Source organism: Sprattus sprattus, assembly GCF_963457725.1.
Source record: "Sprattus sprattus genome assembly, chromosome: 14".
Lineage (NCBI taxonomy): Eukaryota > Metazoa > Chordata > Actinopteri > Clupeiformes > Clupeidae > Sprattus > Sprattus sprattus.
Window position 1 is genome coordinate 29,914,779 of NC_137912.1, and position 288,358 is coordinate 30,203,136.

General features: G+C 40.6%; 7 protein-coding genes across 9 annotated transcripts in view; 4 read left to right on the forward strand and 3 right to left on the reverse strand.

Moving 5' to 3' along the window:
* The first annotated feature begins 53,832 nt into the window (after nt 1-53,832).
* LOC308375141 (heat shock cognate 71 kDa protein-like) lies at nt 53,833-67,323 on the forward strand. Its single transcript, XM_080851194.1, has 9 exons — nt 53,833-53,963; nt 55,692-55,903; nt 56,255-56,460; nt 59,027-59,179; nt 59,269-59,824; nt 59,963-60,165; nt 62,085-62,283; nt 62,512-62,744; nt 66,980-67,323. The coding sequence occupies exons 2-9, from the start codon at nt 55,699-55,701 to the stop codon at nt 67,178-67,180; spliced, it is 1,956 nt and encodes a 651-aa protein (XP_080707320.1). The 5' UTR covers nt 53,833-53,963; nt 55,692-55,698; the 3' UTR covers nt 67,181-67,323.
* A 40,063-nt stretch (nt 67,324-107,386) lies between these two features.
* rnf183 (ring finger protein 183) lies at nt 107,387-108,346 on the reverse strand (the record flags this gene model as incomplete). The annotated part of the gene is made up of 1 exon (XM_080851568.1): nt 107,387-108,346. One exon carries the CDS (start codon nt 108,344-108,346, stop codon nt 107,387-107,389), a length of 960 nt encoding a protein of 319 aa, XP_080707694.1.
* Nucleotides 108,347-115,397: 7,051 nt separating this feature from the next.
* On the reverse strand, nt 115,398-167,326 carry dhx16 (DEAH (Asp-Glu-Ala-His) box polypeptide 16). 3 transcript variants are annotated; one of them, XM_080850824.1, is made up of 21 exons: nt 167,285-167,326; nt 157,019-157,222; nt 154,240-154,475; nt 152,862-153,039; nt 152,601-152,657; nt 152,234-152,488; nt 151,878-152,114; nt 149,313-149,504; nt 149,126-149,236; nt 148,848-148,963; nt 146,103-146,313; nt 143,300-143,398; nt 137,141-137,293; nt 124,959-125,099; nt 124,468-124,630; nt 123,319-123,437; nt 122,748-122,815; nt 122,272-122,434; nt 121,179-121,340; nt 120,900-121,073; nt 115,398-115,891 (listed from the first exon to the last, which is right to left on the reverse strand). In XM_080850824.1, the coding sequence occupies exons 2-21, from the start codon at nt 157,214-157,216 to the stop codon at nt 115,763-115,765; spliced, it is 3,162 nt and encodes a 1,053-aa protein (XP_080706950.1). In that variant the 5' UTR covers nt 157,217-157,222; nt 167,285-167,326; the 3' UTR covers nt 115,398-115,762. The 3 variants fall into 3 exon arrangements, with proteins under 3 accessions (XP_080706950.1, XP_080706949.1, XP_080706951.1); XM_080850823.1 differs by lacking the exon at nt 167,285-167,326 and adding an exon at nt 158,400-158,617; XM_080850825.1 differs by lacking the exon at nt 167,285-167,326 and adding an exon at nt 158,568-158,603.
* LOC308375595 (uncharacterized protein) lies at nt 165,872-204,558 on the forward strand (the record flags this gene model as incomplete). Its single annotated transcript, XM_080851757.1, has 6 exons — nt 165,872-165,934; nt 170,130-170,320; nt 170,640-171,622; nt 172,583-172,732; nt 204,247-204,348; nt 204,547-204,558. Exons 2-6 carry the CDS (start codon nt 170,149-170,151, stop codon nt 204,556-204,558), a joined length of 1,419 nt encoding a protein of 472 aa, XP_080707883.1. The 5' UTR covers nt 165,872-165,934; nt 170,130-170,148.
* A 26-nt stretch (nt 204,559-204,584) lies between these two features.
* LOC308375680 (uncharacterized protein) lies at nt 204,585-214,969 on the forward strand. The gene is made up of 5 exons (XM_080851864.1): nt 204,585-204,685; nt 206,412-206,558; nt 209,196-209,364; nt 213,082-213,143; nt 214,637-214,969. Exons 1-5 carry the CDS (start codon nt 204,596-204,598, stop codon nt 214,715-214,717), a joined length of 549 nt encoding a protein of 182 aa, XP_080707990.1. The 5' UTR covers nt 204,585-204,595; the 3' UTR covers nt 214,718-214,969.
* Nucleotides 214,970-217,993: 3,024 nt separating this feature from the next.
* On the reverse strand, nt 217,994-219,561 carry LOC308375596 (uncharacterized protein; the record flags this gene model as incomplete). Its single annotated transcript, XM_080851758.1, has 3 exons — nt 219,424-219,561; nt 218,977-219,096; nt 217,994-218,202 (listed from the first exon to the last, which is right to left on the reverse strand). Exons 1-3 carry the CDS (start codon nt 219,473-219,475, stop codon nt 217,994-217,996), a joined length of 381 nt encoding a protein of 126 aa, XP_080707884.1. The 5' UTR covers nt 219,476-219,561.
* Nucleotides 219,562-256,398: 36,837 nt separating this feature from the next.
* The window catches only part of msh5 (mutS homolog 5), a gene marked incomplete at both ends in the record, with an annotated part of 49,178 nt that continues 17,218 nt past the window's right edge, over nt 256,399-288,358 (forward strand). The window contains 13 exons of the mRNA XM_080851762.1: nt 256,399-256,488; nt 256,594-256,714; nt 256,806-256,886; nt 257,124-257,177; nt 267,904-268,025; nt 268,208-268,317; nt 269,785-269,820; nt 270,023-270,105; nt 271,662-271,707; nt 272,428-272,566; nt 275,187-275,249; nt 275,388-275,516; nt 285,109-285,181. Of these exons, the coding sequence (XP_080707888.1) occupies nt 256,399-256,488; nt 256,594-256,714; nt 256,806-256,886; nt 257,124-257,177; nt 267,904-268,025; nt 268,208-268,317; nt 269,785-269,820; nt 270,023-270,105; nt 271,662-271,707; nt 272,428-272,566; nt 275,187-275,249; nt 275,388-275,516; nt 285,109-285,181 (1,147 nt within the window). The remainder of the gene's footprint in view (nt 256,489-256,593; nt 256,715-256,805; nt 256,887-257,123; nt 257,178-267,903; nt 268,026-268,207; nt 268,318-269,784; nt 269,821-270,022; nt 270,106-271,661; nt 271,708-272,427; nt 272,567-275,186; nt 275,250-275,387; nt 275,517-285,108; nt 285,182-288,358) is intronic.

Here is a 288,358-nt window from a genome sequence, read left to right on the forward strand (position 1 = left end):
AATATATTCTAAAAAAGTTTGCCTGTTAAATATAACATCAACTACATTTTTTTATTTATGGTGGGGGTGGGGGCTTCTGCCGGGCAGTGTCCCTACCAATGCTGAGACCAAACCTACGCCCTTGGCCTGCTTTAAAACCCCAGTAAATTGCTCATAAAGGCAGCTTTGTTGTTGTTGTTGTTCAATTCAATTCAATTTTATTTATATAGCGCCATAACAATACAATTGCCTCTAGGAGCTTAACAGAGCCCAGAGCCTAAACCCCCTTAGTGCATGCACAATGGCAACAGGGGCAAGAAAAAACTCCCTGTTAGGTAGGAAGAAACCTTAAGCAGAACCACGGCACATAAGGGGGGACCCATCTGATTGAGGTCGGCCTGGTGGAGATAGGAAGGTGGGAAGGGGAGAAGGGGGGAAGGGGGAGGGTTGTGTGGCAGAAGGGGAGTTGTTGCATCCTGTTGCTGAGGTTCTATGGTTGAGCAGTCATGTTGTTGTGTTTAGCGCCTGTGGGCTACAGACAGCGCATGTTGTACTGTAAAGGAGGGTCTTTACGGATCATGTGGTGCGTGTTGTGTCTGTCTCCAGCCAGTTGTGCGCTGTTGTTTTATCCATGATCTATGGTTGGACAGTTGTTATATTAGTAAGTTAGTTATTAAGTTAAAACTTTCCCACACACTGCTGTGGGAAGTCCCCAACCAATAGCACAAGGACTGTAACATCCTTTTGTCTAACATCTTTTCCTTTGTAGATTAGATTTTAAAAACTGTAAAAACCACAATGACAAAATGATGTAATAATCATAATGAAATAAACTTCATGAAACAACATTAAGTATTGTTACCATCAATAATTAGTATAATAATACTAGCACATAACACCAATATTACACTCACTACACTGGCTCCCTGTCTCTTTCCGGATAGACTACAAAGTCCTTATAATCACCCATACATGCATAAATGGACATGCACCTCCCTACCTGCAAGAATTAATTACTCCCCAAACCTCCACCTGCACCCTCAGGTCTTCAAACAGCTCGCTCCTCCGCGTCCCCAAAACCAAGCTCCGCACCATGGGCGACCGGGCCTTTTGCTCGGCAGCACCACATTTATGGAACAGCCTCCCTGACCACCTAAGGGCAACGCAGACACTGGACTCCTTTAAAGCTGACTTTTTTATTCAGGAAGGCATTTCTGGCCTTGTGTTAAATCTTTTCTGTTATGCTTATGCTAATATTAATTTTTTTTTTGGATTTTATTGTATTATTATAGTTAATTTCTAATATGTAGGCACTCTGAGATTCTTTGGAATGAAAAGTGCGTTAAAAATAAAATGGATTATTATTAATTCAATTTTATTTATATAGGGCTAAAACAACAAAATTGTCTCAAGGCACTTTATAGAGCACAATGGCTTACAAAAACGTAAGAAACCTTAAGCAGAACCACGGAACATTAGGGGGGACCCGTCTGCTTGAGATTGGCTGGGAAGAGATTGGGGGGTGGTTCATCATGTGGCAGAAAGGGAGGGGAAACAACAAATGGTACATGTACACAGCATGCATGTGGTAGATGTACATAATACATATACAAACATCATATGGTAGATACATGATGCATACAAAACAGCTTAGTTTGTATACAGTGTGCTCATATGGTTACTGTTACAAAGGTTAGTAGAGTATGAACAGAAAAACATGTCAATGATGACAACTACAGTACTGTGCAAAAGTTTTAGGCAGGTGTGAAAAAATGCTGTAAACTAAGAATGCTTTCAAAAATGGAAGTGTTAACAGTTTATTTTCTTCAATTCTTCATAAATTAACAAAATGCAGTGAAGGAACAGAAGAAAATTCTAAATTAAATCAATATTTGGTGTGACCACCCTTTGCCTTCAAAATAGCATCAATTCTTCCAGATACACTTGCGCAGTTTTTGAAGGAACACGGCTGGTAAATTGTTCCAAACATCTTAGAGAACTAACCACAGATCTTCTGTGGATGTAGGCTTCCTAAAATTCTTCTGTCTCTTCATGTAAACCCAGACAGACTCGATGATGTAGAGATTAGGGCTCTGTGGGGGTCATACCATCACTTGCAGGACTTTCTGCTCTTCTTTAAGCTGAAGATAGTTGTTAATGACATTGGCTGTATGTTTGGGGTTATGTTCCTGCTGCAGAATACATTTGGTGCCAATCATACGCCTCCCTGATGGTATTGCATGATGGATTAGTATCTGCCTGTATTTCTCAGCATTGAGGACACCATTCATCCTGACCAAATCTCCAACTCCACTTGCAGAAATGCAGCCCCAAACTGGAAAGGAACCTCTACCATGCTTCACTGTTGCCTGCAGACTCTCATTATTGTACCTCTCTCCAGCCTCCAGCGAACAAACTGCCTTCATCTACAGCCAAATATTTCTAATTTTGACTCATCAGTCCAGAGCACCTTCTGCCATGTTTCTGCACCCTAGTTTCTATGTTTACGTGCTTAGTTCAGTCACTTGGCCTTGTTTCCTTGTCGGGGTAGAGCTTTTTGGCTGCAACTCTTCCATGAAGACCACTTCTGGCCAGACTTCCCCGGACAGTAAATGTCTGTACCTGGGTACCACTGGTTTCTGCCAGTTCTGAGCTGATGCCACTGCTTGAAATCTTCCGATTTCGAAGGTAAATAAGCTTGATGTGTTTTTCATCAGCTGCATTAAGTTTCCTTGGCTGAACACTGCGTCTACGATCCTCAACGTCTTCTTCAAAAGAGCTGGAACTGCACATTTTAAAACCCCTGTCTGCTTTGAAATCTTTGTCTGGGAGAGACCCTGCTGATGCAGTATAACTACGTTGTGTCTTGTTGCTGTGCTCAGTCTTACCATGTAAATGGATAAAAAATAAACATTTATTGTTTACATTTTTCAAAGCATTCTTAGTTCATAGCATTTTTTCACACCTGCCTAAAACTTTTGCACAGTACTGTATATCAGTACAGGAAACTGCTAGCATAGAGTATGGGCTAGAATAAGTGTGTGACAGTATGGTGGGGATGGGTACATGTGGGCTGAGGGTAAGGCTGAACGATTAATTGCATTTGTGATTAAATCGCGATATGGTAAAACACGGTTTTCTAACTGCAACGTCCACGATTACAACGTGCTCTAAAAAAAAAAAAAAGCAGATAACGGATCAATTGCTAATCACTAACGAGATGTTAGTGGCTCAAACTAGCGAAATCTCTTCAAATGTGCTTAATTTGATACTATGACAAACTAGTTAGTCAACTGTCAACAACTGTCCTAACACAGTCAAACATCAAGCAAGTGCAAGACAAAGCAAGACGACAAATAAGCTACTTACTTGTCCGGCAGACAGTAAAAACCGGGCGGCTTCAGGCAAACCTACATAACGCAGTCATTTGCCTACGGACCCTGGTATGGCAATGGCACGAAGGCGATTCTCCATATTAAAAGCCATTGTAGCGCCTAGGGGTGTAAAAAAAAAACCGATACGTATCCATATCCGTTTTTGGCGTGTAAGATACGACTACATCGATGCGTGAAGTCCCGTATCGGTTTTAAAATTTCATGAACCGGTCTTTGCCCGATTTAAAAGTTATGAATCGGTTCACAAGCGGTTGTCCCTCCGTTTTTTTTTAAACACAAACCACTCGCTGGCCTGTTGCATTTTATCTCAGTCAGAGCAATGACAGCCTGTCATTGGCCAAAGCCCGCATAGCATAAACCAATCAGGCTGTATTGTCAGTATTAACGCCAAGACCTGGAGAGAATGACAGATTACAACTCTAAACAATGCTATGCTAGCTACGCTATTCATTTTCAATGGCCGATGCTATGCTAGCTACTTCAGCCAAGGAAGATACATCGTTGTTGATTGCGTGTTTCTACAGACATCCTTGGATTTAAATAATTATAAAATAATAAATAGGACAATATTTGTATCATTAACAATTATGTTTAACAGTCATGATTCCGAGACCGAGCCATCATGATGTCCTAACATAAATATAAGCACTGTATGAACAGTGCAAATGGCAGTGCAGACATCCCAAGTCTCCCGGAAGTTCCGGGAGTCTCCCACATATCAGAATCAGAATCAGAATCAGAAACAGATTTATTGTCAAGTAGGTATGCGCCTACCTGACATTTGCTCTGGTGCATGGGTAAACATAAAAACATAAAAAACACAAACATACACACACAATAAGTACTTCACATAATATAAAACATAGAAACACACTAAAGTACTACACATAAGTACTACAGACACAGTAAGGAAACAGATGTATACATAAAAAGAGTGAATATGAAGAAGTAAAGTGAGAGGTAAAATGCAAAAAAATGCAGTGCAGGTGTGCAAAAGTGAGTGTGCAATGTGCAATGTAAAGGAGTGAAATGTGAGTTAACATAACTCAGACTTGGGATGTGGGGGAGGGGCAAGAGTCCAAGACAGGTGGGGGTCCCGGGCCTTGATGATGAGGCCAGCTGCAGTTGGGAAAAAGCTGTTTTTGTGACGTGAGGTTTTGGTCCTGATGGACCGCAGCCTCCTGCCGGAGGGGAGGACCTCAAAGAGTTTGTGACCCGGGTGGGAGGGATCGGCCACAATCTTACCTGCCCGCCTAAGGGTCCTAGAGGTAAACAGGTCCTGTAGAGATGGCAGATTGCAGCCAATCACCTTCTCAGCAGTGCGGATGATACGCTGCAGTCTGCCCTTGTCGTTGGTGATGGAGGAGGAGAGGATGGACTCGATGATGCAGGTGTAGAAGTGCACCATCAATGTCTTTGGCAGGTTGAACTTCCTCAGCTGCCGCAGGAAGTACATCCTCTGTAGTGCTTTTTTGGTGAGGGAGCTGATGTTCAGCTCCCACTTGAGGTCCTAGGAGATGATAGAGCCCAGGAAACGGAAGGACTCTGCAGTGTGTCTTTCAGGGTGATTGGGGAGGGTGGGGCTGCGTTCCTTCTGAAGTCCACAACCATCTCCACTGTTTTCAGAGCATTTAGCTCCAGGTTGTTCTGACCACACCAGGTCACTAGATGGTCAATTTCCCACCTGTAAGCAGACTCGTCCCCACCAGAGATGAGTCCAATGAGGGTGGTGTCGTCCGCGAACTTAAGGAGTTTGACGGACTGGTGACTGGAGGTGCAGCTGTTGGTGTACAGGGAGAAGAGTAGAGGGGAAAGAACGCAGCCCTGAGGGGAACCGGTGCTTATGGTCCGGAAGTCAGAGACCTGCTTCCCCAGCCTCACGTGTTGTTTCCTGTCAGACAGGAAGTCTGTGATCCACCTGCAGGTGGAGTCAGGCACGCTCAGCTGGGAGAGCTTGCCCTGAAGCAGAGCTGGGATGGTTGTATTGAAGGCAAGGCTGAAGTCCACAAACAGGAAAAAGAAAATATAAGACATTTTACAACAGACTATACAAAGGTGTACCCCTGTCTTATAAAAGTAAATCACAATGGCCGTCTTGCACAGTGTACTATCTGTTACAGTGATTTCAGCATTGCCCATGGTGGGTTAAATTACTGTAATAGACATGTTGAGGTGAGTTCAACAAGTTTCATTTTATGTGCATATTATTCATGCCAGCTAGTTGCCAGGGCTACATGAAAACAACAAGCTCCTTAGACTTGTTTAAAGTTGCAATGGAATACAAATAAAAGCAGTTAACATAAATAGGATAGTATTAGCAGCATATAATAAATAGTAAAAGTAATCTACATATTTAGACATAATAAACAAAGAATTGCATAGGACTATAGCCTATAGAATGATATTATGCTTTTATAACTTTTAGGGACCACAACAGAAATACGTAGGCCTAAGGGGGGAATACCTACCTGAAATGATTTTTTGCAGGTTGGGATGTCTGACTTAGTGTTTTCAATAATTGAACGGCATCGAATCGAATCGTATCGTATCGTATCGTACTGAATCGTTTTTTATCAACATGCATCTTTTCTTGTATCGTATCGTGCCCATGTATCGAGATACGAATCGAATCGTTTCTGTCCTGAGAGATTTACACCCCTAGTAGCACCCTAATTTTTTTAAAGCTGTTATTTTAAGGTAAAACTGCTTATCCTAACCCTAACCCTGAAGTACAATTACTGCATAATACCACTTTAAAAAGTGCATGCCTTGTGTTTATACTTACAATGACTTTGTTTAAATGACTTAAATGCACAGTGGCAAAGCCACTGATTTGTTTCTGTAATGAGCAGTTAAATAAAATAAATATGGGAAAGAATATTTTACACTTAATGTATCTAATATTGTGTTGGTCATATTTAAATCATTCATTATGTTTTGTTGGGGGAAAAAAGGATACAATGAAAGAAATCCCATATTAAATCGCAATCGCAATATTGGGGAAAAACTGCAATTAGATTATTTTCCCAAATCGTTCAGCCCTAGCTGAGGGGTTCTACAAGTAAATTGGGTGGAGGGACTACAGCAGCATCCCAAGGTGAAGATAGTCTAGACTAGGAGGGGAAGAAAGAAACTGAGTGAGTGGGTAGAGTTTGGCTGCCAATATGTATAGATGTACTTGTTGGATATGGTGATGAGGAACAATGTTTCCACATCCGTCAGCATTTACGAGCAAAGGTAGCGCTTTAAGAGAGAAAACATTTTGTTAGTAGACATCAATAAGATACAGTTAAGCAATGAACAGTAGGTAATATGGCCACTTCATCAGTATCAATACAAGCACTACCCCTAGCAGGGCTTGACACTGCGACGGATCTGGTCGCACATGCGACTGGAATTTTGGCTGTGAGACTTGATTTGAAATCACGGTTGCACGCGTGCGCCTATAGAAATAAGCAAAAATGTAAGGCTTGCGCCTAGATAATGGGCTGCAGAACCAAGTCATAGGCTGGCATGAGCGCTAAAAATAAACAAGATCCACGCCCCGCTGGCGAAAACTGGTCCCCTGACAGGAACAAGCGATCAAATAAACTACTCTGACTCAATTCCCATAACGTAATGCAGTTAGCGGATCATGATTCGCAAATCAAGGAGCAGATAAGATAAGCAGCAAGCACAGTTAGTACAGTATTTTAAGGCGCACTGTCAATGAAAGGTCTATTTTCGATCTTTTTTCATATATAAAGCGCACCGGACTATGAGGCGCATTAAGCCAGTAAGTCAGTTTTTATTAAACGTGTTCACAAAAACTCTCAACATTGTTCAAACTTTAATGAGCGTATTCACAATAACTCCCAACCTTGTTCAGTTGTAACACGTAAAAAAACAGTCTGATACGTTTGATAAATCAAACGTTAGCTTATTCACAATAACTCTCAAAATGTATTGAGTATTGTAGGTCTGAAGCTCTGCTAACGCTTACACCAGAAATCCATTGAAACACATAATAGCTACCTAGCCTCGCTGCTAATAAGTATAGCGTTAGTATGCTGATATGCTCTCACACGCCCCCCTAATTGAGGCAGATTTACTGTTTGCCTCCTGTCTCTTGGCTCTTTCACTGCCGTTTTATGTAAGGTCATCCATTCTAATTCTACACATACGTGAAATTCATTCCCTATTGAATGGATAGAGAGCAACGCTGTTTGAGGGTTTATATAAAGAACAGTAGCCGTAATGCTGCAAGCGATGTGGCATGAAGTTCCCATAAGGAAGTGGTTCAGCGCTGGCCGTTGTGACGCAACCTGACTCAGAGCTTTGTCAACAACGAGGGAGACGGACGAGGGATGAACATTAAAATTTCATGAACCGGTCTTTGCCCGATTTAAAAGTTATGAATCGGTTCACAAGCGTTTGTCCCTCCGTTTTAAAAAAAACACAAAACACTCGCTGGCCTGTTGCATTTTATCTCACGCATCGATGTAGTCGTATCTTAGACGCTAAAAACGGATATCGATACTGTCGGTTATTTGTTACACCCCTAAAATATTGTGATTTGTCCTGCTTCCCCTACCATCTAAACCACCTAAAATGCCATGCAATTCTTTCCCACCTATCAATGTAGGCCTTTAACTAAGCAAAGACATGCCTTTCCTTTTATAATCTGTTCAAACATGTCATTCCAGGTTGTTAACATTGATCAATAGTAGTATTACTTGGTTTGGCCAGCTTTTTATAGTGGTGCGCCTAGATATTTGCTGGTGCTCCCAATTTTTCTGGGTTAGGAGCACAGTGCTTCTAACCAAAAAGTTAGTCTCAAGCCCTGCCTAGAAAGAGAGGGAGCCTGGACATATGTAGAGAATTTGATTTGCCTTTAGATGACTTATGTTTAGTTATGGTTGGCTGACATGGTCCATGCAGATTTGAGTTAGGATAGCAAAGGTGGCAGGATACACAGTGCCCAACTGGCTGGTGATAGCCGTACACTGTACCCTGGAACCGTAAGAGCATTCCTTCACGGTACAACATGCGCTGTCTGTAGCCCAGTTTTATTGATTTTTGGGATTTTGTTTGTGTTTAGCTGTGATGAGATATGTCGAATTATGTTGGGGAGTTTTAGTCATACAAGCATAGTGGCAGGATACACAACAGTGCCCAACTGTTTGATGACAGCCGCAACACACGCCATATGCTTTACCCGGGATCCGAAATACCAAAACTATGATTATATTCATAAAGTATGCTTCAAACAAATGAACAGATGCTGCTCAGTTTTTAAATGCTGTTTGAATGTACCAAGACTGTCAAAGGATATAGCATGACACTCCATTTCATTCCGTGGGCAGTTTTAGCATCATATTGGCATTTATTAAACCCTTTCACAGCCATAGACAGTTAAAGCAATCCTCCAATTTAACTTGTTTGCTCAAAGGTCAGAATATGAGAATGTGAACCAAAGTGACAATACAATACAACATTACACCTGTCCAGCAAGACAAAATCCTAACGGAAATTCAGGTAATTAGCACATCATACTGATAGTCAAGTTGGCTACATTTATTTTTAACTGTATAATAGATGTGCTGTCCTTGATCCTGGCAAAAGGTTGTTGATATTTGAGCTGAGGACTGTATTCTCAAAGAACAGATACCCAGTATAAATCAACAGTTGAATATTTTTTTTAAAATCAGTTTTGTCTCTAAGATGTAGGCCTGATATTTTTTCCTAGTTTATTTGCTTGTTTGTGTGTTGTGTTGTTTGCATTAATTAATTTCAGTGACTTGTTACGGTGTTATTGGTTTATATCAATGATGCTAATGGATTCACATTGTTGTTTAGAAGTAATACTGACTATAATTATGTTTGGGGGCCACCACAAAGCAGTTCCACTTAGGACAGCCAAATGGACAGCAGTGGCCCTGTTCCCAAAACTGCTTTTAAAAGTGCATTTAATCTGCCGTTTGCCTTTTGATTTCCCACAGGTGGCGTGATGCCCCATGAGCGGGCACAAGTATGGCAGTTTTTATTCGGCATGTACCCCAGCAGCTCTACAGCTCTGGAGCGTTCTCTGATTCAGGAGCAGATGGCTGCTCGCTACCAGGTCATGAAAGAGAAATGGCAGCATGTTCTTCCAGGTGCTGTGCACCTGCAGATCAATGGTACAGATGGTACATACAGCTTATTTGTTTTTCCAATCATCATCTGAAATCTCTGATCCACTTTGACTTTACAAATCATTCTTGTGCAGACAAAGGAACAATTCAATTCAATTCAATTTCATTGGTATAGTGCCATAAGAATACAATAGTATGTATACTATCAGGATTTGTGTATTTATTGCTTTTGGGGCTTTCTCTGTTCATCTGTTTCATCTGCCTTTGTTACTCTCCTTTCTACCAAAAATAGCTGAAGTAGTAGCTGCAGTGGAGTTCTTTCACAAGCGCCAGAGACACATCCAGAAAGAGGCTTCTCAGCTGTCAGAAGAAGTGTGTGAGAGGATGTCCTTTCTAGAGCTTCAAGCTCAGGTAAAAAAAGGTGTGCTCTCATAGATCAAGAATATGCAATATTTATAAGCAAAAACCAAAAAAAAACTATTTATTCAGCAGCGTATCAGTGGTTTGACTTGTGTCTCCTTTGCCCCAGAGTAAAGGAATAAGTTGAGGGGTACTTACTTTTCCAATGTGTAATATTTCATTTAACATGACAGTGTTGAACTAAGTCATTAGTAAGTAAAAACATTGCCCATAATCAGTCAGAATCACAATAATTAAATTATTGTCTTTTTGAAATGCATCCGGTATTGATTAGATGCTTCTGGCGTTACTCACAGCAAAATATGTGGAGGTTATAAGAGGGGGTGGAATAATGGCCATCTGTAAAGGGTCATTCCATCTCAGCTCTTGAAATATATATTTAAAAAAAGTAATTTTCTACAGAAACTTAAACTACAGAAACTGTTTCTTTACAGTTATTGAGGTAAACAAACAAGTCTATTTTGGTATCCCTTCCATGTTGTCAGACACAGTAACATTATGAGCCTGTCAATGGCTAAAATCAAGTGTTTTTCTTTGAAGCAGATGTTTGCCCCGTGTGATTGTATTGTATAGCTGTTTTGTGGTTGCTGGTTATAGTGTTCTAACTCAATAATGGACTGATTTCAATAGTTCTTTCCCTGGTAAAAATGTAGACCTTAAAATATGTGAAAATAGGGCTCAGGGTTAAAAATCCAGTTTCTCTTTATCTAAACTATTAAATACAAAAATAGAACAAGAATTTACATTAACTTGTGAACATGGTGAAAAAAATGTAACAAAAACATGCCAGATGTAGAAGCGTTTAACCTGCGCCATGTCGCCTTATAATAATAAAGATTAAAAAAAAGTTAAATCAGATACCCACACAATATTACAACTATAACATCTGATACGGTTGGCTCTCTGAATCTCTCCAGATCATCCAGTGTCCTATTTCTTCTTGTGTGCACTCTCATCTTCAGCTGAGCCCACAAGTGTTCTATGGGGTTCAGGTCAGGGGACTTGGCAGAAGCTTGATATCAGTAAACCATCCATATGTTGATCTGGACATATGTTGTGGATCATTGTCCTGCTAGAAGATCTAACTAGGGGTGTCACGATACCAAAAATTCAGTAGTCGGTACCAATACCAGTAAAATAACACGATTCTCGATACCAATTTCGATACCACAGTAAAAAAACAAAACAAAACAGGATTTTCCAAGATTCCATGTACTTGAACTTGAAACTTGTACTTTTTTATTAAAATATGTGAAAAATAGCAAAATGTCATAAGACATACAAAACATGTGCAATATAGCATAGCACAACATAATAAAGTGCAATTAATGGTTAAAGTGCAACAACTAGTGACCCCAGACACATTCAAGACTTCCAGGCATCTTTTCAAAAGGTACAGTGCAAAACAAAACCGTGGATATAACAGTGCAGCCATTCAGCTAACAATATGAACATGAGTTTTGAGCTTCTTGCAGGACGTATTTAATACAAAATAAATTGAAATGTTCAGTGTGGTTGCGGCAAAATTCCAGCTGTCACTCGCAAATCGTCTTATACAACGGCTACATTGAGTCTATGGTATCGAAAAAAATAAATACATTGGGTAATTGTGTTTTGTCAAACCAATTGCATATTTATGTTTAACTATTAGGGCTGGGATAAACGATTATTTTTTAAACGATTAATCTAGCGATTCTTTTTTCGATGCATCGATTAATCTAACGATTAATTTTTTCAGTTCGATTCGATTCGATTCGATTCGATTATCTCCCCATTAATTCACTAATAGCAATTTACTATACATGTTGATTTCTACATCTGGGGAAAAAAACATGAATCCCTTGACATTGCAATATGTGTTTGTTTATTGCTCTTCAAAATTCCAAAATAAAAAAGAAAATTGAAGAAAATCACCTAACCAGGTCATAAAAATGTTGTCTGTAACACTCAAAAACAGAATACATGGTTAAAGACAAAGAACCAGCTTATTTTTGTGTGGAGGAACGTAAGCATTCCAACATGCTCAGGAGTCAGGCTTGCCCTTTAATTCCAAAATAAAATTGAAAATTGAATAAGGATGAACAAAAAAAAAAAAAAAAAATGATGCATCGGCGCGAAATATTTTGCGTCGACGTATTTTTTGCGTTGACGTAATCGATGACGTCGACGCGTCGTCCCAGCCCTAGTAACTATATTAAACTAGGACATTCTGTGAATTTCCCTAGTTAAGTCATGATACTTGCAAGATACATGCTCTCTTTCTCTCTCTATCTAATTCTAACCAAGGTAGGCTATATGCTAACGTTAAAACTACTGCATAGCTTACCTAAACTACGTACGTAACATTAGCCATTGTGACACAGGTGCCCATCATTTTAAACATCATGTAACGTGTATTTCAGTATGACAGATTTAAAAAACTGAAAAACTGCATTATTTGGATGTTGTTAATGTAAGCTGTACACAAATGACTGCACCTCAGGAGACCCGTCTGTTCAGCTCCTGAAATTTGCAGACGACACTACAATCATCGGCCTCATCCGAGATGGAGATGAGTCTGCATACCGGAGGGAAGTTGAACAGCTCGCCCTGTGGTGCAGTCGCTACAACCTGGAGTTGAACTCGCTCAAAACTGTTGAAATGATAGTGGACTTCAGGAGGAACCCCCCATCACTGCCCCCCCTCACCATACTGAACTGCACTGTGTCTGCCGTGGAATCCTTCAGGTTTCTGGGTTCCACAATCTCCCAGAACCTGAAGTGGGAGCCAAACATTAGATCAGTCACCAAAAAGGCCCAGCAGCGGATGTTCTTCCTGCGCCAGCTCAGGAAGTGCAACCTGCCTCAGGAGCTGCTGATCCAGTTTTACACTGCAGTCATTGAGTCTGTTCTCTGCTCATCTATCACTGTCTGGTTTGGATCGGCCACTAAACTGGACAGGAACAGACTACAACGGACAGTCAGATCAGCAGAAATCATCATCGGTGCCGACCTGCCCACCATCCAGGACCTGTACACCACCAGAGCCAGGAAACGGGCAGGGAAAATTATTGCAGACCCCTCACACCCTGGACATAATCTGTTTCAGCTCCTCCCCTCTGGCAGGCGCTACAGATCCCTGCACACCAAATCCACCAGACACAGGAACAGTTTTTTTCCCCTTGTCGTCACCTTAATGAACACTTGAAAATGTATTATATTTATTATTATATTTATATTACATTATATTTATTTGATCCTAAACTGTTGTGATACATTGCACATTTTCAGTTAAAGTACATTGAGAGCAACTAAACACCACAACAAATTCCTTGTATATGAAAATGTACTTGGCCAATAAACATGATTCTGATTCTGATTCTGATTCTGATATGAATCAGAACTATCCTTGAGTTGTGTAAACAAATACAGATGACTGAGGTGCTTTGCTAAATTGAAAGTACTATCTCCCTTGGTCTGAAGAACACGGTAGCATCGTTTGCATAATGTTGCACATGTCCTCTTTTCGAGACCTAAAAAATGCGTCCAGCAGGGATTCCAAAAGCGTCCGGGATTTAGCCTCGTCGGATATTTGTGTTTCTCTGGGTGTTTCACAAACTAATATTACGTCTTTTGGAAAGGGTATCTCCGTTACATTCCACCTTTTTGCGCGTGCTCTCATTGGTCGCCCGCCTTCCCAGTGTTGCCAGATATGATAATTATCTTCCAAAATGAGCCTATGATACGATACGCCATTTCCAGTCTGGCAGCACTTTACACCTGGCCGCCTCCACTAGTTTCATCGTTTACAATAGTAAATGGCAGATCTGCGTGTGAAAAACATGTCAAAACTTCGACTGGAACACTGAAGCGTATAATGCCCCTGTCAGTTCCAGAAGAAGCGCAGCACCGATTCTAACAGCTGGCACCGGCGCTCACGGTACCTACGGTGCTTAAAAAAAAATGGGTATCGTCGGTGTTTTGTAATTTTAGTACCGAAAGGTACCATAAGTATCGGTTCTCGTGACATCCCTAGATCTAACGATAACCCAGATTTAGTTTCTGCAGATTTTGATCTAAAATGGCCTATCAAGGAGTACACTGGGTTGGCTTATCAGGAGTTGTTGGCTGAAAAATGCCAACTGAAATGGCTGAAATCATATTTACAATACAGGAGCCTTTTTGTGGCAGTTGGCAACTGCACCTCAACACCTACGTCCCTGACCTGTGGAGTCCCCCAGGGCTCAATTTTGGGGCCACTTCTATTCAACCTTTATATGCGCCCACTTGGACAAATCTTAAAGTATAAAATCTCCTAGAGCAGCCAGAGTTCTTACAAAAACAAAAAGAACTGACCACACCCCCTACATTGAAATCCCTTCACTGGCTCCCAGTAAAGCACAGAATTGACACTACTGGCACTTTGGCACTACCGCTCTTCGCCAAGCAGCGCCGGCTTACCTCAAACCCGTCACGTGACCCCATGACGTCAGCGGCTGTAGACTTCATTCAATCCCACGCCACACAACTAGCGATGGAGGGTGAAGAATTCAGCAATTTTAAGCAATCTTCTGACACGGAATCGAGCGGAGATGAGATTGAGGAAGACTACGATCCGGATCAGTTTGTAGAGGAGATTGTGGGCATTGAGCCGTACAGATTCGAGCCATATCTGGAAGACGAGCCAGCAGAAGAGCCGAGTTTTGACAGTGATGAGGTTGCTGCTAACGCTTAGACCAAAAATCCATTGAAACGCATAGTAGCTAGCTAGCCTCGCATACGTGAAATACATTCCCTATTTAATGGATAGAGAGCAACGCTCCCAGCATTACTTCATAGCAAATTACTTTAGTTGTCATTTCATGCTTGCTGGAGAAGGCACTCTTGTGCGACGCACATTCTGCACCCACTTCTCGTGTACTTCCTTGTCTTTTGGAAATTTGAAAAGGCTAAAAGAATGGGAACTGACGTTCGAGTAATATGCTGCAACACACCATGAATGCATATTTACAACTGATCCCTAAGAAATAGCTGGAGGCTCCCTGAGAAAATGTGTTTTCTGTCAGGAAAAGTGGCGACCAAGTGCAACAGAGTACCTCCGTTTACGTCATTTACGTTTTTAACGCAGGGCGGAAGTGAGCCGCTTGGGAAGTCGGTAGCTCAGTGGTGCGGCGTTCAAATGTTGATTTTAACAAGTATATTGTGTATATATTTCGTAAACATATATATATATATCGATTGTGTAATACCACCTTTGTTCTATTTATTTAAAAAATGTTGTATTGAGGTGTCATATGCACTTTAATGGGATAGGGCCAGAGTATTTATCTGACATGTTTCAGCGGTACGTACCACACAGATCTCTCAGATCACAGCAGAACAATCCTTTTGGAAAACCTACTCTCCAAACCAAACAGGGTGAAGCAGCACTCACCTCTGGAACCAACTTCCAGAAGACATAAAAAAGGCTCTAACTATTACCAGTTTTAAAATTGAGACTTAAAGTAACAGTATGCAACAATTATACTTCAGGATTAGGGTTAGGATAAGCAGTTTTAAAATAAAATAACAGCTTGAAAAAATTGTGGCGCTACAATGACTTTTAATATGGAGAATCGCCTCCGTGCCATTGCCATACCAGGGTCCATAGGCATATACAGTAACTGCTAAATGTAGGATTGCCTGAAGCAGCCCGGCTTTTTACTGTCAAACTAGTAAGTAGCTTATTTGTCGTCTTGCTTTGTCTTGTGTTGCACTCACTTGTTGTTTGACTGTGTTAGGACAGTTGTTGAGTAACTAGTTTGTCATAATGTCAAAGTCAGCCCATTTCAAGAGATTTTGTTAGTTTTAGCCGCTTGAATATTGTTAGCGAATAGCAATTGATCCGGATGCTTCTTTAAGACCAAACTTTTTTCAGATGCCTTCTGCTAACTAGCTTTAAATTAGTTTTTATGCTTTTATTTTTGTATTCATTCTAATGTTTTTATTTCCTATCATTTACTGGTTTTATGATCATGAACTGACCTTTTGCTTATTTATGTGAACATTGTATGGCTATTGTATTGCCACGATTGACTTATGTGACGTACATTGTGTTACCACAGTGTACGAAGTGTGCTATACAAATAAACTTGCCTTGCCTTGCCAGGAATAGTAGGCCTGCAGCATCCCAAACCCCCATCATACTTAAAACAGTGGCGGTCTGATAGTAGTTTTGGAGACTTGGTGACCCCAAGATGCCAATTTTTTCTGTAATTCTCCAAATGTTAAAAAGTTAAATCTAAATAAAAATAAAACTTCAGTTACATTTTGTTTATAGGAATTTCTAGGGGTGTGAATAATTATGGCAGATGTAATTATTTCCTGGCGAGGGACTTTTTCAATTTTTTTTAATGTAAGAAAAGGCTTATTCACTCAAATATGAATTACATTTTTTGTTTCATCTTTACCAGAGGAGCCGTTTATTGTGGAGGAGACTATATAGAGGTAGGCTATCCAGGAAAGATGTCATACCTCTTCCCAAGAAATTGAAATACTGTTCAGTGAAGGGGGACAGGGGGATAAAAGAAAATATTACAGGAGGGGGACATGAAATACCATAGACCACCAACTAGCAGTCCTACTGTACTCCCTGTACACCAAGTGTGTCAACTAAGCTTTTAAGAGCTTGGTTTGTTAGGAGTACTTTTGACCGGGAACCAATGTATAAAAGGAAAGTTCAGGTGAGAGATGGGCAGGAGAGAATTGCACTAGTTTCGTTGTGAAGTAATGAATGCATATATTCGTTTTTCTGCATCTTGAAAGGATCGGACATTTTGATTTTGGCTGCACGTAGATGATTTTGTGTGCAAGTCAAGTAAGAGGTCCTGGTTCATACACCAAGATCTTTGACACTTCTGTTGGATGATGTTGAGGTGCCATCAAGTGTAAGAAGATGGCTGGAGAGTGTTATTATCAAATGGTCAGGGCCTACAATCATAATCAATCAGTGTTACGGTGCAGGAAATTGTGAGTCATTAAGTCTTGACATCTTTAAAGTAACATTATGTAACAATTTTACCTTTACATAACAACTTAAAAATTATTTGGGTGGTACACTGACACTTTGGGTGGTACACTGTAAAAGTCTGTCTGCTTGTCAACAAATACATGTGTACCACTGTCCATCAGAGGGCGCTGTTTGTATTTATTTATTTATTATCACAGTTAATTCCCCAGATATTGGCACATCAGTCTGGAAGGGAATTGTGGCCCTCTCTGACCCTGCACAATGACTTTGAAAGAAAGTGTAAAATGGAAAAGAAGAGAAAATAAAGCTTTTTAAAATTATTTAGTTCAAATCCAGACATGCAATGCATTAGATTGTAATGTATAGAAAATTGAATCACCTTTCATCTCTGGAAAATACAAACACTAAAATGAAAATTTAAAGTTGTCAGTCCATAGAATAGGATTTATTATTAAAAGAAGTTAGCTGACATTGACAACATTTATTATTTGGATGTTGAATCTGATATTGCTGGTTGAATGTGCAGGCTGTGCATCACTCTAAAGAGGATAACATTTTTTGTCTAACTTTATCTTAAGTGGGCTATCTGAGTTGCAGATATGATTAGCTATCGAGCCTTAGAACCTTCACATTGTTACACATACACTGACGGAGAAGATAGACAAACAGTTTAATAGATGAAAAAGCTAAAACTATTCTGCAGTCTATATGAAGTTGACCGTGCACAAATAATAGAGTATACTCTAAACATATGAGCACTGTATTACTTTAAAGTAAGAGTAAAGAGTAACAGATCTTAGATAAGCTATCTACCTAAATGGCATACCAAGCCAAGACAGCAGGCATAGCAGGCTAATTAGCAGAATAGCAATCTAAAAGTGATAGCCTGTACAACACACAAATCTCCATGTGTGATAGAAATAGTAGTTCATCAAGTTGTAGCACTATATGACATGTCTCATTTTCCTTGGAATTGGAAAAAAAGACTTCAGTTCTCCCGACATTGCCGTTTACACGCACGTGTATGTACACATATTGCATCTCCATTTATGGTATTTGACTTCTCCTACCAACTACTTCCAAATTTCAAGGCTTGCCTTAAAATAAAGGAACTATACTTGTACCTGGGTGGAGTTTTGTTTGTAAACAGTGGATGGTCTGTCACATGGTGTATCCCCTCCCTCAAAGCCACGGGTAACAACATGGTCTTTAGCACATCAATAGAACAACCAATGAAGGGGGTGGGTGTTTACTCTCTCCTGGGTGTTGTGCTGTGGCTAAGAAATGTGAAAGACTGAACATTTCACTTATGAAATTTACTTTTCAAACAGTAATTTTATTTGTAAGTATTTTTAAAAGGAAGGAAATTAAGAGGGTAAATACTAAGCTTTCTTTTCCCAGTATCTAAGGGTACCAAGAGAAGAGTAGGAGTCCAAGCACTGGAACTCCATAACCAACTTGTGCATGACTAGATTATTCATGGTGGACATGTTCAAATGAGACGGTCAGAAGAAAGTCCTGCCAGGCAAGGGCATATGAACATGGTATTCAAGTCTCTATGGTTAATTGCGATGAGCTAAAGTGTCGAAAGCAGTGCATATGAACATGGTATTCAAGTCTATGTTAAATTACGATGAACTATAGTGTCGAAAGCAGTGCTAAGTCTTAGAAGAACCATTAAATGCATCCATTATCCATTTAACAACTTTGAGTAAAACCGTCTCAGTGCTGTGATGGGTCTAAAGCCAGAGGGAGGGAGTCAGTTGTTTTGGTTGGATCTAGGTTTATAGGTTTTTTAGAAATTTGGAATTAGTTGGACTGTGCCCAGTAGATGGGAGTGCTCTTGAAATCAAAGAGAAAAAGAAGTTAGAAGGCGTTCTTCTGCAGCTAACTAGATGTTGGCCAGATAGCTGTGATACATTGTTAAACAAAAACAGCACTATAACATGTACAGCCTTACAAATATTAGATAAACATCCAGTTTGTTGACTTCTATCAGGTTCAATTTTAGCTGTGTGGTGTAAAGTTTGTTGATGCTCACTATCATTGCCTTATCCTCAATAACCAAATGCAATTATTGTATCTTAGGCTTCGACTAACACTACAGTCTGAATAAGACAAGAACAAGTGGTCACTGTATTGCCTTTGTTTGGTAGGGAAGCTTGTTTCTATGGATCAAGATCTATTTGTGTGGATTGCAAAAAAGAATGTCTCAGAATTATGTCAGTGGAAGCTGGGATAAATGTATGTCTTGGTTGACCCAAAACTATAGATTCAACCCTTCACATGCAGAATTACAGATTTAAGAAATGACATCGCAAACGCAAAGTAGGGTGTATTTTTACAACTTCCAAACTTGCAGGAGTTTTGCAGATAACAAAACACATATGAAATTTGCATACATCAGTAAAACTTACTATGAAGGAGTGCTCTTATAGAGAATAGAGCATAAAGCGCTTGTTGAGGCTGTCGCCAGCCAGTTGTGCACTGTTGTGTATCCTGCCACCCTTGCTATCCTTGTATAAATCAAATTTGCAATAACTAAAAGTTCTGCTCAAGGTTTCTTTTTTATTAACAGGGAGTTTGTCCTTGCCCCTGTCACCAGGGGAGTGGAGACTTGCTCCAGGGGGGTTCAGGCCCTGGGCTCTATAGACCTTGAGACAATTTAGTTTTTTTGTCAGTTTATGAATAAAATGTAATTGAATTGAATTCGTAAATCATTAAATAATTGTCAATCATGGTATGTTGTATGGTATTATGTAAGGGATAATGTATAGAACGCAGGTCATTGTCGGGTAAATAAGCCCCGACAGGGCGAACAGCACCCCGACAGGGCGAACAGCACCCCGACGCGAAGCGGAGGGGTGTTGCTTCACCGTGAAGGGGCTTATTTTCCTGACAATGATCGGCGTTCTATACATTATCCAGCTTATTATACGGCTACTTGCCAACACGAAAAAATTACTTCACACAGTGTGTTTTCTTTACAATTTATTTGTTACCATTAGTATTAAAAAGCGGAGAAAGCAGAGAAATAGTTCGTCAAAGACGTTGAACTTCAAACATTTAACAAACATTCTTTAGAACACAGCTGCTCAACCGTCTGCTGAAACTCCATTGACAAGTTACCGGACTACTTGCGGAGTGCTACGAAAGACGTGAATCGTCAACTGAGTGAACATATTAGCAAAAAGGCCACTTTCCTTGACAGCGGTCATTATTGCATAGCAACGGTCATCTATCGGTTAATAACTGACCGCAGAACGTTGGGAAGCCCCATTCAAGTGAAAGGGGTATTCTACAGCATTAAGAAGAGCCGTGTAATAAGGTGTTGTAACATTAAGTTCCATACAAAATATTTGCCTATTTACTGTATTGCCAAGATGACTGCTAAAGTAAGCATGCTAACCAGCTAGCTCTACTCCAGCTAGCTCTACTGACTGTATTAAGCTGGATGATTGTTGTGCAACTCAGTGAACATATTAGTTGTGTTCGGACCTTTGCAAAGGACTCCTTTTTGAAAACACCCAGGAGATTGGAACGCTTGCTATACCCAGAAGTAATGCCAAATTATAGAATGAACAGTTGGCAGTATGCGTCATCATGTTAACGGTGTATGAATTCTGCTCTTTCCAATTTCTGTGTAATGTAGGTATTACTGAAACGTGTTACCTTTAACATGGAGGAACTACAGGAGGCAATCCGAATCATCGATAAGGATGTTCCTCGAACTGACAGAGACCTTACCTATTACCTGTAAGTGGAGTCTTAACAGACTGGTCGCACCAATGAGTTCTAACCTCTTTGGTAGAACACCCATGTTCAGTGTTTGATGGTGCAAGTTTAGTGTTGTAAAATGAATAAATTAATTCCACACATGTAACAATATTGCACATAGATGACACATGAATTAGAGTAAGAAGCGTTGAACATACTGCTACTTGGTGGGGTTGGTTCACAGTAGAGTTTATCAAGATTTACACTGTGTGCACAATTATTAGGCAAGTGAGTATTTTGAACATATCATAATTTGTATGCATATTTTCCACCTGACCTGACTCTGAAAAGCCAAAAATGTTATAAAGTCTTTCAGAGTGATGCAGCACTTTTGTAATTGCTAAGATATTGGGGCCTGGTAATAGAACCGTCAAACGTTTTGTTGCAAACAGTTTCGGGTCACAAGAAATGTGTTGAGAAAAAAAGACGCAAACTAACTGCCAAAGATTTGAGAAGAATCAAACGTGAAGCTACCAGGAACCCATTATCATCCAGTGCTGTCATATTCCAGAACTGCAACCTACCTGGAGTGCCCAGAAGTACAAGGTATTCAGTGCTCAGAGACATGGCCAAGGTAAGGGAGGCTTAAACCCGACCACCACTGAACAAGACACATAAGTTAAGACGTCAAGACTGGGCAAAGAACTATCTGAAGACAGATTTTTCAAAGGACTGATGAGATGAGAGTGTCACTTGACGGACCAGATGGATGGGCCCGTGGCTGGATCAGTAAGGGGCACAGAGTTCCACTTAGACTGAGACGCCAGCAAGGTGGAGGTGGGTCACTGGTATGGGCTGGTATTATTAAAGATGAGCTAGTTGGACCTTTTCGGGTTGAAATGAGTGAAATGGACTCAAAATCAACTCTCAAACCTACTGCACGTTTTTAGAAGACACTTTCTTCAAGCAGTGGTACAGGAAAAAGTCTGCATCTTTCAAAAAGACCATGATTTTTATGCAGGACAATGCTCCAGCGCATGCATTGAAGTTCTCCACTGCGTGGCTAGCCAGTAAAGGCCTAAAAGATGAAAGATAGTGACATGGCCCCCTTCCTCACCTGACCTAAACCCTATTCAGAACTTGTGGAGCCTTCTTAAACAGGAGATTTACAGTGAGGAAAACAGTACACCACTATGAACAATGTCTGGGAGGCTGTGGTTGCTGCTGCACAAAACGTTGATCGTCAACAGATCAAGAAACTGGCAGACTCCATGAATGGAAGGCTTATTACTGTTATTGAAAAGAAGGGTGACTTTATTGGTTACTGACTTTTTTTTTTTTAAATGTCAGAAATGTTATTTTGTATATTTTGAGTTGTGTGTTTATTATTCTTACTTAAACAGATGAAAATAGACAAGTGACATGGGAAATATGTTGTTTTTCATTTAGTTGCATAATAATTCTGCACACTCATAGTTGCCCAATAATTATGCACACACAGATATTCTCCTAAGAAAGCCAAAACCTCACTTTTACTTTCTTAAATATTCAGGTTTAAGGTTATTGACATTTTGGATTGACCGAGAGCATTGTCGTTCTTCAATAATACAATTAATCCTTAAAAATACAACTTGCCTAATAATTGTGCACACAGTGTATATTGATCGCGGATCTACTGACACAAATGCTTTGCATCAGCTTACAATAGGTGCTTTCTTAAATAGCTATTTCATTTATTGTACACATATACGCGTATTTATGTTGTAATTATTCTTGCTGCCACAATGAAACATTTTCGTATATCCAACCAACAAGAAACTAGAGGATTTCTGAGCAGTATTTTAGCCACCTCTTTCACTTACAAGAATCATGTAAACTGTAGGCTACATTAAACTAAACATCATGTAGGGTAACCTTTCTTAAACCTTAGCCAAATAAAGAACATACGAAAATAAGAGTTGGCTAGAAACGTTGAACATATTGCCACAGTTTCCTATTTTTGGTAGGCAATTTAAATCTCAAGTAATATTCAATTTAATTCAATTTTATTTGTATAGCGCCATAACAATACAATTGTCTATAGGCACTTTACAGAGCCCAGAGCCTGAACTCCCTTAGTGCAAGCACAATGGCAACAGGGGCAAGAAAAAACTCCCTGTTAGTCAGGGAGAAACCTTGTGCAATACCACGGCACATAAGGGGGGACCCATCTGTTTGAGGTCGGCTGGGTGGAGATAGGAAGGGAGGAAGGGGGAGGGGTGTGTGGCAGAAGGGGAAGGGGAACAACAGGGGTTGTACACAGCCAGCATTTGGTAGATGTACGTTATACATATACAGACATCCGGTGGTAGATACATGTTACAGGCAAGACCAGTTTAGTGGGTATACACTGTGCTCATAGGGTTACTGTTACAGGGGTAAGGAATGTAGGGACAGAGAAACATTTCGGTGGTGGCAATAATATATATTGTATATGGGCCATTCTACCGAATTCGTGTAATATGCAGTCCCTCAACAATAAAAACTATTTACAAAACAATTAGGTATTTAGGCATAGATATTTAATTAGAAAATGTTATGGTCTATATAAATCCAATGCATTACATGAGATAGTGATAAGCTAAATATATACAAAATCATCATTTATAGGGTACTTTCTATTGGGAAGTAGCTGTCCCCAACCCTGACATCTAAATTTCAATGCCTTTAAATAACACTTTTCAATTTTTTTAGATTTTTTTCAATTATTTAATTTCAAAGATCTTTATGATTGGCTTGAAACAGAACATGGAATCTTTAGATTTATTGTGGGTTTAATTTTTAAATCAATTTACTATACTCAAAAAATCATGTCCCTAGTTTTCATGTCACTACGAAACACAAGAGTTTTAGTCCATTGGCTGAGCCTGTGTTTTAGCCACGACTCTGCATTTTTGACCATGCAGTGACACTGCATCTCTGTCCCTCATGGTTGAATGGTAAGTAGCTAAATCCCATAGTTTTTATATAAATGTGTTCCAAAGTCTGAAAATCGACGTGTAACCTTAAGAATTGTCACTACCGAAACGCATGTTTTCTTCAATTAAGTAAACCTTTTGGGGTTTCATGGAAAATCTTATGTTTGTATGTGTGTTCACCTCTTCAAAGATGTGTTTGCAAGCCGTGTGCTTGCTAGAATTCTTTATTTATGCTTAAAGTTAGCTAGAATTGTCACTACCGAAACAGTCACTACCGAAACATATGGTAGTGACCAGATGATTTCGGTAGTGACAAAATGAAATGGTAAGTAGTTCAATCCCATAATTTTTAAACAAATGTGTTGTGTGGACTAAAGGGCGGCCCAGAGCACCTTTTAGATGATTTTGGGAGAGAAATGAACATCCATCCAACAGTGCAGTCACTACCGAAACAGTGCAGTCACTACCGAAACAGATAAATTGAACTTGAAAATTGGGTAAAAAATTCATTTCTATGGATTTCATTTTGAAAACCTTCAAGAAATATTTGTAAAAATACTCTTCAGAGAAGGGAAGGAAACACAATCTGAACAGGTCAATAATAATACTTTTTTACTATAGTAAATGTGATGTTTCGGTAGTGACAATTTTTGGAAGAGGAAAAACATTCCAACACATTCTGAAAATACAATATAAAACTTGACTGTTCTTTTACTAGCTATGTGTACTTTAGATATGGTACAATATACATACGGACAAAGTTTTGGGAATAAACCATAAAAAATTCAAAATATATCCGACATGACATTGCATCAATTCGGTAGAATGGCCCATATAGATGCTAGCATAGGGTGTATAAGTGTATGGCGATGCAGTGTCGGTGGGTGCAATTGGCCGAGGGTTTCTACAGGTAGACCAGGTGGAGAGACTACAGCAGCATCCCATGACGGAGTCCATGGCGGATTCTAGATTAGGAGGGAAAGAAAAGGAACAGAGTGAGCGGGTAGAGTTCTGCTGTCCATATGCGTAAATGAGGAGTGGGTGAGGAGGTATGTTAGCACTTCTCTCAGCAATTGGAACATGCTATAAGGGAGAGAGAACATTTTTGTTAGTAGACATCAATTTCAGAAACAGATAGGGAGATACCTTTGGGAAGTAAATTTAACAGTAGGCAATATGGCTATTTTATCAGTATTATTATAGGCAGTAGCAATGTGATATGAAAGGAGAGAGAGAGAGGGAGAAGCTGCCTGGCTAGGTGTATAGGAATAATATTAAGTATCTAGTTAGGTTTGGTACATGTAGATATGACAGTCGCAACACACGCCGTATGCTGTACCCGGGATCCGTAATGGCTCTCCTTCACGGTTCATCCGCTGTCTGTAGCAGTTTTGTTGATTGGGGGGAATTGCATGTGTATAGATATGTTTTCTTATACTGGCATTTAGCATTTTGTTTGGTTTGGTATATATGGAGATTTTAGTCGTAAGCTTTGTTAGGGTTGCAGGGTACACAGCAGTGCCCAATTGGCTGGTGAAAGTCGCAACACACGTTGGATTACAAATGTCAACCCAGGTTATTGATTGTTTTTGCTTTCAGGGATGAAGGCCTTGGAAATCTCCTTGTGTTGCGAGATATTCTCATCACATATGCCGCTTTTCATCCAGGTACTATCTCTGCTGGTCAAGTGTTGAAAATAAATCTAGTTGTATAACTGATGTTATACCTATCTATTGATACATAAAATGTTCATCTTGAAAAAATGTCCCCCTAAGCATGTGTTGGAAATAAACAATGTAAGTAACATTTTAAGAGTTAGTCCGCCTAAATACAAAATATGAAAATTGAGATAAATTGTCATTGTTTTGATGGCATTCGATTAAATCTGGTCTATCCATTCAAATAGATTTTATTTGATTTACTTGTACACACAAACATTTCAGAAATGTCTTTACAAAAGTCAAATTTGAGTAACATTCTGGAAAATCGTCCAATACAAAACGGCAATGGAAATAATTTTGATAATGGAAAAGAGATAATGAAGAGATATTAAGTGTATTGTAGAAATCGTCATATTTTGCAACCCGTTACTGTACAAGTAAACTAATATTTCTACATTCTGAATGGATATACCTTCAAATTCATCCTCTATAATTGAAAACTAGATGCGGGTGGTAGTATTCTTGCTAGAATGCACTAAACAACTCTTCCACATTCCCACAATGCACCACCCAAACAGGGTTTTCCTATCAGTGTGTTCCTGTAACCGTCATCCTAGCATGACGTTCAAGGCATGTTTATTAATATAGCAAATTTCACACAGTCATTAACAATCATTGTGTAAAAGTAGGAAATGTGTTTAAGGAAAGTACCAAAGGAAAAAATCAATACTAAATACTTATGATGGAAAAACAATAAAATATACAAATATGAAATGGGAAACAAAATTAAAAGAGATTACATAAAAAATAATAAAAACATAGTGGAAGTATTCCCAACTGTGTGTTTATCTCTTTCCACTGAATAGAGAACCATAGAGTAAAAGCACGAATAGAATCCGCAGTAGAGCCCGGTAGAGTTATATTTTTAGGGAAAGGACTGAAATAGTGTTTTGCCTGAGAATAGAGCCTAACAATAGGATATATGAAAAAAGAAAAACGTTTTTAACCTAGATTTAAAAAATATGCTGCATTTGGGGCGCATCTAAGATCTTCTAACAGTTTGTTCCAGTTGCATGCACCATAACAGCAAAATTCTGCCTCACCATGTTTAGTTTGGACTCTCTAGATGACCGAGTCCATGGATCTAAGAGCCCTACCTGGTTTATATCAGATATGCATTTGTGGCCCTGTTTTTGGTAAGGGATAATGTATTGTCCGGAGGTCATCCTCCAAAAATAATTCCCGACGGGGCGAACAACACCCCGACGCGCAGTGGAGGGTGTTGTTTCGTCCTGAAGGGAATTATTTTTTTAATGATTCTCTTTTTAATGATTTAGTTGCCGTTTCATGAGTCCCGTTTAGAAATAAATAGTTCTTCAAGCAAATAGAACTTTGAAGTTTCAGGTGTTGCATAGCAACCCATTACTTGCTGACTTCAAATTACTGTCTACTGTTGCGTTAAAATGACTGGACTTCTAGCGGAATGATATGAAAGATGTGAATTAGAAGTACAAAAACCGTTGCCAATGACAGCGGTCATTATCTTTTCGCAGCGGTATGTTAGCAGGAATTAATGTTAGGTATGGCGTAGGGATGGCCCATTCAAATCAACGGTACTTTTTGGAACATTCTGAAGAGCCGTTTAATAAAGACTAGTAACAATAATACGTATATGTTTTGCCCTCATTTGATTGAAGAAAATGTTGGCTTATCCAATTCTTTATTTGCTCTTAACATTGAGTCTATTGGGCTATAGTCATCTGGTGAGAGAGCCAGATATATCTCGGTATCATCTGCATAATTATGGTGATCAATGTTGTTCTGTAGAATTTTGCCCAAAGGCAGCATATAGGGATTGAACATATTTAACTTCTGTCACTCGCCAGGCGACCACACATGGCAAGCAATGCAAAGGTCAAATTGGAGGGAGTGTAGGTGGGCCCTTTAACCCCAAACCTGATATGAGTGAGCCTCAGGTCAAAGACGTTTGACAAAGGTTGCCAACCTATTAGATTCATAACCGCCAGTGGTGACAAAGTAACTCTGGCCTGCCAATTAAAAAGGTGTATGCCAATCCATTGGCTGTCCTATAGACAAGAATAAGAGATTTAAAATTAAGAAAATTAGGTCACCTCAACATCGCTGTAGAAACAAATGCAGCATGCAGGTAAAAAAAAAACGTTGTCGAAATTATCCTTACTTTTTTTTCCCAACTCGATATGACCAAAATAAACATATTTATTATACGGCTCTTCAGAATGTTCCAAAAAGTACCGTTGATTTGAATGGGCCATCCCTACGTCATACCTAACATTAATTCCTGCTAACATACCGCTGCGAAAAGATAATGACCGCTGTCATTGGCAACGGGTTTTGTACTTCTAATTCACATCTTTCATATCATTCCGCTAGAAGTCCAGTCATTTTAACGCAACAGTAGACAGTAATTTGAAGTCAGCAAGTAATGGTTTGCTATACAACACCTGAAACTTCAAAGTTCTATTTGCTTGAAGAACTATTTATTTCTAAACGGGACTCATGAAACGGCAACTAAATCATTAAAAAGAGGTATGTTGGAGGAATGTCTTCTATCGTTTTTGGCAAGTAACCGTATAATAAGCGGGATAATGTATTGTATCCGCTGCGCATCGGGGTGTTGTTCGCCCCGTCGGGAATTATTTTTCGAGAATGACCTCCGGACAATACATTATCCTATACTTAAAGGACGGTTCCTTGTGTGTTATACAGATGTGAGCTATGCTCAGGGTATGAATGACTTATGTAGCCGGTTCCTTGTGGTCCTGGACTCTGAGGTTGACACCTTCTGGAGCTTCTCATGCTACATGGAGAATTTTTCTAAAGACTTCCATGCTGATGGTCTTCACCGCAAAATTGGTAAAACTCATATTACACTAAAATACCAGCAGTTATTAATACCAACTACAATGCATTCAGAAAGTATTCAGAGCCCTTTCTCTTGATCATCTTTGAGATTTTTCTACACCTTGACTGGAGTCCCCCTGTGGTAAATCCATTTAATTGGACTTGATTTGGAAAGGCACATGCTTGTCTATAATAAACACCAAGCTATGAGGTGTAGGGAGCTGCCTGCAGAGCTCAGAGACATGATTGTGTTGAGGCACAGAACTGGGCTCTGCTGCATTGAAGGTTCCCAAGAGCACAGTGGCCTCCATCATGTTTAAGTTGAAGGACTTTGGAACAACCAGGACTCACTCTTCGTAGAGCCTTCTTGGAGTAAAGTAAAAACTCTTAGACTGTCAGAAACAAGATTCTCTGGTCTGATGAAATCAAGATTGACCAATACCATTCCAACAGTGCAGCTAGGCGACAGCTAAGGGTTGAGGGAAAGCTGAATGGAGCAAAGCACAGAGATATCCTTAATCAAAGACTGTGCCAAAGGTTCACCTTCCAACAGGACAATGACCCTAAGCACACAACCAAGACAATGCTGGAGTGGCTTAGGAAAACTCTCAATGTCCTTGGGTGGGCCCTGACTTGAACCCAATTTAACATCTCTGTACAGACCTGAAAATGGCTGTCCACAGACGGTCCCCTCCGACCTGACAGAGCTTGAGAGGATCTGCAGAGAAGAATGGCAGAAAAAACACAAATCTAGGTGTGCAAAGCTTGTAACACCATACACAAGAAGACTGAGTAAAGGGTCAGAATACTTAAATCTAAGTGATTTGCTTTGTCATTATGGGGTATTGAGTGTAGATTGATGGGGAATTTTAGCATGAGGCTACAACATTACAAAATGTTAAAGTGAAGTCTGAATACTTTCTGAATGCACTGTATATGTGTGAAATGTTATATAGATAGACATAGAATGTGGAATTGATAAGGCAACAATATAAGCCCATAGTATGTGCAAATTCTATTCTTTTTTTCCATCATGTGATATCCCTCAGAACTGGAAGCAGCCTTGTTAAAAGAGCTGGACCCTCTACTTCATGCTCATCTGGTCACAGACAACATGGACAGATTCACCTTCTGCCATAGGTATTTCCTCCCTTTCTCTTTGTCTCGCCTTTCACCCTTGTATCAAGTGGGGATGGGAATATTTTTTTTCTGGATTCCAGAATATAAAACAATCTCACAAAATTCTTGAAAGTGTTGCCCATCTCAATGCAATATGTGTGCTGTTTCTGCCAAGCAGCACCTAGCTGAATAGAAACAAAGAGTTGTACTAAACAAAGGACTGTCCTCACTGTAACATACTTAATATTCTCATCTATTCTGCTTCTCACATCCCAAAGCATCAACTTCAAAACTACACAAAATACAAGAATCAAAACTATTCCCTACACAGTGTTCATGATTGGGGTCAAAAAGGGAATGATGGAGCGATCACCTTCCTAGCAAAAGGAATGATATGCTGCAGAAAGATGGCTTTATTTCCCTTAGTAACTTCACTACAATTTATATGCAAATGTAGACTGATATTGACTATCTAGACCAGGGGTCTTCAACGTTTTTCAGGCCAGGGACCCCCAAACTGATGGCGAGATGAGCAGGGATCCCCTACTATATAAATTGCATAACATTTAGTTTATAATATACTGGGCCTAGTGCCAAATAAACATAGCTACCCTGTTATTGTGTATTCAATACTAAGCTATTCAAATAAAGGCTAATATATTTATTCACATTTTAATTTTTTAACATTGAATTTAACATTTTTGGACAACGAATTTAACTTAACATTTTTTAACATTGAATTTAATTTAACATTTAACAACATGAAAGGTACAGGGTGGCCGTGCCACTGCCATTTATAAACCTACATCTTGCTAACAACGCTAACAATTAATAACAACTTATTAAAATAATTCACAGATATATGTTTTTGTTTCATCATACATAAAAAAGGGACAGTGAATCCTCAAGCATCTGTCGATGGCACACATCCTCCCACATTAGTGAGATCTTCTTTTCAATAACTCCTGACTGACACGATCCAACGGATGACGGAGGAGGAGTCTGGCGCATGGAGTTGTGTTGACAACATAGATGTTATAGTGAGATTGACAGGTCAACAAACCAATCACACCACTAGCAAGTTGTTAAGATTGTAGGAAGTAGCATGCTAACATTAGGTAGGGGGCTCATACACCTCGCAAATCCTCTCAGACTTATTTTTCAGTTACAATTAACGTATTTTGACCTTGTACAGTGTCTATTTCTCTTCATTTTTATTTTTTATTTTTTTTTAAATCTAAGCAAAAAAATGTCAAACTAACAATTTATAGTTACCAACAAGACCAGCTATGGAGTTTGGTCCGCCATCTTTTATTTTTGATCTTCGCGCTCTTTAGACTTGAGCAGAAACGTGATCTGATTGGCTAGTGCCTGTGCTGTCGTTTTTGCATGAAAGGTGTTGTGAGTGAACCGGTGCCCAGCTTGAGAGAGCTCCTGTGGGTAGGTGAATGTGTCGATTGGACTGAAAGATAACGTTTTCTCGATCAATTATGCGTTCGCTACAATATGTTGGATTTATGTAAATGTAAATTTAAAGGAAATAAATACAATTCTGATTCGGAAGACATTTAAATTTGTGGAAAAAAAAATTGGTTGAATTTTTTTTATTATTTTTTAGAAATATTAAAAAAAAATGTCTTATCAACCAAAGATTTCGCGACCCCCCTGCAGTACCTCCGCGGACCCCCTGTTGAAGACCTCTGATCTAGACTAATATTTAACCCTCTATGGCATGACTTTTATTTTTGCATGGGAAAAAATATTTGAACTTACTTTCAGGGAGTTTAGGGGTTCCTTTTGACATTTTTTTTTACGGCCCCCCCATCCCAGATATCAGTGCGTTGCCTCAGGGCAACAATGTGCCACAAGGGTAGTAAAACGCCATGGTTTTCTATGTTCAATTTTGTTGTGAAAATAGAACAAAAAAGGCAAATTATGCAAGATTTACATCAACAATGTTTAATTAGTGCCATCAAGTTCATTTTCACATATAACAGTTACATAAAAAAAATCTAGATTGAGGCTGTTTACACGTATATTTGTGTTTCTTTAACCGTTTTATTGTGTCTGAACGTTATTTAATTTCATTTTTCAAAAACAATCATTCCGTGTGAAATCGCAGGAAGCAGTTGTTGGTGGCTGTGAAACAGAGGTGCACGTTGCATTTCCTGCACATAACCTTTGGAGTGCCAGTGCAGCCTGGCAGCTTGCACCTTCCCTTTTTTCGGTCATGATTGACCAGTGCGCAGTGGCATCTAAGTGCACATCAGCGACCGGGATTGGCGCTGTGTGTCCTCTCTGCCTCTTTGCCTCAAACTCCATTGAAACTGTTGAACTGGGGCGACCTTTCCTCCGTTCCAAGCTCTTTCCACTCTCGCACAGGCCCTCGGCTATGTATGATTTGAAGGAGTACAGCCTCATTTGTTCGTCGGCCCTCATTTCACAACTCAAACAATCTCTGCGGTACAGCAGCCATGCCGTCACAACTGTCATGTCCAGCATGTGGAACATGATTCGATGGTTCCATTTCTTGGATCTAATTTTGCTGCGGTACAGGGCGATTAGGGAGTCTAGCAAATCCACCCCACCCATGTTTTTATTGTACTCTGTGACTATAGCAGGGCGTTTCACTTGGACGTAGACCTTTTTCTTTCGATCCCATCGGCTGACTTCTGTGGCTGGAGATGATCCCATATAATTACTGATGAGGGTGACTGACCTGTTGTCATGCCATCTCACCACACGCAGAGTGGTTTCTCTGACCTTGGCTGCTTGCTGGTCAAAAGAACCACGCCCCTCCCTCTTCAGCTCACCATCACTTTTTAAGGTGGCTCCGGGGAATCTGTTTGAACGAATTGTGCCGGTGCAATCAATGCCCTGCTCAGCCAAGGCCAGAACCAGAGGAACCCCTGTGAACCAGTTGTCAAAGAACAACTTGTAGTGCTGGTGGATTGGCACAGGTTGAACCAGATGGAGGACAACATTGCCACTTGCCCCCACATCTTTCATGCCAAGCGGCTGTGCGACCTTCCCTGTGTACACCTCCAAATTATGGGGGACACCATCTGATCCTGCCAAAACTAAAATCTTATACCCCCATTTCTTTGGCTTACTTGGGAGGTACACCTTCAGCCTGCTTTTTCCTTTGAACGGAACCATCTGCTCATCCATCGCCAGCTTCTCAACCATAGGGATCTTGTTGAATTTTGTGGTAAGATGACTGACGAGTGGACGCACTTTATACAACGGATCATCCTTTCCCTGCTGCTGATCATTGTCGTCTTTTTACAGGTAGCTTACACAGTCAAATAAAACAAGTTAGTCTGTTACTTCAGACAATATATTTTAATTTGACAACATAACAAACCTGGTTTTTAAAGGCAAGTGTTACCTTCCATCATGAGGGGGAATTCCATTGTTCCATCCATTTTTGGTGTAACTACACTAGACGGTGATTGATTCCAAAAAAAAGATGGCAACAATCACTATTTACATTAGCCAGAAATGACTAGAGAAGCTCTTGTACTATTGCGAGAGTTTAATGTCCATCTTTGAGAATCTCGCCGATTGATTTGGACTTACGTGGCACTTTGAAAATAGGCTTTACATCAAAATACAAGCACTATATGGCGTTTAACTAGTTTAATATTAAGTCTGACTATTATCAAACATTAGCTAATGTTAGCTATCAATGTTAGCCAGCAAACTGCAATAGTATCAATCATCATTCAATAAATTCATGAAGGGCATGTCTGCTGGTTTAAAAAATGTTCAAAGTAGATACAAACCTTTATTTCACTCCAAAATCAGCCTGTTTTCCAGTGCATGTTGAAAAACGCTGGCCACGAGGGATGGACTTTTTTAACTTTCAAATAATAAAAGAATCAACTCTACTGTACTTAGTGTAATGGGTTGTATGCATATGTCCATTTTGATCTAGTAACTGGACACTGCACACATACTGGACACTGTGCAGATGTACCATAATGTGGTCACATTCATATCTTTGCGTTCATGTGAATTTACGTTCATATGATTGGCTGAAATTGACATCTGATAGGCTGCACAGAATGTCCTTTTGAGAAAAAAAAAATACATTTGTGAATCAACCAAAGTCAGGAAAGTAAAACGAAATCCACAAATAAATGCAGGGATATTCAGGATGCACGAAATATAAATGCACATTCGGTAGTCTGTAAATAAATGTAGCAGCATGTACATTTGTAAATCGCGTGGCATTAACATTTGCAAATCGCATGACATGTATTTGAGAAATGCATGACATTTATTTGTGAATTGCACCACATTTCTTTGTGAATTTAGAAACTATTCTAACTCCATAACCAGATGGTGAAGGAGCAGATCAGAATCATAACCATAGTACAGATCAGGATGAACCAGGGGGCTCCTGGCTACACCAAAACCATTTGGTGGCGGCATTCGGATCCTTTATTCATTGTTCTTCAGATGTGTTCAAAACTGTACAGGAGACCCAGTCAGTACAACAAAGAACTGTATGTGGAATACCTTATATGCATGTCAGAGAGAGAACTATCAATTTGATGATCAATTTGTGGTGTGTAACTTTTGAGGATATTCCAAAACATCCCATGTTAAAGTAATGCAAGGTTTAAAAGGGCCCTGCGTTAAGATACCATGGGACAAAAAAACATAGGGCCTCATTCTCGACAGCAGTTGAGAGGACTTTAAGAAGGACTTTCTTCTGAACTCCACTTCGGTGGATTTAGGAAAACATTTGCCATTCTCGATAGTTTTCTCATCTGGGAAGACCTTCAGAACGCGAAATAGCAGTCGTAACTCTGCCGGAATCTTCTTAAATGCGATTCCTCAAATAACCCCAAGATGGCCGACGGGGCCATCTTGTGGTTATTTGAGGAATCGCATTTTAAAAAACTGGGTTAATGGCTGAATTTGTGAGAAACCGTTGGTGATTGCGTTCACGTCAACTCTCGGATTAAAATAATTATTATAATAATAAATATGAGAATATTTGTATCATTAACAATAACATTTCACATTTATAGTCATGATTCTACGAGGCATTGTGATGTCATTAAATAAATAAAAGCACTACACCAGGATGCTAAATAACTGAATGTGAATTTAAATGTACACGAACACTGAAAATGTAGGTGAATAAATGAATAACCACTAACCCCAATCGCATTAAAATAGCCATAGTGCAATAGAATGGACACACAACGTCCTGCAGTACCTCCATGTCTGCACCGGTTAAGTTAAATCTGCGTTTTTTGCTCGCTTTCCGCTTAGACATGACTCGCCTTACGAGGTGCTTTCGTGTGGATTCGGGATATTCTGACAGCACACGTTTCATCGGTTGCGTGCCCTAATAAGGAGCTGGCGGGGCGTGTATGTAAATCCACTTTCACGAGAATGCGCATCAATTTAAGAAACTAATCCGGGGGAACACAGCTGAGAAGACTTCGGCTGCTTATGAACGCATTTTCCAGCGTGCAGGAATGCAGCAGAGGTGTTTCCCTTACGTTGTTTTTACGAAGTCGTGAAAGACACATTTCAGAAGAATTTCAGAAAATGATCGAGAATGAGGCCCATAGATGTTATGTTTTTAAGAACTAATCTCAGATTACTTAGAACACCAGGGAACATGTTTTTTTTTTTTACGGGATTGTAAAGGATAATTACGTCAATCTGTGATTAATCGCATAAAAGTCCATAATTAATCACATATTTATTACCAGGTTTCCCATAAATGTACCATAAATGAACCATTTATTTTGTCAACATGGACAAGATATGCTTATCTCATGCAAATGTATGCATTTATTATTGAAGATCCGTTAACAACACAAAACCACAACAAAGATTGTCTAATGACAAAGGCTGTGAGAAACTCTTTAGGCTTTAGCATTTAGCTTTTTGAAAAATATGTTCAAATCATAGCTTTTTCCAAGTGCTATGTCTCTGGTATCCTATAGATATATGCTATAGAGTGGTTTATCCGTAAGAGAGCTGGTTCTGGACTACCTAAGGAGGCTACCTGCATTAATGTGTGCTTGGCTAGCAAATGGCATTTAAGGTTAGATATACTGTGGTAGTCACATCACACAATAACTGAAAATAACTTTGGCTTTTTTTAAGCTGAACATCAATTTAAAATAGGCTCCCTTTTTCTTTATCCATTGTTCCTTGTTAGTTGTCTTAATTCTAGAGCATAGCTGTACTAAGCGCGAGGAAGAGTCATCATCAGAACCTGTGTTAACAGCAACAAGCTGGCTTCAAAATAAATTTGTGTCAACACATAATTGTTGCATTAACTTAGCAAGATCTGGTTGTGTTACAATTAAGGCTGTCAGGCAAGGTTTTCAAAACAGACATGGGAGGCAGGTGGTAAAGCCAGAATGCTAGAAATCACAAAGATACATGGCAAAAGAGGGACAATCTGGCAAAGAAAAGGTACAGTCACAGGACTTATATTCCGGTACACAGAACAATTAACCGAAAAGACGATAGGGGGAAAACGACAAAGAACCTGACGTGACAATTCAGGCAATCAGTTCAGGTGAGGGGTGGGGACGACAGCACAAACGAACAAACAAAAACACATAGCAAATGTTAACACAAACAAACAAACAAACAAACAAACACGACATGACAAAGCTTCAGAGAGGAACGCTGACACTTTTTTGTTCACATGCCACATTACAAGGATATCTGAGGTTGCCTCCAAACAAAATTAAAACTTAACTGATAGCAACAATACGATTGACGCACAAGTTCTCTCCCTCTCCTGCAGGTGGCTGTTGCTGGGCTTTCAGCGGGAGTTTGAACATAGTGAAGCACTCCGCCTATTTGAGATCCTGCGATGTGATCACCTTGAACTCATTTCCCAACAGGTGGAACGGGCCCGTTATCAAGAAAGGCTAGTTCAAATTCAGAGCACAGGTGAGACTCTGATTTTGATCTAAGAAAGGGCTACCAATCAATTAAAATATTGAAACATTAGTGTCCATAGTTAATAGCACATTAAGCACAATTTTGTCACACGTTTCTACCTGTTCAAAATGTACCATAAATAACCATTTCAACTGTTAATACTCTTTTCAACGTGGATAAGATATGCTTGCTCTCTGCAAGCATCAGGCAGTGCTTCTGCAGTTGATGATGATGATGATGATGATGGTGGTGGTGATGATGACAAGGATTGATTTTGTATTTTTATATGGCTGTTTTTATTTCTGTAGAGGACATGCCAGGGGTAGAGCCCCAAGTCATCAACACAGAATACACATTTGAACTCTTCATCTGTGCCACCATCATCCTGGAGAACAGGGACAGATTGCTGAACTGCAGAAATGACACACAGCTCATCCAGTTTACCAGCAGGTACATATTCATCTCATCATGCTTGTGTGTGGCTGTACATTATACTGAAAAGTCACATGACTTTTTTCTTTTAAAAACATTAAAGTTTAAGACCATTTCAAAGACCACTCAAATGTGCCACTAATTCAATTGCCCCAAAGAGTCACCTTCCCAAATGTTTTGCAATATACCAAACCAGCAATGCATAGCCAAAATAAAAGTGCACTGTTGCCTTCCCAACATAAAATAAAAATACAAAGTGTATAGTTATTGGGCCTCTTTCTCGACAGCAGTTGGGAAGACTTTCAGAAGGATTTCAGAAGGAACTCCACTTCGGTGGATTTAGGAAAACATTTGCAATTCTCCATAGTTTTTTCTTCTGTGCTTTCTTCTGAACTTCAGACGACTTTCAGAACGCGAAATAACAGTCGTAACTCTGCCGGAATGTTCTCAAATGCGATTCCACGGGCCATCTTGTGGTTATTTGAGGAATCGCGTTGAGGAATGACATTTGAAAAAACTCCGTATTACAGTAAAAGGGTTAACGGTTGAATTTGTGAGAACCCGTTGGTGATTGCGTTCACGTCAACTCTACAGACATCCTCGGATTCAAATAATTATGATAATAATAAATACGAGAATATTTGTATCTTTAACAATTACGTTTCACATTTATAGTCATAATTCTACGAGGTAGTATTTATTGTTACACTAGGTCTATATGGCTCTTAGCTTGACTGTTCTCTCCCTTGTACGTCACTTTGGACAAAGGCCGCGTCTGCTAAGTGACTGAATGTGAATGACATGAACACTGCAAATGTAAGTGAATAAATAAATAAACCCAATCTAAACACTAAACCCAATCTCTAAGAACTAAGGCATGAATTTATTGCATTTTATACTACTACTCGTGGCCAGTCTTCACCCCTATGGTGGCCATTTCGAACAACAGGACTGACTGCAATTTATACTCCTACTCGGGACCGGTCTTCACACCTATGGTGACTATTTTTCGATAAAAAAAAAAAAAGTGACTACTTAAATGTGTTTTACGGACTTCGGACGTTCAACGTAATACAATATCTCCACCTTATTAATGAACACCTGTTACGGGGTGGATTCGGGAGATTGCGACAGCACACGTTTCTAAAATTGCATCTCCTAATAAAGAGCTGGCAGGGCGTGTATGTATGCAAATCCACTTTCACGAGAACGCGCATCAATCTAAGAAACTAATCGGAAGGAACCCAGCTGAGAAGACTTCGGCTGCTTATGAACACATTTTCAAGCGTTTGGGAATGCAGCGGAAGCGTTTCTCTTACGTTGTTTTTGCGAAGTCGTGTAAGAAACATTTCGGAAGAATTACAGAAAAAGGTCGAGAATGAGGCCCATTGTGCTGAACACAGCCTGAAGCCTGGTGCCTCATTGGACCCAAGTGCACAAGTATCACACAAAGTGGTATCACCAAACTAGTAACAAACACTGTGATCAAAATAAAGTGAGCTTCCACAGTACCAAATATTCAACACACCACGTGAATTCAAAACCTTCTTCATGAATGTCCATGTTCAGGCGTACATGTGAAGACACTAGACCCATATTTAGATACAACAAGACAGAACCCCCAACATCCACACAGAAACACCAGTTACTTAAAGACTTTAGTGTGTAACTGAAAAACATGTAAGTTAAGAAACTCAATGTGTGACGGAAAGAGGTAGTTAGTTTAGTTAGTGGCCATAACCTAAGGTGGACTAAGGTTACAATGGGCACCTCTTTGGATATGCATCAGCAAATTAAATCACACAATTAAATCACATTTGGCAAGATTGGTGATAAAAATATGATATACATGCAAAGGTGCTGTGTTTGGAACATCGGCTGTGTTTGGAACATCGCAAATCAGCCATTTTGTAGTGCTGTTCAAATTCTCAACTGAATTTTATTCTGTAAATAATGCACTATGAAACTCCCACACATGACACAATGTACACTACAATAGAGCCTGTCTCTCTACATTATACCACAATTCATTGCAAGGTGAACAAACTAAAGAAGATAAGAAATTCCTTCATTTACATGTGAATGACCTGTTATGCCTATATGATGCCTGAAACTTTAAAATTACCTATGTTTGAAAACCTTAATAAAGTCCACCGTAAATTATTTCAGTTAAACTTTACTTGTTATTATAATTCCTATAGGCTTAATTTGTAGTTCTATCGATGCAAAAAGCCAAATCAATGTGTGGTCGATTGAGTTGTATTTTGTATCCTCATTTGGTGACCATTGTATCAGGTTTTCACCATTATAATTCAAACAGTGTCTATTGTTAAAGATAGGCCCTTTTATGCACTGCAACATACCAGTTCATATATAATATTTTTATTGGATTGATATCAACACATATTCAGCAACCTGTTTATGTGACAGCTCCTATTTTATTTCAGTTTGCAGGGGACTCTTGACCTGAACAGCACACTCAAGAAGGCTGAAGAGCATTTCTTCAACTACTGCAAGCGCTCAGCCTGGGGCTACCTGAACACACGTTACCACAGTCACAGAAGCAGAGAAGAACACTTCCTCAGCCAGCTCAGGAGCCTCTTCTCATGACCTTAAGGGAACAGGGGAACTCTGGGGGGATTGGTTGTTTATGCAAATTAGGGTCTACCACCATGTCACTATTACAATTAATTAAAATACAATTCAGACCAGAACTCTCGTGCTTCTAACTGCCATGATTATAACAAAATGCTTAATAATAATAACAACAAAATGGCCAAATAAAGTCAGTGTTGCACTGTAATAATGATTGTGTCAAATATCATGTCAACCTCCCGCAACTTCAACAACTTCTTCAGTGCTTCTCTGCCCACCTAGTTTGGATCTGCCATCAGGTCCCTAGAGGCGAAGCTAGATTGTGTCCAGACGATGGTGACTGATCATGAGCAACGGATTCCATGCTTTGATTGAACCCCTGAGGTGGAAGCATCTTATACAGCATTAGTTGAAATGAACACTCTGAACCAAGTCTCATAGTTGTCACATCTTTGATGAAGCCTCTCTCCTCATCAGACTAAGGGTTAGTATATTCAGCTGAGCTGTCATTCTTCATTTTGAGCCTTGCAGAGGAGTAGGAGAGAAGCTCAGAAAGGCATGGCTGAATGGTCTAGCCCTGACAGAGATGAAAACTTGTCACCGTTTTTGCGAAATATGCCGTTTTTGACCTCACAGTTGGTCATCATAGTATCATATTTTATTTATATTATACTATTCATAATATAGTATTTTTGGAGGGCTGGGGGATCCTAGTCTCATCCAACGTCAAATATTTAGCCAACGCCTGGCCCATAAAGCAGGGGCAGCAGCCCATTGTCTTTACTGACACTGGGCTGACCCAATTACATCTCTCGTTTTCTTTACTGACACTGGGCTGACCCAATTACATCTCTCATTTTCTTTACCGACACTGGGCTGACCCATGGCCACTGCCAGACAGAGGAGCAGGTATGTGACGGGAAAGTGGAAGAGGGATAGAGTGAGGAGAGTGTAGTTGAAGCGGTAAGCATGGAGTAGCTTCATGATTAACAGGGACTCAAAGGGAGGTAGTGTGTGAGCCATGCCATGATGACGATGATGATTCATTCAATTAATGTTGAATTGTGGATGAAAATAAGATGGCATAATCAACACCCTATCATAACTTGGTCAGTGTCATGTTTAGGGCACTGGTTGAGCAGCACTTGGCTGTGCCTGAGCAGGGACATTGGGACTATTTTCTGGGAGGGGGTGCTGTAAATGTGGGGAATGCACCAGTTGCACATTATAGACTACTTAATCCCTGGCACCGTTATCAGTTTATTTCATGGTGCCCCACCCTGTACAGCACTGTCCAACACAGCAATGCTAATTAGACTGAGTGTATGGCGTCAGATTAATGCCAAAACTTGCACGCACGATAAACATCTATTCAAGCAACTTTCAGGTTTCCGCAAGCGTGAATTTCGTCTGCGCACTCAATTTTAGCATCTGCGATATCAAATTCAACCACTACGAGCGCAGAGACTGACATGCTCTCTCTCGAAAGCTTGGGCTGCTCCCTCGAATTTCTCAAATGCTCGCTCGAAGGCTGAATCTGCTCGCTGGAAGGCTGAATCTGCCCGCGCGAAAGCTGAATCTGCTTGCGCGAATGAAGGACTTTTGGCACTGGGTGGAATTTATGGAGGACGGGCTCTTCTCTGATTGGTCCTGATCGTTGAGGCGTTGCAGACTCTCTCTCGTAGTCACGTCACTCACTTTAACAAAACTCCTGTGAGTAGCTGCATGTATGGTGAAACTGATATTTAGTGACGAACTGAAGTAACGGTACCCATTGAACCTGTTTTGATTAAATACTAGTGGTGATTGAGCCATTTGACCCACAATCCCCTTATTTATTCCAGGAAAAACAGTCAGATCTCGGGACATTGAATATATCATTCGTACTACTGACAACCAATAACTAGAACTGGAAGGCAGACCTATTACCCCACACTAACTTCTTCTGCACCAGTACACTCTCTGCCCATATTAAACCACATACAAACGGTATCTATACCCAGAATACACAAACCCAACGCAAATCATACTTAGAAGAAGTATTAATCAGGAAAACCTAATAAAGATACAATCATTATCAGCACAAAATGAAACTTGCACAATACTAAAACTGGGCCTTATTAACATTCGGTCCCTAACATCAAAAGGTGCACTTATAAATGAGCTGATAACAGACAACAACATCCAAATATTTTTCCTAACTGAAACCTGGCTAAAACTAGATGAATGCATAGCCTTAAATGAATCTACACCTCCAAGTCATGTTAACTGCCACATCCCCCGCAGCACTGGATGTGGAGGTGGAGTTGCTACTATTTCCCTTCGCTAATCTAGGTATTTCCCCAAGACCTAAATTTAAATTTGCATCATTTGAAGTCCTCGTACTTAATCTTATGCATCCAAACTCAAAAGCCACTAACCCGGTCACTCTTGTGACACTATATAGACCACCAGGTCCCTACACTGAATTTTTATCCGAATTTTCTGATTTCCTATCCGCCCTGATTGTAAATTCGGATAAAATCCTGATAGTGGGAGATTTTAATATCCATATGGATAATGAAAATAATAGCCTTACAATTGCATTCCAATCACTGATAGACTCTATCGGGTTCTCACAACATGTAAACACACCAACCCACTACCATAATCACACCATTGACCTTGTATTAACGCATGGCCTAGAAATTGACCGCCCTATAGTTCTACCCCAAAATACTACCCTCTCAGATCACCACCTAATTACATTCAACATGAAATTAGAACTCCGTCCAACATCGGAAATAACCCACTTCTACAGCCGTTGTCTGTCCGACAGGACTACAGCTGAATTTATATCAAAACTTCACGTCGCCCTCACCTCAGTTCCTACCGCTGGCAAAGTAAATATGCATAAGCATAAGCATATGCACTCCCCCACCTCATATCGACCTACTAACTGAAGGCGTCATACATTCGTTGCACTCAACCCTTGACGCTGTTGCGCCACTAAAAAAGAGAATAAGAAAACTGAAAAAACTGGCCCCATGGTACACTGATCAGACTCGTGCACTTAAACAAACCACACGAAAAACTAGAAAAAAAATGGTACTCCACCAAACTTGAGGTATTCCTTCTGGCATGGAAGGATAGTCTTCTAAGCTGTAAACGAGTACTCTCTGAGGCAAAATCAGCTTACTATTCTTCATTGATTGATAGTAATAAAAACAACCCAAAGTTCCTATTTAACACTATTTCTAGGCTAACAAAAAAACACAACACAATCGAACATTCGGTTCCCATAATCTTTAGTGGTAATGATTTCATGACCTTTTTCAATAATAAAATCCTCAAAATAAGAGAAAAAATTCATAGTTTCCTCCCCCTCTGTGCTAGTAGCTAGTAGCTAAGCAACTAGCCCTCCAAGGCTGCTCCGTTCCCAGAGTGCAGGCCTCCTGGTAATTCCAAGAATATCAAACACCCCCTCCAAAATGCGCCATGGCAACACTCCCTCAACCGGGTCTTCTCCTGGAATTCTTCGCACCCACCGACCTCCCTGAACTAAACTCCTTGATCCTCTCATCTAAATCATTGACGTGCCTACTAGACCCTATCCCCACAAAATTACTTAAACATGCACTTCCCTTATTAAGTGAGACATTACTCAATGTAATGAATAATTCACTAATTTCAGGATACGTCCCACAATCGTTCAAAATAGCAGTGATAAAACCATCTCTTAAAAAACCTAACCTTGATCCCGATAATCTCGCTAACTATAAACCCATATCTAACCTCCCTTTCTTGTCAAAAATACTTGAAAAACTAGTAGCTAAGCAACTTACTTCCTTTCTACAACAAAACAAAATTGAAGAAACCTTCCAATCAGGTTTTAGGGCCCACCACAGCACTGAAACGGCCTTAGTCAAAGTCTTGAATGACCTACTAATCGCATCTGATCATGGGTGCACCTCAATACTAGTTCTCCTAGACCTTAGTGCTGCTTTCGACACTATAGATAAGGGGCGATGCCTGGCGGGGAAAAGTGGTACTGATTCTAAGGGCCCAGCCCAACGCAGCACGGCCCACGGCCCGCGGATGGCAATTAATAATATAATATTAATATTCTTGCCTTTTTTTTTAAATGTCTCATTACAAAGAAATGGTAATTGGAAATAAACTTATTTAACTCACAACTGTCGATTTCCATAACGTTTTCGTTAGTTATTTAACATATTGTCATTTGCCCTTCCCCCTGAGGTCTTGCGAAATGGTTCGGCCGCAACGCGCGATGCGTTGAATCGAACAGCATCCGAAATGCGAGATGCTGGCACTGGCAGCAGGCAGCAGGTGTACAGAGCAGCTGGGCTGGCTGAGGTCAGGTCTTAACCTAGGGTGACCAGACGTCCCGGTTTTACCGGGACCCTCCCGATTTTGAGTTGCGTGTCCCGCGTCCCGACAAAAACCTGTCGGGACGCTAATACGCTCCGGTTTACACCAACCACTACTTTACTTTAACTCATACCAATAAAGAGTAAAACCAGAGAAACTGGTAATTTTGAAGTGGTCTCTTATTTTTTTCCGCGGCTGTATCTTCTCCCTTTCCCTCTCTCTCTCTCTCTCTCTCCTTCCATATCAAAAAATAAATAAAATAAAAAATATTTCATCTGTGTGTGTGCAGGTTGCAAGTTGCAGGCAGTGTATGTTGCACTGTGAAAGAGTGCTATAACAGATCTTGGGTGTGACATGCAGCTGTCCTCACTCACCAGAACTAAAAAGTAACTTACGACTGATATCTCCATAAGTACCCTACCAAACTAAATAACAAATGCCAGTATTACTAAACATATCTTCTCACTTTCTCTTTTTCTCTCTCTCTCTCCTTCCATATCAAAAATAAATAAATAAAATATTTCATCTGTGTGTTCGCAGGTTAGCCTAACCCTAACCCTACTGTTAAACCCACTACCCAAATGTATCTCCCTATCTGTTTCTGAAATTTTTAATTCTACCCCTTATAGCATGTTCCAATCGCTGATGGAAGTGGAACTATTGCTCCTCACCCCCACCACTCCGCATCTACGCACATGGACAGCTGAACTCTACCCACTCACTTTCTTCCTTTTCTTCCCTTTTCTCTCCCTACTAGTCAGGACTATCTCCGCTATGGGACAGTGGCGGCTCGTCCATAAGGGCGATTGGGGCGACGCACTGCCTATGGGAAAAGGAAGAAAATAAAAAAATAAAAAATGATAATTCCTGATGTATAAATTCAATTGCACGACTACATGTAAATGTAAATTTCATATTTTTTTTCTGTCGGATTCTACCACAAGACCGTCTGATATGCCTCTGTATGTCTTTGTCGAATCAGGTAACAGTCATTCAGTCAGCCTAGAGTCGTGATTCAAATGGCCCCGCCCCTTCAGGGCGATCTTGGACGAAATGAAAATCGCCCCAGACCTCTCCCATTGACTCCCATGTTAAATGCGTTTTTTTCACAAAACAGAGCTCTCAATGCATTCTCTATGGCTTCCGGGAGGGCTCGCCCCTCCAAGTCTAGTCATAAGTAAGCGACGCAAAAGCCTATGGTAAAATGCAATGAGGACGTCACACAGCTTCGACAAAGGAATGTCAAGATGGCACCTGTTCAGCACAACAACTCATCCGCTCTTTGACAGAAACTTCTTTTTAGTCAGCGTAATATTGAAGATAAATTGACCACAAAACCCTAGACCAAAAGTATCCATTCAACAGTTTTCTACAAAGGGAGGGAAATTGGAACAAAAGAAAATCGCGGTCGTGAAGTGGCTAACGCGGTCTGTATCTATAGCCTATACCACTGTCACTTTTCATAGGTTTCACAGTGTGAACTAACTTTAAATAATGTTTTATGTGATGACTTATTTTGCTTTTGTAAGCCAATACTTTCAAGATCAGTCAATAAATATTGTTGGTTTTGACGTAAGTTGCCCCCTTCTTTATGTTGTTAGTGGACATATTATGTGTCCTTTTCAGCTAAGTTACATCATACAACATTTGAGACGTGTGGATAATGAAAAAGTGGGATCATTTAATGTGGAGCCACATCATGTTTGCTTATGAAGGCTCCTGAATGTAACTTTCTTCCATAGCGTTCCACTTGTATCTTGCTACTCTAGCTATGTAGAAAGAGGGGAGATATTACTGTTGGTTGCTGCCAATAGTGGACAAAAAGGTTTTGCTGTATGAGTAAATCGGATAACTTAATGTACCTACTGAATAGGTCGCCTTAATCATTATCAAAAAAATTGCCCCCCCTGAGAATTTTTTCAGGAGCCGCCACTGCTATGGGACGCTGCTGTAGTCTCTCCACCTGGTCTACCTGGAGAAACCCTCGGTCAATCGCACCCACCGCCACTGCATTGCCGTACACCTACTCTACCCAATACCCTATGCTAGCATTTATATACAATATACATTATTGCCACCACTGAAATGTTTCTCTGTCCCTATCGTCACACAGCTTCGACAAAGGACCCTATAACAGTAACCCTATTGGTACAGTAATCTGGTCTTGCCTGTATCATGTGTTTACCACCGGATGTCTGTATACTTACTATGTCCAGCGACCAATGCTGGCTGTGTATAACCCCTGTTGCTTCCTTTCCCCTTCTGCAACACAACCCTCCCCCTTCCCACCTTCCTGTCTCCACCTGGCCGACCTCAAGCACATGGGTCCCCCCTTATGTGCCGTGGTTCTGCCTAAGGTTTCTTCCTGGTTCTTTCCTTGCCCGTGTTGCCATTGTGCATGCACTAAGGGGGTTTAGGCTCTGGGCTCTGTTAAGCGCCTAGAGTCAATTGTATTGTTATGGCGCTATACAAATAAAATTGAATTGAATTGAAAATTGAATTGAATACATATCAGTTTTCATAATACATATATGCAGCTACTTGAGTTTGGTTGAAGTGAGGGACGTGACTCTGTCAAAGCCAACAACTATACAATACAATTTGTTTATTTGATCAAGAGGAACAGTGTACATTCATGAACATTAAGATGTTAATGCACCCAATTATAGCCAAAAGTTACCTTACCAGAGTGACAACTAGCCTAACTTTTTAGCTACAAATGAAAACTGATATTTAATGACGGACCGAAGTAACGGCACCCATTAAAGCTGTTTTGATTAAATACTAGTGGTGATTGTGGCATTTGACCCACGCTCACTTTATTTATTCCAGGAAAATTAGTCAGTTCTCGTGACAGTCAATGTCATCTGCTAGCAGGTAACATAGTTAGCTACTAGCTATCTTTAAGCTTGCTGCTAGTATTAAGTGTTGAGCACTACACAGTAAACAACAGTAATTTTAGTCACATAATTTTATTGAATTTGTCCATCATTCTTACAGTAAGCCCTTGTAATTGCAAACGTGGCTTGTCCTCTCATGTTATTGCATTGTATTGTTTAGCTGCTAGCTAGTCTACTGCTGATCTAAGATTCTAGAGCTCTGCTGGCTGCCTGGGAAGATTCCTGCGCTAGCAAGGAATCTTTGCTTGCCAACTGTTGTAGCGAGCAGTGTTGAAAGCAGGGAAAACACCCTAATCATGAAATTACATTAAATCATTGAAGTCAACTTCGAAAACTCAGCAGCAAGAGCTAGCTACAACAGTTAGCAAGCAAAGGCTTCTTGCTAGCACAGGAATCTAAATCTAGCTAGTAGCTAGATATGTAACCTACTGGCGGATAACAGTGATTATGTCCCGAGAACTGACTCTTTACCTGGAAAAAATAAAGTGATCGTGGGTCAAATGCCTCAATCACCACTAGTATTTAATCAAGACAGGTTTAATGGGTACCGTTTCTTCGGTTCGTCATTAAATATCAGTTTTCACCTACATGCAGCTACTGAAGTGAGTGACGTGAGAACTCTGTCAAAGCCTCAACGATCAGGACCAATCAGAGAAGAGCCTGTCCTCCTTTGGTTCCCGCCCACACACTATCAAAAGTCATAGATTTGCACGAGCAGATTTCGAGAAAGCTATGATAAATTCGAGCGAGCAGACCAAGTATGTCCGTCTCTGCACTCGCAATGGTTGAATTTCTGCTTGCAGATGCTAAAATTAAATGTGCAGACGAAATTCACGCTTGCAAAAATCTGAAAGTTGCTCGAATAGACGTTTATTGCGCGTGTGAGTTTTGGCACTAAACTGACGCCATATGAGTCCAACCGAAGGCTTTCATTTGTCATATGTCGTGCCTATGTAAGTCGATAAAAACGTCTGCTAAATATTGGACCTTTACATTTAGATTCAGAACTGTACTTTTATTTGTTTTTTTCAAAATGAGCCGTCATGTGTGCCTGCGGTTTATAACACAAATGCAACATGGTGGCCGTGTTGTTTGCACATCAAAAGTTCTAACATGCAATATGTGATGTCTACAAGAGGACACAGGCTTATAATTTTGGACAATCACATCACAGTGTGGTATGGGAGCTCCACAAGATAGAAATGGGGGAGGGGGGGGGGATTTTATGAGGGCTGTAACAGGTTGCAGGGTGGGCAGTGTAGCTAACTGAGGAATCAGTCACAACTGGCAGTAAAAAGAGGGTTTTTAATTCGGTTTTCTCACTAAAACAGGTACAACTCAGGATTCTCTTCAAACACAACTTAAAATGTCCAAACACAACATATTCTTTTTCCCCTCTTCCTTCAGGGATTTCAAATTAACATAAACTTCAAACTACTTTCCTTTTCGGTCGGTTTCCAGTGGGTCTGTCCAGGCGGTTTCCGGCTTGGGGCTATCCTTCCCTCTTCCGGTTGTGCTTTTCTAAACGCTTCTCCAAGCGCTTCCACGCACGCCTCAAACGCACGTCTCTCGTGTCTCTCTCACACAACAGGCACCACCTGCCTTAACCGCTCCTGCAATTAGGTGCCTTAAGCACCTACACCTGGTGAAGTTTTGCTGCATTGTGGGGGATGTAGTTTGACTGGCGGCCATCTTGTGGTGTGGCAGCCAGTCCTCCAGGAAAATGCCACTCCCCACTACAAGCTGGCCCACCGTGATGCCACAGGGCGAACCTGCTGCACCCCCTGCCAAAGTCTATCTGCCTGCTTATTGTCATGCCCAGAAAGTGGTGAGCACTAGTTCAAGTTCAAGTTCAAGTTCAAGTTCAAGTATTTATTTGTCAAATACACAGAAAAACACAGATTTAGACTGGGCACTGAAATTCTTAGTACAAGACACTGCACAACAACCTACCATAGCACATAACATAAAATATAAGTACTCTGAACATAAATTACACATATAATAAACATATAATAAATCTACTAAATATACAAAATAAATATAAAATACAATCTGCTAAACATATAATACACATATAGAAACCTATACTTACCTAATAGACCTATACTAATCTAAAGACAAATCAAGTGTGCCTGGTATCAGGTAGTGCAATATTACTATAGTGCAAACAGTTGAAAACTGTAACATGATAAGTGTAAGGTGGCGAGACTGTATCACTGTCCATTTAACTGTCCATCTTCACACGGATCTTCAATAGATCTCTAGAGCTGTGTGAAGTACCCTGCTGCTTCAAACGCTCCACCATCATCCCAGTTCCTGGTCCATCACTGGTCTGAATGACTACAGGCCCGCCGCCCTGACGTCTGTGGTCATGAAGTCCTTTGAAAGACTGGTGTTAACCCATCTGAAGGGCATCACAGGCCCCCTGCTGGACCCTCTGCAGTTTGCCTACCGCGCAAACAGATCAGTGGATGATGCAGTCAACATGGGGCTGCACTACATCCTTCAACACCTCGACTCCCCAGGGACCTACGCAAGAATGCTGTTTGTGGACTTCAGCTCAGCGTTCAACACCATCATCCCAGAAGTCCTCCTTACCAAACTCACCCAGCTCACTGTGCCCGCCTCCACCTGTCAGTGGATCACAAACTTCCTGATAGACTGGAAGCAGTGAAACAACATCCAGCACCCGGTCAGTCAGCACTGGTGCACCTCAGGGATGCGTGCTCTCCCCACTGCTCTTCTCCCTCTACACCAACGACTGCACCTCAGGTGACACGTCTGTTAAACTCCTTAAATTTGCAGACGACACATCAGTCATCGGCCTCATCCGTGATGATGATGAGTCTGCATATAGACAGGAGGTTGAACAGCTGGCCCTGTGGTGCGATCGCAACAATCTGGAGCTTAACATGCTTAAGACTGTGGAGATGACAGTAGACTTCAGGAGGAGCCCCCCAGCACTGCCCCCCCTCAGGGGCAGAGATCCAGGGGGGGACGGGGGGGACACGTCCCCCCCTCGCATAACGTTGCCCCCCCCCCCCGAACAAAATTGAAAAAAATATATTTCTGTAACATTGTCAGGTCACCAGAGTTGGGATGCGAACCCCGGTCGCTGGCGTGGCATCCTACACTTAACCCAGTGTGCTATTGATTCTACAGTCTTGACACTAAACAAATACAAGAATATGTCTACATTCATTGTTTCCATCAGGTCCGCTTCACCTGCTCTCTCTCACCTGCTCTCTCTCTCTCTCTCTCTCTCTGACAGCCGGTCAGTCATTTCCCTACTATCACTGGATAAAGGCATTTCCCATGAGGCATCCTACATTAATTTATGAACAAAAAATTAAATCGCTGGCCAATTTATATTTTTGGTCATGAAAGTTATGTAAAAGAATTAAATCAAGGTAGGAGGCTAAGCAAAAATCAGTAGGCTGGATTAATGAAAGTGAGTTTATCTCACCATAAGTGAGATGTTTTGAGACAGCAAGTGCTATATATATTGGTTGGACCATCTCGGTTCATGTCACTGGACTTCTTGGAGATTATCGCGGGAACTTGATCTGATTTTATTAGTTTTAACTCAATGGACGGCTCATGGACTCCACAGTCACGGCTGCGCAGGGCACTAGAGAAGACGTTAATTTGCATGCAGCTGAATTCCTCCTTGAAGAGCCTTGGTATGCGTTTGAACTTTCATCATTATTTGTCTGTGAGTAGATGTTGTGTGTTAGGACATGTATTGCCGTTTAGAGAATTTAAAACTGACGTCGAATTTCAGTTTGTCACTGTTATTAGAGAATTCGGTATTTAGCAGCTGAATTATGCTAGCTCTCGTGACAGCAATTTTTTTCATGTCCCCCCCCGGAATTACTCTCTGAAATGTTCCCATGTATTGTCCCCCCCTGCAATGAAATGGGATCTCCGCCCCTGCCCCTCACCATACTCAACAGTACTGTGTTGGCTGTTGAATCCTTCAAGTTCCTGGGATCCACAATCTCCCGAGACCTGAAGTGGGAAATCAACATCAACACCATCATCGAGAAGGCCCAGCAGAGGATGTACTTCCTGCGCCAGTTTAGGAAGTACAACCTGCCTCAGGAGCTGCTGATCCTATTCTACACAGCGGTCATTGAGTCTGTTCTTTGCACATCCATCACTGTATGGTTTAGATCTGCAACCAAACTGGACAAGAACAGACTTCAACAGACTGTCAGGACTTCAGAAAGGACCATTGGTGCCAACCTGCCCACCATCGAAGACCTGTTCACATCCAGAGTCAAGAAGCGGGCAGGAAAAATAACTGCAGACCCCTCTCACCCTGGTCACAAGATGTTCCAACTCCTCCCCTCTGTTAGGCGCTACAGATCTCTGTTCACCAAAACCTCCAGAAACAAAAACAGTTTCTTCCCTCTTGCTTTCTCTCTCCTGAACAGCTAACCCTCTGTGGCACTGTAAAAAATTACTCATTGTACAATTACCCCTGCAACCATATCTATTTATTCCACCCTTCCTGTATAACCTTCATACTCATACCATATAGTATCTATTTATTCCTGCTCTTCCTGGACTCTCCACTTTGCACTATTGTTTATACTTTTTATGACTTGTTGACCATTGCACTGTTGTATTGTATTGTTTTGCACTGCTGTATTGTTTTGCACTGTTGTATTGTTTTGTGTTGTGATGTATATTTGTGTAATATGTGTAAGTACACTGAGAGCCACTGCACCAAGACAAATTCCTTGTTTGTGCAAACTAACTTGGCTAATAAAAGCTGATTCTGATTCTGATTCTGAAAAGCCTGATGGCCCTTTGAAAGAAACTGCTCTCCAATCTACGGGTGCGAGATCGAATACTTTGGTAGCGCCTACCAGAAAGCAAAGGGAGAAAAGGTCTATAGGATGGATGGTAGCAGTCTTTAAGGATCCTGCCAGCTTTTCTGATGCATCGTGTATGGAAGATGTTCTGCAGGGCTGGGAGCTCCCTGCCTATTATGAACTCCGCAGACCTGACCACAATGCGTAGGACCTTACGGTCCTTGGTTGTGCAGCTCCCATACCACACTGTGATGCAATTTTAGTGAGGATGACTGATTCCATACCAAACTTCTTCAGTCTCCTGAGGAAGAAGAGGCATTTCCGGGCTGCTTTCACCTACTTGTCCGTGTGAACAGACCAGGTGAGATCACTGCTGATGTTGAACCTGAAGCAGCTGACCTTTTCCACTATGGATCTGTTGATGTATAGGGGTGCATGCTCTTCCTCCTGCCGTCTCCTATAGTCCACAATCATCTCTTTAGTTTTGCTGATGTTAAGAGAGAGGTTATTAACCTGACACCAACCTCCTCTCTGAAGGCTGACTCGTCATTGTCAGTGATGAGGCCCACAATGGTTTTGTCGTCAGCAAACTGCACAATGAAATTTGAACTGTGCGTAGCCACACAGTCATGCGTGAACAAGGAGAACAAGAGGGGGCTGAGCACACAGCGCCGGGGGATGCCTGTGTTGGTGCGGTCACCGATTCTCAGCAGCTGTGGCCTTCCCGTCAGGAAGTCAAAGATCCAGCTGCATAGGGAGGTGCTTAGTTCCAGGTCTACGAGCTTGGAGATGAGTCTGGAGGGAAGATGGTATTACATGCAGAACTATAGTTAATGAACAGCATCCTTACATATGTTTTCCCCAGGCCATTATGGGGGACCGCAGACAAGTTTTACATGCAGTGCAATCAGCAAAGAGGTTTTATCCACCTTCGGTATCTTCAGAAACAGTAGCCATGTGATCGAGTACAAGGGTATCTTACATTGCGCTGGAATGTTATTGTATAAGGTACTTCATAAATACAGATTTTGACATTTGAAACTGTTGTGTATGTCTGTATAACCACATACTCACCTTTGCACATTGACACAGACTCCATTTCCAGAGACTTGTTAGACAGGTAGAGGGTCAACCAGGAGGGATTCTCATGCATATCTCTCCACAGAAATGTAGATACGCTATAGAATCAAACTGTCTAAACTTTTTGGAGAATGTGGGGCATTTGCCCCCCACATTTGGGGACCCACACTGATGAAGGCAGTGGGTTGCCGACCATTTTGAAAATTTGTGAATTTACCTTGTATTATTTCGTTATGGCCAGTGGCTACTGGCAGGTGAAGGTTGACTCTCGTGAAAAAGAAAAGACAGTTTTTGCGACACCAATGGGCCTCTACCATTGGTGGCGAATACCTTTTGGCCTTTGCAGAGTGCCTGCTACCTTCCAGTGCTTGATGCAGAGGTGTCTGGGAGAGCAGGTACATGACTTCCTTTTGATTTTACCCTGATATAATTTTCTACTCTGCAGATTTTGACAGCCACCCGAAGCCCCTTAAGTAGGTGTTTGAACTGCTTGACCATCATGACCCACAGTCCCTCATGCCTGAAGCTGTGTGAGGGGGTCCTGGTGCGATTGAGTTGGGACCCATCAACTGCGCAGCTTCTGACACCGGTGGTGGTGGCAGTTGGGGAGCAGCACAAGGTGTGGACTTCCTGCCATCAAGCTTGGCAAGAGTGTGTGCTGGGACAACAGTGTGTGCTGGGACCAGAGGTCGAGGCTCCCCTCCATTCAGTGGTGAGTCACTACCCATTTGAGAATGGAATGGAACTTGTGAAATCAAAGCAGGGACAAAACCAGGTAGGACAAACGGGATACACCAGAACAAGCACATGAAACAAGACAATCTGACAAAGACGCATGGAGAGCGCTGGGTATGAATATACAGACCAATTACACACAACAAAAAAAACACAATGAGAAACAGGTGAGCACAAAAAATGGAGGGAAACCAACAACAACAGGAAGTGACATCTGACAGGTGAGGGATGGATAGAACACATGGAACAACAGAAGCACATCAAAACGTAAACAGAAGCGCACAGCAGAAAGGTAAACTGCACATGGAGAACAAAATCAGAAAAAGTAACAAAACGTGGCAACCTAGGAGGCCAACACAGAGAGTGTAGGATGAACACTTTCAACTGCCATTGGATGAAAAAGGGCTGCCTGGATCCTGACAGTAAGCTCTTTCCTCCCACATGTGCTTCATTCACTGAATTAAATACACTAATTATTTAACACACAGACAGCCAGTATACACTAAGATCAAGTAATGCCCCCAATGTATTGCCTCACTCTCATCTCTATTTGGGACTGAACTTGTATAGTTTAAGCCAAGGACAGTGATCGCAGAGACGAGTTTGCTTCCCATTCAGCCATGTAGTGTGTAAATGTGACTGTGCTAATTTCAAACACATAGGCCTAGAAGTTTTCCACAGGTATCAAATGACACCCACTCTGCCCTGCATGAGTATATACAGCCAAGAACCCCACAGCTCTGTCTTTCAGTCCAGCTCTTGTGGAGGAAGACGGAAGCAGGAGTTGCTCAGACATTTTATGTCTGTGAGGGTGAAAAGGACACCATTTATCACTCTGTGAATTGTGATTGAGCCAGGTAGAACCTCCTCTAAATCTTAATATCTTGCGTTGTGCAGAATTTGTTTTCTGTTGTCATGATACATGTAAGTGAAGCCGAAAAGCCTTGAATGGAAATGAAAGACAAACTTTGTAATGAATATCCAGAATTTGTCAACAAAATTAAATTACTGTAATTTTCTTGCATAAATAATGGACTTTCACTGACACAAAATTAATAGGGTGCTATTATTAACCCCCTTCCAGTTTCCATGTCAATATGGTGCATGCACTGTTTCTTTTTAAGGAAGTGCATGTTACACTAAAGGACAGAGTTGGATTCAGAAAGATTTCCAGAAGCCATGAGAAATTTAAGAACATGGCAAAGTTGCTTTGGAATCATTAACAAAATCTGTGATTGTAAGGTGAATCAAAATCATGACCCAAAACTTGTGGTGATTGACATCATGCAGGTGTTGGAAGGCATCTATGAAGTTCTTAATATATATATAGAGAGAGGAGTGAGGCGCGTTTGAGGTTTTGGCTTTCAGCCAGTGCTGTCTGTTTTTAGTGACACACACCCCTTTCCCTGGCATGTGCTCAGTCCGCTCCTTCTGAAATCTTAGAAGCTTAAAGAGTCATGTTCGGTCATATATTCAGTTATATTTGAAGCTGAAAGAGTCATGTTCGCTCATATATTCAGTTATATTAGAATCTGAAAGAGTCATGTTCGCTCATATATTCAGTGGTGAGAGTGATACATCACCGTGATGTAATGACTCATCTTTGTAAGGAAAACGTCTGATGCATTGAGCTGCATTGTATATTATGGTAATCACATTTTTAATTTCATTTTTGTTTGTTTTGTTGACTGATTTACAGTCATTGAGATTAATTGGTATGCTAATCCAATGTTCATTAGCTCATGCTCCAAATTGTTCCTAAAAGAGAAGCGAGTAGAAAGTGTGTTTGGCGAGGTCCCTGGCCAGAGTCCTGATCCCACAGGGACCACACAGGAGTCAAGTATTATCCCTGCACTAACTCCCTTCATCTCAACAGCCCTAAATATGAGTGGGGAGTAAATAACCTGCTTCTTAAGGCATTAATGCTGGAACTGAGAATAAAGAAAGTAATTGGAAGGCTACAGTCTGTGGTTGAAGCTTATGGATGCCTTTGATAATGAGGAGCATTATGTGATGGCTAGAAAATCTGCGCTCTCTGAGCCGAACAGTAACAGAAAATAAGCTAACTAGCTAGCGAGGCATGCAGGAAATTGTTAGCTAGGTACCGTGGCTGAGGTTGGGGCATGTTGCTCAAGGTAGAAATTTGATGGTGTGCCCACCAGCACTTGACAGAAGAACTGTTCTGCAGTGGTTGCCCAGGCAATCTAGGTGCAAACAGAGTCGGTGGAGACAGAGAGTTGCGTTTGAAGCCACTGCCATGGCTTGAGCAGGTAAACTTGGAAAAAATGACCCGACTGATTTGACATGAGAGGTATGGGAAAATGTCATCATCCTCCTCCCGAACTTTCGTTTAGAGCGCCATTTCTCTATGTATAATACCTCCATACACTTGCAGGAATATCCTGCACACTTGATGGTTGTGCTTTACTTGACTGCTTCTGTCTGTTTCTGTTGTGCTGTAAGTTTTATGATCTAATCATTTTATACTTACTCTGTAAGTTGTGTAGTCATTTGTGTTAGTCATAGGTTACTGTGGATGTCTGTGTGTGGTTGACCAGAACCACTGAGGTGCCGTGTTGTTTCAGATACAGGATGTCTAAAGGTCCAGCTGTTGGTATTGACCTTGGCACCACCTACTCCTGCGTGGGTATCTTCCAACATGGCAAGGTGGAGATCATTGCTAATGACCAGGGGAACAGGACCACCCCCAGCTATGTTGCTTTCACCGACTCAGAGAGGCTGATTGGGGATGCGGCAAAGAACCAGGTGGCCATGAATCCAAATAACACAGTGTTTGGTAAGAAGGAAGGCACCTTGTCATTTTTAAAAAAATAAATAAATCACATTTTGTGCATAATTCACCGCCATGTTGTTGCAATCTGAAGTTTCCAAAGGTCATATGCAGTTGTTCAGAATAATAAACCATAGTTAGATGATTTAAATGATGTTACACAAAATTACTATAATTGATATTAATATTTTGTCATAACTTTGATGTTGATAATTGTCAGAACTTGATTATGTCAGTCAGGCCCAGTGAGTGATTTTGACCAGTCACCAGGCTTTTAAAAACCATAGAGATCTTCTTATCATGACATGACTAAACCTTTGTTTGAGGTGATTCCCACTGCCCTTTTCCCTTGCACAGATGCTAAACGTCTGATAGGCCGTAAATTTGATGACGCAGTTGTCCAGTCAGACATGAAGTATTGGCCATTCAAAGTGGTCAATGATGGAGGCAAGCCCAAAGTGGAGGTGGAATACAAGGGTGAGATAAAGACCTTCAACCCTGAAGAGATTTCGTCCATGGTCCTCACAAAGATGAAGGAGATTTCTGAGGCCTACCTTGGCAAGGTGAAAAAGGGAATCATAGTTTTATTTTTCTTTAATTGTGGTATACACAATATTAGTGGGCAAGAATTCCTGAAGTATTGTCATGTGTTTTGTTTAAAAGTTATTGGCACTGTTCAATGTTAGCATGAAACACTGTTGAGAGAGACAGACAGTACATAGGCAACCATATCACATCATGCATTAGAAATATCAAATAAAATGATAAATAAAACTTAAACTAAATCAAATAAAATGATGAATAAAACTGAAACTAAATCAAATAAAATGATGAATAAAACTGAAACTAAATTGGAAAAATCTAGATGAAGAGGAAACAAACATGGAAACAACCATATGAAGACAGACATACAACTTGCTTATTGACTTCATATAAAATCTAATTTATACGACGTGTGTGTTTTATTTTGTACATTATCTCTGACAAAATGAAAATAATTCAATTAGAATTCAACCTCTCTATCTATCTGTCTATCTATCTATTTATCACTCTATCTAATTATCTATCTATCTATCTATATACAGTGCATTCAGAAAGTATTCAGACCCTTTCACCTTTTTCACTTTTTTAAGTGAAAGCAGGATTTTAGATGTTTTTGCAAATGTATCACAAAGGAGAATTTCAATATCACATTGACATAAGAATTCAGGCCCTTTGATATGACATTTAATATTTAGCTCAGGTTCTTCACATTTCTATAGATCATCTTTGAGACGTATTCACTTTGATTTGGAGTCCCCCTGTGGTAAATTAATTTGATTGGACATGATTTAGAAAGGCACACACCTGTCTATATAGTCACCCAGCTGACAATGCATAACAGAGGAAAAACCAAGCTATGAGACAGGAGGCACAGATCTGAGGAAGGAGACAGGAGGCACAGATCTGAGGAAGGAGGCACAGATCTGAGGAAGTAGGCACAGATCTGGGGAAGGAGACAGGAGGCCCAGATCTGGGGAAGGAGACAGGAGGCCCAGATCTGGGGAAGGAGACAGGAGGAACAGATCTGGGGAAGGAGACACAGATCTGGGGAAGGAGACAGGAGGCCCAGATCTGAGGAAGGAGACAGGAGGAACATATCTGGGGAAGGAGACAGGAGGAACAGATCTGGGGAAGGAGACAGGAGGAACAGATCTGGGGAAGGAGACAGGAGGAACAGATCTGGGGAAGGAGACAGGAGGAACAGATCTGGGGAAGGAGACAGGAGGAACAGATCTGGGGAAGGAGACAGGAGGAACAGATCTGAGGAAGGAGACACAGATCTGGGGAAGGAGACAGGAGGAACAGATCTGGGGAAGGAGACAGGAGGAACAGATCTGGGTAAGGAGACAGGAGGAACAGATCTGGGGAAGGAGACAGGAGGAACATATCTGGGGAAGGAGACAGGAGGAACAGATCTGGGGAAGGAGACAGGAGGAACAGATCTGGGGAAGGAGACAGGAGGCCCAGATCTGGGGAAGGAGACAGGAGGCCCAGATCTGGGGAAGGAGACAGGAGGAACAGATCTGGGGAAGGAGACAGGAGGAACAGATCTGGGGAAGGCTACTCAAAAATCACTAAACTCTTTAATGGAAGAAGTTTGGAACAAACCTAGAGTAAGCCTGCTGTGTGGTGATGAGATAAACTTCAATATCATCAACAACAACAACATCACTGCAACACTCCACTGATCTGGATTTGATGGCAGTGGCCAGACGAACGTCTCTATCCAGTGAAAAACACATGAAAGCCCGCTTGGAATTTCCAAAAGAGCACCTGAAGTCCTCTCTGTTCTGATGAAACCAAGATTGAACAGGCACCGCTTATCACGTGCCCAGTACTATCCCAAGGGTGAATCACAGTGGTGACTGCATCATGCTATGGGGGTGTTTTTCAGCGGCAGTGACTGGGCGACTACTCAGGTGTAAGGGAAAGCTGAGCAAAGCACAGTGAAATGGAAAACCTGGTCCACAGTGCCTAGGACCTCAGACTGGGCTGAAGGTTCACCTTCTAACATGACAGTGCTGCGTTGGCTTAGGGACAACTCAGTGCATGTCCTTGAGTGCCAGAGCCCTGACCTACAAACGGCTATACACTGACGGCCTCCATCGAACCTGACAGAGTTTGAAAGGATCTGCAGAGAGGAATGGCAGATCATTCCCAAACCAGGTGTGTCATACCCAAGAAGACTAAAGGCTATAATCACGGCCAAAGGTGCTTCAACTAAGTACTGAGTAAAGGATCAGAATATTTCTGTCATATTATCCCTTTTTTTCTTGGTATCTTCAATGGAAAGAATGAAAACATCATCGATGCCTCCATGTAGGTCTTTTCCCTTTGTAATAAAGATAATACAATTGAAAAAAAAAAATACTTTTGTAAACAAATTCTAAAATCTTGTTTTGGCTTTGTCACATTGGGTATTTAGTGTAGTTTGATGAGGGAAAAAATGAATTTAAATGATTTTAACATAAAGCTGAAACATAAGAAAATGTGTCTGAATATTTCCTGAATACACTGTATGTATATGAAAATACAAATGGACAAGCCTTGAGAATGAAACCAGTGACGTCTTGTTTTTCTCTTCAGCCAATGACCAATGCAGTCGTCACTGTACCTGCTTACTTCAATGACTCCCAGAGGCAAGCCACAAAGGATGCAGGGACCATTGCTGGTCTTAATGTCCTTCGGATTATCAATGAACCCACTGCTGCTGCGATAGCCTATGGTTTGGACAAAAAGGTACTGTCTGAATATCACATAATCAAACAAATCCATGGTATACATAATCATCACATTTTTGTCTTTACATTTGTACTTTTCTGAGTTAGGTTGGAGGGGAACGGAATGTCCTCATCTTTGATCTGGGTGGAGGAACCTTTGATGTTTCCATACTTACCATTGAAGACGGCATTTTCGAGGTCAAGTCAACTGCTGGTGACACACATCTTGGTGGGGAAGACTTTGATAATCGTATGGTAAACCACTTTATTGGCGAGTTTAAGAGGAAGTTCAAGAAGGACATTACAAACAACAAGAGAGCTGTTCGACGTCTGCGCACAGCTTGTGAGCGAGCCAAGCGTACCCTCTCCTCCAGCACCCAGGCTAGCATTGAGATTGACTCCTTGTATGAAGGCACCGACTTCTACACCTCAATCACAAGGGCTCGTTTTGAGGAGCTCAATGCTGACCTCTTCCGTGGCACACTTGAACCAGTGGAAAAATCTCTGCGTGATGCAAAAATGGACAAATCCCAGATTCATGATATTGTTCTTGTTGGTGGATCCACACGAATTCCAAAGATCCAGAAGTTGCTGCAGGACCTTTTCAATGGCCGTGATCTCAACAAGAGTATCAATCCTGATGAGGCCGTGGCCTACGGAGCCGGTGAGAAGGAACTTGGAACATTTAAATACACATTTTAAATATCTATTTTCTAATTAACTACTGATTTTAAATATCTATTTTGTGAAAAACTACGCTTTTTAATGTTTAACCTTGTGCTCTATGTATTCCTATTGACAGCTGTCCAGGCAGCCATTTTGGCTGGTGATAAGTCTGAAAATGTGCAAGACCTATTGCTGTTAGATGTGACCCCTCTCTCCCTGGGCATCGAGACCGCTGGTGGGGTCATGACGGTGCTGATCAAGAGGAACACTACAATCCCCACTAAACAGACTCAAACCTTTACTACATACTCTGACAATCAGCCAGGAGTGCTAATTCAGGTATGCCCCTGTTTGGCATCAGTGAATGTTAATGGAGCCCTGGAGTTGGGCCTTGTGTAGTCTTTCTCTTCAAACATGACATTATGCTTTTGAATGAAAAACATTTGGAGCATTGTTCAAAATCAGTTGTTGATGGATTGTTTCAGTAAAATGCATCAGATATAGGGCCTCATTTATAAAACTTTGCGTAGAAACCATCCTACATTTTGTCTAAGACATTTCCTGAAATGAGCGTAAGTGAGATCCACAGAAAACAGACGTACACACAAAAAACACGTGTACGCCAATCCTTCGGTTATAAATCACAAATGGTCGTGAAATTGTGCGCAACTGAATCTCCGCCCTCAAAACGCCCCTATTTAATCTAATCAGCATATTTTTATTGCACAAACAGAGCGCATCCTCAATGCACAAACTCTCTGTGACAGTGGCAAGCAAGAAAGAAACATGTAAACAGAAGAATTAAAGTGAAGCTGACATCGACGTTCTGCTGATGGAACAGCAGATGCGGGCCAAAACATCGTTAGAAAGCCTGTCTGGTGGCGTAATGGCAAAAGCAAAGTATTTGACATGTACTAGACACGTCTCCGAAGCACCAGCACCTGCGGCACGAGCAGCATCTGCGGCATCTGCGGCAGCAGCACCAAGGCTTTGGTGTGCTCCACTACCGACCTGTGCTGTATTGAAGTGGGCTTTCTAGGCTTTCTGAGTGTGCGAAATCTGGATGAGAATACATTGGGAAGCCTGTTTTACGCAGGAAATCCTCTTTCACATTTTGCTGGGCACTGTATGGAAATCTAATAAATTGCGGGCATATGGGATAGTACATCGGGCAAAATTCTGCTTAATGATGACGGGGATTGCTAGACTGGTCTCCAATTTCTCATCGGAACGTTCCTGTAGCCAGGAATCCAAGAACGGACAATACCTGAACGTGTATGGCCTGGTTGCCTCTGGTGCGCCTCTCTAGACGAGAGGCCATTTGGGCACAACGCTCTCGGCAAGAGGTACCTCACCTGCTTATCAGACATACATCATCCTGTGTCAAAAAGTCTGTGCGATCACAAAAAATAAATCTGTACTTAGACGTGGATTTGATCGCACGCACAGTCTAAGATCAGTTCTGTGCGTAAGTACGTTTTATAAATGAGGCCCATTAAGTAGAATGCCATTTATTTAGAATTGTAATGACAGTCTGAGGATGCTGCCACTATGTGATAAAATGCCAAGCTACAGAATTGAATTGTTAAAACTATTTTGTCTGTGGTTGGTAATGGTTTTCTGGGGTGACTCATTTGTTAGATGTGTTTGGTGCTCAGACCGAATCTGCTGTTCTGACATACCACAATAAGAACAACAAGTCACTTAGTGAATAATTTTATTCTCAGTATCTGACAGAATGGAAGCAGCAGATTTATGGAAACGGTTTTCGATGTAAGATATCTAAACACGGCGCAGTTAGAACATTCTAGTGCCATCGTTATAGGGTACTGGGATGTGGCAGGGTATGGTTTTGCCATCTTGAGTATGCATCAACATCTTTGAGTTTTGACTTCCTTCTGTCTGCCATGCTCTCTACAAACCTCATCCGTTGACCTCTGACCTCTCCACATGTCTATTAGAATGATCTCCCCCTCTAGTGACCTAGCCCCCCTCAGGCAACACAGCATTTCTTCTCTCGTCATGAAGGAATTCATTCATTACTGTAATGTCTCTGTTTTAATCCACTGTTCCTTTGAGATGCCATGCTTCTAAATGACAACACAATTGGGTTGGATGTTTAACAGAACTAGTCAATATTCAAGAGAAGGAGAATGTAAATGATCAAAACTCACACTAGTGAGTGTATATACTGTGTATACAAATGGAATATAATCTCTCTGTCTCTCTCTCTGTTTCTCTCTCTCTCTCCTTCTCAGGTGTATGAAGGTGAAAGAGCTATGACAAAGGATAATAATATCCTTGGGAAGTTTGAGCTGACTGGCATCCCCCCTGCTCCAAGAGGGGTTCCACAGATTGAGGTGACCTTTGACATTGATGCCAATGGAATCCTCAACGTCTCTGCTGCTGACAAGAGCACTGGCAAGGAGAATAAGATTACCATCACTAATGACAAAGGTACGGCTAAATGCAACCCCAAGAACAATACACAATCTATTCAGAGATTTCTTTCAATTTACCCGAGTGAAATAAATCACTCTATGTAGATTTAAGTATGTTATTGCTATCTTATTATAACGACTAGATGAAGGTTAACCTGCAATGTCCCGTTTGCCATAATAAATAAATCTCTTGTTTCAATACCAAATGTGAACACTTAAGGTTAGTTCATTCTGTCTGCCCTAGGTCGCCTGAGCAAGGAAGACATTGAGCGCATGGTACAGGAGGCTGAGAGGTACAAAGGAGAAGATGAGGCTCAGAGAGACAAGGTGACAGTGAAGAACACACTGGAGTCGCTCGCCTTTAATATGAAAAGCACGCTTGAGGATGAAAAGTTGAAGGATAAAATCAGTCCTGAGGACAAGAAGACTGTTATGGACAAGTGCAATGAGGTCATCACTTGGCTGGACAAGAATCAGGTAATCACACAATATTACATCCCTACAATCAGTGACTACTTATGAAAAGAATCAGGTAATCACACAATATTACATCCCTACTATCAGTGATTACTTATGAAAAGAATCAGGTAATCACACAATATTACATCCCTACAATCAGTGATTTCTTATGAAAAGAATCAGGTAATCACACAATATTACATCCCTACAATCAGGGATTACTTATGAAAATAATCTGGTTATCACACAATATTACATCCCTACAATCAGTGATTACTTATGAAAAGAATCTGGTAATCAGACAATATTACATCCCTACAATCAGTGATTTCTTATGAAAAGAATCAGGTAACCACACAATATTACATCCCTACAATCAGGGATTACTTATGAAAATAATCTGGTTATCGCACAATGTTATATCCCTACAATCAGTGATTACTTATGAACAAGCAACAATTATACAGCATAGCAGCGAAGCAGCTATCTCGTTCATCTAGCACACACATTCAAGTCCCATTCATAGCATCTCTGACCTCAGAACTCATGAAAACTTACGGGTCACCCCGAGGTACAAAACACACCAGCGCAAACAAATTAACATTTACAAAAAAGGCTGCCGCACTGCCTAGTTGCGTGGCACATTCACTACCTTACATATACCTTACATTGCAGACATCCCAAGTCTCCCGGAAGTTCCGGGAGTCTCCTGCATATTGATAATGACTCCCTGATGCCCGCAAATTACTTAAAATCTCCCGGAATGTAGAGCGAGCGAGCAAGACCACGCACAGGTGACAGACGTGCCCCTAACCACGTTAGCATCTGTGTAGCGAGCACATAACAGTGAGGGATCTAGAGACTGTGCATGAGGCAGTGTGCATGTGTGCCTCAGGAGCATCCTGATTGGCCTGGATCGGTAAGTCAACCAATCAATTTACAGTGTAGGCGGGCTTTTATCTCTTCTCCCGAACCAAATTAATCAGTTCAGTGACTCTGAGAGTGCCCCTAAAGAAAATATAGCGTTTGTTGACGTAGTTTTCACCCCAGAAACAGGGGACGTCCCCAGGACGTTAACAGGACATTCGCAACGTCCCCAATTGGTCCCCGCCACAACGTTCGCTAGAGGACGTTACCAGAACGTTTTTGACGTTTGTAGCAAGTCTACGTTTGGTCTTTCTGTGATGTTCGCATGAGTCTTAAATCGGACTTTTAGGGAACGTTATAATTTGGTCACTCAGCACACGTCCCCAGGACGTCCTTTAAAAACGTCCCCGTAACCTTTACCTGCAGGTCCTCTGCGTGACGTTTGCATGAGCCTTAAATCGGACTTATAGGGAACGTTATAATATGGTCACTCAGCACACGTCCCCAGGACGTCCTTTAAAAACGTCCCCGTTATCTACCTGTGGTACTCTGCGTGACGTTCGCATGAGCCTTAAATCAGACTTTTAGAGAACGTTATAATTTGGTCACCCAGGACGTCCTTTAACTCTTTGGTGACGGTGCCTTTAAATTTCGGTCACTCATGTCTGGTCACGTATTTGGTTACATTCTTCTTCTATTTCACTCAATCTTCGTTCCCATGGTACTGAAAATGTTGTCTACAGTTGTCCAATCACAAGGATGTATTTTATTTGAGTACCCAATCTCAAATACCATTGGTTTAGAGACGTTTTATCGGGGGGAAAAATTGACGGCGCTTCATTTCAAACATGGCGTTTTCAAGCAAAGTGTATACGCTCGATCAAGGGGTTCAGCTTTGTTTACAAACGGACAATGAAGAGGATAACGATGCAGATAGTTCAACTGGTAGGAAGAGCAGTGGAGAAGAGTAAGAACTTGACAATCTGTCAATGAATGCTTGTGATCTGATCAAGAATTGAGGTGTGATGCGTCTATGTTGACTCCTGAACGACACGCTGTTAATCCTTACATTACAATTTCCGCTTTTTGCGGCATCAATATATACATATATTTTTAGTAACAATAAACGTTTGAACATAATATATTATTATTTGGAAGGGGTTATTGGAAGTTATTAGACGTTTTCTTGAACATAACCGATGTGTTTCCAGTGTTTTGGGTCCACGTGGAATGACGTGTCATTCATGGATTCGTTCGTGTCATATGTCCCGCATTCAGAACGCGATATACAGCCGCGGAAAAAATTAAGAGACCACTTCAAAATTATCAGTTTCTCTGGTTTTACTATTTATTGGTATGTGTTAAAGTAAAATGTACATTTTAGTTTTATTCTATAACCTACTGGCAACATTCCTACCAAATTTCAAATAAAAATATTGTCATTTAGATCATTTATTTGCAGAAAAATGACAATTGGTCAAAATAGCAAAAAAGATGCAGTGTCTTCAGATCTCGAATAATGCAAAGAAAACAAGCTCATATTCATTTTTAAACTACACAATACTAATGCTTTAACTTAGGAAGAGTTCAGAAATCAATATTTGGTGGAATAACCTTGATTTAAAATCACAACTTTCATGTGTCTTGGCATGCTCTCCACCAGTCTTTCACATTGCCGTTGGGTGACTTTATGCTACTCCTGGCGCAAGAATTCAAGCAGCTCGGCTTCTTTTCATGGCTTGTGACCATCCATCTTCCTCTTGATCACATTTCAGAGTTTTTTTTATGGGATTCAGGTCTCGAAATTGGGCTGGCCATGACAGGGTCCTGATCTGGTGATACTCCATCCACACCTTTACTGGCCTGGCTGTGTGGCATGGAGCATTGCCCTGCTGGAAAAAACACTTCTCAGAGTTGGGGAACATTGTCAGAGCAAAAGGAAGCAAGTTTTTCTTCCGGGACAACGTTGTACTTTGCCTGGCTGAGGTTTGTAAAAGACCATAAGGATTGAACCAAAGCGGACTAGAGGGTCTCCTAGTTCGTCTTCTCTGATGAGTCCAATTTCTCTGATGAGCCCAATTTCGAGACCTGAAACCTGAATCCCATAAAAAAAACTCTGAAATGTGATCAAGAGGAAGATGGATGGTCACAAGCCATGAAAAGAAGCCGAGCTGCTTGAATTCTTGCGCCAGGAGTAGCATAAAGTCACCCAACGGCAATGTGAAAGACTGGTGGAGAGCATGCCAAGACACATGAAAGTTGTGATTTTAAATCAAGGTTATTCCACCAAATATTGATTTCTGAACTCTTCCTAAGTTAAAGCATTAGTATTGTGTAGTTTAAAAATGAATATGAGCTCGTTTTCTTTGCATTATTCGAGATCTGAAGACACTGCATCTTTTTTGCTATTTTGACCAATTGTCATTTTTCTGCAAATAAATGATCTAAATGACAATATTTTTATTTGAAATTTGGTAGGAATGTTGCCAGTAGGTTATAGAATAAAACTAAAATGTACATTTTACTTTAACACATGCCAATAAATAGTAAAACCAGAGAAACTGATAATTTTGAAGTGGTCTCTTAATTTTTTCCGCGGCTGTATATATTTATCGGACTTATAGGGAACGTTATAATATGGTTATAATATGGTCACTCAGCACACGTCCCCAGGACGTCCTTCAAAAACGTCCCCGTTACCTTTACCTGTGGTCCCCTGCGTGACGTTTGCTGGAGCCTTAAATCGGACTTTTAGGGAACATTCTGATTTGGTCTCTAGGCACACGTCCCCAGGACGTCCTTCAAAAACGTCCCCGTAACCTTTACCTGTGGTTCTCTGCGAGACGTTCGCATTCGGTCCTTCCAAAACGTCCCCTTGACGTCCTCTGATGGTCCTCTCTGAACCAGAGGTTCCGCTATAGAAAAATGTTTTTCATTTGCCCGACATTGTCTGTATACATACTATGTCCAGCGACCAAATGCTGGCTGTGTACAACCCCTGTTGTTTCCTTTCCCCTTCTGCCACACAACCCGCCCCCTTCCCACCTTCCTATCTCCACCCGGCCGACCTCAAGAAGATGGGTCCCCCCTTATGTGCCGTGGTTCTGCTTAAGGTTTCTTCCTGCCTAACAGGGAGTTTTTTTTCTTGCCCTTGTTGCCACTGTGCATGCACTAAGGGGTTTTAGGCTCTGGGCTCCTAGAGGCAATTGTATTGTTATGGCGCTATACAAATAAAATTGAATTGAATTGATTTGAATTGTCTGAGGTATTTGAATAGATGTAGAATGTATAATTGTTGTTGTTGCCTTTTGTCTTCCCCCTGGATTTCCCTCTCATCTTTTGAACTTTTCCATCTCTGCTCTCCATTTTTTCTGTCTCTCTGATAGACGGCCGAAAAGGATGAGTATGAACACCAACAGAAGGAGCTGGAAAAAGTATGCAACCCCATTATGACTAAGCTCTATCAAGGTGCTGGGGGCATGCCTGGCGGTATGCCTGGAGGTATGCCGGGCGGTATGCCGGGAGGATTCACAGGAGGAGCCGGTGGAAGCCCTTCATCAGGTCCAACCATTGAAGAGGTTGACTAATGTCAGTATTGTCCCAAACTAGGAATGGAAATGCTTTCTTTAATTTTTCAGTTGCAACATGTAACTCCAAATTAAACTACTTCTATCAGCAGTACTGGATCTGTCATTCAAAGCAAATTTGTTAATAAAAATGTGCATATGAACATGTTGTACACCGACTTATTTGGATAAAGTTATTATCAAAAGCTATTAATGAATTGAATTGTACCCACATCATATGGAGTTAAAATACACTGTTACATTTATTTACAGACTAACAAATCGCTGTCAGAAAAAGGAAGTTTCTTTGTGGTTGATGCAGCAATCTGTCTTTATTCCACATACGCCAGAGTCAGCGGAGCAGATCTGAACCACAAGCATCTCACACTCACACGCCACATACAGCGGCAGTGTTGGGAAAGTTCACTATCTACATCAGAGGCAGGGCTGTAGTGGAGGGTAAACGCACGTAAACGCAGTTTACGCACCTCTGGAATTTTACGAAATAGCGTTTATGCACCTATAAATAGTGTTTATCCACCTCTAAGAGGCGTTTATGCAGCTCAAAGTTTTCTGCGCCTTGTATTCTTCCGTTGGAATAATCTGAAATAAACTTGTGTCATTTTAAAACACCTAATACTACGTTTCATATGGTTGAACATATAAACGCTGTAGTCTGGATCATTTTCTACTACTGTATTATGGTCTGTGACCCTCCAATCAGTGCCTTGTGGCTGCAGCGGCGACACCAATCAGTATCCGGGAATGTATGGATGTAAACACATTAAAGTTGTGTATTAGTCTGCCTGCCTACCTGTTAGGAAAAGATTACCGGTAATTAGCCATGGACATCAGGCGATTTTTTAAGTGCTCCCACTCTCACAGATGCCCGCAAAAAGCCTCAAGTTCAAAGTAAGTCTGAAGAAGATTAATTCACGTTTTTAAACGTTGTTTTGGTTCGCACAGCATCGCATTAAGACAGGGACAAACGCTATTAATAACGTGCTTTCAAATACGATGATTCAGGTAACAAGCCAGCCTTCCCGGTTCCATCTGAATAGGCCTTTATAAAACGTAAATTCTTTCAGCAATTGAAAATGCTGGTGTAATTATCCTCATGCATATCGCTGCAGATAAGGCTAATTCATTGAGAAATTGTAGACAGATTATGTGCAAGCCAGTTAAGCTAGCTAAGTGAAATGTTTTAGCTTAGCTATAGAATCTTCCATTTTTGCGGTCAAGGTCAAATATATTTGTTTGCATAGAAACATGAGCAGGGAGCAAAGCTGTTGATTCACTGAATAGGCCTACATGCTTAATCAATGCGTTATTTGAAGTCATGAAAGGTGTAGAGTAGCCTGCCAACACTGGAAACATGGATTATTTGAAAACAAGTCAGTTCTCAATGTGTTAAACATGCTGTAAAGGCTATTTATGAAGACATAGTGTTAGGTATTTTTTATACCTGCGTGCTGGTTTAAGAGAGGAGTCACCGGACGAAGCTTTTTTGTAGCAAGATAAGTTTACTTGGTAAATGATGATACAATTCAGCCGTCAGTGCAGTGCAGTCAATAATGTTACATCAGCACCACACCAACGGCTGGAGAACCCGGATTCTGATTAGATACAGACAATGTTCAAACATTTAAAGCCCCAGCCCAGTGATGTCACTCTGGGCCCACAAGCCACCCCCCATGATCATGGGACGGTGACATACCGTCTGGTCCCCTCTGTACACAGTAGATCACAAGGTGTTTTGGCACTTTTCCTTATAAGTACTTCTGTATTTTGAACTGCTGGTCTGCACATTGAAATGTCAAGTGTTTCTTCCTGTCTATGGATGCCACCCTTTCTCATACTGACATTCAGAGTTATGGCCTGCTGTATTCTTGCTCTTACATTTTTCCCATGTGAACCTCACTCACTGTTTTATGCATGCTATATTGATACATTTTGATTTTATCTTACAATAGGCAGTACATGAGTATTCCTTTAACTTATGTTGTCAGTGTTATTGACAGGCTCCTTAACTGGTGTTCTCAGCCCCACAACTCTTAAATTAAACATATTCTTTCAGACAATGATGCAGAGAGCACAGGGAGAGGGGAAACCGAGGAGGTCAAATAGAGGAGAAAGAGTGAGAGGGCTGGTGAGAGAACAAAATCATGGCAGTGGAGAACCAAAGAGTGGAGAAGAGGAAAGGGGAGAAAATGAAAAAAGACCAACAGAGAAGGAAGAAACAGAGAAAGGGGAGACAGAAAGATGAAATAGAGGGAGGAGATGAAGAAACAGGTAGGAATAAAGGAGTAAGAGAACAAACAGGGACAGGAGAGATGGAGAGTGGATAATCTGAATTAGAATCTGAGGTAGAGGGAGATACAGAGAAAGAACAATCTGAGACTGAAGACACAGTCTGAGAGGAGAAAAAGAAAGCAGATGCCACCCACATATCTGGACAGAAAAGCAACATACTTTTCTTTACTGTTACTTGAAATTTAACAATCTTCAAACTACAAACACATTTATTCATTGTCATTGATTGTATATGACTTTAACGGATAACATAATGCAATATAGCCAGGACAGCATTACAGAGTGTCAGCGCTTTGTGTTGCGTTGCTCCGCATCGCGTTGTATCGCGTCGAGGTCTGTGCGATCACAAAATTCATAGTTTACCCACCTCTAATTTTACCACTACAGCACTGATCAGAGGTGCCAAACCTGTCGATCACGATCGACATGTCGATCTTGGAGTCTTTCCCTGTCGATCTAAAAAATAAATAAATAATCATTTTCATTTTCGAACTGTTTTCTTACGGACTTCGGAAGACCATAGTCAGAAAATATCTCTGGACACAACTGAAGTGTTCTCAGGAGGATTCTTAAATTGAACTTTAAATTGAATAAGGTGCCAGATTTCTAGAGACTTCCAGGGGAAAAACACATCGTATCCAGGTTCGCCCAAACATAAGATGCTGCGTGTGCTTTCTATTACTGTGTATGCATGGCAAGTGTGAGAGCGCCGAAGTTGCGTAGTGGCCGCCAGCGGTATTGCAGACAGATAGAGATTTCAAATTCGATATGAAGATGAAATCTGACCAGTGGCAGTGCCCCACCAGATGGCGCTGTTGTGCAGAAGTCTCAATCCATTCCTACTTCGTGGCAAACTATATATATATATATATATATATATATATTGTTTATATGCATAGTAGCGTAAATATTTGTGTGAATAAACTTGACTCACAATCATTATAGTCTTGTTTTGGAGTAATTTGATTTGTCTAATTTGATTTGTCTGCCTGTGTGCTTGCCATAGACATGAATGAATGTTTATACCGGTATGTCTATATCGTGTTTGCTTTGTGCAACATTTCCGGTTTCCGGGAGGGCAAAGACCCACGATGCTCTCCTGTTACCATAGAAACACCAATGAGCGCGAACCACACATGCCAAAGTTAACATTGAGACGAGGGGCAATTTCAAATTTGCCCCTAGACGTAAACTGCATAATCTACTTATTCTACTTAATAGACTGCAATAATGCGAAACCCGCGAGAACTGTACCCCGAGACTTAGAAAAAAAAACATACAGTGAGTGTGAGATCAATTCCAGTAACAGGTATGTTAGCTATAGTTAGATTTCGACAACTTTGGAAGAGTTTTTTAATACAATGAATAACGTTGATTATTGAAAAGGATTAAGACTTACAGACTAAGATTTTCACAAGGAACAGGATGGGACAGAAGACACTGAACGCCCTCTCCATGCTTTCTATTGAAAACTCGTTCATTAATGGGCTGCTGGATTTTAACAACAAAGTCACTGAGAGGTTTGCTCAAGCAAAGAACCATCGCGCCAACTTCCTTTTAAAGTGATCGGCATTGGTGAGTCAACACTTTTTTTTTGGAGCTGAAGGAGATCGTCTTTTTGTTTTTACAAAGTTTTGTTTAATAAATGATGCAAGTTATTGAAGCTATGTGTCTGTCTAATCTTTTTACTTTCATGCTTTATTATTGTGCGTACCATGTTGGCGCTCTGAGATTCTTTGGAACAAAGAGTGCGTTTAAAATATAATGCAATATTATTATTATTATAGGCAACATCTTTGTGTTGTGCTGAGCGCTAAAGCATGTGAAATGTATTTGAAATAGGATGTCTGCTCCCTGCTGGCAGTTAAAATGCAGCCCATAGTATACCTGACTGGTCTATATACAGGGTGTGAATTGTCCAAAAACCAGAGCGGGGGATGTTTTTTTTTTTTTTTTATCATGAAAAAAAAAACAAGCAATACATAGGCCTAATTCTCTTCAAATTAACAATAGACACTATTAGGTTACATTTTGAACAGTATATAAAATAGCCTACATGAAATATATTTTTTTTCTGAAACAGGTTACTAGGAGATGCCTAATTTAGTTTCAGGACTGCACCATCAAAAAAGAAAGAAGAATTTTCCAGGACCGGAAATGGGCCGATCACGTGAACTTCTTCCACTGTGACTGCCTTAAGTTGTGTAGGGGTTATAGATTTTTTTTGCACGGGTCCTGTTAAAAAGGACGATATGCTACTCTGGACTCGTTTCATTGTACAGTAGCCTAATTAGCTGGCTTTGCTAATTTCCGTGTATGTAATGTTATTGTTACAATGTACACAATGTGTTTATGTGCATGGGGACGTTCGCGAATTCTGAGAATGCTGACAGTTCGGGTAAAGTGTACGTTAGTGCCAGCGATGTAAGCAAGTGTAAGAAAACGCTGTCACAACCTGTCTGTTTTTTCATAGTTTTTTTAATAATTGAGGGTTATCCCCCCCATGTATGAAATGGGGGGGGGGTATACGTAGGTCTACTGTTATAATAATCAGCTAGCTCTATTTTTGTGACATGACATGACGTTATACAAATTTGCTCCACCAGAAATTTCAGACTAAAATCGCCACTGAATCTGACACATAGTTTCAGCATTAAACTAATAAAATAATCATCATTAACAAACCGTTATCCCAACATTTACAAACGTTAGTAATGTATTTGTAAATGAGTAGTTATGTATTTATTAACCTGTTTTCTAATGATCTATAAGAGATTTTTATAAGGACATTAGTAAGCGATTTGTAAATAAGTATTAATGTATTTATGAACATGTTTCATATGATTTTCTAATGATCTTAAAGATCATTTATAAGGACATTAGTAAGCTATTTGTAAACGAGTAGTCATGTTTGTATGAACATTTTTCAAACCATTTTCTAATTATTTATAAGATAATTAACCTTTCAGAACGTAGGTTTTTTTTTTTTTACCAACCTTCCGCAGTGGTTGAGTTTTTTTCTGGCTGATTCACAAATGTTCTACAGAATGTTCTACGGGAACATTCTACAGTCATTGTTAAGGCTTCAAGGAAATTATTATGCAGAGTTTTCCTGATCTGATATGCTATCTAGACGTTTTTATCAGTAGTGTATTCATTAAAAATATTTAACAAATATCAGACTAATCAACAAGTGCTTCTTTGTCAACCGTGTGACGTCATCGTAACACCATGTGCCGACAGGTGCCTGCACGTTTGTAGCGATGATAACGTCGTGGCAGTAGTTACCAGCCAGTCTCACGTGAATTTGTCATCAACTCGCCCAACAGTGTATGATTGTCAGCGACTATTTCCTTTCCTCACATGGATTCAACAAAGGGTAAGTGACCTTATAATTTATTACAGTGCATGAAATGCCCTGTATTGTTATTCCTAGGCTTCTTCTTCTTCTTATTCTTGTTACCTTTTTCTGCGATTAATTCAGCCCGAACCGCTTAATGTAGAAACTTCATTCAAACTTTGTCGCGTAGGTCTTGTAAACGACACTTATGCTATGTATTTTTCACTTTTCTAAACTTTATACTTTTTAAGATATTAAAGAAAAACGAATATAAATTTCTCCCATTGACTTACATTGGGCCATTATGACATCATAATAGGGTCTTTAAACTGGCTTGCACCTGTGCTTTACTCTGCCGTGCTAAGGCAAAAGACCATAACTTCAAGTTTGGTCAAAAATGAGTTTTTGACGTATTTGTAAAATATCAGCAGTAATTAAACAAATGTACTGATATTAAATGTACTACTAACATGCCATTATCAAATTAAAGCCAGTGACATCAGTATTTTGGTTGATTTCACGATGTATAGGCTACCGACAGTTAGCATACCAAGCTAGGTAGCATTACCATTAGAATTGCATGGCAGATATGCTAAGCTATCGGGCTATTCCCCCACCCAGTGCCTGTGGCTAGTCCGAAAAAGGTGCATCTAAATCGGGTAACTTCGCTTGGCGAGCGGGGGCATGTGGAGGGGGAAAATGGGCCTCATTCTCTATCGTTCTCTCTCTCTCTCTCTCTCTCTCTCTCACACACACACACACACACACACACACACACACACACACACACACACACACACACACCCCAATGGACTGACATAGATGTTTTATGTGTTTCATGTGACAATTCAAGTTCATTGTTTTATGTGCTTAATGTGATAATTCAATGGTGTGTGTGTGTGTGTGTGTGTGTGTGATAATCATTGTATTGGTAATTGTGATAAATGAAATAGTATTACTACTGATTAATTAATAGGGTCATTATTCCATTGTTATCATACCACTGAGCTTTAACATAGAAGTTACTGCCTTCTGCCTTAGTATGCTTCACTGACACTGCCAAATCCAAAGAACCTCTTCTCTCTCTGTCCCTCTCAATTTAACTGTAACTAGGAACATTAAGACACCATCCATTCTCTATTTTTTTTCTCTCCATCTCTCCATCTTTCTCTCTGTCAACTTTCTCTCACACTCAATCTCTCTTCTTCACTCCATTTTCATCTCCTTTTTTCAATATTTTCACTCTCTCTTTATCTCTTCATCCAGAGCCACTCTTGTTCACTCTTCTTTCCTTCTTCCACTCTTCTTTCCTTTCTTATTTTCTTCTTCCATTTTTCTTTCCTTCTTCCACTCTTCTTGCCTTTCTTTTTTCCTTCATCCACTCTTCTTTCCTTCTTCCACTTTTCTTTCCTTTCTTCACTCTTCTTTCCTTCTTACACTCTTCTTTCCTTTCTTCTTTCCTTCTTTCACTCTTCTTTCTTTCCTTATTTCCTTCTTCCACTCTTCTTTCCTTCCTTCACTCTTCTTTCCTTTCTTCTTTCATTATTTCACTCTTCTTTCTTTTCTTCTTTCCTTCTTCCACTCTTCTTTCCTTTCTTCACTCTTCTTTCTTTTCTTCTTTCCTTCTTTCACTCTTCTTTCCTTTCTTCTTTCCCTCTTCCACTCTTCTCTCCTTTCTTCACTCTTCTTTCCTTTTGTCTTTCCTTCTTCCACTCTTCTTGCCTTTCTTTTTTCCTTCATCCACTCTTCTTTCCTTCTTCCACTTTTCTTTCCTTTCTTCACTCTTCTTTCCTTCTTACACTCTTCTTTCCTTTCTTCTTTCCTTCTTTCACTCTTCTTTCTTTTCTTCTTCCTTTCTTAACCTTTGCATTTCATGCACTGGTATTTCCTTCAGGAAATGCATTTTCTAGTTTCTTTATGATATCCAGAAAACATCAGAGTTGTAAGTTAGGCTATAAAAATCGATGTCAAACCGTTTGTAGGTCAATAGAGCTAGTTACCTAAATATGACACATGTGAATGCTAGTTAGCTAAATATGACAAGTGTGAATGCAATGCAATCGCATGAATGCGAAACAATACAAATGTGAATACAATCAATGTCAAACAGATTGTAGGCCAATAGAGCTAGCTTGATGAAAATAATGTGGAAATATACTCCAGAAAGTGAACGTCTCATTCCGTCCATTCAACAACAATAGCCAATTATTTTTTGGGCAAATCCAGAGCTAGACAGATGAGGCGAATGAGAAGTTAAGGTGAAATTGCCTTATAAGTGCACAGTTACCACATATGAGTGAATTACTTTGCGAAGTTATTGTAGTCTGTATCAAAACGAAGGCAGTTTAGTGTAGATTTTGGGAACTTGATAAATGTCAAACAGTGATTTTGAGTAAAAGTTAGGCTAAATGACAAAAATTGTGTACAACTCCATAGCAAACTATTTTAATATTTCAAGAAACCAGAAACATTTATTTTTAAAGAGGCCAATTACATTTATGTGATCATGGACACACACACTCTAACAAACACAAGCACACATGGACACACATTCACTCATGAACAATGACAGTTTTCATTTGATTACTTTGTGTTGAGACATCAATTTATCTATGCTTAGCAATGAACAGTGTTTGTACCGTATGTTGCATCTTTACATTTTGGCCATTACACTAACAGACTGGTATTTCTGTGTGTTTCAGCTACTGCCTCGGGCCTGGAGACAGACGCTGCCTTTAGAGCAGCATTATGGGCTGGGCTGGGCCGGGCTCTGTTCAGGAGTTTTGGGGGCAACCTTATGGGCGCTGATATTTCTAAGCTTGTCCGGAAGGAATGGTACGTCATGGACACCGAGTGCCTGGAGTACTCCAGTTCCTGTCATAAGAAGGTCACAGGGCATCTTGGCATTGGCCAACATTATTAAAATGCTCCAGGTCACCCATGGACATCTTTTCCCTGAACTATGGCATCCCTTTCCTGTTTAGTCTAACCAGTCACTGAAGCACCAGTTTTGTGTGTCAGTAAATTATGAAAAAGGGTGGGACTGCTGTACCAGTGGTCCACATACAAAACATGACCCTTGCCAAGGAAAGGCTACATTAAAGTGGTAACGACTGACCCTAACATCCCCAGGTCTGTGACCATTGTAACGTCTGTTGACATGCAAGTATGCACAATTATGTCATGGACATACCCTGTTATTTTGTTTGCATAGTTGAAGGGGAACATAAGTATATGGCCCACTTTTTACTGTTTTAAATGTACTTACAATCCATCTTTGCTTTATTACTGTACTTACTGTACTAACTGTACTTACACCTTACAACACTTACTAATCATTATATTACTACTACCTCATTCACTTCTCTTTACTTATTACCACCACTAATTCTTACACCTGCACTTTATATATTTCATATCTATTTACACTTCCTACCTCAATTGCTGCTAGTCCCAATTCTGTTCATATTTCATACCTAACTCTTATTGCATATATCTTATTTATTCACTTATTCCACTTTACATATGCACATTCTTTGCACTTTTATTGCTATTTTGCACTTCTGGTTAGATGCTAAACTGCGTTTCGTTGTCTCAGTACTTGTGTCACTTAAAACTATTGTCCAGAAATATGTTGTGTAATTGTATGTGAGGTAATTGTAATAGAGCAAAATAGGAATTGAAGAGCAGAAGATTTCTGCCTGGTTTAGCATGATTCACATTTGCCAGCTTGATGCCAAAACTTCTAGGGGATAAAGTGTTTGAAGGACAGCCTTCCTTTCCAATTCATCATGGACTAGTCAATGCGATGTCAATGGGGTAAAAAAATCTGATTGAAAGAGTTAATTATCAGGGTGGAAAAGGAGGGGATCAGTTGAGGTGAGTGTCATCCAGTTCCATTCCCTTATCCACTTCATCCAAGGCTGCCAAATTATCTGGCAGCTCCTCGTAATACGAGTTGTCAGATTCAGGCTCGTCATTTTAGTCAGCATCAACATAAGCATCTTCAAGATCGACGGTGAAGATGTCCCTAATTTTTTCATCAGTGAGCTAACGCCTCCTTTCAACATTTCTTGCCATGTTTATTTACTTTTGTGAGTTTACGTTTACGCTACTTGTTTTTCTGTAATAAATGAATGAATGAGATGCAGGTATCGGTGTGTCGTTATTATTTTCAAACTGTTGCATGTTGTGGATGCGCTGATAGTGCGCAAATATGAGTTGTGAATGACAAGTGATAGTAATATGAAAAGGTGTCTGCGCAGTTTGTGTGCATCAATGATGAGACTACAACTATGCGTATCCTGAGGAGCATATGCCTCTAAGCTAGTCAGCTCTCGTGAAGCATTTCATGTACGGTATATTCCCGCTGCGATGCTGGTTTTCATATCGAGCTGTCGTTGGGATTGATATTTGGCTGAACATTGAGTAATGTACCACACATGTTATTTTCCGTTATGTATATTTCATTTACCATTATTTCACTACGGGGATTAATAAAAGTTTCATAAAAAAAAAAACACTTGTTGTGCTTGTTTTGTACCGGAGGTCATGTTTTCCCTATACTTGCAAACGTTGTAATTTTGTCATGTACAATTGGACGTGGACCACACAAATATAATAAGCCTACATATAGTAAACAAAATGATACTGACAAGACGATTTTTAGAGGCATAATGGATGAAGGTGGCTGAATGTACATTATTAGCTCACGTTAGCGAAATTAGTAGTAACCCACTCACAGGCTAATTGTTACGCAGCTATTGGAACGCTCGTGTCGCCAGATTCGATCACACCCGTGTGACGGTACGTCTTTGCGGAAAGTTGGCTGCTGTCACACCGGTGTGACGCTACGTTCTGAAAGGTTAATAAGGTATATGATAATGGTCTGCTCACATTTTGTAAATCATTTACAAATGATTAATCAAGCAGCTTTCAATGAGTTAGGAATGATTCGTAAGATCCTTTATAAGGTATGTGATAATGGTCTGCTGATGGTGATTTATGGGTCATCATGCATAAGCTATCGTCCAATTCATAAGTGAAATAATATATGTGAGCACAAAACACCTTAGTTTATGCTTAATATAGGTTTTTAGAAACCATTTTCTAATCATTAGTAAAGTGTTTTGCATGGGTTAATATAAAGTGGGCACTGTCTATACTTTATAAGCAGTAACAAATGGCCCATAGCTGAGGAACATACTATAGAAACCATTTACTTATCATTAGTAAAGTGTTTTGCATGGGTTGATATAAAGTGTGCACTGTCTATACTTTATAAGCATTTACAAATGGCCTGTAACTAAGAGACGTACCATTAGTAGACACTTCTGCAGCACCTAAAGTGTGACTACATACATGCTCCTTCAAAGCCTCCAAACATGACCTAAGATGTTAAGTTGTTAAACATATCAATGGCAAAAACACACAACACAGCATCAAGTGAAATTGGAAAACATTTATTTGAAAAAACTACACTGACAATAAATGCGCATTTAACCATGCGTTTTAATCTGTTGAATACAACAAGAACAACAAAAATTCAACAATGCAACTGCAACTAAGGTGATCAGCTTGGCTTTACTTATTGGCAGGAGTTTTCCAGACTCTTTGAACTCTTTCATTTTTGTAACAATGCTGTCATCACCCTCAATGGCATCTTTACAGCTTTGTGTAAAACAACTGAGTTTCTCCTTCTTGGGCACCTCTCTCTGAGCTCGGCAAATGTTTCTAGTAGTCATGGTGATGGCGCCTGGTATGGCTGCCTCGGTGTGATGGCTCGCACTTCTGTGAATGTTTTTATTCCTAATTAGTCATGAATTCAGTTAATTGCGAATCAACTCGGTTTATTTTGATTTATTGTTAGTAACTGTGTTTGTTTTTATCTTTAATTTTTTTCATAACGTCTCAACCCCGACTTTTTCCCTATTTTACTATTTTGTTATTGTTGTGTTGCTATGGTGACGACGTCGCCAATTATTTTTACGAGGGATGAGCTACTTCAAAAGATAGTGTGGTGCAATTGGATCGGTGGTCGGCACTGGCTCATAACCTTGCTGCCCCTTTGTCCATCCATACTGAAGGACATCCAATGACGGACTTTCCAGCACTAGCCAGTCTCGGGTCTGAAGATATGCTCGCAGTGAGTGCTGGGCTGCAGCTCCAGTAGTTGGAGGCAGTTTCTCTGGGTTGATTCTCCCTGCTGCGGCCCGCTTGCTGAAGATCTCAAAATGTAAGTCTTCTAAATTTCGGAATCTGTTGCCGCAGAAAATGAACGTTCACAGTTTGCAGCCAGCTTTGACAATATGACTTTTCTCAGCTCTGATGTCAAGGAAAACTTCCATGGCCTCCTCTGCTTGGTTGGTATTGCAAAGCTTCTTTAGCAAAGTTGGCTTACTAAATCGTGAAATTGCAGACACCGTGTCACAGCCAGAGAAGCTGTGCAAGAACACTATGTACTTCAGATACCTCTCTGGTAGGGCTTTTATGATCTGGTCCATGCTGTACGATGTGTCTTTCGCTGTTGTGAGGAAAACTGGGTGTTTTGCCTTGTGATGTAGTAACATGGCCATGACATCAGTGTCCTCAGACCTGACCTCCACCGACGAATTTATTGCCTCCTGTAGTGCAATAGAAACAATCGATGTGTCTGCATCCCCGGAGCATTGTTGAACATGTATATCCTCCTGTTGGAAGGTCTCTGCAAGGAGCAAAATGAGCTGTGATTTGTTCTGTTGGTTATCAAGGAACTTTTCCAGTGGCACCACATTTTTTAGGTCTTTGCGAATCGTAATGTCACAACATGCCTTTTTTGTCCTTCTCAGATGGTCATGGTCTTTGGTGAGGCTTGCTAATGACTTGACCTTGTGTTTTTGTTACTCATTGTATCCAGAAGAGTTTTCCCATCCATCTTGGCTTGCATGGCTCTGCCAACCTCCTCTGCATTATCAGCATTGACTGAATCCATAGGAGTGCTGCTGAAACATGTCGAGAAAGATACCAAGGTTTTCTTGTCACGTATGGAATCGAAGGGGTTCACTTCTTCTAACCATCCAACTATGACATTAACTGCACCATTGTCCTTCTTCATCTGGGCTCTTGTGACATCTCTGTGGATAGGTACCCCACTTTTCTTCATCACCTCTTCAAGCTCCTGGTGAATGAAGGTGAAGTGGTCCAGGGTCTGAATCCAAGACTTGTGCACAGATCTGCTTAAACCACCTGAGGATTTGGCCTCACGCATGAGTGTGGTTTCTATTGTCATGTCAGTCCATGTACTTGACTATTCATGTACAAAGTGAACTTAGATAGAGTTTCCGGGAACACGGGGCTGTCATGTCGCTGCTGCATTAATTGAACATTGAGCCTTGCTCCCTTTGCATACAGATGGTGCCCTGCTACTGCAAAAGTGTTCAGAATCCCAATGATGCAGTTGAGGTGGCCTGTGTGGTCTTGGACACGCTCACTCCTGATAAATAACTTGATGAGGTCCACTCTGCCGTAATACCAGACCCAGAGTGCAGGTGTCCTTCCTCCCTCAGCCAGAGTTTTCAATCTCTCTTCCATCCTCTCTTTGAACAGTGACACAATTCTTGGGTTGTCCGTCGAACCTGTAAGAGAGAGTTTACATTGTATTACTATAATAATAAATTAAATAATAATTTAAAATGACAATAAGTTAATTTTAAAAAGAGAAAATTTAAGCAACGCTAAGAAAAATCATGGAAAGGGAAAATTACCTCTTTGCATTTCCTTTGCTGTTCTGATGAAGTTCTCCATTTCTTCATACTGCTCGCTGAAAGCAACATCTTTCAGAACAAACTTGGTAATTGCTGCTGATGCAAGAAGATCGTAGACCCATGTACATTTACCCCAGATGCTGCCAGAGAGGTCCAAAACTCTTTAGAGGTGATGTGTGGATTGACTTTTACCTGATTTATTCTTCTTCTGGTGCTTCTTGGTGATGGTCTTGATGGGCGTCCACTTCTAGGCAGAGATGCGGTCATGTTCAATGCCCTCCATTTCTAAATTCTTTGTCTTGGAGGGATAGATGAAGCTGGAATCTTTTGGAGATGGTCTTATAGCTTTCCCAAGACTGATGGGCTGTCAGTACCTTCTTCCTGATGTTCTCGGATATCTCGTTTCCTCTCGGCATGGTGGATCTGTGTGGGTACACCTTGGCACTACAGTAGTTTGGTTGGTTTCCTCTCTCTTTTAATCTGTGTTGCCCAAACCTTTCCCTAAGGATATCTCAGTTGATCGGTTTGCTTAATTGACTAATTAAGCACCCAAATAAGTTTCACCGAATCTGTTACCTGCTTGACTTTACCAGTTCAGCTGGGGGTTCACTTACTTTTGAAATAGACTAATTCCGTGTTTCATGTAGTTTTTTGGCTACTCAAACAATTCCCTCCAAACAAGTACATGCAAATGATAAACATAAACCTGACATTTCATCTATAGAACATTGGTGATGAAAAAAAATGAAAAATCATGGTAAAACAACAGAAAACTCTTAGTGCTTAAGGGGTTCACATACTTTCAAGTGGCACTGTATCTGTGAATTATTTTAATAAGTTGTTATTAATTGTTAGCGTTGTTAGAGTTGTTTGCAAGATGTAGGTTTATAAATGGCAGTGGCACGGCCACCCTGTACCTTTCATGTTGTTAAATGTTAAATTAAATTCAATGTTAAAAAATGTTAAGTTAAATTCGTTGTCCAAAAATGTTAAATTCAATGTTAAAAAATAAAAATGTGAATAAATATATTAGCCTTTATTTGAATAGCTTAGTATTGAATACACAATAACAGGGTAGCTATGTTTATTTGGCACTAGGCCCAGTATATTATAAACTAAATGTTATGCAATTTATATAGTAGGGGGTCCCTGCTCATCTCGCCATCAGTTTGGGGGTCCCTGGCCTGAAAAACGTTGAAGACCCCTGGTTTAGTGGACTTATGTGACGTTTTAATTATGTTCACGTAAAGGCGCCCGAGGCAACATTAGAAAATTTAGACTCGAGTCAGAAACAGAAACAGATTTATTGTCACGTAGGTATGCGCCTACCTGAAATAATAAACGTTCAATTTCTAGTCTTTTTTACACGTAGTAAGTTTCAATAACACCATACCATTACATATCGACATTCATAGTGGTGTAGTGGTCCCTGGAGAAGTGGGTATACTCTTTATTTATTCATACAGCACAGGATAAACACCCTGTTTTGAGAAGTGGGTATACCCAATGCTGACTGAAAAATAAGTGGGTATACTCCGTATACCTGTGTATACACTGGACTACACCACTGGACATTCAAGGAGCAAAGATGCGACGTCGTTGTGTGGTGAGAACTGATTAAAAAAAAAATCGCCTGCCTTCTGTTTTCCACGGTAGATCGCATATTATGCTTGAAATGGCTTAGCATGGGTGGGATGGGGAAAGATAACACCTTTCCATCCAGACGCAAATTTAGCTAATCGGAATCTGTAAGTGGTTTCCAGATATATATAGTTGATCTCTCTTATTTGACAAAGCAGTGAGTTAGCTGTCTTTCAATGTCTCTTGTTGAATTATCTCACATGTTTATGGTGCTATGTGTAATGTTCCTAACTTATATATTATTATTTCACCTTAATGTTCTTGAGATTCGTTTCTGGCATGTAATTATACAGAGTCAGGCTTACTCTGATAACAGTCATTAAGAGTCGTTAACAGTCGTTAAGCAACTTGGGCCATGGTTGCCACTAGTGGGGATCGAACCTGTGACTTTCAGGTTTTTTAAATCAGTGAAGCAGTGACGGGGTGCCTCCCCTGGCGGGGGGGGGGGGGGGGGGGGGGGGGGTTGTTGTGTTCAATCCAGGTCAATTAAATTAACATAACAAAACCTAGGCCTGGCCAAGGGGAAGGGGTGGGGGGGCTTTCACACCAATGTGGGCTTCTACGGCAATACACAGGGTCGGAGACTGTCGTAAATCCCACATTTCATGCAGTGTTGCATGGAATGATTTGTTTCCTTGTAGTGATGCAATGTTGAGATCTATATTATCACCAACAAATTGAAGAACAGTGCTCTCTGCAGGGACTGAGAGGGTTTTCTGATTTTCCTCATGCATTTGTTCACCACTCTCCTCTTGGTCTTCTGAGTGTTCTGTAGATAGGACTGCATCCATCGCTGCTTCCTCAACTTCCACAGCATTCCTACCATCCTCATCTGTGATTAAAGTATCTTCATCAAAGCTACCACATCCATTTTTCACATTCAAGTAACAATACTTGTAATCATGAAGCTCAGCATAGGACTCAGAGTATCCTAAATTATGAATACGGTCAATCAACCACTTGCTTCCAAACAAGTGGTCAAGCTGAATTGTGAGTCCTAGTTTGGGAGGGCATCACTCCAGATCGAGGGCGGTATGCTTTCAACAGATTCTGTCCCCAGACTGCCACCTTCTCATCAGTTTTCACAATTGCCTTCAACAACTGTTTGAGGCTGTCAGGAATCAACTCCAGTTGGCTCTGTGTATTGTTCATGCTATCTACTGATGGGTACTGCTTTTTATCCAGTGGAACTCTTGCCAAATCTCCACAGATTAGGTGAATGGCAGTGGAAATGATGACCTCTTTGAGTGCTTCATCATCAGTGGTTTGTATGGGGTCAATGACCAGTTGAGTTGTCAGGCCTAAAGTGAGATGCTGCTTAATACCAATATAATAACCAAATTCATACAGTAAATGATAAATGAACAGCCAGATGTGGTGGAAAAAACACAGCAACAGTTAAAAGAATGAAAAGACAGTTGATTTGACACATTAGGCCATTTTGTCCTGAAATGCAACTTAAATGTGGTCAAAAGTGGAAAAAACACCACTTTATTTCATTCATTGAGTCATTTCTGTATGGAAAATGTGTTCATTTGTGTCTGTATGCGGTTTACTTCAACATTCTGACAGTTTAATCCCACAGTCTGACAGTTTTATCATTTTCTGGGTTCCAGTCTTGGTCATCAAAGGGTTAAAAATGGAAACTTCAGGGCATTATTTCAGCTTACAACCCAATAAAACAATCAAATCCATACTGTAAATGAGAAATAAAGAGCAAGTGGTGAAAAAGCACACAGTAAAACTTGAAATAATGAAAAGACAGTTGAATTTGTACACATTTTAGGCCATTTTTTGTTGTTTTTGACCAAAAACGCAATTATAACCCGTTATTTGTATTCACTGGGTCAATATTGTATGGGAAAATGTGTTAATTTGTCTCTGTATGCATTTAACTTCAAAAGTTATGACCCATTCTGCATCCTTCTTTACAATCTGTCGGGTTCCGATTTTTACACAGACCTTCTGGGTACCCCAACTTTGACAGGCTGTCCAGGAGATTCCCATGAGATTTGGCCGTGGATAAATTGTGTGGTGTCTCTAGACACCTGTAAGAATACATGGTAAAAAAATCTATTGGTAAGAAATGAGTGCACAGATTTTTATAAATATTCATATCTTTCCCTAACTATTTGTCACTGTTATTAGAAAATTCGGTATTTAGCAGCTAAGTTATGCTAGCTCTCGTGACAGCAATTTTTTTCATGTCCCCCCCCCCCCCCCCCCCGGAATTACTCTCTGAAATGTTCCCATGTATTGTCCCCCCCTGCAATGAAATGGGATCTCCACCCTTGTACAGAACAAATAAGAAGGACTCCATCTCAATTATGATAGAGGACATGTGATAGTCTGGGGTTGCTTGGTGTTGGTAAGCATGTATTTTGTACAGTGTAAAATAAATCTATTAAATCTAAGGCTATCACTTAATTTAATAAATCTATTAAATCTAAGGCTATCACTTAATTTTACCATAGCTCCATCGCCAGATCATACCCTGTGGACGGGTCTTGACTAGAGTAAATGTATTCCTACAACAACAGAGGTCATTATTGGTCCAAATTATGCAAGATATATTTAAGGAAGAAGCAGTCAAGTTGTAATGCTGTGATTTTTGTCATTGGATAAAGTGGTTGGATGACCTCTAACTCTGGGATGACAGTTTGTGAGTATGCCACCCAAATACGGCATCAGGTTTGAGCTCCAGCTGCACAGCAGTATGTATTTGATTTATATTTTGCCTTAAGTGTACTCTTGCAGGTTACAAGCAGCAAATGCAATTCATTAGATTAGCCTAACTTTCTATGGTTCTGTGGTTGCTAAACCGAAACTAGGGTTGTTAATTCCATTTCTCCCCACGCCACCCCAAAAGTATAGCAGTGGGTTATGAAAGGCATTCCACTGCAGAACACCATACCGTACAATGGTGAGTTCCAAACAACAGTGTCGAAATATATGTTATGCTTTGCTCTCATTAACTTCTCCTACCTTTGAATCCTTCAGTGTTACCTAGGCTACGCCTCCTTGCTTAAGTGTTCTACTTCATGTGTGTTTTGGGTTCTTACTTTGACTCTTCATTCTCCTTCCTACTGCCTATTCATTTCACTCATGTTTGTTCACTCATTATGCCCTGCTATTTATACTCCTTTGCACACGTACCTAATGTATATCTGTAAAGCATTTAGAGCTGCACCGAGTTTACATATACTACACTATTTAAATACAAATTATTGTATACTTTGACTACTACCAAGAAGAAGAAGAAGATGTGAACATAAATAGGATCTGTAGGCCTGTGACAGTATCAGGGTTGTCCCCTACCTGGAATTAGGAAGTATGAATTACCCACCATCATGACCTTTATTCATTATTTTTAATATTTCCCAAACATCCTCAATACATCCTGTTTTTAATAAGGGTGCATTGAAATTAATCACTTATACAGCCCCTTGACTACCAATGCTGGTAAGGACATACATACCTGTTACCTCTCTGTGTGTCTGGCTTGCTGGACATTGTTGGTTAAGAGCAGCTCAATCTGCCCTCATGATAGGTTTTGCCCAACATGCACCATCTCCTAGTGTTGCTGCTGACGTTTCCCAATATGTCATGCTAACCAACGCCTCTCTCATCTCTTCCTTATCTACCCCCACCTGAAATGAAGTGGAACTAGTTTGAAAGATTTTTCACACACTCAAACGTACTTTTGTGGCTCGGTGACGTTATTCACGTTACAACATGCTTGGACTGAGGGGGAAGTTTTGAAAGATCCAATGGCATTGCACTTCATACAGTTTGGGAGAGCACCTTAGCACTTAGGCTTCTCTCTCTCTCTTGTAGGGAACAATGTCAACATTATGATTTCTATGTAAATGTTATCTGACATTCCACGTGTTAGCCAAACTGGTAAAATGTGAAAGAGATTAGTAGTACACATATGTATTAGCGGTGGCCTGTGGGTCTTCCATGTCTACCTCCACCTACTCCATACCTTCCCCATAGCAATTGACTTTTCTACTGTGCATTTCGTGTTTGTTTAAACAACCTCCTCTTCTTTCCTTTCCAACCACAACTGAGAGATACAAAAACCAGTCAGTGAGAGAGAGGGAGAGAGAGAGGGAGGCAGAAAAAATCCAGTCCTTCTGAACCACTCGCTTAGATGAATGGGGAAACCCCTTAATGACACATGTCTCTCAAGAGAGACCAAAGCTGCTGTTGACACACCTCACACTACAGTTCATATTAAGGTAAGTGCCTGTGGCAAGACAACATATTCCTGAACATGATTCATTTTATTTTCTAATAATACAATATATTCATGATGATCATTTACTATTACATATACAATTTAGTTAATCATAAAAACAATTGTAAGCTTATTTGTTAGAAGGCACTCAGAGTGTATTATTGTAGTTGTGCAATGGTCTAGTAGGCTTCATCAGAAGCCTCTTCCCCTCCTGCCGTCTCTGACACGTTCCTATTTACCTGCTATTTAGATGTTAGCCTTCTTGTATTTAAAGAATTGTGTTCTCACTGAAGGACATTTTTAGATACGCCAGATGTTTTGGGTATGTTTGTGGTTTGCATTGAAACTAGATGATGATGGACAGAGGACTAAACCAATTCACTATTATTAAGTAAATATAGTCACTAAACCAATAACCTTTGACCCTATAGTTTGTCAATACTACAATATTGTGTGTGTTTATAATTTCATAAGATGGCTAATCAAAGCCTGTGCAGATTTCTGGCTCTTGTCATTTGGTGTGGATCCCTTACTGTTAGCGTGCTGATCCTGGCAGCTCTCATCTCAACTAACATGAATCAAAAGGTGAAATATGTGCCAGTTATCACGTGGAACAGTCATCACGTATTATAATATGTATTTATATCATTTCAGCACACGCTTCAACCTCAGCTATGTGAATGAAAACACTTGATCATTCCATAATTATATATATATATATATATACAGTATATATTGGTGGAACTTTTTAATCATTCATTTCATTTAATGTTCTCCACTTGATGTTTGGTCTTGAATCCGAATCAAAACCGCTAAGAATTCTGAATATTTTCCATATTTCAGAACAATATTTAAGAAATATTAATAATTATTTACTGAAGAACAGTTGATGCATTTGTGTTTCACATTTGAAAATGTAGGCTGGCTATTTATTGCTGAGGTTAATGCTAAGGGGTCAAACCAGTGATCAAACGTCTGTTTTCTCTGTCCATGCACTATAGTAAGATGCTATGGACTATAGTAATGTGCTATGGGTTAAAGTAAGATGCTGTTGGTTAAAGTTAGATGCTATGTTCATTGCTCTAATTAATGAGGAAATGTATGCGTAGATACTATGTAATGATCCAGTAATATTAAAGTGGTAATATCTGAACAGCCATTGTAGGCACATAACTGTAACGCTATTAATTGTGTTATTTGTCTAATGTGTTAATTGTAGACTGCAAACAGCACCAAAGACCAAGGGCCTCAGCCACCTGGTATGTTTCTATCTTTGTGTGGATATTTGTTTGATCATGTAAAGCCCTGTTTTCGTTTGAGTTGAGGGTACATAATTGCTTAATGACTCTGTGTGTGTGTGTGTGTGTGTGTGTGTGTGTGTGTGTGTGTGTGTGTTAGATGTGATGTTAAAATCAAAACAGACAGGTTGTACACAGAAAAGTCTTTCTTAAAAGGGTACTATTAAGAGCCATTCAAACTAAATGTGTAAAATGATGTTGTATAGTAGGTGATGTAGCAAAGGTGGAAAGAGAAAGTAAAACAAATATTTTTTCTTTCAGATTCCCCTGAGGCTCTAAAAGTCACTCGGCCCTCTACATACATCCATATGATCATGGGTATGAGTTCTTTTACCTCACTGTTCTGTTTCATTCCACTGAATATACCATGGGTATAGCATTATCATTCATGTTTTTAAGTTTTTTCAGTAAATGTTTATGTCATTAAAAAGGACAAAATAAAGCTAAATATCACAGATTTAGTTATTAGTTACCAAAGTTATTCAAAGAGACTGAATAAAAGCTTCAAACATACATGATGAAAAGCTGATGATGTGGGAGGGGTGTGGTACAATCTTGTATTCACAAACAGATTAGTTTAAGGTAATATTGAGAACTTTTGTCCCTATAGAAGATTACAATCCCTTTTGAGATAGAACAAAGCCTTTAGGAAATGTACTACAAATGATGTTCTTTAACCTCTTTAAAGATTTTATTCCACAAAAATGATGCTAGAGATGGTTCCAAAAGGGTTGTACAAAGAGGTCAGGGGACTTTGGGAAAATCCCAACCTCAACCTCTCCTGGTTAAGGATTCTGAGTACAATTCAAGAGGGCATTCATTCTGGCCCTTGACCTTTAAGCACCATGACTCCACCAGTGACTATGATATTGAGTCTCAAATGGAAATAGTGACAGAGGTACACATGAAGGTTGCCTTTCATTAAAAGGTTCCTAGAAAACTCTAGTCCTCCCCTAAGAAGCGGTCTGCACCGTCAGTTAAGGTGCATGTTGCAAACATAATAAAAAAGTGAAAGTCCTCTCAATAATCCTTCACAAATGTCAATTAGTTCACAGCTACAGTTGACTAGGGTGACAAGTACTTTTGGTGTCTTTTAAGCTAATTGTCAGATTATTCACTCACATATAAATGTTGTTACCAATAAACAATACCACAAGTAGGTTAAAGAAAGAAATATTCTCAGCAGTAGCACTTTCCCACTTACCTAATTGCTCTGTAGCCCATGGCATCATTACAAATCTACTGTTTTACATTTTCATTGAATGTGAAGTTCATTGAATGTGAAGAATGCGTTACCTAATTGCCATTACCATTGATCGCAGCTGATCTCAAACATGTTCCCTTTATTGTCTTTAAAGGTGAGAAATGGACATGGAAGAATACACCTAACTCAAATTCATCTCTGAAGCTCAAGGATAACTCAGTGAAAATCCAGTTGGCTGGCTTGTACCTGTTCTATGTCCAGGTCACCTTTACGGAGATGGAGGGCACAGTCTATCTGTTTGTAGATCAGACTTCTCATACAGAACTAAAAATAATCAGTAAAGCTGAGAAGCCCTCTGGCAATAGTGACAGCTGTGTGACTGTAGCTGGTGTGCATCGATTCAGAGTTGGTAACAAAGTGAAGCTGAATGTAACTACAACTTTCAAGCATGATGCTGACAAAACATACTGGGGTCTTTTTTTGCTATCTGAAATCTGACGAAGGATCTGTTATAATAAGTTCTCTTACACTGACACTTAGGCCAGTAGAGCCCCCTGATTGAAATGAATGGAAATGAGCATGGAAATATATTTAAACACATATGTTTATAAATGGATATATGTATATATATATATATTTAAACTCATATGTTTATATGTGGATATATGTTTAAAAACATGTTTTATGGCATGAAAAGGAAACGCTATGAAACTAAATTTGGATATGGATTATATGTGATGTGATAAACCTGAGTGCAATACAATGTAGTAAATGAGGACCTAATGTATTGTTCATCTTTATTTTTATATTTATATCCATTGTTATATAGGATTTTCCCATTGTTAAAATAAAGAATGTGGAATTAAGAGTTAAGTTTAGGAAGAAAATTGCAAGGGACAGAAACTGTGCTACAATTGCCTCCCAAACCAAATGAGGCCTTTTGATTTGAAGAACTGTCCACAGTACAACTTAGATCTCCTTCTATTTCCACTACTACTATTACTAGGCTACTATTACTACAATGTATACATATTGTGGCAGCCTTTAAACTATATATATATTACATTGGCAAATGCCGTCATTGACAGCTCTACCTTTTATTCTAATAGTGAGCATACTGAATCCCTGTAAAGCACAGTTTCATTTGTTATTGACTCTATGGGCCCTATCTTGCACCCAGCGCAATTGACATTGTCACCGACGCATGTATCATTCCTATCTTGCACCCGGCGCACAGCGGGATTTTCCCTCCAGAGGCGCGCGTCGAAAGGAACTTGCGCCGAAATGGGCGGGGCGGAACAGAGAAGGCGTTTCTCAGGCGCAAATCTTCCTTTGTGGTATCTTGCAGTTTCAAAACGACAGTGCGCCGTTGACCAGAAAAAACATAGTCTAATGTCAGAGGCGCATTGTGTAGAGTCTGTGGCGGGTATTCAGACGCTATTTTAAGGGCGCGTGCTTGGCTGCACAGAATAGGACCTATAGGCTACACTTTACTTCTGTCGTCTACACAAGAGATTTACACCAATTTTTTGGCAAGCCATATATAATTACAAGGAAAATAAAGTATTTACTACATGAGGAAATCATTGTGATATCCAATTCGAAGATATTTTAAAAATAGGCATACATCTAGCGTACACATTGACCCAAATGATTCAGGTTAATTGAAGCTGCGTGACATTTGATTTATTGTATGGCTTTGTTGCATTTATTTCATGCCAGTATTATTATAAATCTTGTAAACTCATATCTGTGTATGTGGACTTTATTTATGTACCCTGGGTTTGGTCAGCTGGTGCACTGGGTTGGGTGCCGATTTCCATGCCCCCAAATCCCTGCACGCTCTTAGGCGTGAGGGTAGACGTGGCGATGTCCTCTGCTGCCGTCAGGTCCTGGGTCGAGGCAGATCCACCTCCCGTGAGGCCACGAGAACGTGTGTTACCTGCCAGCTTGGATTTCCCACGTCTCCGGACGTCATTATAGTGTTTTCGGCATTGTGTAGCTGTTTTCGGGTGCCCCGTAGCAGAAACAATCACGGCAATATCTTCCCATGCTTGCTTGACTTTGCTAACTTTTGGAGGGTTTCTCGCATCCCCATATATATCCATCTCCCGGCTTTTTACAAAGCCATACAATAAATCAAATGTCACGCAGCTTCAATTAACCTGAATCATTTGGGTCAATGTGTACGCTAGATGTATGCCTATTTTTAAAATATCTTGGATATGGATATCACAATGATTTCCTCATGTGGTAAATACTTTATTTTCCTTGTAATTATATATGGCTTGCCAAGACATTGGTGTAAATCTCACGTCGGTCTCCTTGGCTGTGAACTTTTCCGGTCTTCCACCAGGTAATTCCGCCATTATAATAACAAGCCGCCAGTGGTGGGTAGTAACGCGTTACAAGGAACGCAAATGAGTAAAAAAGTAAATTTTTCGGGTAACGAGAACTTTTTGCGTTCCTTTATAAAGTCTGCACTTTTACTCTTACTCAAGTAAATATTTGAACTAGAATTCTACTCTTTACTCAGTTACATTTCCATTTTGCTTTCATTAAAATGAGTATTGTGATAAAAGTACACATATCTTTGTTTACTGGAATACAAGCAGCATACACGGCAACCAGAGGGCAAAAATGGAGAGGTCAGTTAGCTATGCGTTATCGACGCGCCCTCCACAGGTTGCAACATTGTTGTCATTTCATAGCCGCGCAGGAGACAACTTCAGGTCGACCGTTACGACTATAACTTTAATCGCCGCCACTATGGATGAGAAGATGGACGAAGCTAGCGTTACTACTTGTCCTCCTGACAGTCCTGGGGCAGCCCCCACTCCAATGTAATAATATTTTTTGCAACTCACCGTCAGCATCATGTTTATTTACTTGGCTAGCTTGCAAAAGGCAGCTAAGTTATACTGTCAGAATTGCTAGCACGAATACGTCAAAAATTTGTAAAATGGCAGGTGATTCATGGCATCTTTTTTCTCTAACCGGGATGATCTTGTAAATAACAATGCTTTTGCAGTCAGAAAGAGAGAGAGAGAGGGCATTTCTCTCCATGAGAAAGAATGAGATCTCCTACATGGTCAATATTTTTAATGGCCTACTGTTATTTTCTATGAGATCTATGAGATGTGTAATGAAAAAAAAAACATAGGCTACATGATATAATGAAGCAACTTGTGAAGAAATGTGTCAAGAGTGCATTTCTTTCTGACTCACGTTATGTTTTTCATTGATCCAAACGCTCCAACACAGAAGAAAGTAACTTGTAATTTGAGTAACTTTTAAACAGAGTACTTTTTTACTCTTACTCGAGTAAGTTTTCCAATTGGAATATTTACTTTTACTCAAGTCGATTTTGAAGGAGGTAATTGTACTTTTACTTGAGTACCAATTTTCAGTACTCTACCCACCACTGCAAGCCACTATGGAATATGCGGCTCATTTCAGAATTGGGGATACATTTCGTGTCTCCCAGATACACCCTTTGTTATTCCTCCCCAGACAAGTCTTTATTGAATCAGTTTTGAATAATACTAATAATTGAATTAAACTTTAACAAATAATAATGTTTGATGTGTATTTTTGACTAAATTTATACAGAAAATATTAGCCTAATAAGTCCCACCCCATCCAATATTGACTGTCTTCGGCTCAGGGTTCATAGATTGAACTTGAATTAAAATTAGATAATTGAATCTAATTTTCATTTTTTTTTTACTCACTCTATTAATATCAATAATATCAATAGCACAGCATATCTATTTTCTGTATTATATGAAATTTCAGTATATAAAACATATGTTTTTTGTCTGTCCATACGTTCTGGTCAACTCTGTTATCTCTGTTATAAAACTCCATAATAATGTCCAATGCATTCATATAAGTACATGAGGCCTGCTTCATGTGATGTCACTTCCTCTGGCAGAAAGCATGTGGAAGGCAGTAAGGTATGTCATTCTTCTCCTCCCATTATTTTATAAAAATGTTTATAATACACCAATAGTAGATTAATTACCTGTCAACTCTGTTATTGTCAAATCATAGTGAATCAATCAATCAACTTTTAAAAACAAATGACATGATAAAATCCATAGAATTATCTTTTTAGACATGCCATGTGGTATCTCATTGTTAGCTAGCACATGTAGTTAAGGCAGAAAATGGCTGAAAATATCAACTCTGTTACGTCAACTCTGTTATCATTACAAGTAACAGAGTTGACAATGCCTAACAGAGTTGACAATGACTAACAGAGTCAAATGTTTCCAATCTTATTTGAGTATGTTGAGGAAAATACTTATTTATTCATGTATTTTGTTTCAGAGTCAGGCAAAAATAAATTCGGTTTTAAATACGGTTGGTCAACTCTGTTATTCATATCAACTCTGTTAACATCACTTTCAACTCTGTTTGTTTTAAGGTTTTGCTTAAAAAATAATAATCAAATATGTTTTATTGTTAACAAATCTACTATAAGCTGTGTTCTAAGTAATATTCTTCCTCAATTAAATTTCAAAGTATTTCATTCATTTTTACAGGTATGTTTACAGAAATTGCACAACGCTGTGGCAACGTTTCAGTTAAATGTGGTGATATTTTTACTCCAAAACAGAAAGTATTTATCTTATCGCACCAAAGATTTACTTAATGGATTTAGAGACACAATTTCCTTGAGGGAAAACAGGCTTTTAAATTGTTTGACGTTTGTTGACTTTATGTATTTTACCCAATTTGTCTGCAACAGAGTTGACAGATTTTCTGCAACTACATTGTTTTTCAGATAAAATGTTTTTAAATGTTACAGGTTTAAGCTCAGCAAATACTAGAAATGTTAAATTTAAAGTGTGTTCTATGAAATACAAAAGTTTGATGAAAAAAAAACAATCCCAATTTTAATTTTCTTCCTCCATGTGAAATGTACCCGCAATTCTGAAATGAGCCATGCGCTCCTCGCTCTTAAAGGGAATGTGAGATGACGCTCGGATTGGTTTATTGCATATTACGCCCAAACCACACCTATGGCTGAGTAACCTCCTTTGGACCAACCCATTTAACATTTGCGCAAGTCTGTTTTTTCCGCCGTTATAATAGCAAATGCGCCATAGAGCCGCCCACACAGCTACCTGCGTTTGGCGCGTCCTACTTGCGTTTCTGATCGTCTAAATAGGGCCCTATATCAATAAATCCAGTTGAACTGAAATTAAATTCTAGTAGCTACTACTCCTCCTACCACTAGTAGGGAGACAGTGGTGACAATGGTTCGGGAAGTAGTGGAATCGGTCAACAATTGCAAAACTCCTCCCTAGAACGGCCCTCGTCCAATCATACCTTAGCAACCGCTACTAGGAGAAGAAGGTCCGACACCTTTGAGGTCTGAGCAGCATGGTTAAACAGTGTGCCTATTCATGGGTCCCAAAGACGTCACTTCCGTGAAGCCTGCAGCCATCTTTGTGTCCGACTCAACCAGTATTCCCATTGTATTATACGGTTTTTGTACCCAATAGTAGCTAGTAAGTCATATATAATAATATATAGTAATCATATAATAATAATAATAATAATAAGAACGGTTATATATTAACTGTATTGTTTTCTATTGATAGGCTCTTCAAATTTAGACTTTTTAAAAGTAGTATTTTGTAATTCTAGTGTTTAGTTAGTTAGCTTTCATAGTTAGCTAGAAAACAGTCATCATGACTAAGAACATAGCACATCTGAATGAGGCAGAAAGGCGGCGATATTTAGAAAAAACATTGATTATTGGCTGCAATCCATATTTACTACCGTCAACTTTATTTTGCCCCTAAAGTCTGCAAATCGTCTGCCACAACTGTCTTTTCCCGACATATACATTAACTTGTACACAATCCCTCCCCATACACCGGAGATAGCCTGAAGGCTTTCAAGAGTACAGATGTATACCAATATGCAGTTGCAGGATGGGTGAACGACACCAATAAATGGCATCTGGAGGCAAAACACATGTATGTCATCATAGAGTGCCAATGTGGGCTAGCTAGGTGTAGCTAAAGCCTTTAGTAAAGTTCGCTAGCAGCTCGCTAACTATTAGCACTCTAGCTTAGTCAGGAGAGTTTAGCTCTGATAATAGGATGACCAGAAGTCCCGGTTTTATCGGGACGTCCCGATTTTGAGTTGCGTGTCCCGAGTCCCGGGACGCTTGAATGTCCCGGTTTACACCAACCACTTTGAAATTGTCCCGGTTATCAGCGATTACACAGCCAATGTGATCTTATTATAGCCTGATCATTAACTAAACCCATGCAGAAATACTAATAAAGCGTCCAGCGTATGATTTGAACAATGTGTCTTTGTGTGTCAGTCAATCGTAGCGGTCTGCGTCTGCATAACCTGTGCAACCAGCGTTACAATGTATTTGTTTTGCCTAGTAACGTCTCTTCAACGACAGCCAGGATTATAGCCATGGAGTTGAGCTCAAAGTAAATGATGCAGGGAGTGAAATTGTAAGTACAGGTAGTTACAGAATATGGCTGTAGTTGTTAACGATTGTTACCTGCTCAAATTTAGGTTTACTTAAGGTAAATGAAAGGGAATATTGCAGTGGGCTATGTTAACACTAAGCTAGCTAGCTAAGTGTGAACGAGCGGATTTGAAATACAAGAAATAACTTTCGACATCTCTCATTTCTTTGCATTAATATATCTCTCTAGTATTTCGAAACAATAATATCAGTCCCTATAGAATGTTGTTGTTTATAATCAGTTAATGCTAGTGAATCCTAATTTGACACGATTATAGTGAATGCATTGGGTGACTTCCATTTCAGCCCATTATACAGTATTTATCATTTAATAATTAAGATGTATTTCAAATGGGCCCCTGTTGTGTCAGATTTATAGTTTGGAAGTAGTAAAAATAGACTTTTGATCTGATTAAAACTTTAAGTTCTTTACTACTGATGATGAAATTTCTCACAAAGTCAAGTAAACTGGCAAGGTGTGAAGTAACAACGGTTTATTCAGTCAGCGCAAAACCAACAGCATTAACCTGTAGTGATGTGTCGTTCGTGAACGATTCGTTCATTTTGAACGAATCCTTACAACGACTCGAGAGTAACGAGTCCTCTCAAAAAAAGATTTGTTCTTTTTCTCGTTCATGGCCGCGCATCGGGACTGTTGCATTGGCTAAGCCAAGGAAACAGAAATGATTTGTTGAATGCAGGTCACGTGAAAAATGATCCAAAGACCCGTATCCGAGAGACCCAGTCGGAAAAAGAACGAATCATTTCTGTTTCCTCTAGCTGACTGTACTGAGCCTATGCAGGTCACGTGGAAAAGGATCCAAATACCCATATCCGGCAGATGAACGAATCATAGATCCAAAGACACGGTTGTCAAAAGAACGAATCATTGAACGAAATACCCATATCCGGCAAAAGAACGAATCATTGAACGAAAGACCCATATCCGGCAGATGAACGAATCATAGCTCGAAAGACACGGTTGGCGAAAGAACGAATCATTGACCCAAAGACACGTTTGGCAAAAGAACGAAACATTGAACGAAAGACCGATATCCGGCAAAAGAACGAATCATTGAACGAAAGACCGATATCCGGCAGATGAACGAAACGTTGATCCAAAGACAGTCGGGAGGTGAACGATTAGGTCATCTGCCGGATACAAGTATTTGGATCATTTTTCACGTGATCTGCATAGGCTCAGCATGGGAAGCTAGAGAAAACCTGTTTCGTTCATTTTGACTGGGTCTTCGGATACGGGGCTTTGGATATTTTTTCATGTAAACTGCATATGCTCAGAAGAGGAAACAGAAAGGACTTATTAACCTCGTTCACTTTCGAGTGTTTATATTTAGTAAGACGTGAATGATATTCATTCACAAGAAATAATTACAGGTTTAGTTATTTTGTAGCCAATCTCCCTGGACGTGGCTGCAAGAGGAAAATTAATGACAAATTGAAAAGACTGATAATACGAATCGAAACCAAAGAGCCCAGAACTACTTTCTAAAGAGATAAGAGGTAAACTCCAAGGTCAAGGTACATCAGTGTCAGATCGCACCATCTGTCGCTGTTTGAGCCAAAGTTGAACGAGGAGGACTTCACTGTTGAAAGCAAATAATAAAAAAGCGAGACTGAAATTTGCCAAAATGCATATTGACAAGCTACAGGGCCTCTGGGAGAATGTCCTTTGGACAGATGAGACAAATCTGGAGTTTTTTGGCAAGTCACATCAGCTCTATGTTTAGAGACGCAAAAATGAAGCATATAAAGAAAAGACTATCAAGGCATTTTGGTGCGAAATGTGCTGCCCAGTGTCAGAAATCTTGGTCTCAGTCGCAGGTCATGGGTCCTCCAACAGGATAATGACACTAACACACCCATAAATGTCTAAGAGCATACTATTGGACTATTCTGAAGTGGCTTCTATGAGCCCTGATCAAAATCCTATTGAACATCTGTGGATGGAGCTGAAACATGCAGTAAAAAAAACATTTTCAGTAAATTTTTATTTATTATTACCTTTGTCAGTTTCAAGTTATTTCAGTGACCATTGTGGGTTTTTCTTTCTTTAACGGAAGGGTACCAACAATTTTGTCCACGTCTGTACATTATTGCCACCACTGAAATGTTTCTCTGTTCCTACATCCCTTACCCCTGTAACAGTAACCCTATTGGTACAGTAATCTGGTCTTGCCTGTGTGACGGGTCACTCCATTCTACGGTTGCCTCAATGGATCACCACAGACAACCTCTTGGATTATGTTTCTTTATTGCTGGACTGGAATGCAATATGACAGTAGGATTGGTTGGTAAATCGGCAGAGATCTCGGGACAACTGAATCACATGCAAAGCAAGTGACCGTTAGCAGGCTAGTTCACATGAAAACGTGCAGTCTCTAAAACATAACTTTACACGGTCATGTCATCAACTAAACTCAAAATAGTTAACTGAAATCATTATAAATGCATTGCATGACAGAATACAACATATATGTACATAAAATCACAAGAAAACATAGTTTATCCCGACCTCCCAAATTGCGTGACTTACCCATACTCTGTTAATCTTGTTCTGGGTAAATGCAACACAAATCCACTGTCACATCATATCCATCTGCCGCTAGATGGCGTAGTTGCGCCACTTTTAATATAATTTAATTAGCAACTCTTTTTACTCTGTTACATACACCCCCCTTAAATTATGCTAAAATGGGGCAACGTGCATGAACATCTGACAGACAGAAAGTAGAGCAATAAAAAAAAGAGAAGAGAGAGAAAAAAAAAAGAAGTGTATCTCGAGCACTGATGTACCAAAATCTCAATATCATAAATTCTTCTATAAGAAGTGCGTAAATACTAGGCATGGGAAGATTCACCGATGCGCATCGGAAAATCGATACGACATGTAAGATGCAGTTGCATCGATTTGCAAACGTCTGCATCGGTAAATACCGCACATAAACTCAAGATGCATCGTATCAAAATGATCTGCATCGATACAAACCGATTATTATCTATTATTATAACTTTTTAGAAACGTGTCTCTGAGTTTCAGTTGTGTTTCTATCCCTACCCCTCTAGTCTCGGCTCAAGGCTCGCGCGAATAGGCGGGTCCAAACAAACGTGCTTTCGAAAAGAGGCGGCCAGCTAGTCAGATAGCGCGTTAGCATGGAGGAAAACGAAACGGAGGTAATACATTCGGTTGTGGGCTTTAAGTCTACGTACGGTATGGAAAGATTTTGGCTTCTACAAACGAGATCTTTCTTAAAAAGAACTTGAAAAAGACCCATCTGGGTTAAGTGTTTGGATTCACTTGTCTTAATTTCCAGATGGGGAACTGTTACTCCCTTGTTATGGACATTTGTTCATTAAGATGAATCATATTACAGTGCATGGAGATAATGAGTATACCCCTTTTGAAAAGTAACATTATGAACTATATTTCAATCAGTACACGTGTTATTTCCAAAATGTGCACTGAGTAAATGGAAAAAATGTCACCTAAGTTACATTATTAACCTTACTTTGCTCATCATATATTGTATGCACATTTTGGGCATAACATTTACCTATGCACATTTTGGAAATAACTTGTGCTTATTAAAATGTTGTTCAAAATGTTACTTTTCAAATGGGGTGTACTCATCAATGGTGTGCATTGTATATTTTGGGGAAAATGCAATATGTTCCTGTTAATGCTTTCCTATTAGTTTTTATAGTGGATGGAATCTCCTGGCCTGCACCTTTTTGTATTAGCCCATTTTATTTGGTTTACCTCATGTATAAACGTAAAGCACTTTTAAAGGCTTAACTGGAAAACATGCCTTTGTGTCGGGCTTAAATTGTTCTACAACATGCACTAAAGAGAAATCTGAATTTTTGTTAAAGGTTACACTTGTATCCTAAAGTTCCAGAGACCTACAATGAATTACTCTCTAAGTTGTACTTCCTTTGTTTCAAAATAAAAGGCAAAGCCAGCTTTAATGCTTCAAGTGCCATAACTTGAACTATGTATTCCATGGTGTACTTTTCTTCTGCATTGCATTGCATCGCATCGTATTGTATCTTATCATATCGTATCGCACTGGATCGCATTGTTTTAAAATTAGATCGTACTGTATCGCACCGGATCGCAGGAGGTAGGAGAATCGTATCGTATCTTATCACTGGTAATTCCATGAATCGTGAATGTATCGAATCGTTGGTAGTGTATCGAGATGTGTATCGTATCGCCTTGATGGTGAAGATTCCCATCCCTAGTAAATACAGGGTGGTACCTAAACCCATACTTATCACAGAGAAACAGAGATGCCATCTACATCTCACAGTGTAGATCAAAGATCAGGCCGGCAAAGAGAGAAAAAAAAAATGACTAAAAGTCTAATTGGATGTACTAAACTCCCATTGACACTGCTATGAAACTAAATGCAGACCCTATGATAGGTTCAGTATCCTCCAACACCCTTTGGCCCGACATCTCACAAATAAGCCTATTAGGATTCCTGACACTTCTTCCACATCTTGTGACAACGGCTTGTGTGTTAGGAGGATGCGCACAGACGACTCGTTCTGGCCTAACCTCAACTAGATGTGGAGTGTCACTAAGGGCTACAGATCCATCAACAGGTAAGTGTGCTATGTCATGTACTGGGTCTGGTGACTTGTCAGTGTGAGCGTGAGTGATGTGCACCGTTACAGAGTCATTAAGAACACTGTCCTGTGGTTCATCTGACTGGTCAACTCTGGAGGCATCTACAGGTAAGGCCTTCTCAGAGACCACTTCCTCAGGAACTCTCTCACTCTCCGCTTCTGCTCGGTTCGGCGACTGAATGAGCCAGTTCATGGTGTGCGTCTGAGAGTCCTCCATGTCAGCCACTCCAACAGAGCTCTGAGCACTGACACACGAATTGTTAGACTGTGACTTTTCAAGAGATGCCAGGTTACCATCTTCTCCGGGGAATGTCAGGAAGTCTACAGGGAGCAGCACGTGTCTGTGTACAACTTTTTCCTTCCCTGTGGCAGCATCTTTGATTCGGTACACATTGACTGCAGATCTCACAGACACCACATCGAAAGGAGTTGAGTCCCACCTGTCCGCGACTTTTCTCTTTCCTCTCTCACCACGATTGGCCAGCAACACACGATCGCCCACAGCCAATGGCATTCCTCTGACCTTTCTGTTGTAGATTCTGGCATGACGGGCTTGTTCACCGGTCGCATTCATTTGGGCAATCCGCGCTGCTTCAGATAGGTCCCTCTTCAGGTGGTGCACAAACTCATGGTGGCTGACAACGTTGGCATCCTCCAGAACATGGTGGAACATGATATCTACAGGCAAGCAAGGGATCCGCCCAAACATCAAGTAAAATGGTGCGAAGCCTGTTGTCTCATGCACCGTGCAGTTATAGCAGAAGGTCAGCATTTGGAGCATCTGTGGCCACCTGGACTTGCACTTTGGAGGAAGAGCTCTTATCATGCCTCCAAGAGTTCTGTTGAACCTTTCTGTAATGCTCAATAGTCAAATTTCAGTGATGTGATGCAATGTTTTTAATAAGGGTATATTTAGTTAAACATATGATTTTAAACTTTAAGAACTTTAAACACAGCAAAGCAGCCGTTACACTTTATTTTAAACAGGACTTTAGGACGGCTCTGAATCCAGGCTGAGGGACTGAGGAAGCCTGGCAGGGCAATAAGTAGTTGTTAATCTGGGGGGAATTCCAAGAATGTGGTTAAGTGACAAACCTGGCCAGGGTCAGAGCCAGAGCCTGTTTTGCTCTGAGCAGTCACACCACTAGCCGTCACAGACGCACACACATACACACACAAGCAGTCACTTTGATCCTGCAGATATTGCCTTCCCCCAAACCCACAGTCACCACTTAAGTTCAGATGTACCCTCACTCTTGTGTACATACAGTTTTGAGCAGCTCAGTAGACAGGCCATCTTTCCTAATCATAAAACCATGCCAATGATCTTGTGCATGTAGTGTGGGCAGGCCTGGTGAGCATGAACATGTCCCAAACACATGAAGCAATGTACGTGGCGGTCCCGCCAAACTAGTTTAGACAGGTGTTATGGACTATTTGTGATATTTAGGCATCCTTTTATCCAGTAGGGTTAAACACAGAGCATTCAAGTGGTCAGGTGGGGTTAGCTTACATGGATTTAAGGGCAGAGCTTGTATAACAAACTTGAATACAGCAAAACAAATTGGAATGTGTCATGTGAGTCATGATATTAGCTGAAACTTGTTTCACACATTTTACTCAAACTAGACAGCTGTTCAATCAATTACCAGTCTTTCAGACTAGCCTAAATGCTCACTTACCCCAGATATCCCCAGGATTTTGTCAGTTAAAACTGACCAGAGATCAGGATCATATGATACCCTGTAAACTTACTTTTGGTTACATGTTGTGAGATGTATTACCTGCAGTCGCATCTGGGCCATATTATGGGAGCATAATTAGAAAGTGAGTGCTGCTCTACATACATAACTGAATGTTGTCCAATTCTTTACCAGGTTGAAGAGAAACAGGTGACAGGTGTATGTAAGCCACGCGAGATTCTGGGGTCCGTGAGGAAATTCTTCGTGGGCAGAAAGAGTTACTGAGCTGATAACCATGATTACTCACTCGTCATGGTCTGGACTTTCCCTTAGCCGCAAAGATGGGGCGAGATGGGTGTAGGAACTTCCTGAAATGACCACAAGATGATTTCAACTATTGTAACAATAGAAAACAAGTTCAACAGTCGCAACTAGATATGTATCATATTTATATGATACAATATTTTTGAAAAATATATATATTTATAATTGGACTATTCTTTTTACTGAAGGTAATTTATTTTATATTTATGTGCGGTGGTGATCAGTTCCTTCGGTTACCTGTGGCACATATGGGTTCATGTTCATCTGGGCTAAGTAAAGACACATGGCATTGGCACTTCTACATTTGTCACAGCACTTCACTTTGTCCCTGGACCCCCAGCGTGCATGACCCCATGACCTCATGACCCCATGCTGCATCCAGTCAGCCTGAAGAAGGCGGCCATCTGGGAGGGGACTTCCATACACTTCTCCCAGTTCACAAACCCTAAGCACAATATACTGTATGGAGGGTCACGCGCTGTGCTTGACACATTGCCTTGGCTGGGGAGCCAGCTCCAAGAAGCCACATCTCCACCAAAAAAAGCTCCCTGTGTGTTGGCTCCACAGCCACATCCTCACACTTGGAGAAGGTGTGAGGCGTTAATGAAAAGCCAAAAGCCATCTGGAATATTGATAGATAGTGCAAGTGTAAGAACTTCTGGTGGTGACACTGTTTAGACATTGGCACAGACCCATCACCTGATTGCACTGTCGTCAAGAGCAGATGCACTGTCAACAACCAAAAAAACTTCTGTGCAACGCTGCTCAGCACACCTTAAAAGAACAATTTAAAGTGGGAGAATCTGGCCCGCATTGCAACAGATGGAGCCCTGGGAATAGTAGAGAAGAAATCTGGCCTCGCTACACTGGTATCGGAGAACATCCGCAAATGTGGGGGAAAAGTTATATTTTACATCAAGAACAGCTGGGTGCCAAATCACTCGAATGTGATGTGGCTCGAATGTGAATGTCTGTATTGTCATCAACAGACTGTACTCTAAGGCACTGGGCCTCATTTATAAAAAGTTGCGTAGAAACCATCCTACATTTTGTCTAGGACATTTCCTGAAATGGCCGAAGTGAGATCCACAGAAAACAGACGTACACACAAAAAACACGTGTACGCCAATCATTCGGTTATCACATCACAAAATCAAAAATCACAAATGGTCGTGAAATTGTCCGCAACTGAATCTCCGCCCTCAAAACGCCCCTATTTAATCTAATCAGCATATTATCAATGCACAAACAGAGCGCATCCTCAATGCACAAACTCTCTGTGACAGTGGCAAGCAAGAAAGAAACATGTAAACAGAAGAATTAAAGTGAGCCTGACATCGACGTTCTGCTGATGGAAGAGCAGATGCGGGCCAAAACATCGTTAGAAAGCCTGTCTGGTGGCGTAATGGCAAAAGCAAAGTATTTGACATGTAGTAGACACGTCTCCGAAGCACCATCACCTGCGGCACGAGCAGCACCAGAAGCCGCATCTGCGTCAGCAGCACCAAGGCTTTGGTGCGCTCCACTACCGACCTGTGCTGTATTGAAGTGGGCTTCCTAGGCTTTCTGAGTGTGCGAAATCTGGATGAGAATACATTGGGAACCCTGTTTTACGCAGGAAATCCTCTTTCACATTTTGCTGGGCACTGTATGGAAATCTAATAAATTGCGGGCATATGGGATAGTATACTGCGAAAAACATCGGGCAAAATTCTGCTTAATGATGACGGGGATTGCTCGACTGGTCCCCAATTTCTCATTGGAACGTTCCTGTAGCCAGGAATCCAAGAACGGACAATACCTGAACGTGTATGGCCTGGTTGCCTCTGGTGCGCCTCTCTAGACGAGATGCCATTTGGGCACAACGCTCTCGGCAAGCGGTACCTGCTTATCAGACATACATCATCCTGTGTCAAAAAGTCTGCGCAATCACAAAAAAAACCCTCTCTCTCCTTATTGCGCAGTTGGCAATATCCTCTAACAACGCCAATGCAGCCATATCTCCTACTGAAAACTAAGCCACTATTAGTCTTTTTATAGGCTATAAGTTTGAGCGAAATGTTTTACACTTGTGAAATTAAAACGGAATACCTATTAGATATGAATCTCATTCATGTGTGAATTATTCTAATAGTTTATTTGATTTTATTGAGCGAAACATTAATTTGGCCTTTCACCATTAGCCCAAATGGTGACGGTGGTGCTGGCGATGATGATGATGATGATGAAACTGCGTGTCGGCTGTCGGCGCTCGGAGAGTCCTGAATTCCTGCAGTACTCCAGTATTGCCACAAGGTAATGTACTTACACAAACTGAAACCAGACGTAGAGATACGTCCTTTTCTACGTCTAAGATGGTTTTTATAAATCTGTACTTAAACGTGGATTTGATCGCACGCACAGTCTAAGATCAGTTCTGTGCGTAAGTACGTTTTATAAATGAGGCCCACTGTCTCACAGTTAGCTCAAGGCTCTGCTAGATGCAGGGGTGAAAGTAAGCCGGTGCCAGGGGGTGCGGCGCACCGTTAAGAAATTCCGGGGGGCTGCGGCGCACCGTTAAGATAAATATAGGATTTTTGTTGTAATATTATTATTTATTTATTTTTTTTAGCAACTTTCGCTGTTCAAGAAGAAAACGTATCTACCCACTACATGTAATTTTTTACCAGCTCCGATGAAGATAACAGCATGGCTTGCTTAAAATAATGATAGGATCTCTGGAGCTTGCGTTCCGTTTCCATCTGCTGCCCGCGCTTGCTCCGCAGTTAGTTCTAGTGAATTAAGTTGTCTCGACTCTCGTCTTTAAAATTGTGTCAGGGAAATGTTAAATCAACTTTTCTAAAACTGCATTTTTGGCATACTGAGACATGTCTTCGTTCCACTCGGACAAACAATGAATTACACTTCTTCAAATAGGCTGTTCACGCTGTTTGTACGGGGGCACAGCTGAGCATAGACTGATGTCCCCCTTAGTGAGCTACAGGAGCGTAAGCTTGTGATTTAAATATGAGCATGCTTTTCGAAGTAAGCACGCGTTTTCCTGACACCCTAAAAGTATTCATATGAGCCCTCTCTCTCCCTGTAATATTTACATTATCACGTGCTAAAATATTTACAGTATATCAACTAGACAGCCAATATGAAATGTTTTCAGAAGCTGATTCAGGAAGTGAGAGCTGTGAAGAAAAGCATCGTGGTACGAAAGGATAAAAGAATGCAGAAAAGAATAACCAATCTATTTAAAAGAAAGGACCGAGTTAATGAAAATGAATTTTTTTTAAACACAATTTTTTTGTTTCTAGGCCTACCATTTTCTATTTTTCATAGTTGCTAATCTGAAATGTGTTTTTAAATAAGTTTGGATGGAGGGAATCCATTTTGCATTTTTCATGTGGCATGACTCACCAACACACTGAAGAGGTTAAGTAGGCCTAGCCTACTTGGAATTTTTTTTTAAATTGTTTTTTTTGCCATCATTTTGCCTTTTTTTAAGTCCAGTTCCAAATATACTGAAAATAAAGTAATCACAGTAAAATATTTACAAACTGAAATATTTTGTAGAGTCCTTTTTTCACATAGAATACTTAGGTAGGCCCACAAGAATGTGAAGTAATTAAGAATATAAAAAAGTTATCCATGTCATGAAACACAATGCTACATCCACCAATCTTACACAGTCTTACACACAACTCCAAAACAAGTTCAGGGCTCTTCCCTTACTGGACTTCACTAGGTGTGATCCAACAGAAAGGTATGTTAAGATCCACAAGGTAGTGCTCTCGCTCCTGCCTTTGTGAGCAGACTTTTAGTCTGATTCATCTGAGCAAATGTAAGATGAGAAACTCACTGTCTGACTCTCACCTTCATGACATCCTCATTCTGTCAGTCAGCCAGCTGGAGCCTAATGTTGAAAGCTACAAGCTTCATGTCTTCTAGTGATATACCAAGTGATAAATAACTGTACAATGCTACAAGCTTCATGTCTTCCACTGATATGCCAAGGGATAAATAACTGTACAATGCTACAAGCTTCATGTCTTCCTCTGATATGCCAAGGGATAAATAACTGTACAATGCTACAAGCTTCATGCCTTCCACTGATATGCCAAGGGAAAAATAACTGTACAATGCTACAAGCTTCATGTCTTCTAGTAATATGTCAAGCGATAAATAACTGTACAATGCATTGAGGTATGGAATACAAGGTCTGTAATATAGGGGCATATTGTGATGGTGTGTCACTAGCTACTTTACTCAATGTAAACAAAATATCCCAATATAGATTTTTTTTAATTGAACTTTATTCCTGCCAATCGTTCAAGCTGAAGTCAAATTTCCACTATTGACTACAAAGGTGGACAATACAGCTGTTAACAAATAAGCACATGGGTTGCTTGAACTTTCGTCATAAAGATGTCTTTCCTTTCAAATACGTTTATGCTCACAAAAAAGAAGCTTGGATATTTCATGTTTTGATCTCAACAAATTAATAAAATAACTGTTAAGCAGATTAAAGAGTAATGTTTTTATTCTTTTGAAATCTTATTTTAGACTTACAGTTCAATATAAGATATAATACATTTTAATGTAATGCAACTTCACATAACATCTGTATTCCTTTAGAGATTTTGTTTAGATTTGAGATTTTACTCAATGAAAATATTTTCTTTTGGGAGTATATGTACAGTTACCATTCAAGATGATGTCAAATATATGAAGCCTAATGAAAACTGCAGATGGAAATATCAGAGCATATATTGTAATCTTACCAAACTTTCAATCCAAAATAACCACATATTGGTGTTTCAGAACAGAAAATGTGACATTTTAATTGGCACTATTTACTTGGAGAACACAACGATTGGTAATTACTGTTCCATAGGATAAATTATGGCAAATACAGCTTATATGTAGTACAGTATTCTTTAAAATAACCTGTACATCTTTTGATTTTATTGTTCATTGCACTTCCACCAATACAAAACAATGTCAAGGATTATAACTCTGCATTAAATAAATGTAGTTATCTTATAAGAATAATATCTCTGTGGTGGCCTGTGCAGATATGTTTTTGCTTCACAAGCTTTGCTGGATTTTAAGAATAAGGAAACTAGAATAATAAGGACAATGTATAACCGCTCTCATACTTTATACATTTATTTTGGCAATGTTCAGACTGACAGCTTTAAGGAAGTATTCTGACCAAAGTTAAACATATAGTATTGTTGTCTGTCAGTTACTGTAGTCTTCATCAAAACCACTGATCCCCAGGGGGTTCAGCCTGGACCTGGGTTGCCAGGGAAGGGATGTGTATTGTTTGCAGGGGGAGGCCTCCCCCCTCCGTGGGTATGGGTCACTCGAGGGATCACTACAAAGATGAGCACGCCCACTAGCATCAGTGCCACAGTAACAGCAATGATGGCTGCCACAGCTGCATAGTAGCACTGATTGGAACGAAAGGCGCGTTGCATGTGACTATGCATTCTGTTAGGGGGCCGGCCCACGTCGACACTGGTGATGGGATCTGGGACACCTGCCTCCACCAAGCCCAGAGAGTGCCTGTTACTGGCTCTCTCTTGCTTCTTCACTGGGGGCAAAGTCATGCCAGTTTTGGCTGAATTTTGTTGTGTTGATTTGCTTTTCAGCTCCAGCTTTCCCTTACTGCGTTTGAAGCGCACCGACAGAGCTCTCTGCATCTCCGGCGGAAGCTTCAGGAACACATCCTTGTCGTTGCCCAGCAGCGGAAGATCACGGCCGTGTGGCAGCTGTGTGACCTCACGGCATACAGGGCAAGAGAGCTGTTTCAGTTCTGAAGACGTAACATTGATTCGAGCAAGACACTCCAGGCAGAATGTATGGCCACAGGATAGCAGCTTGGGAGTTTTGAAGACATTGTCATAGGCACAGAAACACACAGGGCACTCTATGTCTCCCAAATCATCATTAGGGGACTGATTCTGATTGCCATTGTTGTGAACACTTTCTCTGTGTCGCCTACGGGCTTCCTCACTTCTCCCACGCTCTCTCCTCTCTTTTCCATTCTCCCTATGTCTTCCCCTGCTTCTCCCCAGGTGTTCAGAGTCACTGCTGCGGCTCCTTCCAGCTGGGAGGCCTCTATCTCTGTGCTGTTTCCTTTGTGGCTTTCTGTTTTGCGGCTGGGTGCTGGATTTTGAGGGCGTAGTTTTGGGTTTGGAACCTCTGCTCCCTTTCCTGTGATGATCTGCGTCTTCACTCATTATGAAACCAATTACAGGATAGAGGAATTGAAGGATAACTGGCTGAAAGGATGGAGTTCATTAATAGAGCCTTTAGATCGTCTTGACATTCTGTGGAAAAATTGATTAAACTTTAAAACATAATCCAAGATGAAAATTCACAAAATGATGACCTTAGATTAATAGAATATTAATGTATTAAAGATGATTGGAACTGTTTTTATTCTGCCTGTTGTGCTGACATACAGTGGTACTACAGGGTTTGTAAGCCCTTTGGAGATTTCTGGAGATCTGCATAAATGTGCGCTTCTATGGAATATTTACTTAATTTATTGACCAAATGTTTTATCATTAAATGACATGTAATTATTGGTGTAAGCCCATTTAACAGAAACAACCCCAAACAAACATTTGTTAATAGTGGTTAATCAGTCTTACACAAGAGTTTGGAGGAATATTGTCCTAACCATACCTTCCATACAGAATAATTTTAATTCAGTGATGTTAGTGCTCTTTCTTGCATGATCCCCCTGCTTCAGGTCCTGCCACTACACTATTGATTAAGGCCAGACTTTGATTCTGTCATTTCAAATGCAAAATTACCTCTGCCTTCGAGTCATTTGCTTCCTGAAAACCCACCTGGCAAATTCATAGTTCTGTAATGACATACTGTCCTGATCCTGGATAATTTGGTCAGTAAATGATGTGTAGCCTATATTTGAGAATAAAGTCATTAGATTTTCTAGATACTGTTTCAACACCACTGCATGTTGGTGAACAGGTAAGCCTGTAAGTAAGTAAGCTTATTTGCAAGTTAGCTGATTTGAATGTATTCAAATAGTCCTAAGCAAGCATGTTGGAAGTGGTGATGCGGTCATGACACGCAGTGGAGTGGCCGTTACACCTCAGAGTGCATCATTTTCTGCGAATGTAGGGAGGTCCATTATCTTGCTTATACCACAATTGCCACAGTTTTTAATTATCTATATTAGTTAATGGAATTAACGACTGGCCATGGCCCTAGCAACTTAAGCAATAAGCCCCAAGAGGCCGTGCTTTGCGCTGATTTTCGCGGGGCTTATTGCTTTTCTAAAACTGTTACTACACATATTTGATATGGTTTCATAAATAAAGACAATTCAATTTAAGAAACAATAGTTTAATGATAAACCGTCATTCTTCCGCCACTAAAAATTATAGTTCCTAAATAAATCATTTCCACGCAACCCTTGAAGCAACGCAACAGCCAGATGGAACACTGGGTATGAAATGCGCTATATGAATGCCTTGCCATTCGCTGCTTAGTAATATGGATGTAAGGTAATGCTGGATTTTACAACGGCTTTTAGCCAATCACAATCAAGGATTTGAACAATCAGGTTTAGAACATCCATTCAGAACTAGCCTAGTAATGACAGTTTGTCCTGTATGTTAACAAAATACTCAATGGCTGAAAGTTTTACAAACAATTCACATAAGAAGTGTGCACACGGTGATATCAGCACAGTAAGGGACTTCCCAGCACATTTGGAGGCGTAAGGACCACTCCAGTTTGTGTCATAACCAAAACATCTCGTTCCGTGTTTTATGATTCCACCTTTGATGTAGCCTACATTCTGCAACTGGAATGCAGTGCCATTATCCCTTACATATGAAACTGTTTGCTGCCACTTTGACCAGTGTTTTCTACGAAGTACAAGATAATAATACAATGTTTTATCATTAATATATGAAAAAATCCAGAACATTTCAAAGGGTTCAGTGGTTTTCATTTTGGCGTGCACACACACACACACACACACACACACACACACACACACACACACACACACACACACACACACACACACACACACACACACACACACACACACACACAATCATTCTCTGTCAACACATCCCTAAAACTAATAAATCTACACCTAGAATATTCATTTTTCCTGCCAATACAAGGATCATTGCGTTTGTGCATGCTGAATCCAATTCCAAAGTTTTACACTTTACCAGAATGACAAAATAAATTGAAATTGGTGACGAGAACTTTTATCATCAGACTATACTTCTACTCACTATATATGGCAAAACAGACACACATCTAAACTGAACACACTCACTTGTGGGGGTATCTTGATGATATGAAGACGGCAGCTTAGGGTTGTTCAAGTCCCGTAATGTAATGATAGCACACAAAAAGCATTTTCAGAACTATCCTATGTACTGTATGTCATAGACCAGCCTGTGTAATAATGGAATATCTTTGGGTAAAGGATAAAAAAAACTATTCAAAATATGCAACTATTGTAGGCAAAACTACGGTTTCCTCAGTCATTTTGGATGTTTTCTTTCTTTCTACTAGTCCACTTCCTCCACACAGACTGTAGGTCCTCCTCCCACCTCTCTCTCTCTCTCTCTCTCTCTCTCCTGGTCAGACCTGTCAGACCTGTCTGGGGAGAATTTCTACACCCTGCTCTCTGGGTGAAAAAGCTTAGCGATTCTATTCAAAACAATGTCACCAGCAAGTGTTAGCATTCCATGATATAGTGCTGTATAACTAGTGTGCAATGTCAGTGTAAATGTACAGTATATGCCTCATATAAAATGATTAGGTTGGTTTCTTGACAAGTTGACAAATGACAAAAAAAAAAACATAAATAGGTTAAAAGTTCAAGAATCTTATGAATCTTTTATGTCATGAGATTCTGAGTGCACCTTTAGTGTGACTCAACAAGCAAACCAACACGTCAGGGTGACGTAGAGCAGGGAAGAAGAAAGCTCTTTACAGAAAATCACACAGAACTAGAGGAACCAGTAAGTTAAAGCTGATATGGAAAATTACACAAGGAAGATTTACTGTAACGTTGGGCTGAAGCCAAGATGCATACCTGTAATACCTGCATATACAGTGGGGAAAATAAGTATTTGAACCCCTGGCGATTTCACAAGTTTGGCCACTTGCAAAGAAATGTGTGATCTATTATTGTAATGGTAGCTGTATATTAACAGTGAGAAACAGAATATCAACAAAAAAATCTAGAAAAATGCATTTTATAACATTTATGACTTTATTTGCATTTGATGCAAAAAATAAGTATTTGAACCCCTAGCAAAACTGACTGACAAAAATGACTTGGTACTTGGTGGAATAACCCTTGTTGGCAAGCACAGACGTCAGACGTTTCTTGTAGTTGGTCACCAGGTTTACACACATCTCAGGAGGGATTTTGGTCCACTCCTCTTTGCAGATCCTCTCCAAATCTTTAAGGTTGCGTTTTCAATGTGAGGGAATGAGGTTCAAGCCCAATATTCCACGTTACATGGCCCCATCCATAGTCCCCTTGATGCGGTGGAGTCATCCTGTACCCTTGGCAGAGAAACAGCCCCAAAGCATAATGTTTCGTCCTCCATGCTTGATGGTGGGTATGATGTACTCTTGGGGTCATATTCAGCATTCTCCCCCCTGTCAAACACGGCAAGTCGAGTTGATGCCAAAGAGCTTGATTTTGATATCATCTGACCACATTCTGTCTCCCAATCCTCCTTAGAATCATTCAAGTGTGCAATGGCAAACTTCAGATGGCCCTGTATATGCGCTTCCTTGAGCAGGGGGACCTTGCGAGTGTTGCAGTACTTAAAAAAAATTACGGCGTGGTGTGTGGCCAATGGTTTTCTTAGTGACTGTGGTCCCAGCTGCCTTGCGATCATTCACAAGCTGCCCCTGTGTAGTTCTGGGGTTATTCTGCACCTTTCGAATGATCACTGATAACGCACGAGGGGATTATCTTGCATGGAGCCCCAGACCTAGAGTGATTAACATTTGTTTGGTGTTGCTTCCATTTACGAATAATCGCACCAATAGTTGTCTGGTTCTCACCAAGCTGCTTGCCAATGGTTTTGTAGCCCATTCCAGCCTTATGCATGTCTACAATCTTGTCTCTGACGTCCTTGGACAACTCTGTGGTCTTGCCCATGGTGGTGAGGTTGAAGGTGTGAAGTATGATTCTTTGGACAGGTTTCTTTCATAAACGTCACCAGTTTTGTTAGACCTAATGAGGACTAATCTGTGTGCTTCTTGGGCACATAACTGGTCATTGTGAGCCAGAATTCTCGCTGTTTGCTTTGGGGGTTCAAATACTTATTTTTTCATCAAATGCAAATAAAGTCATAAATGTTATAAAATGCAGTTTTCTGATTTTTTTTGCTGATATTCTGTTTCTCACTGTTAAAATACACCTACCAATACAATTCTAGATCACACATTTCTTTGCAAGTGGCCAAACTTGCAAAATCGGTAGGGGTTCAAATACTTATTTTCCCCACTGTAGTTTTGTTCCTCTTTTCATGATAACGATCACTTACCTGCCTCAAATACTTGACAAGTGAGCAGATACGATTTGCTCTAGAATATATGACTTATAAAAAAAATATCTACAGACTGCAACGGCTTGCAGTTTGCTTGATTGTCTGCAACAACTTTTAGCTAGTGGGGCTCAAACGGGGCTATTTACCAGGGGCGCATTTATGTGGACCACTTGTTGACAGAAATGGTTAGTCAAAATCCTATTTGTGTTTTCTTTGCTTTTTACTGAAGGCATGTACAAAGATAAACAACATAAATATGATGTGCAGGAATAGGACATATAATATAAACAATAATATATAAACAACACTATGCATACACAAACATGCGCCCACATAATGGAATCCAGGTAAAAGAATGTGGATCTGGTGGCTACTTAAATGACTCTCTTTAAACTCAGTGCAAACAGTCCCTTTAAACCATAGGGGGGGGGGGGGCAATGGGAGAGAGGTTTGGGGTCAATACTGCTGATGAGATAACAGTCCTTCCTGTTATTATACCACCACCAAGTGGTTAAATATCATTAAGCTGTTTTGGATACTAAAAGACCAGTAAGTACATTTAGCAAAGACAGACGTGTCTTCCTCTGATGGCAGTGTTGCACCGCAGGTGCGGAGAAGGGCGTCTGTTTTGCAGTGAAGAAGACCAGGACATATCACAACAGGGAGACTGGTACTGAAGACCAGGACATATCACAACAGGGAGACTGGTACTGAACACCAGGACATATCACAACAGGGAGACTGGTACTGAACACCAGGACATATCACAACAGGGAGACTGGTACTGAACACCAGGACATATCACAACAGGGAGACTGGTACTGAACACCAGGACAAATCACAACAGGGAGACTGCTACTGAACACCAGGACATATCACAACAGGGAGACTGGTACTGAACACCAGGACATATCACAACAGGGAGACTGGTACTGAACACCAGGACATATCACAACAGGGAGACTGGTACTGAACACCAGGACAAATCACAACAGGGAGACTGCTACTGAACACCAGGACATATCACAACAGGGAGACTGGTACTGAACACCAGGACATATCACAACAGGGAGACTGGTACTGAACACCAGGACATATCACAACAGGGAGACTGGTACTGAACACCAGGACATATCACAACAGGGAGACTGGTACTGAAGACCAGGACATATTACAACAGGGAGACTGGTACTGGAGCAGGCTAAAGCACCAAAAGGCAGTGAGCAAACCACAGTATTCAATGTTGAGAGATTAAAGGGATATCATTCATGTATGAGGTCACATCTGCAACATTTTTGTCACCTTAATGGGTGATGAATGCGTGAGTGAGGTCTTAGCAGAGGGCAATAAACAATGCTTGATAGCTTTTCATGAATGATATTGCAAAATCCTGTTGTTTGGCTGGTACCTTCAATGTATGTTCACACACTATCACCTTCTTTGTGGTGTATCAAGAGCCACGGTATCAAGAGGAAGCTGTCCGTGAATAAACCACAGCTGCTGTACTAACCAGAGCTGCCTAAATTACTGCAGAATTATATGCGCACCTTGACTGTCCTGTTTCTACTAAAACCGCTTGTAAGGAGCTAAACAGTGTCAATATTCTTGGTCAGGTTGCTATAGAAAACCTTTGGTCACTCGTGCCAAACGTCAGTTTGAGTGGTACCAGTAGTCCCGATCTTGGGCTGTGGACAAAGTGAAACATGTATTGCTCTCTGATGAGTCCCCCTTCACTGTCTTTCCCACATGCGGGAGAGTTAGTGTGGAGAAGCCCCAAAGAGGCCTACCACCAGAACTGTTGCTTGTCCAGGGTGAAGCACAGGGTTGGATCAGTGATGGTTTGGGCTGCAATATCATGCCATTCCGGCACGTCAATACCGAGGACTACCAAACCATTCTGGAGGACCATGTGCACAAAATGGTTCATTGCCTGTTGGTTAATCAGATGTGAAACAATGAAATAGAAGCGTGTTGAAAATGAATATCAGTAAAGATTTAAGTATCACCTAGAAATGTCAAATGTTGTTAATGCTCTAATTGTTCCCATTTCACCATGGGTAATATGTGTGTTATTGTACATCTGGCTATGCAAGACTCATTGGGCCTCATGCAGCAACATTCTCTTAAATGTATCTTATTTTTCTGTCGATTAAAATCAACCCCAGATTCACCAAACATTATTAACTATCCAAATCTGCTCTACCCTGGCCTGCTGAATGATGAATGGCACTTGACCATAAATTGGAGGTGTGTCATAGGTAACACTCCCTTATCACTACAGGCAGGTGTTATGTTCTGGCACATACCCAACAATTGGAGAGATGCCACCAAAAAAAGGCTGCAAGAATTTAAGCAACAGTGAAATTGACACAATGTTAAATAAACTTCAAGTTAACGTGCATGTAAATTAGTACCAATTGTAAATTAATTGTAAATTAGTACCTGTTGTATTTGGCAGAAGATCATGGATCTACTTTTATATACTATGAAGTGAAAGGTCATTTAGACAAACAAAATTCTGATGGCCTCACTAATCTGATATCAAGTGTTTGCAGATTATGTGTGGCAAAGAGTGTAAATCTCAACATGTTCTTTGGATCAAACGGTGCCTCAATGCATAGTGGCGTTTATCTACCATGTTTTATTTCTTCATGATGACAAATGCTATTTCAAAACAATATCTTACTATCCAATGATCTGCTTCATGCCTAGATGGAAAGGAAATTTATTTATTTTTCATATAAAACAGCTAAAATACAAGACATACAAAACCAACTAAAGAATCTGAGCTAATGTGAACCACATAAGATCACAAAAGATCAACAGTTCCTATTTGTCACAGTACGTAAGAAATACAAAAAAAACATTTGTTTTGTGCCTTCAGCAGACATTACAAAATAATTTAACACACCTGACCAAGGTTTTTCCCCTGGTCATATGGTGATTATGAGAAAACTGTTGATAACTGCTGATCGATGATTCCCAGTCTGCGCTAGCTGTGAAAAGTTTTTGAGTGATGTGACTGGAAATGATATCACATATCGCTTCCACTTCTTCTGCACTCATGTGAGCCCCTGTTCAGCCCAGCTCCTCGAGTGCCTTCCCCTGCTTCCTTGGCATCTTCTTACTGCTGCTGTCCTCCAGCTCCTTGTTCTTGTAGTAGTGAGGGGCCACCTCCAGCAGCCAGCTGCTGTCGATCTCAATCACCTGGGAGAGTTGAGGAAAGAGATCCAAACAGAAATGGATCAAAACAAAAAAGGATCAAAGCATGTTACTACAAAAAAACAAACTAGAAAGTGATTAATTTGAGTCAATCAAACTAGAAAGTTTTATCTTCATACATATGCAAATTCATATTTGCATGGTAACCAAGTCTTAAGGAATGCAGGTGTACATTTGATTAACTTGAATTCAAACTGTAATTTGTAAATACAAATTCCCAGTAAGTGATTATTATCCTTAAACTACTTTGAAAATCACATCCACTTCCTTCAAGAAATGCATACAGTTATACAGAGTGGCTTGAAAAATAATTCAACCCCACATTTTCTCGTATACAAAAGATACTTCTCCATATTATCTACTAACATCAAAAACCTTGGTGTAACTATCAACCAAGACCTCCTACTTTGACTCACACTTGATCTCAAAGACATAATTTTTTTCATTTACGCAATATTGACATTAGAAAGGTCCTATCCCTCCAAGATGCAGAAAAACTAATCCACGCATTTATTACTTCCCGCCTCGATTACTGTAATGCTCTCCTGTCCGGATGCAGCGTCAACACAATAAAGAGCCTCCAACTTATACAGAATGCTGCTGCTCGTACACTCACCAGAACTGAAAAATATGTACTCGCCTCTTTGCATTTGGCTCCCTGTCAAAAGTAGAATCAATTTCAAAGTACTCCTGCTAAAATATAAAGCCCTAAAACTACCTCAAGGAACTAGTCATCCCCTATTCCCCTTCAAGGCTGCTCCATTCCCAGGGTGCAGGCTTCCTGGTAATTCCAAGAATATCAAAAACCACAATAGGAGGCAGAGCCTTTAGCTACCAAGCCCCCCTCCTCTGGAACAACCTCCCTGCCTCCATCCGAGATGCAGACACTGTGCCTATATTCAAATCAAAACTAAAGACATTCCTCTTTAGTGCATCCTATAGGCAAAACTAATTGCGTCGACAAACCCATCACCTGCTGTGCCAGCCACCCAGACATAACCGAACACAAGCCATATGGGCACTGCTGCCCTGCAACCCTAACTAAGCTTACGACTAAAATCTCCACATATACCAAACCAAACTAAATGCTCAATGCCAGCAAAACTCAAAATCTAAAGACATGCAATACCCCCCTCAGCAACAAAACTGGGATTTAGACAGCGTACGCTGTACCGTGGCCAGGAGCCGACTCAATCACTCATGAGCCAGCTTGTTGTGGAAAAAGAAAGGTGTGCTGAGAGCTTCTTTTTGGTGTGGTTTGGGCTGATTGACTCGTTGCTTCCTGTACAGCATACGGCGCGTGTTGAAACTGTCACCAGCCAATTGGGCACTGCTGTATACCCTGCGACCCTAAAGCTTACGACTGATATCTCCATAAGTACACTACCAAACTAAATGACAAATGCCAGCATTACTTAACATATCTTCTCCCTTTCTCTTTCTCTCTCTCTCCTTCCATATCATATTACTTATGCCTATAATAACACTGATAAAATAGCCATATTGCCTACTGTTAAATCTACTACCCAAATGTATCTCCCTATCTGTTTCTGAAATTGATGTCTACTCTACTAACATAAATTTCTCTCTCCCTTATAGCATGTTCCAATCGCTGATGGAAGTGGAAATATTGCTCCTCACCCCCACCACTCCTCATCTACGCACATGGACAGCTGAACTCTACCCACTCACTTTCTTCCTTTTCTTTACCTTTTCTTTCCCTACTAATCACGACTATCTCCGCCATGGGACGCTGCTGTAGTCTCTCCACCTGGTCTACCTGGAGAAACCCTCGGCCAATTGCACCCACCGCCACTGCATTGCCGTACACTTACTCTACCCAATACCCTATGCTAGCATTTACAGTGGGGAAAATAAGTATTTGAACCCCGGCCGACTTCGCAAGTTTGGCCACTTGCAAAGGAATGTGTGATCTAGAATTTTAATGGTAGGTGTATTTTAACAGTGAGAAACAGAATATCAACAAAAAAATCCAGAAAACTGCATTTTATAAGATTTATGACTTTATTTGCATTTGATGCAAAAAATAAGTATTTGAACCCCCAAGCAAACAGCAAGAATTCTGGCTCCCAATGGCCAGTTATGTGCCCAAAAAGCACACAGATTAGTCCTCATTAGGTCTAACAAGGTACACCTGATCTCAACTGGTGACCTGTATAAAAGAGACCTGTCCAAAGAATCATACTTCACACCTTCAACCTCACCACCATGGGCAAGACCAAAGAGCTGTCCAAGGACGTCTGAGATAAGATTGTAGACCTGCACAAGGCTGGAATGGGCTACAAAACCACCGGCAAGCAGCTTGGTGAGAAGCAGATAACTATTGGTGCGATTATTCATAAATGGAAGCAACACCAAACAACTGTCACCCGTTCTAGGTCTGGGGCTCCATGCAAGATATCCCCTCGTGCGGAATCAGTAATCAGTGATCTGCCAAGGGTACAGGACGACTCCACCGCATCAAGGGGACTATGGATGGGGCCATGTAACGTGGAATATTGGGCTTGAACCTCATTCCCTCATTCCCTCCCATTGAAAACACAACCTTAAAGATTTGGAGAGGATCTGGAAAGAGGAGTGGACCAAAATCCCTCCTGAGATGTTTGTAAACCTGGTGACCAACTACAAGAAACGTCTGACGTCTGTGCTTGCCAATAAGGGTTATTCCACCAAGTACTAAGTCATTTTTGTCAGTCAGTTTTGGGGGTTCAAATACTTATTTTTTGCATCAAATGCAAATAAAGTCATAAATGTTATAACATGCATTTTTCTGGATTTTTTTGTTGATATTCTGTTTCTCACTGTTAATATACACCTACCATTACAATTATAGATCACACATTTCTTTGCAAGTGGCCAAACTTGTGAAATCGCAAGGGGTTCAAATACTTATTTTCCCCACTGTATATACAATATACATTATTGCCACCACTGAAATGTTTCTCTGTCCCTACATCCCTTACCCCTGTAACAGTTACCCTATTAGTACAGTAAACTGGTCTTGCCTGTATCATGTATTTACCACCGGATGTCTGTATACATACTATGTCCAGCGACCAAATGCTGGCTGTGTACAACCCCTGTTGCTTCCTTTCCCCTTCTGCCACACAACCCTCCCCCTTCCCACCTTCCTATTTCCACCCGGCCGACCCCAAGCAGATGGGTCCCCCCTTATGTGCCGTGGTTCTGCTTAAGGTTTCTGCCTGCCTAACAGGGAGTTTTTTCTTGCCCCTGTTGCCATTGTGCATGCACTAAGGGGGTTTAGGCTCTGGGCTCTGTTAAGCGCCTAGAGGCAATTGTATTGTTATGGCGCTATACAAATAAAATGTAATTGAATTAAATTGAATTTAATATTTTCAAAATTAGTATTGTCATTGTGAACACCTAAAACCTAAATAAGTTATTTTCAACTAAAATGAACAATAAATGAATGACTAACCCCTATACATTTATACTTGTTTAAAATGCTGCTGAATGTTTCACTGGTTTGAATGGGCCACCCTTACGTTTGGAGGGCTGCTATTTCTTTAGAAGGGCCGCTACAAAAATGAATGGCCGTTGCCATTGGCAACAGGTTTTGTGCTTCTGATTCACATCTTTTATATCATTTTGCATGTAGTCTATTCACTTATCGTACAGGACCTATACATTATCCCTTACAGAGTTGATGCCATAACAGCCTTAAGTCTTTTGAAGCAAACCTTTATCAGTTTTGCATAGTGTTCTGCAGTGTTTTTCCCCATTATTATAAAAGACAGAAAGCAAATTTGGAATGTTATTTTATTTCCAAAAAGCGTGTCAATTAAGTGCTTAGTCAGAAACTCCTCTGGGCTTTAAGCCCATACACAAAGTTTTACTTTACTGAAAAAGGTTTTCTTGTGATGGTGTGTGGAATTGATTTCCATTTATTCTCCCTTCAATTCTAAAATGTTTCTCAGTTCCTGCAGATGAGAAATATCCCCACAGCCTGATGTTACCACAGCCATATTTCAGGACTGGTAGTGATAGTGTTTTAGGCATTACCGGTGTTAGATCTGCGCCTCGTGTAACGTTTGGAAGATTGGCCATAGAGCTCCGTTTGATCTGGTATGACTCAAATATTTTTCCCATATAACCATTAGCAGTGTCTATTCATGCTTTAATGTGGCTCTTCTAAAACAAAGGTTCTTTTTGCCACCTTTGCGGACCTGATCTCGTCTGACATCTGGGTGGGCAAGTTCAAATCACTGAACGATCAGCTGGAAGGAAACGCATGTCAGCGAGCACAGCTTGCGAGCGAACACAAGTGGACTGACATGGGAAAACTTCCATCCGAAGACGAACTGATTCTAAAAAAAAACTTGAAATGAACTGCCCATTAGGCTACATATCGCTCATGGCAACGTGTTAGTATTAATGTGTTAACCATGTTCGGTTCCACTTATGCATGTGAGAAATCTTTCCCACATATGAAAAATATAAAGACGAACCTGCGCCCATATTTAAATCATGAAAGCCTCAATGCTTGCATGAAGCTTCACCTCACTAAATATGAGCTAGACTACAAGGCCATCAGCAAGTCTATGCAGCACCAGAGGTCGCATTAATCTCTGGTAGGCCTAATGTTCAATTTCGAGTGTTGTGTTGTTAACGTTGTTAAATTCATGTCATTGTTACATTGTAACGTTGTTAACTTCTATCATTTCCCATTGCCATTTACATTTCAAGTTACTAGTCTCATACATTTTAAAACTAGTAGAACATGTATTTAAAAAACTAAAAAAACTTTTTCTTGTAACCGTCTTTTTGTGGCTCTTCTGAGATAAAAAAAAATAATGAAAATGGTAAAAGTGGCTCTCCAGGCAAAAAAGGTTCCCGACCCCTGATCTAGGTGAACACGCATGACAAAACCAATGGAAATGCATAGCACACATCAATAAAACACAGCAGAAATGGACAAATGCATAATAAAGAAAAACAGTAAGATACGCACCTGTCTCATGAACTCTTTTGTGGTGAAGACAAGTTCATGGTAGATGAGCCAGCGTGGCTGTTCCTCAAACAAGGAGCTATTGGGGTGAACGTAGACCGTCTGCTGATGCTTAACTGTCTTGTAGCCGCCCTTGCTAAGTCGTGCTGTGTGGTAGAAGTAACCCGCTGTCACAGCCTGCCACAGGGAGAGGACACAGAACCCAAATTAATGCATTACAAACTGCTGTGAACCTATTGTGCATACGAGTATATGTGCATAGGAACACAAGCACATCTGCACCTTGCGGATTGGTCCATAGTCTCCATCGGAACTGCAAACCTCCACCTCTATCCTGTCCATCAGACCTTCCAGCTGTTCACGGACGTCTCGCGCGCGCTTCATGGAACGGAACTGGATAAAGTTCTCATAACACCACTGAGTGGAATAACCACTCTCCACCCACTGCAGGGCCACAGAGAACAGAGTCGTTACCATTATGTTTGTCACGGCACAAGAAAAGCTCTTATTGAAGAACTATATATCTCTGCCATAGCCCTGCCTCTCTCAGTTTGCACACAGTTAAAGTTGACATCAGTGGCACATCAGTTCTTGTACACTGAACTACCGCTCTTAAATGCCACTTTATTGGGCGAGGTTTCGGTCATTCATATTTTAAGAGAATATTTAATGAAGTATGATGACAGTTTTATTTTAGATACAAATTATAATTACATATAAATGAACGCTGACTTGTATGTTTGTGCACCACTCTGCGGCAGCCATATTGGTTGAATATAGTGGCCGGGCTGTGTTGTGGGAATAGTTTTTATTTCTCCCACTGCACGCTTTTGATGTGGAGCTAGCATCAATGTTTTGGGCGGTATTGGTAGTTGGATGTTAGGTTTGTAGCCTCATCTTGCAAGTTTGAGATGGAGAATTCCAGAACTTCAGAAACGCTTGTGCAAAAAAATCCCTGAAGGTAACTGGTAAAATATTTGTACCCATAACTGTAAGAGCAAACTGGTCATTCAACTATAATATACAAAAGAAAAAAACATTGTGTGTGACCGAGGCAAAGCAAAGTTCTAAGGTAGCTGGAGAGACAGAGACAGCAGTCTACCTTTCAATTTAAATTTGAAACTAGAGTGATTAAGAATAACAATAATGGAAATACAAATAGATCTATGAACAATTCCTGCCCAATGCATGAGATCAGGACAGCGGTGATATTTAGAAACATGTAGGATTGTTATACCGCCAAATAAAGTGTGAATTAACAACGACACCAGAGTTAATAATGGTGGCATTTACAGGAGCCACACTCTGAAAAGATTTAATGTAATTGTATAATGCCTGTCATTATTGTTATGACATCCCAATCATACCCACTCACCTGAGTGTAGACATTAAGCAGCACCATATGGTCTCCACCTGGTACTACAAAGTTCTGGCGTGCATTATCGGCATGAACCACTTTGTCTTTGGGCCGATAGAAGATAGAGTTATTGACCGAGAGCATAGCAGCAATGGTCAGTACCTCTTCTGAACACTTATACCTGGGGAAACAACAGACTTTGTAAACACAATGTTACACGACAGAGCCCAGTTTATAATCTTTGTAAAAAAGAAAGGTGTTAATTTTCTAGCAAACATGCATTTCTCAACGAGCCTTTGTTTCATGCCTCATGGAACAGCCAAAAGACACTTCTGTTCGTACTCACTGTTCAAAGGCCAAAAGACACTTCTGTTCTTACTCACTGTTCAGAGGCCAAAAGACACTTCTGTTCTTACTCACTGTTCAGAGGCCAAAAGACACTTCTGTTCGTACTGACTGTTCAGAGGCCAAAAGACACTTCTGTTCGTACTCACTGTTCAGAGGCCAAGATCATTTTGCTCAGCATGGGGTCCACTGGGAGCTCAGCCATTCTCCTGCCGAGCTGGGAGGAAAGAATGGGACTAGTTAAGCTCTGAACTCAAGTGGAATTCACCTACTCACCTACTCGAGCGGCTGCTGGTGTCAGTGACATTTCTCAAAATACAGTTTTTAAGGCAATTAAAGGGATGGACATTTCTTTTTGAATGTGGTCCATTACCAACAATGTGTTTGGGGCTGCGTGTGTGTCTTTAAGTGTTCTTGTACCTTGGTGAGCTCTCCAAGATGGACATGTTAGTCCTTAAGTGTTCTTGTACCTTGGTGAGCTCTCCAAGATGGACATGTTTGTCCTTAAGTGTTCTTGTACCTTGGTGAGCTCTCCAAGATGGACATGTTTGTCCTTAAGTGTTCTTGTACCTTGGTGAGCTCTCCAAGATGGACATGTTTGTCCTTAAGTGTTCTTGTACCTTGGTGAGCTCTCCGAGATGGACATGTTTGTCCTTAAGTGTTCTTGTACCTTGGTGAGCTCTCCAAGATGGACATGTTTGTCCTTAAGTGTTCTTGTACCTTGGTGAGCTCTCCGAGATGGTTGAGGGCCCCCAGAGCGTAGAGCTGCTCCAGAGCCAAAACAAGAGTCTCATGAGGAGGAGGGTCCATGAAGTCAAAGTGGATCAGGTCATTAATTCCTAATGAAAAAGAGGACAAATTCTTCTGCTAAGAAGAAAAGCAAGTTGAAGACATTGCCTCTGCTGCAATGTAACTAAATCAAGAAAAAAATAAAAATAACAAGCAATAACAGCAAGCGAAGCTGCTGGATCCCTACTGCATTTGTTCTTATTCATCTTTTGCTCCTGTGAAATGCAAAAGGCAGTCCAAACCATAAATTGCACATACACCAAGGTTTGACCATAGATTCCAAATTGGTGAAATGACTTGTGCAACTGAAGTTATCTATTATTACATATTGTATGTGTTTATTTATTATTACATATTTTGCCTGTAGGGGGCGCTATAATAAACAAGTGTAGGTTTTCACTGGTATCATGGGAACCGTATGGGTTAGAACAAAAACGTGTTTTCGCTGATATCACGGGAATCGTATGGGTAAGAACAAAAACGTGTTTTCACTGATATCACTGGAACCGTATGGGTTAGAACAAAAACATGTTTTCTCTGAATCTTTGAAAGCTATCAAACTCATTCCAATCAATTTCTGCCAGACAAATTTTCTCCGGAATCAATTGGGACTACGCCTACCAGTTTCTGCCCCTGAAATTTCACAACATTTCAATTTCATTAAAAAGGAAGGGAATACAAACTAAATCTAAAGTCCTTCAAGTGTTTTATCACAAAATGTATCTCCAGACCATCCAGATTAAAAATGAACCAGCATCATAAATTGTCCATGTCAATGTCATGGCAATGTCTTGTAAAGGTTTGAATATAACCAAACCTAACACACAATCTTTTGATGCACACCAAATCTCATGGTAAACAATACCCTGGCATCTCCTAAAGTGACAATTTCTTTTTTTCACCTATTGAAGCTTAATTCTTCAATCTTTTGCCACTTTGCACATGCTGGTTGGGCCCTGTTGATAGCTGCTAGCAGTTTTATTGGGTAATTATAACTGCAGTATACAATGCTGGCATTGTTTTTTCATTTAAATTTGAGTACAATACTGTAATATTACATAGCTGCTATGATGATCTCACCCAAGCTCTTGAGCAGCAACACCACATTGCCGAGATTAGTCCTTTGAATCTCTGGGATGGTTGATTCCTCCATCTCATGCTTGAAGGCCCAGGCTGTGTAGAGACGGAAGCATTTGCCAGCAGCCACTCTGCCTGCTCTTCCTGCCCGCTGGTTGGCTGAAGCCTACAGTGGTAGATTACTACTGAGAATTCAATCAGGATATTTAAATGCTCACAAATAACTAGCAAATCTGGTTCAAATCTGATTCCTTGTTTCATCAATTTTATAGTTTGTCTTCAGATTTGATTCCAATCAACTACAATCACTTCTTTCCTTGATCTTGTTCATAAAGTCAACCAGTTTGACCATTTTTACCTCCATTCAAAAATGCATTTTAAACTTAAACATAACCACATGTACACATTTTAAGTCTTTTGAAAAGTTGCCATGGGAGTTTCATTAAAATAAATTGCCATCCCATTTAAGTTTAAGTAAATAAAGGTTTGTTTACCCGCGAACACGGTGTGACGATGAGGGACTCCATGCCAGTGCGAGCGTTATAGCTCTTCTGCTTACAGAAGCCTGGGTCAATGACATAGATGATGCCATCAATAGTGAGAGAAGTCTCTGCAATGTTGGTGGCTACCACAACCTACGAGATAAAAAGACAAACAGACGCAGTGCACATGCTCAGAAGTGTGGCTTCAAGTGATTGGTTGAGCCGCAGGTCGGGCGTAATAGAAAAGACTGCAGGTTTGGATGGGTCAAAAAAGCTACTAAGGAGAAGAATGAAGTCTGCACTAGGTTGGGCTAGGCTATGCATTAGGTTAGTAAGCTTTCAATCTCTCTGATTCCCTCCAACACACACACACTTCTACACACACCAGAAGGTCAATGATCTACATTACCAAACTATAAAGTAGCCCATCCCACATCTCTACACCCGATACGCTATGTTCAAGAAACTTAGGCTGTAATTTATGATATGATTTATAATGACAACCCATCTTAATATAGTACAGCCGATCAGCAGCCTCATCATCAGTCTTTGAATCATAGTTTTGGTCAGTGCAGTTCTTTGTTACAGAGGGTTGATATTTCCCCTTAAGTGGTATCTGCAGCTTTTAGTTTTGATCAGACCGTCAGAAAAAAGGTAGCTACCACTGTCTTGACTACTGTGAGATAATGTAGGCTAATATTGTGCTTAAGTTCACTGTTGCCAGAGATGTGAAGGATACAGACTGTTAGTGCGCACATGAGAAACACAGTTTGGGTCCTAAATCAATGGTTACTTATTGTGCTACTTTACAACAATACAAAAAAAATCATAATTTGGAACAATCTGTCTGTTTATTTAAAAGCCCTAGACCAGGGGTAGGCAATTAAACTCCTAATGGGTCCAGTTTCAAAATAATTCCTCAAGCTTGGGTCCGGGGGTCTATCACACATTTTTTATGACCGTTGTTTTCACTGATATAGGACTGCATGTGTTTTATGTATGTGGGTAAAATGGGTACCATTCTCATTTGGGAGTACCAGATTAGGTAGGTATCTTACCCAGTGAGCAGGCGCCGGGTGAATGTGGGTGCAATTGTGTATGAATTGGGATATTGTCTTCACGAGGGCCACCAAGACACACTGGTGCTGTCCTTGCAACAGCAACAATATGTTGGTAATCTCACCCGATTGGACAGGGATCAACCATTCAACACAAAGGCAGATCAATTAAGTTGATAATCCACAAATCAGTCTCGTTAAATATATCAGTCTCATAAAATATATTATACTAATCAATTTGGAACTCGGATTTATAATTAAATTAATAACTACAAACAAAGTTACCTTATCAATAGTATGGTTGAAGGTCATTGGAGTTCTGAATAGAAGAGGTTGACAACGTCCATTCTTGTGTAACATTAAATAAACCAGCGTATATAAATCAAAGTATTTATTACACAATGATAAAGAAATAACACACAATATGTAATCTAGCTAAATGTACCTAACTAATGAATTGAAAAGGTATATGTATGTGTAAGGGAGAGGGAGTGTGCGAGCGAGCTGGTAAGCTCAGAGTTGCGCTTTTAGGAGCGCGCCTGAAAGTATGTGTGTGTGTGTCCCTTTGTCCTGACCACCGCAGTTCCGCGTGCATGTGTGCACGTTCGTGAACATAAATGTGTGGTGAAAGAGTACGAGCCTATGTATGCACCGGGAAGTTCGAGTTTGTGAGCTTCGCGTGTGTGGCTACATGAAGACCAATGTATTTGTAATCGTATGTGATTTAAGATGCCATGTTAGAATAAAGAGATGGTTAGTAATGCATGCAAGACTCGTGTGTCTGATAAGCTATCCTAACGATTTCCCTTGGATGGTGTGGCGAAGCCAACTACCAACTAACAATGAAAGTATATAACAGTTATGTTCGGTAAACAAAACAGATACAATACATGAACAATGGCATATGTAAACAGTCCTATGCTTAGCCAGGTTGTGAATAGCTATGATAGCTAACTGCCCAGTCGATGATTTTACCAGTCCTTTGGAAAAGTGTTGTGCTGGCGTATCCGACGCTGAGGAGGCAGAGAAGCGGTGATGCTGTCCGGAGATGGAGAAGTTGTCCTTGCTGTGATGTCGTCGGTATTACACTGCAGCTTAGATCGGAGGATTTTGATCGCTCGGAATGTTGCAGTTTCCGTGAGTTCTGTTGTGCTTTGTCCCGGTTGCAGAGATAGCTAGTTAGCAGGTCTAATGTTAGCTGCTTTGCTAAATTTACTTTGTCTCAGTTAGCGGGCAGTGTTTGGCTAACGAGAGATTGTCTTTGTTGAGAACAAAAGAGTAGGCCTTCACCAGTTGATGGTGGAAGGACGAAGACGCTCCTTGGGCGACGCCAAGAGATAGAGAGGTGTGAGCTGGCCAACGCCAGAGTAGAGAGAGTTCGCAAAGAGAGAGAATGTATCATTTCAACGCAGTTTATAGTGAGAAAGTGCGTCACGGTTTTTAACACCTTGTTGGCAGCCAATGCCGTCTCATGAAATGCAGATAAGAGAGTTTAGGTGATAAGGGAACTGTGGGTAATGAAGTCTTTGGTTGGACTAGGTACCGACATCCCCCCTGTGGTCACTTGATAGCACCGGATGTGTGATCCAGTGAGCACAACTGTGCATAGTCCATGTGTGGAAAGAGTTCATTGGTGAGACAGTCAAAGTTGTAACATCAGAACTGGGCATTTGTTGATACTATCTATTCTGGCTTAGCAGGTACAAAGTCATCAAGTTACAAAGATAAAATCAAAATAAACAGTAATGACAATGACATAGCATACAACAAATAAACCAGTGGGTCGTCTACTCTTCAGGGTTAGTGAGAATAGGAAAAGTTAGTGATGTTAACTTGTTAGGCTGAGACGCAGAGATAGTGGCACCTGATACAATGATAAAACCATTTCTGGAGAATCCAAGAGTGTGTTTGTTGAATAACTCAATAGATTGGATGACAATACTGACTAGTAGATGACTAGTGGCTGACTAGTCTTGGCAGCCTTTGCTGTTTTTGTCCTTCAGGCATGTTCTGCTGCGGAAGGGTGTCATCATGTTATCAAAATCTTAAAGCTCAAATGGCTGTATCAAGGTTTAGTGTGTTGCAGTCTGGTAATGTCCTTAACTTGTGTTTGATGTGGACATGTGCCTTACTAGCTTTGTCTGCGATGTATGAAGCTAGTGTGCTACTGCGGTAGTTTAAATGAAATACCAGTTCAGAATAATGGAAGTTGCTGCTGTTGCTAACAAATCCAAGTTTGGCCTATACAACTACAAGAAAAGTGAGATCCCTGAGCAAGCATTTGTTTTACTGTCAGTGCAGGGTGGCTTGTGTTGTTTGGCTCAACAGACAGTTAGTGATGAACTCTGAAGTTCATGCGCTTGGAGTGTCGTCTGACTCGTGGCTCAGGGCTGTTACGCTCGGGGTAACCATAGTCAGAGGGACAGTCAGAGGCACTATCACTGTCTGTAGCCTTGCGGCCATGGTCTGAGTGTCGGTCAGTGTACCGGTAGTCATCGTCGGTCGAATCTAGGGGCAGGTCATGTTTCTGGGCCATGATTTCGGAATATGGCCTTCTGCTGCTTCTAGGGGATGTATTTCCATTACGACGCTGATGATGGACATGGCGGTTACGCTCAGTGTCCCTATGAGGCCGTTTGTCACCCCCCTTTGGTCTGTTGTGAGGGTGAACTTGTGAGGCCGTGAATTTGTGAGACGCTTTAGTATCTGAGCAGGTAGGCTCAGTTGTTTTCCCCCTTTCTTTGGAATTGACAACAGTTTCCCAAGCCATCTGTGTCATCTTCCTGATCTCATTCATTGAGGGGTTACCTTCATGCGTCATTAGGGAAACGTGAGTGCGCACACATGGGTGTAGGTTGCGCAAGAACAGAGACTTGAAGGTGGAACTCTCTTCTAAGCCTGGTGCATTCTTGCCCTGGAAGTATGCATGTCTCAAACGTTTATAAAAATCCCTAGGGTGTTCTCGACGGGTGTGTTTGACTTGGGAGGCAGCAACCAATGATGCAATCTCGTCAACAGGAGAAGAGTATTCTTCTTTTAAAGTATGACAGAGCTCGGCGTAATCATTTCTGATACGGGGAGGTTGTGCCTGAATAAACTTGTGGACTGCTTTAGAGCTGGTTTTCCACATGAGTTTAATTTTCTCCCTTTGGTTTGCATTGGGTAGGTCAGTCATGTTATTGTCTAGTTCCCTAAAGTAATCGTCAATGTGTTGATCACGGTGGTCGGGGTCAAACATTTTAATGTCCTTAGCTATGAGCTCAAGCGCTTCTAGACGGGGACTCTGTAGGGTCTTTTCTGAAGAAGGCGAGACTAATCTAGCATGGGAACGGACATGTCTATCACATTCTAATGTGCTTCTCTCTTGGTGAGAGGCAGATGCTGGACAGCGGTACTCACTCTCGTGGATGTATGGAGAGGAGGCTGAACAGTCTGTACATGACCTAGTCCTGCCTTCGGAGGGAAGGGCACGGAAGAAAGTGTTATTTAACAGAGGCTGAGAAGAAGGATGCGCAGTATATCTACTAGGGAATAAACTACCTGTTTCTTCTGTATCTGTTAGGGGCAAATGGGAAGTCAGGCTGTTAACTCTGTCTCTCAGTGGAGGTTGAGGAGCTGACTTCATTCCCAAGGACTGATGGTCAGTTGGGAAGTGTTCCCATCTGAATGAAGGAGGGGTAGACCTTTCACCAAGGGAGGAGTGTGAATCAGAGTAACCAGATTCACATCGGCTGAACGACTGTGGTGGGGCAGGGTGTTCTGACCTAACCTTCAGTAGCTCCTCCTTGTGTGAACAGAGTTCTAACTCTGTTGAGTGTAGGTCTCCTAGGTAGCGCATAGCTTTCTTGTTAGCTGCCTGTACCTCTTGGAGGAGACTAGCATTCTGCGCTTCTAATGCTGCATTGCCCTGAAAGGCAAGGCTGGTTTGCCTGTGAAAGTTCAGTAGCAAGCACGTTAACAATGGGTCTTTGGATGCAGTCTGCGCATCATACCTGTTATTTAGTAGAGAGCAATGTTCCCTCTAAGCTGCGCGCGTGCGCGATCGCGCAGGCCAGTCGAAGAGGCCGCGCAATATATATTTCAGACCGCGCACATTTTTCAGACCGCATAAACAAAAAAAGTTTACGGTTAAAAAATCTGAGCATCAAAGGGGATGTAGGCTAGGTAATAATCATTTAAAATACTGACATGTCTGACAACCAAGCCGGATGTGCGTTTGAATGTTTACATAAAACATTTCCTTTAGCTCTCTTGCCGGTCTCTGCTCCAGCAGTTATAGGCTACCATGGCGAAAAGAAAGGCAGAGCAGGTGCCCCAGAAAAAGGTCTGCCTAACGTTTAAACATGAACGGCTAGATGAAATAGTCCAAACTGACTCAGGTAGGATAAAACTTTCAGACATATTTACATATGCTCGGAGGCAAACGCGAAAAGAGTTCGCTGGTGGGAAAACATGCAGTGAACAAAGGTGACATTATTCTGTTTGTCGTTAAAGTTTGTGAGCACTTGGATGCCCGCTTCCCTGAGCTGAGTGGGCTGCCTTTGAGCCTGACACGTTGGATCGTGCCGTTAGTAAATTTGATCATGGGCTGAATGACGTGACCAATCTGGCGAAAAGGTTCGAAGCGCTTCTGGAGGAAGCATAATATGCGGTCCCGGGACGCATTTGTCGAGTTCAAGTTCATGGTAATTGAAAAAGGTGGTCGCTGAAAAGTGAGCGTTTTCCAGATCTGGTACAACTTCGACATTTGTGGCACATTCCAGGCATCTAGCGCCGACTGTGAACGCGGTTTCAGTCTAATGAATGCCACTAAGACAAAATCGTGAGGCGAGAAGATTTGAGGTAGAAATTTCCAATATTTTCAATTAGACCTATTAGGCCCTATTCAAAGTGATCTTGATAACTGCAACAACATTTTGACATATGTTTAGGCAGAAAGGTGTGTCTTCAATAGGCCTGCAGACAAGATGAGCCAAACAGCCAGATAGGCCTAGCTCCCTCAATGTAATTCAAATGACATGTTTTGTAGCTTACCGTAGTTTGTTGTAAACCACTCCAGTTATTACATTTTTTTTTTTATAAAGGCTACCTTTAGGAAAAAATACACCATAATTACTATATTTATTGTAAAGCACTGCATTAGCATTTTTCTTTCAATGAAGTTCTACTTAAATGTTGTACCTGCTGAGAAATGACTAAACACCTTGGATACTTTTATTTTGTGTATATATATCATTATCATTCATAACCAGTGAACCAGTCATAACCTCCCTAAACCTTATTTATTTTCAACCAAAGATCCTTTAAGTTCAACTAAACTGACTGGTAAAAACCATCATTAAAATGTTCCAAAGTCCAGCCATTATAAAGGATATTGAATAAATATCAACCTTGTAGACATATTGATGTATTTGCTGTCATCTCTTTGGAAACCTATGGCTAACCAAGGCTCTTGGTCATTTCCGTAAGGTCGCGTGGTTTACGAATTGCTCACAGTGCTGAAATGTGCGCTCAGAATCAAAAATATTTGCTCAGTGCTGAAAAAAATTAGAGGGAACATTGGTAGAGAGTCTATCTCCTTCCTGCATTCACTAAAACTCAAACTGTTAATGAGTTCAGGGTAACCAGGTTTTAGGCTTTGTGCTACGGAAGAGATAAACTGATCTACACAGGGGTTATCCATTGTTATGTTTAGCTAGAGGGGTAAGCTAAAGTAATGTAAAATAGGGTAGGTTATGAATTTAACTTAGGTAATTGGCTATGGTGTTGCAGTGGCAGACACCTTGTAGTGTAACTTGGACAGTACACTAGCCTAACCTAGAAGTGTAGTTACCTACGCTATGAGGAGTAGCTTCCTGTGAATGAGGTGTAGCTACAGCACCATCTAGTGGGTCTAGTGGGCGTAAAAGTTTGGGCACACTAACTGAGATGCAGGGCAGTTACAGTTAGGGTCAATCACAGTTACCTAAATTCAAGCTGGAACACGTGGTGGTAACAGCTAGGTACACAAGTGTTTCACAGGGCCGGTAGCTCGCTGTGGCTCTCTCTCAGTCTCTATTCCTTTCACTGACTGGAATGCGTGGCAGTAACAGTCAGGTACAAGCTCTCTTTCACAGGGCCGGTGGCACGCTGTGAATTAATTAAAAATAAGGGAAACAGTTTGATTAAGCACAGTTACTTCTGACAGCTTGACAATGTTGCATTGAATACGTGGTATTCAAATGCTGGACAGAAATTCACAATTCCTACAGAGTAGGTTTAACCTGAATGGCTAGCAGCAATAGCAAGTTCTAAGATTTCCAAGGTTTGGAAAAGGTGATAATTCACTAATAAAATATCAAATAGCTTGTAAGCTCAATTTGATATATGAAGCTTTGCACTTATTTGTAAGTACAGCTAGGGCTTAGTCCTATGACAGACTAGTAGCGGTGAGTGTAACGACTGTTAGACTAGTTTAACACTAGAATATCAAATTCTGAATTTGGCTGAAATTAAGCGGTCATTAATATTACACAAATAATGAATGATTGCCAACAGTACTATCCTCACGCAGGGGCGCCATATTATGTGGGTAAAATGGGTACCATTCTCATTTGGGAGTACCAGATTAGGTAGGTATCTTACCCAGTGAGCAGGCGCCGGGTGAATGTGGGTGCAATTGTGTATGAATTGGGATATTGTCTTCACGAGGGCCACCAAGACACACTGGTGCTGTCCTTGCAACAGCAACAATATGTTGGTAATCTCACCCGATTGGACAGGGATCAACCATTCAACACAAAGGCAGATCAATTAAGTTGATAATCCACAAATCAGTCTCGTTAAATATATCAGTCTCATAAAATATATTATACTAATCAATTTGGAACTCGGATTTATAATTAAATTAATAACTACAAACAAAGTTACCTTATCAATAGTATGGTTGAAGGTCATTGGAGTTCTGAATAGAAGAGGTTGACAACGTCCATTCTTGTGTAACATTAAATAAACCAGCGTATATAAATCAAAGTATTTATTACACAATGATAAAGAAATAACACACAATATGTAATCTAGCTAAATGTACCTAACTAATGAATTGAAAAGGTATATGTATGTGTAAGGGAGAGGGAGTGTGCGAGCGAGCTGGTAAGCTCAGAGTTGCGCTTTTAGGAGCGCGCCTGAAAGTATGTGTGTGTGTGTCCCTTTGTCCTGACCACCGCAGTTCCGCGTGCATGTGTGCACGTTCGTGAACATAAATGTGTGGTGAAAGAGTACGAGCCTATGTATGCACCGGGAAGTTCGAGTTTGTGAGCTTCGCGTGTGTGGCTACATGAAGACCAATGTATTTGTAATCGTATGTGATTTAAGATGCCATGTTAGAATAAAGAGATGGTTAGTAATGCATGCAAGACTCGTGTGTCTGATAAGCTATCCTAACGATTTCCCTTGGATGGTGTGGCGAAGCCAACTACCAACTAACAATGAAAGTATATAACAGTTATGTTCGGTAAACAAAACAGATACAATACATGAACAATGGCATATGTAAACAGTCCTATGCTTAGCCAGGTTGTGAATAGCTATGATAGCTAACTGCCCAGTCGATGATTTTACCAGTCCTTTGGAAAAGTGTTGTGCTGGCGTATCCGACGCTGAGGAGGCAGAGAAGCGGTGATGCTGTCCGGAGATGGAGAAGTTGTCCTTGCTGTGATGTCGTCGGTATTACACTGCAGCTTAGATCGGAGGATTTTGATCGCTCGGAATGTTGCAGTTTCCGTGAGTTCTGTTGTGCTTTGTCCCGGTTGCAGAGATAGCTAGTTAGCAGGTCTAATGTTAGCTGCTTTGCTAAATTTACTTTGTCTCAGTTAGCGGGCAGTGTTTGGCTAACGAGAGATTGTCTTTGTTGAGAACAAAAGAGTAGGCCTTCACCAGTTGATGGTGGAAGGACGAAGACGCTCCTTGGGCGACGCCAAGAGATAGAGAGGTGTGAGCTGGCCAACGCCAGAGTAGAGAGAGTTCGCAAAGAGAGAGAATGTATCATTTCAACGCAGTTTATAGTGAGAAAGTGCGTCACGGTTTTTAACACCTTGTTGGCAGCCAATGCCGTCTCATGAAATGCAGATAAGAGAGTTTAGGTGATAAGGGAACTGTGGGTAATGAAGTCTTTGGTTGGACTAGGTACCGACATGTACCAACAGTCAAGGTGTGCATTATGATTCAGAGGCATATTTAGCCAATATAAGTACTTTAGGCGCTAGTAGTATCAGTGTCTGTTTGGTCAACAACTGACTATCAGATCAAATGAAGGTCTTCATTTCAAGCTTTTTTATTCTGACCCAAAATCCATGCTACTCGGAATGAACACTCGTTTGCTCGTTGTTGGGTAGTGAATGAATTAGTCAACATGTTTTCAGATCGGGCATATTGGGCTTTAAGATCGTTTATTTTTTGTGCACTCACTTCGGATTTGAGAGGGTAATTTATATCGAATTCTTTGTGCTTCATTTCGTAGTGGCGTTTTACATTGCTGCTTTTGATGAGCGCCACCGTGAGCATATCAGTCACACAGGCTTAGAGCTGCACGCAGGCAGAATGAACATGAATAAGTCTGTCCACTCCTCTTTAAAAGCTCTGTTGTCAATATCTACCTTTCTCTTCTTAGAGCACGCCATCTTTCTCTTGAACTGCAATGAAGCTTTCTCTCTCAACTGAAGGCACTCTTTTCTTCTGTCAATTTTGTAGCGTTTGCGTGCACCATTCCCACAGCTCGCAGCTTTGACAGCGAGCACGTGCTGCGTATAGGCTATCATCTGATTGGCTACTGGCATTATAAGGTGCCTACCATAAAGTTATAGTTAATGTTATGTATTTAATGGGTTTATAAAAGTCACTCAAGCATCAGTTGTTAAAATCGCTTGGTCAAAATTATAAAAAATCGCATTATTAATTTTATTGTTGCAATTGTGTCTCGGTCCGGAGAGGACGTCCGTTGGGTCCGGACCCGGACCGCGGTTCGCCTATTGCCGACCCCGCCCTAGACCCATATGCTATTAGGCTAGGATAAAATGGCATAGATATCCTACAATTAATTTTGCTATGGTTTGCTGGAACCTATTAGTGATTGCTCATGCAAAATAGAAATTGTTGCAATTTTCTGGTTCATTCATTTCATTTATTTATTATCAAAAGTAGTATTATATTGCTTTAGCAAATGATATTACCTTTATTATATAAACGGTATGAGGTTACAAACAAACAACGTTTTTAAAGCTTGCCGTCAAAAATGTCAGGAATGAATAACATGAACGTCCACTGCTGCTACAGTGATTTGACCCTTTCCTAAAGGATGGACAACTCCATTATCTCAAGGGGTGACATGTTCGTGAAACACCAAACTTTGAGTAATGGTGGAGAATATCCTCATGGTGTTCAGCGAAAACAACTACACTGCGTTCCACATTATTATGCAAATTACACTTTGCTCAGATTTTCCTAAATAGTATTGCACATTCAGTCAGTATTATTTTCAAGTCATCAACTGTTAGAGTATAATTCAAATTTTATTGAACAAACCTCCCAATGATAACAGTATTTTTTTCAAAAATAAAAAACGCAAAATGCAGTGTTCCAAATTATTATGCAGTTTCAAAGTCTCAGAGTTTCAAGATATTTTATAGGTTGTAAAGAACTAAAAATTGTCATTTGTTGAATTTGCAGCATTAGGAGGCCATATTTACTGAAATCAAAAAAATGTTTTAATTAAAAACATCTTAACAGGTCAAGTTACATGTTAACATAGGACCCCTTCTTTGATATCAACTTCACAATTCTGGCATCAATTGAACTCATGAGTTCTTTGATTGTTTCTGCTTTAATGTCTTATCAGGATGCCATAATAGCCTCCCAGAGCACCTGATCGGATGTGAACTGCCTTCCACCCACATAGATCTTTTGCTTGATGATGCTCCAAAGGTTCTCAATAGGGTTAAGGTCAGGGGAAGATGGGGGCCACACCATGAGTTTCTCTACTTTTATGCAAAGAATAAAAGAGGTATTCTTAGCAGCATGAGATGGTGCATTGTCATGCATAAATATGACTTTGCTATGGAAGGCGCAGCTCTTCTTTTTGTACCACGGAAGAAAGTGGTCAGTCAGAAACTCTACATACTTTGCCGAGGTCCTTTTCACACCGTCGGGGACCCTGAAGGGGCCTAACAGCTCTCCCCATGATTCCGACCCAAAACATGACTCCGCCACCTTCTTGTTGACGTCTTAGCCTTGTTGGTACATGGTGGCCATTCACCAACCATCCACTACTCCATCCATCAGGACCATCAAGGGTTGCACGGCACTCATCCGTAAACAAAACAGTTTGAAAGTTAGTCTTAATGTAGTCCTAAGCCCACTGCAACCTTTTTTGCTTGTGAGCTGGGTTTAGGGGTGGCCGAATAAGGTTTAAAGACACTTGCAAACCTCTTGAGCATCCTACATCCTGAAGTTCGCGAGACTCCAGAGGCACCAGTGGCTTCAAACACCTGTTTGCTGCTATTCAATGGCATTTTAGTGGCTGCTCTCTTGACCCTACGCATTTGTTTGGCAGAAATATTCCTTATTTAGCCTTTGTCTGAACGAACCCACTTGTGCTGTGAATCAGTGACCAATTTCTTCCCCATCCGATGATCATGCGCAATTCTTTTGGAAATATCCAATGTTGTGATACCTTGACCAAGGTATTGCACTATTTGCCGCTTTTCAGCAGCAGAGAGATCCTTTTTCTTCCCCATTTTGCCTGAAACATGTAGCTTGCTTAATAATGTGGAACATCCTTCTACAGTAGTTTACCTTTGATTGGGCTCAACTGGCAAACTAATTATCTCAGGTGTCTGAGATTGATTTCAATCATTCAATTAGCCCTGAGACACAATACCACCCATGACTTTAATTTTAAAAAACTAAAAATGTATGTTTATGACCCTTAAATTCAATTTGCATAATAATGTGGAACGCGGTGTAATGTGAAGTTCTAGTGGTTTGGCTTTGTACAGCGGTATGCATTTGGGATGTTAATGTGCAGTGCACCCTTTGTACTCTCTCACTTGGTGTTTGGACACACACACAAGTGCTACAAGAAATTAAAATTCCACAACTTGCCTTGCGAGCACCAGGTGGAGTTGGGTTGAAGATCTTGGCCTGCATGTCTGAGGGCAGGTTGGCATAGATAGGCAGGACCATAAGCTCAGATATCTTGGACCCCAGTCGACGACAGCGATCCTGTAGCAGCTCACAGCAGGCCTCAATTTCCTCCTGAGAATACACAATAAGGTCAGGGTTCAGATGTGCCCTGATCTGAAGTACCTGGTCTTAAACAGAATTCAACATTGAATACAAATGAACTGCCACACTACACATTTTCAAAGAAATCAAGACGTTGTTATTCTTCTATTTATACACCCTGTGTTTTAAGATTGGGCCCTGCCTGTCAAGAGGACTAAATCCCTGTGCAATGGCGCTCAAATGAATCACCTCTCAATAATTACATTACCGTATTTTCCGGACTATAAGGCGCACTTAAAAGCCTTTAATTTTCTCAAAGCGATTTTGTGTGGTACACGGCGCTCTGTCAAAATGTTTTAGTACGACTTTGGTAAACTACAAAGCCGCACCGCCTTCAGCATTACGGCTACTGTATTTTATATACACCCTTGAACGGTACATTGCTTCCGACCACTGTTGCTCTCTATGCTGGTGGCTCGGTGTTGGAAGTACCTTCTCCAGCAAGCTTGAATTGACAACTAAATGAATTTGATATGGAGTAATGCTGGGACCGTTGCTCACTATCCATTAAATAGGGAATGTATTTCTGTAAATGTAGAACCTATTTAGAATGGCTGACCTTACATAAAACGGCAGTGAAAGAGCCAAGTGACTGGAGGCAAACAGTACCTCTGCCTCACTGAGGGAGGCGTTTGAGAGCATATCACCATGCTAACATTATACTTATTAGCAGCAAGGCTAGCTAGCTACTGTGTGTTTCAATGGATTTTTGGTCTAAGCGTTAGCAGCAACCTGCTTCAGTTAAGACCTATAATACTCTGCAACATTTTAAGAGTTATTGTGAATACGCTAACGTTTTATTTAGAGGCATCAGACTGTTTTTTTAACGTGTTACAACTGACAAGGTTGGGAAGTATTGTGAATACGCTCATTAACGTTTGAACAATGTTGAGAGTTATTGTGAACACATTTAAATAATGTTTGACTGACTGACTGTTTTGTTTCGCTTAATGCGCCCTAGTCCGGTGCGCTTTATATATGAAAAAAGACCGAAAATAGACCATTCATTGACAGTGCCCCTTATAATCTAGTGCGCCCTAAAGTGGGGAAAAGTAGCCTCAAGTAGCCTTTGTATATACATACAACATAATGTCACACCATCTTTGACAGAAAACAACCCCACAATCCAATGCCCACACTCAAGCATGGCTCCTAGATGCCGGCTAGCAAAAAAAAGTGTCTGCTAAATGACTAAATGTAAATTTTCCACAATATTTTGATCTTCCATCAGTTGAATCTATCACAATGTTGTATACAACGTTTAACATTTGAAACATTAACTGAATAACTAAGTAGCCAGCCCCATCTTTCTTCTCCATGTTAAGATGGTGGTCATCACTTTAATATGTGTGGTACCATAAAGCATTCCAGTTCCCTTTGAAAGGCCCAGTACATCAGTATGGTATATCTAGGTCTTATTCCCTCTGAAAGGCCCAGTACATCAGTATGGTATATCTAGGTCTTATTCCCTCTGAAAGGCCCAGTACATCAGTATGGTATATCTAGGTCTTAGTTCAGTTCCCTTAGAAAGGCCCAGTACATCAGTATGGTATATCTAGGTCTTATTTCAAAAACAGCAAGGTAAAACTCCTTTAATGACCCCTTTAATAAACTAGCATTGCTGGTGCCATCACCTTGTGGCAAGATGTCCCAGTCTATGCTATCTTTCTCCATGGTCCCGAGCAGAGGGGTCAAGTAACCAAGTACAAATACTTCGTTACTGTACTTAAGTAGAAATTTAAGGTATTTTTACTTTACTCAAGTATTTTTTTTCTGGCAACTTTTTACTTCTACTCCTTACATTTTAACACAATTATCTGTACTTTCTACTCCATACATTTTTAAATGAGGCTCGTTACACTTGGTTCCGGTTTTGTTTCAAAAGTTTCAAATGTGCGCCATCCAATACGGATCAATGACACCACAGTGCGATCCAGATACTGATTTTGAGCGTAATTGGATGAAGCATAGAAACCCATAACACTCATTGGTTAGGGCTATCCATCTTCTTTACGCATGACGCAAAACAAGACCACAGAGTGATAGTATCTGAGAAATAGAAGATAAATTATTCAATGTAATCCATTCTGGTAACCACCCCCATCCCACATGTCTTCTTGTTAAATACAGGAATTTAAGAACAGTCAGTTAGTGAGATTAGCCAGGACCTACATGTTAGTGAAACCTAGTCCTGTCTCTCTCCTCTATTGCGCAATACCGTAAAGAATAAAAGCCTGGATTATTTGACCTTCCATTTTCACTTGACTGAGTCTCCGTTAATTAGGATAAATCTATATCCTTTTAAGAGGCGAACCAATGATACAAAGTGCTTCAATGGCAATGTCAGAAAGAGATGGCAACTCTGGCGAGATGTCTTAAGGGTCTGAAGATGCTAGACAGTAGTGGCGATGGAGAACAGCAAAACTGTCCACATCCCTGGCCCTACCTCAAAGAATTGTTCGAAATCGTCGGGAGCAAAAAGGACTCATGGAGAATGCGGTGCAAACTTTTCGAACCCAGGAACCACGTAAGAATTGCTACTGGCTAACAGCTAGTAGCATGCTAACATTTGATAGGTGGCTCAGACACTGTGCAAATCCTCAGACATATTTTTAAGTTACAATAATGGGGTTTTTACATTATACAGTGTAACTCGGTAACTTTCTAAAAATCAAAGCAAAAAAAATTAAGGGAACAAGTCCAACAAGGCCATTACAGCTGTCTACAGTGCACTAAAAATACCAATGTATGTACCTGCCCCTTTTAATTTTTAAAGCTGAACTATATCTACATTCTTTCACTTTGAATTGAAAAGCAATAAAACACTATATACAGTATATTTGAAGAGTCTGGTTCCAAAACGCTATAAATCCATTTTGATCAATTTGAGTAAAAATGTGTTTTCTTTACCAAGAAAGTAAAAAGATTAAAACCACTATTTTCTGTTTCAAACAGTCACATAGCATCTTGAGGTCATAATAACATAAACAATTAAAATCCAGATTTTAATTTTCAAAGATTTATTTAAATTTTTTTTTTTTTAAATCCCAAAATGCTATAAATCCACCACAAGTGTTTTTCAAAATATTTACAATTCAATATTTCTGTGTAAAAACATTGTTAAAACAATATTTTATATTTAATTTTAAACAAAACAAGTATATATTATAAAAAATATTATTAAACAATATGAATATACTATTAAACAGTATTATAACCAATATTTAATTTAATATTTAATTTTTTCCCAAAAATATTTACAATACAATATTTATGTGTAAAAACATTGAACAATAGTTTATATTTACTTTTAAACACTACAACAATTATATATTCTAAACAATATAATTAAACAATATTAATATATTATTAAACAGTTTTATAAACAATATTTTTTTTTTTCATACGTAAATGAATCAAATGAATGGTCACGCCCAAAAGGCTGGGACAATGGGCAGCTACTCCTCATGACTGTCACAGTCAACATCCCTCATCTGTGACTGAGAGAGCGCATCATTATAGAAGGCACGCACATTGTCACTCACACCGATTTCAGACAGTAAGTTCAGGACATCCTTCTTTTTTGCTTCCTTTACAGTGCTTTCATTGGGAAGCTGACTTGGCTTTAAGTTTGCCCACTTCTTTCCTCTCTTCAGCACTGAGTGGTAGCAGTATTCACTGTTATAGACAGCCTTGAAGCCCACTTGGTCATTTTTCAGTTCCAGCATTCTCGCTTCACTAAGCTTAAATGACCTCTGTGCCTTTACAAAATCCTGTGTTTCTGACTTGAAATCAAAAGCTGTCCAGTGTTGACCATAGATGTGTACATTTCCATGATTACGTAAAATCTCATAATACTCCTCAGGCAAAAGAATGGTATCCTTCTTTCTAATCTGTTGCTCAATCCTCCTAAACACACTATCCACGGGCAGAAAAACTTTGCCCCCTTATAGGAAACACATACTCGGCACTGATTCTTGGTAAGGCCTCCTTCATAAAGGAAAACAACATGGACAGCAGGTTGATATTCTTGTTCTGACCAAAGCAAGAATCGCTGAACAAGCGCTGCATCTGAGCTAGGCCAAGAGCACCACTCAACTGTTGATGTAAACAGTGGTCCAGAGCTGAAGCAGTCATGTTGCTACCTTTCCTGTTCTCATGCTCCATCCATGTGTATAGATTGACATTAGGGCTGGGATGAACGATTATTTTTTAAACGATTAATCTAGTGATTATTTTTTCGATGCATCGATTAATCTAACTATTCACTTTTTCAGTTCGATTCGATTCGATTATCGATTACCGATTATCTCCCCATTAATTCACTAATAGCAATTTACTATACATGTTGATTTCTACATCTGGGGAAAAAAACATGAATCTCTTGACATTGCAATATGTGTTTGTTTATTGCTCTTCAAAATTCCAAAAGAAAAAAGAAAATTGAAGAAAATCACCTAACCAGGTCATAAAAATGTTTGAGAAAGTTGAGCCAACGGAGACCATTCAGTATTAAATAAGATATTTACTAATATTAATTATTATAAATAGATACATTCAATGAACCTACTCTAAATATTTGCTTTAATAACTATTACACTATTTTCATACGCATTCAATATCAGTGGCCTAATGCCCAATCACTCTCTCGTTCACGCTTGCTATATATCCCGATGTATTTTACAGTTCTTTGTGTTCCGAATAGATGTATGAGTTCAGAGTTCAAAAGTCGATGGTCACAGTTCAGAATACGTACAATGACGTATTTGTCAATCCACAGAGTTCAATGCCGCTCCGGCAAGCGGCTGTGCTAGAGGTGTGTGAGTGATACGAATGTCTGTATAATGCCGTTCAGTTCGGGAAGGAGCGCCTTGTTATGTATGTGTGTGTAATGTCAGGATAATAACTCAATAAAACTGGAGCCCAGTACCTCGATGGTCCAGAGAGATGGGTCACACTGAGATGTCCGTGGATGGCAGGGCAAAGAGCGTCAATCAGAAGGTAGAGTAGACCCAGGGCTAGCAGCTAACCGTCTGTCCGTTACCAGGGAAACCAGCGACACACCGTTGAATCTCAACTAGCAGCGATAGCTAAACGTTGCAAGCAGCCACTGAAGCTGCCAGCTGATCTCTTAGAAAATAAACAATCGACCGTGGATCACTCAATCAACAAACTACGTCTCTGCTTATCTGCGTTATGTCGTTACACTTTTGTATTTACTCGTGTAATCTTCCGTTGGCTCAACTTTCTCTTGGCTCAACTTTCTTAAATAAAAATGTAATCAAACCGTTAATTAAACAGTTTTTTTTTTTTTTTTCAAATGATGCATCGGTAGAATAACAAGGTAGAATAACTCGGCGAATATCCCGTTTTGCCTAAAATCGAATATGGACTTTTCAATACCGACAAAATACAATATTGATTTAGGTGAGAACTCAATTTTTTCAAAAATGGCATTTATCGCGTTTTGGAACCAAACTCTTAATTTACTAACCCTCATTACAGATGATTAGCATCACATAATTGGTTTGTTATTGAATTGAAGGTGTTCCATGAAATAAATATGACATTTTGAGTTTTTTATTTGTCATTTTAACAGGTTAACTCCTGTCAAGCTTGTATTTCTGGCAGAATATGTGAAGACTATGAACCTAGTTGCAAAGGCCCTTGATGAGAGACGAATGTGCAAATGGGATGGAGGTCTACTTGAATTACAATAAAGTTTGAGGAAAAACATGCTCTCCGAGTTGGTTGTCTTTGACAGCATTATTATATTTTTGTATGACATTTTTTACCATGTCTTGGGCTCCATTTAGCACTCATCCGCTATTAAATTCAGCTTCTTTTTTTTTTTACTTTTTACTTTTATACTTTAAGTACTTTTTAAAGCCTGTACTTTTTTACTTTTTCTTGAGTCAAGAGGTTAAGTCGATACTGCAACGCATTTTAATGTTCCTAATATTTGCCAATTCTCACCTGCCCTGTTAGGAACACCAGTACATCACCAGGGGGCTGTGTGACGTGGATCTGCAGAACGGACACAACACACGCTTCCAAATAGTCCGCTTCTGGAGCCTGATGGCAGAAAAGAGAAAAAGGCAGTTTTCATTTTGACCGACATTTTAAATTAGGTCATAGTCTTATAGTCTTCAAGATGGAAATCCAAATGTATTTTAGTCACAATAAGTGACTTGAAACATTTCTTAATTTTAGCCTAGTTCTAGTCAATAAAGACTGGCTTTATTTTAGTTTACTTTTAGTCATCAGCCTATTTTGATAAAAATGAAATACAGTAAATGTATGGAATGTCTGGTTGTCATATAAACACACATTATATAAAAAAAAAACATTGATTATTTTCTGAAACTAAACATATTATCTAATAAATAAATAAATGTTTTTTTGACGACTAAAAGTGTCACAAACGCTCACATCTAGCCTCTGTTTCATTAAGTAACATTCATACACTAACTGGAAATTCAATGTCATTTTTTTGCAGGATACCCGGGGAGCTCGGTTTTCTCAAGATTGAGCTGAAGGGTTAAAATGAGATCAAGAGAGCTGACGGTCCCTCTTCTCAACTGAAATATGACTGAGGCATGCAGAAACTCAGGCTGATACTGTGGAGTCATCAGCTGGGGGAGAGGAGGATGTCATGGTTCAGTGGCAAAGGCTACGGACAAGTGGAGTCAAATTAGACCTGATAACTGCAAGCCCTCCCTCCAAGTCATGCTGCTATAGGGCCATGGTAGCCAAGCCCTCCCTCCAAGTCATGCTGCTATAGGGCCATGGTAGCCAAGCCCTCCCTCCAAGTCATGCTGCTATAGGGCCATGGTAGCCAAGCCCTCCCTCCAAGTCATGCTGCTATAGGGCCATGGTAGCCAAGCCCTCCCTCCAAGTCATGCTGCTATAGGGCCATGGTAGCCAAGCCCTCCCTCCAAGTCATGCTGCTATAGGGCCATGGTAGCCAAGCCCTCCCTCCAAGTCATGCTGCTATAGGGCCATGGTAGCCAAGCCCTCCCTCCAAGTCATGCTGCTATAGGGCCATGGTAGCCAAGCCCTCCCTCCAAGTCATGCTGCTATAGGGCCATGGTAGCCAAGCCCTCCCTCCAAGTCATGCTTTACAACTTCTCCTTTCTCCTCTAGGGAATACCCCAGCTTACTGATATAGGACTACTTTAATATGTCATATTTATATGTAATAAATAATACGTCTGTTTATGAACTTGCTACAAACTCTTATGACTTATAACGCTAATGGCTGTTGTTGTATCATTGTTTTCCAATATTCTAACCTATATTTAGTATACATTTATAGAAGAATACTAAATTGAAACTCATTTTTATGTCTAAAAATGTAGCGCCATGCGCCTGATTTCCTAAACTTCAGTGCCACAAAAGTCAGCAGATTAGAGCCTGTGTCTTAAGGCTGATTTATGCTCAGAGACGTGAGCGCAAGAGGCCGCGCAAGAGGCCGCGCAAGCCCCTTGCGCGACCCTTGCGCTACTTTTCATGTTTTGCGTGCGTCGGCCCCTTTTTCTACACTTGCGTCATTTTTTACGTAAGGTCTTACGCGAGCCTCGCAGCCTGCATTCTATCAACGAATGCTACGAGATGAGGTTACTAAAATATTCTGCATGTCTACTCAGTTTTACAGTGCTTCCCAAGTAAAGGTTTGAAAAGAACTTCAAGCTTCAGACTTTCTGTTGGGGAACCTGTTATCTATCTGCAGAGCAAATGTCAGGCTCATACAAAAACATTAGTGAATTAATTGATGCTAATACCTAGCGTGGTCTCTATAAGATTTCCCATATACGTTAGCATTAAGCTAACGTATTTTCTACCACAGTAAAACATGCAATACTATGTGATTGTTTAAAAAAAACGAATGTTACGTGATGAGATTACTAAAATGTAGTCTGCATGTCTGCTCAGTTTAACAGTGCTACCCAAGCAAAGGTTTGAAAAGAACTTCAAGCTTCAGACTTTCTGTTAGGGAAACAGCTTTCTATCTGCCAAGCAAATGGCAGGCTTATGACAACACGCGCAACCTTTGGGAGCATGAACTGCACTGAGTAAATTTTGCGCAACAATTAACCCCAACGCTGAAGCAAGCAGCCGCCTTTAGACTCTGGTTAATGTCAGGACTAAACAGTTCAGCTCAATGAACCAATAAAAGTGACCTTATTTATTAATAATTCATAACCATGACTAGGGGTGGGTATTGCCAAAGAAGTCACGATTCGATTCGTATCACGATTCACATGACACGATGCGATTCTATCACGATGCATCGCGATACTTGAATTATTGGGATGCATTGCGATGCATTGCGAATTTTCACTGAACACTGTTAGAAAAAAATTAAGCCATTACCAGTGGCTGACTGGCTGTGTATGATCTGGATAGTGTGTTCAATTGATAACTCAAAGCAACTCAATTCATACATAGCTGTATTTATTGAAACGACTTTTGGAGGTTACTTAACACAAATATTATAATTACTGGATACACTGCATGTTTTGTTTATGAATGACTTGTCGCAGTATCGCGCGGCCGGAATAGCTTGATGTTCGCCAACCATTCATGCAATAAAAAAAAAAAATTAAAAAAAGAATATATATATTTTTTTTAATTAATAATCGATACTTGGTGTCAACAATCGATGCAGTAGATCGTGAAAATTAGAATTGCGATGCATCGTCATGACGATTATTTGGCACACCCCTAACCATGACCAAACCAGGTCACCCCAATGAGTAACAAACAGTAATATTACCTTGGTGTAGTAGATGTCCACAGGGAAACGTCGTCCAGGGATCCTGAAGACGGGCGCATCATCGAAGAAGCAGGAGAAACGCTCTGTATCCAGTGTAGCGCTGGCCACGAGCACCTTCAGGTCGGCACGGAAACGGGCGATGTCTTTTATGAGGCCGAAAAGGATATCTGTGTGGAGAGTGCGCTCATGGGCCTCATCAATTATCACCACACTAGATGGAACAGAGAGGAAGAAGAGGATGAAGGGCACATTATGACCCCACTAGATGGAACAGAGAGGAAGAAGAGGATGAAGAGCACATTATGACCACACTAGATGGAGCAGAGGATGAAGAGCACATTATGACCACACTAGAAGGAACAGAGAGGAAGAAGAGCACATTATGACCACACTAGGTGGAACAGAGAGGAAGAAGAGCACATTATGACCACACTACAACAGACACAACAGAGAGGAAGAGGAGGAAGAGGAAGAAGAGGATGAAGAGCACATTATGACCACACTAGATGGACTAGAGTGGAAGAAGAGGATGAGCACATGACTGCCCTTAGTGCATTACAGTAACGTTTTGGGGAGTAAAGAAGTTGAGAATGAGCTTTAACATTCCATTTACCCATCGACATTTCGTGAGTTTTCACTGTACAACTCTCAAAGTAGGGTAGCATAGGGCTGCACCATATAGCAGAAAACATCACAATAAAATATTACGTATCATGATATCAATAATTATTAGGGGTCCAAAGAGCATTAAAATAAAAAATATAAAACAGGGGCGCCATGATAAGCAAGTTCATGTTTTCTCTGGGAACCGTATGGGTCCTCAGATCCCCAGATTCCTTGAAAGCTCCCAAATCTAATGCACTCACTCCAACATCCCAATATTGATATTAGTCTTAAAAGGCACCCAGTGCAACTTTCGAGGCTTAAAAATAAACATTCAATTTCTAGTCTTTTTTACACGTAGTAAGTTTCAATAACTCCATACCATTACATACCGACATTCAAGCAGCAAAGATGAGACGTCGTTGTGTGGTGAGAACTGATAGAAAATCGATAACAACAACAATCGCCGCCATTTTCTTTATTTTTGGGTAACCTACAATAAATAAAGCAGGTTCCAGTCAATGGAAAAATGGCTTCTCCCCACCAGCGATTGTTGTTGTTTACGATTTTCTATCAGTTCTCACCACACAACGACGTCTCATCTTTGCTCATTGAATGTCGATATGTAATGGTATGGAGTTATTGAAACTTACTACGTGCAAAAAAGACTAGAAATTGAATGTTTATTTTTCATTGAATGTTTACATAAAGTTGCACTGGGTGCCTTTAAGGTAATATTTGAACATTTGAAACTCCCACAAATTACCTGAATATAATAAAAAATATTTTAGTTTGACGCTCTGTGTGTGTTCTAGCTCTATACAAAATCTTCTGTACTGTACACCCAAGTTTATATGTGAGAGAGATAATATACACCCGCGAAAAAAATTAAGAGACCACTTCAAAATTATCAGTTTCTCTGGTTTTACTATTTATTGGTATGAGTTAAAGTAAAGTTAACATTTTAGTTTTATTCTATAAACTACTGACAACATTGCTACCAAATTTCAAATAAAAATATTGTCATTTAGAGCAGTGGTCCCCAACCACCGGGCCGCGGACCGGTACCGGTCCGTGAGGCATTTGTTACCGGGCCGCACAGAAAGAATAAATAATTTATATAATTTCCGCTGTATTAATTATTAGAGTCTGAAAGGTGTTTTATTTTGAAAAACTACCGGATTTTCCCGGACGTAACATTCGCCTGTGCCTCTTGTCACGTCAAGACGCTTGTTTCGTTCACGTGATACGTCACTCAAAAAATAAGCCCGCAGACTAGCTCAAAAAACTCACTCAAAAAATAAGCCCGCAGACTAGCGAAAATTAGTAAAAAAAAAAAAATCTTTGGAGAGCTTCTTTGTAAATCGGAAAAGGCCAACTGAGGTGCCAGAACAGGAGCCTAGTACGACCTCCAGGAAAGAACGCTTCTTTTAACAGACAATACCAGGAGTCATACTTAAAATACAGGTTTATCGCAACAGGTGATTCTCAAGCACCAAGTCCGCTCTGTATAATATGTGGCGACACGCTAGCAAACGAGCCAATGAATCCTTCAAAACTGCTTCGGCACATGAAGACCAAGCACTGATTCATCGTTATGGTGAGTTGTATTTTTCATGCACTTAGGTGGTGTTTTATTTTTGCTGTATTTATCTGCCACACCTTGAAGCCGGTCCGTGAAAAATATTGTCGCATTAAACCGGTCCGTGGTGCAAAAAAGGTTGGGGACCCCTGATTTAGAGCATTTATTTGCAGGAAAAAGGACAATTGGTCAAAATAGCAAAATAAATGGAATGTTTTCAGATCTCGAATAATGCAAAGAAAACAAGTTCATATTCATTTTTAAACTACACAATACTAATGCTTTAATTCAGGAAGAGATCAGATATCAATATCTGGAAACACCGCATCTTTTTTGTTACTTTGACCAATTGTCATTTTTCTTCAAATAATGCTCTAAATGACAACATTTTTATTTGAAATTCGGTAGAAATGTTGTCAGTAGTTTATAGAATGAAACAAAAAATGTAAATTTTACTCAAACACATACCAATAAATAGTTCAACCAGAAAAACTGTTATTTTTTTAAAAAGTCGTCTCTACATTTTTTCCGTGGCTGTATATGCCCACGTATATACATACCTATAGCTGGCAAGATCTGGCTCTGTGAGAAACTCTCTCAAAAGCATGCCATCCGTCATGTACTTTAATACAGTCCGTTCTGATGTGCAGTCCTCAAAACGAATACTGTAACCCACCTACAATATGAAAAAAAAGTTATTTGTCTTTTCTGTAACTGCCTACATGTTTTCTCTAACTCATACCTTAGAAGTAGTACATTACACCATACTGTTGCTGTATGTTTAGAACACAATGTAGTAATCCATGAAAACCTCAAAAAGGAATGGAGCAAACTTTACCTCGTTCCCAAGCTTTACTCCAACTTCTTGGGCCACTCGGGCTGCCACAGACATGGCTGCTACTCGACGAGGCTGAGTGCAGCCGATCTTCAAACCGCCATTATTATATCCCTGTCAAACAAAATCACACTTAATGAATAAGCAGAACCGCTCACGTTTCTAAAAACAGTCACCTTCCTGAGCTCACCTCTTCCATTAGATACTGAGGGATCTGGGTAGTCTTTCCAGAGCCAGTTTCCCCCTCGATAATGAGCACCTGGTGCTGCTCGATAGCTGATAGGAGGTCTTGTCGATAGGGAAAGACAGGCAAGCTCCGCCTAACCTCCTGAATGGACTGCATCTGTTGGGCTGCCTGAGAGAGCTGTGGCTCACCGTCCTCCTTTGGAGACCATAGAGATACACAAAAAGTACATCAAATATTAGACATTATGATGTGTTTGCATTATAAAACTTTTAAAATTTAAAAGATACAAAGATTTAAATCCAGGATTCACCTTAACACAATTTCAGTGTAGTTAGCAGAATTTTGATAGTGTTCTTATTCTTATTTTGCATCAGCCAAACAGTGACATCTTCTGCTTGTTATTTCTGAACGCCACAGAGCATCTCGGTTCTTGCATTGTTATATACACTACCGTTCAAAACCGAGTCACCCAGACAATTTCATGTTTTCCATGAAAACTCACACTTGTATTTATCAAATAAGTTGCAAAATGAATACAACATTTGGTCAAGGCATTGACAAGGTTGGAAATAATTATTTTTATTTGAAATATTAATTTTGTTCTTCAAACTTTGCTTTTGTCAAAAAAGGCTCAATTTGCAGCAATTACAACATTGGAGACCTTTGGTATACTAGCTGTTAATTTGTTGAGGTAATCTGTAAAAATTTCACCCCATGCTTCCTGAAGCACCTCCCACAAGTTGGATTGGCTTGATGGGCACTTCTTGCGTACCATACGGCCAAGCTGCTCCCACCACAGCTCAATGGGGTTGATATCTGGTGACTGCGCTGGCCACTCCATAAGAGACAGCATACGAGCTGCCTGCTTCCCTATAGAGTTCTTGCATAATTTGGAGGTGCGCTTTGGGTCATTGTCCTGTTGTAGGAGGAAATTGGCTCCAATCAAGCGCTGTCCACAGGGTCGTGTCGTTGCAAAATGGAGTGATAGCCTTCCCTATTTAAAATCCTTTTTACCTTGTACAAATCTCCCACTTTACCAGCACCAAAGCAGCCCCAGACCATCACATTACCTCCACCATGCTTGACAGATGGCGTCAGGCACTCTTCCAGCATCTTTTCACCTGTTCTGCCTCTAACAAATGTTCTTCTGTATGATCCAAACACCTCAAACTTTAAATTCCACCTCCAACACTTTTTTTCCAATCTTCCTCTGTCCAATGTCTGTGTTCTTTTGCCCATATCAATCTTTTCTTTTTATTGGCCAGTCTCAGATATAGCTTTTTCTTTGCCACTCTGTCTATAAGGCCAGCATCCCAGTGTCGCCTCTTCACTGTAGAAGGTGACACTGGCGTTTTGCGGGTACCATTTAAAAAGCAGCCAGTTAAGGACCTGTGAGGCGTCTTTTTCTTAAACTAAACACTCTAATATACTTGTCTTCTTGCTGAGTTGTGCACCGGGGCCTCCCACTTCTCTTTCTACTGTGGTTAGAGCCCATTTCTGCTGTTCTCTGAAGAGAGTAGCACACACCATTGTAGGAAAAGTTCAGTTTCTTCGAAATTTCTCACATGGAATAGCCTTCATTTCTAAGAACAAGAATAGACTGGCTAGTTTCACATGAAAGTTATCTTTTTCGAGCCATTTTGAGAGTATAATTGAACCCACAAATGAGATGCTCCAGATACTCAACTAGCTCAAATGAAGGCCAGTTTTATAACTTCTCTCACCCGCAAAACAGTTTTCAGCTGTGCTAACATAATTGCACAAGGGTTTTCAAGGGTTTTCTAGTCATCCATAAGGCGATTAGCATACACAATGTACCATTAGAACACCGGAGTGATAGTTGCTGAAAATGGGCCTCTATACACCTATGTAGATATTTTATTAAAAACCAGATATTTCCACCTAGAATAGTCATTTACCACATTAACAATGTATTGAGTGTATTTCTGATTAATGTAATGTCATCTTCTTTGAAAAAACAGAAATGTCCTTATTTTTCAAAGAAAAGCACTAAGTGACCCCAAACTTTTGAACGGTAGTGTAAATAATATCATTTTTTGATGAAGTTAAATGAGGCTCTTCTGTTTGGAATGTGTCTGATATCTCTGCATCGAAAACCAACCTACGTTTAAACACAAATACATTCTATGTCCACTTGTGTCAGCCATCATAAATCCTGCTTTTGTTATGTCAAGGTGACATTTTGACCATTTCTCATTGGCAAAAGGCAATGTCATGACACTTTCTGGGTCGTAATGACAGCACCATATGACAACAGTCTTAACAAACTTCTTCTCAATAAGCTTTTTTTGTTGACTTTTATAATTCTAATTCAGTGAAATGCGCTGCCACTCGAGGCTACTTTCAAAATGGTGGCTCAGTAAGCTCCTGTCTGTGGGATGGGAAAGGTTGACAAGCAAGAGTTTGATTTTATGATCTTCAACGTTTAGCAACGTGGCACAAAATGTGTTGATTTACGCTAGAAAATAAATGACTTGACTTTTGCAGTTTTGAGCAACATTATGCAAAATGTGTCACCTTAATGTCTTAAGTGCTCTTAAAACAGACCTTTTCTGCTAGTGTTCCTTTCATGGTGATGGCACTGGTGACGAAGTTAATCATTTCATCCTCCTCCAGCACTAACTGGTACTTGTCGTGCTCCTCTTTCAGCCGACGCTCCCTCTCCTCCTTGGCGCCAAAGTGCAGAGTTGCCGTAGCAACACGTGCCTCTTCCCAGCGGCTCTGCTCTCCCCCAGCTTCATGGCCCCCTTCTTCAAGATCCAGGAGATCCCGTTCAGGAGGGTTCTAATGATGACACAAAAAGATATACGTTCATTCAAAAAGTTTCTATTTGATCTATGAACCGAAAGTCAGTACATATGTTATGTGTTCCTCATGTGTGTTCTCCCCTATGCCAATAGCACCTTTGACCTGATCTCCTCTGGCATGTAGTAGCGGTTCTTCCTCTCTTCTTTTTCCCTGGCTCCTGCTTTCTTGTAGTCTTTGGCCAGATCCCTGACAGTACGCTTGTAGTCCAGCTCTTTCCTCTCCCGCTCAGAGAGGTGGTCAGTAGAAAAGAGGTACTCTTCATCAGCTATCTCAGCCTCCAGGTCTTCTAATTTCTCAGCTTCACGTTTCTTTAGGTACTCAAAGCGTGACTGCTTCCTCAACTCAGGAAGCTTGGGGACGGAGAAAGGAAGAAAAAGACAGAAAGAGACACTTTGCAATAGAATCATACATAAACATTCTGTTAACGCCTACATGTAAATTGGATGGGAATCCTTATTTTACCATTTTCCGCTGATCATCCTCCGCCATCCTAAGTCTTTTCTGAGCTTCCTCGTAAGCCTGAGGTTAAACGAAATCCGCTTTAAACATTTTATAATTTAATTTTACATTAAATAATACATGTCAGACAATGATATTCAAAGCAAATTGATTTACATAGGTTAAATGTAAATGACTAAGGGTGCCAATTTCTAGAACCAACCTTAAACAAAACTACAAAACACCATGAAACCACAGGCAAATAGCAACATTAAGTAAGAGTACCTTTTTATCTGTCCTCTCCATAATACCTCTGGTCTTCTGCTTGTCTTTCAACTTCACACGTTCCGCAAAGGCATCTCTTTCATCCAGGTCCTCCTGTCGCTCCCTCTCTTCCTTTTCCCAATCCTCCTCAGGGTCTTCCTTATCCTCTTTGTTTTGGGTTTTGGAGAGCATCTGGCCACTTTGAGGAACATTAGGAAAACAAGATGATTAGGAATGAATCCTACAAGTAGTTATACCAATACTTTTCAAACCTGATAGTGACGCTTGGGTGGGTGGTGGGTGGCCTTTCATGTCTTTCAAAGGAAAGCATGAATCCATGGGTGCAATTTTAATCCTGTAGGCTATGCACCAAAAACCTGAATTCAATGAAACTGAATTCATATTTCCAGGTATGTAACATGAAATAGTGATGGCACACTGAGTGGAAACAAGCAGACTACCTGGACCTCAACTTGCCTGAAAGTACGCTAAATTAACCTTACAAATAAATCAGAAAAGTCGAGAAAGGGGAAACAAACTATTAACATTAATAAACCCACGAGGCCCTATTAAAGAGAAGGTATCAGTGGTGGCAGTTCTTGTTTACTTGGTGCCTTGAGTGTCCACATGTTTCATCCTTCCACACCCACCTCATTCATGATCATCTCAACCACTACCCTCATTCAAAAAGGTTAACCTGGGTTGTGTTTCCCCACCCTTCACAAGATATACCGCCAGATATTTCTTCATTTTTAGTCATTTCCCAGAGGTTCCGCTATGTGCAGCAGCGCACCAGCATTACTGGGGAAATTTCGCACAATATTTTTCATGGCGAAACGTGACATTCATTAGCAAGCTAAATATCTCTTTACACTGGCCCTGAGCGCTCAACGCACTGCAACTTCAACTTCATTTCTTAAGCAAATAGACAAAACACAAGCAAATTAAGAAATAATCATCATCAATTTGGCTACAAATGTGCAGCATTTAGAAAATGTGCTGCAAATTCAAACAACACATTACAGAAACACGCTGCAAATTTATACTACAACACATAACAGAAATGCACTGCAATTACATCAAACGACAACAGATGTGTTTGCAGCAGACACTTACAAAGTAATGAAAGTGTCTGGATTTTGGTTGCTTCTTGGTTAACTGCTGACTGAGCACTTACTTACTTACTCACTTACAAATTATACTTTCTCTTTCCAGTCTTTAAAAGGCTTTGACCTATTTAAACAGGTTTAGACAACCCACTTATGGTCTACTATTTAATCTAGCTTTGTGAACACCAAATGACCACTCATGATCATGACACCACCACACATCACTGCATCATGATGTTTCTTCAGAGTAAGAGACCTTGTTGAGGAATAACTGATATAGGTTAGCCAACCTTTCCTTCTCCTCTTCACTGGATGAGCTGCTCTCCTGTTTTTTCTGTCTGATGTGCTTCCTTTTCTTCCCCTTCCCTTTTTCCTTGCCTTTCTTCTCCTTCCCTTTGTCTTGGGTTACTTCTCCATCACTGTCGCTCTCCTCCAGCAGAGTGTAGGTAAGGTTTTTTCGCTCAATTTCTTGCACATGCCGCTCCAGAGCTCGAGCTGGTTTTTCCACTATCTGTTTCCGTGGCACCTGAAAATAAAACATGTTAAAAGATCTAACAAATAAATATGTGGGTCTACTACTGTCTTGAGAGGTCATACTGGAACTAACAAAGGACTGGAACTGGCACTATCTCTACAGCCACGTCTTCCAGTAACAATGACTTAGAGGTTACAAGTCTTTCAAATGGGTGAATTTTACAAACATCTGTTCATTTCTACACGTGTACCTGTGTTCAAGTATAAAAATGAGAGCGCATGATATAATTGCCTTTTTTCCTTAATACATACTTACTACAAAAGTAAACTAAGATTTTCATATTATTACCAATAGGCTCTCCACTAGGCTTTTGCTTGTTTTCACATTGTTACCAATAGGCTCTCCACTAGGCTTTCTGCTCATTTTCATATATTTCCCAATAGGCTCTCCACTAGGCCTTTGCTTGTTGTTCCCAATAGGCTCTCCACTAGGCTTTCTGCTCATTTTCATATTGTTACCAATAGGCTCTCCACTAGGCTTTTGCTTGTTCCCTTACTGTTGTCTGCAGGTGTGGCAGGAAGTGAGGCTTCAGCACCTAATTGCTGACGAGCTGTATAGCCGTGCAGAAGTCATCAGTTAAAAGGGCTGTTTCCTCTCCTGGTGGAAGCCACTCTTATTTTCGATTTTGGACGCAAACCAATGCGGTTACAATTATTTACTACATTTTACTTTTAACTTTACTGACGACTGACTTGAACTCATGTCCAATCTCTCGCCTCCCTCTTTTGCTGTGGTCTTGGCACAGGGTCTTAAGACTGAACCGGTTGCATCTGTTGATTTGTCACCATCTCCTTACAGTTCTGAAGATGATGGGTTGACTGTTAGTGATGCTCAAACTTCTTGCATCAGTCTCAAAAACCATGCTATTTCAGGAAACGTATTGGCCTATCTTGCCCCCCTTCCTGAGTTCATGCAATGTAATGTCATTAACTTAAAGTATCCTAGCATGTTCTGTGACGTCCCTACACAGACCAATATGCTGTACCATGACATTGACATGGATGAAAGTCCTCCTATTAAGCAGCACCCATACAGAACGAATTCTCAAAAATGTAAGGTGATGAGAAAAGAGGTTTTGTCTCTCTCTGCTTCTTTTCCTGTTAGCAGGTCATTAGGCTCCATAGAAAACAGGGCTGGCCTCTTTGTCACACATGTTTTTCAAGGATGCATGCTACATGATGAGACAATGTTATTGTTATGGCGCTATATAAATAAAATGTAATTGAATTGAATCATCAAATCCCGCCAAAAGACTATTCTGATGTCTAGGATCCTTCGATTTCTACCAAGGCCCGAGTCTTTTGTTCTGAGAATTTTCAAAGATGCAGGATTTGCCAAGCCTGTTTCCCGTGTTTTGGAATAAAACTGTTCTTTTTCAACCTCCTTGTATGGTGCAAGCAAGATCATTCTGACAGTAACTGCTCTTCAGTAATACGTGCTTCTGGAGGATGAGCCAATTAGACACACACAGTGTAAGGCTTGTTCTGGTTCAGCATTACAAGGGATGGATATTAGCCTGGATACCAGACCGAACCCTGCCCACAAAATTTGAGGTTGGGAAGTTCGGTCTGGCTCTGTGCCGTTGGGGAGAGATTATCAGAAGGCAGGATTCTGCTGGACCAATCAAATTGTCAGGGTGGGCTTTATACGATGATGGATAGATGACCAACCAACGCTTGAGTTGAATTAACGGTAGATCCGAAATCGTACCAAGATGGCGGCGTCTCGGGAGCCTGTTAGTGGGACATATTTTATGTGATTTAAGCTATCTACACGACTTTTTTCTACATTGACTCGGTTAGTTGTGTATGTGCAACACGAATGTTGGAGAGTATTGAAGGTCTTAACTGAAGCTCTAGAGACCATTATTGTTAGGTTATTGCTAACGCTTAGACCAAAAATCCATTGAAACACATAGTAGCTAGCTAGCCTCGCTGCTAATAAGTATAACGTGAGCATGCATATCTCACAGATATTGAGAGCGCATTCATTTTGAAAGAGGAACAGAGAAACGCGATTAAGGCATTTGTTGATCGAAAAGATGTTTTGCCGTCCTTCCTACGGGATTCGGCAAAAGTTGAATGTATCAGATGGTCATACTACGTTGCTCTGATTGGTTCTAGGTATCCAATTGAGCGAAGAGGCATTTTTTTACCTTGTCCGTTGAAACACGCCCCATTATCACAGCTCAAAGGAGCAGCTTCAGACTCATATTCTGACTAGAATTATGAGTGTGACATCGTCAGGCTAGATGGATACGTTCTTGACACTAGCTTTTACACGTTATACATTTTTAACCCATGGTTAAAAAGCTTTTTTTGAGAATACAACACTCTGTAGTTTAAAATTTAACATTTCTGGGTGAAAAAAAAAAACTCTTCAGACATCTTATAAATTAGGCTGGTTTTCAGTCACATCTCTTAACTGCTACATTTCATCAGTCATCAGGGACTACCTAGATTTTTCAGCTCAATTAACATCCCATATTCCCATATGTTCAAGAACAATTCCTATAAAAATAAACTGCACCATACCTTCTCATATAATTCCTGTGCAAACTTCTCAACCTTCTGGTCGACATCAATGGTCCCGGTCTGCTTGAGGCGCCCAATGAAGTCCTGCAAAGTGATGGACTTCCGAACCAGACCGAGCATGAACTGAGCCACATATCGGTCACTCAGACCCAAGATGTCATGAAGGCGGTCGCTGACCCACTGCTCCAGGTTGGCCATTGGCACCTAAGCATGTACAGATAATGTTGCCACATTCCATGAGAGCACAAGGCACACATGCAACCACACACACACAATGACCAAACTCATATATAATAGCGATATAATGAAACACAAAATTAACGGTTGGGTTTGGACTCAAAACAAACAAAGAAAATTGCAGAAAACACTTTTCCATTTATTTTGAGAAATGTAAACATTCAACAGTGTCTCATTGTGTTATGTTACGGCAAGAATTATGGCCAATGTTAGTTATTATGCTCCATCATAAGACGCTGACTCGTTTATAATCCCCTTACTGCAGTTTGCGCACGTTTATACAGAGCTGGCCCAAATGAAGCACACACACGTCTTTAGGCTACATGTAGGTGAAATAGAGAATTTCTACTCCAAAAACACTGTCATGGAATCAACGCAATCTCACAGAAAAGTGCTACTACTTTTGCTTATAGCCCACAAGAAGCATGGGCTGTTAGAAAAACAAACATTTCACGCTTTGAAGACTTCCTGATATTGTACAGAACAATAACAATAGCTAATGAAGTAGTATGCTGTTTAGTTTCAATAGAGCTGCGCCTCATTCATTCCTTTTTTCATTCGCAGCCATAATCACCACAACCTACAGGCCTATATTACACAACATGACAGAATGTAATGATGTTCTCTTTATTGTTTCCCATGTGTTGTCAACATACATGCGTGAGTAAGCTCGTGCCCTGCACTAAACTCGTATGAGCTATCCGTTTTATGGACGGAAGTGAGTGCCCAAGGCAAATTGGTGGGCTGAAGTAGCATAGACACTAAAATAAGATAGCATAGCATAGCATTCGCCATTGAAATAAATGGGGGTGGTTCTTCTTCAGTCTCTGCAGATGATCTATAATACTTCCATGGTAGATCACCAGTAGACCAATACATCTCAAACAAGTCCCAAACAGCGCGATCTGAAGGGTAACCATGCTACAGCTGCAATGTTAAATCTACATCGGCAATTAGCTAACGTTACCCATTTCAAAACGCGCGTACCTTAATTTATAAACTAACGATAGCTAATAGCTTGACGAACAGCCTGGCGACAGAAGGCTGCATATTGCTAACGTTACGTCAAAAGCAAAACCGAGTATTGACTGCTGAACAAATCAACAGCACGCAAAAGAAAAGCATAGCGAGCATGTGTAGTTACCTGTAAGAGGGTTGACCGGTCAAACAAATGCTACAGCAACGGGGTCTATAATGTTAGTTTACCAGACTTCAAAGTTAACAAATCACATGGCAATATGGGTTTGTAGCCCATATTATCCTAATTTGTAAAGTGTCTTGAGATGATAGACATAGGTACGCAATCACTAACCCCTTTTACTGCCCAAAAAAGCAGACTGCTATTAACTTTTCTGATGTTCGGGAAAGTACAGGCTCGTGGGTAACATTAGCCTAGCCTAAGTAAAGTTTCTTCCGGTTACGATTTCTTCTTCTTCTCCTTCTGTAAAGTTTTATGGCGGTTTACAGTCAATGTGCATTACCGCCACCTTCTGGACCGAGATGTAGTTCATTGGGGTCGTTAAAGAAAACTTAACGAAATCATAAAAATAAAAAATAAAACAAAACAAAACAAATAAAAATAAATAAAATAAAACAAAACAATAATTCTAAATCATGTTAGCTAATTGTGTTTCTTTAATATATGATATTACAGAATTTGTAATATTTCCTGTTCTAGGCTCACCCAATAACGTCTCCAATGAAAAGACTTGCTTTGCTGCACTAACAGCCCTTTTCATTTTTTCCCTCTGTCTAGAGAATCTCTCACAACTTAACAAAACATGTTTAACATCCTCTTTTACTCCACAACCCTCACAATTTCCTGATGTATGTTTGTTAATGATATATAGATTGCTGTTCAGAGCAGTGTGCCCTATTCTCAGTCTGTTAAACCATACCTCCTCCTGTCTGCTTATGTAACTGATCTTTTTCCATGCAATCTCTTTTTGAATGTTGTAAAGATGTCTCCCCTTTTCCTCCTTATCCCATTCAGCCTGCCACATTGAATTCATTTTTTGTTTGATGAGTACCTTAATCTCTGCTTTACTGAGTGTAATGCTTAATTGAACCTCCTCTTCTTTCGTTGCCTCTTTTGCCAGTTTGTCTGCTTCCTCATTTCCTTTCACACCTTTATGAGCAGGAACCCACACAAACTGGACTGTCCTTCCTTGTTGACTGATTGAAAATATGTTTAGATTGACCTCATCCAATAAATCCTGTCTACATGCTGAATCTCCATTCTGTATAGCTGTGAGAGATGACATGGAATCAGAACAGATGATTGCCTTAGGGAGCCTAGCCTCTTCTAGCCACTGTAACGCAATGATGATGGCTGCCATTTCAGCTGAAAAAATGGATAAATGATCCGTAGTCCTCTTTTTAATGTATATTTCGGTTTCTGGTATAAATACCCCAATGCCAGTCTTACCCTCACCATCTTTTGAGGCATCTGTATACATTTCTGTAGTGTCGTAGCACATATTCCCTAGATACTGCCCTACATTGTCTTTTGTTTCTATTATCACCCTAGGGGAACCAAATAGCCAAGGTGAGGTTGTTGACAGAGGCAAGGTCTTACTGCATGCTATTTCCTCTATCCCCAACTGGCTAGCTAATCTGTTAGCATCCCATCCAAAACTACAGATCTGAGACCTGCCATATTCCCAACATTCTTTAAGGACCTCTTTCGTAGGATGAGATAGACTATGTCCTTTTAAATTGACCCAATAGCCCAAACTCAGTTTCAGACGCCTGAGGTGTAATGGCATTTCTCCTGTCTCTACTTGCAGTGCTGGTACGGGAGATGTTCTAAATGCACCACAACATACTCTGAGACTTTTGGCTTGCATTCTATCCAGTACTTTAAGGTGTGTCTTTGATGTGGATCTGTACACAATACATCCATAGTCAAACACTGATCTTATCAGAGCTATATAAATTCTCTTTAGAGATGTCCCTGATGTCCCCAGTTGTACCCCGCTAAGCATTTCATTACATTCACCCCCTTCTGACACTTCTCAATTACCTTCTTAATGTGTTCCTTAAAATTCAACTTACTGTCGAACCACACTCCCAGGTACCTAATTGTGTCGACTTGCTTCAACGCTTGACCGTAGAGCTTAATTTGTACATCAGGCTTAATTCTTTTCTTTGAAAAACAGATGATTTGTGTTTTTTCAACTGATAAATGAAAACCCCACTCAAGTGACCATTTCTCAACCTTGTTTATTGCTTGTTGCATTTTGTCAGTAATGTTTCCAATGTTTCTCCCTCTTATCCACAGAGCTCCATCATCCGCATATAAAGCTTTGTTGACTCTTAGATCTTTTATTTGTTCAAAAATGTCACTGATCATTAATTTGAATAGCACTGGACTACATACACTTCCTTGCGGTGTACCATTTTCTATAGGATAGGTCTTGGAATAATCAACCCCAACTCTTACTTCTATAGTTCTTCCTTTAAGGAAATCCCTAATCCAATTGAACATCTTCCCACCAATACCCATCCTATTCAACTTAATTAATAACCCCTCCTTCCATAGCATATCATATGCTTTTTCTATATCCAATAGTGTGGCCAATACTAACTCCTTGTTATTTTGTGCTTTCCTTATTGTATTTTCCATGCATACCACAGGGTCCATTGTAGTCCGTCCACTACGGAACCCGACAGATGGAGAGTGGATAATCTGAATTCTGAAGTAGAGGGAGATACAGAGAAAGAAGAATCTGAGACTGAAGACACAGTCTGAGAGGAGAAAAAGAGAGCAGATGCCACCCACATATCTGGACAGAAAAGCAACATACTTTTCTTGTTACTTGAAATGTAATAATCTTCAAACACATTTCTTCATTGTCATTGATTGTATATGACTTTAACTGATAACATAATGCAATATTGCCAGAACAGCATTATTGAGTGCCATCGGTTGGCCGAGGGTTTCTCTAGGTAGACCAGGTAGAGAGACTACGTGCAGAGTGGTAGGGGTGGGGAGGGAAAGTTCCACATCCATCAGCGATTGGAACACGCCTGGCTCCGGGGAGGCAGTGGACCTTGCAGGGGCCGCTTGTTGAAGGGGGGGGTGTGGACATCTATCATCAAACCAATCACGTCACTAGCGAGCTTTTACCCTGTGAGTAATAGCATGCTATCATTAGATAGGGTGCTCAGCAGTGTTGGGAGTAACGCGTTACAAAAGTAACGAATTACTGTAATGCATTGCTTTTTGCGGTAACGCGGTAATGTAAGGCATTACAGAAACAAAATTGGTAATATTTACCACGGTACAAATGTCAGTAACGCGCGTTACAATGCATTTTTAACCTGGAATGAAGTGTTTTATTTTCCTTCATCCAAATTCGCCAAAATCACCACGAGATCAGCAGAGGTGAAACGTCGGCGCAAAATGTTTCACTTCCTTTTCCTTTAGGCTAATCGATGCCGCTTTCAACGGTGGAATCGCCAGCTTTCCGAAAAATTGGCAGCAAGATGTGGCCACTAGCAGCAATGATGACATGACAAGGTAAGGCTAAAACTTTCAGATATGGTATCCTTGCAGATATGATACCCACACTACCATTGCGTCAACATGTTTTTTTCTTACTGGGCTAAGGTAACTTTCCTTCTGAAGCCATGTCACAATTAAATTAAATGTGGTTTGGAGCCACAAATGCATTGGTTCTAACAGACATGAATGAAAATGTACTTTTCCATTCTCAGAATATAGCTTAAAAAATGAATCACAAACGATCAAATAGTATGTGGCCATCCATCAACATGATCAGACAAGTTCAGAGAATTAACGTTAGCCTAATTTAGCACCAAGGTTCTCCCTCCTAGGCTAGGCTATGTGATGTTACTTCACCCGCCACTGTGGCTGTATCGTTTGACTTAAGACTCTAATCAAAGCAAACAAATGTATTGACAGTCTCTAGTTCCGCTACATATCTAACTGAACACAGGGATTTTGTTTCATATCAAAAATACGCCTAAAAGCCCACCTCTTCACTGAATAACCCGCTAGCTTGTTAGCTGAAAATACTTGGTAACGTTACTAACTTAGCTCTTTTACCATACAGTGTACATGTAGGATAAAGCGTCTTTCTGTTAAAGTGCACTTTACCTACAAATACCACTACTACCTACTAGTTTAGCCCAGAGCCCTAGAATCTTTCTATCTTTCTAGAATCCTTCTATGTATCTGGTTTAACCTACATAGTTCTAGATCAGAACAGATGTACATAACGTCATTGTGAACCACGTCAATGTATTAAGATGAAACGTAGTCTACAAGAAGTATGTTTAATACAATAAACCATAAGATGAACTTGAATTTGAAGGTTAATATTGAAAATGTGTGATGCACTGCCTGTTTCTGTCCCATATGGATTTTTATTTATTTTTTTAGATCTAGCCTAGGGCCTATACATGCGTTTTATACATTTGAAATATAATGTGGAGCATTTTTGTAAGGGCGTGCTGAACTGAACATGAACATTGGGGTGCACTAGCCTGGGCTACCTGTCCCATAGAAAAAAATATTTTGACACACATTAATATTTCAATCTTCATGTTCAGCACAGCCATACCTTACAAAAATAGTTGGTTTCATTTGGGTTGTACATTGTAAGGCCCCTTTGCTAATATGTAGTGTTTATATCTTAGACTCTTGAATTTGAAATCTGGCTATTTTCTTATATTTTCAGCATGTACTTCAAAAGCCGAAAAACCTTCACAAAGGACTTGGATGCCCAGGTGCTATGTGTAGGCCTACTGCCTCCCCTCCATAGGTGTACAGCCCATACACTAATCCAGTTGCAAACTATTTTAAATGTTTTATGACGCATAAACTATGCTTAATGCTGTGAAGCTGGAAATAATAAAGGCATAGAAATGCTAATTTTGTATCCTGTCATATTTTTAGACATTACAATACAGTCCAATTATTGTTAATATGAATAGGCCTAAAGTTACAGTATTTCTATCACAATTTGCCAGACTTTGACCTTTTGTCTGTTCTTGCGATGATTGTTCTTTGTATTGTGCCATGAGCCATCACTGTGGCTATTATGTTCTACTGTTTGCCATAAGTACAGATACCACATCACCTTCCACTGTATGTGTGATTCACTAATTGAGCGTCTTGAGCTTCATTACAGTAAGATTGCCAAATCCATACTTCCAGTGATTTTGGTGCGAGTAACTTACAAGTAATACAATAGTAGTGTAATGCCTTACATTTTAAAAACAGTAACATTGTAATGTAACGAATTCAAGGGCGTAGGTTTGGTCTCAGCATTGGTAGGGACCCCCCCCCCCCCCCCCCCCCTAAAAAAAAAAAACATAGTTGATGTTATATTGAACAGGCAAACTTTATTTAAATGTATTAACATTTGTGTACTAACTTGTGGAACTTGGAACTGATTTAAACATAATAAGAATAATAAAACCTTAGTTTAAATAAAAAACAAAACGTTCTCCACCTCATCTGAAGCCCTTATGGTCCAGCTGCTGCTTCCTCAACCTGCACTACATCTGCACTGGATTTCTAAGTTTCCTGAATGCATGTCAAAATATTGCCTTAATGAACAAATTACATAACTGAGAAGTACATGAAGTGCATTTGTTTGTTCTGAAATTAATTTGTAATATGTAGGTAATTGGTTCAGGTTTTATGGAGCTGTACTAAGCCTACATCATCTGTAAGGGAGAGTGGGGTAATTTGTGCCAGCAGGGAAGTTGTGCCACCCCTTATTTCTAGGGAACCATAGAAAAAATTGGTCAAGTGACCACACATTTTGAAGAGTCAGCCATTTAACTCATCCTGCAAAGAAGAGAGCCTCTTTGCATGAGAGATAAGCACGTTAAGTTCAAAAAACAGTTTTTTTGCCTTTCAAAGTAAAATTTCTATGATCACAGTTTTTTGATTGTTGTGTCTAAACAGTTATAGACAAGTTTGAAAACATTTCACACGTTTCAGTGCTTTGGTAAGCTACACTATAATAGGCTTGTAGAAAATCGGCCTTTGATGTTGTAAAATAACTTTAAATAAACCTTTAATGAGTAATTTTACATTGAATTTGTCTAGCTTTTATATAGCATCACAGTTTCTGAGATGCAAATATACTGTTTTACTTCAATAATCAATGGCACAATTTACCCCAATGTATTCTCTTTAATGGCACAACTTTCCCCCGAACACTTTTTTTCCAGAAAGCTATATTTCTTAAATACTAATTCCCAAGGATGCACCACATCCTGAAATATATGTACATATTTAAGTTGGAAGCATTACTGTCATGGCCTCGCTTAAAAAAAACCTGGCACAACTCACCCCACTCTACCCTACTGGATTGCAGTGCAATGTTATATTGTATTGATTAATTATATGCTGCATACATTTGGGCATCCCACTTTATTGCACATTTTTACTACCTACAATGTATAACATTTATTCTCAAAATAGCCAGTGTGAATGATAACATTCATGGGTCACATTGTCTAAACATCCCTTAAAAAACAGTCTTTGAATGCAATCTTTACCAAAAATGGACAATTCAACGTCTTATCTGAACCCCTTATGCTGATTAATCATCACCCTGCTTTTCATCTGTAGCTTGACTGCTGATTACTTTTGCCTTCAACAAGACCAGCTACTGCTGGTCGAAAGATTGCAGACGATAGGGATAGATTTAATACAAGCAAAAGGTACATGTCTACACACTAACAACTTTTAAAACATGTTTCCATTGTAGAATGGGTGGCGAAGTAAGGCTAGCAGGGTCGCACTGTGTGGGTAGTGTTCCTACTAGCTAGCTAACGACGACATGGGCTTCTTGGTAGCGCCTGTCTCTCTGGGTAGAAAAAAACTTCTGGCATCTCTCTTCTTTTTTGGTGGATTTTTCCAATCTACAAAGCACAAAAGGGTCAGAATATGAATGCTGAGACCAAACGAAATACTGATATGAGGCTTTATTATTTCCTGGCGTATTTAGTAGCTTACCGTGAAAGACTACTGCCAGTAGCAGCTCTTTTCTGCAAGTCAGCTTTGACGACGTGACTCTGCCACTTCAGCCAATTAAATTACAGCATTTTGTCTCGCAGGCTCGAGGGAATTGGAAAACTTGGAAATGTATTTTTCAATCTTTTGGGCGACGACCATAGTATTGATAATAATACGAATGAGTTTGCAAATATATTGTGCACATTTTTTCCCCTCAAATTAACAAATATTGGTAGGGACTTTTTGGTCGTTCCCAAACTTTGGTCGTGACTAGTCCCTACCAACCCTATGCAAACCTACGCCCTTGAACGAATTACTTTAAAATGACAGTAACAAGTAATAAATAATGCATTCCAGTTTTGAAGTAACTTGCCCAACACTGGTGCTCAGACACCTCGCAAATCCTAGGATACGTATTTTTCAGTTACAATAAATTTTTTTTTTTTTTTTTTTTTTACATTGTACAGTGTCTATTTCTCGGTAACTTAACCCTGACGCATCAACGCATTCCAACGCATCAATGTGTGTGAGCTGTAGGCTAAGTGAACATACGCCCTCCAGATCAGCTGGCGGTAGTCACCTATTCAGACAGGTATTTCTAATGACGTAATCAAGGTTGGGTGTAAAGGTTCTCTCCTGTGCTTGGCCACGGATTTCAGTTCCTGCTCGACATTGTAAGATGTTCTTATTCTATCTCAAAGTGTTGTCGATGTTAGTTAATATACAAAATAGACTGTGGGTGGTTATTGAAGCAGCTTTATAATGTGCTTCATATGCATTTCCGAAAACACATAAACTAAACCAGCATGTTGGTCTGCGTTCATGGTAGCTCGTAGCGTGATTTCCTTGTTCGAAGGATCTACCCAAATATGCATGATAATATTTTACCGACTTGACATCGACTGTCTCATATAGCTTGTATCAAAGCAACATTACGAAATGAATATAGTGCAGTTGTAGTGGCAAGTTGCAGATGAAGTATGCCTACATTTAAATGTCATGTCGCCTAGCCGATTTAAATAGTTGACAGCCTTCATTCAAATGCTTCACCGAGATTGGTAGTAGCTACCATAGCCTACTGCAGGTGAGCCCTTGTGTGACAGTAGGCGACAAGCGATGTTGACGCCACAAAAGCTAAATAGGCTACCAGTTTAGGCCCTCGTAAACTGAAGTTGCCGATACAAACGAAAGGTAGGCTACAGGTTATAATTTAAACATGTTGGCACACATGGAGCGCACAGTTTGACGTGTCAAGCCGAATGAGACACGTTGAACAAGTTCGGTGGGTAGGGAAAGATCTATTCTAGGTGTTATAACTCTTGCTTAAGTTGCCTTGGACAAAAGCGCCAAGCGCCATAAAAGTTAATACGCCTCCTCAGAATCCCGTCGGGATTTATTTGATTCGATTATGACCGGCGGACTATACATTATCCCTTACTTGAATGTGCAAAGGTTGTTGATCAGCAATAAGAGTGTTGATTTGGGGTAATGTTCATCAAAAATACAATTATATGAAGGGCCAAGTGAGTTTCATCATGTTGTAGAATATGAATTATGAGCTTATTGTGCTTATCTCGGTAAAAAAAGCTTTGTTGCATATCACTTCACTTTTGCCTGGTGCCTCTCTCTGCTGTCCTCAGATGCTCGAGCTTGAACTTCTTCCCAGTTTCTTATTAGTTTGTAATTTTCATTGTCTAATGTATTTGAATCATATTCACCGGTTAGAAATAGGCCTGTATGCTTTTGAGTAGATCTGATATGGTCAACTGATAATCAGCACTGGTCTGTGCATTACTTTGTTCATTACTACACCCTTGCAACAGTGCTTTAAAAATGTCTCCCTTATACTAGTTTGATGCTTTGATGGCAGATACCTTAATTCTCACAGCACACAGTTGCATACAATTGTTTGGGTATCCCTGAGTAAAATACACTTTTGCTGCTCTTTGACATCAAAAGAAGCATATACAACCTCTGCAACAAACACAAAACCAAGAATTTTACTTTTTATTTCTTTTACTCACTGCTCCCGCTGGCTATGTCACAGTCACCTCCCTAAATCTCACTCCCATCCAGGTCATGTCACCAATGGAGCCTGTGTTTTGTAGATTAGCACTCTCTTGCACGGGACTCAACCACCAAGGATAAAAATAATTCAGCATAGGCATGTGTATATATAGACCAGAGGGGGTGAGGTATCCCCCTCGCCAGTCTTCACTGAAAGGTTGTGTAGCTCATCCAGACTCTGTTGTCATAGTTCTAGGTGATTTCAACCACTGTAATCTATCTGATGAGCTCTCGAATTACATTCAACAAGTGACATGTCCAACAAGAGGAAACAACATCCTAGACCATTGCTACACCACAATCCCCTCGGCTTACCATGCATTACCGAGTGCTCCGATGGGAAAGTCGGACCATGTTATGCTTTTCCTTGTCCCGGAGTATCGCCAGAAACTCAGAACGGTGAAGCCAAAGTCCAACGTCGTGAAGGTATGGTCCACGGATGACATTTCTAAGCTTAAAGGCTGTTTTGAGTGCACTGATTGGGACATCTTTAAAAACACGTGTGACAACCTGGACGAGTACACAGAGGCAGTGACGTCATACGTTCGGTTCTGCGACGAAATGTGTGAAGTCATATGGAAATGGGAAGCCCTGGTTCAGCAAAGATGTTTCTGCACTCCAAAGGGAAAAACATTCTGCTTTTGTGAGGGGTGACACGGAGGTGTATAAGATTGCCAAATATAATCTGCGTTCTGCAATTAGAAAAGCCAAGTCTGATTATGCTAAGACACTGGAGGTTCAACTCAATACTAACAACCCTCGGTCAGTGTGGAGAAATCTGAAGGATATGGCCAACTACAAGAAAGGGGCTGCCTCTCCTCCAGATGACGACCCTGATCTTCCTGACAAACTCAATGAGTTTTATGCCCGGTTTGAGGACAATCAGTCCCTGGCAGTCTTTCCCTTTCCCCCCTCTCCCTCCTCTCCTCCTTTTGTCATCCAGGAGGCAGAGGTGTGCAAGCTTTTTAAAAATCAGAAGGCTAGGAAAGCAGCAGGACCAGATCAGCTTTCCCCAGTTGTTTTCAGACACTGTGCAGATCAACTGGCTTATGTCTTCACTGACATTTTCAACTCCTCTTTGCAACAGTGTACAGTCCCACAGTGTTTCAAATCCTCTGTCATCATCCCGGTCCCAAAGTCAGCTAAACCAACAGAGCTCAACGACTTCAGGCCAGTGGCCCTCACTTCAGTGGCCATGAAGGTGTTTGAACGCTTGGTACTCTCCCACCTACAATCCAGTGTGTCACCGCTGATGGATCCCCATCAGTTTGCTTACCAGGCTAACAGATCTGTAAAAGATGCCATCAACCTAGCTTTTCACTCTACTCTGCAACATCCCGAGTCAAGTAACACCTATGCACGCATGCTGTTTATTGACTTTAGCTCAGCCTTCAACACAATAGAGCCACTCATTCTCTTCTCCAGGCTGCAAGCCATGAACATCGACATAGCTCTGTGTCACTGGATACTGGACTTCCTGAGGAACAGAACTCAAACAGTCAAAGTCAATAACGCAACATCATGCCCTCTGACCCTCAACACTGGTGCGCCGCAAGGCTGTGTGCTATCTCCTCTTCTGTTCTCCATCTACACAAATGACCTGAGATCTCACCACCATTCCGTCAAGATGCTCAAATTATGCAGATGACACCACCATCATCGGCCTAATCAAAGATGAGGATGAGTCTCAGTACTTCAAGGAGGTAATTTGGGCCGTTGACTGGTGCAGGAAGGACAAGCTCCATCTTAACGCCTCAAAAACGAAAGAAATAGTTGTGGACTTGAGAAGGAGGCCTAACACCAAAGCCTTAGTTAATGTATTTGACCAGCCCATAACCCTTACTGAGTCCTTTTAAATTTCTTGGCTCCTACATCAGCCAAAATTTGAAATGGGATATCAACACCCCCCACCTTATCAAAAAAGCCCAACAGAGACTGTATTTCCTCAGGCAACTGAAAAAGTTCAATGTCAACAAACACCTTTTGGTGCTCTTCTATAAAGCCATCATAGAAAGTGTCATCACCTCATCAATAACTGTCTGGTATGGAAATTCTGACAGTCACACAAAAATGAAACTGGAGAGAGTGGTGACTAAAGCCTCCAACATTATTGGTTGTGACCTTCCATCAGTCCTCTCATTGTATGCTGAGCGTAGCTTAAATCGCTACATTATCAGAGACTCCTCCCATCCAAGCCATGACTTTTTTGAACTTCTACCTTCTGGAAGGCGCTACAGATCCATGCAAGCTGGAACGACACGCTTCAAAAACAGCTTCTTCCCCTCTGCTGTCAGACTCCTGAACTCTCAATGCTGACCTGGAGTATTTCTTTTATTTTTTATTTTTGTTTTCCCTACCCCCTTCTCTCCCCTCCTACTGGCCTGAGCTACCAATGACAAAGAATACCACCAACATTGTTGTGTGGCAATAAAGTTTATCTTATCTTAATCAAGGAATAAAGAAACCTATAATAAAGATTGTCGTTTTTGTATTCATGAAGCTGTTGTAGGTTACTGTTCAGTTGGAAAGAGGATTCAAGATGACTAACATTCATTTGTGTTTATTAATTACTGTTGGATGTGTACCTAGGTTTAGCACATATAACATCTCCTATAATATCTCATTGATCATTAATGAGTTTGAGATGACTTTAAATGATTTTATTGTTTAAGGGTACTGCAAAAATGGCAAACCTGCTTTCAAGAATGCTACTAGGTTTAGTACATAGGACTACTAGTCTTGACCCCTGTCACTCCAACAGGATGTGTCAATGTGACAGGATGTTTGTCCATTTGATTTCAGTGTGCCAGACTGGCCTGTGATGAGCAACCAAAACAAACACCAGGGCTGCCGTATATGCGGAGGAGATCTCCAGGGCAACCAGAGGCGATGGATCTATGGGGGTCAGAAGCAGAAACGAGGCACACCTCACACACCAACAAACCCATCCAGCAGGAGTAGTGTGTCAGGGTCTGCCCTCAGCAGCCCATGGGGTAATGGGAAGGATTTTCACAATATACATGCTTACAATACATTTGTGCATTGATAATGGCACAAGTGCCGTCTGGGAATTGTATGAACCTTTGTGTTGGAACCTCTGGTGGGACACATCAGAAGATCTATTTGTTTGATTCTTGACCTAATCAATGAAAGACAACATATTTTGATAGTGGGGTAGTTCCTCTCATGCATATGACTTTTTTTTTAATTCATGTTTGAATTTTGTTGGTGTCTCACAGAACACAGTTTGCAGATTTCAGTATATGTTTTGTGGAATTGAATTTATATTCTTCTCTCATCTCCCCTATTCAGGCAGTACTTTGTCTCTGGGCTCTTGCCACTCTCCTCAGACATTGTCTTCCCCCTCGAAGGGAGCGGATCTCCTCAGCATCCTAACACATATACTAGGGAAGCCGGTACCAAAGGGCAGTGGGCAAAGGGAGTTCTTGTGTGGCAAATGTGCATCCCTTCTTGAGCGAGTCTTTAAGTTTGACACAGTTATCAAGAGAGTCAAACTACTGTCCTCTGAAAGGCTTCAGAAGCTTACACAGGAGAGGGATCAAATCAGACAGTGGGTACACAATGCCTACTGGCAGCAACACCCTTCTGATTCTCAGGAGAAGGAAGGTTTGAATGAAGTAGAAGATGAAAAAGAGGGCTACAGATCAATGCTGAGAAGTAACCTGGCCTTGTCAGAGTATGAGTGCTGGTCAGAAAAGTCCAACTGTTGTCCATATTTCCAGAGAACGGGGAGTCGATGCACAAAAGGGAAAAACTGCCCAGGCTGTAACTCTCTGAGAGTATCTGACTCCGACTATGAGTCTGTCTGTGGGATTCCCCGTAATCTTCCCTTTCAGGCCTTTTCTCCTCTGGGCCTCTCCCGTGATAAGTCTCAAAGCATGCCTCTCCATTGGTCTAGAGGTTCATCTGCTGCTTTCAGTCCCATCTCCTCAGCTGGCTCATGCCTGTCCCTGCGCTATCAAGCTCATGCTGACTCCTTACAGTCACTGAACTCTCTTGATGGATCTGATCCATTTGATCGGCAAGAAACTCCAACCAACCTAGAGATGTGTCTTCGAGAGCTGAAATGTATTCCATGGAAGCCACTGAGTTCCCCAGTAGGTAGTCGCATTCCTGTCTTAGGAAAAGGTAGGGGGGGTAAAAAGGACGAGGTGGGACAGGCTCACAGCCCAGCACTGGTGAGGGAGCTGGATTTTGAACAACAGAATAAGGAGGCGATGGGAAGGGATGCTCTGCTAGAACTTCAGGATGAGTTTCTGCCTCTGCACAAGGAGGTGAGATCATTCACAAATGTTTGCTGTTCTGAATGCAAAAATACATATTTTAATAATTAAGCATTTTGAATGCATCATTCACATCTTTTTTTGTCAGAACTGAAAGTTGAATTTTGTAACAATTTTCCTTTTCACCACAGCAAGTTAAGTTTCCAGATTCCTTTGTGATGCCGGAGCAGCTTACACATTGTTGGTGGCCATGAAAATGATATGGACAATATTGTGAAATTACATTTGAATTTGAGATCAAAACATGAACGAGACAACAGAACAGAATGTCAACTTTTAGCTTTTGGTATTATCAAGGTAGCATATTGTCCCATTTGATCATTTTATTTCAGCCTCAATCCCACATTTGTAGGGAAGTAAAAACACGTGCAAGAGACTGGTAGGTTTCCATGGTTGTTCTCATGAATCTTGTGAATCGCTCTGTACCCTGTTGCCCACTGTTAAACTCACCCTCCTTAACTTCACTCATCCTTGGCTTGGCCCCAATGTAACCTGTGGTGTGAGAAACAGTGCCCACCTGAACTCCACTCACAGCAGTTTTTTTCCCATGTTAAAAGAAATGCATCAAAACCCTGGGAAGGCACTTCACCTTGTAGCGAGACACTGAGCTGTTTGTGGTTCTCCTTTTCAAGAGAAAGCTGAGGAAATACAGGACTGAAAGTCTGGGACAGTATCTTAAAAAGAACCAACTAAGAGGTGATGCCGGTGTATTTTTTTGGTAAACCCAAAGTTAATCTGGTATCATACCTCAGCTCCCCTTTAAATGTTGGACAGTCTCATCTGTTGTCTCTTATTAATTTGTCTCAAATCCAAATGTCATCAGTATCAAGACAATTTGGTCCCGTTGGCCCTACCTATACAGAGAACTGTATTCAGGTTAATCAAGTTAAATACTTTTAAACAGGGGAAAGCACGGTTTCACACACATGGTTGCCATCCATTTTGTTTCAGATCAGAACAGGCCAAATGAACACTCTTGTCAAGCAATTGCAAGAACAGCTGGATCAGGCTCAGACCTGCATCAGGAACCAAGAGGCACAGCTCCACAATAAGGCAGAAGCATCCATGAAGAACACAGCTGTGTCATATATTCCTACAATGGTAAGCTACGAACATGAAGCCTATTGTTGTGTTGAATCCTGTTTAAAATATGGACTGAAAAAAAACAAACAGTTTGCGTGTCATGGTAGTTCTTCTTTTTGTTTTGCTAAATGGCAATGGATATATTTAGGATTTTTTGTCACAACATTTTGTAATGTCCCTCCCTGTTCTTGTACATGCAATGTGTTTCATTGCATGCATACATTCTATTTGAATTTAACCTTTCTTATTACACGGCTCTTCTTAATGCTGTAGAATGCTCCATTCACTTGAATGGGGCTTCCCAACGTTCTGCGGTCAACTATTTTCCGATAACTGACCGTTGCTATGCACTTAATGACCGCTGTCAAGGAAAGTGGCCTTTTTGCCTCTGATTCACATCTTTCGTAGCACTCCACAAGTAGTACGGTAACTTATCAAGGGAGTTTCAGCGGACGGTTGAGCAGCTGTGTTCTAAAGAATGTTCAACTGTCTTTGAAGTTCAACGTCTTTGGCGAACTATTTCTCTGCTTTTTAACACTACGTATAGTAACAAAAACAAATACATTGTAAAAAGACACACTGTGTTAAGTAATTTTTTTAGTTTTAGCCGTATAATAAGCGGGATAATATATAGAACGCCGGTCATTGTCAGGAAAATAAGCCCCTTCACGGTGAAGCAACACCCCTCCGCTTCGCGTCGGGGTGCTGTTCGCCCTGTCGGGGCTTATTTTCCCGACAATGACCTGCGTTCTATACATTATCCCTTACAGAACGTAGGTTTACCAACCTACCGCAGTGGGTGAGTTATTTTTCTGGCTGATTCACGAATGTTCTACGGGAACATTCTACAGTCATTGTTAAGGCTTCAAGGAAATTATTATGCAGAGTTTTCCTGATCTGATATGCTATCTAGACGTTTTTATCAGTAGTGTAGGCTATTCATTAAAAATATTTAACAAATATCAGACTAATCAAAAAGTGCTTCTTTGTCAACCGTGTGACGTCATCGTAACACCATAGGCCGACAGGTGCCTGCACGTTTGTAGCGATGATAACGCTTGTGGCAGTAGTTACCAGCCAGTCTCACGTGAATTTGTCATCACCTGGCCCAACAGTTGATGATTGTCCACGACTATTTTCTTTCCTCACATGGATTCAACAAAGGGTAAGTGACCTTATAATTTCTTTCTTTATGATATCCAGAAAACATCAGAGTTGTAAATTAGGCTATAAAAATCGATGTCAAACCGTTTGTAGGTCAATAGAGCTAGTTAGCGGAATATGAGGCGATGTGATGTGATGTGATGTGATATAATGTGTAAATGCAATGCAATCGCGTGAATGCAAAACAATACAAATGTGAATACAATCGATGTCGAACTGTAGGCCAATAGAGCTAGCTAGATGTGAAAATAACGTGGAAATATACTCCAGAAAGTGAACGTCTAATTCAGTCGATTCAACAACAATAGCCAATTATTTTTTTGCGCAAATCCAGAGCTAGTCAGATGAGGGAAACGAGAAGTTGAGGTGAAATTACCTTATTTTTGTGCACAGATACCACATATCAGTGTATTACTTTGCGAAGTTAATGTAGTCAATATCAAATAGAAGGCAGTTTAGTGTAGATTTTGGGAACATGATAAATGTCGAACAGTGATTTTGAGTAAAAGTTAGGCTAAATGACAAAAAGTGTGTACAACTCTTACTTTTATGTGCTCATGGACACACACAAACACAAGCACACACGGACACACATACACTCATGAACAGGTTGTCATTTGATGACTGTGTTGAGACATCAACTTATCTATGCTTAGCGATGAACAGTGTTTGTACCGTAGGTTTATGCATGTATGTGTCTTTACATTTTGGCCATTACACTAACAGACTGGTATTTCTGTGTGTTTCAGCTGGTTAAGATGTCCCGAATTTTATCATCAGTGAGCTGTTGCCTCCCGTTTATTTAGTTTTGTGAGTTTACGTTTACGCTACTTGTTTTTCTGTAATAAATGAATGAATGCGATGCAGGTATCGGTGTCGTTATTTTTTTCAAACTGTTGCATGTTGTGGATGGGCTGATAGTGCGCAAATATGATTTGTCATTGACAAGTGATTGTAATATGAAAAGGTGAATGCGCAGTTTGTGTGCGTCAATGATGAGGCTACAATTATGCGTATCCTGAGGAGCGTATGCCTCTTAAGCTAGTCAGCTCGTGAAGCATTTCATGTACGGTATATTCCCGCTGCGATGCTGGTATTCATATCGAGCTGTCGTTGGAATTGATGTTTGGCTGAACATTGAGTAATGTACCATTCATGTTATTTTCAGTTATGTATATTTCATTTACCATTATCTCCCTACGGGGATTAATACAAGTTTCATGAAAAAAAAAACACTTGTTGTGCTTGTCTTGTACCGGAGATCAAGTCTTCCCTATACTTGCAAACGTTGTAACTTTGTCATGTACAATTGACCCTTCCGCAAACTCCGCCCCCCTTAGCAACGGTTGCTGTATCAGTCAAGCATTCACGTTTCCCAGGTTCTCAGCATTGGTATGAATAGCGTGGCGACATGTTTTCAACCGTGTCAATTTCAGCTCTACCCAAAGAATTCACAAGCAATTTTTGGAAAAACGGCAAGATCTCAGATCGAAGCAGGCAAAAGGGTCTGCAATATGCTTATGAAGGCTACAACCACAACATTACATGCCGTGTTTGTAGACAGTCAAATGCTAAGGCTAACAGGTTCATTCCAGCTACAGTGCCACTTGAAAGTATGTGAACCCCTTGAGCACTTAAGCGGTTTCTGTTGTTTTACCATGATTTTTCATTTTTTTTATCACCAATTTTCCATAGATGAAATGTCAGGTTTATGTTTATCATTTGCATGTACTTGTTTAGAGGAAATAGTTTGAGAAGCTGAAAAACTACATGAAACATGGAATTAGTCCATTTCAAAAGTAAGTGAACCCCCAGCTGAATTGATAAAGTCAAGCAGGTAACAGATTCAGTGAAACTTATTTGGGTGAATAATTAGTCAATTGAGCAAACCGATCATCTGAGACATCCTTAGGGAAAGGTTTGGGCAACACAGATTAAAAGAGGGAGGAAACCAACCAAACTACTGTAGTGCCAAGGTGTACCCACACAGATCAACAATGCCAAGAGGAAACGAGATATCCGAGAACATCAGGAAGAAGGTACTGACAGCCCATCAGTCTTGGGAAAGCTATAAGACCATCTCCAAAAGATTCCAGCTCCATCCATCCATCCAAGACAAATAATTTTGAAATGAAGGGCATTCAACATGACCGCATCTCTGCCTAAAAGTGGACGCCCATCAAGACCATCACCAAGAAGCACCAGAAGAAGAATAAATCAGGTAAAAGTCAACCCACACATCACCTCTAAAGAGTTTCGGACCTCTCTGGCAGCATCTGGGGTAAATGTACATGGGTCTACAATCAGACGAAAATTGTTGGTTTTGATCGTGACAAAATAATTCTATCTCGGACTCATCTGTTTAAAGAAGGGACTTCCAGAAGGCCTTTGGTTTATCCAAGTGCTCTCGGGCAAAGTTGAAACGGGCAGTTTTGTTCTTTCTTGAGAGCAGAGGCTTCCTTCTAGCAACCCGATCATGAATGTCATGTCTATTCAATTTTCGTCTGATTGTAGACCCATGTACATTTACCCCAGATGCTGCCAGAGAGGTCTGAAACTCTTTAGAGGTGATGTGTGGTTTGACTTTTACCTGATTTATTCTTCTTCTGGTGCTTCTTGGTGATGGTCTTGATGGGCGTCCACTTCTAGGCAGAGATGCGGTCATGTTGAATGCCCTCCATTTCAAAATGATTTGTCTTGGATGGATGGATGGAGCTGGAATCTTTTGGAGATGGTCTTATAGCTTTCCCAAGACTGATGGGCTGTCAGAACCTTCTCCCTGATGTTCTCGGATATCTCGTTTCCTTTCGGCATTGTTGATCTGTGTGGGTACACCTTGGCACTACAGTAGTTTGGTTGGTTTCCTCCCTCTTTTAATCTGTGTTGCCCAAACCTTTCCCTAAGGATGTCTCAGATGATCGATTTGCCGAATTGACTAATTAAGCACCCAAATAAGTTTCACTGAATCTGTTACCTGCTTGACTTTACCAATTCAGCTGGGGGTTCACTTACTTTTGAAATGGACTAATTCCATGTTTCATGTAGTCTTTTGGCTACTCAAACAATTCCCTCTAAAAAAAGTACATGCAAATGATAAACATAAACCTGACATTCCTTCTATGGAAAATTGGTGATGAAAAAAATGAAAAATCATGGTAAAACAACAGAAAACTCCTAAGTGGTCAAGGGGTTCACATACTTTAAAGTGGCACTGTATATTTATGTCTTCTATTATCTACACAGTCGCCGCTACGCAAACATGTAAGGTGGTAAAACTGAATCGTATTTTAAGCAAGGGTTTTCTCACGTTTTCGATGCAGTGGGCAGATTTTAGGGACATAGCTTCTTGGAACAAACGTAGGTGCTTCTGTTTATGTTGCTGACATTCAGCTGATGGGGGGGTCGTCCACATTGTTTGATCCACAGCAGGCATTTCTCTCTCTGGGTCTTGGGTTTCGGGAAGGGATAAAATGTTACCCCTCCCTCCAGCCTTTTTGGATATCGGATGTCAGAATTACACACTCCATAAGCGCAACGTTTCATTTTCTCTTCTCGAGCAGACTTCTCTCTCATAGACTTCCATTCATCAAAATGGTTCGCTTGACTGAGGTCCCGAGCTTAGTAACCGTTGCTATGCTATGATTGATCAGTTACCGTTTTGGGGGAGTGGTCACGGAAGGGTCAATTGGACGTGGACCACACAAATATAGTAAGTCTACATATAGTAAACAAAATGATACTGACAAGACGATTTTTAGAGGCATAATGGATGAAGGTGGCTGAATGTACAATGTTAGCTCACGTTAGCGAAGTTAGTAACCCACACACAGGCTTATTGTTACGCGGCTTTTGGAACGCTCGTGTCGCCACATTCTGTCACACCCGTGTGTCGGTACGTCTTTGCGGAAAATTGGCTGCTGTCACACCGGTGTGACGCTACGTTCTGAAAGGTTAATGTGTACATCGGTCCCACATGATCAGAATGTGGCCAACTGACATAATTATCCTCTTTTTCTCAATTACTTAAAAGTAGAGCTGTGAAAAATAACGCGTTATGATTAAATTACAGGATTAATGCAGGTTTTTTAAAACTAATTTAACGCATGTGCAGAATGAGCTTCCAATAAACCCACAATTGACCGTTCGCGAAACTCCTCCCTAGAACGGCCCTCGTCCAATCCTACTCAGAGAAAAGGGTCAGACAACTTTGAGGTCTGAGGAGCATGGTGAAACGGTGTTCATACGGGACTTGTAGATCTGACACAAGGTCCAGAGATTTTAGAGCGACACGTTGTTTTTTTTCAGCATTTTTAAAGCCCAAAACAAAGGAGGAAAGTTGCCGGCTGTGGATTTAACAGTGTGGGGGACCTCGCTCCCAACTCAATGTATCAAAGATCAACAAACACACATATGTCTGCTCCAAAGTAAATGAAGCTTCTTGCAGCTAGCCAGCTAGCGAACTATGCTATCTAGCTAACAAACTATGCCATCTAGCTAACTATCTAGTTGAGAGAACATCGCCAAACAGTTACAGTTATGTCAACTAGTATTATAACGACTACAAGTACATAACTAGTCTCTCCAACAAATGTGTTAATGTTAAAATAAAATGTTAATGTTACTGTCAAAATGTTAATGTTACCGTAAGGTAAGGTTGCACACTTAGCTATCCTAGCTAGCGATAGCAAACGCCATCAAGTTGCAAGCTGCAGGCTATAAATACATCGAAAAAGCACGCAGCTCTGGTTGTGGTGGGGGGCTGGCAGTGTTTTATCGGGACACTTTCGGCCTTGTTGAACTGCAGGTCCCTGTTACCCCATCTTTTGAATGCTTAGCTGCCAGAAGCCTCACCCCTCAACCTCTGATAATTGTTTCTATTTATAGACCACCCAGAGCTAACACTACTTTTATATCAGACTTCTCAAATCTCCTCACAACCCTGTGCCCCAACTTTCCCAGGATGGTGGTACTTGGTGATTTCAATATCCATGTAGATGCCCCCAAGTGCCCGCTGGCCGTTGACTTCCTCAACCTCCTTGATTGCCTCCTGCTCACTCAGCATGTACAAGGACCTACCCATAAACACGGCCACACCCTTGATCTTGCCATTACTGCCTATGTCTCAGTTTCCAACATCCATGTCCTGGAGCTAGGCATATCTGACCACAGTGTGGTACTACTGGCAGTGGTGGAAAAAGTACTGAAGTTTAGTACTTAAGTAAAAGTACAAGTACCCAGGAAAATGGAAGTAAAAGTAGAAGTAAAAGTACTACGTCAACAATCCTACTTAAGTAAAAAGTACTCACTTTTAAATTTACTTTAAAAGTATAAGAAAAAGTACTCACGCAATGGGTTGTCTCTCAATGTCTCGGCTGTGCCATTTCGATTAAGAAATAGCGACTGGTAATAAATGCCTCTACAGATGTCACTACTTGTTATAATTATAAGCAACAACATTTGTTAATTGGAAAGGTTGGTGTACTTATTGGGCCTATTGTCTGTAATACTGTTCACACTCTCTCTTACAATTCTGCAGATGACAAGTTATCTACCAGGGATTATTTGCCATTAAGCCAAACCAATAAAGACACAATTTTATATATTTTAATCTTTTATTTAATTGTAAACAATGGAAATATGAATCATGAAAAACAAATGGAGTTGTTAAACTGGTCAATGCAGAGTTTTATGCTCTATTGATTGCAGAAAAGGAAAATAAACATATCAATGCCTTTTTTTATTGACTGGTTATTGCCTGGCATGCAAACTTAATGCCTAGTCTTGGGTTACTCAATTGAATAACCAGTCAATAAAAAAAGGCAAATCTTCACGTTAGCTTGACATTGCTAAACTACCAGCTTTATCTTACCACTACGTTAAATAAATAATCAAGGTACAATCGAGTTATTTTGATGCTATTGCTGTATGTCAACATGTATTTTGCTAGATAACAGTATAAAATCATGTCAGTAACCGCATACGATATGCAAAAGTCATAGACATTAACTTAGCATAGAAAGAACTCCACATAACTCAACCTGTTTCTCCAAATTTGAAGGCGAATTTTTTGAGGTAGACGGGAAACGCACTGAAACCTCCACGAGTTATTCTTGGGGCCTCTGAACTTGAACATGTCCTCAGCAGTGTTGGGGAGTAACGGAATACACGTACCGGTGTTACGTATTTAGAATACAAATTATGAGTAACTGTATTCCGTTACAGTTACAATTTAAATAGACGGTACTCAGAATACAGTTACATTGTTGAAATCAATGGATTACATGACGGTACTTATCTGTTTCACAAGTGTATTCACTCTCTAAATAAATGAAGGCAACTTGATGCATTTCCCAGAAGCCCCAAAATAAAAATTGATGAAAATCAGCTATATGCGTGATCCCTGCTAATGCAGAAGGAAAATGAGCAGCCAGAGCCAGGGCAGGAATGCTTTTCTATCCTGGAAATTCTAACAGCATTTCACGATAAAGAAAGAGAAGGGAGAACGTAATGAAAGACTCCACCTCCAACCTGAAGAAGCATCTTAAAGTAAGTTTATTTTTTGAATTGGCTAAGGGCAGTCATCTGCTTTAGTTTAACTGGTCACCTTGCTAGTTTATGTGCTGTGCTGTGCTTTATATACAATATACAGTGCCACTTGAAAGTATGTGAACCCCTTGAGGACTTAAGCGTTTTCTGTTGTTTTACCATGATTTTTCATTTTTTTATCACCAATTTTCCATAGATGAAATGTCAGGTTTATGTTTATCATTTGCATGTACTTGTTTAGAGGAAATTGTTTGAGAAGCTGAAAAACTACATGAAACATGGAATTAGTCCATTTCAAAAGTAAGTGAACCCCCAGCTGAATTGATAAAGTCAAGCAGGTAACAGATTCAGTGAAACTTATTTGGGTGAATAATTAGTCAATTGAGCAAACCGATCATCTGAGACATCCTTAGGGAAAGGTTTGGGCCATACAGATTAAAAGAGAGAGGAAACCAACCAAACTACTGTAGTGCCAAGGTGTACCCACACAGATCAACAATGCTGAGAGGAAACGAGATATCTGAGAACATCAGGAAGAAGGTACTGACAGCCCATCAGTCTTGGGAAAGCTATAAGACCATCTCCAAAAGATTCCAGCTCCATCCATCCATCCAAGACAAATCATTTTGAAATGGAGGGTATTCAACATGACCGCATCTCTGCCTAGAAGTGGACGCCCATCAAGACCATCACCAAGAAGCACCAGAAGAAGAATAAATTAGGTAAAAGTCAACCCACACATCACCTCTAAAGAGTTTCGGACCTCTCTGGCAGCATCTGGGGTAAATGTACATGGGTCTACAATCAGACGAAAATTGTTGGTTTTGATCGTGACAAAATAATTCTATCTCGGACTCATCTGTTTAATGAAGGGACTTCCAGAAGGCCTTTGGTTTATCCAAGTGCTCTCGGGCAAAGTTGAAACGGCAGTTTTGTTCTTTCTTGAGAGCAGAGGCTTCCTTCTAGCAACCCGATCATGAATGTCATGTCTATTCAATTTTCGTCTGATTGTAGACCCATGTACATTTACCCCAGATGCTGCCAGAGAGGTCTGAAACTCTTTAGAGGTGATGTGTGGGTTGACTTTTACCTGATTTATTCTTCTTCTGGTGCTTCTTGGTGATGGTCTTGATGGGCGTCCACTTCTAGGCAGAGATGCGGTCATGTTGAATGCCCTCCATTTCTAAATTATTTGTCTTGGATGGATGGATGGAGCTGGAATCTTTTGGAGATGGTCTTATAGCTTTCCCAAGACTGATGGGCTGTCAGAACCTTCTCCCTGATGTTCTCGGATATCTCGTTTCCTTTCGGCATTGTTGATCTGTGTGGGTACACCTTGGCACTACAGTAGTTTGGTTGGTTTCCTCCCTCTTTTAATCTGTGTTGCCCAAACCTTTCCCTAAGGATGTCTCAGATGATCGGTTTGCTTAATTGACTAATTAAGCACCCAAATAAGTTTCACTGAATCTGTTACCTGCTTGACTTTACAAATTCAGCTGGGGGTTCACTTACTTTTGAAATGGACTAATTCCATGTTTCATGTAGTCTTTTGGCTACTCAAACAATTCCCTCTAAAAAAAGTACATGCAAATGATAAACATAAACCTGACATTCCTTCTATGGAAAATTGGTGAGGAAAAAAATGAAAAATCATGGTAAAACAACAGAAAACTCCTAAGTGGTCAAGGGGTTCACATTCTTTCAAGTGGCACTGTACATTATTGCCTCCACCGAAATGTTTCTCTGTCCCTACAACCCCTGTAACAGTAACCCTATTGGCACAGTAATCTGGTCTTGTCTGTATCATGTATTTACCACCAGATGTATGTATACATATGTCCAGTGACCAAATGCTGGCTGTGTATTGCCCCTGTTGCTTCCTTTCCCCTTCTGCCACACAACCCTTCCCCTTTCCCCCTTCCCCCCGTCCCACCTTCCTGTCTCCACCCGGCCGACCTCAAGCAGATGGGTCCCCCTTATGTGCCGTGGTTCTGCTTAAGGTTTCTTCCTGCCTAACAGGGAGTTTTTCCTTGCCCCTGTTGCCGTTGTGCATGCCCTAAGGGGGTTCAGGCTCTGGGCTCTGTTAAGCGCCGAGAGGCAATTGTATTGTTATGGCGCTATACAAATAAAATTGAATTGAATTGAATTGAATGAATAGCCCTGGAGCCGTGGAAAGTCAGACCTGCCAACATGTACGCATTTTGCATAGAACAAATACCTGAATAATCCATCAAAAATGATTATGTACCTCAACACTGAAAGGTTTTTTTGTTTTGTTTTGTTTTTTTCATAACACACATAACGCAGTATATAACTCACAGGTTTATGAAATTCATAAAAATTCATATAACAGCAAAATTCATACAACAGCGAAATTCATGACACACATAACGCAATATATAACTCACAGGTTCATGAATTCATATAACAGCAATATTCATATAACAGCAAAATTCATGACACACATAACTCATTTTTTCAATAGGGCAGCGATCAGCCTACACCCTGTTACAATCAATTATAAGTCGAGAACTTGCCTTGACTTAATGATATAACCATAGCTCGTGCGGAGACAAGGCTCAGTGTGTTTTGGTTCGCATGAAGACCCATGGTGGGGTTCCGGTTCCCCTGGTTCCCATTGTCCAGTGACCTGATCATCATTGTTGATCTCAGGCTGCTGTGTGCTGTTTGTGTGTGTGTGTGTGTCGTTTCGGGTGTCGAGAAGGTTCCGTCGGTTGCGCCTGTACCTCTGTCCATCGCTGGTTGTGATGTGGTAGCTTCGTGGAGTCTCAGCGGGTTGGATGACTGTTGCTGGTTTCCACGTACCATCTCCTTGCTGGAAGCGGATGGGCATTCCAGCGTGCAGTGTTGACAGGGGCCTGGCAGACCTGTTGTAGTGCTGTTGCTGGCGCTGCTGGCATTTCTCTCGCCTTGCTCGCACTGCCTCCTGGGGGGTTACCTGAGGTTGTAGCTGTAGTGCTGTAGTGGGTAGGATGGAACGCAGTCTGCGGCTCATCAGGAGTTGGGCTGGAGACTTAAGTCCATCGACCGGTGTGTTTCTGTACTCCAGCAGGCTGAGATATGGATCTTTCTTATCTTCTCTTGCCTTTGTGAGGATTCGCTTTGCAGTCTGGACAGTCTTTTCCGCTAGACCATTGCTCTGGGGATAATGTGGGCTCGATGTGACATGCCTGAAACCCCAGAACTCAGCAAACTGTTTAAACTCACGTGAGCTGTAACATGGCCCATTGTCACTGATGACTTGTTCTGGTATGCCGTGTCTGGCGAACACCGATTTCATCTTATGGATGACGGCGGCTGTGGTGATGTTGGACAGGCGTTCAATCTCAAAGTACCTGCTGAGGTAGTCACATATGACAAGGTAGTTCTCAGAGTTCCAGGAGAATAGATCTGTTGCTACAGTCTGCCATGGATTCTCTGGGATTGCCTGTGAGAGCATGGGCTCCTTTGTGTTGGCATTGCGATGTGTTAGGCATATTTCACACCTTCCTACTGTTGCCTCTATCTGTTGACCTATGCCTGGCCAAAACATTATGTCTCTTGCCCTGTGTTTGCTTTTCTCCACCCCAAAGTGTCCTGTGTGTATGCGCTGTAGCATGTCTGCTCTGAGCCTGTGTGGAATGATGATTTTCTCACCTTTTAGTAGGATGCCATCAGCCTCTGTGATCTCATCCCGATGGTTCCAGTATTCACAGACCTGTGGGTGACACTGTTTTCTTGTCTCCGGCCAGCCTGACCGGATGACCTGTTTGAGGGTGGACAACTGCTCGTCCTGAGCTGTGGCGGCCTTGATGTCCTCCAGAGAGTGAACTGTCTGTGTCATTCATGGACTTTCTTGACAGTGTGTCAGCTACAGGGATCTCTTTGCCTGGTCTGTGGATGAGGGTTATGTTATATTTCTGCAGCGCGAGTATCATACGCTGTAGGCGCGGTGGTGCTAGGGCTAGTGGCTTGCGGAGTATTGTCTCCAGTGGCTTGTGGTCTGATTCCACGGTTACATGTCGCCCATAGAGGTATTCGTGGAATCTCTTACACCCGTATAAGACTGCATAAAGCTCCTTCTCTATTTGGGCATAATTCTGCTCCGTGCTGTTAAGCAGCTTGGAAGCATATGCAACTGGTCTGCCTTCTTGCATGATTGTTGCGCCTAAGCCATTTTTCGATGCGTCAACCTGGAGTGTCACTTCCTTTTCGGAATCAAAATAGGCTAGCACTGGCCCTGGTTCAGCTGTGATAGTGTCTTTCATCTGCTGAAATGCTCTCTCATGTGCTGTGTCCCATTTAAACTCTCAACAGTAGTCTAAGTGGTGCACTCACCTCAGCCAGATGTGGAGCAAAAAAAGGTAGTTCGTCATGCCAAGGATTGTCTCCAGCTCTGCCTCATTTTGCGGTGGTTGCATTTCTCTGATTGCTTTCACCTTAAGTGGGTCTGGTTTCAGTCCATTGGCTGTGAGTCTATGTCCGAAATAGCTCACCTCAGACACACAGATGCGGCACTTGTCTGGGTTCAGTCGTACCCCTTTCTCTCTGGTCCTGCTGAGCATGGCTCTGAGGTTGCTGTCGTGCTCCTTTCTTGTCTTTCCGAACACCACAATGTCGTCAACGATGCCTGCCACGCCCTGAAGACCCTCGTACGTCTCATCCACCCTCCTCTGGAACTCATCCTGGGCAGACACGATGCCGAAGGGGAGCCTGAGAAACCGGTATCTACCTACTGTGGTGTTAAATGTAGTGAGGAGAGACGACTCCTCACTCAGCTTGATAGCCCAGTAACCCGACCTTGCATCTAGGACACTGAAGAACTTAGCTCCAGTCAGTTTAGATGTTACATCTTCCAGTGTGGGTAGAGGGTAGTGCGGCCTCAATATTGCCATGTTTAAAGGACGTGGATCTAAGCATACTCTAAGCTTGTGAGATTTCGGCTTCTCACACACTACCAGGGCGTTAACCCACTGGGTAGGTTCAGTCACTCTGCAGATTATGCCATCCCTTTCCATGTTATCTAACTCTACTTTCAGACGTTCTCTTAAGGCAAAGGGTACTCTCCTTGGTGGGCAAACCACTGGTGCTATGCTGGGGTCTATCCTAAAACTGCACTCACCCTGGAACTCGCCGATGCCTTTGAAAACATCTGAGTACTCATTCAGTATGCTGGCTGACTAGGCGTCGGTGATGGCGTATACCACCTTGATGAGCCCCAGGTCTTGGCAAGCTCTGTAGCCTAGGATGGGTGGGCCATTGCAGTCCACGATGTAGAACTTCCTGGTAATGGAGTTGCTCTTGTACCTGCTTTCCAAAGTGCAGTACCCGTTCACTTTCAGCGCATGCCCCCCGTAGCCAGTTAGCTTACGATTGTCAGTTCTTAATGAGGTGCTGGGCATGAGTGTGGCAAAGTCTTTGGCAGGTATCACATTTGCTTGTGCACCTGTGTCCAGCTTGAATGTCAGTTGTCGGTTCAGTGGTCCCAGTCCTATGTCTGCATATGCGCTATTCTCATCTTTTCTTCCTGTGGTGACTACGTCCAAAAACAGCTCTGAGTCGTAATCCTCATCATCCTCAACAGCGTGTACATCCCGGTGCCCTGCTCTATTTGAAGGATGATTCTTTGATTTACAAACTCTTGCGAAGTGGTTGAGTTTTCTACACTTCAAACACTGTTTTCCCTTAGCTGGGCACTCAGATAGGTTGCTATGGTGCCCACCACACGCGCTACATGCTTTAGAATTCATCTTCGAGCCTTCGCTCTGCCTGCTGACGTTAGCTCTGCTGGGATACCTAACCGTCGCTGCCTTTCCCGCCTTGCGGTATACTGTGTGCACGTCATGGCTGTCGTTAGCCATAGCCTTTAGCTGCACTTGTGCTAGCTCGTATGAGCGTGCTGTATCAATTGCCTTGTCTAGCGTTAGGTCCGGTCCCTGACTGAGCAACTTTTCGCGCACTCTAGGTGAGTTGGTAGCGAAAACAATACGGTCCCTAACCATTTCATCACTCCTGATATAGTCACAGTCTTTAACGAGTAGTTTGAGCTCCGTGACAAAGTGCTCAAATGACTCACCGCTCCCTTGCGTCTTCTCGTGGAATTTGTACCGGGCGAATATGGGGTTAGCTTTCGGTGTGAGGTATGCTGAAAATCCGTCATAGTACGTTTTTAACAATATCGCATCATCCTCCAATATTTCCCAAGTGTTGCTTATGTCCCTTCCTTTGTCTCCGATCCATAGCAGGAGAAAACTGCATTTCTCCGCCTCCGTTTTCTGTCGTAGCGGTCCTGAGAACATTAGCTCTGCATGCTGTTTGAATCTCCGCCACGCATCAGGTAGGTTGGATGAATCCCATTCCATCCTCGGGGTAGGAACACCGAAAGCCTCCATCTTCTTCTTTTTTCTTTTTCTTTCAAGTGGGTTCGTAGTCTAACTACTTATTCTGACACCATGTATTAATCTGTACTTTATCCTATAAAGTATTACTCGGTATGCAAGTTCAGGAGTCTTTATTAATCAACCGTCTACCACTCTCAGGTATTTGTTCTATAAAATTATAATGATATAACAATAAAATGCAAGGGGACATTTTTGTGATCTGCACACATGGAAAAAAAACATTTTGAAGGGAGATGTAATGTTTAATACTGATCTGACTCTTATTGTGAAATGATCCGTGAACCGGAAACTAGTGTAACATACCTGAGAGTGGAAGACAGTTGATTAATAAAGACTCCTGAACTTGCATACCGAGTAATACTTTATAGGATAAAGTACAGATTAATACACCTGGCACGCATTTTGACATCAAAGTACGCTGGTACGAGTTGATGGTCTAAAAGTACGCATAACCAAAAAAAAAATATATATATTTTTTCTTTAAGAACGCATAACGCTCAATAATGCATTGCCGGTTTTCAACGGGTTCAAACTTCACAGTCTGTCTCGAGTCACCAATGCGTACATAGGCAGCTGCAGCAGAGCAAGAAACAGAAGAGGAGATTGACCAATCACAGACCCCCTGCCGTTACTATCGTTACTATCCCCTGTATGACCATCGAAATCAGAGAATACTAGGTTACTCTGCGGTCAGAGGAATCAACCGCTAATTAGGTGTCGGTTAGCGATTTTTCATTCATGAATACTTACCTAACTCTCCCTTCCCAACCACATCTGGCCAATTTTTAAGTGAGGACATTACAAAAATCACTTAAAGGTAAACTAACGAGTAATGTAGAGATAAGACGTTCAAAATGTACTTAATTTTAGCCCAAAGATGTTAACCATGTGGTTTTCGTGTTCGCCATCGTTTTCAAATGGCAAATAAATCTAAGTGTCTTGGTAGAAATGGTTTGACTTTACGCTTTTTGTTTTTTTTCAAACTACTTATTTTAGACAAACTCTTGTAGTATGTTACCATGGCAGAACCACCGGATAAAATAAAAAGATTGCAAAAAATCATTGATAGTTACCGGGAGAGATGGCCATGCCTCCGTTCTTTTCAGACCTCCCCACCATGCTTTCTGCACAGTGTGCAATGTCATTATTGACATCAGTCACCAAGTAGCAACAGGTAACGAACACAGTAAGCAATGCATATTATCAGAAAATCATAGGCCTATCTGTCAAGTTCATGCTACAGGTCCGCGGCAGCCTTCTACGTACAGTGTCCACACATGCTTACGCACAGCTGTTGTCATGTCACAGTGTAAAAGGCTTTATGTTTCTAATAATAATAATAGGTTAATGATAATAGCAGTAGGGATGAGAATCGATAAGATTTTAACGATTCCGGTTCCTTATCGATTCCTGCTTATCGAACCGATTCCCTATCGATTCTCTTAACGATTCTTATAATTTGGTAAGGGGCGAAAAAAGAGCACAAACGGGTTTTTTACATTAATGTTCTTTTATATAAATTTCTAGAATGTTTACATACACATTTAAATAAAACTTACATAACTTAAATAAAATGTGTTCTGTTTAATATAAACGTTCATACAAATAACAATGCTCCTTCCTTACAGAAGCCGTACTAACTGCAGCCTGTAACGATGACAGACTAGCAGCCTCTGAGCCCGTCTGATTTAGAAAGTCATCATCAGCTTAATTGGATGGAAATGGAGATTATTTATAGAGCGAACGCTGGTTTGCACAATGAAAAAAATGGCACTAACAAAATCGCTGAATTTTCTGATCTGACATACAGCCCTTGTTATTGAGGTAAAGGACTGTATATTTTCTTGTAGGTTGCTTGGTTGTATTGCTAATAGCGAACTATTATGCTAAACGCTTCTAATAGCAATGTAGAGTCCACTACAAACACAATAACGTACTGAAACATAATTACTTGTATCATGTACAAACTAGGCACTCAGTATATTTAACACTTAGCTATTGCTGCCACTGAATTGGCTACGAGAAACGTATCCATATCGAACTGTCAAATTGAGGGAGCTGCACGAGTTGCTTGCTTATTAACGGAGTCTTTTGTACAGCCTAACCCTACCCTAGGACCAACAGAGGGGAGGCAAGCACTGCCCCTGCCTCTAGCCAACGGTTGAAAATAGAATATTATACCGTTAAGCTAGCCTAGTTATGTAAGTTATATATAATATATGACAATGTCCAACATCGCCCATTCTGTTAAGCAATTCAATGCTAAGTTTAGTTATGGTTAACACGAAAACGCAAACGTTTGCTGATAACACACGAGTAACACCGTTATGACTTATGATAAAACATTTTGAGGAGTTTACCTTGGCAAGTAAGGGATGAAGCGCCGACGTTAGTTGAGCTGCTGCTGGCATCGAAAACATGACATTCTTGTAATTTTATACTATGTGTGCTCAAGTGCTTATTCATGGTAGATGTACTTCCTCCCTTTGAGGAAATACATTTTTTACAGAGGTTACAAGTGACCGTGTTCGCATCCGTTCGGGTGAAATAAAGCCACACTTTAGATCGCTTCTGTCGAGTTGCCATTTCTGCTGCGTTCTGACTTTATTATAAGAGTTTGCACATGCGCAAACGGCACAGAGACCCGTTAACAGACCCGGTTATGAATTTGGCTAACGATTCCAAAGATTCGGCTCATTGGGAACCGGTTCTAAACAAGACCCGGTTCTCGGTTCCCATCCCTAAATAGCAGACATCCAAAGTCTCCCGGAAGTTCCGGGAGTCTCCCGCATATTGATAACCACTCCCTGATGCCCGCAAATGACTTAAAATCTCCCGGAATCTAGAGCGTGCGACGTTCTCCAAACCGTGTTAGAACCAGTCAATTTTCAGTGTGGGCGGCCTTTTATCTCTTCTCCCGAACCAAATTAATCAGTTCAGTGTATCTAGGAACAGGGGCACCATGGCACAGGGAGAGTGCCCCCAAAAAAGTTTCATTTCATGTGCATATTATTCATGCCGGCTAGTTGCCAGGGCTACATGAATACAACAAGCTCCTTAAACTTGTTTAAAGTTGCAATGGAATACAAATAAAAGCAGTTAACATAAATAGGATAGTATTAGCAGCATATAATAAATAGTAAAAGTAATCTACATATTTAAACATAATTAACAAAGAATTGCATAGGGCTATAGCCTATAGAATGATATTATGCTTTTATAACTTTTAGGGACCACAACAGTAATACGTAGGCCTAGGGGGGGAATACCTCCCTGAAATGACTTTTTGCAGGTTGGGATGTCTGTAATAGCCTAAACAAGTCTTCCACTGACTAGAATTTAAGGCGAGACATGGCAGGTGAATAGGGTAACATTTTTAAATACAAGGGATCACCATGAAACTTTACCAGTTGGTTACATACATCATTATAAGAAAAAAATGTATTACAAGTTTTTGAATTTTGAATATTTAATTATGCTAATTAGACTGGATCTCATTAAATATGCACGTTTTTGCATATATTTCCGGTACATGAATCTTAAACTGTGATAAAGCCAGGACCAAAATTCTTTTTTTATTTTGTTTATATATCAAATGACAAAAAAATCCTCAGATGGATTTTAGGATATCTGCTTTTATGACCTGGGAAATCAAAATATACTATCCATGGCCTTAAAAACCCTATTTTCGCCATGATTTCCAGGTAAAATTACCCATAAATCTGGCCAGGAACAATTTATAAATAAATCCGTCTGTAGATGTCTTCATAACAATGCTATGTGTGAAACTGGGAAGTGTGGTGTACCTAGGTTGTACATAGGCTGAGAAATGTGTACCTAAAAATGAAAAAACACTCATTTTGAGAAAACCGCATTTAAAGACAACACGTGACGCACTGAGCGAATCACGTTAGCAGGAAAGCGCCGTCAGCCAATGAATCCCTTCAGAAAGTCAGGATTGGTTGCTGAAAATAAAGGAAATGCCCATATTTGGATTACACAGCCTTCTTATCGAGGCTCAGAGCTTTAAAATTATAGCAGACATGACAGATGTCGTGTAAAAAGACGAAACGCTGAACGTGGTTCAAGGGAGAATTCTTGGTTAATTTAGGAGAAAATGGATGCCGCGGCTGAACTAAATGCAGTGTAACAGACACATAAATGTGTAATTTTGACGTTTTCTTTATGTTAGTATGAAAGATAACAAGTTAAAGAGGCAAACTAGCCCAAAATCTCAAATTTGACCAGGGCATGAAAAAAAATCGATATTTCACCTGCCGTGTCTCGCCTTAATTAAATAATAAAGAAGCAAACACAGCGCCATCATTTGGTCTTAGCAGTTGTCTAGTCCTGGTATCACATGTAATTGGGCTTGCATTCGAACATCAGACGTGGGGAGAAAAAAGAATGATGAATCATGACACTTGATAGGTATGAGGTAGGGAAAAAATACAACATGACCATTGTGTGAGAAGTTCCTAAGGAGCCTAGAGTAAATTAACATCCCAGGCTACAAATTTGTCACAGTTATCACTTATAGTTATAACTGTTATCACAGTCTTTTTATTTTATTTCATTAGGCCTTCTAAAGTGGTTCAGAACTGCATTATTTATTAGCTCAGAATGTCGTCGATTGGTTCAATCATGCAACAACAGCATTATAACTAATAAAATGAAGGCCACAAAATCTTGCCGCACCGGGGTGGTACTCAAACACATTTTCCAATGTTGGCAGGTCTGGAAAGTCCTGTTTGACATGCTATCTTACGTTAGCTAAAATTAGTTTGTGTTCGCTTAAATGCTCTTGTAAGGGCAAATGCTACACCCAGGTCGCTGCGCTCATCTAGTGAGCGTTGTCTGGCACTGCCGCCTGTGCAAGCACGGCAATCCAAACTATTCTCATTTGTAGTTCCACGTTGCTGGAACGAACTGCCTAGCACTGCCAGAGTAGGAGCGTCCCTCTCTACCTTCAAGAAGCTCTTAAAGACCCAACTCTTCAGAGAGCACCTCCCTTCTTAACTGGCACCTTGGCTTTACTTGCACTTGACAGTCCCGCATGTCGTTTTCTATTTCCTAAAAAAAAGTAGTATTTATTGCTACAGCAGGTTGTATTGCTCTTAGCTTGACTGTTCTCTCTTTTGTACGTTGTACGTTTGGACAAAAGCGTCTGCTAAATGACTAAATGGAAATATAAATGTAAACTGCGGTTAGATTTTTGAAGTATGCAGTTTGGGACTACAAACTAAAAAAAAATCACATTCAGCCAGTTGGAACAGAAGAACACACCAGAAAAGGCCTGTTTAGTAAGCAGGATTCGATGGCCGCATTTCCTAGACTTATAAAATGCAATTCAATGTGGAAGTATTCCAAGTATTCAGAATACGTTACTCAGATTAGTTAATGTAACGGAATACGTTACAGAATACATTTTTGGGCATGTATTCTGTATTCTGTAACAGAATACATTTTGAAAGTATCCTTCCCAACACTGGTCCTCAGATGAGGCTGACTCTGAATCCATGATGAAAAGTTGTTTGTTAGTCAGGCTGTTTGTCGAATGTTTAAGCAAAACAGGCAAGGCTACCGTAGTGCTGCTGCGGAATACACACTCTGCTGTCATTGGAGCTGATAGAGCCACCTGATTGGTTGAAACGTCCTAAAGCAACGCAATCCATATTTTCGTGTAGGCAACATTTTGGCGAAACTGTGTTCATAAAATGTAACGAATAACGACACATATTGTAGAAATGTAGCGGAGTAAAAGTATAGATAATAGCTGCAAAATGTAACAAAGTAAAAGTAAAAAGTATGCACTATTATTTTTACTTAAGTAAAGTACAGATACGTAAAAATGTAACGAAGTACAGTAACGAAGTAAAAATACTTCGTTACATTCCACCACTGACTACTGGACACTATTGTTACACCACCTGCCACCAGCAGCAAGCGCTCCATCACCTTCCGTAAGATCAAGGACATTGACCATGCCCTGCTATCTAACGCTCTCTCCTATGCCCTGACTGAGCCTGATCTTGCACTCTCACTTGAAGAGAATGTACACCGCTACAACCACACTCTTCAAGATGGCCTAGACAGGTTTGCCCCTGAAAGAACGCGGCTGGTGTCCTTCCAGCGCTCAGCCCCCTGGTTCACTGACCATCTCAGAGCCCTTAAGTCGGAGGATCGAAAAATTGAGCGTAGATTTAGGCAAACTGGCTTAACTGTCCACAAGCTGTACTACTAGAGAACATCAGAAAGTGTATTCCTCTGCTCTTAGAGCTACCAGGGCATCATACTACTCTACTCTCATTGACTGACCATAAAAACCCAAGGCACCTGTTCTCCACTATAAATCAGATGCTCAAACCTGCAGCTCCTCCACCAATACCTCCTCCTCTGACGACTGTTACCGCTTCATGGACTTTTTGAAATCAAACACTGATATGTGGGATTTACGACAGTCTTCGACCCTGTGTATTGCCGTAGAAGCCCACATTGGTGTGAAAGGCACCCCCCTTGCCCTCCCCTGGTAAAGGCAAGGCTGTGAGCTATACAAATGCAAATAAGGCCAGCTTTTACCATCTTTTACCAGCTTGGTAATTAGTATGATTACAGTCAGAGAAAAGGTAGGGAACACAAGGAAACAATTTCTCATCTTTTGAAAATATTTACAAATTCACTGCATGAAATGTGGTGTGAAAGGCCCCCCTTCCCCTTGCTCAGCTGGCTGAGGTTTTCATATGTTAATTGGATTGACCTGGATTGAAAACACCCCCCCCAACCCCCCCCGCGCACCCCGTCACTGCTTCACTGATTTCAAAAACCTGAAAGTCACTGGTTCGATCCCCACTACTGGCAACCATGGCCCGAGTTGCTTAACGACTGTTAACAACTCTTAACCTTTAAGAACGTGTGTTTAAAATTTTTCCAACGTACTCAGCTGGGTGAGTTTTTTTTTGGCTCCTTCACGAATGTTCTACAGAATGTTCTACAGGAACATTCTACAGTCATTGTCAAGGCTGCAAGGAAATTATAAATGTTTGCTTGATCTGATGTGCTACCTTCACGTTTTTATCAGCAGTGCATTCGCTAAAATATTTTACTAATATCAGACTAAATCAACAAGTGGTTCTTTCTCAATCGTGTGACGTCATCGTAACAACGTAGGCCAACTGGTACGTGCACGTTTGAAACGATGACAACGTCGTGGCAGTCTGAGCCAGCCACACACGTGGATTTCCTCGTCCGTGAGCTAGCGTCTTTTTGGTCTTCCGGACATGTCCACTTTCTATAATTTAATCTATGTTGTTTTATTAATTACTTTAGATAACGTTTGCGTAGCTACTATGTTCGTGTTTTATTCTGTTTCATGAATGAATGAATGAGATGCCCGGTATGTGACAGTCGCTGTGCTTCAAACTGTGGATGCACTCATATTGCGCAAATAAAGTTGCAATTATAATGGGACAAGTTGAAGGTGTCTGCGTAGTTATTGTGCATGAATGATACGGAGGATGTAGGGAGTAAAGTTTACTGAGCTGTCAGTTGAGAGGCGCTCAGAGTGAGGTAGCTTGTGGATTTAGCACTACATCTGATTCAGAGCACGCGAAATTCAGAGCTCATCTTAGGGCGTACTTAGCAGCTATTCTACGTACCACATTTGGCTGAAATGTTTAATCTTACGAACCCTCGTTGGACGTGAGATTTCCCTTGATGCTAAGTAATGTAACACAAATCAGTCGTTTCACTGTTTTATTGTGCTTGGTAATGACGGACTACCAGTACTGTGGGAACACACTGGCTATGAAACCAGCGAACTCCCTCGAGGTAAAGCACTTGCCATGCATAGTCGAGTATCACACAAGCATTCATTTGTTTACTCGGTGTAACTTGTTTACTCGGTGTAACTTTTGTAATCATTACAAAAGTTACACCGAGTAAACAAAATGATAACAAGATCATGTGGAGAGTTGTTCTCCTTCAGTCAATGTTAGCTTGTGTTAGCAATTGACCCATAGCAGGGGCGGAGTGGGACACAAAAATCCACCGGGACTACTCTGACTGCACCGGCCCACAACGTGCCCAACCCATCCCCTCCACCTCCCATATATCAACTTCACAAACAATTATTGTTAGATTTAGTGTTGATGTGTGGGTGACAGACATGTGTATTTGTATATGTACATTTATGGAAATACGGAACAAATCGCGTCCCGTATTGGCTCAAATGTTATGCTAATTCGCAACAATGTGTCCTGTCAACTCACTCGCATCACTAGTTGACGGCTGGTTGAATAAATCCGTAATTCTTGTACATTTTGATGCACTCTCCTCCAGCATCCGCCTCTTTTTCAGTCTGCCCTTTTCGGCCCCTCCTTTCTCTTATGTCCCTCCATCAGGTCAGCTTCACCTGCTGTCTCTCCCTGATAGCCGCTAATTTATCTCCCTACGTTCACTTGATAGAGGCAGAACGATACGCATTTCCCATGAGGCCTTGCTCCGACTATTGTACGTTAATTTATGAGCAAAAAAAAACAAATTAAATCGCTGGCCTATTTATATTTGTGGTCATGAAAGTAATGTAGCGTCTGAATAAAAAGAATTACATCAATATAGGAGGCTAAACAAAAACAGTAGGCTAGATTAATGAGAGTGAGTTTAACACCCACCATGAGTGAACTATAGAGAGACAAAAAGTGGTTTAAATATTGGTTGGACCATTACGATGAGTAACTGGAGAACTTGGTGCTTTTCGTAAGTAAGTACGCAAGTCCACTAAACAATTCCCACTTAAACTAACTATAACTATATCAGAAGCTCCAGTAACAGAAGAGAAATACCCCAGAGGAGGGGGGAATGATAAACCAGTTAATTGCTCGCACCGACGAGTGGACATCTGTACCAGCAAGGTGGCTCAGTGGCACAGCACCAAAAACCTGAAGAGCGCAGGTTCGAAACTCGCGAAGCTCGCTCAAGATTTCAAAATCGACAGAGGTTAGATACTCACGAGTGGCAAACATGTCCCAAGTTGCGAAATGACTACCTCAGTATCAGAGTAAGCCCAACTCTGTATAATTACATGCCAAAAGTGAATCTCAAGAACATTACAGAGAGGAAGCTCCGGAATATGAGTGGAACAGCCTCGAAAGTACATTGTGATATTCGAACTCTGAAAATGAAAGGCAAATCAAGAATTGTGATAACCCCGGAGCAAAACCCTAAAGACAGAATATCAATTAAATTAATATTGAGTAAATTATTAATTTTGTTTTATGGGGCAATAGCTGTAAATGGGAGGGGATACGTTTTGTCAGTTGAAAGCTGACCAATAGACAGAATCTCATTCCGTCTCATCACAAGACGTTTTAATTCAATTCCTTGTCGTTTCCAACCAATGGCTGCAGCAGGGTGTGTGAGGCTAGACTGCTGACAGTCAATATGCTAATAAGAGCCTTTCGCACCTCTGTCAGCGGGAGTATGCTAAACACATCGCCCCCCCTCCCCTCACAGGTCTGTTTCCGTTTTGTTTTGTTGGAGGCTATAGGCCTGTATACGGTTCTCTGTATATTGACTAACAGGCCATATTGACTGCTGAAAGTTAGAGTCCAATGTCATTATTTGTTTATTTATTTATCTTCATTCTCCCCCTTGGAGTTTTCCTATAGGGACCCGCCTTCTAGTGTTTGGTGGGTGGGTTATGATAGGCTTACATGGTTGCATCTGGCAATATCCATGTATTGGTACTGTTTTGTCTTGTCTTGTGGGAGTGTGTGTGTGTGGGGGGGTGGGGGGATTCACTTGCTGCTTTGTTCCGTGTATATGTGTGCGAGTGTGGGTATTATGTGTGTGCACGTGTGTTTGGCTGCGTTTGTGTGTGTGTCTGGGGGGATACAGGTCTTGCTCTGCCTGCTCTTTTTTCTGTTATTTACAGATCATACCTTATCTTATGTACCACCACCTGAATGACTAAATTAACCATGATTTCTTTTAACGCACGTGGCCTTAATTTGCCCCATAAACGCGCAAGTTTTCTGGATGTACTAAGAAGAGAGGGAGTGGACATAGCCTTGGTCAGCGAATCCCACTTGCTTCAGAAAGATGTCCATAAGCTGCAAAATAAACATTACGTTGTAAAGGCAAATGCTTCAGCCCTCAATAAAACAAAAGGCGTAGTAATTGTGGTCCGCCGTAAATTTCAGGTCACCAATTTAGGTGTTGGGTGCGACGCAGATGGTAGAATCACTTTTATGAAAACCATCATAGAAAACAAGAAAATTGCATTTCTATCTATTTACACGCCTAACAGCTTTGATCCTGATTTCTATGTACGTCTATCCAATATCATGCATGACCTGTCTGATTACCGATTATTTATTGGGGCAGACTTTAATGCGGTTTGGGACCACTCTGTGGACAGGACGGCTATAGTAGAGGGCAGTGATCAGAGATCAGCGTCGGTTGCATTGAGGAAATGGGCTCAGGAATTTTCAGTAATAGATATATGGCGCGTTACCAATCCCAATAAACAAGACTTTCCGTTTTTTTCCGCAAGACATCATTCATTTTCCAGAATAGACTTCATTTTTGTATCCAAGGATCTCCTCGAAAAGGTAAGCACGGACATGCTCCCCCTGGCCTTCTCAGATCACAAGGCTGTCATCTGTAGGGCTAACCTTTCCATTTCTCGCGACCGCGCCCCACGCTGGCGCTTCAATACCTCTTTGCTGCGCAATGAGAGCTTTTTGGTGCAACTTGAATCTGGCCTAGCAGAATTCATATCCTTTAACGTGATTTCAGTAGAGGACACTCGTATCCTATGGGATTCTGTTAAAGGCTATATTAGAAGTAACTGCATATCGTTTTCCTCTAATTTAAACAAAACGCGTCAACGCAGGATTCTTGAGCTGGAGGGTGATCTCGGGCAACTTGAAGGTGCTATGCACAACATCGTAACTCCTGACTCAATTATCCAACGTAATAAAATAAAAGAGGGGCTGAATTCCCTATCCCGACAGCACGCTGAATTCCTAATCCATCGTACGCGCCAGCACCATTACTTTGAGGGGGCCCGCCCCAGCCAGTCACTTGCCTTAAGCCTTCGTGCCAGTGAAAACTTTGCGCACATACCCGCCATTAAAACACCGGCTGCCGCTCTAGTAACGGACCCCAAATTAATTAATGAGACATTCCGCTCCTTTTATTCCAACTTATATAGTTCTGAAGTTCCTCATGACTCTTCTAAATTTGACATATTTTTCAAGAATTTAAATCTTACTAAATTGCTGCCCCATGAGGCTACGTCTCTGGACAAACCATTCACCCTACTCGAATTGGAGAGGGCTTTACGCAGTCTTAATAAAGGCAAATTGGCGGGTTTTGACGGAATTCCTCCAGAACTATATTTGCAGTGTTGGTCTCAACTTGGCCCTCTATTGCTGAACATGATCAATCATGCCATTTCAAGTGGTTCCTTTTCAAGGGATGTTAACACCGCTACAATCACCTTACTCCATAAAAAAGGGAAAGACCCAAATGAATGTGCAAATTATCGTCCTTTATCGCTCTTGAATGCTGACGTTAAACTTTTTGCTAAAGTGCTTGCACTAAGGCTTGAGCCCCTTATGAAAAAGCTCATTCACCCTGACCAAACTGGCTTCGTAAAATCTCGCTTATCCTCTGATAATGTTCGCAGACTTTTGCACATTGTCGAAGCTTCAGCTGAGGTCCAAACTCCCTGTGCTGGGGAAGTATGGTTGAGTATTATATGTGTTATGTTGTTGTCTTGTGTATATGTGTAACTGTTTCTTGTATGAAATATAAAATACAATAAAAAATTGCTCCCAAAAAAAAGAATTGTGATAACCCCGTAGCAAAACCCTAAAGACAGAATATCAATTAAATTAATATTGAGTAAATTATTAATTTTGTTTTATGGGGCAATAGCTGTAAATGGGAGGGGATACGTTTTGTCAGTTGAAAGCTGACCAATAGACAGAATCTCATTCCGTCTCATCACAAGACGTTTTAATTCAATTCCTTGTCGTTTCCAACCAATGGCTGCAGCAGGGTGTGTGAGGCTAGACTGCTGACAGTCAATATGCTAATAAGAGCCTTTCGCACCTCTGTCAGCGGGAGTATGCTAAACACATCGCCCCCCCCTCCCCTCACCGGTCTGTTTCCGGGAATTTCCGTTCATATGCGGCAGACGGATATTTCGAGGGAATATCCGCGATCGACCAGGAATGCTGATCATTCGCGGCTGTATCACAGCATGTACGGGCCCGATAATCTTGTTTTTTGTGCAGTGAAAGGTCATCCCTGACCAACCTGATCTTCCCCCGGATCTTGCCCCCCGTGATGGCCTAGCCCTTGATCAATTTGCTGATGTCACCCAAGCTGAGCTCTCCAGCATTGTTTTAAAAATGAACTCCTCCACTAGCTCTTTGGATCCCATCCCCACATCTCTATTGAAAGTGGTCCTCACAGCCATTGTCCCCACTGCAACCCACATAATAAACAGGTCCCTATCTACTGGTGAAGTAGCCCCCTCCCTCAAACTGGCAGCCATCAAACCTGTGCTCTAAAAGCACAATCTGGACCGTGACGACCTCTAGAAACTACCGTCCTATCTCAAACCTCCCCTTCCTAGCAAAGGTCCTGGAAAAGATCGTCTCCCTCCAACTGCATAACCATCTCCACTCCCACCAGCTTTATGAATCCTTCCAGTCTGGTTTCAGCCCTTCCCATAGCACCGAAACTGCTCTGGTGAGGGTGGTAAATGACCTCCTAATGTCATCAGACTCTGGCTCACCCAGCCTACTAGTCCTGCTGGATCTAAGCGCCGCTTTTGATACAGTGGACCATAATATTCTGTTTCGGCGCCTCCAGGAGGTGGGAATTACAGGCACTGCCCTGGACTTCTTTTATTCCTATCTCACAGGACGGCAGGAATATGTTGCCCTTGGCAATATCACCTCCAGCATTAGCTGCGTTACCTCCGGTGTCCCCCAGTGGTCAGTCCTGGGGCCCCTGCTTTTCTTAATTTACATGCTACCCCTGGGAAACATACTTCGAGGTCATAACATCCCATTTCACTCCTATGCAGATGACGCACAAATCTACATCCGAACTTCACCCGACAAACACCTGGCACTATCACAGACTACCAAATGCCTGGATGACATCCAGCACTGGATGAGCAACAACTCACTACAGCTAAATGGTGGCAAGTCTGAAGCCATTCTTATTGGCACGCCCCATCACACAATAAAGGCCGGTATCACCCAAATCACGATAAATGGTCACCCCACCCCTCTCTCCTCACTCGTCACAAACCTTGGTGTCAAGCTGGACTTTTCATTGTCCTTTGATGCACACATCAAATCCATCTGCCAAACATCATTTTACCACCTGAGAAACATCTCAAGGCTGAGACCCTCTCTTCCCAAACATGCTGCAGAAAAGCTGGTGCACGCATTTATCAGCTCCCGTCTGGACTACTGCAACTCTCTGCTGGCAGGTCTACCAGCAAAAACAATTTAGAGGCTGCAGTGTGTTCAAAACAGTGCTGCCCGGGTTCTCACCAAGACAGGGAATTCCGAACACAACACCCCAGACCTCCACTCCCTCCACTGGCTTCCAATCAACCAGAGAATAATCTTCAAAGTCCAACTTCTAGTTCATAAGGCCATAAACACCACCGGTCCAGCCTATCTCCAGGATCTCCTCACCCCTCATCTCACATCAAGGACTCTTAGGTCCGGACACGCAAACCTGATTGCAGTTCCCCGGACAAATATGACTAGAATGGGAGATCGTGCCTTCTCCTCGCTGGGGCCATGACTTTGGAACAAGCTCCCGGAGAACATTCAATTCAATTAAATTTTATTTGTATAGCGCCATAACAATACAATTGCCTCTAGGAACATTAGGGTTTTGGATTCCCTCACCACTTTTAAAACCCACACCTCAAAACCCATCTTTTTATATCTGCCTTCACCTAAAGTCCTGGTTTCTGTTTTTATTTCTTTTCTGTATTGTTTTTAGAATGCACTGTTTTAATTGCTATTTTTGCACTCCTATTACCTTGCATTATTGTTGTTGTGACCTTGTTAAGCACCTTGAGACGTCTTTGTATGTGAAATTGTGCTATAAAAATAAAATCCATTATTATTATTATTATTAATAAGGAGCTTAATATGCTGTATTAATCTTGAACAAAACGTCCCAAAAGGCCATTATGAACTTTTTTTTATTTAATCTTTGTAGCATTTTGTGAACGGGCAACCTACTCCTGAGTATCCCACACAACCTGAGAGCAATAACCTGGTGATTTGATACAAAGCCATATCATTAGATCAGGATCATCATTTTAGATATATTAATGTACAATATGGAATAGCTGGAGTTGCAGCACCATTGTTTTTGTTTTTTTATGAATAAAAAAAGAAACATTTTAAATGTATATATACATCTTTTTCTCACAAAAATATGCAGAGAAAAGCGGTGTGATTAATCATGATTAATCCACAGAAACATGTGATTTAATTTGATTAAAAATGTTAATTGTTCCGCAGCCCTACTTAAAAGTAATTAATTTACTTTAGACTATCTAAAACAATCGTATTCATGGTATTTAGCATTACTCTGACACCAGTTTATTGTGTAATGCCAAAAGTGTACCAGATTTTAATGATTATATTATTCAACAGTTATATATAACTCTTCAGAAATGTAACTGTCCCTTGTTAGTTAGGTCTGTAAAATTGAACTTGCTTTTTAAAAATGAACTCCATCCAAATGGATTGCCATAGTCATAGGTGATTTAATCTGGCAGAAACTGTCCGGGAAAGATAGCTCCACAATGACAATGTCAGATTAAGCAATCAGAGATCAAATACTGGTCAAATCATAAAAAATAAAAATATAAAAATTCCCATAAAAACACAATCTTGTGCATAAATAATGTAAAGATTGAAGATGTATCTATGTTCAGTTTCTCAAAATCAATTAATGAAATTTGTAACATTATTCCCAGTTCGAGGTTTGGAATACACTATCTAAAACGTCATTTGTTTGCAAAAATTGAAAATAGAAATTGAATTCACACGCTTGCAAGTTTATTGAGCCCTTCAACAGGTTGTTCACAACATTCTAACTACTGACCAGCTACAGTGGGGCAAAAAAGTATTTAGTCAGCCACCAATTGTGCAAGTTATCCCACTTAAAAAGATAGGAGATACCTGTAGAGACAAAATGAGAAAAAGAAATCAAGAAAATCACATTGTCTGATTTAAAAAAAAATGTATTTGCAAATTATGGTGGAGAATAAGTATTTGGTCACCTAAAAACAAGCAAGATTTCTGGATCTCACAGACCTGTAACATCTTCTTTTAGACGGTCCTCTGTCCTCCACTCGTTACCTGTACTAATGGCACCTGTTTGAACTCGTTATCAGTATAAAAAAAAACACCTCTCCACAACCTCAAACAGTCACACTCCAAACTCCACTATGGCCAAAACCAAAGAGCTGTTAAAGGACACCAGAAACAAAATTGTAGACCTGCACCAGGCTGGGAAGACTGAATCTGCAATAGGTAAGCAGCTTGGTGCGAAGAAATCAAGTGGGAGCAATTATTAGAAAATGGAAGACATACAAGACCACTGATAATCTCCCTCGATCTGGGGCTCCATGCAAGATCTCACCCCATGGGGCCAAAATGATCACAAGAACGGTGAACAAAAATCCCAGAACCACACGGGGTGAATGACCTGCAGAGAGCTGGGACCAAAGTAACAAAGGCTACCATAAGTAACACACTACGCCGCCAGGGACTCGTGTCCCCCTGCTTAAGCCAGTACATGCCCAGGCCCGTCTGAAGTTTGCTAGAGAGCATTTGGATGATCCATATGGTCAGATGAAACCAAAATAGAACTTTTTGTTAACTCAACTCGTCGTGTTTGGAGGAGAAAGAATGCCGAGTTGCATCCAAAGAACACCATACCTACTGTGAAGCATGGGGGTGGAAAAATCATGCTATGGGGCTGTTTTTCTGCAAGGGGACCAGGACAACTGATCCATGTAAAGGAAAGAATGAATGGGGCCAAGTATCGTGAGATTTTGAGTGAAAACCTCCTTCCATCAGCAAGGGCATTGAAGATGAAACGTGGCTGGGTCTGTCAGCATGACAATGATCCCAAACACACCGCCCGGGCAACGAAGGAGTGGCCACGTAAGAAGCATTTCAAGGTCCTGGAGTGGCCTATCCAGTCTCCAGATCTCAACCCCATAGAAAATCTGTGGAGGGAGTTGAAAAGTCTATGTTGGCCAGGGACAGCCCCAAAACATCACTGCTCAAGAGGAGATTTGCATGGAGGAATGGGCTAAAATACCAGCAACAGTGTGTGAAAAGCTTGTGAAGACTTACAGTAAATGTTTGACCTCTGTCATTGCCAACAAAGGGTATATAACAAAGTATTGAGATGAACTTTTGTTATTGACCAAATACTTATTTTCCACCATAATTTGCAAATAAATTCTTTAAAAATCAGACAATGTGATTTTCTGGATCATTTCGTCTCTCATAGTTGCGGTATACCTATGATAAAAATTACAGGCCTCTTCCATCTTTTTAAGTGGGAGAACTTGCACAATTGGAGGCTGACAAAATACTTTTTTTCCTCTCTGTATCTGCTAGCTCCATCCAAAGTATCTCCCTCCCCAAAAGTCTCCTTCTCTGCATCGCAATGTGTTTCATTTCAGAACCTACTCAGAGAACTTCCAGGAGTTCCACATAATTGTTTAAACAGACTGAATTGCATTGACTGACACACATGGGGCCTTGAACATGGGGGCCTTGAATCAAGATCAAGGGAAAATGTACCATCAGTCCATTCATTCAGTTAAAGGTCTAATTTTGCTCCTGCCTAATACCTCTTGGTGAAGAAACTCACCCACAGTTGGGTTGAGCGTCTGGAATGGGTAGGCTAAATACACAAGAATAACTTGTCATATTTATAATGTGGCTTTCACTCATCTGTTTGGCTTGGTTTGCTTCAAGTAAGCCTCCAAGTAAGCGCAAAGTAAGATTTCCTCTAAAGAAATTGCCTATTACTACTACCCATTTCACTCTCTTTTCCACTACATTCATATGCATGTTGATTGGGCTTATAGCCTACATAACAAGTTATGTGAGGGCCATGGCAATGTTTATACTTTGATTTAGACATGTGCTGGGTTGTCTTAGGGTTTACAGTGTTAAATCATTCCAAGTGCAAGTGTTTATTGGAGGAGGAACATTTTTAAAGCACCTTTCATTCCCAAAGGCATAACTAGTAGTATAAGTTAAAGGAGAAAAGCCATAACTGAACAAGTGTGAAATATAAACACAAAATATAACCCTTGATCTTTTTTGTGTATAGGAATGCTTAGGTCCACAGAGCCCATGGATTGACTCCGGAGTTGAGAATGCCCCTCTCCAGAAATTGAGCCATTCATTGCACGACAGCGTGAAACTAATTCAGGCGAGTTACCTTTTTCATTTTTGAACACAGGTGAACATCAGTTCATATTACAAAGGCTTTATCTGAGATCTCGGTGTTGAACCCATCAGTACCATGCATGTTGGCCTGATGACTTGTTATTGATCTCTGTGTTGAACCCATCAGTGCCATGCATGTTGGCCTGATGACTGGTATTGATCTCTGTGTTGAACCCTTCAGTACCATGCATGATGATGTTATTGCTTCTCCATAGGAATGCTTTACCTTGATGACATCATTGCGTGTGGAGATGGGACCTGGATTTGAGAGTGCAGATTTACTAACTGCCAAGATGAATAAAACACTGGAAAACATTAAGGTGGGTGGACTGAATGACGTCTTTTTTTTTTTTAAAGGTTTAGTCATAAATCAAGTGATAAGGGATCATTTATGTGAAATCGCTGAACTTCAGAGCATCTTTCAGTTTTAGTCTGAGCTTGACTGATAAATTGGTGAGCCGATATTCTCGGCTGATAGAAGTTAGTACAGACCAATCGGTGTGGATGTATTTTTGCACATGCATAGGGGAACAATATTTAGTTTCTTGAGGACCACAGCGCCACATAGGACATACAACAAAACTATAAAAAAATAGTAAAACAATTTAGGACAATATATACATATACAATATGCAAAACAATATATGCATATACAATAGTCAAAGCACTGTATAGACACAAACACACACACACACACACACAAATATTCCCTACACTATGCTAAACTAAACCACTATACCACTATAAACTAGTGCTGTCAGTTTAACACGTTATTAACGGCGTTAACGCAAACCCATTTTAACGCCGTCAATTATTTTATCGCGCGATTAATGCGATGTTAAAAAAAAAAAAAAAAAAAACTTAAATAAATACTACTTAACATAAGAAATAGAAAAATTAGGTAGAAAATAAAAAAGAAGTGCAGGAATGCAACTGATGTAAGTGCAAGTCAAGCACTAATCGAAGTGTCAGTTGGGAAGGGAGGTGCTCTCTGAAGAGTTGGGTCTTCAAAAGCTTCTTAAAGGTAGAGAGGGACGCGTCTGCTCTGGTAGTGCTAGCTAGGCAGTTCATTCCACCAACGTGGATCTACAAATGAGAATAGTCTGGATTAGCATCCTGGTGTAATCTTTTTATTTATTTAATGACCACGATTTAATAATCAAGATGCCTCGTAGAATCATGACTATAAATGTGAAACATAATTGTTAATGATACAAATATTCTCTTATTTATTATTATTATAATTATTTTAATCCGAGGATGTCTGTAGAGTTGACGTGAACGCAATCACCAACGGATTCTCACAAATTCAACCGTTAACCCTTTTAACACGGACAGTTTTTTCAAATGTCATTCCTCAATGCGATTCCTCAAATAACCACAAGATGGCCGACGGGGCCAATTGTCAGTGTAAATGCCAAATGCCAGTTACATTGGAAAGGTGTTTTTTCACAATGAAAAACAAATCTAAATTTGCTTTCACTTGCAGAAGGCCGACTGTAAATGTAATATCATACTATATGTGTATGTGTACTGACGTTACCCCTCCATCCTGACCGGCCAGTTGATGGGATTGGTTGCTTAGGTTTGTGTCATTTGAAACACAGGCTGTCTGAATCCGTGTTTTACAGACACTACAGTTCCAAGGTGGAAATACTCAGCCATGTCATTGACTGCTTTTATCACTCTTGATATGTTGTGTGTGGTATAGAAAAACTCCCATATAATTATGTTACGAGGTCAAAAACTTTATTTTCACAGAAGATAGTGTTTACATTTCAGGCACAATGAAATATAGTGTAGGCCTAAAATGGAGCTACAACTTGATGCTACTACATTCTGAGAAGGAACCTGATGACACTGGGAGATTTGGGTGTTGTATAGGCTAACATATTCATTAACATCAACCAAACCTTGCGTTTTTGTGTGGAGTAAGTTGTGTTGTGTGTCATTAGAATTTTCTTTTAGTTTGCTGTTTGTGCTAGTGTGAGCTCTTAAAAGAAAACTAAAGAATTTTAAAGCAAACTGTAATTTTCTGTCTTTTAGGTGGTGATTGCTTGTCTTTCTGAACTGAGAGCGAGGGAGCAGGATATGGAGAGGAAAGTTGCTGGTCTTATGCTTGCAGCGAGAGAGAGGGAGGCAGACCTGGCCACTCTGTCTGCTATACTACAGAGCAACAAGGACGTCATTAATGTGAGACTGCTGGTTCACTACCATTGCATTATAGCTGCATGCACCAATACCTCTTTGTTCACTTACATATATGTACTTGCTGATACCAAGCACTGATACGAGTACTTAACAATTGGCCTATGTCGGCGTTGTATTAATTTCTCCTACCTAAAAGTCTGGAGAAATTGACAGAACACCTCCTGACCACAGACTTGAGTTAAACACAGGCCCGGCGCCAGGCACAGATTTGCGGGGGGGCATATCGTTGCTTTAGGCACGTTTTTTCTTTTTTGTTTGTGACCCAGCAAAACTAGGGGGGTCTGGGGGCATGCTCCCCCATAAGATTTTTTTTGAAAATAACCCTTTAAATAGTGTCCTCTAGTGGGTTTTAGGAGGATAAATTAACAAATTAAGATTTAAAATATGGCACAAAAATAAACATATTGAAAACATCTGCTGAGATTTTGTTTTGGATGCGTGTGAAGCAGGAGCACCCTTACCTGGGAGAGAAAGCTTAGCTTAGTTACTACCCTTTGCCTCCACATATTTATGTGAGGCCTCATTCTCTGCAACAGACTGCGTTTAGCTTTACGATTTGCTGGATCCATGGCATTCTTTCAGTAGCTTCTGCTAGTCTGGCTAGTAACTCTGCGACTGGGTGCACACATTAGAATGTTTCATGTTTGGAACATTAACGTTACTTGAAGACATCTCTCAAGATCGCGTGATAACAAAATAAACATGAATAAATACCCCATTCAAATCGGACAGCTTTTTGTCTGTATTTCCAAATATATTGCGTGCAAAATATGCATTTTAGATATTTATTTTACAATATGAAAATTCTGTACACTAAGAGAAAAGTCAGTGAGAGCACTCGAGCTGGAGTCGAGCCGCACGTCAGGTTCGCCACCCCTGGCCTGTGGTATTTTAGTACAGGTAAACATTTCACCTATAATCCAACTCCGGTACAAAAAGGTGACGTACTGTATTATTTAGAATATCACAAGCTAATAAATAAGCCAGCTGAGCAGGTAGCCAACCTAGCCAACTAATAATACAGTGACACAAATTTTAGGATGGATGGTAACAATCTAGAGAACAGTAACGTAACGTAGCAGTGGGGATACCTGCTAGTAACGTTATATTTCAAGGGATGTGTGTGCATGTTGCTGCTAGTATTTCACAGTCACTGTTGACACAATGATGATCCTGATGTAATGCTATGGCTTTTGTATCAAATCGCCAGGTTATTGCGCTCAGGTTGTGCCTTGTGCATACCTTGATAGCGTATCATACCTAGCGATAGCGAATTTCGCTAGCTAGCTAACTGCAAGATGCTTCATTTACGTTGGTGCAGACATATGTGTGTTTGCAGCTAACTAGCTGGCTAGCGAAATACGCTATCGCTAGGTATGATAACTATCTAAACTGAATGGGGTCTCCCACACTGTTTAATCCACACCCGGCACCTTTCTACCTGTGTTTTGGACTTTAAAAATGCGGGGGGAAACGACGCCTCCATCGTATCTCTCAGGGTAGCCTACCTTGTGTCAGATAGAAGTCCACTAGGCACACTGTTTAACTATGCTGCTCATACCTCAAAGTTGTTCGACCCTACTCTCTTAGTAGCGGTTCCTAAGGTAGGATTGAACGAGGGCCGTTCTAGGGAGGAGTTTCGCGAACGGTCAATCGTTATAGTCTGCGATTATTTGCATTTTTATTTTTAACTTGTATTTAGTGACTGACAGGCTCGTTCGTCAAGGGCGGGCCCAACCGAGTCCCAGGGCGGGCCCGGCCCCCCAAGGCCCGCCCATAGCGCCGGGTCTGGTTAAACATAATGTTGCTATGAAGAGGATTTGGCGCGTGTAATCAGAGAAGCATAAGTACGAGTACATGAGCACAGTATCAGCCCTATACTGGTATCTGTATTGGTTCATCCCTAATATAAATAAGAAGTCATTCACTCCAATCATACAGGATGTGTAATGACTGGCTCACATGTATGCTTTCCTTGACGGATTATGGAGGGCGTATCTGGCGCATGGGGTTATGTTGATAACGGAGACGTTTATAGTAAGATTTACAGCACACCGCTAACGAGCTGTTTACCTTGTGGGTAGATATCTTGCTTAGCATGCTAAAATTAGATAGCTTGCTCAGACAACTCACAAATCCCCTCAGAACATGATTTTGCTGATTCTGATGTATTTTTGAGTTATAATAACCAGGTTTTTACATTGTACAGTGTCTATATCTCGGTAACTTAAAACAATTCTAAGCCAAAAAAAGTCAAACAAACAACTTTTATGTACAAATATGACCGTCTACTGAGATTGGTCCGTCTTCTTTTTTTTTTCCAGTGTTGCACTCTTATTATTTGCATAAATGCGGTTTGATTGGCTGACGCATGCGTCAACGGAACCACAATTCAGTTCAGCAACGGATGACGTCACCCCATTCAAAGTGAATTGGGATCCGTCAACTTTGGCGGATCCACGCATACATGTGAGCCAGGCATACGAGAAAGATTGCACTGATGGTTCTATTTAAGGGTTTTATGTTCAATAAACGTCACTTCCTTGTCATTTCCAGTCCAACTTCTAGAATAGACAAAAGCAAACATTCTAAGCATGCAGGAATGGCCCTCTCTCCTAGGATGCGTATTTGGAGATGGGGCCCAAGAGGGATGTGCAGCAGGAGCTCCACATGGAGCAGGCCATGATGCGGCTGCGGGACCAGATTCTTTGGGCTGCCCTCCAGCAGAGGGAGGCACTGGCACTATGCCAGAGGGAGGCGCTGGACAGCATACCTGAAGGATGTACAGGTGAGACATGTGGGGGTCACAAACAGTCTTCCTCTCTGTTTCTATTTCTCTCTGTCTCTAACTTCTTTTTATCCTTAAGCACTCATAGCTCTCTCCTTGCAGACATTCTCACTAATCCAACAGTTGAATGTTATGTATCATAGTATTATGTTCCTTACGGTCAACCGTAGTAGAAGACCGAATTGCATCAGGGGAAATGTATGTATACTGTGTTGTATGCAAGCGAGTGAAGTAAAGACACAATGAATGAACTTGACTATGCATGGTCATATTCTGGAGTAATTCTATCATTTCGAAGACACAACAATTGGCGACGAGGACGACGAATACATGCGTGATTGTTGTTCCAAGAGGACGTGTTTATAGCGCTGGAAATACTGTAAACGGGCGGGTAATTTTTTTTTTTAAATAAATAAATACATTTTTCGTGGATACGGTGAAGACTGGCATGCGAGCAAGCTTTCAAACCGAGTCTACAAGAGGAGAGGAGAGCAAGACAGGAGCGGTAAAGGAAAGAATTGTGAGTACCACAAAGTCAACAAATGGGAAGGAAAAGTTATTGCAAAATAAACTATGGAGCTGTGAGCCTGGCAACTGTAAAGATACGTGACTGTAAAAGCAATGGCGGGGATAATCGGAAGCATTGGGGCTTTTGATGAACTGATTGAACCGTGGAATGCGTACACTGAACGCTTTGGATACTTTGAAGATGCAAATAGCATTGAAGAGGAGAAGGTAGTCCCCACGTTCCTTAGCGTGATGGGAGCTAAAACGTTTAATCTGTTGCGAACTTTGATACAGCCGGCGAAACCCGGTGACAAAAAGTATGAAGTGATTGTGCAAACTTTAGCAAGGCACTTCTCTCCACAACCGTTGATCATAGCGGAACGTTTCCGTTTCCATAAGAGAAATCAAGAGGAGGTTGTTTGGGAATTCCCCACCCCGTCACTGCATTTCATTTGCTCAGTTGGTCTGGCGAACTACTAAACAGCGGTCCACTTCAGTCACGTAATTGGACACGCCTTTAACCAATCAGACCAACAATACTATACAACGATACAACGATCGGTGATAAAGCAAACATATTTTTTCTGTATGAATTCAAGTTTCTGTTCTGTTTTCAAAGAAAACTTGCCTTATCGAAGTTTTGCGGTGCTTCGGCGGCCACCATGTCCAATGTTTAAAAACTCTCCGTGCTGTAGCTTTTGTTGGGTAGACGTGGTTATTTTAAATCCGCCAATGGCACGCCAGGTAGCCAAAAGCCAGTTTGTGATGGCCCCAAGGATCCTGAGAATGCTGAAATGAACTTCTATAGAAAGTTTGCCAGACCCACTTCTGAGGCAAAATCAAATTGGCCGGAAGAAGAGGGGCGGGACTTCCCAGACAAAAGAGGAGGGGGAGTCCGTGAATATATTTGAGGCTACCTTGAAAAGGCTAGCAGAGCATTGTGAATTTACTGAGCGAAGCGAAGCAATAAATAAGAGACCGACTGGTTTGGTTTGTAAGATGATTGATGCCGTGGTGAGTGGAAGGAAAGTGGAGAGTTCTGCGGAACTGAACCCGTTCCTCTCAAGGATGAATGAACTCTCAGTCCAAGCAGGATGTCTGTTATGGGGGCAGATAATCATTCCACCAAATCTGAGGGAAGCACTGCTACAACAGTTACATTCAGGGCATTGTGGAATGGTTCGCATGAAGGAACTCGCCAGGAGCTACTTCTGGTGGCCAGGACTCTATGGTCATATTGAAGACAAGTTAAAGTATTGTGGCTCATGTCAGAGCGTCTGCGACACACCACATTTAGCCCCTCTGCACCCATGGGACTGACCTGATTAAGCATGGCATCGGATACACATCAATTTTGCTGGCCCATTTGAAGAGAGAATGTTGCTGGTAGCTATTGATGCACAAAGTAAGTGGCCAGAAGTTGCAATTATGAGATCAACAACAGCTCAGAAAACGATTGAGAAGCTGGCGGAAATGTTCAGAGTTTTGGTTTTCCGGAACAGCTGGTGAGTGACAATGGTCCACAGTTTGTCTCAGCAGATCTGGCCAAGTTCCTTGAAAGGCATGGAATTCAACATATACGGTCTGCTCCATATCACCCTGCTACTAACGGATTAGCAGAATGATTTATTCAGAGCATGAAACACTCACTCAAGGCTTCACAAGGACAAGGTTCCCTCCATCAACGACTGCTACTTTCTTGTTGGCATACAGGAATGTGCCACATGGAACGACAAAAGAGTCTCCATCAACACTTCTGATGAAAAGACGGTTGGGTACCAGCTTCGATCTTCTAAAACCTCCCAAGACTAAGTCGGTGGTGTGGCGTCAACAACAGGCGCAGATACAAAGGCGGGAAAAGACGGCAAGAGACGAAGTCTTCTGTTCTGGAGACCCGGTGATGGCACGTAACTATACAAGAGGTTCAAAATGGGTTCCAGGCACAATAATTGCACAGACAGGCCCTGTGTCTTATACGGTCCAAACAGCTGAGGACATGGTCTGGAGGAGACACACAGATCAACTGCTACAGGGAACCGCAACCCCAGTGTTTTCACCTGGGGGATGTCCACAACTAGTGCCACAACTTCCCAATGAGGTACCCATCTACACCGGTGCCATTGCCTGGCAATCCCGGTGTACCCTCACCCAAAGACTGTTGACTGTTCGTCGGTATCCAGCCAGGGAACATCGACCACCAAACCGTTTGAAATATTAGATATGAGACATACCCAGTGCTGTGGGGCAAAATAAACCCCAGGGTAATGTCTTGATCTGAGGCAGTCTACCCTCATTTCCGTAGCATACCCTAAAAAAAAAACCGTGGTATTGTGAAATGTTGATGCATTAAATGGTGAAGGTCTCATAATGATATTAAGATGGTGTGGTTATGGGTAGAGTTAACCTGTAAGTGGGTTTTGTTATTTGTAAGATTTCAAAGTGGTACTTTTCATTCAAGGGGGGAGGAGTTGTTATGTATCATAGTATTATGTTCCTCGCTGGCAACTTTAGTAAAAGACTGCATTGCATCAGGGGAAATGTATGTATACTGTGTTGAATGCAAGCGAGTGAAGTAAAGACACAATGAATGAACTCTGACTCTGCATGGTCTTATTCTGACGTACTACTATCATTACGCCCGACTCACATTGTTGCGTTAGAAGGCGTTGATGCGTCAGGGTTCACGCATCCCCATTCACTTTGCATGGGGTGACGTCATCCTTTGCCGAACTGAATTGTGGCTCCATTTGGTTCGTGTGCGTTGCGTTTCATGCTTTGCTTGCGGCAAGAGTTGAAGAAGGTTGAACTTTTCGAGAGGCAATGCATGCGTCAGCCAATCATATTGCCTTTCATGCATAACTGACAGCACAGGCGCTAGCCAATCATATCCCGTATATGCTCACGTCTACAGAGCGGCAAACTCAAAAAAAAAAGATGGCTGCCAAACTCCGTAGATGGTCGTATTTGTACCTACAAGTTGGTTGTTTGACTTTTTTTTGGTTAGATTCTTTAAAAGTTACAGAGAAATAGACACTGTACAATGTAAAAACCCCTTTATTGTAACTGAAAAATACGTATCATAGGATTTGCGAGGTCTCTGCGCACCCTGTCTAATGATCGCATGCTACTACTGAAAGGGGAAAAGCTTGCTAGTGACTTGATTGGTTTGATGACCTGTCAATCTCACTATAACGTCTCCGGTATCAACAGAAACCCATGCGCCAGACTCCTCCTCTGCCTTCCGGTGGATCAACGCATTCCAACGCATCAATGTGAGTCGGGCGTTACCAAGACACAACAGAATACATGCTAGATCTGATACTTCAGTTAGCTCACTCTCCTGCTATGGGTATAAACTAATTCTGGAAACTTAATTTTTCGCAATTGACCCTTCCGCAAACTCCGCCCCCCTTAGCAACGTTTGGTATATCAGTCAAGCATTCACGTTTCCCAGGTTCTCAGCATTGGTATGAATGGGGTGGCAACATGTTTTCAACCGTGTCAATTTCAGCTCTACCCAAATAAATCATAAGCATTTTTTGGAAAAACAGCAAGATCTCAGATCGAAGCAGGCAAAAGGGTCTGCAATATGCTTATATAGGCTACAACCACGACATTACATGTAACATGCCGTGTTTGTAGACAGACAAATGCTAAGGCTAACCGGTTCATTCCAGCTATGTTTATTTGTTCTATTATCTACACAGTCGCCGCTACGCAAACATGTAAGGTGGTAAAACTGAATCGTATTTTAAGCAAGGGTTTTCTCACGTTTTCGATGTAGTGGGCAGATTTTAGCGATATAGCTTCTTGGAACAAAGTAGGTGCTTCTGTTTATGTTGCTGACATTCAGCTGATGGGGGGGGGGGGTCGTCTACATTGTTTGATCCACAGCAGGCATTTCTCTCTCTGGGTCTTGGGTTTCGGGAAGGGATAAAATGTTACCCCTCCCTCCAGCCTTTTTGGATATCGACTGTCAGCATTACACACTCCATAAGCACAACGTTTCATTTTCTCTTCTCGAGCAGACGTCTCTCTCATTGACTTCCATTCATCAAAATGGCTCGCTTGACTGAGATCCCGAGCTTAGTCACCGTTGCTATGCTATGATTGATCAGTTACCGTTTTGGGGAGTGGTCGCGGAAGGGTCAATTGCATTTATAGTGACAATTTACAATTTAGGTGTGGTGATATAGGCTTCAAGAGTCTGGAAAGTTGTGGTTTAGGTACCTTAAAAGTGCCTAAAAAAGGCTTGAATGTTTATAAAGCTGAACAGACCTTGATATAAAAAAGATACACAAAACATTGCCTTTTATTTTAAGTCATTGACCATTGCTAGTGGCATACAAGTCGTGGCTGCTGGTGACCATTTTCTTTGGTCAAGAAGGCACATATGCGAAAGTCGTTGTGCAGTGGAACATAACATTTGGTAAATAATTCCCCATTCTATCAGTAGGCATTTTTTACTAGACAAACATAAGTTATCAGTGGCATTGATAGACTTCACAAAATACAAAGTGCATCCCAGTGTTCAGATGGTGTCATGATGAGTTCGATCTGAAACCCTAACGTCATTGTGATCAGATAAACTAACACTGACCCTTAACTTTCAGTAGGCCCCTTACTGGTTAGAGGGGGATGTTTCTATATGAAATCACTACATTCAATTTCATTTTTAATAATGTAGATCCCCTAGATTACATACAAATATGTTTGTTGTGCATTGTGTAAGTGTTTATATTTAGATATAATTTCTCCCTTAAAGGATCAGAGTGCACTAACAGAAGTCACAAATGAAGTCGAAAAAGGGGGGCGAGGAAGACGGAGGCTGGCTGTGCAATTATAAAACTAAATCCAAGTTAACCATGTAGACAGCTAAGGTCTGAAGAAGAGCGCTAAACCCACCAAGGTTTGTATGATGCAGCTCACTACTCATACACTTGATCTCTCAGCGAAGCTAGGCTTTGATTTTTACATTCTTTTCCAAAGCACTTTTTCTACTTTTAAGTTGTTGCATGTTTTACATCAATAGGTTGATCTTATTGAGTTTATTATTTGAGCTTATTTTCTCACCCAATAGTTTTAATAACAATCCTTCTTAATTGGACGACTGGGTTTTGTACAAAGGAAAATGTGCCATGTTAGGCAAAATATCACCTATCCACTGAATGTGCCTTATAATGGCCTTTAAGCATAGACATCTGCTGTCTACTGTGTGTCAGTATATGAGAACGGTTATGGACCAGAACCGCTACATGCTACAACAGATGTATGCAAGCAAATGTTGATGTGCACAAGGCAGACCTGTCTATTTCATGGTGTTACTTTATTCATGTTGTTTCATATCTGAAATTATCTATTTGATGGTTGTGGTGTATTTTAGTAACTCATTTATGTCAGAACTAGGCCATTAGTTTCCTTTCTGGTCTCTCTTTGCTGTTGCATTTTTTTCAATGTGTGAATGTAACCACATGAATGGTGTAGAATTACGTTAATGAGAGCTAGAATGAAGTACATGATATGAATAGAGGCATCATTTATACAAAAATGAGTCCAACCATCCACAACTTGAAAGTTAAAATCGTTAAAAGTGTACAGTGCTTAAAATTTGGTTCATTAAATAATTCTCATGTTTATCCTAGTTTTACACCTAAATATTTTCCAGTTGATTAATTATGAATAATCTTTGACTATTCTCAAATACAAAATCTGTACTGCCTGATATTTTGTTTTGGGTGTTTAAATAAATCTCTTCAATGGTTAACATGGTTATTTGATCTTCATTTTGTGTGTGTGTGTGTGTGTGTGTGTGTGTGTGTGTGTGTGTGTGTGTGTCACACACACACAATGTCATCGTCACTACAGATGAGTATGTGCTCCGACTCCCATCCCATCGAGCCTGGCCCTTTGGCGTTGCAGTCAGAGTGCATGTTTGGAACCCTGTAGACCCGGGTACGAGTCTGGGTGGGGTGACCACACTCTCCCTACGCAACACTGTGTGTGTATAATATACAAACATGTGTGTGTGTGTGTGTGTATATATATATACTCATTTTTGATCAGTCTTGTTGATCGATAACAATCCAGGAAGGTGCCTCTCTCTTCATTTGAGGATGAATGGATGATATTTATTGAGAGATAATTCAACTCAAGTCAATTGTATTCATCCTATCTACATCATTGTATGGTATGGATACATATCCTCATCCTACAATACGTAGAAGCTGGTAATGTTCGTTTCCCAGCAATTTAGCAGATATTGTGTTTTTCATTATTGGAACTGTATCACATTTTAAGGTTGATTATACTGTGGTAGCCCAAGCTGCTCTGAGGCTCCCACTTAGGTTAATATGGGTTACCAGGACTATACAGGGCAGGCTCTAGGACCCTGGGGAGGTGCTCTGAGGACTAGTGAGGTCGGGCATCCAATGATTGCAAGCTCAGGTGCAAATGATTAGACTAGTTTGGCACCTGAGCAGCAACTATGTTGTTAGTAGAGTTTAAAGAGTCAGTGTGAAGCAGTGCTGGAGAGACAGAGGGGAAGGCGCTGGTTGCACTGGGTGCAAGGCGTAGGTTTCCCCCTATTTTCTGTTCATTTTGACTACCTTTGTTTGATTTGAAAAGAGTTAATAAAGAACGTGATTTGAAATTCCCTTGTGGCGTCTTGCTGAGTGCTGGGCTGCGACAATACATATGAAAGTAAATTCATGCCACAGTCATCAGTGCAGTAAGGCATGTTGAGCTACAAAAACACATATCATTAATGCTATCTTTCTATTTTTTTTACACAACTTTAAATCCTGTTCAATTCCACTTTTCTGCATTTGTATAACATTATTCACACGTGACATTGAGTTTTACAGAGCTCCAGGCCTGAACCCCTAAGACTGCCATTCCAAATCCGCTTTCTCGGCATATTCAAATTGTATCAAGTATCCGCTCAAACAGATGGGAGAGGGATTACCTACCAGTAGGTACCCAAGGCTAATGCAACACTGGAGTAGTAAAGTGACAGTAAAGAGAATATTTTACAATGGTTCGGTTTAAGCCATGAACAAAATCCTGCCGAGAATCTGCAGGCCCTACCATCCAGGATTATCAGCCAAGAGGATTGGTCGGAAAGCTCTATTTGGGCTTATATGACCATAAAAAAACCTTTCCCACATCTTAAGCAACCTCCATACTTAATTTAATGTGGATATTTAAGAAAAAGTTTTTTGGCTTCCCTCACCAGTTAATATCCTCCTTGGATGCTTGGTTTGGGGGAACAGCCTTTCCTAAAGAGAATGTGCATGGTGTGTTCCACGCAGCTTCCACTCTCTCTTATGAACCATCCAAACACTTATTCCACATCCTGGCTGATGACCCTTAGACAGAGTGTGTTTCATACCCATTCATCATTTGTGAATACGTTGTCATCTGCCTAAGTCAGGAACTCAAAAGCACAAGGGGTTGAAAACTCATGCAAGTTGTATATTTCAGTTTTTAATTCATTTTTAATGTTAACAGTCAATGTTAACTGCCTTTAAAAATGTACCAGAGCATAAATGTTCGCAATAAAAATACTGATTAGTATAATATATGTATGTATCTTTTGTAACTGTGAAGATGGCGATGTCTTTCAGGGGGGTTGTAAACTTTTGCAAGCCACTGTATATATATATGAACACATAAGATTATACTCATTTTTAGTTTAAATTCATAGCTCAGTGCAGAAATGAGAAAGAGATAGGATTCGATTAGTAACCATCATGAATGCTCCAACAGGTCAAATCAAACTGCATTTACACAACATGGTGCACCTCTCTATGTCTTTATGACAATATACTAGTACAAAGTTATATAATGACAGGAATGTGACACTTCCATGAATGCAAAAAAATGATATAGCTTGAGTTCTTAAATAAAGATGTAAAGACCCCCTATTAAACAATTCTATTACATTATCTCAAGCAACTGAATAGCTAGAAAGGAAGTTCTACATGGCAATTCACCTGCCTGAAGCTCTTGACACAGAAGAAGAATGAATGTCAATGATGTCATGGCCAATCAAACTGCGCAAATACAAGTAGACTGTCCAGCTTGAGCATCATCATGAAGTGACTGGAGGGTAAGGATAGGATCACCAGAGCAGGACCATGAGAAGAGAGAGCACTGTGCCAGCGCTGATGCTGCCCCTGCTGGTGGGTGGTGGGGCCGCATTGCACAGGTGAGTATCGCAGCATTCATTTGTGTAGGTGAAGTTCAGACCCATAGCATATTTCTCTCCCGTAAGACCACACAAGGCTGAGAGGATACAGCTCTTCTCATACAGAACTACTCTGATGTGGCCTGTTAGGTAATGAAGAAGACAAAGGTGTTCACGGAAGGTGATTTAAATAAATGGTATTCTAGACAAAAAAGGGTTACAAATTAAGGGTGTTGGCATGGTTTGCAGTGCAACTAACATAACATATACATTTCTTGCGGTTCATGATTACACATGCACTGCACATTTTGCATGATGATATGAAGCCCAGTAAACATCTGATTTGAATCACTTTATTTCATTCTGCACTAATGCTAAATGCTTATAATCTGTGAACTGTAATATCCAGTGCATTATCTAAAGGGTTTCATAAAGAACATAAAGACTGTGCCACAGTTTACCATTTCACATGTTTTAGTCCATGGAGGATACTGTGAGTGCAATATTGGCTTGTTATATGTCCACAGATGGATGAACTCCATTTTTCAGCGTTGACTACTTACACAGAATGTAAGACAATCTTCCTCAATACATTACACAGATGGCCATGTTTTAGAGACCCTGCTCAATGATACAGTTATGCCATAAGCTCTTCTATTATTAAACATATTTTAGTCTGAATATGACATACGTCATTACATATGAACATGGAGTAGTGTTCTGCAATTTTTCAAATGTAATTAGTCATGATGTCATTATGAATGTGATTGTTCCATAGTGAATTTTCAATGGATTTAATTATAAACTATAACAGCTACTTGTTCACCAGTTGGCAGTTTATGTGGTCTTGTGTTCTAAAACAGGGAAATACTGTATGACAGGGTCAATGCATGCATCTAGACGGGCAGGGTGGTTACCTCGCTGCCCTACGGCCCTGCTGGACAGACACTGTTGGCCAAGGGGGCACTTCTGAGGGAACCGGATGCAGTCCAGAGGAGAAATAGCAGGGAACACGCATGTGTAGCAAAACAGAGGTACTGCAAAAATGATGGTTAGTCTGTGTCAACAATCTTAGGACACTTAGGATACTCCTTATAATACTGAACAAGGTGAAACTGTTCAGCTCCTGTTCAAGCTATGCATCAGGCTGTTAGAATACAGCACAGAAGGTCAGCGGCAGCTTAGGCAATACTTTCATGACATATCATTATTAGGTTGGCTAAATTCAGTGCTTTTCATCATGATACAGAATACATATACTTCACTTCAGGAATTGAAAGCTATAACTGGTACACAACAAAGGTGCACACGTTGACTCATCTTTCAGTTTAACTTTCTCGACATATCTGTCTGACATTACTCACCCACCACTGGAAGCAGACAAAGAAAAAGAAGGAAACACAGAAGGCGAGACATGATCTCTTGTTTCTCTGGTCTGTCAGTGATTTCTGCGTTTTAGAATATGTAAGGTTCAAAGTAGAACGGCTGAGCACAGATCCTTGTTACGTAGATGTTTTCCAGTCCCAGTGTTTTTTAAAGCTTTGTCTGAGACTCGTAAAAACACCTAAAACCAGTAGTCCTTAGCTTTTCAGCCGTGCTGTTCCCTGTCCGTTTGGTGTTCTTGCATAAATTGTCCTGTTGTGTACTCTCTCAGTGCCATCTGTGATCATGCCCAAATGTCCCCACCCTAAATTCAATTTTCATGCCATCAAATTCAAAGAGTGTGCTGGATGAGAAACCTGTATGAGTCCTTCATCCCTGAAGTCATTGGAGAAGTTGGAGACTTTTGTCTTATTTGTTGTAGCAGTTTATTAAGACAATTTTACATGGTTCTAAACTGCCTGCATGTGTTTGAAAGTCATTTCAGAGAAACTAAAAAAGAACAGAGGACTGACCTTTGTCAGTTTTCCAACAGAAAAAGAGTGAAGAGGCCTGATTGAATTTAACCTGATTTGTTAATCGAGGACGGGAGGGTGCTGAGCAGACTATCAGGTGACATTGAATCTTGTGATCTGGAGTGTCCTCAGGGCTGTTACTGTCACTGAGGACAGTGAGGCTGTGATTTTAACTCATGACTCTTTACATCACACATTCATATTTTGTAGTACATTTTTCATTTGATTGTTATTGGTGTGAACATTACAGCCATATGAGGCATATAATTCCAATGTCATCAGAATCAGAATCAGAAACATGTTTATTGGCCAAGTACATTTTCATAGAGAAGGTTTTTTTTCTGGGTTTAGTTACTCTTAATGTACTTAAACTGAAAATATGCAGTATAACACAACAGTTTAGGATCAAATAAATAACTATAATATATTATATAATAATACAATATAATAATTTGTCAACTGAGGGCAAAGGGAAAAGACTGTTCCTGTGTCTGGTGGTTTTGGTGTGCAGAGATCTGTAACGCCTGCCAGAGAGTAGGAGCTGGAACAGATTATGTCCAGGGTGTTAGGGTTTGCAATTTTTTTCCCCTGCCCGTTTCCTGGCTCTAGAGGTGTAGAGGCCCTGGATGGTGGGCAGGTCAGCACCAATCATCATTTCTGCAGACCTGACTGTCCGTTGTAGTGTTTCTGTCCAGATTAGTGGCCGATCCAAACCAGACAGTGATGGTTACTGTAGAAAACGTAAATCCTCTCGAACTGCAGCAGCAGCCAGCTGGTTATTAATAGAGAAGCAATCGCAAAAAACTGAAACATAAATCGGGACGCCCAAAAAGAGAGGAGAGGAAGAAAAGAGAGGACAGGAGCACATCAGGAGCCCAGAATATCACCGATTTTTTTTATCACCGAAGTGTTAAACTAGCTGCACAGTGGCCCTGTGGTTCATGAGAAATAGCACAGCTCGCCTCGTCCAACGCCATGAAGTTGAAGTGACTAATGTTAGGAGCTAGCGATTAGCCAGCTTTCAACATTACTGCATTAACCGAATGACACTAACGTGTAACGTCACGTGTGGTCAGCAGTGTAAAATAATCACCTGACAAGGCTGGCATTAAAAAATGAAACCACTAAATATCATCCACAGAAAAGATCAGTAGGTTATAATTTGCCAAACGTTATACAGTGGGGAAAATAAGTATTTGAACCCCTGGCGATTTCACAAGTTTGGCCACTTGCAAATAAATGTGTGATCAATAATTATAATGATGTATTTTAACAGTGAGAAACAGAATATCAACAAAAAAATCTAGAAAAATGCATTTTATAACATTTATGACTTTATTTGCATTTGATGCAAAAAATAAGTATTTGAACCCCTAGCAAAACTGACTGACAAAAATGACTTAGTACTTGGTGGAATAACCCTTGTCAGACATTTCTTGTAGTTGGTCACCAGGTTTACACACATCTCAGGAGGGATTTTGGTCCACTCCTCTTTGCAGATCCTCTCCAAATCTTTAAGGTTGCGTTTTCAATAGGAGGGAATGAGGTTCAAGCCCAATATTCCACGTTACATGGCCCCATCCATAGTCCCCTTGATGCGGTGGAGTCGTCCTGTACCCTTGGCAGAGAAACAGCCCCAAAGCATAATGTTTCCACCTCCATGCTTGATGGTGGGTATGATGTACTCTTGATTTTGGCATCATCTGACCACATTCTGTTTCCTAATCCTCCTTAGAATCATTCAAGTGTGCAATGGCAAACGTCAGATGGCCCTGTATATGCGCTTCCTTGAGCAGGGGGACCTTGCGAGTGCTGCTGTACTTCAAAAAATTACGGCGTGGTGTGTTGCCAATGGGTTTCTTGGTGACTGTGGTCCCAGCTGCCTTGAGATCATTCACAAGCTCCCCCTGTGTAGTTCTGGGGTTATTCTGCACCTTTCGAATGATCACTGATACCGCACGAGGGGATATCTTGCATGGAGCCCTAGATCTAGAGCGATTAACATTTGTTTGGTGTTGCTTCCATTTACGAATAATCGCACCAATAGTTGTCTGCTTCTCACCAAGCTGCTTGCCAATGGTTTTGTAGCCCATTTCAGCCTTGTGCAGGTCTACAATCTTATCTCTGACTTCCTTGGACAACTCTTTGGTCTTGCCCATGGTGGTGAGGTTGAAGGTGAGAAGCATGATTCTTTGGACAGGTTTCTTTTATAAACCTCACCAGTTGAGATCAGGTGTACCTTGTTAGACCTAATGAGGACTAAACTGTGTGCTTCTTGGGCACATAACTGGTCAATGTGAGCCAACATTCTTGCTGTTTGCTTGGGGGTTCAAATACTTATTTTTTTGCATCAAATGCAAATAAAGTCATAAATGTTATAAAATGCAGTTTTCTGACTTGTATTGTTGATATTCTGTTTCTCACTGTTAAAATACACCTACCAATACAATTCTAGATCACACATTTCTTTGCAAGTGGCCAAACTTGCGAAATCGGTAGGGGTTCAAATACTTATTTTCCCCACTGTATATATTATAATACGCTGTCAGTAAAATCCCAGTAGCAGTAGTAGGACACAGTTTTCCATTCTTACATGAGTGTTTACTTAAACTAAACTGCTATGGTAGCCTATTGACATGAGTCTTAAGCAGGGGCAAATCTTACATCTTGCCGTCCTCATACAATAATGAAGTGAAGCTGAGCTATGGCATTGATAAGCCTATTTAGATATATATTTTTTATGTTAATGCCAAGACTTGGTAGGTTAGTTCTTCATCAGTTGTTCCATAAAACATAACCACATGTGTACCAAAGCAATATGAAATTAAACCTTTATATGCTGCTACTCCAGAATCAGCTGTAGCCTCCTCTGACCCCCACCCCCAGCACTCCAAAGATGCTGATGGTGGTAAGTGAGTAAGGTAGACACTTGTTGGCTATTTTGACTCATTAGAGATCGGCAATGAATGAATCTACTTAAGTCACTGTCCTTGCAGTAAACAGAGCCAGGCCACTCTACCCAACAAATAGCAGAAACCAAAGTTACTACAGGCAGTGAAGGGGATAGTGAATAATAATAACATGACTAATAATACCCAGTGACTCTTTGTTGAGTGGTTCATTGAAGAAAAAAAATATTGAATTGGCTGCATTGCGTCAGGCACTGTCAAGAACATAGAGGAACAGAACAATTAAGAAAAAATTATAATACAGTCTAAGAAAAAAAGTTGTGTAAAATTGATCTTTGGCGATGCAAAGTTTGGGGGCGGGGGCCCACGCCAATATTCTTTCAGGAGGCCCAGAATTCCTAGCAACGGCCCTGAAGATAGGTAAACAGGTGCCCTCCAAAACCAATTGGTTGCTTTTTAGCTGAGCTGCCTGACTTTCTATCCACTCTATCTATACTCTATCTCTATCTATATCCACTCTATCTGATACATGATTATATGATTATCATTTTGATGTCCACTAATGTTCATGCTACTGAGGTTTAAAGCGGACCATGGGGCAGCACATACAAGTGTGACTTGTATAGTTCTTTCCCTGAGGAGAATGCATTCCATGAGCAGAGGGGCCAAGTCCCTTACTGTGTCTTTCAAAAACACAAGGTCTGTATGATTTCCTATTCCACACGTCAAGAGCTTTTAAACAGTGGCACACCATGAATATATTCAATGATATACCAATGTCGTGGAAGACAGCTACTTCTTTACTAGGGAATGTCTCCAGCGTTTTATGAAAGTAAATAGAATCAATTACAGGCACCTGGCATTTTGTCAGTTCTCATTCTCACATGGCATTTTGTCAATTCTCATCCTCACATGGCATTTTGTCAATTCTCATCCTCACATGGAATTTTGTCAGTTCTCATCCTCACATGGCATTTTGTCAGTTCTCATTCTCACATGGCATTTTGTCAGTTCTCATCCTCACATGGCGTTTTGTCAGTTCTCATTCTCACATGGCATTTTGTCAATTCTCATCCTCACATGGCATTTTGTCAATTCTCATCCTCACATGGCATTTTGTGAGAAAAAAAGTTGTCAGCCAGAGCCACATGGGGAGGTTGTTGACTAGCTTTCTGCAGCTTTTACAATGAATACCGCTGTGGTGTTTATGTTAACTGGTACAGCAAGGACTTTTGATACAATACGAAATTGTTGTTTTCTGCAAACTAGTTCACTCGTGTAAAGTAAACCCATATTTAATCCTCCGGTTGCCATGGATACTACAAATAAACTTTCCTGAAGAGTCTGTTCATCAACACACGGCGCGACGATAGGAACAACCCTTCAGCCAGTACTGTGGTTAGTTGACCCTTGCATCCTTAATAATACAAATTACAAAAAAAGCATTGTTAGAAAGTGAAGTATTGCATTTGACATGTTAATGAACATTTAAAATGAATGCCTCCACTTCGCTAAACTAACTTCGCTAGCTAGTCAAAGTTAGCAAGCTAGAATAAGGTCTATGCTAGTTAGATAGCTTGGCGCTGAATTAAATTCCTCATAACGCGATTTACTTCAGAGCATCTCACATTGTACTTTGCTACCTGAGACCAGCTTGCTTGTATTTGACCTGCAATAAACCAACCAAATAACCATTTTCTTTCTTTTGTTTGTCTTTGGTAGGAAAGTTGTTGATTCGCTAGTTTGTTATAGTATCAAAGTAAGCACACTACATCAGATAGCTCGTGCTAGCCATAAGCTATTCATCTAAATTAAGAAAGTCCTTAATGTGTTTTGATATTTAGACATATCTGACAGCACCGACAATTACATTTGAGCAAAACAGGGCATTGTTTGCACAACATTTTACTAAAGAACAACGTGGGATTGCTAATTGACATGTTTATAAACATTTAAAATGACTGCCTCCACTAACTTCGCTAGCTAGTCAAGTTAACAAGATAGCATAAGGTCTATGATGACAGTATACATCATATTTTTCGTTTGAATCGTTTCCTTTATGGTATACGTTAATGTTGACTGTGTTGTGTAATTAGTGCTATGTATTAGTCATTAATTAATGGTATGCACGAAACTTTACATCAACAGAGTAAGCTTAGCAATTCTGAAATAGCTATTTCTAATGAAACTGTGCATAGGTAATATACATCATTTAAATGTACCCACATAATAGAATAGAATAGACTTTATTTGTCATTGTGCATTAGATAGACAACGAAATTTGTTTGTGCAACCACTTAATAAACAAGTGCAGTTGTATTGACTGAAGCATCTCTGAGCTGTTATTTCAGCTCAACTCAGTTGGACTGTTATTGTGCCATTGAGCCTCTCAATTTTTTTTTTGCACTAGCCTTTTGATATTCATGATGCATATTGCTATTGATTCAGTGTTAGTTCAGTTGAAATATTAATCTTTCTACAATGGAATAAGAGCACATGCCAAAATCAAGTAGCTGCTTCAAAAGCTGAGAAGATTATATATTTAAATATGTTTTTTTTTTTTAGTGGTGCCCAAACCTTTGCTATCCACTGTACTACAGTCACATGTCATTTAGTTGATATGATGTGTGTATGTGTCCAAGTCTTTGCAATAACAGCTTAGTTGTCTGTTTTCCAGAGATATTTCCCAAATGTCAGCTCAGAAAGAGGATGAAAGAAGTATCCTTTCTGAACCAAGTACTTATCTAATTAAGAACAAACAAGACTGGTTGAAGGAAACTTTTTTTGTTATTAACTAAGTAAACGCTATAGGCCTATTTCCAGTTTCCCACTGGTTTGTATGCATGGCCCTGCATGTCATTAAGCTAATGTGTGAGATTTAATAAACAACTTTGCATGCTTTTATTGAAGTTGTGAACATAATGTACAATATAACATCATGTAAAATATAAAGACTTTTTTTTTTTCTTGCAGGTAATGACAAGCTTAAGTTTTTTGGTATGTGGGTACATCTGTGCATTGATGGGTAAGTAAACTAACAATGGGCCTCACTCGCCAACCGTTCTAAGAATTACATTGGTTCTTAAACCTCACATACACTGTTTTCCACAGAGATTCAGGCATTCACCCATGTTTACTTATCTGTTCTTATCTATTTTATATGGAAACCTTAGGAATAAACTTAAAAATTCTAACAAAGATATTAATGCATGAGGTCCAATGTCTTTTGCATTATGTCATTTGAATGTTGGGGGGGTTGCCATTACATCAGCCACAGTACTCATGACTTAAATGGTCCAGCAACGTCAAGGTACAAAGTGTTACTGCAAGACTGTGATTTGGCAGCCAAACACATAAACTGTACCTTCTCCAATATTCTGTCAATATTTCTGAGCCATTTCAAAACCTGTATACGTATTCTGTAAAGCTGTCATAATTTCGGCATGAGGCTAGTATTGTATGTAGATGAAGAGACTGTAGCAACCCATTTACACATTATAGTTTTTCTGTCTCTGCACTCAGGTTTTCACAAAGGCTTCTATGGCTAAAAGTGGGCACGTCTAACCGCAAGCAAAACATTTGTGGCTAGATACTTTCATGACACTGTTGTGGAAGATGGAGGTGTGTAATATACTTTTTTTTGTTATTGAAGTGCTCATGATCATGGCAATTGAACAGGGATATGGCCAAAAACACAATGATTGTCTTCATATATGTTAAGGGTGCCCCAAAATTATTAGAAGCGACAGAGGGAAGGATAAAACAAATGGCTGACAAGGTTTGAGGTATTCCAGCAAATGGTTTAAACATCTTAAATATTCAAAAGTTTTAACTACCTTACCACTAAGCACTCATGTCTTTTAGTTTACAAGATATCATAAACTGTTGTTTTCCAACAATAGAGTGATTTTGTGTGTTTTTATATTCACAGGGGATGATAGAGGCTGACATGCTCAAACTGGACAATCCTGTGCACGTGTAAGTTAAGAGTCTTTTGCTTTGTAAATAACGAATCAGTAGCTAAATCCCAATGTCCTATCTAACTGTAAACCCTGACACCCTGAGTTAAAGGCATACCAGGCAATGTACACACAACCTATGAATTCCATTGTTGCTGGTGTGTCTTTAACTGGCTTGAATCAGTCCGTCACAAAGTCGAATCAGCATTGTTGAGTCAGAATTGTTTAGTGGGCTTAGGGGGAGATATTGGAATTTAGCCAGTATAGGTGAATTTCTAAAGATATTTATTTCCATTTCTTTTGAAATAGCAACTGCCTGCAGTACACCCACCTTTATCTACTTCAGGACTAACTGGATATGGAGCGGAGACTTTGGAATACCCATCACATAAGGAAACAGCACCATGCTCCTGGTCTTTTCGGGAAGTCTGACGTGCTCTACCCCTCACCACCTCCCAGTATTGTAATTGGAATGTAGTGCTAAGTTTTGTGTAGTGCAATACCAACACCCCACACACACACACACACACACACACACAGGGTTTGTCAATATGTTGTGCCCAGTGGAGCCAAAACTCCTTCGTTATGCCACCCGCTTCATCTGTGACATGGATGAGCAGTTGCTGGTTTCCAATAAAGAGTTCCGACGTTTGTGTGGGACCATTCTGGAAGATTTCCGGTTACCACATACAGTCGACGGCTGCCTGGCTGCCTACATGAAATTAGTGGATGACATGATGATGTGGATGAACAGAAATGGGGCTCAAACACCCTCTACATTTGAAGAGGCAAAGGAATTGTACAAAATGATGTTGAGGGAAAGAAAGTGAAAAAAGGGAAGGTGTGTGGTTCTGGGGATAGGGGTGGGAATCGAGAATCTTGTCACAGTTCTACATGGTTTCCCTCATTTTAATAAGGTGCTATGGTCACCTTAGTGGTAAAGGCTATATTGTAGGCCCCAGCTTCACGTTTAATTTTTCTGAAGCAGTGTACTAAAAATCATGAACCATATTTATGACAAATGTTCTTTAATAAAGTGCACTCTGTTAGAACAAAAATACATTGATTCTGTACTTAACTGGTGTTCAGAAAAAACAGGAACCAATACCAAAAACAAAAACACTTCCACACACTGACAGCATTTCCCTACAACTTGTACCCATATCAGCTATCTAAATCCAGCATTAACCCCGACTTCAGAAACTCCACTACTTCTGAAGCGGTGGGTCGGGATTGTGGCTCATAGTTTAGCAATGAACACAAAAAGTGGTACTTCTCATTTAGTCTTGCGAGAGCATGTGGTGGAGTATTCAATGCCATGAGAGCAGCCAGCTCTCGTCATCTTTTGATGACCTATGGGGTTGACCTTGTGAACAGTTCCAGGTAGGTGACCCCCAGGGACCACATGGCAGTGTTACAGGAGGCATCCTGATAATGCAGGATGCACTCAGGTGCCATGTACAGGCAAGTCCCGCCCTACAGCCCGTCCTTGTACACGGCTACCCTGGCGAAGCTGGACAGTGTCCCTGATGTTGGCCAAACCCCAGTCTTTCAGGATTGCTTTCTTCGACTGTAATTGAATCTGAAAGGTACAGAAAAATAATGAATGTTGTACGAAAGTACTGTATGACCTGGGAAGGCATATTTAAACTTATAAAAGCAAAGCAAGCAAAAAGGGCTGCATTTGATATGGAGCCAAATGATTGGTATTTTTTGTTCAGTTTGTCAACCTATACACAATTTTTGGTTCAGTTGTCAACCGATAGACATTCAACGTGGTCTGCATTTTGACACTAATTTTTAGGCTCAATAGCACAATAACAGTCCTACTGAGTGGAGCTGAAATAACAGATGCTTTAGTCAATACATTATGTGGGTACATTTAAATGATGTCTATTACTTATCTGTTAAATTGTACTCCTGCCTAGGGCTATGCACAGTTGATGTAAAGTTTCGTGCATACCATTAATTAATGACTAATACATAGCACTAATTACACAACACAGTCGACATTAACGTATACCATGAAGGAAACGATTCAAACGAAAAATATGATGTATACTGTCATCATAGACCTTATGCTATCTTGTTAACTTGACTAGCTAGCGAAGTTAGTGGAGGCAGTCATTTTAAATGTTCATAAACATGTCAATTAGCAATCCCACGTTGTTCTTTAGTAAAATGTTGTGCAAACAATGCCCTGTTTTGCTCAAATGTAATTGTCGGTGCTGTCAGATATGTCTAAATATCAAAACACATTAAGGACTTTCTTAATTTAGATGAATAGCTAATGGCTAGCACCAGCTATCTGATGTAATGTGCTTACTTTGATACTATAACAAACTAGCGAATCAACAACTTTCCTACCAAAGTCAAACAAAAGAAAGAAAATGGTTATTTGGTTGGTTTATTGCAGGTCAAATACAAGCAAGCTGGTCTCAGGTAGCAAAGTACAATGTGAGATGCTCTGAAGTAAATCGCGTTATGCGGAATTTAATTCAGCACCAACCCAGGTAGCAATCTGACGTTGGGCCAACGTTGGGTTTGGTTGGCTAGGTTGGGGTGACCTATGTAACGTTGGGCCAACGTTGGGCCAACGTTGGTACAGTTGGCCATTTTTGGCTGACCTGTACAACGTTGGGCCAACGTTGGGCCAACGTTGGTAGAGTTGGCTGTGTTTGGCTGACCCACACAACGTATGCCCAACGTTGGGCCAACGTTGGTACAGTTGGCCATTTTTGGCTGACCTGTACAACGTATGCCCAACGTTGGTAGAGTTGGTTGTGTTTTGCTGACCCATATACCATATGCCCAACGTTGATCATGTTGGCCACTTTTTGTTCACATATGTGACGTACGCCCAACGTTTACAACCAATCCTGGATTTTAGAAAATGTGTTAATTTGTTCATTGATTGATTGCTTTAAAATACAATATTATGATCTGAAAATGTGTTCATTTGTCCATGATTGGATGCTTTGAAATACAATATTATGATCTGAATAATTACAAGGCAGTATTAGCCTATAGTTAGGGTACGCCTACCCTTGATGGAGGCCTTCTCACATAATATAGGCTAACATTATATTCTCATGATGTGCGGTTAACTGAAATGGGTGCCTGTCGCTTTAAATCATTAATTTTAGACTGCGAAGATATTCGAAGTATTTGTAACCAAGGTTAAACAAAACATATCTTAGATTCTGATATGAATAAATAGTGAATTAAAGTCTAATACATTTTGTATTGGACTGATTAGTATATATTTATAAGTACTTTAGGAATTTAGCATATAATATTGTTTTAATGAATTAATTGTAATAAATTAAATGAAATGTAATGTTGGAGCGCCTTCTACAGGACGTAGTGCGTGCCTAATAGCACGCGCAACTTTTATTTTGAAAGAAGGAAAAAAGAGACGTTGACACTCAGAGAAAAACGGTTTCAAAAAGCTTACGGTCACAACTTTTTCAACTCACAACATGTTAGCGTCTTGATGACCCAATTAGTTAGAAAAATCAGTTTGATGATATTTAGAAGTTGAATTGTTTTATATGAGTTTATTGAAAACGTACAGTTGTAGTAACAAGTTGTAATTTATGATTTATGTTATGCTAATGGAGTGCTAACGTGTAGCCTAGCCAGCTAGCTACAGTGAAACTACAGAGGATCTGCTTGATGTCTGTACAAGGATGTTTGTTTGAATATCGTACCCTTGAAGATCGAGACGAGGATTGTCCTTGTGTAGTTATCAACACTGAATTATTACTGACTTACCGACTGACTTAGACTAAGACTAAGACGACAACTGGATGGCGAGCTTCCCACCGAACTAGAGAGAACCAAATTCTACATCACAAGTTACAGTTTGTTAGCTTCATAGGTGAAGACCCACGAAACCCGTAAGACTTTACATGTTTTTATTTTAAGAAGAAATTAAATGAACTTTGATATTTTGAACATTGAACATATTGATTGGATATTTGAATGTATTTATTGTAAATGAGATCTATTTATGGTTTATGCTAGTTACTGTAAACTTGTAACCTGTGCAAATGTGTTAGGTTATGTGCATTTAGGTTAAGAAATAAGGTTAAGATCAAATGCAAGTTGCTGATCAATAAATACCATACATAAGCCATTGAATAAATCCATTAATAAATAGGAATACACGCATACATAGAATGAATAGTTTTAAATATAGTGTCCAAACAAATAGCTCTTGAAATCACCTCTTGAACTCACTCCACTACAGAATGATGGGAGTGTATTAGTGTTGTTATTTTCCACCTTTTGACAAGCTTAATCATGTATGCACAACTATTTCTTTTCATAGGCAAAACATCTCATGAGTTTGGGTTGGACAACCACAAAGGACATCGTGAACAGGATAATGCCAGAAACTCTTAGCAATGATTTAGCTGAAAGGTTGGTAGCCTACACATTCATTATATTATCTACCCTACAGAACAACACTTATGTCTAAATCAGTGGTTTCTAAAACTGATTTCAAGAGGTGGTGGAATAAATAATATCTTCCTGTTTGTCTTTCACAAAATATTAACTGTCACTCTCCATTCCTCCAAATTCACCACGGCAGAGGCTGAAGAAAGAATAAAAACATGGCTGAAACAGCGGTGATCGAAATGGAGGAAGGAAGAGAAGATCGGAAAAGGGTACAGATTTCAACAACCAATCAAACAAATATTTCTAATTGCCTGTATGCTTATATTGCTGACTTATCACAGTGGTGAAATATTAAGTATTTTACTCCATCGAGTGAATCTGAGTCTGAATTATCTGACATTGTACGTTTTTTTTTAGTCATTAGTCCACAGTCCTAATATTACAAATGTCGTAATCTCTTGTTTACCAACACATGTTCTTATGATGAGCAAGCAAAACAAAATAATAAAACAATTTCTGTTATTTTTATAGGAGCAGAACTGATTGATCAAAGGATTCCAAAGAAGGAAGGATCTCATCAATAATACAAAGTGTATTATTAAATCAATGTTTGTTATTAAATGTATTTATTTGAACCCTTAATCGTGTGTTGGTATATCACTATTAAGATTACAAGTTCAGGGCAGATTGGTAAATTCATTGCAGTAAGTCATATCTAAATTAGGCCTACTGTACTAATCATAAAGGTGGCAAAAATGTCAAGATGAGTGTTCTGCTGAAATAAGCAGTCAGTTTAAGATTAGAAGGTTAACATAGTGTTGGTATTGCTTTTTAAGTTGGCAAATGGTTGGGTAAGGGTTGGCAAAAGGTCTGCTGATGAGAAAAGGTAGGTTTTGGGCAGTGCTGTAGTCTAGTTTTCTGTGGTGGGTATACTGTCTGTGATGGGTCGGTGGCACAGCTCCCCCCTGGCCTAGGTTTTAGTGGAGACATAGGTTTTAGTGGATATACGCAAACCCACAAACGTTTTTTCCATCACAATATCCTAGGCTACTCTGGCACCTGGATTATTGTTTTTTTTTTTTTTTTTTGTGAATGTACGCACCCCAACCTCCAAAGGTCGACAAACGTAAAATGAGAATAATGCCGCTGAACACGAATGGTCAGCAGGGCACCCTCCTTGCTGTTGCTTTGCATTTAACCAGCCGTCAATGCGCACAACCAATACGCAGGTGCTGGACAAAATGGTTCAGACAACTATTAAAACAATGACCGCATACTTGCTCCAGGTTTCCTTTCTTGGTGAAAAAAAAAGAAGTAAAACAGGCGCAAGTGTGTGGACTTTCAGTTTTAGCCTAGGCTATGACCCTCTATTTCAATGTGAAAAAATGTGCAACCCTACTACCCATATTAAAATGAACGAGGGGAGTTTATCTCCCGACAATATGCACGGCACCCTGCCAAAGTGTCACTGATATCCATTTGATACATTAAGTAGCATCTCCTCCTGAAGAGAATCGACCCCTCGCGGAAGTGGCCACTTACCTTGCTAGCACGCGCTGGTTTATCCGCGAGGGGTCGATTCTCTTCAGGAGGAGAATAGTTGTCTGAACCATTTTGTCCAGCACCTGCTTTCGCAAATTCATCTTGTTAGCTAGCCAGCCAGCCAGCCAGCCGAAGGTAACCATTTCTGTTTTAATGTATGTATGTCAAAACACCTTTTTGTGTATGACACACTATACGTGTAAAGCTGTATAGCGGTAGCTTTTAGCAGCCGAGCTATTCTTGACATTAGTCAAACCAACCGGTAGATTGCAAACGGTAGCTAACAACATTAGCTGCCGGTTGTTCTCTTGTGATTTCCGCCTTTTAGATTAGAAACACCCTCGTCAAAACATAAAACAAATGATGTCTGACAACAAACTTTATTCCCAAAGAACAATTAAAAGACACGCAAAACGGAGAGCTAATGTAATCCTTTCGGAACTGGGCCAGCCACCTACTCCGTCTTCGGAATGGGACATTACTTGTACTGCTGCTGCAGCTACTGGTGCTGACACTGTATCGGTAGCGTTTGATGACGCCCCCATGAGTGACATATGTGATACTGATAGGCCCACGTCCCCTGAGGCAGGCAACGTCGAGGTTGTTGATTTCTGGTTTGACGCACTGGATTGGGAAGCGAGTGATGATGATGATGATGAGGGTGGTGGTGGTGATGATGATGATGCCAAATGTTTTGAGGGACAGCTCAAAGAGTGGGCAATAGAGAGCAAAACACCATTATCACACCTAAATAGGCTGTTACTCATTCTGAGGAAACATCATCCAAATCTTCCAAAGGATGCTCGCACCCTTTTAGGTACACCATCTAGTTATGAGGTCAGAGATATTGCTGGTGGGACCATGCATTATTTTGGCATCGAAAAGGGCATCAAGCATGTATTGCAGTCGATGAGTAGGTCTACCCTCCCAGATGCAATTCACCTACAGGTGAACATTGATGGCCTACCATTATTCAAAAGTACAAACCAGCAGTTTTGGCCCATTTTAGGTCTGGTTGAAGAGGACGAAAGTAGAAAACCATTTATTATTGCACTGTATCTGGGATCACACAAACCAGACAGCATCAATCAGTTCTTGGGCGATTTTTTAAATGAATTTGGCAAATTAAAATTAGAAGGAATTGATACAATTGGCAAAACTGTGCATATTAAAATTTCTAAATTTGTTTGCGATGCAGCCGCAAGAGCATTTGTGAAGAGTATTAAAAGTCACAACGCCTACCACGGCTGTGAAAAATGCACACAGGAAGGGACTTGGTCAGAAAACCGCATGACCTTTCCAGAGGTTGATGCACCTTTAAGAACAGACACCTCTTTCTGCAACCAGGACGATGAATACCACCATAAAGGACACAGTGATTTGGCAAGGGCTGGAATTGGGATGGTAACACAATTTCCCCTAGATTTCATGCATTTAGTTTGCCTTGGGGTCATGAGGAAATTAATTTTCTTTTGGATGAGGGGGCCACTTCCAACACGCCTCAGGTCACATCTGATCCAATTGATCTCTGCAGCTGTTATCAGCTTTTCATTGAATCTCCCCAAAGAGTTTGCACGCAAAGGCAGATCACTTGTTGAGGTAGACAGATGGAAAGCCACAGAATTCCGTACTTTTCTTTTGTACACTGGGCCAGTCGCACTGAAGAACCATCTCCCAGATGCGTTATACCACAACTTTATGCTTTTGCATGTTGCGATGAGAATGTTATGCTGTCCCTCATTGTGCCTCAGGTACTGTGACTTTGCGGAGACACTACTAGTCAAATTTGTTGAGCATTTTCAGTCCGTTTACGGTGACTATGTAGTGTATAATGTGCATGGACTGACACATCTCGCTAATGATGCAAGACAGTTTGGTCCACTACATAATTTTTCTGCTTTTCCTTTTGAAAACTTTCTGCATTCCTTGAAAAAAATGATTAGAACCCCAACTCGTCCCCTTCAGCAAATTATAAGGAGAGTGTCAGAAAAAGAAAGCATGCGGCAGAAAACTAACATGTCCAATGAGGGTTTCCATCAAGAGCACAGACATGGACCCTGTCCAAGCAATTTGATACCGATATTTCAGTCTCAGTATAGGCAATATGTTAAGGGTGGCACTACTATCAGTGTATCAGCAGGGAACAACTGCATTTCCTACATGGGAGATGTGTACAAGGTCAAAAATATTGCGAAAGTCAACAACACATGTTTATTAATATGTGCAAAGTTTCTCCACAAATCCAAATTTTTTTCTTATCCTGTTAATTCGGAAAGTCTAAATATATTTTATGTAACAAGCCTCGAGGACTCGCTGACTGTTGTTCCTATAGAAAACGTGTCAAAGGTTGTTCTTTTGGAGTATATGGATGGTTTTGTGGCATATCCACTCATCCACACAACATAGGCTAATATTTTTTTTATATTCTTTTACCACATTATTTTTATTTCTTGTTTTATATATGCTTTCTATAGTGCTCTAATGAAACAGAGGTGGTGCCAAGTGGCTGGCTGAGCACACACATACAAAGACATATTCAATTCTAATCATTTTAATAACTCAATTTTTTAATAACTCTATCATTTTAATAACTCAACTATATGTTCTTTTATAGATGTACTCAATAGTAATTTTTTCTGAGACAGAGGAGACAGAAATTGTGCCAAGTGAATGGCTAAGCATTGACAAATCTGTCACCTACTGGCCACGCTACAAGGCCAGCAGATGTAGCGTGGCTGTTATCAAGAGAGAGGAGCCGGATGAAGCGTGGCATGTCCATGCCATTACATGGGTGGCTGACTATAGTAAGTCTTTCAGCTTTCCAAAGCATAACACTGACTTAAAAAAAGAGAGGCAACACACGTTTCCTTCTCCCCCTTCAATAGCATGTGTGTGTGTTTGTGTGTGTGTTTTGTCTGTTAGATACATATGAGAAAGCAAGGCAGAAACTTGTCAAGTTTTCCAGGGGAAGGGGTTTAAGGAGCACGGATGAAGAAAGTGGGAGAATAAGACGGTACGTTTTCTTGTATTCTTTTCTATTCCTTTTCTCCCACATAAAGATAATGAGCTATCCAGTTTTTGAAATATGACTCTTTCCAACAGACCATCTTCACGACACAGCCTGGAGCCTGCAGCCACATCAAGTCAGGCCCCAGACAACCAACCCACTCAGACAAAGTAAGTGAGCACATGGGACGATGGGGGGGCTACACATAACTACCATATGTAATGGACTATACCATAACTCGGGCTGTATCTTTTTGGTTGGTTGCATGACAGGCTACACATAACTACCATATGTAATGGACTATACCATAACTCGGGCTGTATCTTTTGGTATGGTATGTATGTGACACTTGTGATCTATCAATCTTACCAGGAAGAAAAGCAGCAGCAGCAGCAGAGTGGCAATGGAGATGCACCATTCCTTGCCTGACCTACCACCTCTAACACCTGTGCCACCTGAGATGCCGCAGTATGTTTTTTCACCTATTGTAGCTTCTGGCATGTGTGTGTGTGTGTGTGTGTGTGTTTGTGTGTGTGTGAATAAACTACTAAAATCTTACGTTCTAATCAACTGTTGATATCTCAGTTTTTACATGCATTTAAACACTTGTGATCTATCAATCTTACCAGGAAGAAAAGCAGCAGCAGCAGCAGAGTAGCAATGGAGATGCACCATTCCTTGCCTGACCTACCACCTCTAACACCTGTGCCACCTGAGATGCCGCAGTAAGTTTTTTCCCCAATATCAGCCATTAGTCAATACCATTGTGGGCCTTGGGTACCAATGCAGATTAGTTGTTTTAGTATTTGGGAGCCTTGGGCATGTACACAAACTTGTCCTAACAGGACTGCGGCTATCTGGACTGTGCAAAACAACAGCAAAAAGACTGGCAAAATATAGACAATATTGGACTGACTAACTGTATGATCATCCCCCTACAACTCTGCTGTGATTTCCATCAATATTTGGATCTGTGTAACTTTTAATGAGCTGTGATCCAAATAAAAGTACATGCATTTTAACACTTGTGATCTATCAATCTTACCAGGAAGAAAAGCAGCAGCAGCAGCAGAGTGGCAATGGAGATGCACCATTCCTTGCCTGACCTACCACCTCTAACACCTGTGCCACCTGAGATGCCGCAGTATGTATTTTCACCTATTGTAGCTTCTGGCATATGTGTGTGTGTGTGTGTGTGCGCGTGTGTGTGTGAGTGTGCGCATGCATGTGTGTGGTTCCTCCCTATACTCTAAAACTTCTTTGAAACTTTTGAAATATGATCTTAGGCTTTACAAGCTATTGGCGGAAATCAGCGGCCAGGTGCGGCAGAACACCCTTCTTCTCCAAGCCCTCCACAAAAAAAAGGATGCTGGTGAATTGGGGGATGCCGATTTTGATTTTCCCCTCACAAGCTTCGCATGTGTGAGGAACATGGAGGCTCGCCTAACAAATGATCAAGAGGCAAAACGATGTCTGGTAAATTCTTCTAATAATTTCAAATACAATCCTTGACAGTCCGCTACATCAACTAGTCTGTATTGGTCTGAGTTGAGTTAACAGACTGAGTGTTTGATTTTTGAGTATTGTGATTTGCTAGTAATGTATGTTGTTGTGTTATGATCTTTATAATGTGTCACAGACCAGGTATCTCTGCAGCCTGGGAGGTGCAACCCCGAAAGATATTCTGCACCGCATCTTGCGGCACGTGATAGGCGACGACCTGGCCATGAAATTCAATTGGCGAGGGAGAGGGGCAAAGAGCCCCTTTTCAGCACTCTCCCTGGCCAAAATCATAATAGGTACTGTTACTACCGTCATATTGTATGATGTTTCAATACAGATTTGCACAAATGTTAAATCCCATCTGGGTGTGATGCTAGCAATCACCCTGCCTACTAACACAAAGCTACAATGAACAAACCCCATCAGTGAGTTTCTTTCTTTTTTTTCTCTTTCTTTCTTTCTTTCTTTGCTTACAGATGCCGCCAAAAAACAAGGGGCCACCACAGTTGAGGCTGAAAATATAATTAAAAACTGGCTCAAATACAGTGCCGACAGAAGTGGAGGGCGGAAGAAGAGAGCAGGTAGGCTATTTTAAATGGGCCAGACACCTATCAGAAATGTATTGGGATGACATTAATACTGGTAATTGTTGTGTTATTATTGTAATGTGTAATGTATTTCTTATCTATTTCTAATATATTTCTAATGAATGTTTTCCAAAATGTTATGATTCCAGCTGGATAGATCCATGTTCTTATATGGAACACTTGAAAGTGATTTTAGGCATATTTACCCTCTTTAATTATTATTATCATTTTATACAGAAAAGCGGGGAATGCGGGGAATGCGAACAATCAGCAGCAGCTCAGAGTCAGACACTGAATGTAAGTGTTTCTGTTGTGCCATCGTCTCCTCCTCACATTACATTTATTTATGTACTTACTTAGCCTAATTATTGGTTTGTTTATTTGTTTGTTTGTAGAATTCTGCAAGACCACGGGCAGCACCCCACCTGGCATCTGCCCTAAATAAATCTCACTTTGATATGACATTTTTTGTCCTGGTCTGCTTCTGGGTCTCCTAGCATTGTTCTGACAAAATGTGCATTTTATTCTATCAATAAGTTTGTTTTTAATGTATCTAAATGCTATTTTGGACAATTCAATACCAGTACATGAACATGTTGATAAAGCAAGTATTTTTGTGATTGGTAACCTATTGGTAATATGATTTTCCAGTATTGGTTGAGTAGATTTTAGATTTTTTTTTTTTAGGTTGGTATAGTTGAATAAAAAAGGTTGGCCCAGCGTTGAATAGGTTGGTTGTAGGTTGGCATTAGGTTGGCATTAGGTTGGTAGGCTATATTGAAATTTTGGTTGGGCCAACGTTGGCCCACCGGACAAAATTACGTTGGGCCAACGGCGGCACCCAACGTTGGCCCAACACTACTCCTGACGTTGGCCCAACGTTGGCCCAACGTCTGCTTATAGTTGAATAAAAAAGGTTGGCCCAGCGTTGAATAGGTTGGTTGTAGGTTGGCATTAGGTTGGCATTAGGTTGGTAGGCTATATTGAAATTTTGGTTGGGCCAACGTTGGCCCACCGGACAAAATTACGTTGGGCCAACGGCGGCACCCAACGTTGGCCCAACACTACTCCTGACGTTGGCCCAACGTTGGCCCAACGTCTGCTTGCTACCTGGGAAGCTATCTAACTAGCATAGACCTTATTCTAGCTTGCTAACTTTGACTAGCTAGCGAAGTTAGTTTAGCGAAGTGGAGGCATTCATTTTAAATGTTGATTAACATGTCAAATGCAATACTTCACTTTCTAACAATGCTTTTTTTGTAATTTGTATTATTAAGGATGCAAGGGTCAACTTACCACAGTACTGGCTGAAGGGTTGTTCCTATAGTCGCGCCGTGTGTTGATGAACAGACTCTTCAGGAAAGTTTATTTGTAGTATCCATGGCAACCGGAGGATTAAATATGGGTTTACTTTACACGAGTGAACTAGTTTGCAGAAAACAACAATTTCGTATTGTATCAAAAGTCCTTGCTGTACCAGTTAACATAAACACCACAGCGGTATTCATTGTAAAAGCTGCAGAAAGCTAGTCAACAACCTCCCCATGTGGCTCTGGCTGACAACTTTTTTTTCTGACAAAATGCCATGTGAGGATGAGAATTGACAAAATGCCATGTGAGAATGAGAACTGACAAAATGCCATGTAAGGATGAGAACTGACAAAATGCCATGTGAGGATGAGAACTGACAAAATGCCATGTGAGAATGAGAACTGACAAAATTCCATGTGAGGATGAGAACTGACAAAATTCCATGTGAGGATGAGAATTGACAAACTGCCATGTGAGAATGAGAACTGACAAAATGCCATGTGAGGATGAGAATTGACAAAATGCCATGTGAGGATGAGAACTGACAAAATGCCATGTGAGAATGAGAACTGACAAAATTCCATGTGAGGATGAGAACTGACAAAATTCCATGTGAGGATGAGAATTGACAAACTGCCATGTGAGAATGAGAACTGACAAAATGCCATGTGAGGATGAGAATTGACAAAATGCCATGTGAGGATGAGAATTGACCAAGTGAGAATGACAATTGACCGAGTGAGAATGACAATTGACCAAGTGAGAATGACAATTGACCAAGTGAGAATGACAACTGAGACTGAGATCTGACGATGTCCTAAAATGAACACCGTACAAGTGAGAATGACAACTGAGACTGAGATCTGACAATGTCCTAAAATGAACACTGTACATAAGGGATTTTTCAATGCATTTTGAGCTCGACTCAAAGGTTCTACGCTTGCACACACATGCGTAAAACCCAGTTTGGAGCAGTGACGTGCGGTGAGGTTCGCAGCTGGTGAGGCACAGAAACCGGAAGTGATTACGTCATTCCGATCTGTAGTTGTTTAAAAAAAATAGAAATGTTTACATCATACATGTTTATATGCTTATGGTTTAAAAAGTGTCATCTCACCAGAACTGAAAAAACTTTATGTTGTCTAATACTATTACTTTTAAATGATTATTATTATAAGAAGTTATGCGGCTCAATAGTCAACTGACTTTTACGAGGCTATAGGCCTACAGCTAAACGTACAATTGGTGTGGTAATTTAACTTTTACACCGTGTCAAATAAGATATTAATAGTTACAAGGTAGCGTATGTAGCCCTCCCACCAATGATATGGCTCATTTCAATTTGTCTAGGGAAAGTATAACCTTTTACACAACTCGGCAGTGATGGGCATTTGTCAGTAGCTTGGCAGTAACGTTGCTATTTACAAAACCAAGTAACTTTTCAGTAGCTAAGCTCTTTTATTGATCAAGTACCGCAGTAGCGTCCTCGAAAGCTAATGTATCCTGGACCTTTCTGATGTTCATTCATAACAGGCTTCCCTGCAGCCATCAAACACAAAAATTAAGCAGTACATCACTTTAGTCGAGACGATTGAAAAGTCCGTGCTGTCTGCTCAGGGAGTAGAATTGCGAAAATGCACGAAATAGACGAAAGATGAAGGTAGGCAAGGTCTTCTGCACTCATTTGTTTTCATCTGCGTTTGAATACCTGACTCAACAGCCATACCTTCAAAAGCACGTCACTTTATAAAAGACGAGTGAAACTAAATATGTTTTCAGATGCCTTCTTTGTAATCCAAAGAAAAAGTTCCTGTCAAATTCAATGACATCCAACACAAACATACGAACACACGAATTTCATCCATTCAACCGTTTATATCTGACTGACAGTTGTGTTGATCCCTAAAATTGCATTGACTTGGCATGCAGTTTGTTTAACTGAAAGTAGCTTCTAATGTATCAAACTACTTTTGACAGGTTTATGTAACTTAGCTTGCTACTTTTTTTTTGATTGGTAGCTTCTGTGTAGTGAAGCTGAATTTATTGTAGAGTAGCTGATAGCTTAGCTTACTACAAAAATCAAGTAGCTTGCCCAACACTGCAACTCGAACACTTGAATTCGAAGTTGACACTTACATATTTATTTACACAACGTATTAACAAGCAAACAGTTAAACACCACAGACATAGCACACAATACCAAAATGTTCTACTGACCGGTATAATTTAAAGTTGGTGCACTCGCAAGCTCCTAATCCATTCACGGCTCCCCTGCAGCAGCCTTTAGCGAGGTTTGTGTTGCGCATGTATATGTCCCGTTGGAAAACATGAAACACTCCAATGCAATGTCAATACCTTCGGTCCCGTCTTTTGAAGCTCCGCCATTGGTCTCCCATTATTAATCATTTCACGTTTGGACTGCAAGTCAAATTTTGAGAACTGCTTCAGCTTAGCAATACAACCTTCCATGTTCAATGAAGCAAAAGTTCAGCTCTTACTATTCTGATTTTTTTTGTATTAATACCATGGTTCAACAAATAATGTAAAGGTTAAATAATAATCCACTTAAACTGAGAAGCCAACAAAAAATATTCCGCTATTCCACAAGGATAGGGTGATAATTAACAAAAGCAGAAATAAATAAATAAAGCATTTGAAACCTATCCCTCTCTTCAACAACGAGGATATTGATCTAATGTTTACAGTTCAACTCACAGTACAGTAAACAGTTACATTGGGAATAGCACCAACAGCATCTACAGCATCAGTAACCGCCTAAGCATTGCACTGGTTTCAGCCACTTTATCTATAACTGTGTCACTGCTTCTAGACATGAGGATTTCCTTTTCTGTGCACATTAACATGAAATCCTCAAAGTTCTCCTGACTCAATGAGTTTCGAAACCTATTCTTCACAAATGTTAGGGTTTGGAAAGCTTCTCTCACATGCAACCTGTGTGATGGACAAAGTCAACCCAAACTTATATGCTTACCTGATGACATGATAAGCATATGTGAGGAGGTTGTACAGTGAGAGTATTAAATGGGCACAAATGGCACAGTTTTTGCAGGAGGAACAGGTCCTGCTTTCAAGCTCCATCTCTGGTTCTTCCATATATGGTAGTCCGCCACTATCCTCCTGACCTTCCTGTGCCATCTCACTAGCCTACATGCCCTGACAGTACAACCTTCATGAGAGGACTTTTTCAGTCTCTCCCACTGGTATGCCAGGCTAGTAACTCTGTAATCAAACGTAAGCAGACATTTGCTCAATTCCTGGAGTGCTGAGTTAGGGAGCCCATCTATCTTTATTTCAGGAATGTTTTTAGGGTCAAGACAAGCTAAATCTGAGGCAAGTTTTGCATTTGCTGAAAACCTCCTATCCATGCTACCTGCTACAGTGTCCAGAATAACATTATGGACATTCACTTCAAAAGCAACATCAGATAAGACAACTGGTTCATCATCTAAAATCTCCCCTGGCATTCTTTTCTTTCATCAAGCACTGTCATATACTGCTCTTTCTTACATTAAATAACTTGAATTCATATTGTTTATTTGGTTAACCTCTCTACCTGTCCCTGTAGTCATGGCCTCCTCATTGCACATTTCGTGCTCATCATTTTCAGCAGGAGTCATTTTACCATATATTGGGTGATATAAAAAGGATAATATTTCAATTAAATGTAATATTTTGCTTGCGAATAGGTTTACAACGCTACAACGATATTAACCAACGCTACAATGCTAGCCGAATATTTACGTTGCTAATCATTAGGCCTATGTCTCTCTTTACCAGTTGCCACTTATGTTGTTTTTACCTCTTGAAAATAAATCGGTAAACTTGGCACATTTGGCAGCATCCTCCTCCAATGCCTTTCTTTATTTCAAACTGGCTTTTTCAGCCCCTCCTGGCCTTTTCCTCCCATCCATCCTCCCTGCCTCGTATCGTTGCGTTTTTTGGAAAAGACGGGCTGTGGACCCAACCAACTCTGTTTGGGAGGGGAGAACTTCCTCGCATGGTACAACCCATGCAGAGGCTGCGGTGTCAGAATGTGAAACGTGTTTAGCCTACTTTAAAAGAGAAGATGAACGAACGTGACAAATGTCAAAAAATTTAATTCTCGACCGGCCCAGAAGTGAAGCAGCCCACCGGGAAAGCTCCCGATTCTCCCGATTACCCACCCCGGGCCTGCGTAAAACCCAGTTTGGAGTGATTGCGCAATCTTTAGTGAGGCACTGGCTCAGCTGCCCATAGAGACCAATGCATCTGCCTCCCTTGACGGCACGTCCATGTTTTCTGGAACCGCAAATGCGCAAATTCAGCAATTTTGATAATAAAAATGCTCGAAATGATCGGAACCATGTAGAAATGACACCGTAACACAGATTACTAGAGAAATAGGAATATTTATTTTATAATATAAAAATGTATATTATAATTATTTTTTTACTTTTCAAAATGACAGGCTCTGCCTCCCCTGCCTCCTCTGACCGCACGTCCCTGCTGCTGACCACACATAGCGTTTAACGTTAGTGTAATTCGGTAGCTGGCTAAGCTGTAGCTCCTAACACTCCAACATCGTGACGTTGGACGAGGCGAGATATGCTGAAAAATATATATATATATATATTATATTTAAAAAACGGTTATATTCTGGGCTCCTGATGTGCTCCTCTCCTCTTTTTTTGCAGTCCCGAATTATGTTTCTGTTTTGCCATTGCTTCTCTTTTAATAACCAGCTGGCCGCTGCTGCACTTCGAGAGCAATAACGTAACGTTTAGCGCTAAATCTCAAAGGAGTAGCGAACTAAACCAATTTTTGAAGAAGGGGGTTATTGCTCGGAAAATAGATAAAAAAAATAAATAAATTTGCTTGATTTTGTGGCTTTGTTTTAACTCTGATGCATTAGTATGAGTATTAGTTAGGCCTATGCATAATAATTTAGTCATAGAAGGGGAAGCCTACATAATATGCTACTGGGGTTTTTGTGGGCCCCCCTGGGCTGTGGGCCCCTAGAATTGTCATCACCTTTCACCCCTAAACGACGGCCCTGCAGCCAACAATACAAAAGTGGTGCAGTAGGCCTACAGCATTTGCTTTTCAATTCAACTCAATTCAATTCAATTTTATTTGTATAGCGCCATAACAATACAATTGCCTCTAGGCGCTTAACAGAGCCCAGAGCCTAAACCCCCTTAGTGCATGCACAATGGCAACAGGGGCAAGGAAAAACTCCCTGTTAGGCAGAAAGAAACCTTAAGCAGAACCACGGCACATAAAGGGGGACCCATCTGCTTGAGGTCGGCCGGGTGGAGATAGGAAGGTGGGAAGGGGGGAAGTTGTGTGGCAAAAGGGGTAAAGGAGGCAACAGGGGTTATACACAGCCAGCATTTGGTAGCGGGACATAGTATATACACAGACATCCGGTGGTAAAATACATGATACAGGCAAGACCGGTTGACTGCACTAATAGGGTAACTGTTACAGGGGTAGGGGACGTAGGGACAGAGAAACATTTCAGTGGTGGTAATAATGTATATTGTATATAAATGCTAGCATAGGGTATGGGGTAGAGTAAGTGTACGGCAATGCAGTGGCGGTGGGTGCAATTGGCCGAGGGTTTCTCCAGGTAGACCAGGTGGAGAGACTACAGCAGCGTGCCATGGGGAGATGGTCTTGATTAGTAGGGAAAGAAAAGGAAGAAAGTGGGTGGGTAGAGTTCAGCTGTCCATATGCGTAGATGAGGAGTGGTGGGGGTGAGGAGCAATATTTCCATTTCCATCAGCGATTGGGACATGCTTGGTGTAACCAGCAAGGATGCTGGGGAGTCTACGCTGAATGTCACGGACCCTGGCTCCGGGGAGGCAGTGGACCTTGCAGGGGCTGCTTGTTGAAGGGGGGATGTGGACATCTCGGACCATGGAGCTGCCGATGACCAGAGTGGTGGTTGTCACATCCACCGGGAGAAGTCGTCGAGGGGATGACGACTGTGTTGAGGGCCCAGGATGGGGAGCAGGGCGGCGTGGGCGATGCTGGTGTTGCTCTGGAGCCAGTCTGCAGGGGCGTTTCGGGGCGGGCTGAGGAGGGGAGTCATCCATCTAACAAACAGGAAATGATGAATCAATCTGCAGGTCTGTCAATCAGGAATCAGCACAAACAAACACACAGATGAAACATTTCACCAACCAGGGACATGTCACCTGTGTGTTGGTTTGCCTGTTGCATGTTGCGGTACTTAAATATGTTTAGTTTTGCTGGCATTGAGCATTTTTTTTTCTGTTGTGTTCTGTTTGCCGGGGCCGTACATGCATCCACACGGCAAACAGGAAACACATTTGATGTTGCGGTACTTAAATTGCAAGTAATATTTTAATTTTGATTTTTATTCGAACATTATTTGTGTTCGGATATGTCTGGGTGGCTGGTACAGCAGGTGATTGGTTTGTTGGCGCGATTACTTTTGGCTATAGGATGCACTAAAGAGGAATGTCTTAAGTCTTGATTTGAATATAGGCACGGTGTCTGCATCTCTGATGGAGGCAGGGAGATTGTTCCAGAGGAGAGGGGCTCGGTAGCTAAAGGCTCTGCCTCCTATTGTGGTTTTTGATATTCTTGGAATTACCAGGAGGCCTGCACTCTGGGAACGGAGCAGCCTTGGAGGGCAATAGGGGACGACTAATTCCTTGAGGTAGTTTGGAGCCAGGTCGTTTAGGGCTTTATATGTTAGCAGGAGTACTTTGAAGTCGATTCTACTTTTGACGGGGAGCCAATGCAAAGAAGCGAGTACCGGTGAGATGTGTTCATATTTTTTAGTTCTGGTGAGTGTACGAGCAGCAGCGTTCTGTATAAGTTGGAGGCTCTTTATTGTGTTGATGCTGCATCCGAACAGGAGAGCATTAAAATAATCGAGGCGGGAAGTAATAAATGCGTGGATTAGTTTTTCTGCATCTTGGAGGGATAGGACCTTTCTAATTTTGGCAATATTGCGTGAATGAAAAAATGATGTCTTTGAGATCTGTTTTATGTGTGAGTCAAGTAGGAGGTCTTGGTTGATAGTTACACCAAGGTTTTTGATGTTGGGTGTTGGGAAGCCATTGAGTGTGGGTAAAAGGGTAGATAGTGAAGTTCTCTTTTAAATGTGCTGGTATGAAGGACAAATATAGATGTAGTTGTCGATAAAGACATTATCCCACTATTACTGCTGTAAATGTAAGTCATGGGCTATCAATGGGACAAAGTGATCATACACTGACTAGACATGTTAGTGGTGAACATGTGTAGCGCCCCCCTAGGGTACAGTGACTACGCCACCCCTTGAGCTACTGAGCAAGGGGAACTCTGTATCAATGCTCTGTATGGACACAGGTTCTTGAAAAAGTATAAAAATACAGTCTTTATTAACACATCAAAGTGGTTGGTTGGTCAGCAGGATCAGACACATAAACAAATTAATAAAGGGGAGGGAAATCGCGAAGCTAACTGCACAGGAGCCAGAGGAGCAAATAAGAGACACTAATGGAAGGGTAAGGGTCCCAATATCACACGTGCTCACTGTCAAAAGACACACTGCAAATAAATGCCACTCTGATAAACTTGATATGAGAATTCACTTCACCGCAACTTCAAATGTCTATGCTACTCCTCGAGTGCAAAAAGGGGGAACTAGGGAGATTGACTTCTCAATAGGGTTCTATAAGTTTCCCTAGCTCCACCACCACCGAGGCTGGCTATACGAGAGGGAGGGGGGGGGGGACAAAACAAAATAATAAAGAAAACACTCTAGCCTGTGATGTACAATGCACTCTCACTACAATACTAACTACAATCAACAGGCTAGAGGAAAAATGTAACAAAGGCTATAAACAACACAACAATCATACATGTATAGAGAACAGCAACCTAGCAATGATGGTTGCAGTTGAACAACTCTGCCGTCACGTTAACATTTGTAAATCACTACATTTGTAGCAGGTAACCTACACCAGCAACAATACCCAACGGGTGCTTGTATACGGAACTGGCCACGCAAACACTGGTACACCACAGTTCAATCCGCGTCTTCGCCCGCACACACACACTTCGCACCCACCATCTTGCTTCATCACACCCGTGCAAGCAGAAGAGTGACAACGTCCCGGTGTAAGGACCCCAGGTGGCTATATACGCCTACCTCTACGCCATTTAGGTGCCCTACTAAATGCCCACTCCACCCTCCAATTAGTGACGTGATTGGCACTGGCAAAAGAGCGCACGGAGGAGAGAGAGGCTAAAGAAATCTAGTCCTAGCCTGGTGCACAGGCTACACATGTTTGACTGTGAATTTGATGACCTTTCATCAAAAGCATTAGCCTCCTTGATGCTTGGAGTCTTCTTGATTAGTTGAAGCCGTTTCTTCCTAGCAACTTTAACAAACACCTTTATCAGGGTGGCCGCGGGTCATTAAAAAGTCGCAAATCAATTTTCGTCAAAATAAGGCCTTAAAAAGTATTAAATTGTCTTAAATTCAGATTGCATTGGTCTTAAATATGTTTGTGCCATGTCAGTGCTAAAATGCAGGCAATCTGTTCTGCCAGGTCAAATATTTTTTCCCGTTAGCCGGTGCACTGCGTTGTCTATGGTTAAATCAGAGCGTAGACTACTGCGCAGCTAAAGATACAAGTGACTAGATAGCCTACTAGCTGGCTAACTAGCTCTCTAGTCCTGTCAGTGCTATTTCCACATGCTACACCACGCCCGCTAGCAATGTATTAATTTTACCTTACAACGAACTAACAGTTTATGGAAATTAAACGGAGGTCACATATTTATCACAGTGTGAGACGGCAAAAAATGTACGTTACGTTCTAATATGTGACCGTTAGCACACCATTCATTCAACTCCATTGGTAGCTAACGTTACCACTTATTAGCCAGCTGTGTTGAATCTGCAGTTGCTCTGATTTTGGGAGGTGGTCTACCTGTTGCTTTGATCGCTAACTTACCACTGTAACTCAATCCCTGGAATGCTTTGAGTAGTAAAACACGAACAATGGCCTATGTTTCCATTGTGCACTTTATTCACAAATGTTATTTTCTTGCTGTCGTTCAAATGATCGGAACTTCTTGCTTTGTTTAGGGCTGAATCTCGTAGCCTAGACTTGAGGGGATAACCCCACCCCCCGGATTGCGCCACAGCCAGGGCTCCTGTTTATTGGTTTATCATCGCAGCCAGGGCTCCAGCCTGTTCGTTTATAGATTTTGGCGTTTTTTTAATGTATTTACTTGATTTTATAAGCAGGGCTCTCAAGTGTCACGCATTGAGCGTGACAGTCACTCATTTCGGTCTTTAGTCACGCACTCCCGCCACACCTCGTATTTCTCACGCTGAAAAAAAACCTCTAGGCTGTTTAATGTGCCGTAGCGCGCAAACATGACCTGGCCATGGAGGAATCAAGCACGTCTCCCCGAATCCCCTCGAGTTCTGTCGTGAGGTGCACAATAGCCAATCAAAAAAATATGTATCTTTTGTATCTGGGTAAGATTTAATCCAGCAACCAATGGAAATAAAGCATCATGGAATGACTTGACTGCAGTTAGAGAATATTTCCCAGATAATTAGCAACAGTTTTTAATGAGTGTTTGTAGCCAACACAGTTTTAGGCTACAGTCTGCCTTTTTACTAAAGCTTTGACTTCTAACTTCGCCGAAACAGTGAAGGAGATGGCTAGAACAAAAAGGAGAAAAGTCCAGGAGCAGCCACCTACAAGACCTCTTTTGATAGTGAATGGACCTCTAAATGGCCATTTATTACTGTAGGAAGCACCAGTTCATAATACTGGTGCTCTATCTGCCGCCAAGAGAACTCCTGTGCCCATCAAGGTGTGTGGGATGTCATGATTCACTCTCTCTCTCTCTCAAATCGAATACATACTTTGTAATTGGTCGAATTGTCAGTGCCATGTGTCAAATCTTTCCTGCAAGTCTGAGCAATTATTATTAACAACAACAAAACACTAATAATAATATGGGGGGGGGGGGGGGGGGGTGTATGGTCTGTGGGCATATGGAATAAGGCGGGCCGGGGCGTGGTCGGGGGATATGTCACTCTTGCCTGTCTTCAAAACTTGAGAGCCCTGAGCATTTGTTTATGGGACCTAAATGCTCTGAAAATTGAGGACTGATGAAATTTTTATGTTATCTTTTCGCATTACACACATTTAGCCGGTGTTCTTAAACTCAACCGGTTATTATCAGACATCAGTGTGTTTACTTGGAAAGATTACTGTATATTTCAACTTTTGATTTGTTTTTCCATCGTAAGTTTGGTCTTAAATTTATTTTAGAAGTGGTATTAAAAAAGTCTTAAATTTAATTTGTTTATACCTGTAGACACCCTGTTTATCCAAAGAGCACCTTGCATTGCAACTCAGGTCAGCTAGGCCTACTTGTTATTCAACAACACTAATTATTAATTGTACCACTGATCACACATGGTAGATTTGCCAACTCAAAAGTGGTATCTACAGTATTGTGATAGTGGTATCTACAGTATTGTGATAGGCAAGCCAACAGATAAAAAAAAAATACATATTGCCCCCCCAATGACCAGACTGCGCATCGGCCCCCGTTTTTTATTCATTTTTGAGACCCCTGAATTGGAGGGTGGCCATGGACTGATCGTTCCTGTGAAATGAAAATATACTTTCATTTTTCATGAACAATGGATCATTAGTATCGTTCATTTTCTAAGGTTTAGAGAGGTAAGATAAATTAACGTTCTTATTATGTGCAATTAGCAAGGGTGGGACCAAAAATACTGCCGTTGAGAGGGTAAATTAACAGTTGGTAAGGTTATTTTTGAATTATGTGTTCAGTTTCCAGATACTATCCTATATCATTCATGGCATGGCCGTGCAATATTGAAATTACCTGTGGGTACGCGAACCTTTCTGGTAGACAGCGTTTTAAGGTTATGAGGGTCAACATCAACTTCTCTCAGATGTTAACGTTAACTAGCTGACTTGAGATATGCTGACTTGGTGAGCTGTCGTGAATGGACTTACTGGCTAGTTTTCAAAGGATCAACTTGGTAAAATACTAATTTTATTAACGTTATTGTTTTAATACAAGTTACTAATTTCTAGTCTCTGGCCCTTTTCGTTAACGCGAATTGGGAATTTGATTGAACATTATTTGTGAGGTAACGTTAGCTAGTTATTGCTACTATCATATTACTTTTTAGCCTGATTCAAGATAGCATTTTTGTCGCGGACATTGGTGACTCCTTTGGAGTAATCGTATTGTTTTCTAAATACTTGATTGGCAGTTAAAAGTACAGCCTATCTCTATAGGTGAGCATTTGCAGAGGAAGGCAGAGGTCGGATAGTCAAAGAAATAACCTATTTTCTGACCAATTCCCTGGCCTCATTGGTACGTCATGAGGTAAAGGAAATATTTGAAGGAGAATAGTGAGTGACCGTCGTAAATTTGTATTTAGCGGATTAGCAATCATCCAGTTATTCGAATGTCATGTCACCCATCGTCAGTGAGGAGAAGGAAAGACCGAAATATTGAAACGCCAAAAGATAGGGTAACGTGATCTTCACGGGTGCGTAACTGTGTTGAATATCAGCACTCTGTTAAGAAATCGCTATTTATAGATTAACGTTAGGTATAAACCTACCCAAACCAACGGTTTTCGAGAGAGACTCGTCTAACACCACAAGAAACCGTATTTCTAAATATTTCTGTTAATGTTTACGGTGATACGTTTTCGAGTACGTTTTTAAATGGGTGAAATATCGAACACTCCGACTTTGTTACACTTACCGCGTTGAATTCGTGATAATGATATGCTTTTCCTCTTGCTTTGACATATGCCTGTACAAATACCTTAGTCACAATATGTTTTGACAAGAAAACGTTAATCTCACTAGTGTTGTTTTAGTTTAATTAGGGTATTTTGTGGGCTTTCTTTGACCTGATTCAGTTGTAGGTGCAGACTATTCACTTAAACATGCACAAAACAAACATGGCGTGATTATGTATGTTATGTATTAAAAATTAAGACATCAATATAAGGGTATTGTAATACAACATTTGGATCTAATACAACATACAACATTTGTATCTAATTCAACTTTGTTTTAGTTAAAATGTAAACGCAACTACGGAAGCGAACTTCTTCCGTCCAATTTCTCAACTAGTGCCTTTCATATACCTCGTTTCCACCGGTGCCGGAGCCGGGCCGGTGCCCAATCTGGCACCAGTTCTTGCGTTTCCACCGGGGCCGGGCTGGTACCGGAGCTGAAAATCGGGCACAGCCCGGGTCCCTGGAGTTGCTGGGCTCAAATCGGGCACCAACTACGTCACAGAGGTCATTTTGTTTTAGCCGTCAACCAAGATGATGAGTGAAAACGATGAAAACAACATGGAAAATCGATCCAGTAGTGGACCATGGATTAAATAAATACCTCGATAGCAATTTAGCCATCAACAGAAATGCAAGACAAAATTGAAAAGTCAGTAAGGAAAGCTAAAATATATGAGGAAATACGAGGAGAGTCGGAGATAGCAGGGTTCAAAAGGACAACAGACCTAATACAAACACATTAAAACTGATAAAGAACGCTTTCATCCATCAAAATGTGTTGGTTTGTCTGCCTTGTATATATTAAGTGTTTCAATCTGGCTTGTTGTTTTTGTGTGATATTACATTTGAAATTAGTAGTTGACTAAGCAAGTTCTTGTAGCAGCTAGCTAACTAGCACTAGCAGCTAGCAGTCGTGAGGTACTACTACAGTTGTTATGCTAGTCAACTCCCCATCATGAGCTGCATTGCCTGCTCGTAGAAACCCCGTAGTTGCATCATTAACTGAGATCGTGATGTAGTGCTGGTTTTGTATTATGTGTACTGTAGAAGACGTGCTACTTGAAAACGAAAAAAAAAATAGCTCTTGACTAAGCAAGTTCGTGTAGTAGCTAGCTAACTAGCACTAGCTGCTGTAAGGTACTGCTAAGGTTGTTATGGTAACTGGTTAGTATATATCAGTGTAGAAGCTAGTCAACTCTGGTCATGAACTGCATTGCCACTCGTCTGATCTACGTGAGGAAATATAGAAACCCGTGGCCAAGTAAACAGAACTTTAACTTTAGGTCGTATGGTACTACATGGTATTAAAAAGTTAAACATAATTTAAGTTTTTATCAAAATGAATTTGCCTTCTTGCTGGAAGAAGAACACTCGTGAATAACTCACAATTGTAACCAAAGTAACACGTCACAAGATTCCATAACGTTCAGTTTTGGTGCTGGAACCGGTGGAAACGCAGGCCGGTGCTGAAAGGCAACGGCCCCGGTGGAAACGACGTATGACATGGGTCTAAATGACCAGATTAATCGGATTTTATCTCTGTGAGCATCCGTACTTACATTACGTCATGGTATCTGTTTTGGCATTTGATATGACAGTTTAAAATGACAGTTTAACTTCATCTTGGAGAGAACTAATCCGACGGTACAACTTAAAGACCAAACTTAATATTCGTCGCGCCAGTGAGTGTTCCACACTATAAGGTACACGCAAAAGTGCACTATAAAAATAACACTATTTCGCAAGCTTAAATTAGGTCTACAGAGTTAATTTTTTCCACAAGTAAAGCTTAAATGCCATATTTTTGTGGGAGCTTACGTTTCTATCCATAGTTGCCCGAAGTTGATCAGGGGAGTGAATGTAAACATGTCAACGCCGAATTTGGCCGCTATTTGAGACGTGCTGGTATTTGACACAGTTCTGCTAGCATTATTGCACGTTCCGATTTGAAATAGTTAGCGTGCTATCACCGGTTAGAGGCCAGACTGTTAAACAATCGATATGCTAAATCTATTCATAGATTAAAGGTGCATTAAGGATTAATAGCTATTCGCTAAAGGTATGCTAGCAGCTAAAACTAACGAAATCTCTTGAAATGAGCTGACTTTGACATTATGACAAACTAATTACTCAACGACTGTCCTTACACAGTCAAACATCAATCATGTGCAACACAAGACTAAGCAAGACAGCAAATAAGCTACTTACTAGATCGGCAGAAGGTAATCAAAGTCAGGTCGGCGGGCATCGACAGGCAAAACTACAGAAGGCAGTTATATGCCTATCGACCCTGCTATGCCATTGGCACGGACGCAATTCTCCATATTAAAAGTCATTGTAGCGCCCCAATTTTTTTAAGCTGTTATTTTAAGGTTAAACTGCTTATCCTAACCCTAATCCTGAAGCATAATTGTTGCACATTGTGCCTTTAACGCTATGAATACGCTTACCCAAAACAACCGGTTTTCGAGACTGATATTTGTCTAGTCATTCAACCTGTACGACTTGGTTAACACAGGAAGAAAACGCTATTCTTAATATTAATATTTATGTTAACGTTGACACATTACCTGTATGGATGATTCTATAATTTAGGGTACATTTCATGGTGACAAAAAAGTGCATGGACCTTATTCTTCCTCAAATAAACAAAAACAAAACCGTGGCACATATCTGTTGGCTCAGGGTACCCGCGAGGTCTTAAAAACTTGAAAAAGTCTTAAATTTAGTATTCATAATTTAAGGCCTTGAGGCCGGCGACTCCCGTTTTTTTCGCGGCAGTTTGGGTGACTTGATTATAATTTCATCAACACTAATTCTGGATTGCCTCCACCAAACATGTAAATAAGTAGTAAGCAAATCAGCAGCGATTATTTCCCAAACCCTCGAAAGCTGTTGCAATTGAGATTTTAACGTTACTTTCTGTTTGAAAATAAGGTAGCATAGTGTTGAAGAATGGGTCAGTTGAAATTGGACAACTTTAAATTAATATATGAGATTGAACAACATAAACACCTATACAGATAAAATACATTAACAAGGATAGCTAAACCCATTGATAATGGCAGAAAGGCGTGCAGGACAGGACGTCAGATCACAGTGACACAGGCTGTTTTTTCCCCATTATATGTGAAGGCTGAGATATTCATAACACTTTATTCAGTCTTACTGGTGGTCCTTTTGTAATACCAACAGGTGCACTTCGTTGTTGATAAGTAAAGCCTCTGTTCTCACTACGTGTTTAGCATTACATCGCATAACTATGTTTCTAGATAACAGCTGTTGCCACTTCCACGAGAGGAACATTTGAATGATGTCAAAGTAAAAGTCCAATACTGTGTTTGTTTCCATAACAACATTACAAGTAATATACATTTGCTGACCTCATGAATAAGCAGAGGCCAGAACAGCCTATTTTGCTAAATTTTTGTAGCCCCGGTAAATATTTTATTTGGCATGTGGGTGAGGTTATTTAGAGGACCATTTTTCAATGGTTTTGTTATTTAAAGAATGTTTGTTTATTAATAACTTATTTTTAACAAATAACTCAATTATAATTACAAAGAGGGAAATTCGCAACTCAACAAACTAAAAAACACAGCAACTTTTATGGAAAAGCTCCCGCTATAATAAGTTGGCTGAACTCATCAAACTGGAACTCATCAAACTGGATGAACACATTGCTGCTAAAAGTGCAGAGCTCCAAAGGCTGAAGGATCTGTTGTATTACAACCGCACACACGTATCCAGACACGCATGCACACACACACACACACACACACACACACACGTACACAAACACACACACACGTCCACCCCTCACAGTTATTGTTTTAAATAGTTCTGTCTTATGATTCCTTTTTTTAATTTTATTCATATGCATAACAGGAAAGGTGCAATATTGGTCTTAAATTTCATTTAAAGTGGTCTTGAAAAGGTCTTAAAAAGTCTTAAATTTGAGATGAAAAATCCTGGGGGTACCCTGGTGCAATATTAATGGTTAAAGTGCAACACCTAGTGACCCCAGACACATTCCAGACTTCCAGGCATCTTTTCAAAAGGTACTGTGCAAAAACAACAACAGTGCAAAACAAAACCGTGGATATATCAGTGCAGTCATTCAGCTAACAAGATGAACATAAGTTTTGAGCTTCTTAAAGGACGTATTTAATACAAAATATTGTTGTCAATATGAATCAGAACTATCCTTGAGTTTTTTAAACAAATACAGATGACTGTCTTTCAGGTGCCTTGCTAAATTGAAAGTCCTACCTCCCTTGGTCTGAAGAACACGGTAGCATAGTTTGCATAATGTTGTAGAGTGACCAGACTTCCTGTTTTACCCGAACATGTCCTCTTTTCGAGACCTTCAAAAATGCGTCCGGCAGGGATTCCAAAAGCGTCCGGGATTTAGCCTTGTCGGATATTTGTGTTTCTCTAGGTGTTTCACAAACTAATATTACATATTTTGGAAAGGGTATCTCCCTTACATTCCACCTTTTTGCGCATGCTCTCATTGGTCGACCGCCTTCCCAGTGTTGCCAGATATGATAATTATCCTCCAAAATGAGCCTATGATACCATACGCCATTTCCAGTCTGGCAACACTTCACACTTGGCCGCCTCTACTAGTTTCATTGTTTACAATAGTAAATGGCAGATCTGCGTGTGAAAGACATGTAAAAACTTCGACTGGAACACCGACACCCTGTCAGTTCCAGAAGAAGCGCAGCACCGATTCTAACAGCTGGCACCGGCGCTCACGGTACTAACGGTGCTTAAAAAAAATGGGTACCGTCTGTGTTTTGTTATTTTAGTACCGAAAGGTACCGAAAGGTATCGTAAGTATCGGTTCTCGTGACATCCCTAGTAAGCTCCTCGTTGTGGACTACATTAAAATTAATTAAATGTTTGCCAGCCACCTGTCTTGAGCTCGGAGCTATCGCTGTGTGAATAAGCAACCTTGATCCACTGAACAGTCGCCATCACCATTTACTCTGCTCCCATTCTCATACATTTAAAATGTTTAATGTAATTTAATATTCCTCACTTTTCCTCACTTTAAACTGCTTAGCCCTTCTTGTACTTTAAATTGTTGTTACTTGTTAATGTTATATGTGATAGTGTTATTGTGTTATATGTTATTTTTGGTGTATGTTACTTTGATATCTGTTTTCCGTCTACTGCGTAGATGTTGCTGGCCAAGTCTTAAGAATTTCGCTGTGCTGAAGCAATTGTGTGCATGCGACAATAAACACTTTGACTTTACAATTCTATAGTGGCAGTAGTACTCTAGAGGTCCGTTATGGGGTATGGAGGGCAAATATGCCAATGTCAGTGTGTAATGTCTGTTAGACAGGGTGATATGGAAGGGGCAACTGGAGCAGAAGAAAGTACCATAACTCCTCCAGTTACTGGCCTTCAGAGAGATGAGGATGAGGAAGAATCACCTGTTGTAAGAATACACATGCATGCTCCTATTCAAATAAACACCTATCCTTGTTTTTGAACTGTGAAGAACACAGACATTGTACACCTTTTGTTTCTTCATAAATGACAGGTGTATCTTAGTGTTCTAACACAGCATGGACAAGTGGGCCTGAGTTATTATGACAGCAAAGACTACATTCTGCACTACATGCCTGATGTTGCTGATAGAAACCTGCAGATACTGAGTAGAGGTATAAGATCCAGATGTAAGTTATAGAATGCAATCATACTGGAATGCACAAACAACATAGTCTTCTTTGTCATGTTTCAATTGCATCCTAGTGATACAAGAAGTCAGTCCGCAGGTGGTCATCACAAGTGCTAAACAAGAGAATAGCATGGCTCAGTTTATCAGAAGCCTCGGTAAGTCATCCTTGTTAACCAAATTTGCACCAGGAAGAATTGTTGCCCATAACGAACAATTTTTCCTAATATTCCTTAAATATATTCTATACTGTTTTGAAACATGAACCTTCTTCATGTAGTTTCAAAAATTCGAAACTTTGCTGCAATTTTTTTTTAAACAGGTTGATTAAGAGTAAGTGTGTAGTTTCATTGTTGCGTCATCTTATTCATATGCTCATGATCTCTGTTTTACAGGGTGTAACCCAGATTATAGACCAGAGGTGGTCGTTTACCCAAACTCAGACTTTGGTGAGTGGGACATGGGTGGGAAATCTCATTGACTAACAGAAGTAAGAAGTCTCAGATTGTGAAATCTCACTGACTAGGAGAAGTAAGAAGTCGAAGTTTGTATTCTCAGTCAAATCACTTTGGAATTGATTCAAAACCACCGTCTCAAGTAATTTTGATTAAAAACAAGAGCTTATAGATTGGAGAGAGAATCTGGATCCAGTTAAGGCTTTTTAAGCGGTGGTTGCTCCACTGCATGTTAAAGGTACAATTGACCGATCGCCAGGGCTCCGCCCCCTAGTTATTGTTGCTACGTCCGACACAATTCCCGGAACTCTCAACGCAAAAGCCATGGCGAGTACGGGTACAAGCGCTATAACTGTCAGTATGAGTGATGATTTTTGGAGTAATACCTCCGCGATATCCTCCAGATCAAGCCAAAAGGGACTGCAATATGCAGTGGAAGGATATATCCAAAATATTAAGATCAACAACGAAGTGGACACAACAATAATTGAAGCAAAGGCATACAGGTCTGAATAAAAAATAGAAACCCTACGACCTCTTCATTAAAATGCAACCAGCACAACCTTGTAGACTAGGGATGCACCGATACCACTTTTTTACAAACCGATACGAGTATGAGTATTTTTATTTGTGTACTTGCCGATACCGAGTACCGATACCGATACTTCCAAGATTTGGTTTCCATGAAAGATTTTATTTTATCCTCTGCAGGTTATGTCAAGCCTATAGTACAACATTAACAGAAGGCTATCCCAAGCCAAAAATAAACAGAACTTTCTGGTTTAAACAACAAAAAAAAGAGTCAATATCATCACATTAGACAAAATGTAAATAGACAGATGGCAATTTAATTTGCTGCATAGTTAACAACACAGTCTGCTTAACAAAAAGTGAACAGAACTATCCTGAATAAGAACATGAGCACAGTTCAGTTACAAAAGGATCAACAACTCTCTTCCTCCCCTTCTCTCTCTCTCTCTCTGTCTGTGTGCGTGCGCATTTTTTTCTTTTGAAAGACGTCAGTAAAGATTGGTTGATTTGGTCTCTTGCGCCACTGGCATGAGTGAACGTTGTGTGCTTAGCACTATGGTGCGTCTTCAGATGTTTAATCAAATTGCTTGTGTCAAACGAAGTACTTTCCTTTCCGCCCCTCGACACTGTAACAGTGCAGATCTGACACTGTGCCTTACTCCTGTCATAATTTATCTTAAAATGAGTCCAAATCGCCGTTAAGGCAGCACAACGGTATAGCGATTTCTTACTAGAGTTTAATGTTGACAATGAACTGGGCTACGTTCTTGCAGCCAAATTGACACTTGCCTGATGTGTGACTGTGTTAGGGAAGTTGTTTGCAACCTAGCCAACATAGCTATCACAATAACATTGCAAATAAGTTAACGCAAGAGCACTGAATATTAGCATCAGGCGGAAAATGAAAAAAAAACGTAATACTAGCATCAATGTCCAAGAGTGTTAAAACAACCTTGCTAACATCGCTAACGGGATGTCTTGCTAGCGGCTACTTGCTAGTGGGTGTTTATGACAAACTAGCAAGTCAACAAGATTCCTGAAACACAAGACAAGGCAGACGTCCTCTTTTACCCTAACATGTCCTCCTTTCGAGACCTAAATGCGTCCGGGTAAAAGAGGAGAAAACAAATACATTCCCGTCCCCGTCAATCAACCGTAGCAAATGGCAATAATATATTTTAGGCGCAGCGTCGCTAAAGACAGACATTAGGCTAGCCCCTACACTTTGCCTATGTAACAGCAGTTCTAAGTTAACTGCAAAACATAAAATAGCTGAAGATAGCACTTACCTTTACTGGAGGTCGTACGTGTTAAGTTCAAAATCTCTAGCGAAACCGTTAGCTTACGCAAGCCACCTCCACACATCGTATCCAAGCTGTCATTGAATTGATTTAAACTGCAAGTTCAACCTCAACTTATCTGTCTGCAATACCGCTCTCGGCCTCTATGCAACTCGGCGCTCTCACACCTGGCAGGCATAGACAGTAGAGGAGAAGAAAACACACGCGTTAAGACGCAACACTGGGTATCGTTTTTGGTATCGGTAATTTAAAACGAGTACGAGTATTTTAACGAAGTATCGACCCGATACCCGATACTGGTATCGGTATCGGTGCATCCCTATTGTAGACTAATCATGTTATTTCACCACTGGGTAAGATCTGTATATAATATTTCAAGCCAGCTAATAACCTCCAAAGATTATTTATTCTTCTTATTTTTTTTCCGTCTCTGGCGAGAGACTCTGGAGGTATCTAGATAGCTAGGATGGTGACTATCCTAGCTAGCGATGTTAATGTTACCGTCAGTAAAACCTTTTGTAAAGTTGCACACTGATTGCGAACGCCAGCAGCATACATACAAAGTATTGGTTAAAAGTTCTGTTCAATGTTGTATCAAGCATAAATACAAAGTGTTTGTTAAAAGTTCTGTTCAATGCTGGCGTTTGCTATCGATAGCTACGACAGCTCTGCGTGCAATTATACAGACAGTAACATTGACATTTAGACGGTCACATACATTAACCAGGGGTTTTTCTAGGAAAAATTCACAAGGGGGAAAACATCGATGGTAACTTGGCCATTTTGAGTAATTTGGCCTTACTATACGAGTCAACATACTGGTCCTTCACAAGCCTCAGAATGATCCATTTCTACCTCAAATTTTCAAAAGCTCCGCACCATGGAATGGGGGGAAACCCCCCCTTCCACACCATAATGTATACACAAGAAACATCTTTATTTTTTTTAAAGGCTGAAAACTAAGTCAACAAACACTATATTTTATTTCTTAGGGGCACTCTCAGATTCACTGAACTGATTAATTTAGTTCGGGAGAAGAGATAAAAGCCCGCCTACACTGTAAATTGATTGGTTGACTTACCAATCCAGGCCAATCAGGATGCTCCTGAGGCACACATGCACATTGCCTCATGCACAGTCTCTAGATCCCTCTCTGTTGTGCGCTCGCTACACATATGCTAACGCGGTTAGGGGCACGTCTGTCACCTGTGCGCTGTCTTGCTCGCTCGCTCTACATTCCGGGACATTTTAAGTAATTTGCGGGCATCAGGGAGTCGTTATCAATATGCAGGAAACTACCGGAACTTCCGGGAGACTTGGGATGTCTGCAATGTAATGTATATGTAAGGTAGTGAATGTGCCACGTAACTATGCAGCGCGGCAGCCGTTTTTTGTAAATGTTCATTTGTTTGCGCTGGTGTGTTTTGTACCTCGGGGTGACCCCTAAGTTTTCATGAATTCTGAGGTCAGAGATGCGATGAATGGGACTTGAATGTGTGTGCTAGATGAACGAGATAGCTGCTTTGCTGAATATAATAAATCTCGCCACCATTAAGAAACCTCCTCCTCGTCTCCCGTGTCGAATACTTTGGATGCCCAACTACCCGCCAACATAGATACAAATACACTAATACAACACAACGCAGAGTTTCAGCCGGCGGTTGAATAAGTGGAGAGAGAGGGTTACATATATATAGACTACGTATTTCACAACCAACATGGCTGCGTCGAAGGCGAGGAGAGTCGGAACAACAACAACCATGGGAGTTGCGTGAAATAGGACATTTGTACCCCCTTCTTACCAACATTTTGCAACGTTTTTCGTATTTGTGGAAATATTGCGCTGTTTACTACGAACCGGCATGCTATTTTCCTGGCATCAATTTTATGTATTTAAGGAAGAATTTATCGCTGAGGGAAGGCTTTATGCTGGGGATTAAGCTAAAATCCGAATTTCGACAAGGAGGCGCTGGGTTGAAACAAGGAGACGCAGCGCCCCTCTTTCCCGGTTTAGATTAACCCCTGCATTAACATTTAAATTTTTAACATGAACACTTTAGTTGGAGAGACTAGTTATGTTCTTTTAGTGGTAATAATACAAGTATTCATGAACCATAACTGTTTGGGGATTTTCTCTCAACTAGATAGTTAGTGATCATACCTAGCGATACCGTAGATAGGGATAGATAGCTGCAAGCAGCCTTATTTACTTTGGAGCAGACTTATGTGTGTTTTTCGATTTATTGAGCTGGGGCTGGGGTCTCCCACACCGTTCAATCCACCGCCGGCACCTTTCCGTTTAGGGCTATGGAAATGTGAAAAAAACGACGGGTCCCTCTAATCTCTCAGCGTACCTTTGTGTAAGATCTACAAGTCTCATAGGCACACTGTTTAACCATGCTGCTCAGAGAGGATAACTGAGATGGATTAATTTCATGAACCTAGAACTTTCTAATACAGAAATATGTCTGCATAATGTTTCTGATTGGCATATTCAAATGTAGTGAACAGTAGTGAAATCCATTTTTCTCAGAATTTGGATAAATCTGCAAACTGGACATCAGTGTTTCCAGTAATCCAGTCATTACTTCGTCAGTTTTTATGGTATAAGAAAAAGCTTTATGCAATTTTAAAACTGCTGTTTTAATCGAGATCAACGACCCATTTCGTGGTACTGGGTCACAGACAAGTAGAATTTTTTTTCATTCACCCTGAGGGGTATTCTTCAGAAAAAAGTTTAAACTGACCTGACCAAGTATTTCACCTGGCTTGGATCCAATAGAACACCTTTTAGTCAGGGAGCCAAAGTCACAAAAATTAACCTGACATGGTCTGCAATACTTTTTGATGGTGTTTTTTTTCTGTTAATGTTGACCCTAAGAACCAATAAGTGGAGGGTCTGCTTTGCCGGAAATATTGCGGAAAAAAAATTGTGGACATTTTAGTGTATGCACTCCTCAAATCCTCAGTGGGTTGATTAGGCTGTCAATAAATGCATTCCAGATACACAGAACACATGTGCTGACAACATCCACTGAAAAAATTACTCTTAAAACTAGTGATGGGCCGTTATCGGCGTTAACGTGCTGCGTTAACGCGTGACTCTTATCGGGCGGTATAAAAAATATCGCCGTTAATCTATTCTCAAAGTTGGTTTGGTAGCTGGGTCTATACTAAGCAAGATATGATGCAGTGGCGGTTCTACAGGGAGGCCAGGGGTGGCCCGTGCCCCGTAGACATGTCCCTGGCCACCCCTGCGGCCACCCTGTGCTGAAATAAAAAAAAAATATGAATTTATTATGATTTTACACCCGAGCGCCAAAAGCGGTACTAATGCGACGCAACGTTCTACACAGGTAGATTAAAGCGGCGCACCTAATCACTGTAGTTTGCAATGTGTGGTGCTTGTTGGAGAGAGGAGCTATGATTGAAATGTTTGGCTCGCTCCCTTTCATTAATGGATCGCTGGGTCTTAAGACGAGCTGGTAGTCTGCCTGTGCATGTAGTGGTAACGATAGTGATCATATACAACTGTCTACCGGCTGAGCTGGTGATTTTTCTGCCACATGAAGGCAGAGAAGAAGGAAAAATAACCACAGTGTTTTTTTCAAGAACCAAAAGATGAAAATATCCTATGCCTGTTGACCTTCCCAGATGTTATGTGTATACAAATTGTAATAGATGAACTGAACGAATTTGATTTCACGACGACAAGAATTTGTGTGGGTCATACAGTCTTTCAAGATCACTTTATTAATTCCAGGATAAAAAAAGAGACAGTTCTCAGACATACCAAGTCTCCCGGAAGTTCCGGGAGTCTCCCGCATATTGATAACGACTCCCAGAAGCCCGCAAATTACTTAAAATCTCCCGTAATCTAGAGCGAGCGAGCAAGACCGCGCACACGAGACAGACGTGATCCAAACCGTGTTAGAATCTGTGTAGCGTGCGCAGACAGAGAGGGAGAGGGACCTAGTGACTGTGCGTGTGTGAGGCAGTGTGCGTGTGTGCCTCAGGAGCATCCTGATTGGCCTGTTTCGGTAAATCAACCAATCAATTTTCAGTGTGGGCGGGCTTTTATCTCTTCTCCCGAACCAAATTGATCATTTCAGTGTATCTAGGAACAGGGGAACTATGGCACAGGGAGAGTGCCCCCCAAAAAGAAAATATTAGACATTTTACAACAGACAAAAAAAATAATCTATGCCCACCACTAGATTTCTACATGATTGAGCATCAATTTATTGTTATGCCATCAGTCAATATGCCATTCTTTTCACCAAACAGTGTACTCATTCCACAAAAAACCCAACCAAAATCAATGGATCTGTGATGATTTCACTACTACGTAGTTGGGGATCAACAGGCTCAGAACCTCAATAGAATTTTAGGCTACTCTCAAAATTCCGAAAGACAAGCTAGATATTTAATATGGTTGTTAATGTCCACATTATTAAACATCATGGCCTAGACATCTTCTTAATTTCAACAAAATGGAAATGTGTCACACAAGAAATTATTAAAATAACTTAAAATATTTTATTGCCTTAGATGACAACTATTACAACTTTAACGGAACATAATGATTGAACATAGCTTAATTAACTAGATGCAGGTCCCTGTGAGGTGGGATAATCAGGAGGATGGGACACTACAGACCTTCACCCTCACCACCTGAGGAGACAGCAAACAAGACCGGCAGAGTGGGTTATACAGCACCATGATAAAAGATGCAGCCCCCCCCCCCCCCCCCCCCCCTCTCTCTCTTTCTCTAACACACACACACACACGCGCCTTCCTTGCAGCGGCAGTATGTGCTCTGTTTGAGTTCAGAAGGTTTTGACTCTTTTAGCATCATGGTTGGCACCAAGTTGTCTCCCAAAATCAGTGGAAGCTGGGTAGGTTGGTTGAACCATGTGTGCTCGCTTACACACAGCCAACTGATGCAGGGCTCGGCGAAGGTGTAATAGGAAGGCATCTTCAGTTGGTGGAAGGCAATGCATGTCTCCTTTGATGCTCACAAAGAGGTGGGCTCGCAGTGCATCGAGAGTACCACCAAAGTCACTTCTGTCATAGAGTGACACCATGTATCGCCGTGCTGCTGTTATAACCTCTTCCTGAACATCCAGGCTTTCCTCAGGGTCACCGTACCTGCACAGTGGCAGAAGGTCTGTCAGGTGTTTGATGGCAGTTGTGTAGGCCAGCCTTTTTCCTCTTCTGTACAGATAGCTCACTGTGTCACATCCGGTAAGTATGTAGGTGCTGAGGAGAAGGGATGCAAGATCTGAAGCTGCAACATCATACTTCCCCTCCAGAGCTAAATATTCAGCTTGTCTTTCGGAATTTTGAAAGTAGCCTAACATTCTATTGAGGTTCTGAGCCTGTTGATCGCCAACTTGTAGTGAAATCATCACAGATCCATTGATTTTGGTTGGATTTTTATATTTTTTTCTGTGGAATGAGTACACTGTTTGGTGAAAAGAATGGCATATTGACTGATGTCATAACTTTGGGGAATAGTTGATTGCCAATCAGGGGCGGCCTTTCCTACAGGCGGGTTAGGCGGCCGCCTAGAGCGCCATCTAGAGGGGGAGCGCCAAATATTGCGCCCGAAAAAGAAAAACAAAACACAATTTTTTTTTTTTCCCGGACGCATAAGTTGGCGCTCCTTCTATAGCTCCAACCAATATTTTGACATAAAAAAAGAATCTAACTTTAGGGTAAAATGAGTCAAAACTCGAAAACGGAGGGCTATGTTCTTCATTGGTGTTGTTAAATCAAGCTAGCATAGCGAGACAGTTGATGCGAATGTGTGCCTATCCTCTGAAGAGGATTAACCCCAACGGCGTGCATGACTAGACGGTCCGGATCATCGAACTCATCGATATATCTCTTTAACGTCGGAAAGACAGGTGAAAGTAATGATATTACAACCCCGCAAGGTGCAGGGAAGTCCACTTATGATGTACAATACACATTAAGGGTTGCTACAATATGTTATCATGAAAACACTAATGATGAACACAGTATTTCAGAGATCTGATTTTGGAGAAACAGTGTATAATGAGCAGATAAACAACACGTGGGAAAACATTAATACAACTTCTTCAGGGGGTTATCAAACATTATTGTGAATGAGAACATGTAGGCTACATGGATTTATGGGAACAGCCGCTCGACAGGTCCTCGTCTGTTGCAACTAATTACAAATCAAACTTCTTCCAACAATATCACATAGGCCTATGCGCAAAGTAACGTATTCTTTTAACGACATTGAAGCGAGGAAATACATTTCGCCACAAAGCTAAATTTAACAAATAATGATAATACTGACTGTAACATGCCGGCATAGTCGCCTCATAATGCCGTGCGGCGGGCGCATATACTTTTCTATGTGTGATAATGCACTAACGATGTACCTGTTCCTTACTGTTCTTATTGCATGTCGTTGTTCTGTGTTGGGACTGAGTTTATACAGGTGTGTGACGGTAACACAGTCTATTTGCTGCGATCGTTGTGTTTATGTGAAATAATTGCAGTCTTGGGGGGGGGGGGGGGGGGCGCCAGGAGTGAAGCTCGCCTAGAGCGCCTAATGTGCTAGGGCCGCCCCTGTTGCCAATGAAGTTAAGATGAAAATATTGGGAAAAAAGTGAGAAAACGCCATTTTTTTTGCATTAAATTGATGCTAAATCATGTAGAAATGTGTTTTAAGAGTTATTTTTTCAGTGGATGTTGTCAGCACATGTGTTCTGTGTATCTGGAATGCATTTATTGACAGCCTAATCAACCCACTGAGGATTTGAGGAAAAAAATATGTTTTCACATTTTTCGGATTAAAAATAAAGGGTGCATACACTAAAATGTCCACATTTTTTTTCCGCAATATTTCCGGCAGAGCAGACCCTCCATTTATTGATTCTTAGGGTCAAAATTAACAGAAAAAACACAAATAAAAAGTATGGCAGGACATGTCAGGTTCAACCCATTTTATTGAGCTTTTGAGTCTTTGGCTCCCCGACTATTTGGGGTATTTTAAAAAGAAAGGTAGACACTGGTATCCTCCATGCGGAGGTAGACTGAGTCTGTCATAAAAGGTTTTCCACAGGGGGTATATTCTCTTCTGTTGTATGCTATGTACAGTGCCCTCCACAAATATTGGCACCCCTAGTGAATATGAGCTAAACAGGTTATAAAAAAATATGTCTTTGCTGTTAATCCTCTTGATTTTTCACTCAAAATATTCACAAAAATCCTACCTTTTCATTGTAAAATTCAAGTAAAATTATTGAAAGAAAAAAAAAAACTGTTGACATTTAAATAAATATTTTTCCCCAAAACATGTGTGCCACAATTATTGGCACCCCTAGAAAAATCTTTAATTAAAATTTAACTGAAGTATATTTCCAGTCATATTTTACATTTTTAAGTTCACCTGTTTGATAAGGAACCCTTATGAGGTCAACCATGACTTCCAGTTCCACTGGCGTACAAATATGAGGTGACACAGGTCAAATTCCATTAGTCATTCATCACTATGGGAAAGACCCAAATAACACAATGACGATGTGCGACGAAAAGTTGTTGAGCTGCACAAATCAAGAAATGGACACAAGAAAATCTCTAAACAGTTGGAAATACCCATTTCCACTATCATGAAAATAATTAAAAAGTTTAAAGCGACGGGAGATGTTAAGAATCAGCATGGAAGAGGACGTGTCTGTACATTGACCCCACGCACCATGAGGGGGATGGTTCTACTGGCAAAATAATCTCCAAGGATCACAGCTGGAGAATTGTAGAAGTTCGTTGAGTCTTGAGGTCAGAAAGTCTCCAAAACTACCTACATCACCACAAGTTGTTTTGGAGGGTTGCCAGAAGAAAGCTTCTGCTGTCAATCAACAACAAATAAAGCGCCTACAGTTTGCCAAATGTAAGTCAGACTTTCAATGGGGCCGAGTTATATGGTCAGATGAGACCAAAATAAAGCTTTTTGGCAACAAGCATCAAAGGTGGGTTTGGCGTAGACAGAAAGATAGCCACATAGAAAATCTGTGGGATGAGCTGTAGCCAAGTCTACAAACGTTGACCTCAGATTCTGAAGGATCTGAAGAGATATTGCATGTAGGAATCAGTGTTTCTCCTAGGTTTACAGCTTGGGGGGGGGGGGGGGGCGGCAGGGGCGCGATGCGCCGCGGACACAAACACTTAAATGAATTATGATGTACATGTGTTTCTTTTAATGACAGCGCTCAATATAACATCTTACAGTAACAGTATGCAACAATTATACTTCAGGATTAGGGGTTAGGATAAGCAGTTTTACTTAAAAAATAAGTATAATTTTACATGTTTTATGGTAAAGGTAACCTTGAATGACTTATTTTGTGATCTGGCGCTATATTTTTTATTTTTTTTAAATCACAATTTTCTTGAGCTTCCAGGGGGGGCGGGCGGGGCGGGGCGCCACCCTAATATCATTGTAGGGGAAACACTGGGAATGGTCTCAGATCCCGTGCCATGTGTTCACTAACCTCATCACGCATTATAGACTCAGAGCTATTATCTTGGCAAATGGAGGCTGCACAAAACATTACATTAAGGGGTGCCAATAATTGTGGCACACATGTTTTTGGGAAAAATATTTATTTAATGTCAATGTTTTTTTTCTTTTAATAATTTTACTTCAATGAAAAGGTAAGATTTTTGTGAATATTTTGAGTGAAAAACCAAGAGGATTAACAGCAAAGACATATTTTTTTATAGCCTGTTTAGCTCATATTCACTAGGGGTGCCAATATTTGTGGAGGGCACTGTATTTATGCCCTTCCACTTATGCGAGGGGGTGCTGTGTAGTATCTTATAAAACAGAACATTATCTCTGCTTTTAGGACTGGAAGTTGGAAAGCAGAGGCTGCTGGCAGCAAACCTCCCCTTTCTCCCCCCTGCCATCACAGAGAAAGAGAAAATCCCCTACCTCTCCTCCTGCCTCAGCTTTGACTCCGTCCTCATGGTGAGACTCTGTGTACACAACAGGATATCAAGTTCTGCTCTTGAAGAAGATACTATTTTTCACATTGCCATATAAAACAGTATGCACTTACATCCTTGTCTAATAGAGAATGACTGTAATCTGTAGGTTATCAACTGAACATCCTTAACATTTTGCCTTATATGCCTGATTGTTTTTGGTAGTTGCGGACAGTAGGTGGGCTGTTGAAGTGTCTAGACAGACGTAGAGTGGGTGTTGAGCTTGAAGATAGCAGCGTGGGGGTGCCCATTCTGCAGTTCCGCATTTACACACTGTAAGTAAAGAGTATCATTGATCAGTGATCATTTACACACTGTCAGTAAGGAGTATCATTGATCAGTGATCATTTACACACTGTAAGTAAGGAGTATCATTGATCAGTGATCTTTTTCACACTGTAAGTAAGATGTATCATTGATCAGTGTATCCTGCAGAGTACAAGGACGCTGTATACTGTACATTATATCAAATTATAAATAAATATAAACATGCAAAACCTGGGTTTTAAACAAACACAGTCTGAGGTACATTTTAGTCGGTGCACATATTGAAGGTCATAATAGGGGACAAAAGCAAGTTTCTCTTTCATTACTTACGGATCCGTTTGTCTGCGTACACAGGAGCAACGTTGGTGGTCTGAAATGTGAAAGATTCGACAAAATTGCATCTAGTGCGTAGAGGTCGACCGATATATCGGTCAGCCGATGTATCGGGCCGATATTTGTCATTTTTGAATCTATCGGCATCGGCCGATTTTTAAAAACCAAATTTATTTTTATTTTTTTTCTTGAAGTAACAACACATGAAAACATAAAATGTGACGGATTCAAGTTTAACAAAGAATTCTCCCTTCCCCCCTCCCCCCTCCCACGGCCCAGATAGCAACCCTAAAATAAAGACAAATCATAGTCTGTACACATATATGTATATACATTGAAGAAAAGAATAACTAAAATAATAATAACAAAAATAATAAATAATACATTAAAAAAGGGGGGGGGGGGGGTTCTCTGGATTCCTAGATTATGGATGTTTGTAAGTATAAGGCTGTGTGTGTGTTTGTGTACGGGGGCACGGACTTCAGACTTAAGATACCAGTAGGGGAGTCAAATTGTGTGCATCCACTTATTATTAGTGTGACGCTTTAGCATGCAAATTAATGGGAAAACTTTTAGATATCGGCCCTAAAAATCGGCAGCCCATATCGGCTATCGGTTAACCCTGACCTCTAAGTATCGGCATCGGTTATAGAAAAACCATATCGGTCGACCTCTACTAGTGCGTTGTCCTCACAAAATGCCTCAGGCACAGCTAAGCTCACACAGTTCCTGCTGATTATTTTGTAGAAATCTTGCAGTGGACACATTGACTCCCCTTGGGATGGTCTGTGAAAAACTCAATGTCAAATTTAGCTGGCTACTAATCCATGGACTGCCGATCACACGTTTACACTTGTCACTTCAATTAGTAGTGGAAGTAAATTCGACTTTTAATGGCATCATCAAAAATTGATTTAGTTTCTAGCTGCTGACTAAAGTTAAAGAGAGAATGTTCTTTGCAGAGGCAACATAGCTCGTTTCCAATTATTGCAGGTCCATTATAGTTAGCATGCTAGTCCTTCCTATACCGTGTCAAGATGGTGTTTTTAAAAATGAATCTTGTGTGTGTGTGTGTGTGTGTGTGTGTGTTCAAGTACATTTGCTTTCTGCTCAGAAAAAAGTCTAATATGTTTTCTACACAGCGTTGACATGGTCTGCGTGGATAGAGACACATACAGGTAACACCATAGCACCCATGCTCTCTTTTTTCATCATTACATTCATCCTTACATCAGTTTTATGCCAGCCAGTTCTTAAAGATTTAAGCAAATCTGTAAGTGATGCAGAACATCTAGTGTTCAATTGTTTTCATTACCATCACAAAACCTAATTCTTCACAATACTTTTCAGCTAAAAGGTTGTTTGTGTATTTTCTATCAGTGTTCTTCAGATCTTTAAGTCAGAGTTACATCCATCCGTGTATAAACTCCAGTCGGGTGAGAAAGAAGGACTCAGTCTCTTTGGTAAATCTCACAGCGTTAGATCATCTTTTCACCAATACTCTGTATGGAGATTAAACACTCTGTAATTAAACACCATATATTGTCTCGGATATGTATTGTGGCTAGTTGCAATTGTAATAGTGTTACTATGTGGTTGTCATAGATTCTCTTTTAAAAAGCTTTGAGCATTTAGCAAGACCATTATTCAGCCTTAGGACAAGGAAAAAATGTTGTGTTTCCAGTTTCAGCCCTGAAAAAATTAGGGTAGATAGGTAGGGTTTATCTTTTTTTGAATTTTTTTTTTTAGCCTTGGCCAAAACTCTAGTGATACAATACAGTTTAACACAGTAAAACAGAAATACATGAGGACGTTTATTTTTTCAATGTCATACTTGTGCATAATGGTTTCTTCAGTTTCATAATGGTTTCTTTTAATGATAAGTCGGTCAAATATCTATCTATGACGGCATGTGTAGCTAAAAGATTTACATAATCAGGTCGTTTACAATGCAGCATGTTTATTTGCCTAAGTTTACAATGAAAAATTTTTTTTTTTTGATGCGCGTCAATAAGTGGCCTTTAATCGCAACCTGCTGTGGCGGTAAATTGAGCGCCGCAACATGGTCATTGCTCTGACTATGTGCAATGACAGCAGAGATTCTAAAATGATTGGACCCTCTTGTGAATCCGTTATGTCGTCCTGCCTTTTCGCAGTGCTAACAGAACATTTTACTGTTACCATCAATTACCTCGCACCTTAGCCAAGGGAACTTGTCACTCCATTCCGACATAAACGCCCGACACTTCGGACTTTTCTCAGGTGAAGCTGTTCGAACAGCTATGGCTTCAGGTATTCAGTGTTTGAAAAGTTTACTTTCTACATGAACTAGTTCAGTTCATATTCAAAATTTAGAAATAAGTTCACAGCTCCAAAAACATGAACTTGTTCAGGTCTTTTTTTCAATATGTTGCGAGCTATAATTTTTCAAAATCTCTTTCTGTCTGCAATACTGCTCTCGACCTCTACGCAACTTCGGCGCTCTCATGCACGGGCATAGATAGTAGAATGAAATGAAACTCGTTCAGACGCAACACTGCAGGTATTACAGGTTCATCCTCGTCAGACGGTTCACCCTAATCAGTTGTGTTTGGCCTCTGAAAAAAAAGTCTGCTTGGCCATGTTCTATCCTTCTCACTCAGTTCGCTCCTTGTTTGTAACCGACGGTTTGCGCTTTATTTAAAATTCAGCATATACGTGTTGTTCAATAACTTTCAAACGGCAGAATAGCCTGTTCCTTTAAAACATAATAAAGGCAGTGCACGTTTGCTTTATAGGCCTTAATATTAGGATTGTTGTCAAATTCAGATTGTTTTTGCGGGACAGGATTTTAAAGAAACTGTGAAACCACTGTGAAACCCCCGATTAATTAGATCCTGGTGTCATTTATGTCCCTTGCCAGTGGCCCACCCCCAAAAAAAGGCTAGGGTCGGCAGTTTTTTTTAAGGGTCGGTCGGGAAACAGGAAACACAACATTTTTTTCCCTAGGCCTTAACCAAATCTTGTTTCCATTTTTCAGGGATTCTGAATCGCTGCAAATCTAAGTTTGGCTCAAAATTGCTACGGTAATCATCACTTTAGCTATATTAACATTTCTGGTTCATAGGGGAAGGACTCATTAACATTGGTTTCTGTCGGGATTGATGTCTTTGTTTGTGGCGTTTGTGTCAGTTCTGTAAATATGTACTGACTAATGTTTTTAAATAGTAGAAAAGTTTTCAACATGTATAAATGTTAACTGCCAGGTTATAGTGTCAACAGAACAAAAAAAAGTAAAGGCTATATCTGACCTGAGCTTTTAAAATAGTTTTGAGGAGAAGTAATAAAGAAGGAATGATATGTACTGTAACTTATTTATTTTCCACAGTTATTGAATGACATGAAGTACACCAAGTAAAAAAATACTGGATATTTTAAAACCAATACAGCACAGTAGAATACATTTTTATTGTATTTTGACAAACATACAGATTCAGCATAACAGAACTTGTGGCATCTTGCTCATCTGTGTATTTTGAGAGACGCCAGAAATTAAATATCCTTTGTAGAAACTTTTTATAGTTATGAATGTCATAAAAACTCATTTTGATGTGAGTAACTTGGGTCCTTGTTGTGGATATTGAACTCTGATTAGTGTTAAATATTTTGGAATGGACTTTCAATTTTAGCTGGACATGCAGTGTAAAGATCTTTCACATTCCCAGTGTATTCAATCAAATTCTCACTCTTTTCCAATTCTGGGTTATCACTCTTATCTTAGTCAGTCTTTCTCTTTTGCCTCTTAGACAGTGGTTCTTGCAGCCCACACGTGATATGACTGTTTTACGTCGGAGACAAGAGGTTGTGAAATTCTTCACATCTCCATGTAACTCAGACACATCCAAGATTCTGCAGGGCTGCCTGCGCAACATCCGGAGCATCCCAGTAGGGCCTCACACCCCCATGCATACATATATTGTATCGGATGTATTGTGGCTAGTTGCAATTGTAATAGTGTTACTATGTGGTTGTCATAGATTATCTTTTAAAAAGCTTTGAGCATTTAGCAAGACCATTATTCAGCCTTAGGCCTAGGAAAAAAAAATGTTGTGTTTCCTGTTTCAACCCTGAAAAAATTAGGGTAGGTAGGTAGGGATTATCTTTTTATTTTTATTTATTTTTTAATTTTTTTAGACTTTGGCCAAAACTTTAGTGATACAATACAGTTTAACACAGTTAAACTGAAATACATGAGGACATTTCTTTTTTCCATTTTGATATTGCAACCCCGCAAGGCGCAAGCAAATGTTCTTATGATGTACAATACACATTAAGGGTTGCTACAATATGTTATCATGAAAACACTAATGAACACAGTATTTCAGAGATCAAACTGATTTTGGAGAAACAGTGTATAATGAGCAGATAGACAACACATGGGAAAACATTAATACAACTTCTTCAGGGGGTTATCAAACATTATTGTGAATGACGAACATTTACATGGATTTATGGGAACAGCCGCTCGAAAGCGCCTCGTCTGCTGCAACCAATTACAAAACAAACTTCCTCTAACAATATCAAATAGGCCTTTGCGCAAAGTAACTTATTCTTTTAACGACATTGAAGCAAAAAATACATTTCGCCACAAAGCTAAATTTAACAAATAATGATAATACATACTGTATCGTGCCGGCATAGTCGCCCCATAATGCCGTGCGGCGGTTGCATACTTTTCGATGTGATGCACTATTATGATGCACTAACGATGTTCCCTAACAATGTTCCTTGCTGTTCTTATTGCATGTCGTTGTTCTGTGTTGGGACTGAGGGCCTGATTTACTTACATTGCGACCGCAGCTTAATCTGCGGTCGCACATTAACGCACAGTGTTTTTGCGCATTTTCCGTGGTATTTATGAAACCAGATCCGCGCTGGGCACTCTGAGCTTACTCCGCCCTTTAAAGGGCCTGATTTACTAACATTGCGACCGCAGCTTAATCTGCGCCTTTGCCAGGCGCACATTAACGCACGGTGTTTCCCCGCATTTTCCATGGTATTTATCAAACCAGATCCGCGCTGGGCAATCACTATTTAGCACACCTTTCAAAGACAGGAGAAATCGCCTGCAATTTACTGCCACCATGGAGATTCGAGGAAGAAAAAACTAAGGTTCAGCGAAGAGGAGATAGATATATTGGTTCACGTTCGCTCAATCACTGAACCTGATTCAATGTTATGTTGTTGTTCTGCCCGCCATCACCTACAGCGAGATGTTTAAAAGAACACGATTATAAAGAATATGCTATTGGTGGCATTAATGCATAAACTGTCTATTATAACAATATAGATGTGTACATGGCGAGATTAATACATTCTACAAGTGACATGGGTTCACTACAATATATCCGGAAGATAAATGGACAGATTTAGGGTAATTGGCTACCACGTTAGTAATGGTCATGTTGGCATCACATATGACCTGGACATTCATTGAATATGTGTGCTTTCTGTTTCGGTAAATGTGTTCGTGGATTGAAGGTGGGACTGTTTGCATGTGGGTGCAATCAATGGTTCCAATTACGTTCGGAAAGTTTAATTTCAGCTATTGTAGTGGGGAAATTTATATTGACCAGTGCGCCGTAGCAATGCGTTGAGTACCTGGGTGAATAGTTGGCTGAGTGAAGGCTGAGACAACAACTGCAGATGCTATAACTGTTTGAAATTATCCGGAGGCCAATATTTGCAAATGTTGCCAGGAGTTTATCAACTGATGGAATGGAATGTGATCGCCGGGTGGAGGGTTCGATGTCGTCTCTGATCTGGTCCAGTAATTGAAGTATTGCGTGGCTGGTTAACCTGTACCGTCTAATGATTTGTGGATCGCTTAACTGAAAAAGTGTTATACGAGTTGAAAAAATTATTTCTGTGCGCTGTCTCTGTCTTCTTTCTTCGCCTTGCTCTTATAACTGCTGCCATATCAACGTTTTCAGACTCAATGGAAATGCGCTTCCTGGTTAAGACTTGCATTTATGAGGCGGAGAATTAGCCCGCAAATTAGAGACGTACACTCGCCAGGCAGTTTTAGTAAATACCACGCAATACATCATTAGGCGCACTTACCTTCTCTCCTCCCATTAAATTGTGCTTCACGCCCAGGTTCCACCCACGTTTCCGTGCCCTCCCACGTTCACACCCCCAAAGTGTTAATTTGCGCCTCTACTCAAATGCGCCTCCTTAGTAAACACCGTTTTATGTTAACGACCGCTATTTTACGCCTGAAATGGGCGCAATCCTGTTAGTAAATCGGGCCCTGAGTTTATACAGGTGTGTGACGGTAACATAGTCTATTTGCTGCAATCGTTGTTGTGTTTATGTGAAAGAATTGCAGTCTTACAAGGCAAAATAGCGTTTGAAAGTTGCAAGGAGTGAAGCTCGCCTAGAGCGCCAAATGTGCTAGGGCCGCCCCTGCAAACACACATTAAGATATATAAATGTCAAATTAACCCTCCATTCTTCCTAACACGTAGCTGATGATGGGGTCATCCTTTGTTTGTGTCTTCAGACACTACTGCACAGAATGGCTCTCTCTCATACAAAAGTCCATGACTGGCAATCTCTCTACAAGGTAGGCCTCAGTCTTATGAGTAACACTTTCAATGAAAACTTATGTATGCATGCTGTTTGTAATATGGACAGCTTTGAAAAGAGTCTTTGACTTGTGCAACAGGATACCTAGTAGAACATGTGTGTCCCTCCTTTCCAGATGGTGTACAGTGCTGTTTGCATCCGAGACACTGTGCGCTCCTTACCTCAGTCCATCAAGCTGTTTCAGGAGATTAGTGCTGACTTCACAGATGATCTCTTCTACATTGCTTCACTCATCAGCAAAGTGGTGCGGCCGTGATACTGCATATTGTATGTTGCAGTCTTAGGTGGCGATTACACTGGAAATAAAGTAGCAGGGGTAAAATGTAATGCAACTCTCAGACAGAGTTCTATCCTTATCTCCCAGATAACTAATGTAATATGAGTTGTGCTTCCCATTTTTATGCCAAACCCTAGCAAACTATAGAGATTCTACCTTTTCTGCTGCTTCTACCATGGGTCAGTATAATTGCCACCTTAGACATACAGTAGTGGATACAACTGAATGTTCACCTTTTTGGCCACATATTTCAATGTTATGCTAGTTGATATTTTCTCTCATGCAGTTGAAATGCATGATTGAAAGAGAGAAATGTGTAAGGATGATCTGAAGAGGTATTGGTCAATTCATATAAACTACTGTCAACTGTCACGTTAATGCAAAGTAGCATCATGCCCATACATAAACACCAACATTCTGTTTCCCCCTTTTACTGCTTACAGTTTCATCCAATTCCTCCCCCTTTTCTTCTTATTCAGTGCCAGTAGGGATCTCATTAAGCAGTAATATGATGTATTAAATTAAGACCTTGGTGGAAAAAATCAAATCAAAGATCAAATGGGAATCAAACCAATTGAAAACACTTTTACATGTCCCATAACCCATGTACCAATATATAGAAACTTGCTGTTAAGGTTTGTATTAATTATTGTATGTCACTGTATAAAGTTCTTGCGAAATATCCATAGACCTAATATGAATCCATTGAAGAAAATAAATAACCGCTTGTGATGGTATTAGACTGGAAATTCAGGAGCCAGGGAAAAGTGAACCGGGGGAGACTTCCCTGATTGTTCCCCCACAGACGCCAGGCCTACCTCTGGGGGCCCTATCTTGCCAATCAGGGGCCGTATTCACAAAGCCTTTTATCTTACCACTAGGAGTGCTCCTAACTCGCGCTAAAACATTTTACGTAGGAGTAATTTCTTAAAAGTGATGCACAACGCCTCTGAGACCTACTCATACTAAGGATAATACCAACTCCTAAGCTTAAGATAAAAACTCCGTTGCTATGGATGACGTCAATTCTCATGCGCGAGTTTAGAAGCGGTGCGCACGGTGATTGGTTGCTGACAGGCGCTCTCATTCAAAACTCAGTCCTAACATCCCCCTAACGATCCCACTAAATCAACAGAAAATAAGAGAATAACCTAGGCTTCAAATTAAGTCATATTAAATAGTAATGGACAGTGCACTTAGGAGAATGCACACGCATGATGACAAGTTTGTGCATCCAACGAGAATGACGCTTTGCAAGTTAAGAGAAAGAGAAATTGCCGAAAAAAACACGGAAATTGCATGGAATCAAGGAAGTATTAATTAAAGCACCCTGCAAACTATTAGGTAATCAGCTTAAACACTTCAAATATCAGTCCATACGGCTCTTTAAGTCCTCCTGTCATAATGGACGAAACGAGGGCGAGACGTAAGAGAAAGAAGAACTGGTCCCAGGACCAACTGCTCCTGTTGGCCCAGTGTGTGCTGGAGAGGAGGGGGGTTATAAAAGCTAAATTTGGCTGTGGGGTGACCACAAAAAAGAAGCGTGAGGCATGGGAGGACATATGTGTTAACATAAATGCTTCATTCCCCAGAATTGCGCACAAAGTGATTACGGCACTGGCCCTGTCTGGGCTAAGCCTCATTTCCCCATGCAGGACATGAAAGCGGCGTTTCAGCTGCCCGATTCCTCTTCCCACAACATTGCGTGTATTCTTGTGTGCTCTACAATTCATGGAAATAAACGGTACACAATAATTAACAGAATTAACAAAGAAAAGGCGACAAAGAGCAAATACGATTTTGTTCCAAGTTTGTCCACATGAGCGTATTTCAATTGTGTCACCAAAATAGGCCTCATGCGTATAATTACATGTTGTAGTTCAACTGTGCTCCCGGTTGTGGATTGAGGAAGGGTGTCAAAAGCCATGTCTTGCATGGATAGCCCCTGTCACCCAACAAGTGGCATCCAGCAGGTACATGGTGCCGCTCAAAAAGCTGGCGCAGACGCTCTCCATTAAAATGCGCGAATTGTAAGTAGATCCAGGCCACTTCGCAACAATATCCATGATTGTGAAATTTGGATCAAACACTATCTGTGTATTAAATGAATGTACCTTTTTGCGGTTTACAAAGACGTCCTAATATCTGGATGGAGCAATTATTTTAATGTGTGTTCTGGCACCCACGACACCGTGCATTCCTGCAATCGCCATGAAATTGACCTTGATCCTTTGAAGTAGGCGATTGTCCAAAGGGAACCGGATAAACTGTTTTACAATGTGTGGTCTACAGAGTGCGGTGATTGTTTGATGAATGAATCGGCTTACTGATGATTGCGACATTCTGAAGTCGTCTGCGTTGCAAAGTTGCATTTTCCCCGTAGCCAAAAATGTTAATGTTATCAAACATTTAACTTCCGGACTGATTGGGTTGTTTCGGTTAGTTGGAGACGTGATTGCATCCCGCACTAATTCTAGTAAATTGTTGATTCCTTCACGGTTTAAGCGATATCTTCTCAACAATTCAGAGTCGGTCAAGTGTCTCCAACACGTTGCGTCTGGCTTCAGCCATTTTAAGACTTTTTGTGAATAGGTCTTAGTGACTTAGGAGTCCTCATGAGGAGTTTTAAGCTGTCCTAGACTTAGGTGCTACTTTTAGGGATAAAATATTTTGTGAATTGCTCTTAGTAAAAAAAATTAGGAGTCCTACATTTAAGACTGACACGCCCATTATTTTTAGGAGTTTCTCCTAAATTTGCCACTTATGAGCTACTTTTAGCCCTAAGATTCTTTGTGAATACGGCCCCAGAAACGCAAGTAGGACGGCGCCAAACGCAAGTAGCTGTGTGGGCGGCTCTATGGCGCAGTTGCTATTTTAACGGCGGAAAAAAAAGGGTTGGTCCAAAAGAGGTTACTCAGCCACAGTGGTGGAATGTAACGAAGTATTTTTACTTCGTTACTGTACTTCGTTACATTTTTACGTATCTGTACTTTACTTAAGTAAAAATAATAGTGCATACTTTTTACTTTTACTTCGTTACATTTTGCAGCTATTATCTATACTTTTACTCCGCTACATTTCTACAATATGTGTCGTTATTCGTTACATTTTATGAACACAGTTTCGCCAAAATGTTGCCTACACGAAAATATGGATTGCGTTGCTTTAGGACGTTTCAACCAATCAGATGGCTCTATCAGCTCCAATGACAGCAGAGTGTGTAGTTGGCAGCAGCACTACGGTAGTCTTGCCTGTTTTGCTTAAACATTCGTCAAACAGCCTGACTAACAAACAACTTTTCAGCATGGATTCAAAGTCAGCCTCATCTGAGGACATGTTCAAGTTCAGAGGCCCCAAGAATAACTCGTGGAGGTTTCAGTGCGTTTCCCGTCTACCTAAAAAGAATTTGCCTTCAAATTTGGAGAAACAGGTCGAGTTATGCGGAGTTCTTGCTATGCTAAGTTAATGTCTATGACTTTTGCATATCGTATGCGGTTACTGACATGATTTTATACTGCTATCTAGCAAAATACATGTTGACATACAGCAATAGCATCAAAATAACACGATTGTACCTTGATTATTTAACGTAGTGGTACGATAAAGCTGGTAGTTTAGCAATGTCAAGCTAACGTGAAGATTTGCCTTTTTTATTGACTGGTTATTGCCTGGCATGCAAACATAATGCCTAGTCTTGGGTTACTCAATATGTTTTTTTTCCCCTTTTCTGCAATCAATAGAGTATAAAACTCTGCATTGACCAGTTTAACAACTCCATTTGTTTTTCATGATTCATATTTCCATTTTTTACACGTTTACAATTAAATAAAAGATTAAAAGATATAAAATTGTGTCTATTGGTTTGGCTTAATGGCAAATAATCCCTGGTAGATAACTTGTCATCTGCAGAATTGTAAGATAGAGTGTGAACAGTATTACAGACAATAGGCCCAATAGGTAGACTACACCAACCTTTCCAATTAACAAATGTTGTTGCTTATAATTATTACTAGTAGTGACATCTGTAGAGGCATTTATTACCAGTCGCTATTTCTTAATCAAAATGGCGAAGCCTAGACATTGAGAGACAACCCATTGCGTAAGTACTTTTACTTTTACTTTTAAAGTAAATTTAAAAGTGAGTACTTTTTACTTTTGACTTAAGTAGGATTGTTGACGTAGTACTTTTACTTCTACTTTTACTTCCATTTTCCTGGGTACTTGTACTTTTACTTAAGTACTAAACTTCAGTACTTCTTCCACCACTGCTCAGCCATAGGTGTGGTTTGGGCGTAATATGCAATAAACCAATCAGAGCGTCATCTCACATTCCCTTTAAGAGCGAGGAGCGCATAGGGGCTTGTTATTATAATGGCGGAATTACCTGGAGGAAGACCGTGTGTTACCAGAAACAATCACGGCAATATTTTTCCCATGCTTGTTTGGAGAAATGTTTCTACTTTCATTTCTCGTTTGTATTTTTTCAGTTACTAGCATTCGTTTTTTGATATAAAAGTCACAAAAACATACTTTCCGATGTTTTGGGTTCACCCTCACTAAATCACTAGGTTATGTATGCATGGTACTAATAATATTGCACCCATCGGCACATGCAGTTCAACCTCACGTCTTCTAAAGTCCTCTAATCTATCCTCATTTACACATCCATGATTCATGGCAATGTTGTGTAAAACACTGGGGGGGCACGTATGTGAATATGGGTGCAGTCTATAGCACCAAGGACGCCAGGGAACTTCTCCCAGAACGCCTGCTTAGCCCGCTCTTGGCTGTCGGGTGTTACAGGAAATGTTATGAATTCCCCAGCATGTCGGACTAGACCTGACGTAACTGCATGTATAGCCAAACTTATTGTAGACTGGGATAGGGACATTGTGCGTCTGTCCCCAGCTCATCTGCCAGAGAGAGAGCAAGTGAGTGTGTGTGTGTGTGTGTGTGTGTGCGCGTGCGCTCGTGCGGCCAGCCACTGATCAGGCTCTCCTCTCTACCGATATCTCCTTCTCCCTCCCTTTTCTCCTTATCTCGCCGCAGAAATGTGATAGGGACAGTGTGCGTCTGTCCCCAGCTCATCTGCCAAGAGATGGCAGACATCAGAACCGCCATTACAATTAACCTGAATCATTTGCGTCAATGTGTACGCTAGATGTATGCCCATTTTTAAAATATCTTGGATATGGATATCACAATGATTTCCTCATGTGGTAAATACTTTATTTTCCTTGTAATTATATGGGCCATTCTACCGAATTGGTGCAAAGTCAGGTCGGAAATATATTTTTTTTTTTATGTTTTATTCCCAAAACTTTGTCCGTATGTATATTGTACCATATCTAAAGTACACTTATCTAGTAAAAGAACAGTCAATTTTTATATTGTATTTTCAGAATGTGTTGGAATGTTTTTCCTCTTCCAAAAATTGTCACTACCGAAACATCACATTTACTATAGTAAAAAAGTATTATTATTGACCTGTTCAGATTGTGTTTCCTTCCCTTCTCTGAAGAGTATTTTTACAAATATTTCTTGAAGGTTTTCACAATGAAATCCATAAAAATGAATTTTTTACCAAATTTTCAAGTTCAATTTATACAATTCATCAAAATCTAAGTGCAATATTTCTTTGTAAAATGCAAAATACTGATCATATTGATTCCAGAGTTGTTGATTGATGAAATTGAACATACATTAATCCAATCAGTATCATAACATTTTAGTTGATTACTCAATATACTTAATTTTTTACAAAACATCCTGTGTTTCGGTAGTGCTGCACTGTTTCGGTAGTGACATCCAGTGTTTCGGTAGTGACTGCACTGTTGGATGGATGTTCATTTCTCTCCCAAAATCTTCCAAAAGGTGCTCTGGGCCGCCCTTTAGTCCACACAACACATTTATTTAAAAAATGATCGGATTGAACTACTTACCATTTAATTTTGTCACTACTGAAATCATCAGGTCACTACCATATGTTTCGGTAGTGACTGTTTCGGTAGTGACAATTCTAGCTAATTTTAAGCATAAATAAAGAATTCTAACAAGCACACTGCATGCAAAGACATCTTTGAAGAGGTGAACACACATACAAACATAAGATTTTCCATGAAACCCCAAAAGGTTTACTTAATTGAAGAAAACATGCGTTTCGGTAGTGACAATTCTTAAGGTTACACGTCGATTTTCAGACTTTGGAACACATTTATATAAAAACTATGGGATTTAGCTACTTACCATTCAACCATGAGGGTCAGAGATGCAGTGTCACTGCATGGTCAAAAATGCAGAGTCGTGGCTAAAACACAGGCTCAGCCAATGGACTAAAACTCTTGTGTTTTGGTAGTGACATGAAAACTAGGGACATGATTTTTTGAGTATAGAAAATTGATTTAAAAATTAAACCCACAATAAATCTAAATATTCCAAGTTCTGTTTCAACCCAATCATAAAGATCTTTGAAATTAAATCATTGAAAAAAATCTAAAAAAATTGAAAAGTGTTATTTAAAGGCATTGAAATTTAGATGTCAGGGTTGGGGACAGCTACTTCCCAATAGAAAGTACCCTATAAATGATGATTTTGTATATATTTAGCTTATCACTATCTCATGTAATGCATTGGGTTTATATAGACCATAACATTTTCTAATTAAATATCTATGCCTAAATACCTAATTGTTTTGTAAATAGTTTTTATTGTTGAGGGACTGCATATTACACGAATTCGGTAGAATGGCCCATATATGGCTTGCCAACAAATTGGTGTAAATCTCTCCTGTAGACGACAGAAGTAAAGTAGCCTATAGGTCCTATACTGTGCGGGCAAGCACATGCGCCCTTAAAATAGCGTTCTGAATACGCGTTACAGACTTTAGACATTGCGCCTCTGACATTAGACCAGCTTTTTTGTGGTCAATGGCGCACCACAGCGTTGTTTTGAAACTGCAAAATACCACTTGCGCCAGAGAAACGCCTTCTCTGTTCCGCCCCCGCCCATGTCGACGCAAGTTCATTTCGAAGCGCGCCTCTGGAGGGAAAATCGCGCTGTGCGCCGGGTGCAAGATAGGAATGATACATGCGTCTGTCACGGGGTGACTAAACTCAGTGGGGGAGGCACAGCCGTCGGGAACACGTTTCCCATGGGGAATGGTTTTAACGCAACACCAGGTAAACAAACCATTTTCATTCACGAGCTACAGCTGGCAAACTAGCTACAGGTGTTCTTCATGACTATAAGAAGGGGGAGATGCCTTCAGACAGTGTGCCCGGCTGGGACCCGCGGAACCGTGGCGGACGACGGACCGAGAGGAAGCGAGGACGGGAAGAGGAACCCGACAAGCCAGGCATATTGTCTCTTGGAGCTCCCGACATATCAGAATTGGGATACGGACTTCGCGAACGTTCTATCTGCGTTACTCGTGGAAATCCCGCTAACCGGAGTAAGAGGAGACATCCCGGTCATCGCGGAGATAAGTAGCCTCCCTCCCTGTCTGGTTTTAAGTGCAAGATTGTGAACTAGCCGTCTGCTAACGGCTACTCAGAGCTGCTCTGACGCTGCCCCTGTTGCCTGGACCACCGGCCACTCCCTCTCTCTCTCTCTCTCCTCGTACATTGTTGCCTACCCAGTCTACCCTCAGAGACCATTGCCCAGACTGTTACTAAGCCACGTGAGTTCACTGTTGATGGCAGTAGTTTGCTGTGACTATTGTTTGGAGTGTCATTGGTCTGCTGTGTATCCAGTTATAGTGACTTTGGTTGCAGTGTTATTTTGTGCAGTGTCCATCTTAAGAGTGCCCTGTTCTGTTTGAAGTGCTACACAAAGTGCCTACACTGTGCTGTGTTGGCTCCTAATCTACAGTGTTGGGTAAATTGACTGTACTAGCCTGGGTAGGCTGCATCTGAGATCTTCTAGCCCAAACTTTACGCAGCTGCCGCTGTCCAGCCCCTGTCAGAGGTGATGAGCTACTGCTGCACACCCCCGCCTGGCTGCCTACTGCCCCACCCCCCATCCAGAGGTGACGAACTACCGCTGCACATCTGCGCCTGGCTGCCTACTGCCCCATCCGCCATCCCGAGGCGAGGAGCTACTGCTGCACACCCCCGCCTGACTGCTGACTGCGCCCTTCCCCCCTGCCTTCTTGCCATCACCCCTCTAAGGCTCTTAGACTCCCCCCTCTCACTCTTGGAGGACATGAGTAACTGCCTACTCCCCTTTTAAAATATTTAATAAAATAATCCTTTTTAAAACCTATCTCTGAGTTCTGACTTCTCTAGGAAACACGGTTTGCTCCTCAGCCATAGTAATACAAGGGGTGTTCACAGCCCCCTCCCTACCTGTGACACGTCGGTGACAATGTCAATTGCGCTGGGTGCAAGATAGGGCCCTGGGTCTTCATTTAAGCACTCAAGCTTCTGAACTAGCTGGCAGTCTAACCAGCAATGTTAATCAATAGGCTTAAAACTGCAGCATAGCTTAAACAACATTAATAAATGTGACTTGGTCTCACAAATTGAATTCTGGAAGCGCCAATTACTCCGAAGACCCAACTGTCACTTTCCCCCGGCTCTATGATGTTAAAGCTTTTTTTCCTGCTACCACAGAGAGAAAGGAAGATTCCGTAGGGTATTGTTTAGGCTATTAATCTCCAGCCCCATTATTTTGGAGACTTCCATTAAACTCATATTAGCACTGTGACTTAAAACGTGATTCATGGTGGCCTTTACATGATGGGCAATGGTTTACTGATTTCAAAAGAATTTGCTACTGGTAGCGACTTATTTATACAACCTCTTCCCTTGGAATGTGAAGCTCAAATTCTGAAAATTATAGTTTCTACCATTTCCACATTCTATTTTTGCATATTTTTCTGACTGATAAGATCTTAAATATTTACATCATCATGTCAATTTTCCCTGATTGACAACAGAACGACACCATAACTTAAACTGATGCAGAGTATTGGGCTAGGAATCAACATGCCAGTGTTTGAGCAGGCTGTTGTAGGTTTATTGGGTTGTTTTATGAATTGATCCAACATGTGGTTGATGAATCATTCAGCACACTAAAGTCAAGAAATTCCATGACTTCAACTCCAATGACAACCCTAAATCAGAAAAGGTTGGGACGGTATGTTAAATTAAAATTAAAACTTTTAACATTAATATACATATGGTCCCAACTTTTTCTGATTTGGGGTTGTAATTATATCACCAGTTATGACTCTTTTTGTTGTCCTGATACACTTAAATAATTGTATAACTAGTTATGACTCTGCTGGGCTTTGTGTAGCTGTGTTGTAGTTGAAATCTGCAAAGCGCACTATGAGTTGAGCGAAATATTTTCTATTAAATCTTTAAATAGTAATCACTGATGCTCCTTATTTAAACAGTCAAATAGAGCATTTCCACATTTCCAATCAAGTTAGCATCATCAGACTAGTATTGCAGTCTATTTTTAGAAAATTATGTGTTTTGTGGATGCTTCAGTTCTTTGAAGGAGTGGTCCATACACTTGGTTTGAGAGAAGCTGAACTATCTGTTGTCTGCAGGTTGACTTTGAGAGCAGTATGGCTGAGAACCGCTTTACCATCAAGCCAAACGTTGACCCTGCTGTCGATGAGAGTAAGTAAGCTCACACAAATAAGACACTTATCATTCTTGTGTATCTCTTGTTCTTGTTAGAATCACATTTGATTTCCACTTAACAAGCGAACTGGAATAACATGGTAAATATGAAGCTTATCAACGTTCATCATGGCTGCCCACAAATATTATTATGTGCATGTATACCAATCAGTGATTCTTGAGACAAGGGACAAAACAGGTTTTGATTTTCCCAAAAAATATTTGGATAACTTCCAAAATACATGATTACATTTATGTCAAATGAAGTTTTGTCTATCCAAACATGTTTTGGTTCAACCTCCCAGTTGTAGATTTTTTATGTTAATTGAATGTTTGCTGGGTCAGCACTTGATTTTTGTCAACTCCATCATGAACATAAATATGCTTATGGAAATTATTTTAACTGATCTTATCAGAAATATTTTCACTTATTAGTTTTCCCAGTTCCCCTTATAATATACACAGGTCTTTAAATCATTAAAAACAAAAGTTTAGAGCCAAAGAAGTCAATGTTTAATGAGTAGAATTGAAATCATATCACGAATTACATTTGTCTTTAACCTTCAGATTTAACAGAGACATTTTTAAGCATTAAAAATACATATCTACATTGGAAATGTGTTAATCTTTGAACAAATATCCTTCAAGGAATGAAACAGATACCATTTAATAAAAAAAACTATAAAAAATATATCTGAAGGAGTTGACACTCTATATCTAAACTAGATATAATTCGACACATGAAACTTAAATAGCAATAAAAATGCATAGGAAGTGATATTTTTGTTATAAACAACATTAAAATGATTAAATTGGACACTAAGATGGCCTTAGTCAACACCATCAGAGAAAGTCAACACCATCAGACACAAATTTTGATGGTGTTTGATGGTGTTTTGATGGTGTTGACGCCTGATGGTGTTGACAAAAAAAGTACATTTCTCCTTATATCACACAAGATTCTCACAGGAGCCATCTTGTTTATCATCTGTTGATCATGGTCCAGCCAATCTATATAAATAAACACTAGATTGCAGAACATTTTACTCTAATGTTGACTCTTTAGCCATTTTGGAGTTGATGCGCTATGGTTGTGACATGTGCATATTAGTAAATAGATATGAAAAACAAAGTATTATTAAAAACTTACCAGACCTCAAATTTTCTCATGTCACCAGGAAGACCAAGGAGGAAGGAAAGGGGTCCTTTGAGTTAAAGCTGCACTAAATTATTCCTGATTTTTTCCCCAATTTAAAAAAGTCTGATGGTGTTGACGAAAACTCTGGACACATGTTCAACTGACCAGAAAGTACATTCAAAATGTTTCAAAATATATATTTTTAATGTTTGTGAAATAAATACTATGTTATTTACATATGATATAGATAAAGTTCAATTTTATATCACTTTTCAGACTTTTTAAAGCATTGGAGTGTGATGTGACCTGCTTTCGGACATGGGTTTTTGTAGGTACTGGTCACATATCATATCATAAAGAATAAAAACTAAATGTTAGACAACAACAAAACACACTTTGTTGTGCTACCCTTGTCCTGTTGATGAGTTTGGTGAGGCTTTTAAAATATATTACGTACATTTTAAGATAAAAAAACTGTGATTTATGTCACGGACATGTTTTGTCCCAGGTCTCAAGAATCACTGCAATTCAATTCATGGTATAGCATTTTGGATAGGGAACCAGACGGGGACCATTTGATCTCCAATGTCTGCCTGAATTATTATTAGTGTGCTTGCCCGAAGGGAAGCACAGTATTGTTCTTCATAAGTTTTCTTTATTTATTTATTCTCCCCGTTTTTCTTGCATCGAATCAGGCCTCGCCCGTTCAAGGTACAGACGCCGTTCAAACACCGAAACATCCGGCCCGATCCGGTGCAACCTGCTATATCTTTTCGTGGCAGTACTCCTTGCCACTTTCCCCATAGACTAACATGGCAGAACTCTGTGCCATTATGACATCATAATGGGGTCATTAAACTGGCTTGCACCTGTGCTTCACTGACACCTCTCACTGACACCTGCGCCAAGGCTCCTCTTGTCTCTGTCCCTCTCCATTCAACTGTATAAAGCGGGGTTCACACTAGACTTCTTTTTTTAGAAAAAAGCGCAGCTTTCAGCGCCTTTTGAGCTCTTCAGAATTCATGGATATCATGTTACGTCACTGTCTTTTAAGCACGGCCATATTTGCGTCTGATGCAAACACATTACAGTCATAACTCAAAGAAAGTTCAAAACGCTAGGGGATATGTTGTGCTGTTGAATGTGACAACCTAGATATACAAATACTAAAGATTTAGGGAATGACTGACCTGTTAAGTGAAATGCAGCACGTTGATACAGTCGTAGTAATGGCTGTTTATTATCAAAGCTATATAGCTACTATCTTGAGCTAGCAGTAATAGCTAGCGAGTTGTTTACGTTCACAACCCACAGACAGTTCAAAAGGCCCGGGATATGTTGTGCTGTTGAATGCGACAACAGTCACCAAAGAAAACCTAGATATACAATTGATACAATCGTGTATAGTTGCTGTGTCTTAGCACTCTACTGAGCAAGCTAAAGTGATAAAAGCTAGCGAGCTATTTAGCCTTCACCCAGGGCTTGGCTACAACTCGTTAGCCAATATTACTCTTGCCTGCTCAGAAGAGTTTCTGTACGCTTGAAATCTCCGGTTTATGGGGATGGATTATGTACAACATAATTGTCAATGTCGGGAAAAGAAAGTTGGGGCAGATGCTTTGCAAAAACACAGTTACATTTTGTGAGCGGACAAGACACTTTATTTCTGTTCGAGATGCACAAGGTGGCTACAGCGGAGGCGGTGGCAGAAGACCGTAAATGTAGTATCAGCGGTAATTAAACACTGTACTGATATTTAATGTACTACTAACATGCCATTCTCAGATTAATGCAAGTGACATGACATTGTGGAGTTAACGATACCGACAGTTTGCATACCTAGCTAGGTAACATTAGATACCATTGGATCTCATCAATTATGCTAAACTAGCTGGATTAACAATGGATATCCTCAGTTTAAATAACGGGTTAACATGACAGCGCGTACGTTTGCCTGTTAACACATGCCTTCCAATAATTAATACCGTTACGATACTTATCTAAGCTTGTCCTTCTAGAAATAATTGTAGCTTTCA

What these genes read in the sequence shown, in the direction of transcription:
- LOC308375141 (XM_080851194.1), top strand. Translation starts at nt 55,699, where the DNA reads ATGTCTAAAGGTCCAGCTGTTGGTATTGACCTTGGCACCACCTACTCC. An exon ending in CCTATGGTTTGGACAAAAAG is followed by an intron (nt 59,180 to 59,268) that starts GTACTGTCTGAA and finishes TTTCTGAGTTAG; the next exon opens with GTTGGAGGGGAACGGAATGT. An exon ending in GGCCGTGGCCTACGGAGCCG is followed by an intron (nt 59,825 to 59,962) that starts GTGAGAAGGAAC and finishes TCCTATTGACAG; the next exon opens with CTGTCCAGGCAGCCATTTTG.
- dhx16 (XM_080850824.1), bottom strand. Translation starts at nt 157,216, where the DNA reads ATGGCCAACCTGGAGCAGTGGGTCAGCGACCGCCTTCATGACATCTTG. An exon ending in TGGAGAGGACAGATAAAAAG is followed by an intron (nt 152,658 to 152,861) that starts GTACTCTTACTT and finishes GTTTAACCTCAG; the next exon opens with GCTTACGAGGAAGCTCAGAA. An exon ending in CTCCACCTGGTGCTCGCAAG is followed by an intron (nt 125,100 to 137,140) that starts GCAAGTTGTGGA and finishes TTTATCTCGTAG; the next exon opens with GTTGTGGTAGCCACCAACAT.
- LOC308375680 (XM_080851864.1), top strand. Translation starts at nt 204,596, where the DNA reads ATGACATCATTGCGTGTGGAGATGGGACCTGGATTTGAGAGTGCAGAT. An exon ending in AAACACTGGAAAACATTAAG is followed by an intron (nt 204,686 to 206,411) that starts GTGGGTGGACTG and finishes TCTGTCTTTTAG; the next exon opens with GTGGTGATTGCTTGTCTTTC. An exon ending in CATACCTGAAGGATGTACAG is followed by an intron (nt 209,365 to 213,081) that starts GTGAGACATGTG and finishes CGGTATCAACAG; the next exon opens with AAACCCATGCGCCAGACTCC.